This window comes from Argiope bruennichi, chromosome 3 (assembly GCF_947563725.1).
Source record: "Argiope bruennichi chromosome 3, qqArgBrue1.1, whole genome shotgun sequence".
In the NCBI taxonomy this organism is placed as follows: domain Eukaryota; kingdom Metazoa; phylum Arthropoda; class Arachnida; order Araneae; family Araneidae; genus Argiope; species Argiope bruennichi.
In genome coordinates this window covers 98,314,530-98,602,887 of record NC_079153.1, presented here as the reverse complement: position 1 = coordinate 98,602,887, position 288,358 = coordinate 98,314,530, and the positions used below count along the sequence as shown (strand labels likewise).

The window sequence follows — 288,358 nt, the reverse complement described above, 5'->3', positions numbered from 1 at the left end:
TGTCTAATATTTGAATAGCTTGTTGAACTTTTATTCCATTAATGCTATTAACATTAAAATGTTTATTTCAGGGATCCTGATAAATTCTGTGATGTGCATGAAGACCTGGAGCTTGATGGAATCTCTAAATCCTGTATCTTACCAGTTTATGAACCTTCAGAAATTTTCAATTAGTCAATCGGCTGGTAAAATTGCAATGGTTCCATTTTATGCTTGGATTATTCTGGAAATGACTACGGCACGGTTTTCTGTTCACTTCATGCTACTTAAGAAATGTATTAATCGGTTTTATGTATTAGTATTAGCCATATCTCTATCGTAAATTAACTTTAATTACAGCATTAAATGGCCCTGTACAATTAATTATACAGTGGAACTTCAATGAATCTAATAGCAAGTCTTCACATTTATAATTTTTATTGATTAAAAAATAAATTCGAAACGTATTTTATCAAATTTTCTTAATCTTCAATTTCGAATGGAATGGACAAAATTGTGAGCTTCCCACTCCCTAAACGGTTTGAAGGTTAGTTCCGATATCATAAGTATTAGATTCCGGATCAAATTTGGTGTCGAAAGAAACAAATTGAGGCCCTTTCTATATTAAGTCCAAATAGGTCGTCCTCTGAATATCCGTTTATTAAACATATAATTAAATGTTCATAATGTCCATAATTCTAATGTTAATTCTGAAGTCCCCGTTATTTTATACTATCTGGTTGGTTCAATTTTGTTCTCGGTTTTCTCACTCGCCTGGTGTGCTGTATTTCTTAATCTAAAAATATCTTGAAAGAATTCTGGGTAATTATCGTGTTAGATTAGAATGTTGCCTTCATAAATTTCTATTTCAAAAATTCATTTTTTCTATTCCTTCATATCTGATAACACTCAAGCAAATTCTGTCTTCTGAAATATGTTTGCTTCTTAATCACTCGCTTATTTCTTCTAGCCATGTTTGAAATAACAAGTTTAACTGAAATTTTAAATTGTTCCGACAATATTCACTTGTTAATTTTCTTTTTTGCAGTTTCATAGTATTAAAAACTAGATAACGGTATTAAAAAATAAGTGTTCATGCAATCGTGTTACGAATTTTAGTCGGTTTCTAAGTTTTAACAAGTTTCTCCTCAAAGTGTAAAGCGCCTATCAAATTAAAAGCAGGGATAAGCACCCGAGGAAATGCAAATAAAAACACAAATATCGCGCTGACCTAAGTCGCACGGACAAACGAGTCTCCCTGAAGTAACCCATGATGGGGCAGTAGAATAGAACAGACTACAATTGATTTCTATCGCACCTATGTAAGGAAATTGGCACAGAACTATTTAATGTTGGTCCGGCTTTAAATTTAAATCTCAAATATCTGGGTAATTTGCATTGGATCGTGAACATTTAAATATTGGCAGTTATCCCTCGGCTCAGTCACTCAACACAAAACATCTCGTAATTCGGAAGTTTGGAATTGCCGTAATTTGAAAATATAGCAATTTTAAGTTTGCGGAGAGTGCAAAATATTAGACGGCAATAGCAATTATTTTAATCGAATTAGTTTAATTTTTGGTTTAGTTACAAATGCCGATGTTAAAAGTACAAATTGCACCTGAAAGTTTCATTAAGGTTGGCTAACTCGATGAAGTAAGATTTGGGGGTACGAGTAGGTCAGAAAGGAAGTTAACACGTTAAATATCCTGTCCCTGTGTACTTTCTGTCTAGGCTGTTTGGGACCGGCGGTCTAAACGGAAAGTATCGGTCCCCAGGGAACCGGTATTTAATGTGTTAACGACAATTTGGGTTAGTAAAGTTAAAAATCGAGTGCAGCGGTTGATTACAAAATTTAGTTAATTTAGTTAGTGGGATTGCAATCGTCTTAAATGGGGAGAAAGGATTTGAGCCTGCCAAGTGCAGTTAATACTTTAAATATTGGCATACGGACATCAGAATTTAAAGTACTTGTAGGTTGATAATTCTATTCCAACTTTCCGAAGTACGACTGTAAAAATTCTTAGTATTATTTATAGGGAAATGTCGAGTCCTAACTTTTCTATGGTACATATAAATTTATAAATTGGAGAGTTTAAAATATCTTTACAATTGCGTTTTGCACGGATTTTTATTTAAATTTCGGGTTTAAAATCTCAGGCGAATAGTATTGTAAACATGGAAACATCGCTTCTCGGCTCAAATCAAATTTTGATAACTACCGAAAATGATATGTTTATTGACAATCATTCAATATAATTCAATAAGAATTAATCATAATATAAATAGTGAATTTAATGCTTTCAGAATGTAAATCCTTCACTTTAGATCAATGCATTCTTATTAAATTCTCTAACGGAGATTCGAGAAAACACCCAGATTCCCTTCCCAATTTTTGTATTTTCCTTTTTCTGATAACATAGCTCTCTTAGCGAATAATTCAACTAAATCTAGTATCTGTTGAATCTGGCAGGTCTCGAATTTAATTCAGATGTTGGCATTAAGTTATTTGCAAGAAACTTATAGCAACACTCATCTACGCCATCTTGTTAAAATTGATATTGTGGTATTTTTCAAAGGATTTCTCTAAATTAAAACTCCTATAAAAACAAAGCATTTAATTACATAGGCGCCTTCTTCTACATACTTTAGTCTTGTATTCCAATAACTTTCAAAGTTTAATCCAATCCTGAATATTTAAGTGTCAGCTGCGAAAAAACCCTCCATACTTGGATGGAGCACAATTTAATGAATAGAATAAATGCAGGTTTAAATTTAGCATGATTTCTCAAATAAAACCCCTTTAATGCAACCGGTTATATTTGTTTTATTTTAAACTAGAACCACTTCAAAATTTTAAATACTTGCAATCGTCCATTCCATTCAATCCTAACATTTTTAATAAACGTCTAATTCATTTGTAATACTTCAATAACTGTTTGATAAAAAAATTAGTCATTAATTTTCCCAATATGCAAATTGAATTAAATGCGTTCTTTTTTGGAATAAATCACCTCAATTTGCTTTGAGTAATTGTATATCGATATCTTGCATGTCGATATTGACAACTTTTCCTTAAGTCTGCAATTAAATCATCTTGGAAAATTCAGCTTTCACTGAAGTTCCCTTGCCATTTTAAACACTTAAATTTTAATTTTACAATTTTTTACTTTAAAATGTAACTTTTCAATATTGTTTAATAGCTTTCTGCAACTCTTTGCAAATAAATTAGATTCAATTATCTCCTCTAAGATAATGTATTTCCTTTATTGTTGTATGGAATATTTAATTATCGAGGAGGGCAATTGGAATCGATCATTTCCTTATAACTGTATTTTCTATATTTTAAATGAATATTAAATTTATAGTGTGTTTATTTTAAGGCTGGATGTTGCATGTTAGTCGTGGGAATTATCCTTAATACTTCATCATTAAATTTTATTTAGCGAAACTAAGGTTATCGTAAAATATAATTTAAGCAATTAGCAACGGATACATTTAGAAGTTCAAATAAATTATCTCAAACTAAACTGGAAACTTGAGTTCAATAGCTTTCATAAGATTTTTTAATTCGTGAATTTATGCCCGTCGCACAAAATTGTATTTTCCTCAATTTAATATTTAATTTTAAATGAATTCTTGAATACAAAGAGTTAACTTTTCACATATAACACGGTATTTAAATTTCATTAATACCTTCCATGTATACTAGGTTTTATTTGCAAAGGAAGCTTTGAACGTGACATTAAAAAGAATTCAATATGCAACATTTCGAAATTTATCTTAATACGAAATTCTAGATGTGTTTAAAAATTACCTTAAATTTAGATGCATTCGTAAAACGAATGCAAATTTAATTGAAGTTGGAATTTAAAATTGGTCTGTTTTAGTAGTTCGAGGCCGTTTAGAACTGCAATTAAAAAAATTGGCTCTACAAAGTACTGTCGAACAATTAATATTACGTGTAATGCTATTGGATTTTAATGCTTTCGTTTCGTATTGCATTGAATAAAACGGACGGATATCGTATTTAGGCTCTCTAGGAGAATTGCATTTAATTTTAATGTTTAGAAATGTTTACCTCTTAAATTCAGAACATTACATTTAAAACTACCTAAATGTAAAATTATTTTTCAACTATAAGAACGTAATGATTTATAATCTTCGGGCTAATAGCTTTCTAAAATCTGCAGATGACCATAACTATCGTGAAGCGATTAAAATTCTAACATCCCTGGTTTAAAATCGCCTGAAAAATTAATGCAGTTTTTCAACCGAAATTTGTTATCCAGACAAGTCCGTTTCCTCTTTTCTTCTAATTTAATCTAGATGCACATATGTACTCAAACTTTTTTGGGATAAATCTTGACATACTAAAATTTTCTGCAGCACAGCAAACATTTTGAATAATAAGCTGTGAATAAGAGAAATTCCATAAGGTTACCCTCCTCCCCCTCGTGCCATTCTAGCTGAAGGCGGCCCACAGTTTGCCGGCGAAACTAGCAGGTCACCTTCGGCTAAAAGCAATCGAAACTTCTTGATTGTGATGCCTGGCCAACATCACATCAAAACGTTTCAATTATTGAAATCGGTCTTTACAGCGGAAGTTCAAAGGTGAAACTCTAAATATCTTAAATTTTGAAATGTATTTTAGAAATACGTCCAAATTATCTTGAATTTCGTGAGATTTTTTATTTAGGCAAGCTCGAGCAATTCCCTCAATACTCCCTTCCCTTATTAAATCTGAAGCAAACTGAATTTTTAAGTTAATTTTAAATTGTGGGGTGCTGTAACATTTGTGTTGCACACTATTGCTAATGAATACAGATTTTCAGTGACGGTACTTGTCTGGATAATATTTGCAAGATACATCTCTTTAAAATTATTTAAGCTTTCTCATGCGAATTTTCATACAGTATTGCGGTAGGTCTAATTCCTGTCCAGAAATCTTCCAAGAATTTTTGCAATGTACAGCGATTCTGATAAAATGAGTAACTATTGCATACTACCAGGTTTATTGCAATGTTATTACAAACTCCCGTTAACTTCCCAATCGGTGCGCTTTTAAATCTACAATTTATTGAATAATTTACGAATTTGTACTCTAGGGACTCGGATCGATTGTTATAGCTAGCAAATTTTCTCTGCCAAGAGCACAGAACTTTAACTTTTTAATCTCGTGCAAGTCGTCTTAAATCTTTAGTCAAATCTCAGACTTGTATATCGAGGTATTTAAACTTGCTGACATTTCAGAATAAAAGTAGAAGACTCGCTGAATAATCGGTGCGTTCAGACGGTTTTGAATTTAGAAATGGTATTTAAACTTTGAAAAAAAATCTAATATCCTGCGCACTCGGCAAAACCATAGAATTTTGATATTTTTTAATTTGTATTTCTTGAATTTGCCTATCGACAGTGAGACTTGTAAATTGTTTAGATATCGTTTGTTTATAAGCAAATTAGTGGTAATAAGAATTAATCGTACCTTTTGTCATTAATCTTAAATTTAATTTTTCTAGAAATTAAATGTGTTCTAGTCGAGTTGTTCGGGACAAATTTCACATCTGCAAAAAATAGGACTTAAGACTATGAAGGTTGTCAGTAGCTGTGCTAGCCAGTTATCTGACAATCCTCAATTCCTGAAGCTGCTCTTGAATTCGATGCTTGATCACCATCGAATTTAAAATGCCTTGGGATTTGAGTAGGTAGCGTAGATTTGGAAAAAATGCTTTGATAGGGTGAATATGATTAACTTCTAAATAAATATCAACAATGCTGATTAATTACGTTTTGAGAATTTAATAGCATTGGTTAATTAACGCCTTTTAATCTTCCCCGTAGCTTTAAGACTAGTGATAAAAATTCCGTTGGTTTTGCTGATATTTGTAAAAATTTAAATTCAACCGATTTATAAAATAGAATCGGACAACAGTTTCGAAGTTTTTGTATAAATTTAATTTAAATTTTCGGTGCATCCGTTTTTATAAAGATAGTAAACGTGACCAAATATTCACTTTTAGAAAATTGCATAATCTCTCTTTTAAATTACGAATATATTGTTTAGAATCATTTATTCAAATAAAAGGAAATAATAAAAATGACCTTCACATTTACTTTCCCATAACTTGAGATTAATTAAGCAACACGTATAATATAATGCGCCTAAACTGTCGGTTTTCATTTTGGACATGGTATCCTCTTGCACTTATTTTCCAATTGCATTCGTCTATTTTTCCTCATTATCGTTGTTTCGCTATAAGTTAGATATCCACAATGAATTCCGGAAAGCTTTGAATACCAATTTCAATAGGCAGAAAAGTCGTTTAAAATCGCCTCATGCAAAGAATTTTACTTTTGTCGAGTAAAAGGTAGTTCTAAAATTCTTGAGAGAAAATCCGCTATTCTGCTTCTAACACTCCGCAAAGACGTATTGATAGCTAAATTAGTAAATTCGATCTTTTCAAATCAATGTAATCTTTTCCGCAAGGAACTTTAAATCTTAAATTCCAAATAAAACCTAGTATCCTGTAAAATCCAAGAAATCAACGTTTGTCAAATTGTCTCGGTAAAGTTTACAAGGTTTTTGCATGTAATCTAGCATAACTAATCGGGAATGCTCCTACTGACGCTGAATTTAATTTACTATCGCGTCAATTTCACAATAGTAAAGTAGGTAGTTTTCAGCAAGTAATTTTTCGGAATTTCGGCAAGCAAAGGTTTTTACTTACAAAATGCATCATCCAGCCTTAACCACTAGTTTTATCGAATAAGTTGTATTTTGAGGTGTTTAAACCATAAGCGCATTTGTTTCCTTGTACAATTTAGCTTAATCACTAAATGCAAGTAATCTTTCGTATTCATTTAGATGTTAAGTACGTTCATAAGATTCCTAACTGAAATTTTTCTCGAATAATTTTGCTATATGAAATGTTCCATCATGCTTGTTCAAACTTGTAATTGCTTTTAAAAACTAAGCGTTCTAGCATTTACTGTTCCAAGTAAAAGCTCCAGTTTCTGCACTGAAATCTGAATTACAAATTTCTATAACATCAATCCAGTTCACTCGGATTTCTCTATTTATATTCAAAGAATGTTGAGTTAATGAAACAAATGCAGATAAATTCTATGAAGCCTAAATGCTTAATTTCTTAAATCAAATGCTATATATTCAAATATTAATATGCATTTTCTCTTAAATTCAAATTAAATCATTGTACAATGAAGTGTTCAAAAGCTCTTCGTAAACTATTTGTTTATTCGAATTGTGAAGCATACTTGGTTGTAAAAATGAAACTTAACGAAGAAACGCCTTGGTCGCCTTTCTTGTATAAATAGGTTGTATTCAAACCGACTCGTGATTTATCTAATTCTTTAATCTAAGTGGTAGAGCGTTAACAATTTCATATCTACAAACTGCATCATTCTGCTTTGTAGTTTGAATTTTATACTTTGCAATCTTGTCAAAGTGTAGATTGCTAATTTAGATTTTATTATTAAATCGGCAAATTTTATGCATGTATTCTCCAGTCGGTCACTTTGTGTTATTAAGCTGTGTATTATGTCCCATTTGGACTGAAAAAATGTAGATAACATGCAGATTCGAGATATAATTAGATTTTTTCTAATCATCGTTGAAATTAATCTCGGAAGATGCAACATAAATGTGACGATTTTAGTGATAAGATTTGATTTTGCAAACTATATGGCGTCGCTCTCTAACATCTGTCAAATCAGATGAACGATTTATGTTGACGCTTCTTTCAAAATGAAGCTTTCCCATCTGATTCATCACTGTTATATATTTTAATTGTAGTATTTATCTTGTAAGAGTTTTAGTACTGTATATTGCTATAGTTAAATTTTGCCTTTTTAGTTTGTTCATCATAGGAAACCAACATTATCATTGTCAATTGTTTAACTTCTACGAAAATTGTGTCGAATTTGATTAATGCAATGCTTTATTCATCCTCGTGTACACAATCTTATCATGCATATTGTAGAAAATTTGAAATTTCTGTATTGAAATGTGGCAAATTTAGCATCAATAAATTTGATTCATTATAATTAGGACTGTTCATTTTATCATTCATCTGTTTATTTTCTTTTAAATGGTAAGATCCACTATCTTACATTCTTGAATAAGCAGCAAGTTTTCAGGTGACCAAATTATCTTGCAGAGGATTCAAAAATTTAATCTAATTTCGATTACTTAAATCTTAATCTATTTGGATGAATTTAACATAGCTGCTGACATGACTCAAACTTGCGATTTGGTTCATCTAATTCGATTACTCTTCCCGTTTTTGACGTTTAATAAAACTACCCTATTGGAGAACAGGTATGAATGACGGATAATTTACATGATATCCAACCTGTTAAATGGAATAAATAGTTCAAATTGAAATGCAGTATCAGTTGCTACGTTATTTGAAACTTCAGGCAGCGGTATTCGAAATGTCAATATCTCATTTCATGACGCATTATAAAATCTTCTAATTGCAGTCGAGTAGTTTTCGTGCTCAGTTAAGCGCTCGGCACAGTCTTTGGTTTACCATATATAGGCTAGTTTGCATTCATGTTTGTCGGGTTTCTAGAAGCTTTTGTATTGCGTAATGGCAATTCAATGAAAATTCATTACCTTCCGTGTTTTGGTATGAATTTCTTTCTATAACAAGTTTCGAAATTGCACGAGTCTATATATTTCCTTCGAGCCCTTTCAGACTATTAGGAAACCATGCAGATCTGTAATTTTTTTTTCTGTAGTGTATAGGAAGGGAATATTTTGTATAACATTTTTTAAATTCACTTTTTTGGCAACTTCCTGCAGATGAAAGGTTTCGGTGTTGATTCAAACGATACGAAGTAAATTTTAAGGTTTGCATTGACCATAAACTGAATTCAGTATCTTAATTCGAATTTGGCCCATCGTTTAGAAGTTGATCAAATCTGAAATACTGTCCATGGATTCCTTCTTAACGTCTTCTACGATGCCAGCTTGTGATGTAGACTGTTTAATTCTGCACTGAATGATTTCCCTGTCACTTGAATATGAATGACGAGACAATCGAGTTAAACTGCCTTTTTAATTAACTACGCAAGATTTCCTTATCGTTAGCTTCACAGTTGATATCAATTTAATATAAATTCTACTTCCATACTCCCTTTTGTTGGCTATGAAATTCATAGTTTGATTACGCAAGAATTTAAGCCAGTTATCATTCTCATTTCATCCGAAAGGTATTTCGGAAAATTTGCATTTACTTGTAAAGATTTGCCTCTTCTTCAAAAACGAATATATGAAGAAATTGAATATTGCTCTTCATCAGCAAATATTCAAATATATTGGTAGAATTTTTCTTAATGTCTGAACTGGGACTGAAGTAATGGACAGTGAATTGTTAAGTCCCAAATAATACCCAATCCTATGTACTATTAACGGGACAGATGGGTTTCAGATTTTTGAAGACTAAATGCTCTTGTTTATCTAAATTGAGAGATTGTTGAATGTGTTAATTCTCTTATTCGGTTGGATGGTGCGATTTTTCATCCGTACGTTTTGTATAAAATTTGAGCTGCTCTGCTAATTCTCTTATTATATAATAACTTGCTGGACCTCACCGACCACTTAAAAACATATCGGATCTAAAACTGCCAAAACTTTCATTTTTCTTAGCGATTTTGTAACATGCAAGTTATTTGTACAATATACGATGTACAACATTTCTGAGGGAAAATGAAAGAATAAGTATATTTCGAAAGTTCATTCTTCATAAAGTTTCAGTTGCAGTTACTACAACAGCAGGTATTTCTGGTAACAAGATTTTTGCAAAAATTAGTTTCCAGATTCGAATTAAAGATTAATTTGCAGTTTCAAATGATATTTCGTAAGTTTACAAATTATTATTCGATAAATTTTTGAAAAGCAATGGTGCATTTATCCTCTGAAAAAAAATTTAAAAATCCGATTTAAAATTATTTCCCAAAATTTGCAAGTAGCGATATTAACCAATTTAAAATCTAGTATAATGCTTTAATTATTTTGCACTTGTAGAGATTTTAATAATTAATGTAATAAAAACAAATTATTTATGCAAAATCTATCCTAAAACAAAACTTTCTAAAGGCCTACTTCATAATTATAAAATAATTATAAATACTTTTATTCTTTTCATCGGAGTAATAAATACGTAAATGAAATTTTAAAAAAAATATTCTCATTTTTTAGGATTTTTTCGGTTTTAAGTAATTTTTATCAATACTCCAAAAGATTTAACGAAAAAAATTCTTTTATTAAGGTCTTTTGAAGCAAGACAAGAAAAACGGTATAAAAGAGCGATTGTTTGAATAATTTCTTTCGTAACTAACCTCTTTGCTCAGAAATTTTTCTATTCAATACAAAATTCGAATCAAATAGAAATTCGGATCACAACTTAATCATTGCATCTTGTTGAAGTCCCTTTTGTAGACATCTTATTTTATTCAAATATATTAGATATTTCTCATGGTAATGTAATCAAATGGCCATCAGAATCCAAATATTCTAAAGTGCTCATTAAAACTTTTAGCACATGGTTCAAAACTTTCATTTATATTCTTAAATTATTCAAATAAGAATATTTTTTACTGTTTCGGAATATATACACAAATAACTTAATTCCGTAATAACGGTTTTCAAATAAGAATTCCTATCTTGTATTCTGTTTTAAGCTTAATGGATTTGGTTTTCCTCTTTTTAAAGCATGCTTTTAAAGAAATTTTAAATTTCTAACAAAAACATAAACCATTTATCTATAGCAGCGTAAACTGAAGAACTTGATTTTTAGGTTGGAGAATAGGGAAAATTTTTGAGTCAAGCTGACCGTGTTTTAGATCTGTATTTGAATTATAATTTTGCATATGAAGGGAGCTAGGAACATTTTTTGCTGTCGAAGTACAAGTAAGTCATGGGAATCAAATATTTTTTAAGCAATGTACAAAAAGTAGGTATGAAAATAAAATTGTGAATTCAATCATAATTTTTACAGTAATCAAATCTCAATCGATATAATCGCGCTTCGCTCGTTTTCAAATTACAAACAAATGGGGTTTTTTTTTCAGGCCTGTTAATCAGAAAATAGATTTTAATTAGTATATGGAAACTGCAAGCTATTAATTTTGTTATTGATTGAATCCTATTTTTCATTCTGATTGAATTCACCAGTTAAAACTGTAGCAGAGAATTTTCTGATTAAGCTATTTACTTTGGTTATATAACACACCTCTATCTTGTCATTACTTCTACAGTTATATTTATTCATTAGAACGATAGCTTGTCTTCATTGGCTTTAAAGAAGGCCGACTAACCCAAGATGTAGTTAGTTATATCAGATTGTATGCCTTGTAACCTAAATGCAGTTCAAATCATCAAGGATAATATGTATTAATGTCGTCTTGAATTATTTGATCCTGTATAAATGAATAACTTTTGGAATGATTAATATTATGGTCATTTATTTATTGCATTATTGTCCTTAACGATATTTAACTTTTTTTATCCCCAATCTAAAATTTGTTTTCTCTTCATTGTCATTCTTTAAAGAATCTTTCATTCTTTACAGCATCTAATAATCAATAAAGAAATTTTGAAAAAGAAAGTATAAACGTATTTTTCTATCTACAAATTATTTCGTTCCATATCGCCGTTTTTTTTCAAACCACTATTTGACATGCAGTGAAGCCTATTTAAATAGAAATTTTAACGCATGTAATAAAATTCAGTATGAAGTTATTTGTCACTCTCCAAAGTTTTAAAAATTCATACCAGAAAAGAAAATTGATGATTATTCGATAAATGCTATTTCCTTCAAAATAAACTATTTGTTTCTTAAAATCATAGTCCAATATCCTAAGTTTATATTCAAAACTGAATGAAATTATTTCTCCTCTCTAACGTAATTTTTTATAATACTAGACTATTCCAGTAGAGGGTACTGTGCCAGGAAGATGTAATATATAGTCCTTTATTTATGCGTTTCATTATTTTCTGTTTGTCGTTCAAAATTTTAATGGATTACATTTTTTATCATTTTATAGAATTATCAATGTATTGGAAAACCGAGCTGCTAGTGATTCTGCCTTCTAAGTATATAGGTAAATAAGATAAGTGTTCCTTTTTTTTTTTTTGTAGTCAGTATCTTGTGTTTCAGATACGAGGTCATTATAATGGTACTTATATATGGTATATAAGTTCACTTATGCAGTATATTTAGAATACTGACAACTGCTCATTTGCATTGTAGCGAATTGATATGATCAATAATAGAAACTTGGACCTTGTGGTTCGCAGTCCTGTAACATGACCACGATACAAAAGCAATTGCTCGGGTAGTGTAGTTGTTAACTGGCTTATAAGCTTTCACTACATACTCTCCCTCCAGTGAGTCGGAGGTGGACGAACGATATGGCTGTTGAGTAGTAATGTATTAGCTGTTGATTCTAATGCGCCTGTACCCATTTGAGATGCGCCACGTGTCATGGCGAGCGTGTGTGGGTGAGTGGTTGCTGATGCTGTTGCTGCGTTAAGTGAGTTTGACGACTTTGGTTTGCTGCGGCCTTTTTGTGTTTGCTGCATCCAATGTGTCTGACGACTTTGGTTGCGGGTAGATGGCATCGCAACAGCTATTCGAAGGTTGAAGGTTCATCGTCCGATGTCACCAATGTGGCAGTTTAGTATGAGCGAGGATAGCATAGTTGTAAACTGGCTTATAAGCTTTGATCACGGATTCTCCCTCCTGGTTCACAGACGAGTAACATGACCACGATACAAAAGCAATTGCTCGGGTAGCGTAGTTGTTAACTGGCTTATAGGCTTTCACCACAGCATAATTTCTTAGACCCCTCCTCAAGAGAAGTAGAGGCCTTAATTTAAACCTTCTGTAACTAGAACTTAACATAGTTTTTTAGTATAGTACAGATTGCTTGATTGCACATTTTTTAAAGACTTGCGACATTTGACCATAGTACTTGATAACAAACTTATCTGTTATATGTTAGAATAAATCTAGTCGGAGTATCTCCGTATCTTTCTCACGTATTCTCTAATAAATATGCTTATGTATTATTAATCAGATGAATTTGGTAAACAATTATGAAAGAGCTATTGATGCAAGATCTTTGGCAGTTGTTTTTATTAATTACATTTTTTTGGGATGCGAGTAATAAATAAATACCAAAAATGAAAACGATTGTTGGCTGACTGATGTTTCTTTCGGTTTATTAAAAACAAAATTACAATTGTAATCGAAAATCTCCTGCGTACTGGACATGAATATTATATCGTTCAAAATTTGACAGAAATCTACAAGTTTGATGTAAACAACACATACTAAATTACTTTCTTTTCGTTCAAACACTTAGTTATGATTTGTCATCGTGTTTCTCACGTACGTAATGAAAAAAAAACATTTTTCAGATTCAGGAAGCTCTAAAAAGGCAAAATTCGTCAAAGTGTAGAATCAAAAGTTGGAATTTTTCGACGAATTTAATATTTTCTTATGATATACAAAGAAGAAAGTAAAAAAAGTCGTACAAGGGAAATCTGACTTTGTAGTAAGTACGCAATACGATCTAATATTAGATTGTTTTCACTAACACAGTTTGTAAGATAGACTTAATAATGAATATATTTGTAACATAATGAGATGGACTTTAAGGATAAGCCAGACATACAATTTTATTTTTCTTACCGCATATCAGATACAAGAGAACATGAGTTCTGATTCATAATTAAATTAGCAAGGCATTTTTAATTACTAGAGAACACGAGTTCCCAACGCAAAAGGAAAACTTCTGCAAAGGATCTATAGCCTTCAAATAAATCAAAGTCAATATTTTGCCAAACAAAGCAGGTTTCACTGAATAGCACTTTGAAGCATCCAAACAGCACTGTTGCAAAAGTAACTGCTTTGAAGTATATACCACGTCAAATAGGAAATTTGTTGAAAAATAATATAATGACTCCAAAGGGTTGCTATTGATGTATTATTTGCCTAGGAGCTATCAAGCTAATTGCCATCATCACACCTTTTATTACTCGCCTGTTATTCGTGCATCTGGAGTGCTATGCTATTGCTAATTTGTATTCCATTAAATATTTTCTGCACATTTTCTCTGGTGCATATTTTTTTTTATGTAATTTTCAGAGAAAGAGAATTTTTTGGTAATTCCGCTTTGTGATTGTGATCCTTTCTTCTGTTGTAAAAATGAAATGTGTCTATTTGTATGTCTGCCTTTATACTTTGCCTCTCGGGATTTAAAATGCCCTGTAGAATGAAGCAAAACTGATGCACAAAATTTGATTTATCCTCCAGAATTCCAACAGGGCACCGTTAGCGGGTAGAGATTAAAAAACACTCTATTACTAGCTGTTGAAATGAGATGCAACCCCTTTCAGAGAGTATTCTACAAGCCAAGCCATTAGGGTAGCTTTATCTTATATTTTCTTTTTTATTGTACTTAATCCAGGGAAGATAATTTGTGGAATGTATCATTTCCAATATATCTAATTATCAGAATACTTTACTTTAAAAAATGCGGTTTCAAGATACACACCCTTTATGGAAAAATGCAACTATAATTACGTTTATGTATGAGCTGTGAATTTGCATCGATTAATTGACCAGATTTCATTTTTAAAATAATTTTTAATCAGTGTTATTGAAAATATATCTAATAAAGAATTTTGTAGTAAAAAAAGGGGAAAAAAACTCAATCCGATATTGTTTTAAGATGCTTCGTATTTCAAGTTAAAAACGAATAAGTTACCAGATATAATGGATAATTTTTGAAAAAAAAATCATGTTATTAAGATATGATAATCTTGTTTTCTTATTAATTTAAAACTTAAATTAAAGATCTTAAGTCTTTCTTATTCATAGATCATCCTAATTGCCATAATCACACTCGGTGTTGAATACAACTTTCAATACAACTGATTAGTAGCGCGACAACCCAATTGCATAAATAGCAAACAAATATGAAACCATATTTTGTCAACAATAGTGCAATCTAATAATGGATCATAATATAAAAGAAAAATAACAGCTTAAGAGCCGAAATGCCATTTCAGGAAGATCCTACTTTTTGAAATGGATATGCCATTTGATCTCATAACTTTGCAATTGACGAAATTTGCTACTTGTTATCCAAAAAAATAATTCAAAATTTCGAAAATATAAAAAGGTTCATAAACTAAGTTCAAAAACAAATATGCCAGTGAATAAAAAAAGAGTTTTATATTTAAATAATGCATGTGTTAATCTGGTGTTTAGAATTATTATTGCATAAAGTACATAATTATTTTATGAAATCAATTAAACAGTTTAATAGATTAACAACTGCGCATTTTACAAAATTATTCTATAAATGCATTATTAATAGATAAGTGAAGTGAAAAATAAACAATGAGGAAATTGTTAATCTCATTTATTCAAAAAAAAACCCAATAAAATCATAAATCACAGCAGAGATAGAGTCTAAATGTCTAACTGTACATGCATAAAATATTATTTTAAAAAATACATTTTTGACACACTTGTAGACACATTTTGACATTTAACTTGAAAAATTTTTTATTTAACATTTTAAGAGGAAATTCGAAACTATAAAGTATTTATTTAAACTAAAAAATTTATGCGAGTTTCATGTATTAAATAGGATGATCAGTTATTTATATTATTACAATATCATATATTTCTGAATTTGAGGCAAAAATATATTGAATTTTGTTTCGATATTTCTGTATAAAAATAAAGTTCAGAAGACTGCCATCAGTCACTTATTAAACATGTTTACAAATATATATCACAATTTTTATGAAAATTGTTAGAAATATGGATATTATCAGGAAAAATGTAGCAACATTCATTTTTAAAAGTTTTCAAATCATGATTTTAAAGTTATAAAAACCAGACATGCTCTTATATATCATAATAAATCACAATGATTTAATTAGAACCAATTATTTTTAAGTAATAAAATTGATGCACAAATCTGAGTAATTCATGATTATTTTTTTTTCAATATTTACTTAGAAATTCTGTTGACATTTATTTCCTGTTTTATTTTTTTCTGATATAACATGCACATGTGTGTATTTTAAATGAGATATATTGATTTTCAAATTGAAGAAATAAATCGTAAAAAAATAGTTATAATTTATTTTCAAACCACATCTTCATTTCTTGTGAAAATATCTCATGTGTTAACATGCCTGCATAAAATCTGATTGAGACGAATCATTGAAAGAATTTCGGACTACATTATTAATACAAAATAACATTCCATTGACCTTAAAATTAATTATTCTTTAAAAAAATACGTAACATAGAATTTTTTATTCGTCTATCAAATTTAATTAATATTCACAAATTCTTTTAAAAAATCTTTTTACTAATATATAGTTATTGTATCATTTATTTTTTTACTCATCTCTAATCTTTACTTAATGACATTTTCTTATTCAAAATTTTGTTGTGAATTTAAAGATTTTTACCAGCAATACAAATAATTCCTTTCATGTTGATTTATAATTTGATGAATAAATAAAACAAAATAAAATTATATTAGAAAAAATTATTTAATAAATAAATGAACAAATTGGTTAATGAAAAACTACACTTCGTTTCATGAAAATTCCAGAATGCACTGAGTTGAATTAGATTATATTGAGGGTTTAGTTTAATTTAATTATATTAACGTCCAGTTTTAAAGCAACACTAGGGTTATTTTGGGATGGACCTCGTTTTTTTCTAACCGAGGTCAAATGACCAGGACGAAACTTGAGCTGATATCTCCTATCTCCAAACTTCCACCCCACACCATCTGGAAGACTTATATTGAGTGCAAAGCACTTCCAACATGTGCATACAGAACAAGTCTAGACTGTAACGACAGAACTAAACATAAATTGTTAATAAAATTACAATAATGACATTCAGCGGCAACATTATCAAATTAGTCATTCGAACTCACTTGAAATAAGAATACCATTCTTTCAGCTTCTCGAGTTTAAATTAGGTTTTTGCAGAATGTAATCTCAAAATACATTCCCCAAAGAAATTCCATAGCAGAGATAAGACCATAATTCTTGAATTTTCCAGAACATCTTTTCTTTTCGCCACAGTCGTTGGTTTCGTTACCAAATCTCCAAATTGTACCCACGTTTGTTACGAATTTCTTATGCGACCATTAAATCCCCCATTCAGTAGAATCCATTAAAAATCGCTTTCAATCTGTCTTTCTGATTTCAAGGAAACAGTTTAAAAATCTGTCACAATATGAAAAAAAGAGTTATGACTTTTTTTTTTTTTTTCCTTTTTAAACAAAAGTTTCAATTTTCTTATTTTAAAGTGTAAATTGATAAAGATTGTTCAATAAAAGGATTTTTTGTTATATTGTTTGTAAACATTTGTTTCAATACTTATATAGCAATTTAAAAAGACTAATGTCTTTTTAAAGTTATTCCAATTTGATTAAAAAATGATCACAGAAACGTTTTGATGCCAATGTTTTTTCGCATATATATCTTTCTTGAATTGATATCTTTTATAAATATCGCGCTTCGAGCTGAAAATAATTCCTTCGAAAAGTGAAATTTTAAAGTAGAAAAAATATGCTATTTTCTTCCAAAAATACATCTAAGAAGAAATATGTTCCGACTCCATCATCTTAAATAAAGCCAATATATTTTGAATGACTTCTATTGAGTGCAGATATCAATTTTCTTTTGAAAGATCCCAATTCTATCAGTATATCGTCCCAAAGATTCACTTTTGCTTTGCTCTCTTTTTCTCATCGATTTCTATAGAAAGTGGATCTTCTTTTTGGCACTTTTCTCTCTTGCAGTTTCACATAAAATGCTTTGTTATATTAACGGAATGTTTATGAGACTTCAAACTAAAAGCGCTTTTCTTTCATTACCAAGTAATTAAATCGGAGTTTGTTCTAATAATTTATATGTCTTGTGTTCTTTTACATATATCTATTTTTATAACATGTACTGTTTTTTAGTAAATTACATTTGAAATCACATGTAAAGATTTATCTGAATATTTTCAGATGAAAAATAAGAATTTATTTATTTTACATTCTTCCAATCTCTTATAGGAATAAAAATAGTGCAATTATAGTTTGAAAGTTCTTAGAATTCATAAATGTTTGTTGAAAATATGTATTATTTTTTACCTGCATTATACACAAGTTTAAAGTAATTTAACTGGTAAGGTTGCAAGATATTCCACTGATAATACATATTGCATTTTTATAAATAATTATTTTTTTAGTTAAAAGAATACAATATAAATCACAAACAACGCTTTTATATAAATAATGTTTTATGGAGCACTTTTAGTGTTGCTATTTGTAATTAATTTCTTTACAATTTCTTATATGAATAGGAATCATGCAAAAATAATATTGAAACCTCTGTTTAGAATTCCTCAACTGCTAAAATATATTATTGTTAAATACTATATCTTAAACAACGCTTTTATACAAATAATATGTTATGGGGCACTTTCAGTGTTGTTATTTATAATTTTCTCTCAATTTCTTATTTACATAGGAATAATACAATAATTATTTTGAAACCTCTGTTTATCATTTCTAAATTGCTAAAATATATTATTGTGTAATGCAATATCATAAACAATGCTTTTATACAAATATTGTGTCATGGTGCACTTCCAGTGTTGTTATTTATAATTTTCTCTCAATTTCTTATATGAATAGCAATTATGTAATAATTAATTTGAACTTTCTATGCAACATTTCCAAATTGATGAAAATGTATAATTTTTAATAGGTAATGCAAAACCCTCAAAAAAATTCTTATTTTCATGCTTCCACAATTTTCTTAGAAAAATTTGTATTTCATTCTATTAAAACTTTCAACGCTTCCGACGAGATATCTCGTCTTTCAGATACTTCCAATTTCAGGTTTCTGTGGGCTTAAATCTGTCTCTCATGTCATTTTAGATATTTTTAATATTATATTTAGATATTAGTTCAGTTTTTTCAACAGCCGTCACAAAAAGCCAGAAAAAATGGTATTTGTCTTTTCATGGAGTTTTTATCTAAATCAACCTTGACGATGAATGTGTTAAGTATGAAAACATGTTTTAAAATTTATCCGAAGAAATTAATATATCCCGGAATTGCATCTGAAACCTAGGGATTTAGAATTAACCAACCCCTCATTTTAACTAAACATAACTAACAATATAGTGCAGAAACACTGAAAATGAACCTATTGAAAACTTCTTCGGGAAATATAGAGTAGCTAAAACAACATTTTTCTCCAAACTTATTTCGAATGAAAATCTTTTTCTCTATTTCTACGTTGAAAATTAGTTGTTATTCGAGTCTGCTTCCAAACGCCTTATTTATTGAAAATTAAAAATAATTATAATATGTGAAATACGTGCATCTTTCTTTTGATATCTGTGCCATTGAAGCATATACTAAGTAATCAATATTGAGAATATAGTATGCACATTTAAAAGAAAAGATCACAATTCTCCTTTCTAATAGTTAATAATCAAATCTTTGCACTGACACTTCTATCTTTTTCAAAATGTATAATTCTGATAAAGTGAAATATAATCATTTGCTTTAGGAGAGAAATTTTAAAACCATATCCTTAAATGTTGTACTAAATTTAAATATTTTTAAAAAGTAGGATAGAAAGTAATAATCAAAGTGATTGATCTTGAAATTAGATTTTTCTTTTGTTAATTTCTTTTACTGAAATATTTGAAATATTTCTCTCATCAGAATACAGTTCAAATACGAAATTCAAAAATAAAAATAAATTCCTTCATCTTTTTTTTTTTTTTTTTTTCAAATATAGGATGATAAAAATCTTCCCAAATATTGATCAAATCGCACATGTATTTGAAGAAGTTTCCAATCTTTCATGTCTTTTGCATTCCATATTTTTGTATATCCATTTTGTATTTGATAAAATTTGTATTGATGTCAATAATCTGTTGGATTCAGAAAACAAAAAAATGACAAATGATGAGCTTATAATGATGGTTTTAGTTAATTGTTCAAATACCTATGACCTTAAAAAAATACATAATTCTCAATGTGACAAATTATTTCCTCTATTATAATAATTGTTTCTGATGCTAGTCACAATTGGCTTTAATGAGGATTACATTCTAGTTTTACAAGCCAAAAATATTTTTTTTTCTTCCCATAAAGAAATTTTTATACGAGGAGCAGAAACCACATCCAGCCATCATATTTTCATCAAGTATGACATTTACTTTAATATATCCCCTATCTACTATGACTATTATTTATTTACTTTACTAGTGTGCTATCTTTTATTCTATTGCATGGAAATTATATTTGACATATTTTCCTCTAAATAGACGTTGTTTCAGCCATTGTTATTGATTGAATTCGCATGCATCGTATACAAAAATAGTCTTCAAGTTACGAATATTCGACTTGCATGTTTTACTTCTATCTTTCATTATGATGTAGATTCTGTAAAAGTCAATTTTTTTTCCTTAATAGATTGTGATTGATATGCATAGAGTAAGTATATTATATAATATTCTTAAATATGTTCTCCATATTTGTTCTTTGGTATATGCACATCTTTCATTCTTAAAAATTATTTTAAAAAAACAACTAGTCAGACTTCTATATTTTGATTTTAATAGCATTTCTTTCAATCTCAAAATATAAAACATAAATAAGAAAATATATTTTAATCAAAAAAATGTCTTTTATTCCTCTCTGAAGAAATAATTGAATAAACGATCCAGCTTACAAACTTCCTTTTACAATTTAAATAAATTTTTCTTGAGTAAACCTTAACTAGCTGCTTTGACCTGCCATTAAGGCTCACGGATTAATCTGATTGACCTGACTGCGTGGCAGCAGCATTAGCGGGAACTATGGTTGAGTCCGAAGGGCCATCACGGCCACAGCAGAACCCTTCCCGTGGGAAGCACGTCCCATTATCGATATGAGATAGCCAAACTCTACCATTTCTGTATTCACTCAGGTAGCGAGAACCAACCATTATACCGGAACTTCTCATCGCCGTCTTTGAGGTAACCCCTGGTGGGAGAATATAGCTTTATAAAAACTACCATGAAAAAATGATCCAAATAATGATTTCAAGAGTAATCTGCTTTATATAACTTGAAGCGTATTGGAACATTATGTTGCAGTATAGAGCAGTTTTTTCTCCTTCCTCTATTCCAACCAAAAGAAATTATCATTCAATAAATCGAATACTAAACAAAGAGAGAGCTAAGTAACTTTAAAAAAAAATGCTTGGATCCGTAATATTTTATTTAATGCAAGCAGAAGAATTCGCAAAATATGCCTAGAGAAAATTAAATACGCATGAAATATGAATAAACTAAAAATCTACATTCAAAATAAGCTTTATAACATTTATTTTCAAAATGCTTTCTAAATTTTTCTTCGTATATTCACTCTGGAATGTCGAAAATGAAAATGATGCAAGGAAAAGAAGGAAAAGAAAAAATTTAAGGCTTTTTTTGAAGAATTCGTCTTTTGTTTCCGATTTTTTTCTCTCTGTGAAATTTGCTTCGACCAGCAATAAAAGAGAGCAGACGATTGTTTGTTCTTGAATAGAAATGAACTGAGATTTTCAAGAAAATGAAGCACATTTATTTATCTCCATTTTCTCATTTATATATATATATATATATATAATCATTTGAAAATATTGCTCATAGATGATTTTTGAAGTTAAACTTCTAAATGGAACTTTATGTATCTCAATATGAGTAATGTTTTTAAAAAATTGCTGATATCGGGATTTTTATTCTAGGGAAATCTGTGATAATTTTCCTGTTCACTAAGAAGGAAAAAAATTGCTAAAAATTGTATCATAATATATATTAAATGATTTAGTATTTTTTTTTTTTTTTGAAAATGAAATAGTAATGAATTTTCTTGTAATATTAGAAGGGCATGAGCATTTTATTGGTTTTTTTCAAGTCATTTCTTAATTCAATAAAATAATTCTCCAAGAAATATTTTTAAATATGTCTTGTTTTTAAAAAAAATAGGAATCCATTGATAATATCCTTTTTTAGATCAACAAAATAATCTTTTTTTAAATGTTTAACACTAACATGTTCAGATTTGTTTATAAAATGATTAGAAATACTATATGTTAATAAAAAATGCATACAATGCATTTGATACAATTTTGACAAATGATGCATTACATGGCTATACACATGATCCATGTGCTCCTTCTTCTTAAATGACTTTTAAAAATCACACTGTTTTATGCAATATTTCACATTCAAAATTATTCTTTAAAAAAATGCAAATAATTTTATAATAAGCAGGTTAATAACTTAATTTGGCATTTATTTCAATTTCATGAATCTGTTTTTAATGATTTGTGTCTTATATTATTTAAGGAATTACACTGCTAATGTTCTATAAATTATTAGTATTAAAAGCACAATATTATTGTAAATATAAGTAGGAGGTTTATTAGTAATGTGAAATCAATCTTGGTACTATATATATTTATTACATATATTCAAAACTTTCTGGATCCGAATTTTTATTCAACTGTCGGAAGTAAAGTCTATTTTTGGCATTTAGCTTGCAGTTTTATTTATGTGCTATATAACTTCAGAAAATATAATTATTAATCTTTTATTGAAATATTGTTTTCATGGAAAAAAGGCCTATTATTTTTTTATCAAAGTTAGAAAATACATAAAAAAGTATATTTGCAGTCAAAGTTATACTCTTTTTAATTCTTGCATTTTCAAAATAATTAACTAAGGAACGTTTCGACAAATCAATAAAAGCATTTACTTTGTTCTGTATCTTTTCAACTCAATTCATAAATATTTCAAGAATTTAACCAACACAATATTGGAAGTACACAATTTAGGCCTTATTGGATCAATGTTAAAGTATTTCAATTATTAATCGTATTATTTTTTCCGCAGATATCAAGAACCATTTCAAAAACCATGGACAGTTTTGAATCAAGATTTTAAAAATATGATAAAAAGTGTTGCTGTAAAATTATCATTCTTATCATGTAACTTTCCCAAAACATTTAATCAATAAGATCAAAAAACAATTTTTTTTAAATATCTTGTCGATTTATTAGATGACTAAAATACACAGAGCATCCATTAATTATTGTTGCTTTTTTTTGCCACATAAAAAAACGACACAGAGAGCTGCCTTGTTTTTTCATCAAAAAAAGTTATTCTGATAATTAGTTACACAGCAAATGATGCATTAAGAAATTGTCTTTCTAATTCGCGGGATATAAAAAAAAGAAGAAAAAGATAACACATATCGTTTTAATGACTTTACGTGATGAGTTCTTCATGAGGTTGCCCTCCTTTTGCGTCATCTGTGAAGGTGTTAATTTCTTTTCCTTTCTTTTTCTCAGTCACTTTTATTTAACTTAACTTGTTTCTTGCTTGTAGATTTGAAATTTTGTAATTTTTATTTATTTTTTGATACTTTTGACTATTAAAATTGAGTACAATCATTGTTAATACTGATTTAACTCAGTTAATTTCCTGTTTGAAAATATTTTAATATTATCAGAGCTTTAAAAGAAATTGATTATTTATTAAATTCAATAATGTATCCTTATTATTGACACCAATGAAAAATTTTAAAATGTTATGCGAAAGTTTAAATATTTCTACACATTTCCTAAATAAAATATCCTTGTAACTTTTTCACAATATTGTACATTGTTGTACGATAGGTTTATGTTATTAAATATAAAACTATATTATACAATGCAGCAAATATTGTTTAATATCATACAGTGCTGTATACCTTATATGTGCTATTAGGTTAGAGTTCTAAATATTCTAAATTATCCCAAGAATGCTCCTGAATTTTCCAATAATTCTTAAATGGATCAGGGATGTTCTGATATTTATTTGTAAAAGGGTTCAAATTTTTTAAAACAATATTATAAAGTTTTAAAACATTTTAAACTTCACATAAATATAATTATATTCCAAAATATTTAGGGATGTACTAAAAATCTCGATCATCCTAAAATTTTTAAAAACTTAGGAGATTCTAAATTCATAGAACTTTCAATTTCTGAAAAAACGTTTTTTAAATATTTTAGAATATTAGCAATTGTTCAAACATTTAATAACATATTAAATTTTTAGCATTTCCATAGTAGCTGTAGTAAATATATTTAATAATCACAATATTTCTCTTTTTACTCAGTGTAATAAATATCCATAATCCAAGCGTTTCATAACTTAAAGGAATATATAAATCTACAAAATATTTTACTTCTGTTAATCTGTTAATAATTTTAATTATATAGTCTTTAAGAATTACACATAACTTATTCATCTGAAGAATTTTTTTTTACATTATTATCACTATTTGAAGTGGGGTTTAAAAAATTATAACAAAAGAAATTATTGCCCTAAAACTAGTAATTCAGTAAAAGGATATCCAACTGCGTTGTTTATCTATAACCTAAGAAATTAGTTTCAAATTGAAAGATGATATGTTGGCGAATAACTATACTTCTATAAATTAAGATTAAATTATTAAGGAAATACGAACACCAACCACATAAAAAAATACATTTCTGTCAGTAATACTGTACATTTAATACAAGATAAAAACTCAACAAAAATATTTTGATTCTGAGTAAATGAAAACTCCTGGTACACAAAGGAAAAAAAGCGAAATAAATATTATACATTTTTTACTGTTCATTTTTGAATATCTGTTTTTTATATTCGTACACCTGTTATGGATTCTAGAATGAAAAAAAATATGTAAAAAAACATAGAAGTTTTAAATTTGTGTTCTGCTGCATTTCTGAAAATTTGTTTCTTTTATTTATCTTTCTCTTTCTACTTTCATTTTTTTTCATTGATGATAAAAAATAAAAATAATGAAAGTTAATTCTGCAATGAAAATGAATTTTAAAATCCCGTCAAAAAAATCGACAATTTTTTGTTCCCTGGCTCATTTATATTGATATGTCAGTACATTATTTCTGTATTTTTTTTAAGTTTATTTGTGTAATTACACGCGAACATAATGTTTAGCTGATTTATGAAGTTTAACTTTTAGTTAATTGTATGAAATGTTTTTCTAAGCCATTAGGTACAGAAAGATATAAAGTGGTGAAAAAAATGTCTGATCATTAGTAAAAATGCAATATTGGAGGATTAGTAAAAAAAAGGTTCGAATAATTTTGCATTTCAACAAATGGAAGGAATTTCTACCTCTAATGCATTTTTTTTTATGTGAAAGAATTAGATAATTTGTTACGGAAAGGGAAAAGAAGTTACCTGTTGTCTTTAGCAATACTTTCTTTAGAATATGTTTAGTTTCTTTTAGTAAGTGATCAAAGAAATGTTTAGGGAAAATAATCGTTTAAAAAGAGAGAATAATTATTTTAGGAAAGTTTATTTAGTGGGGCAATTAGATTTTACTTTTTATAATACTTATGTAGGAATCAGAATTAGTTATAACAAATAATGGAAAAGTGCTATATTTTTAAATATATTTGCAATTGCTCGATTATAAAAGCTTTTTTTAATGAATTATTCATTCAATATGTGCTCAAAAAACAGTCAACATTATATATATATATATATTATTTTAACGCCTGAAATATTTTTTTAGCTTATCAGACCGCTGTATATACAATCTTAGTGCACGCTAAATCTAGCTTTGTGAGTCAAACGCCCTTCCACTGGCGTGGTACTGAAGTTAAGAAAGGAAATACCAGCATTAGTACCGTCCTTGTTATATACCGGTGGCCTAAAATGGAGAAAAATTAAATGACTAAACAAAAGCTTTGAATACCAGTGTGAGGGCGCTGCTGATGATTAGAATCAGAAAACGAACTGAAGGGAAGAGGGTGGAGAAGGAGAACCGCGGGAGAGACTGGGCCGAGAGAGAAAAGATGGATGTTCGGAGCTCTATGATGTTCTCGTGCTAAATTTTGATATAGTGTTCTTGGATGTTATGTTTCGTCCTACGTCAATTAAATGTTGTCAAAAAATTTAAATATGGTGTCATACCAATTATTTTCGTTTACATTTACTTATTAAAAGGGCAGTCTTTGCCTTATTAATTTTTCTGATGGGAAATAAAAATTAAAAAAGCTCGGCAGCGCCGACAACCAGTTTCACTTCAAATCATTGTACCTTCTCTAAAACCTCAATCGAGAAGGATTTTAAGACAATACTTCATTGCTTATTCTGTGTTTGAAAAATCCATGACAGAGTTGGCCAGTCACAATCACTTAATAAAATATCTAATATAACAATTTAGCCAATTTTTATTTCAAAGGAAAATTTAGGATTTCTCCGTATGTTCACATCCATTTTACAAGAGTTATTGCTTGGTTAAACTTAGACAGAGTATCCCCTTTCCAACCGCCCAAACTCAACAACCTCTGTGATTTTGCCAATTTTAGCCGCCTATTAATTTATCTATTTACAAACAGAGTTAAATAATTAAAATGCTTTACAATTAATGTGCAGTCATAAATTAAAATAATTCTTTTATTGTGCGAAAATGCATTTCATCAAAATTCGTCTACATAACTATATTATTATCATTAATATATTACCGAAAACAATTGGTTAATAAGATTAATTTAATTATACCAGCCAGTTCAGATTAACTTTATATTATAACAACAAAAGGATAATGTACTAAAACTACATTAATATAAATAAAAATTGTACAATAATGATAGAGCATTCTGATTGGTTAGCTATACTTTAAAATGGCGAAATGGTCAAGTTGGTGGTGTGGTGACTATGAAACCATTCCAGTTGCTCAAACTGAAAACGGCATCAAAACATTTTTTTTATATAAAAATTTCGAAATGGAGAGGAAGGAGTTAAAAAACAATTGATTACACATCGAGGACTTACCATCATTCATATAAAATTAAAACTATCAAAATCGGTTCAGTGATTTTGGCTGGGGATCTCTATTGCTAGATTTTCCTTTAGAGAATGTATAATAAAGTTTGGGTATTTCGATTAATCTCGTAAGTGGAGGTTGGAGTAGGCAAGAGTTTATGATCTTTCATATGAAACAAAAAGTAACAAAATCGGGCATGTTGTTGAGACTGGGCTACAGGTTCATTCCTATTAATTATTATTTTAAATACATAGATAAAAATTCTTGTTTATCTATGATTATTCAGATACTTTAAAACATGTATTTTATTATTAATAACTACTTAATGCATTACTCTCGAGCAACAAAATAAATAAAGGTAGAGAAAATAAAATAAAAATAATAATAATAATATCTTTGCTTGCAGGGATCGTTTAAAGCGAAACATAGAAATGGATATACAAAAAAATTATTTGAATCAACAATAGCTTCCACCTACTCTAATACTTGATTTATATGTCAGTACATCTGCTACAAACATTTCAGTAATTTTGCAAACTGAAAATTAGCATCATCAGAAATTATTGTTAAGATGGAAAGAGGCTTTCCTTTCCTTTTTTGTTAAAGAAATAAATAATTCAATTTCTTTGTGGTAAGATCTAAATGTCTAATAGAAACTAAACCTGCTTCAAACGTATTTCGGAAATAATACAAGTCATTATAGTTCTTGGGATGCTTTTGATAAATGATGCAGTTAAGGAAATGAATCTGGATTCTTGTTGTATGTAGCTTTTCATAAGAAGCGTGATTCGTAAGAGATTCAGAAAGTTATTTATTCATACATGTTAAAAATATCATTATTTGTAATTATTACTGAAAATTATTTAGTACTTTATATTCAGAAATTAAATTATAATAAATAGAATCTTGTATAATCCGATTCCTTTAAAAATAATAATAATTTTAATAATTACTTTCATACTGGAATGCTAATTATAATGATTTATTATTAATATAATAATTATTTATTTTTTTAAATTTTTAATTAAAATATAAATTAATATTAGTTTTATTTGATAAATGGCTTTTTTAAAAATAAAAACAGTTTTGCGGATTTCAATGTTTTTCCAGGTATCGAATATTAAAATTTCAGTCGTAAAATAAATTCTGAAGAATTAAATGCAGAATTTTTTTTTACATTGAGTTATATACAACCACATTTATCGAATTATATTTCTAAATTATAAGTAAAATAAATAAAATTACAAAAATTGAAATTTCATACGAAATTATTTATCACATTTTTCTCCTTATTTCACATAAATCACCCACTAACAAACATATATTTCTTGTAAAATTAATTTTCACACTTAAAAAAGAGTATTTATTTCCAATAATTTCCTTTTGTTCTTTAAATCTATTGGTGAAATGTAATTATTTTTACGAATTATTTAGAAATGAAAAAAAGAAATGTTCTTTTATATTCCTTAAACATTGTTATTTGCATCCGAATATATTAAATTCTTAATTTCCCAAAAGTCATTCCAGGTGGCGCCACGTTTATGGAATTAAAATTAAATTAATTGAAACAATCAATGATAGTAATTTCAGAAAATATTAAAATTATGATTTATCAGTTCAGGTAACCGACTACGTTCGGAGGAATATTTTTAAAAACTTTTTATGGTTTTTAGATGTATTGTCAATTATAAACACTATAAATACAAAAAAATATTTGGAAATATAATATATTTTGAAAAATAGGAAAATTTGTAGTAAATTTTAATGAAATTTAACCAAAACGATTAATACTCTACACAAAATTGTAATGCATCAATCCTATTTTTCTTTGTACACAAGTTATAGAATATAATGATGAATGAAATGAACCAAAATCTAAGAAACATTTGAGATGCAAAGAAATTATGGGTAAAAATATACGTATATATACATTTTTTCCACAAATTTACAACTTAATTTTTCTAAAAACACCTATAAATGAAAAAGTATTTCACCAACAATAAAACTTTTGGTTCATTTCATTGTCCACAGTATTTAAAACACACGTTGAAATTTTTATGTAAATACCTCGATTAGTTTTTGAGATATCATGTTAACGGTGGATAATTTTTATGAAAATTAAAATTTGAAAAAACTGAAGTTAAAGAAAAACTTTGGCTAAAAAATTGTTTAAATTCTCCTGGATGATTGGTCAGACCTTCCTCTTCCTAGAAAATACTATTTTGGAAAGAGGAAAGCCTGAACTACAAGAAATAATAATAAAAAAAGAATTTGCCAATGTGGTCGATAACCAGTGTTTTTAACGTAGTCGGATACCTTAAAACCAGTGTAAATAAGATAATGACAAAAACTTGTTACAAAATAATATTTTTATAAACATAAAACAATTCAAGTTAAATAAATACGAAAAAATAAGATAAGCAAGAATGTGAAAACTAATTTTTAGTATAACACAAGATATCAAAACCATATAAATTAAACTAACTCCATTATAGATAAAAACAAAAATAGCAAAATGCTTCGGACGATTTTTATTAAATTCTTTCCAAAGCAACTTTCTTTTTATTTCCTTATTTGTTTCGATTAAAAAAGGAAAAGGAAGTTTTCTTTCTTTTTCCAAGCAAAACCTTGATAAACATTAATTAATTCTCTATTTTCCTAAGATTTTGAAGTAAAAATCTTTCTTTCATCAGGTCACTATGGATTTAAGCTACTTTTAAAATTACTTCATGAAATTTGCATTTATTTCTGAGTGAATGGACTCTGATACAGATCAACCAAATATGAACAGATGCATATCATATTTCAGTTAAAGAAGAGTTAATCAGTTGATTTTTTTATGTAGGAAGTTCATTTCTTTTGGCCTCCAATGTGCTTTAATATTCATATTACTAATTTTTGATACACACGCATTCCACAAACTAGAGTGTTTCTTCGTATTCTTAATACATATTTAATATTTTTTTAATATTTATTATATTTAACAATTCATTATTATAAATATTATAGAAGAAAATAACTATTTTTTTTTAAAAAAGCACTACTTGATATTTTTTTATAATAAGTTTTAAAATTTCATAAAAATCAATCTATAAACAATTTCATAATTTCTTATTAATTCTAAATTCCACAATAGTTTAAAATATTTAGTAAATTCCCAAAGTGATATGGAATTAATATCAGAAATTAATGCAAATCAATAGTACATCAAGAAGGGAGTAAGAATATTGGATACAGGACCTGTCTTAGTGTACAAAAAAGAGAGAGAGAGAGAGAGAGAGAGAATAAAAATAGCTGACATTATACCCAAGTAAAAGAAACATTCATCTAAATTATACACCATCTTGGGGCTTAAAGAAGAGATTTTGTCAAAGCATTTACATTTATTTCTGAAAATTAAATTCAATATTCTTAAGATTCTTGGCATTCAATTACGAAATTCAATCAGGCTATTCGATTGAGCTCTAAATGTTAATCTATTCAACATTTATATTTTTAATATTTTTGATAAGATGCATCAGGAGAGTTCAATTTAGTTTTTCTTGTTAAAAAAGAATATTAAATTTCTGTTAGTGTATAAGACCATTTTTAAATGTCACGCGCAACGTTGACTTATAAATATCTAATATGCTTTGGAGAATTCTCATTAATATTTTTAACTATTAGGATGTGTCTAAAATAAAGAATATACTTATTTTTAGACATTCATTTTGTAAAACTGCCAAAATATTTCACATTTCTTAGGAATTATTTTTCTGAGTAACAATCATCAAAAGCTGAAAAGTGTAAGAAGTTCCGCTTTTCATTTCTTTTTGTCCTTTTATTTCACATACAAATGCATATTCAAATCTACTTCGTGAAATATAAATTATCCATGCCTTGCAACTTGACATTTCGCTCGTTTTGTGAGACATAAAATATTTCCTCATGAATATCCCATTAGCCACATTAGAATTTTGTAGGAAATGTTAATAAATAATTAGTTAATTGGACAAATTATGCTAAGGATTGACACTCTTTTGAAGCACCATACATGAAAACTAAGGTTACTGCGAGTTTTTAACACATTACGTTTAACAATTTTGTATTGCCACGAAATCAAGTAATATCATACCTTATGATTTTTTTTCAATTGCATTTCTTCTTTCGTGAGCGGAATCGGTTATACCTTTGAATAAAAGTAGTCATCACTTATAGACATCATTTATGAAACAATTTATTGCAAATTATTTTTGTCTCAACCAACTAAATTATTTGCAAATTATTTTTGTCTAAACAACTTTTGTTTGTTTATTTTGGATTCAGATTTACTGCATTTAATTTGTAACATGGATATCTTTGTAATATTTATAGATCTTTCTAATATGGGTATTATTGTAATATCTGTAGATCTATGTAAAATAAAGGTCTAGGTAATTTTTACATATTTACGAAATGAAAGTTTGCACTCTTTTTTTTATATTATATAGTTTATATTTTTGAAAAATAGATTCTATTGTATACTTAGTGTATCTTCGCAAAATGGTAATCTTTATATTATTTGTAAAATGAATATTTTTGTATTCGTTGAATCTTCGCAAAATGGTTGATTTTTATAAATCTTTGTAAAATAGTTGCTATTGTAATCTTTTTTAAACCCTTTCAAATCTTAATGGATTCAATTTTATTCAAATTTTGACAAAAGGGGAGGTTATGATTAGGATCGCAATACTTGTGAATTGCGAATTTTCTATAAAGTAATACCTGACTAAATACATCAATTCTTTTTTCTAGAGATACATAAAAGAAATGATTTAAAATGTTATAAACCTTAATAGAATAAAAAGTTCAAATAAATATCATATGTTTACTCATAAAAAATTGAATTGATAACTTCAATATTATTGCAGCTTTAGAAAATCACTATTTCCTACCCTGCTTGTATTTCTTATATAAAGCCAAACTTCAAAAACTAAATCTCCACACTATTCGAAATAAAAAAAAAATTATTTTATTTTTAAATATTTAGTTATAAAATATATTTTTTTAAATCAGCAATAAAATAGCCTTTCCTTTCATTGGAAAAATGCAGGTTAGTATTTTGGAAAAACTCAGTCAGTTTCTGACTGATTATTTGTATTGCACCGAGTAGAAAAATAAAGATACATTTCAAAATTGGGGGAAAAAAGTTTATATTCTATATGAACTAAAGATTTTCTTGAAATATAATACCAACAATTGTAAAATTTAAGAAAGGTTCTTCAAAAATATTTCCATCCAATAAAAACAGTTAAGAAAGGAAATGAATGCTAAAATCAAGTACGTAAAAAGGAACAATTGCATCAACTGCGCTATATTTAGGTCTAGATGAGTAAAATAAAGACATTATTTTGCCATGTAATCGAATATATGTTCAAAAAATAACTAAAACCAAATATATGACTTGAAAAGAATTGTTTCCAAAATGTTTTTACTTTATGTCTGCTCTATTATTCATTTTATATTTAAAAATTGAATAGAATAGAATGAGATGCAATAGAATAGAATGCAATTCAAATAAAAAATCTATATAACGTTAGAAATTTATAATGTTAATTTTTTTTATAAATTATTTATATTTGAATTTTGCTCTTTTAATACATAAAAAACAAGCTTTTACGGCTGCTTTTAATTTATAAGAGGCTTTGTATAAAAAAACGCAAATTTCTCCAAGCAACATATGTATATTATCTACAAGATACAAACAACCACTATTTCTAATGGCAATCGAAAGTCTTTGCTTTAAGAATTGAGAAAAAAAAAGCTGGAGCATCGGTAGAGTTTAAAAGTTGTGCTTTAGTCATATTTTTTAGAGTTTCTCTCTATTACTAAGTTATGCCATGTAAATTCTAAAAATTATGTAACCCTTTCGTGACCATTAAATCTGAAACCATTTTTGCAACAATTAATGAAAATGGGGAACAAAAGTAGTGTAAGGTGATTTTAATAGATAGTACATATTTTACAGAAATAATTTTTACATAATGCAAATTTTCATAGCAAGTGCTCGTTAAAAACGATTGAATATAAATTAACTTTCTGAATAAGATGAAGTTTTATAGAATATCTTTTTAAAACTTTCAATGCTTTATAAAGTAAATATTTATGTTTCTTTATTTCTTGAACTCTTCTACTAATTTGGCGAAAACCCAGCAACTTTTGGCACCAAGCCCTACATAATTAAGACGTCAAAGCCATTTTGTGCCTCAGCAATAATCATGCTTATTTCAATAAATAGGCTTTTATATTTGAGTATACAAACCACTGAAAATATAATGTATCATCACTAACAAAACGCCAAATTGGCTTTTTTTATATGTGTATACAAACATCAGAAAATATAATTCATCACCGCCAACTGAACGCCAACTTGGCTTTGTGTGTGTGTGCGCGCGCGCACTTGTGTGTGTGTGTGTGTGTGTGTGTGTGTGTGTGTGTGTGTGTGTGTGTGTGTGTGTGTGTGTGTGTGTGTGTGTGTGTGTGTGTGTGTGTGTGTGTGTGTGTGTGTGTGTCTGTGTGTGTGTGTGTGTGTGTGTAAACATGCCTTTGAAAATATAATTCATCACAGTAACCAAACGTCAAATTATGTGTGGAAGGGGAAGGGAGAGTTGTATTTAATGCAGTTTCGCAAAAGCTCATTGGCAATATTTTAAAATTAAAACTTTATTTTCTACCACTGTCATCCGATGAAATCATTAGTTCTCATTTTCTCTGGATACAATAGAAAGATAGAAAAGTATTCATATAAATATAGATAAATGTACCCGTTCATTTATTACATTCTATAAATAATATCAACAAATATCTGATGAAATCGTAATGAAAGTATTAAAATCTTATTCTCAAATCAGAATATCTTAATTAATCCCAAAATCAGAACAGCATTCAAAAAAGGAAAATAAATAAAAAAGAAACTTGATCAAATTTTTCATTTTTGATATTCTAACAATCAACGCTTTCAATTACTTTTAAATAATTTGCAAAGAAAATACTTTCCATTTCATTTCTTTTGTCAATAATACAGCGTTCTTGATTAATGTGATTTTCTAAACATAAATCACTTTTAGAAAATTCGTGTGTTCAGAACAGAAGAGGAACAGACATTAAAAATAATTATTTAAACAGACGTATAAATGCGAATCTTAATTAAATTTTGTCTGTATGAAAGATATAATATTCTTCCAAGAAAAGAATTAACTAAATCATTTAAAGAGAAAATATTACTTAATAAGAGTTGTTTGGGTTAAATAAATAAATTTGTTTTTCATAGTTTCGTTATTAATTAATTTCATTATTTCTAAGTCATTCTCAAAAATATTATGTCTGTTATGTGCATAACATGTAAATATGTAAGTCTGCAAATATTTTTTTTAATCAGAAAAAAAAAAAGAAATTTTGTTTTAGTAATTTATTGCGAAAAATTATGATACTAAATAGTTAATGTCAAACAAAAATGTTCATTTCAAAAAATAATAAATAAAATTCTTAATGCTCTCTTTTCTGTTTTATAGGTTAAGTTATTAAAATAATGAATTTTCTTCAAATATTGACTTTCCTAATTTGAAAAAGGACTTTTTCTTTTAATACCTTTTCCACAAAAAAATGATTCATTCCTATAAGTTTCAGACTATAAAACGATAAAAAAATTTATTTAAATATGAATCTTAATTATGCGAATTTATTTAAGCTTTTTTGAAATTTTTTAATGAATTTTGTAAAAATTTTTTCAGAAAAATATAGATGAAACGGAAAAAGCCTAAATGATTAAAAATAGCTGAAGTATACGTTTATTGATCTTGAATATTTATATTTTATACAGGGTGTTCAGGGTATATGTCGTATTTAAACTTTAAACGAACTAACACTTTTCCATTAAAGTAAATGAAAGGAATGTAAGAGTTAAAATGAATACGATCAATAGGAAATAAGATTCTCAAATTTCTTAACATGCATTTGTTGATTTAAAAGTCAGTATTAACAGAGTTTTATTAATGTTGTCTGTATGCTTATAGTCTGTAACGCTGTATAAGCCTCATTCACGTCAATTTTTCGTTCAATTTGTGTTGTTTTCAGAAAAACGAAATTGGATTTCTTTATGAAGAAAATTAAAGCAATAAATAAATGTGTCCTTTGCGTTTTGAAATAGTCTGTAGAATGAAACAAAGCAGCTTCATAGAATTCAATTTATATACCAGAATTCTGATAAAGGAACATTAACGGGAAGTGATTAAAAAAGAATCACTCAGAAATTAACCTTCCTCTTGACTGAACTGTGACACAACTCCTTTGATAGAAAATACTTCACGTAAAGCCATTAAGGCAGCGTTATCTTTTACTACCTTTTTTAATGTCCTTTGTTCAGGGAAGACAATGTTTGGAATGCATCATTTGCTATGCAGCTAATTATCACAAAACTGAATTTTTTATGAAGAAAATCCCACTCTCATGACTTGCAAATATTATTAAAAAAAACCAGTTGTAATTAAGCTTATTCATAGGATGTGAGACTTACTTTGACTGATTAGCAAGAACAGGTTTTTTTTTTTTTTTCAAAAAAAAAATATTTTTATTAACTTTTTTGAAGATATTTTGGAGCAAAAAATTAAAAAAAAAACAGTTTAGTATATTTTTTAGAAATTTTCTATTTTAAAGGATGAGAAGCGAATATTTTTTAAATAGGATAAATGGCATTTGAATGAAAAAACATGTAGTGTAATATGAAAAAAATATTTTCTTTGGTTAATTTAACTATTGAACTAAGTAATCTAAAAAGACTTTTAATCTGAACACGTCCTAATTGCCATGATCGCAAATGTAGTACTGTGTTCGACTTTTAATGATTTTATTTGTACAATTGGGTATTGTGGTAAGAAGCATGAATCCATATTTTACCATTAACTTATACCAACTTTTCAAACTAATCTACCGGTAACATAAATGAACTAATCTAATATCTAACAGTTGTACTAAATGCAAAAGATGAAATGAATATAAAAGGAAAAAGACCATACAAGGAAGATTTAGGATTTGAATTGGATGAACTAATTCATACGAAAATTTCAATTGACAAATTCTAAGATTTAAATTTTGAAATTATTAAAATAATTAGAAGTTAAAAAAAATTATTTTTTTATCTAGCATTATGCAGGCGTCCTGGCATAGGGATAGTGCGTTATCTCTGTGATCTGAAGCTCCGGGTTCGATCCCTGGTTTGGATATGGTTGCTACTTACCCTGTGTTCTATCTGTAAGGTGTGTGAAAAGCCCCCCCCCCTCTAAAAAGGGGTTGTGGACGCATGTGTGTGTGTCATTTTTATTCGAGCTAGAAGTCAGACTTCTGCCCTCGGGCACTCAGGGGCTTTTAATCTCAAAAGCTGCAACACACATTTGGCTGACTCCTTCAGCGGGCTTGTCTATGACAAGTGCTTAAGTAACAATAACAGCAATACAATATTATTTCATTAACTGTGAAAAGGATTTTAATAACATTTAAATATAAATTTAGAAGGAGATAATAAGATTAATGATATTTTTTTTATTAAACTCGAAGCAATCCTGTACATTAAAGCTTTATAAAGCAGACATATTTCTGGTAATCAATTGAATCTTTCTTCCAAGGGTGACTAATTAATGACAAACAGCTTAATGGAGTTATATAGCATTCAAAATTTTAATTATATATAATCCTTTGTCATAATAGGAATTAGTAAAACAGCAATTAGAATTACATACAGCATTATTATTAAAATTGATACATCATTGGTTGACATTGTATTCTCCTTGAACTGCAGCATTCTAATTCTGCTGCATTTTAAATTCAGCATTTTAATTAAATATTTAGCTTAATATATAGCTCGTACAAATAACGAATACGAAATATGTTCGTTAATTTAAATTTTTGAAGTATAAGATAATGAGATCTTTACTATATGAAATAACTAATTGAATACATGGGATTTAAGCTTTAGATAACTTGCTCAATTATTATTTGAAGTAACTAGGCATTCTATAAAATAATATATTTCATACCTTAATGATATATTAGGGATTTGAAATAATGATTCTATATTGGATCTGTATTTGACTTTCGGTATTTCATTTTCAAATTATTAATAAAAAAATTAAAGAAATCATGTTAAATATGATTACATATAAGGCACTTTTTTGCATAAACATTGGGGATTGATGGCATTACTAGAAACATATAACGTTAGGATTGACTGCATTATTACTGTATTGCAGAAAACATTTAACAATTCCTCTTAGAAAATATAGCTTTAAAAATTAAATAACTTGGGCTAGTTAACTCTAATAATAATAATTAACCCCAATAATAACCTACATATTATAACATTTTTAGAATTAATTGTAGAGAGAAAAAATAGTATAAAAATTGATATTTACGACAAAGAAAAACACTTCATAACTAGCATTCATATATATACTTTTAGAAGATAGATATATTTTCAGATAAATCCTACAAATTTACAAAAACATCATTTTAAATCCATTCATAAGAATCAATAATATATAATCGAAAAAAAAATTAAAAATCAAACCAGACGCTATTAAGTGTTATTTATTCTCTATTAAGATTATCACGAGTAACAACTTCGCCTCTGTCTTAGTGCATCTAATCAAATATCTTAAGATCTAAATAAAATATTATGTTTCAGAATGATGTTGGCGTAATAGTTGTTAAAAAATGCAGCAGGATTATCGAAGTCAGCAAATTTTGAATTAAACCTCAAAAATGCATCTTTTAATCAAAAAGTAAAGGTCTCAAATAATTATTTCCCCAATTATCTTTTATTTAAAACTAATAAATTTTCTCCAAGGTTTTTCCCGTAACATTTTACTTGAAAGAAATTACTTTTTTTATATTCTGTCATTTCAGATTTTCCTTCTTTCGCCGTATTCATCTCACCCAAAATTGCATAGTTCTCACCTAGCAACCATAACAGAAGTTTAAGGTGACCATTCGTACTGATTTTACCAGTACAGTACTGGTTTTCAGGGCTTAAGTCCTGGTTAGTCATTAAACAAAACCAGTACACGAAAAGTACTGGTTTTAGATTAGAAAAAATTAAAACAAAAAAAGTAATAAAATAAAAATAATAAAATTAGAACTGGCAACCCTGATAATTCCATGTGATATCGTCAGGTGTCGCATGAGCAGGACCGCCACGACGTCATACGTGATGTACTAACTACTGTGATGTACCTACCTTATTATTATCATGGCGGCAAAACGACGAAAGTGCGTATTTAATGATGATTTAAAATTAAAATATACATTTATTAAAGAAAGTAATATTGATCCTAGTGAAAAATGTAGAAGTACGTTTTCTATTGCAAATAGTGGAAAAAGCGACATTGAAAACCACATAAAAACAGTTAAACACAAACGAGCAGTGTCAGCAGCAATTGCAATTTCGAGTATGACATCATATTTTAAGAAAAAAGAATTTGAAACTGCCGAAAAGAAATAGCTGCAGCTGAAGGTTTGTGGGCATATCATACAGTTATGCATAATCAATCTTTTCGATCAATGGACTGTACCTGTAAACTTATTAAGGCATGTTCCGATGCTAAATTCACATGCTCTAGGACCAAATGCGAAGCTATAATCATCGATGTACTTGTCCCTTATGCAAATCAAATATTGGCTGAAGATTTGAGAAAAGTAAGTTTTATATCAGTGTATTCAGACGCCTCAAATCACAAAGAAATGAAACTAATTCCTTTACTTGTCAGATATTTTTTATCCAAGAAGGGAATACAGGTAAAAATTATTGAAGTAAAGGATTTGCCAGGAGAAACGTCTGACATAGTTACCGAATATATTGTAGAGGTCTTAAAAAAACATAATTTAGAAAGCAAGATATTAGGGTTTTGTGCCGGCAACACTAACTTTGGAGGCATGCGAAGAACCGGGAAAAATAATACTTTTACCAAGCTAAAAGCTACTTTGGACGGACGGGAGCTTGTGGGAATTGGTTGTTCAGCGCATATTTTAAACCATTCTATACAAACTGCCTTACAATTGATATACAAACTTAAATTACCAAGATTTACTCTTACTTTTACATTTATACTGTGCGCGTCAGTGAATTAAAAGAATTTAAAATCATATTTTAGTTTTCACATTTCTTGTGTTTAAATAAAAAAAAACATTTTTTGATATCTAAAAGTTTTTTTATTTACTTAGGTATACAGGTTGGCCGTTGGGTGAATTTTTGATAAAAATTTATAAAATTTGGGCATGGCTGCTCAAAATTCATGTTGTCCTGGTTTCAGGTTAAAAAAAAATGGTCACCTTACAGAAGTTGCATTACATAAAACATATCAATCGCAACAGCCATTCACCACATGGTGAATATGGTATATCTTTGAAAAACTTTTTTTTCCTTTCTGATTTTAATCTTGTATATATGAAATTACAATCGATTTTAAACTAACTTCCCAATGAGAGAAAGACTTGACATATGACATGTGTCGTTAGTGAGAGTTTTCAATTGGCCAAAAATTTTGCACTGAACAGACGAATGAATAGAAAAAAGCGAGATAATAAGGCCATTATTTCTGAACTATGTCTAAAGTTTCAAGTCTCTACCGCATCGGGAAGTTAGTTTAAAATCGGTTGGAAAATGTGTATCAAATTGGCAAACAGACAGAGCAGAATGAGAAGTAATAAAAACTTCTGTGTTAAAAAAGAATTTAGTTGATATAAAGAAAAATTATTGAATGGGGTAAAGACTCTTTCCTTCCTTAAACTATTAAATGAGTGTTTCATTTTGAAAAAAAAAATCCGTCTAGATATAAAGATGATACGCTTTAAAGGATTATTATAAAATAAACAAAATATTAGGCCATCAGGAAAATATTGATTTTTTTAAAACAAATAACAAATTTTTACTGCAGTTTCAGAGCATTTGCATTTCTTATTAATCACTCACATAAAAGAAATTATTACTCAATAAATCAAGTGCAAAACATAGATAAAGAAGTCAATTTAAATAGAACAACTAGATTGGTTATACTTTATTCCAAGTAAGAAAGTGCACGTGAAAAATATAGCACACAATGTCAGTAAAGGGCAAATAAACTTTAATAAAAAGCGAATAAATAATAAAAAGTGTACAAAAGAAACGTTTTAACATTTGTCTTGAAAATTCTTTCTTATATTCTTCCCATACAGTCACGCTGGAATGTCAAAAATAAAAATGATACAAGAATAAAGAAAAAATATTTTCTTTATTCTTAAAGTAACATTTCTGTGAAAATTTTTTTGCTTCCTTTTTCATTCTTCGAATTTTCCTAGAATTTGCTATGACTAATAAGAAAAGAGAACAAATGATATATAGTTCTTAAATCGGAAGTGGTGTAATAAACTACTGTTATCAAGGAGATGAATTCCATTTATTTCCTTCCATTTGTTCATTTTTATCGAAATGAGTATCTGTCGTTGCGTTAGTCTGATATTAGCTTCCATAATGATATGTAAACACTACTTGTAGTTGATTTATGAAGTTAAATTTCTAGTAAATGAATGGATTATTTTTTCCGGCTCTGCAACTGTTGGGAACTTAGCTTTAATGAAATGTTTAACAAATTGCACGGTCGCCAAATTATATTAAAACACGTTATATCACAAAAGGTTGTTATACGGTATTGTTTTTGTGATACTAAAAAAATACTGTTTAATAATACATTTTTAAATGGGAAGAAGAGAACAAATATTTGTTCATGTTCAAGATGTTTGCAAAAATTGATTATTGTTGTTTCATTATAATTGTTTTTTTATAATCAGGAATATTATTCTGTAAGAAGAATTTAGGAAAATAAAGTATTTATAAACAATATGAGTGCTTAGACTGTGTTTTTCGCGGTCAGTTAAAAATGTTTGTCATATTGTTTATACTAAAATTTTTATATTACTATCGTCAGATTGTCCACAAAATTATTAAACACACATAAGTTAATGTTCCCAGTATAATTTTTTTGCCGTAGTTTACCACAATCCCGCTTGATGATAAGTTATCTTCTTATTATCGGGTGATATTAAGTGCTAATGATCGATATTAATAAATAATTTATCATTTGGACAATAATTGTAAAATTTAAAAATATTTGGAAAAAGAAATATTATTTACTCAAAGATAAAATGAAATCTACTCTTAATATTAAGAAAAAATCCTGACGTTTAATGTATGTAAAAAAATATTAAAATAAATATTAAATTGTCGGTTAAATGACATATACGACACCTAAACGTACACCCCCTCTTCAATTTGCTACGCCACACCAGCGAGAGCACGCTTGACCCTGACGGTTTAGCACCAGGCTGGCTGTCGGTGTTTAATTTTTATTTCTCATCAGAAAAATTAATAAGGCAAAGACTGCCCTTGTAGTAAGTAAATGTAAACGAAAATAATTGGTATGACACCATATTTAAATTTTTTGACAACATTTAATTGACGTAGGACGAAACATAACACACAAGAACACTATTACAAAATTTAGTACGTGAACCTCATAGAGCTCCGAAAATCCATCTTTTCTCTTCTCTCGGCACCGTCTCTCCCGCCGTACTACTTCTCCACCCTCTTCCCTTCAGTTCGTTTTCTGGTTCTAATCATCCACAGCGCCCTCACACTGGCTTACACGACGGTTCTTTGGTGGAAGCTGGTCTCGAGCCAGGAGCCTTCCTGTTCCAAAGCCAAGACATTATCACCAGGCTACCAGGGCCCCTTTATAAAAAGAATCTTAGTATTATACACGCTTATTAATTATGAATGTCATATTTTATCTGGATTAAGTTTTCATCTGTTGAAACTGCATTCTAATTTTGCTTTTATTTATTTATATTATTTTATATCAGAGAAGACTACCATTAATCGTCATTATATTATAACAGAAGAAGAATTTTAATTCATTATTTAAAAATATGATCAGGGAAATTACACACTAAATTTTATCTTTTTTTAAATTTGCAAAAATAATCATGAAAATTTCTAAAATGATGGAAATAAAATGCTTAAATTTAATAATTAAAAATAAGAATTACTGTTTTTCCTAAAGTAGAAAAAAAATGGCAAATACAAAAGAAAATTTATTTTTTCCCTCAAACTTCTGTTTGTTTATTCCAGAATTTGCTAAGTAATTCAAGAAGGGGAAAAAGTTATTTAACTGGAAAGAAAAAGTGAAAAAAATATTTTTTTCACAATCTCTGCAACCTCATTCCTAAATATTTAAATTATTTAACAAACACAAATATTGGAAGTTCATTTCTTTAACATTATCGAATATGCGTTAAGGAATTTTCAATTATTAATCGTATTATTTTTTTTCTTCAAATCACATCAATCATTTCAGGGCCATGACAGGTTTTGAATCACGATTTTTTTTTAAATATTAGAGTAGGAGTGGATTATAAAAGTTTTTCTTGTTCTTGTACAACTCTCTCAAAACATTTAATCAATAAATCGAAAAACAAAAAAAGAAGAAAAAATGCCCTATCTATTCACCATTTGACTAAAATAATCAGCACGTGCTTTAATTATCGTTCTTTTTAACTGTATAAAAAGTGGGTATAAAGAGCATGATATTGTTTTCAAAGAAATGTTATTCTGGTAATTAGCTACGCTGCGAATATAACACAGAAATTCCTTTCTAGTACAAATTATATGTAAAAAAAGAAGAGAAAAAGATAGCATATATATATGATTTTAATGACTTTATGTTATTAGTTTTACATGACGTTGCCCGTGTTCTGTGTCTTCTGTGAAAGAGTTTTCTTTGAAGGCTCCTTTAGACATTTTTATTTGTAAGTACAGAATTTTGTTATCGACGTTTCTCTCACTTCTACATATGGAAATAGACTGAAGTCTTTGCATTTAGTGACAGTAAAGCTATGCTGTTTAATGTTTTGAAAACTTAATAAAATGCTAATCGTGAATTAAATTCAGTTCCAGTATCAATGACATGACGTTGCCCTTGTTTTGTGTCTTCTGTGAAAGAGTTTTCTTTGAAGGCTCCTTTAGACATTTTTATTTGTAAGTACAGAATTTTGTTATCGACGTTTCTCTCACTTCTACATATGGAAATAGACTGAAGTCTTTGCATTTAGTGACAGTAAAGCTATACTGTTTAATGTTTTGAAAACTTAATTAAATGCTAATCGTGAATTAAATTCAGTTCCAGTATCAATGAATGGCAGTGAGAAATAATACAAGGTGGTCAAAATTAAAACACTGTTACTCTGAGCTCTCTATGCAGCAAACTACTCAGTGTAAAGTCTCCAAAATTGGTGAACTACTCAGTGTAAAGTATCCAAAATTGGTGAACTACTCAATGTAAAGTCTCCGAAATTGGTGAACATGCTATTCAAGAATTCGGGAGATGGATTATACGCAAAAAAAATTAATTCCAGTAACACCGAGGGATGGCGTTGTACAACAGAGAAGATGCTGAAAAGACACAAATACTCACACACAAAAAAAACACGTTCTATGGAATTTTTTCTTTCTAATTTCTATTGCGGATGTGAAAAAAAAGAAGGCAAAAAAGAAAAGAAACTTAAACTGACATTGTAACTGCAATTTCACACTATAAGCACAAAAAATTGAATAAACCCTTGCTTTACTGCTACTGTTTTGTGCATAAAACGGGATGAAGCTGGAAAAATGATATTCTTATCAACGATAGCTTCGCGGTTTGTTTGTAAAGTTGTTTTATGAAAACAAAGGAAATGCTGCAGCTGCACACGCAGCATCGGCTTAAAAATGTACGCAAAGATCCAGGAGGTGCCAAAACATGCTCGAAAATTTTGTTTTCCCCCAAGTGCAACAGCGCCAATGTTTAGATTTAATTACCTTTATGCAAGATAGAGCGCCACCATACATCGAGCTCTGTGTACAGCAATTCCTTCGGCAACATTGTACTAATGATAAAGTAATTAATCGCGCGTTTCCGGCTACCTAAACTTCCCTTTCTACGCATCTTAATCCCTGAGATTTTGGGCTTTGGGGGTACTTAAAAAATCTTCTTTATCGAGGACGTCTAGTAACCTTGGCAGATTAGAAAGACAGTATCACTATGCATGTGAAAAGCAACTCAGTCGACCAATTAAGATCCGCTGTAGAACTAGCTGTCTACAGAATGCAGATTTTACATCTTGATGAAGGGAACCATATTGAGCAGTTTCCCTTGCACCGATAAGGTCCTTGTGGTTGAATGTTTGATGCGTTCAAATAAACTGTATTACAAATGTGTATTTTGTGCCTTTTCAGCATATTTTCAGTTGTGTACCATCGGTGTTTCTGGAACTACTTTTTTTCCCTCCTAATCCGTTTTCCCATGTCTTGAATAGTATATTTAACAATTTTGGTACCTTTACACTGAATAATTCGATGTATAGAGAGCTCAAAGTAGGGTTTAATTGTGATCACCTTGTACCTCTCAAGATTAAAATTAGAAAATAATTGGACAACAAGAAAAGTTTATTTTCCCATTTTTTTTATTAATTTATTAATTTAAATGGAGCGGGACAAGTTCTATCAGTTTATTTGTTTCGAAAAAATATCTATCGTATTAAAATCACTAAAGCTGCCCAATGTTTCATTTTTGTATATGATGAAAGGATATTTATACTATAAAAATGCAGTTATAAATCTTTAATATTTTTAAAGGTAAAAACATATTTCCAAATTGTGTTTATAATACAACTCCCTCCTAAGCATTGCAGTTTAGATTTCAACTCTATGTAATATACAAACTGTGTTAAAGTTTGTCATCGTTTAGAAAAAGATTTGTAAACTACAAACTTATTTTACATTAAAATTATTGGTACGTTTCCGTTTCCGAGGGCCGTTGGTGACAATAAAATTATTTTCGCCAAAATAGCAAACAAAAAGAATCATCAACGGATTGACGATATTTTACGGGCCTCGGAAACGGAAAAGTACCAAATTATTAATGGAACATATTTTATATTTCTATGTGAATTTATTATTTCTAAAATATTTCAAATTTTATATCTATCGCATTTAATTGTTTGATAGAAAAGCTAAATATACTGATTCAAAAAATAATTATAGCTATAAAATCGTAATTGGATAATATGGATTTCGACTGACTGGCGTATTTATAAATATATCCGGAAAATTTGTTTCAAATCGAAGAAGGATATGACAACAAAGCAGAATAATTAAGTTAATAGGAATTCAGCTTAAAATGCTGAAATCTTTATTATCTCACTTACTTAACAAATGGTACATACAAAAAATAATTACGAGAAATCGAAAAAAAATTATGCAATATCTTCTTTTTTTTATTATTATTATTATTATTTCTGAAATGTTTCTTTTTTTAATATTCTTTAGTCTGATATTCAGTCTAGAAGGGCAAACTAAAAATTGGAATTAAGAAAAAGAGCAAAAATATTTTCGTAATGGCGTGTTTTTTTATAAGATTATTTCTTATATATCTCATTCTCTGTTTTTATTTTGTTGCTGTTCTCGGAATTTTTCTTTGATGATTAAGAGAAGAGAATAAATGATAGTTCATTCTGAAATCAGAATGAATTTCAGAATTCCATGAGAAAAAAAACCTTGAAACTTCTTCGCTCATTTATATTGATACGCCTATATATCATTACATTTTTTTTTATGTTTATTTGCGTAGTTATTTCCAAACACAGTGTTTAGCTGATTTATGATGTTTAACTTATGCTTAATTGGATGAAATGCTTTTCTAAGCCATTGAATGAAGAAAGGGTAGTGTAATGAAGTAATGAACACTTTTTCTGATCATTAGGAAAAAACAAAATCGGAAGATTTATAAAGAAAAATATTTGAATAATTTTTTCCTTTGAGTAAATAAAAGAAATTACCTCCGCTCGGGCTTTTTTTTTCAAGTAGAAATTATACAATTTATTATTAATAAGAAAGTCGTGGAAAGAACAGTTTATTATCTGTAATCCATACTAACATTTAAGTAAGTGAGTATGGAAATGTTTTAGAATCATAAGGATTTTAAAAAAGGAAAAGGCTCTGTTGGATATTTTTATTTTCAATTAATTGGAGCGTATATTTATAATCTTTATAGTTTATATTTTGGCTATTGATTTGTTATTTAACAAATATCTTGGGAATACCAAATGCATCCGATTATTAATCCATCTTTAAAAAAAGATGAATTAATAACTGAATACATTTTTGTAATAATTAAAAAAATTCTTAATAATATTGTATTAAAAGAGATAAATTAATAATCGGATACATTTGTTTTAATAATTTTAAAAAAGCGCTTGATAATTTTGTGTCACAATCCCTCATATATAACTAAAAGGTATAGAAAAGCTGTATTTTATTGAAAAAAGACAGATTAAATTATATGAAAGCAAAATATATTTTAATCTTAATTCCAGAAAAATGCTTCTAACTCAAATTTTATTCTAAAAACATTCTTTATATTGCATAAATAAAATAAAATAGTGTGTAGATATGAATGTGTAAATTTCAGATGTTACAAAATTTCAGATGTTTTTGTACTTATTGATGCTCGAATAACAGTACAATAGATGCAATAAAAATAAATTTGAACGTTTTCCAAAATTTATTTTTAAAGTTGAATGCATAAAGTTGAATATATTTTATAAATATTATTTTTCTTTCCTCTATTGACATCTTTAAAAACATGATAAAAAAGATAAAAAATTATAACGTTAAATATATTAATAAAGAATCTGAATGCATGTAGATAGATGGAAAATTCATCATGCAAGAAAACTGCTACAAAAAGTTTAATGTTATAATAGCGGCGTAATAAGAATAATATAAATATAATAGCGGCGAAAGAAGACTGAGCATTTTTTCCATACAATCTAAACAATTACTATTTGACTTTCTAATAAAATTATATATTACGTATTTGATTTTCTAATAAGATTGTATGTTTCTTGACTTCCTAATATGAATTATATTCTTGTTCGAAGATAGTAAAGGAGAAGTGAAACAAGAATTTCGATAACATATTGGAGAATTTTTTTTCCTTTTCATTGTTTTAAAGAAGGGCTTATTTCATTTTTTTAAAAAGATTTTTATAAAGAAAATGATATAGCTTATTGAAAAACTGACTCAAAAGGGCGTATAATTATCCTTGTTTTAATAATAAATAAATGGACAAAAATAATTGAAATATTTACTGTAATATAATACATTTAACGCTTACCAATAATTTAAAAAATATACTAAAGTAAGAGACGCAATATTTTATAAATAAGGAAGTTAAAAAATAATATGGAAATACAAACAGGAAATTTTTTATGCTGCACTGGAAAAGTGAAGAAATATTATAGGTAATTTAAAAATAAAAAAAAACGTATTACATTATCAGTTGAAACTCATCTATATACTTATAATAAAGCTCAATGTGTGTGTGTGTGTGTGTGTGTGTGTGTGTGTGTGTGTGTGTGTGTGTGTGTGTGTGTGTGTGTGTGTGTGTGTGTGTGTGTGTTGGCGCTCTACAGGCCAGGTCATTTGACATAAAGCTACCAAATTTGGTACATGTATACCTTAGAGGTCGGGAATGTGCACCTGGGGTCCCTTTTTTTGAAATGTTAATTAGAATTTTAATTATTAATTAAAAACTAACTTTCCCGCCAAAAAAATCTTCCATTTTCCCCACCGCCAACTTTTTCGCCAAAAAATTCTTCCATTTTCTCCACGGCCAAATGAGTAAGGCTTTATTTTTTTTTCTCCCAACAGTAATAAGGCTAGGGTTAACATTTTACAGGCGGATTATTTCAAACGATTCTGTTTATTTTCTTAATGTTTTATGCATTTAAAATTAAACATTGTTAATTAATCCATGTTTCAGATTCATTCTGAAGTATTTTTGAATTAAAATAACACAGAATAAAGGAAATTAAAAATGTATAATCTGCATAGCGTTACCCCAACTGGCGTAGAAAAATTCACGCATTTGCGTTACCGTAAAAGGCGAAGAAAATTCACGCATGCGCACTGTGTTCTGATTGTTGGCATGGCAACCATTATCAACGGACGATTTAAATTACTTTTAGGTTAGTTGTATGCTTTTGTAAATAAATTGTATTTATGTTAGTTATAAATTTTTTGTATATGCTTATAGTTTTAAGTATATCGTTTTTTAAGCAGTTTTTTTTAAACCTGTTTTCAATGATTTAAATTATTTTTAGGTTAGTTGCATGCTTTTATAATTAAATTGTATTTATGTTAGTTATATATATTTTTTATTTATGCTTATAGTTTTAAGTACATCGTTTTTTAAGTAGTTTTTTTAAACCTGTTTTCGACAGATTATTTTAAACGATTCATTTTATTTTCTTAGTGTTTGATGCATTTAAAATGAAACATTGTTAATGAATCGATCCGTTCATGATGAATCTGAGAAAATTTTGTTGACAAATTCTTGAGATATTATATAAATTAAGAAAGATATTCTTTAGTGCGCATAAAGTTTAAACGCTCAGTGACTTTATTATCAGTCATCATATTATTAAAAAAAATGCTTTGTTTCAGTAAAAAATATTATTATATTAATTACAGATTAATCATTTACACTTTAATTTAAAGCATAAATTCTACGAGGGGTAACAGAAAATGAGAGAGATACATATCACGTTATGACTGAAGGCCTTTATAATATTATGAGTGAATTATATGACTATCAAAATTTGAAGATTTAAAATATTTTGCTGAAGAATCTATTAAAGTTGGAATTGCATAAAATATTTAATTATTAAAATTTTAACGAACATTAAGATTGGCGAACCGGCTGGTTGCCAAAGGCGGCTAGTTAATTTTATAAAAATATCGGCATTACGAAGTGTTCAATCCCATTTGCTTGCTAAGAGATGCTATATGACAAATTGTTTACATTTTGTTTTCCACATTGTTATATTTTAAATTTAATTCAACGAATATTTATATTCAACTGTATAAATATTAGAAATTAGCTAAATATCTGTAAATAGATGACAATATATCATTCTCCTTCTGTGTTTCTGACATTGTGGAAATAGTTTGGAGAGGGTTCATGTTGTTTCAATATAATTTGTTTATATTTACCAAATATGTGCTGACACTGATATTCAGGAATTGGACTACGTTTCTCAATATTCAGATTTCGATCCCATAGAACATCTGTGGGATGAATTGGGTCGTCGAATTCTAGTTGACTACAATGCTTCGCATCAGTGGCAGGGCTTTTCTTTTATCTCCAGCCAGAATGATGAGTAATTTCTGTATAAACATTCCCAAAGCTAATGAGTTGCGTTCCTTATAAGTTTTTTTTTGACATCATTGCAGGAACAAAGTTGCTTCACTTTGCATTAGTAATTGGTACATCAAATCACGTGATGTCCAATTAATTTTATAACTTCAATTTAAGTATTGCGCTTAATTTGTGAATATTCAATGGGATAGGACAAAGTTCTAATGTTTATGCAATTTAAAATAATAATTTAAAGTTTCCAAGTAAAACCTATCAGATGTGTGTACAACTAACTGAGGTGCTTTCATCTAACCGCCTAAGATAGTTCTTCCATTGCTTCAGAAATTATTATAAAGAAACAAAAACTAAATCGAAACATAATTACAAATATCGGTTTCAAATTATGCACACATATGGTATAAATAACTTAAAATTATATTATTGATTTCGCGCTGATGAAAATTGTACAATTAAAAAACTTACACATTAGTTTGATAATATTTTTCTTTCTGCGAAATGTTTAGTGTTAGAATATCATTAAAATACAAAACGAAAATTGTCATTTAGAAACATCAATGTCGATTTTTTGCACTATATAAAATAAAGCGCAAATATTCGGATGTTTAAAATCATACATATAATGCATTTTTGAAAGCAGTAAAATTACTAGAATTTCAAAAAAAATACCCCGTTGCATTCTTGAATCCTTTAGAGCACAACATGGAAAATGAATATAAAAGGAATTGCTGGAACTTAAAAAAGCTACGCATATCTCTGATATTTGACTTGGTGGAATTTGAGCATTTCAGGGGTTTTTCAGACTCCAAACAAGTATCATAAAAAATAAAGGCAAAATAAAAGGAAAAAATAAAAATCTTTTACTCCACTTTTTAAAGAAATACGCAAATCAAAGGTTTTGTGGAGAAATTCGAAAATCTAGTAGAAGTCAAGCCTGCCTCGAACGAATGCTTGGAGAATGATGTAAGCCATTAAAGTTCACGGGATGCATTAAATAAATGGCTTAGTTATGGAAATGCATCCCGAATCATTATTGTAGCTTACTTTTCATAAAAAAAATTTGTTTAAAAAGATTTGGAAATATATTAATTGTGCATATTAAGAAAAGATTTTCATTTTATTCCAAGCATTGAAATGATTTGATAGTTTTGTTTTAGAGCATAATTTTCAAAGCATAAAATTTAATTTAACCAAGAACATTTTTGAAAAAGAAATAAGAGAGTTCTATCTATTAAATAAACTTTGATAAAAAAATAAGGAATATTTTTCAAATTAACTATTCAGATTCCAATTTTTTCCCTGATATTATGAGAATGAGATAATTTTAACTGAAAAAGAAAAATTAAAAGTTTTGGGGAATTTTTTTTTATATTATATTATTTGTAATAACGTTCACTGCATTTTACTTACCTAAAATGTAAAATAAATAATAGTTAAGCAATTTAAAATTTGATATAAAATTATCTATTATATTTCGTTCAGAATGTTTCACATTAAATGACCTATAACAAATCCAGCGTTTTTTATAGACAAATATACTCTTTAAATTTATAAAATAACTTCTACAAAAGCTTTATTTCTTCTGAAAAATTAAAATTATTTCTGAAAATTATTTAAAAAGAAATTAAAGGGCATACTATTTCAATCATTTAACATTATTTTTAGATTAGGAAATGTTAAATTCTAAATTTCATTGGTGTGTATTCTCTGTTTGAATCTTTAAATTTACTACCCATATGGAATTAAAATTTCATTAAACTATCTGATTAACTGGCATTAAGCTTATGAAAATATTATATAATGCATTGTAATTTGAAAACAAAACTCATCAGTAAATGATTTTAAAGAAGATTTAAAAACTGCATCGATACTAATAAGAAGCAAATCAGATCATACAATTGTGAAAAAATGAAAGATACCAAATGTGAATGGTGGTAAATGTGAGTACAACATAAAATAGTAAGCACATGCGAAACAAAGCGTGTTGGAAACGAATTTATAAAATAAACAAAAACTATTCATTTCTTTTAATAACTATTATTCAAAATTTTCTAAATAAGAGGGAAATTTAGTTTTTTATTCACTTAGTTTATAAAAGAATAAGGATCTTTAGTTTTTTACTGTTTATTATTCTGCAATTCTTAAATAAATGTCTTCTTTTATTTATTTGATTTCCCATTTTTATGAGAGTTTGAAATAAAAAGTGCTCTTTTTAGAACGTTACTAATAAAGATATATGCTAATTAAAGAATTCTTAGTAAGCTTTTGTATCAGCATGCCAGCATGATACTTTAGTATGGAATTCAAAAACACACACTAGAAGTAGAGTTAAGCAAATTTATTAACTCAACTCAGAACACAGTGACTGACAAATCTTCTGCTTTTATACTAGCAGGGAAAGTTCCAGAATACTTTTCTGGAGACAGTAAGAAAAGTCCAGAACACTTATCTAGTAAACTAAAGAAAGGTCCAGAATCTTCTGGAACATGAAATAAAGGAAAACATAAAATCAAGGAATTAAATATTTACACAGACTGTGAATCGCATTGCGTTGTCTCTAGCGGGATTCGAACGTTCGATCTCTCGATTATGAGACCAGTGCTAAGTCTATTCGGTCATTGTGAGTTGACTGCCTCTTTTCATTACGGCAATATATACAAATTAAATATAAATTTAGTGTGTATCATAATTCAGATAAATCAATCACTTATAAGATGATATGTTTATCCATTTGGCTTATATGTTAACCCTAACTTGCTCTTTAGGAACTACAAATTGTTATTTATAATATTCTTTTGAGGAAACAACGTTCTATTTTATAAAGTAAACAATAACTAATCGCATGTAAATGCGATTCAAATGGAATCTAAATGCAAAAATTATTTATAGCTCATAATTTGACACTTTACTCATTTTGCGAGGCATAAAAATCTGCTAATGAATTTCACATTAGTCGATCGAAATTTATTAGAAACAATTAATAAATATCTTGTTAATTGGACAAAAGACATTAGGGTTTGGCGCTTTTTCAAGTGTTATTCAGGAAGCAAATGACTAGAGCAAGAATTTACTACATTACGATTAGCATTTTATTATAGTCACGGTATTGGTAACAACACAGTAGAGGATGAATTTTTAAACTATACATGTAATCTTTCGTGAGCGGAATTGATAATGCTTTTGAATAAAAATGTGCAGGAAAATGTTAGGAATGGTTTATTACAGATAATTTCTGTTTCAACAGAAATCTTTGTCATAACGAAGTTCATAACGTTTCGTCTCCCAAAACGGATATATATTTATTTATTCCAGATTCTATGGAACAAAATTGTTTTTAAATAATAAATATATGCTTATAATTTGTGCATTATGGATATGTTCACGTTTTTAGTAGTGTAAATTTGATGGCATATGTTAGAATGGTAAACATTCATTTGGTTCAAGCTCTAAATTTAGGTGAGTTGTGCATAGTTACCTTCGTTTAAAGTAGAATATGATTTGTAATAAAATTCTTAGCACACATCATAAGTCATTAATATATATTAAGCTTACTTTATTTTTTTAATAAAAAAGAGAAATTTTACATCGGACCAGGACAATTAAGAATTTTTGGTTTTATTCGTCTATCATTATGTTTGTAATTTACACTTATATAGATGCAATAAAGTAAACAGAAATAAAATGTATTTAATATTAAATAAATTTAATACTTGTATTAAAAACTCAAGTGTATATAAATGTACAATTTAAATAAATAAAAACTCTGTTGATAAATACTTTTCAAAATATTTTTTTTTAATTATTAGATTTTAAGAATAAATTGCACCGAAACAAAAATGGTATCAATGAAAGGTTTTTATTTTGGAATTTTAAAGTGGTGTAAAAGTGATTTTTGAGTAATAATATACTCAAAAGTTGTTGTAGAAGATAATTTCAATTAATTTTAATCGAAATCTTGAAAAACATTTTCCTTATGAACTGTTCCCATTTTAAAAGTATATATGTGGCTAAAAGTGTGAATATAAAGCCATTCATCTTATGCGAAGGTAGTTTTGAACATTTCTTTCAATCAAGCATGGCACGTAACACAACGAACTATGCTATGAGGACCTTTTTAAGTAATGGTATTTGAATAGTTTCCAATTTTCAAATGGCATTTATGCAAAAACGTATTAAATCATGTAAAAATACTTCATCTTTTAGTTTTTTTTTTTTTTTTTTTTTTTTTTTTTTTTTTTTTTTGAAAATTGAAGACCTGAGAATAAATATTTTTAATAAAGATTGAAGAATCTACTGTTATTACAATCACGCGTGTATATGTACAATAAAAAATCACCTGATTTTTTGTCATTTGTAAAGTTATTGTTACAGTTTTGTCTACCACGGTATCATCAGCATAATCGTCCTTCAAATAAAAAAGTGCAAATCTTACCTACTAATTCTTTAGTTACTATGCCCTGAAATATATTTCCAAGCCTATACATAGATAGCTTTTTATCATTTAAAAGAATGCAGGATATTTCGAATGGATATAGAAGATTCCATAATGATAATTTGTTCTGCCACAGTGTAGAAAAAAATACGTTTAAAGAAAATCAACCTTGAAGTAGACAAAAAAATGACTCTGTGCCAAAGAAAAACTTAGTCAAATATATCATTATCAAGAAGATAATGTTCCATAAAAAGAATATTTTTTTATGTAATTTGAAAAAAAAAATATTTTTTTTTCAAAAAAACTTATTGATAGATTAAAAGACAAAAGATCAAAATGCCAAGGAATAGAAAAGTGAAGAAAACTAAAAACAATGTTGTCAACGAGATTGTATTTAAAACGAAGTAAATATATTAGTAATTATATTTGGAACTAAGTAAAAAGAAAATACTTTACCATACAACTGAAAGAATACTAAAGAAATGAAAAGTCGAGGCAATGATTTAAAAAGATACATTTGTTATCTCTTCCGAAATATTTTTTTTTATTTATTACAAATTATTTACTCTAAATCTAAAAAAAAGGGTAAAAGAAAGCGCGGAGAGAAGAAAAAGAGAAATATAACGTTAGAATTTTTTTTAATATATCATTTGTTAGTTTTGCTATTTTTTTCTAATTTTGTTCTTTTAATAAATTAGAAGTTTGGTTTGCCATTAAGAAAAAAAAATAACAAATGATTGTAAGCTCTCAAGTTGAAATTAATTTCAGAGGTTGAAATAAATTGAATTCCATTTATTTTTTATTTTTCATTTATTATATTATGATTATATATCATTTCGGTTTCCCGATCTTAGTTTATAAAATTTATCATAAACAGATGTTTATATAATTTATGAAGGTTAAAATTAAGATTTCTATTTTAAATTTTCTTTTACATCTGTAAAAATAAAAAATGTCTAATTTTATGAGAAATAATTTATTGCATGGTTAGGGACATATAAATATGCCGGGATATCCTGGTTGGTAGAGCGTTGGATTCGCGTCCCGTAGGTTGCGAGTTCAAACCCCTCCGGCCGAAGATTCCCCGCGTGCTTGGTGGCTGACGCGCGTATAAATCTGTCGTGGCCACATAGTCCTCCATGTCGAGAGTAATACCACTGGGGGTACTGGATCAGGGGTGATCGTTCTCTGATTTAGGTCTAAATTACGATCTGTGGAGGAGTGAATGAAGTCCTCCCCGTAAAAAGTGTTGTATATAAAAATATACATAATATACATATATCGAAATTTACTTGTATGTTTTACATAATTAGAGTGCCTCAAGGACAACCAACTATCTAAAATTTCTACGGAAGTTTTCTGTATCAAATATATTAATTAAGTGTATGTATATGAAAACACTCTTGAAGGTTGCAGAACTATTTCAAGGTTCATGGTAAAAAAAAATCAACTATTTAACATTGGGATTCTGAATATTTTAGAGAACTTGGATAATTTTTGTTTAACAGAGATATTTTTAAAAGCAGAAGAAAAATATAAAATAATTTCTCCTGTTTTTATCTTCGTGATTTTTTCAAAGCTTTTTAAGTCAAGATCTCTGACCACGTGAAACAATCGTATGAAGATATTTGAATATGATATATTTCCTTATATATATATGCTTTCCTTAAATGCGAAATACGACTTCTGATTGAATAATAATATAATGATACATTTTATATGATCTTATATTTCACATAATTAATTTTATTTATTTATTTTTCTTCTTTTATTATTGGAATTTTTAAGATAAAAGGGATTTAATTTTAATTAGTAAAAAAATACAATTAAAAAAGAAGGATTTATAAATCATTGGGCTAAATTTCCACATAAACAAAATTGAAATATTATTGTTCTGAACTGCAAATAAAAATATTTAATATTATTTATTCACTTTGTATTATTCATTAAATAGTTTTAATAATCTAGATTTTATTAAATAGTTGATATTTTTTACCCTTTCTAATTTAGATGCATACATAGAGCAAAAATATTTACTGTTTCTTTAAACTTAGGATTTGAATAGATTCGTTTGGCAAAACACATTTAAGATTTTAAATTACTTAATAAAGATGTACCAAATATAAATTTAAGTAAAATAATCAATAGAGAAAAAATGTACAAAAAAATTCAATTTTTGATAAACTAAAAGTTACTTAGAAGTGTAATTCTAATTCTACCGTAAATAATTATAGGTTCATTAATAATGAATTTGAAGCAAGTACTAAATAAATATTTTTTGAAATTATGAGCATGAGCAGTTTACTTTTTCCATTTTGCTTGTATTTTAAACACATTTATTTTCCTTACTATTACAACCATTATTGCATTTCTACATATACATGCGAGCTAAAACTTGTAGTGTCCCATTAACACACCATGATTTCCCTTGTCTTTACATTAATTGATTGGATCTTTAAATATCCTTTCAATACTCGTAATTTCACTCTCTTGATAATGTATAAAAATAGAGTTTGTGTATTATGGCACAATCTATAAAGTAACTCTAGAAATGCTCTAAAGCGCGTGACAATCTCCGAATAACAGTAATGACAATAAAAGAATTTCTCCTTTATCTACTAAAAGCATCTCTTTATAGGACATACACAGGGGATCTTGCACGTTTTCCACTATAATTACAAAAAATTGAAAGGTTTGGGTGAACAGATTTAATCTTTTCCATATTTTTTTATTTTTTCTGCTCTTTGGATATAATTCGATACATTTTAAAATCTTAAAGTACATCGAATTATTCTTAAAATATATCCAGGAATTTAAAATAGTCTGATTATCTCTGCTCTTAACAGTAAGAGTTTTAGAGGATATCGCTTTTAATCATATCTTTCCTTGTATCCGTATATTATAATTTCCTTCCGATCTAAGATTTCAAAATTTATACGATTTCTTGAAATTATTTCAACATAACGTAATTTTTATCATTTTTGTTTCCGTTGTCATATACAAAACACCTAATGTATAAAATAAATCCATTTCCCTGCTATTCTTTACTGCTTGTTTGAAACTTCTATCAGATTCCCTTATTTTACTTTAGTCTTCGGGCAATTCAATTCCCAAGGCTGTGAATTTCAAATATATCTGTCAAAAGTGAAATAAGTTTCAGAAACAAAGTTTTCTGGACAGTCTTTTGCCGAAACATTCAATTTGATGTTCATGAATTTAAATCTACTGTAAATTTATCTAAAGTAAATGATAAGTTTAATAAAAATAGTTTTAAAAATCAATTCATTTAATATCCAAATAAAGATATTTTAGTTTCATTATTTTTTACTTTCCTATCTTTAATTTCTAATCCATTATTAAAAATATTAGGACTTCAGACATCATTTTTTTTTCATTTAAGTACTAGGTAGCGCCCCTAATTTGGAATCAAAATTTAATAGAATTAATTCATTAATTAGTAATTACTGGTAAAATTCTCAAAATATGGCACAGAAAACGATATTAATTAAATTTGCAAAATTGGGGTAAACAAGTACATTGGAAAGAGAATGAAAATTCAATTATGAAATTCAAATCAAAAATTTACAAACACAAAAAAAATTCAAGTTAATTTTTCCCCAACAGCTTAAAATCATCTACTTCTGTGATATGTGTTCCTAAATATATATTTCAATGTACACAACTTTAGGAGAAGGAATCTATTACATTGAAAACCATGTATAAAAAGATACAAAATAATAGACACTTAACACAGACAAACCAATTTTTGCTGTAGCGTATAGTACGTTTCAAAAGTTAATGCCTCCAAATTTAAATTACTTGCATTTCTTTCTTCAAATTTTAGTTTAAAACTTTATTTTCTATATGAGCGTTTCATTTTGAACTGAAATTTATATTGAGTGACTATACTTTATATCAGCCAGTATATACATCATATACTATACTTTATATGCCTTTATATTATATATGCTTTATATGCCTTTATATTAGACATACTTATACATAAGAATATGAAATACCATTCTTTGTTGATTACTTATTTTATTTAAATATTTGTTAAAATATTGTTTTTGTTTTAGATTATCTTAATATTAGCTATATAATCACATCTACCATTTGTCGAAAAAAATTTGTAACAGGAAATCTATTATTTTTTAGATATCACATAGCTTTTACTTATAACTTAAGTTGTAAAAATCATAGTGAATTCTATTCAATTGTGAATTTTTTTATAAAGAACCATAATTTTAGTGAATTTAAATTCACAAAGTATTTATAAATGGATAGTTGAAGACAGTGGGTATATTAAAGGATAACAAAACAAACAGTACATCATTTTTGTTCATTGTAAACCATATTAACATTTAATATTTAAAATTAGCATAGTTACAAGTACTCAATATAAGTCTCTCCAGAAATAGGAAGACTTTCAAGGAGCTACGTTTACTCATTGCACACTATTTAATGCACGTCTGGTGTGACTTTTTGAAAGGCTTTAAATATGCATTTATAAAGGTAGTAGTTTTTTTTTTCTTCCTTCTGAGACTACATCAAATAGCAAGAGTTTGTTCCAATGCAACTTATGAGCGTTGACGCACTTAACATTCGCATATGTACAGCCTTTCCAACTGTCATTACACTAGAAATTATTGTAGTAATTGTACGTCTGGATATTTTTTGTGTTTCTGGACAGACTCTCAATGAATTCTTATAATTATGCTGATTTTTTAAAAAAAATAATGTTCGTTTGGTCTCCAATGAATGAAAGATTTTGTTTTACGTTCTTTCAATATCCCCGCAATGTTGAGATATTCATTTACGAACACCTTGTATATGAAATTCATAATCATCATATAAAATAAACATGAATGCATTGCATATTAAAAACACTAAACATGGCATGGCATTAACAAAAGAAAACAATCCTTTCGAAAATAACTCTAAAAAAATAATGTTCATTTGGTTTCCAATGAATGAAAGATTTTGTTTTACGTCCTTTCAATATCCCTGAAATGTTGAGATATTCATTTACGAACACCTTGTATATGACATTCATAATCATCATATAAAATAAACATGAATGCCATTGCATATTAAAAACACTAAGCATGGCATGGCATTAACAAAAGAAAACAATCCTTTCGAAAGTAACTCTAAAAAAAATAATGTTCATTTGGTTTCCAATGAATGAAAGATTTTGTTTTACGTCCTTTCAATATCCTTGCAATGTTGAGATATTCATTTACGAACACCTTGTATATGAAATTCATAATTATCATATAAAATAAACATGAATGCCATTGCATATTAAAAACACTAAACATGGCATGGCATTAACAAAAGAAAACAATCCGTTCGAAAATAACTCATCGATACCATCATTACTTCTTTCAATATTTTCAGTAACATTGAAACAGAAAACAATATCACTTTTTAGTACTGTCCATTCCAGGCAATGCAGATTTAAAATAAAATAAGAATTCTCTTTTCCTACGACTCTCTAGTAACCTAGAGTCGTATATTTTAATATTTATAGCTGTTTAATGCATTTTTCGATGCACCTAAATGGCTGGAACGTTGAAGGAAGACTCTTTGCGTGCCCGAATCGTTTAGAGTGCAGCATGGAAATGGGAAAGGGAATTTGCCTGAATATAAAAAGGCCGCAGTCAACTTTGATCTTTGACTTTTTTAAGTCAGCACGTCTGCTACGAAGCTCACAGTAATTTTGCAAATTCGGAATAAAAAAAAAACAATGGTGGTGAAGGCAAGAAGAACTCTCTTCTACTTTTTGTTTTAGAAAATAAACAAATCGGATGGCTTTGTGGAGAGAATTTAAACTCAGATAAAAGCTAAAACCTTTGGAAAGGAATGTTTGAAGAACGATGCGCACCATTATATTCCACGAAAAACATTAGATAAATGGTACAATTCTGGAAATTTTAAGTCTCGAATCCTTCTTATGGATAACATTTCATAAAAGTATGTTTTTGTGAAAAAGTTTCAGAGATTCCATTCTTTAACAGAGAAAAATAAATAAATAATAATAAATCAAATGGTGTAAAGTTATGATATTTCTTTAGCATTATTTACTAAAAAAATCAAGATAATATTTACTTAATCAAATTTTTAGTAAGAAATAAATATCGAGTTCAATTTGCTATCAATTCCCTATTTTGCGATTAAATAATAATGTAAATAAAATGAATATAAATTTTCAATGAAGATGTTTTTTTTTAAACCATGCTGAGACGTGTGGAATATTTCATTATTTTTTTGGTGAAGATTTAAAATCTCGCATTATTTAAATAATATGCAATTAAATTGTAATATCCGCTTAATATATCCAGACTTACAAAGATTTATTTTTCTCATTCATTTTCTGAATCGTTTAAAATGGAATCTGGTACTCCTATGACTGCCGGCGTCTTGACATAGGGGTAGCGCGTCTTCCCCATGATCTGGGCGTCCTGGGTTCGAGTCCCGGTTTGGGCATGGTTGTTTTTCCTGTTCTATCTGTGAGATGAGTGAATGTGCCCTTCTGAAAAAAAGGGGTTGTGCAAGCGAATGAGTGATGCGTATGAGTGATGCGTGAGTAGTCAAGTCGGACTCTTGGACCAAGTTGGCTCTACGATAAAAACAAGAGGATCTCCCCCTTAGGCTGTCTTCGAACAGCGGGCTTGTCCGTGGCAAGTGACATAAGAAACAACAACAATTCATATGACTAAATATGATTCTAAAGATTTAATTAATATTTTGCAAGATATTAAATTATTTTTAAATTTTAATAAGTAAACAACTGCATCCCTTCACTAACATAAGCCAAGTTATGATAGTTATATTTTAATAAAATGACATATATGCACAGAGTGGTGGTATGGATCCCACCAACATACTTTTGAAGAGGATTGTGCATGTCAAGATAAATACCTTTTGCATAAGAATATGGAATTGCAAAAAAAGGAAAGAGGGCACAGTAAGTTCTCATTGTCAAAAAAATAACGGCAAAGTTATGCTGATCAAATTCAAAATTCAGATTGAATGAAACATATACTGAATAGAAAAACAACCTAGTTGCATTAATTACTATAATATGCAAAGTGTGTTTGGTTTTGAAAAGTAAATCTGTGTAATTATTTCAATGAACTGCAGATGTTTTTTGCTAACGTCCACCTTTCAATGTATCTGTCATCTTACAAATTATTTTTATTGCCTTGTAACTGTGATTTTGTAATTAAAATTTGTTACTCCTAAGATGTAAACTTTTCTATTATATTTTATTCTTTTACTTCACGGAATAGAACTCCTTGTAAAGATCACGCTTTAAGTTAGTGATACCTTGGGCTAGATTGCTTTTTAATCATGTAAATTGAAAAAAAAACTTAAGATAAAAAAAAACTTAAAGATAAAGCTGTGGCTAATCTTCTATATATTATTGCTATGATAAAGCAAGAAGTATCCGTCTATTAAAAAAATTTAATGTTGGATCAAAAATTTGAATACAAGTATTTGAATAAAGTACTTAAAAACCCCCTTCAACTTGAATAGCATGTTTCCAAATAGAGATATAAATGATTTGATTCTATTTTTGGCGCCTTTTTACCTCAGATATTTGTACATACTCTATTGTAATTCTCTGCAAATGATGCCAATTGTTACCATCATTTCTGTCCTTCTTTTAAAATGTGAAGGAAAATAACAAAATGTATGATAAACAATTGTAATAAATTGCAATTGCTTTTTATGTGTCGAGACAAAATTTAGCATCTTACTTAACTTTGAAGCTCTACTTTTCTATTTTATTTCCTTGCTTTTGCTTACTTATTGCTCACTATCATTTATTCATTGATTATTATTGTTATTTATTTTTCTTTATTTATTTATTATTAACTTTATCATATTTACATATGTATTATTTTGCTCTATTTATTTACTCTTCTGTTTATTTATCTGATTATACTTTCTTTATCTTTGCTTGTATATTTTTTTGAAATTATTTGCTTATCTTTACTTTTAATTTCTTTCAAAGAATATTTAAGCTTTATACATAAGCTCATTCGTAAAATTATTATTTCAGGAATTATGAAACATTTTTTTTTCAATAAAAGTCTGTTGGGGTTGAAATATTTCTATGTAGTGTGAATATGCATATATCTGTTGTTGGCTGAGACTATCACAACCAGACATTACTTGGCTTCACGAGGGTTTTGTTCTGACAGAGTCTGATGGGGAGTCACCAGTCTGCTGTTCCTCTTTCTTGTTCTATGGGGGAGGAGGCAGTTTCACACTTTCATTTTTTAAACTAAAACTGAATGAGTCCTTTTTTTCTCAAAAAATCATTTCCATTCTACAAAATCGTTATAAAAATTTTTTCTCATCGCCCTTTTATATTTCCTTGATTTTATGTAGTAATATGTATATTTATAATATTTTATGTGAATGAAAACAGTTAAAAGAGTTGTGATAACGAAATATTCGACAGTCCTTCTGTTTTAATTTATTATTATTAAGACTTCAAAAATCTAATAATGAATATTCAAATCTTCATATTTAAAATCCCTCATCCATGATGTCAAAGCTCATGATCAGTTTGAAATTATTATCGTATTTTCTCAATGAAAAAGATAGAACATTTAATTAAATTTGGGTCCTGAAAAACATCCTTTATGCGACAGCGCAAAGAGTAACTGGAGCCTTACATTCGAGGCAAAAATAAAACAGAATATCAACTTCTGTAAACCTCAGCGCAGTCAACTAATGAGGCGAAAGGGTACCCTTCGCTAAATTACCTTAATAGACCTCAATGTAATTGGAAGAAAGGGTTTATTAGTCTGATAACGGCTCCCTCTGAGTTTTTGAGATGTGAGAGCTTTTAAGACTTGTAATGTTGAAAAGAAACTCTTTAAATCGATGTGTTTAGATATACTGTTGCTTTATTCTCGTTTCTTTCTTTCTTGCCTTCATAGTGATGTTAATGCTTGTTTTATTTCTTTTCGATTCCCCTGCGGATGCCTGTCAATGGAGTGCCTTTCTTATTTTACGAGATTTGTGATGTTTCTAGAGGGAATTCAGCAAAACAAATCGTGAATGAATCTGCAAATCGAATTTGCAAATTCGGAGAGTTGTTTGAAATATTATTAATGATGCGCGTTTATTTGAAAAGCACAAATGATAGATAGATAACAGGTGTGCATCCTGTCTTATAAGAATAGGGAAATCCAGACACTTATATTTTATTTATAAATGACTTAGATAAAAATATGTAATTTTATTTTTATACAGAAATGCTGTATATTTAACTTAGACAATCAGAACTCTGAGAATCCATTTCACTATTATGGCTTAGCATAGTAGCTAATTTAATTTTAAAAGTTTTGAATATCATATCTTAATATCTGAAAGATCAAACTTTGCTCGGCAGTTTTTTTTAAATCGTGTTTCTTAGGGGAAAATATTTCGATAAGAATCATATTCTGATTGCATATGAAAATATTTTTCTATCTTACCAATTTGAATTGATGATTTACATAAAAATAACCATGAATGCACTTAGTTTGATATATTATTCTAAACAATCTCCTATATTACAGAAGTTTATTTTACATTTTATTTATTATTACTCATATTTTTGAACAAACACTCAGTTTTACCATGATGAAATCGGTCGAAGATGGCGCTGTATGTCATTGTCAGCATGAGAGCAGTTAGAAAAAGACTCAAATAGTTTTTTTTTTTTTTTTTTTTTTTTGTAAAATTGAGTTTTTTCATGTTAAACTTAAGGCAAAAAATTAAATATAAATATATTAGTAAAAAAATAAAGCAAAAAACGCCACATGAACTGAGAGCTAGGAACACATGCGTCATTTATGTTGTACTACAACTACATTGTATTATCCACACTTAGATGCTGAAGTTGAGTATACTTATTCTAATAGCTAAATATATTAAAACAAAAATGTTTTTTTGTGTATAAAATTCCGTTTTTTTCAGGAAATACACTTATATAAATAAATTTAAAAAGCAAGACCTTATCTAAATATAAAATTAGGTCAAAATCATTAGAACTGTTTCCGAGATACACGAAATAAATAAATTTATATAAACACAAGAATTGCTCATTTAAAGGTATTTATAATAATTTTGCATAAAATAAAATAGCACTTTTGTTGTGAACCTTTATATTGTTGTGAATATTTCATTACATATAATACATTAATAATAATGTATTATATTACATATAATTATATGCATTATATTACATATAATTATATGCATTACATTACATATAATACGATAGTGAGAGTAATTTTTAATGTTTAATTAAAACTGAGTTTTGGAAATTAAGAATAAACGACTTTTTTGTACTTCAATTGTAATTTTAATTGTCAGTCAGAATTCATTTGACTAAAAGCCTGTATACTCTTCTCGGTATTTTTCGAGATTGAAATTTCTACCTTTATAACTGGACGAGACCCGATGTTTAACTGAACTCTTCCTTGTTTAGTTCTATTCTCTTTTGTGTTTTCGCATTTTGAATAAGTTATTAAATAATAATAATATCTTTAAATTTATTTGGAAAAAATTAAATTTTCCAAGTCTATTCCTTTTCTAGACGTATTTTTTTTTGTCGTGTGACTATTTTAAGCCAAATTTTTGCGCAGTAGCTTCTGAGGGTAAAGACCCCTGAGCACCCGAGGGCAGAAGTCTGACTTCTAGCTCAAATGAAGATAGCACAAAAACACTCGCTTGCGCAACCCCTTTTTACTGGGGAAGAGGGCTCATTCACGCACCTTACAGAGAGAACAGAAGGAAGATAACAATCTGCCCGAACCAGGACTCGAACCCGGAGCGCTTAGAACACGTTTGAAGATGCGCTACCCCTAGGCCAGGACGCCGGCATTTTCCATGTGTAAGAGCTGCAAAAAGTCAGAATGTGTTATAAAAATTAATAGATTTCAATACTTCATATTTCATTTATTGAATATAATTCTACTTACTGTACAGGTCTCCATATAATGATTATGTCATTACTTTATTAACATTCATCAATCGATATATCATGATAATATAACATTACATATGTTATTTTACATTGCTCACTTAGAAATTTTTAACTACGATCACGTAGTAATTTTTAACTATGATCACGTGATAATTTTTAACTGCATGTTTTAAACACACCATAAGTTAGAAACATTCTAAGTTTACTATTTTCATAAGTAGTACTTAATTTAGTTTGATTCAGAAAAGTTTGATTAGAAAAAATTTTTGACAATGAATTCTTAGTTGCTTAATTACGTACATTTATTAATTCAACTTATAAATATATGCTTTAAATAAAATTTCGAATAAGCAAAATACTTGAAAATTCTCTAGCTTGAAACCACTGCTATAAGAGATTTTTATATAAGTAAAGAAGAAGGTTTTTAATTTAATGGAAATCCTTATAAAAACTCAGAGATTTTTCAATTATTTTGCTTAGAATATCCAATCGTTTTATTGTACCTTTCAATAATTAAAAAAATTATTTTTTGCACTTTCTATTATACATAAGTTTATAAATTCTTGAGGCTGAACAATATCTAGAATAAATAATCTCCCTTTCTCGAAAACTTGATAACTAACAAAATTTGTTCAAGAAATAATTGATTTGGAACTGTGAGTGAAACATGATAATGGCTGAACATGGTTGTCCAAATTAATCACAAGCTCATTATTCCATTCTAACCAGCCGTATGACTCCTTTCTTTCCGTTTATCAATCCGCGGCTTTTATTTTTCCATTAATAAAACTTCCTACCAGTATTATTCTACAACCTTTAATTATCAAAGTAGTCATTAAGTAGGAAATCAATCAATTAACTCGCTAACTAATGATTAATTTCTATTAAAAAATAATGGAGCAATATAAGGAATAACGTGGGAAAAGAATTTACAAAAAAATAGTTGATGCCATGGTTGAGTGAAATGATTAATGCATTTTGGTATCTTTAGGAAACGAACAATGATGGATGGGAAATTGCAACTTATTCTTATTGTGAATTTAGTATTACTTTCATGCTTTACTTATGAAAGTGTGCTTAAGATGGCAATGCACTCATATATATATTATCCCTTTTTCGTTATTAAATAAGCAATTTCCTATTTTTTTATTATAACTCATTAACGTATGCATTAATACTCTTATTTTGATTTATTTGACCATAAATGAATATCAACGGCCGGGTGGTACGATCTCAGCTTCTGATCCGGAAGGGTTCAGGTTCCAGACCCAAATTCACCGGTATGGTTTCTTGCAAGCTGGCCTGGCGCTAAATCCGTAGGGGACAAACATCCTCCCATGTCCGTGGTGTGGAAGTTTGGAGAGTGGGGCTCCAGCTCAGGAGTCGTCCTTGTCATCTAACCACGGGTCAAAATTACAAGGACCGTCCCAAAATAGCCGTAGTGGTGCTATAAAACGCGACATTAATATAACTAAGCCAAACTAAAACACTTATTATTGTTTCGTTAATAATGGTTCAGAAAATTCCTTCACATTGAATTAAAAGTATTATTCCAAAATGCAAAGTATTTAAACTTCGAACTTACATTAAACTTCATTAATTAGTGATATGTTCGATTTGCCAATAGATTATTATCAGGACACTAAGATGATATATGTTCAAAACATAATAAATTAAAGAAGAATAAATAGAAATACATATCTTTTAATTGAAGTTCTGACATTCATTTTCATTCGTTTTCAGAAATAAGCTGTCATTTGCTTTTTCTTTCAAAATCATCAAAGTAAATTCCTGAAATATTAAATAAACACAAATTAAACTAGCGGTTCTAGCAGAAATACTTCAAAGAATATGGAGTGTCAATTATCTATATCCATGTACAATTTTCATTTATTTCATATTCAGTGATTAATAGTAGAATGGTAAAAAATTAATACTTTCGTAATAAACTTCTGCTTTTTTTTTGTTGGTTTTTTTTTTCTTTTTTTTATCAAATAGGAATAACTTCACATTTTTTAATACATTAGATAGTTACATTACATTATTTTTTATTGCTTTAAGTAAATCTTTGACTAATTGTTTCTTTTAAGTTTCTTGAATTTTCGATTCGTTTGAATTTTAATTTGTATCGATTAAATGGTAATTATTCGCAAATGGTTTTAAATTCCACAAAAGGTTTTTAATTTTTGATTAAAATACTTATTTAGCACAGAAATAAAAATTTATGTTTACTTCAAGGAAGAAATTTCTGAAACATGTATCTTTATTTTTATACTTTCTTGCTAAATGATAATACCAGAATAGTGTATGTTTATCTAAGCAAAAGTAGATAAGCTATCATTCAATAGGTTTGAATATACATTTCCGGGACTAAATTATTCATGGTATAATCGTTTATTTTCTCTCGTTTAGAGTGGGCATTTGTTTTGACGTTTCCATTCTGACATAAAATGATATGTATAAAAAATATGCCATTATCAAAAATCATTAGTATTTAACTCAATTTTTTAATTAAATTACACATATAAAAAATAAAAAAAATATTAAGAATAAATAAATAATTCTCATAAAAGCATGTCGTTTATTTCCATTTTTTTATTATCTAATGAGTTAATGCAGCGATTCTCAACCTGTGGGGCGCCCCCCCCCTAGGGGGCGCGAGCACACTAGAGGGGGGTCGCGAGAATATCCAAGATAAAATATTATTTAAAAAATTGATCAACTGACTGAAAGGAAAGCTAACATACACATATAAAAAACAAAATACATTTCGACATATTTAATAACTTATTAAAATAAAACAACTTACTAAATCAAAATTTACTTAATTAAAACATACTAAATTAAAAACAAATTTAATAATTATTAGTGACTTTCTTGGACCTGTCTTTCAGAGCAAAATTTTTCGAAGGAAGGTTTAATATTAGAAATAGCTACTCTCAGTTCTGTTTCTATACTTAGCCGAGATCTGTATTTTGTCTTCAAAGAAGCCACAGCAGAAAATCCAATTTCACAAAGGTAGGACGTTGAAAATGGTAATAAAATCCGAAATTCCTTTGTTTTTAGTTCAGAAAAATCATCCTCTACTCCTGCCCAAAATTCAAATAGTGATTTATTACTAAATTGTCTTTTAGTTTCGCCACTTGTAGTGAAGTCTATGAATTTTTCTTTCTCATGAATTGAGAGTCCTTCGGGAGTCTTATGAAATGAATCCCTAACCCACTCGTAACTTGCTATCCATTTGTCGTCAACAAGAAAATACCTTTTAAAATTCTTTTCCAGCATGACTAAATGATCTTCAATAGGTACAAAAACAACTTTTACATGTTCTTCTTTAGCCTTGTAAGTTTTAGTACAATCATCCACATTTGCAAACATTGTTAGGTTTTTTTTTTTTTTTTTTTGCTTTAAATTTCTGTTAAACAATTCCAATTTTCTACAAAAAGCACTAACTTTATCATTCGTACACAACATATGTCTATTTTATCCTTGGAGTTGAAGATTCAAGTTATTTAATTTCTCGAATATGTCGACCCAGTAGTTCAATTTCATCACAAATAAACCATTGCGAAAATTCTCGGCCTCCAGTCTGTTTTCTTCTTCTTGGAAAATGGCGAATTCTTCTCTTAATTCATAAACAAGTTGCAAAAATTTCCCACGCGATAACCATCTTACCTCGCAATAAAATAGTGACGCTGAATGTACTGAACCCATGCCTTTACAAAGTGCGGAAAAGATTCTCGATTTCAGGGGTATCATTTTTATATAATTTACTACGGTTACAACCGTAGTTAACACAATATTCAAACAAGGATTCATTTCTTTCGAAACCAAAGCTTCTCTGTGGATCATGCAATGTATCCAGGCCCACTGAGGCAATTTTTGCTTTACAAGTGCTTGTATGCCTTGGAGTCTTCCAGGCATTGAACGAGCGCCATTGGTGCATATTCCTACGCAATTTTTCCATTCTATGTTTGCCTCATTCATAAAATCATTTAAAATCAATATAATAATGCAAGCTCTGTTGTTTTGAGTTCTATTGGTTTGCAGAAAAGTAGTTCTACTACTGACATATTATCACAAAATCGAACATAGGCAATTAAATGAGCTTCTTTATTACTATTTGTTGCTTCATCAAGCTGTACTGAAAACAAATTGTTCACGCGACTTCGAGAAAAGCTGATACTGTACATCTTCAGCTAAATCACCATTTCGACGAGCAACAGTAACATTTTAAAGAGGTATGGACTGCAATTGTTTTGAAAAATTATATCCAAACATAGTTTCTGCAATCTCAATTCCTGCTGGCAAAATAAACTCTTCACCAATGGTGTGAGGGCTTTTTCATCTCGTTATTTTATATGAAACTTTGTAAGATGCAATTAAAGCTTTTTTATTCGCAAAGTTTCTTTAAAAAGGAATTTTTGCTTTTTATATGATTTTAATTTTAATTCGAAGAATTATCTAGGTTTGTTGTACTAACTATGAAGCGTTTCCAAATGTTGTCGTTTAAGTTCATTAGGTTTCATGCTGTCTGCAGCCAACATTTTTGAGCAAATTATGCACATGGGCCTTTCTTCTTCATTTACTTCAGTACTGATAAACCCAAAATTTAAGTATTCTTGAGAATATTTTCTTGGTTTTATTTTCAACGCTCGTCTGTGTATTTGTTGGTGCTTGACTATCGTCTAATTCTCGCTTACTTTCGCTTAAAAATTTATCCACGAGTCTGCATAAATCTACTGCCGTGAATATTTAATAATGCAATTAACACGAAAACATATATAACATACACATTCACGATAGATTCGATAGTGATAGAAGGATCGACTCCAATGAGACTGGCAGGAATTGAAATTTGCGTTATCGAACATTTTCCTTCTTTCTATGAGAAAACATGTGCACTGCGCCTGCTCTATACGGCATCGGTGGTGTGGATTCCCTTCCACAAACGTAACTTTTTGTTTGTTTGTTTGTTTGTTTAGTCGTGATTCTGTTTTATTTCTTTTATTATTCGAAAAAATTTATTCCCAGTTTCTAAATTTAGCTCACCACGTCTAGATTAACTTTCATTAACGCATTTTTCTACTTTCATATTCTTTTAACGTTATCTCCTTGTTTGGCTTTCATTTCAAATATAATATTTCAATTTTCCCCGCTTTCATTCGCTTCATCTGCTCACCATCCGCTTGGCAAAATGCCAAATTTGGTTTCTCGCCAACGTTGGCTCGCCTTTACTCTTGTTTTGGCAGTTAGTTAAAAATAATTTAAAAACAGAATCCAAAATACTCAATATGCATTATTGTTGTGTACATTTTATTGTAAGCGGGGGCCCGATGAAAATTATGATTGAAAACTGGGCCGTGAATACTGAAAGGTTGAGAAACGCTGAGTTAATGTATTTATTTCTTCGCTTGTTCATCTATCTGTCAACTTGAATGCAACTATTTAATCATGAATTTTTATCACAGAAGATTTAATTTTTAAATTTATCACTGACCCATATTCACCTCAAAAATCCGAAAGCTTTAGAGTTTTACTAATTACTCTCAAAGTTAATTTTAATAATTTGAAAATCCAGCTGGAATGGTCTCTCAAATATTTTCTCACATATTCTCAAATACTCTTGTCATGCCAGAAAACGCTTTACATGGCATTTTCTTACAATAGTTACGGCATATTAACTCTTGGAATTTAGTTTTTTAATTAATTTTAGCTTTATATTCAGTGAATTTAGCATTTTTATTGAATCTATCATGTCATCCTTGAGGAGAGATTTAGCCATTAATCCTTGGCATTCGTTAATAAAATCCAAAAATCCAAATTTTGTTTTTCTCAACTGATTGAAACAAAAATTTGATACAAAATTTGTATACATTGTATGAATTTGTATTCATAAAATCCCATACCAAATTTAATATGTTTGAGTCATTAAGATAAAGAATTATCGCGTTTACATGTTTCTGAATGTACAAACCCATAGACAGTCATCTCATTGTTGGATTTAGCTCAATATTTGACAGGTGTCTACACTATAGATGTTAAATCTGTGAACCGAATTATATCTATCTAGCTCTTTTTGTTTTGTAATTATTGTGTTGACTTATATTCGAACATCCAGACAGACTTGAACAGATTTTACTCAATATTTGATAGAAATCTGCAAATTTGCTGTTAAGAACGTATATCAAATTTCATCTGTCTAGCTGATAAATCCTCACTTTAAAATCTCATGGATCAAGGCACAAGTAGGCTATGACGGGAATGAAGCGGCGGAAAAACTAACCAAAACAGTAGCTAGTGCTAATCAAGATCGGAATGTAATGAAGCTTCCAGGATGTCATCTGAAGAACATCCTGTAAACCAAAATGGCAAAAGGAATGGGAAGAAGGCGAAACAGGCCGGTCGACATTCAACATAATACCAAAAGATTCTCTCTACGTGGCCAACTGGAACAGACCAGATGTCCTTTGCTTCAATGGACAAGACCCATTCCCTACATACCTACATAGATTCCATCTGGCCAACTCTCCTTACTGTAGCTGTGGGATGGTAGGATCCCCAATTCACTATGCCACCGAATGCTTACTAACTCTCTCATGCCACATGAGAAAGCCAGAAACAAGTCTCGAGGAAGAATGGTACAGGAGAATTGCATCGAATACCGTTTCACGCTGCAAGATCCACACCATAGTAAATCATATTCCTAAATACCAAGACCTCTTCAAGACTACACAATAACTGAGACCAAAATGCCACTCGTCAAAATCAAATAAATTATTCATTGAAAAGTGCAGTTCTCACAAAGGAAATCAAAACACAGGACCCAGATGGACTATTATTATTCCATATTTTCTTTTATTTATTTTTCCCTTCCCGCCCCCTTTTCTAATTCATTCCGTCTTGTGTTTATCCAAATGTTTAGATAACTTAGTATTATAGGCACCGGGGCACGGGATGGCATTATGTTATGTCTATCTGATAGCGTTTTTGAATTATTTTTATCACAGATAGACAAATAGATAGACGGACATTTTCTAAAAATGTGTTTTTTGAACTAAGGAAGGCCTGAAACGAGAGGATTCATCAAAATCTAGAATTAGAATTTTTGGCTTATTACTATACTTAAAAAGGAAATTTGTGTTTGTGAAGCTCACTAACGGTTTGTATGAGCTGTATACATTGTGATGATTCAAATAGTCTTCAAAGAGAAAGAAAAAAAATGCATTGTTTAATCTGATTTTGTATACTTTTCCAAAGATGAAAATTATGTCGATGGAGACATTGTATACAATACATGATCCTTTTAAACCAGTGATGAAACACTTAAATATATACATAAAGTTTGAACTTAGAATGACGTTTATCTTTATGGATGTATCGTAAGCATGACTTCTTTTATCACGTTCTTTCACAGCAATTGAACGAGTTTTCCTACTTTACTAACAACTGGAAGAATTTATAGCATTTGTAAGTTTAGATAACAATAAAAGATAGAACTTAATTTTTCCTCTACAGAATTCTTAGTTTTTCATGAGACACGATTAACGTGATGTGATTAAAAAGTACCAAAAAATGACCCTCTTTACATCTGACGCAAAAAGAGATAATACATTTATAAAGAATTCTTCACGTGAAAACATTGAGGCCCTATTGTATTTCCTATTTTATTTTAATGCCATCGGAACTAAAAGACGCTTTTAGAAAAGCGTCATTCGATGTGTGACTAATTATCTGAATACTTTCTTTTTTAAAGAAAAATACATTCACTTCATTTCCATTCTGATACGAAAAAAATACAATAGCAATTACAAGTATCGACGAACTGTGTATTTTATTTCAACTCATTAACGAACATGAGATTTTTTTTCGCTATACTTGCTTTTTAGAATTAAGTTTTCGAGTAAGGTACGTAAAAGCTGTAGAAAAGTTTTTGATCTGGTCTAGCGTTTCTGCGTGACGTGATTCATAATGCAGTCTAACAAAAAGAGATGCTAGTGCCTGAAATTTTGTCTTTTTTTGACTATATTTGATATGTTCATTTTAAATATAAAAAGAGTTTTTACCTTAGTCCTCTTTTACAGATTCATTTAGTATATAAAATGTTTAAAATACATAATTAAATAAAGGTCTATAATAATAAATAAATTATTCTTATGCAAGCTGTTTATTGGCAAGTTATCGTGAAAAAGAACTGATAAATTATTTTGAAGGAAATGCTGTTCAAACATCTATGACTTTCAACTTTTGTTTTCAATAAAACATTGAAATGTTTGGGAAATTGAATGGAAAAAGAAAAATCAATTAAGTTCCCCTTTATTTAAATCTGTTTTTTATGAATTTTTAAACGAATTTAAATTAACGAATTGATTTTTTTACTTGTATACATAGTTTACAAGCATCACTTTTTTAATATCAATATATTGCTCTTAACTATAGTTTATTGCTATCTGTCATTAATTAATGACTTGAAATACAAGCTTAAATATTGGAAAAGTATCCTGGTAAAGTATAAAAAATTATGCTGACATATTTGAATTGACGTTGTAAAATGTTTTCATTAAGTAAATCAATGTCATGTTTTTTAATAAATTTTAATGTTTTTTAAATGTTGAGAATTACACATTTCATAATATCTGTAATATTTTTAAAGAAATTATGTCTGAATTTCCATCGAATTGCCCAAGTATATGGTAAAATGATAAGCTAAAAAGTGATGATATAATAAGATGAAATCAAACATCTGGTTCTCCTTTTACCATATACGAAAATCTTCATTATTTATGCAAAATCATCAATTGATAAAGATAATAGGCCTTTTCTTGTCTTACTCGTCTTTCGATTTATATCTTCCACAGCTCTAATAAGTCCCCACAGTTCTTTAAGTCACTTAATATCCAGCCTGAATTTCTTTATAAGCAATTATTCCATTTCTAAGTTAATGAATAACGTCATTTGAATATTAATTTTCAATGCATTAAAATCAAATTTCTTATGATAGAATTGCATGCTTTTGCATTATTAAGTATTTCTCAAATTAAAAAAATATTTAAGTTGAATTCAAAAGAGCCCTTCGATAATTTGAAGGGATTCGGTATCATGAGAAATAATTCCATTTAATTCTTAAGAAAACATTTTAAAAAATGCTTTTTATTTTATTAAAAGGAATTAAACTGTCTATATTATTACATTAAAAAAATCAGAAAATCTGATAAATAATGATGCTTATTTTTAAAAAAACAGCAAAATGTTTTTAAATATTTTAAATAACTATAAATACCGTAAATAAAAATTGCACAGCATTAAAACTATTTTAAAAAAGAATCCCGCTTATTTCTTTAAAACGTTTTGTCTTTTAATTGCTGCATATGCTGCCGACTATCTTTAAAGAATATCCAGTTGTCAAATTGCAAGTAAAAATAAAATCATATTAAATTCTTTAAAAACCCAAGTTAATTTTTATTCTCACTTTTATATGAATTCGCATACTATCAGATTTCCTGTTATTTTAAACTTGTGAATAATTTATTTCCTGTCTTTTAAGTGCTGTCTTCTAAGCCCAGGGTGCGTTTAAGCTATTTATTAGCTGATTTCAATGAAAAAAAATTAGTTTTCTTGATAATTGGATGCAAGATTGTCTTAATTTTTACAAAAAAATGTTTTTGGAGAATGTAATAGTTAAAATATTTTCAAACATGGCTTTTGGGTTATATGTTTCAATTTGGTTTTCTTTTTTATCTAAATTCTTAAAATATGTCTTTCGATAATTTTTCATTTTAAATTTAAAAAAGAACACAGTTTACTAACAGATTACATAAAAACAGATAGCTAAATTTTCAAAATAAAGCATCTTGAAGTATCTGACTTCTATATGAAAATAATCCCAATGGTTTTTACTAAGTTTTTTATCATTATTTTTCTAATTCAGTATTTTCAGACTTAAATTAATCATTCATTTTTTAAAGAAAGTCTCTATCGATTGTTTTAAATGTTCAGGAAACTTTGTAAAATGCATTAAAGTAAAATCATTTTAAAGAAGCGTTGATAAAATCGCATTACCTTCCTTAAAACAAAAGTTTAATGCAAGACTTTGTTCCAATTTGATACCAGAACTTTAAGAAGCCATTTCCTAGGAAAAAAGCATTGAAAAAACACAAAATAAGAATTTTAAAGTGGAAAAAAATAAATATTTTATAAAAGCAATATATCTTAAATCGGTTTCTTGATTAGAATACAAAGAAGAATCGCACCTATACTTGAATACTAAGTAAGACACAAATTACTGGACGAAGAAAATCAATATGCTAGCATTATTGATCTTTAGATAATAACATTAAAGTTTCTTGAGAAAAGTTTTTCTTTTTATTTGATACTCAAATTACTGGAAGAATAAATCTGATTGGGGAGAGTATAAGAAAACTAATTCGAATCATAATTTCGTTTGTAATATAAAGAAATAAAATAATAAAGTTGAGAATGAAACAACGAACTTTTTTACAACGATAATTGATCTTGTGTGTGTATATATATATATACAGTGTCTCACAAAAGTGATGGGACACTTGTGCTTTACAAAAGGAAACTGTAATAAAATAAATTAAAAAAACATGTACAAATTTTTGTGAGTGTGTTTCATACTTAAATTTAGTAACAATTATTACATAACATACATTTTGTCAAAATATTAAAATATTAATTTAATAAAAATACAATTGTTTAGAACGGAGCAAAAAATGGCTCACATAAGTAATGGGACACCATTAGATATGCCACAAAAATCGCCTGAAATAAGCAATAAAAATATTTTAGATGGTTTTATTTTTACTCAAAAGCAATTGGCAATAATTTATAAAATCGTCTGCAGTATTTCTCTCCAGTTTGTTTTGGAATTTTTGTGTTTTTTAGCTCTGTGCAGCCATGAATGCTAAACGAAAAGAAACATCGCCTGAAATTCGAAAATTAGTTATTAATTTGCATATTGAACATGGAAAATCTATTAGAAAAACTGCTGAAATAGTTAACTTGAGTCATTCAACAGTTTTCAATATCATTAAACGATATAAAAAGAATCATATTATTCAGGATAAAAGAAGACCTGGCCGACCATCAAAGCTATCCAATGGAATAAAGCGAATTATCGTTCGAAATATTAAAAAAAAATCCAAGAAAGAGTACTCCTAAAGTTGCTGCTGATTTACAAGCATTATATGGAATAATTGTTAATCCTGAGACTATTAGAAGGGTAATTCGATCTGCTGGATATCGCGGTAGAGTAGCCAGGAAAAAATTCTTCGCAAGTGAAAAGAATAGAAAACTCAGACTAGCTTTCGCAAAATCCAACATAAATGAGAATTTTGATTACTGGAATAAAGTTATATTTGCTGATGAGAGTAAATTTAATATATTTGGTTCTGACGGTAGAATCTTGGTGTGGAGAAAACCGAGGGAAGAATTTCGCAAATAGAACTTGCCAACAGTAAAACATGGTGGAGGAGGAGTTATGGTATGGGGGTGTATGGCGTCCGCTGGAGTTGGATCAGTACAAGTATATTGACATTTTAAAGCAAAATTTGAAATCTTCAGCACGAAAATTGAACCTTCATAACGATTTTAAATTCTACCAGGACAATGACCCCAAGCACACTGCTTTGAACGTTAGACTCTGGCTGCTTTATAACTGTTCTGTAATAATAAAAACACCACCACAATCTCCAGGCTTAAATCCCATAGAGAATACTCGGAAGAATTGGAATCAAGAATTCACAAACACACCATTTCTTCAAAACAACAATTAAAATCGGTGCTTCAAGAAGAATAGGGTAAAATCACTCCAGAAATCATAAAAAAATTAGTGGAATCCATCCCAAGAAAATTAAATCATGTTTTAAAAGTAAAAGGAAATCCAACAAAATATTAAAACCTTTTAAAAAGTAAAATTTTTGGATAAATATTTGATGGAAAAGTAAGTGTCCCATCACTTATGTGAGCCATTTTTTGCTCCGTTCTAAACAATTGCATTTTTATTAAATTAATATTTTAATATTTTGACAAAATGTATGTTACGTAATAATTGTTACTAACTTTAAATATGAAACACACCCAAAAAATGTTTGTACATGTTTGTTTATTTATTTATTTTATTACAGTTTCCTTTTGTAAAGCACAAGTGTCCCATCACTTTTGTGAGACACTGTATATATATATATATATATATATATATATACACACAAGATCAATTATCGTTATATATATATATATATATATATATATATATATATATATATATATATATATATATATATATATATATATATATATATATATATATATATATATACGATAATATTTCCTTGGAACAGTAAAAGATTTCTTTTCACATAAAATGCTATTAGGAAATTTTTCTACAAAGAATACTTATATCCTTTTTATTATCATTTTCATGTCTCGCTGTAGAGTCTTCATTATATTTCGGTATGCTTAGCAATTTTTTATGCTCCGTAGGATATCCAGCAATCACAATGGCATCAGTAATGTAGAGACTATTATTCTCTTCGATTAGTGCCATGTCTTCAATCCATGCAATTCCATTCCATATCTCCCATGCTTTTTCCAGCACACTTGATTTATTTTGTCGGAATTCGTTAGATGTTATGCATTGTCAGATAAACCACATTGTACAGGGATTACTTTTCCTAATATGGGAGAGAAAACGACATATAAATTGTTTCAGAGTCGAAGTTTTTTTGTTTTTTTCTTGAAATGGAAATTTTTATTATATGGAAGTCGTAGAATCGATAATATACACTATTTTTTTTTTTAAGCAAGGACGGGGCAATCCAATAATATTTTATACATTTATTTACTTCATTCATGCTTAAAGTTATGTATTGTGTTATGGCAGAAATATATAATTATAAATATAATATCAAATTCTACAATGAATTATTAAACAATAGTTTTAGAAAATGTTAAAATAAAATATAATAATTCTTAAAAGACGAGCCAATAGCAGCAAAATATGGGGAATTCTTGTGAAATTATCAAATTAAAATACTCTAATCAAATGTCTAAAAAACAAAATATGATCCAAATTACAATATATTCCAATCTGAATTTTACATATTGTGCATATCTGTAATACTGCATGATCTGACAATTAGTCTCATAATAAGGAGGAAAGTTTTACAGGTATTTTGATATATATGAATGAGTGCAAGATTTGTGGCTATACTCCTTAACATCCACTGGATGGCATTCACAAAAATATAGATTCCAGAAAACGCTAGAATTATAGCGATACCTGTTTCAAGATTCGACGCCCTATTCTGGTACTGTTAGGAAATCTTGTGAATTCTCTGTCTGGACTGTTAATCATAGAGTGAGTTAACCAGCTGCGCTCAGAGGGATTTGGCTGTATCTGTTGTTTAATAAAATTTTATGTATGTCTGTGCATTGTGGATTTCTGCCAATAATCTCTTGTATACGCTTTGCCTTACATTGTTACCTAATTTTCTTGTGTTCTTGGTGAATAAGCCATTGTTATCAGCTATTCAGCTAGTTGAATTTCTCAATAGGTGATTTTCGTAATCATGTCTAAGATTTCAAAGTTATAAAAAGAAATAAAGATCACCAAAATGTTCCTTATTTAAAAATTATTGCAAATTTTATGTACTCTTTTGTCTATTTTACTGAAAATGCAGTTAAAACAATACACACATAATACATACAACATACATTCATATAGTAGATTTATTATTTATTTCAATATATCCATGCTTCACATTTTCTTCTTCTGATGATGATAATGTCGTATCCGCGTTACCACGGAAAGTAGGTGCAGTAGCTTCTGAGGGTAAAGACCCCTGAGTACCCAAGAGCAGAAGTCTAGCTCATATGAAGCTGAAACTCATACATTCATTTGCACAACCCCTTTTTACAGGGGGGGGCACATTCACACACCTCACAGATAGAACACAGATGAAAAACAACCACGCCCGAACCAAGATTCGAACCCTGGACGCCCAGATAACGGATAAAATGCGCTTCTACTATGCAAGGACGCCGGCCTCACATCCTCTCTTTTACTAAAGCGAATTTATAAAAGATTTTCACTTTTAATATTTAAGACAAGTTAAAGACTGCTATCAGTCTTATGAAGTGGCAAAATAATTAAATATTCAATTGAATAAATATTAAATATTTTTAATTGATAAGTCACGATAAACCTATCTCCAAAAAACGCAAGAATACCAACTTACCTCTTCCTATTCTTTCAGCCCATCCAAATCTAAGCAGGATTATTAACCACTTTTCAGAACGACCAGCCTCATCTTTATATAGAGAAACCGTTCCAATGAGAAATTCCCTATGGTATTTTGGATTTATTCCGTTCAAATCCTTGAAGAACTTCAACGAGTTTCCTCAAATAGGAAAAAAAAGACATAGTTGTCCACTTCCAATTAATTTCCAGGATTTCTCGAAGGAACTGGAAAGGAAATCAGTGGCAATTAACGGCACCACAAACACGGAATGAAAAATAGGGGAATCCCAAAAGAATCTCTAATTAAATTGATTCATGGTACTTTTTCTAATACATTAGATTTCTTAACCGTGTCCTAAAAACCCATAATAGGTCATTTGAGGTTAGGTTATATTATACAGTTTATAATGAACTGTGTGACTTTTAGTAACCATATATTGGCGTTGGTGTCTCATTTTTGAAAACCAAAAGTGTCACCCCAAATATTTCCATTTATACACAATTTTATCTTATTTTTCTCTGTATTAAGTCCTATTTATATCGATATATATATATATATATATATATATATATATATATATATATATATATATATATATATATATATATATATATATATATATATATAAACTTTTAAATGGAGGATGCGTTTCCGGAAATTTTCCCGATGTCTTATCATGAAAACCAACGCAATAAATAATCTTCTTATAAGAATCTGCCTAAAGATTTTTCATTAGAAAAATTCTACAGCCTAGAACTTCTTGGAATCCATAATCACAAATGAAATATAAAAATATGTATATTGTGAATTAATTAATTAATTTGAAAAACCCTTTTTAAAAAGTATTTATTCCTCCTTTCTTTGCCTTTTGAAATTCATTTAGGTGCCTATTGGAAAATATACCAGCCTTTCTTGACTTCATTTTAAGATGATTAATATTTCTTTGAAGATAAAATTTGATTCTTTATATCATCTTTTGTTTTCATTAATAAATTTATAATACTTGTTTTTAAAGAATTTTTTCTTAAACAATTATTATAAACAAAGTAACTGAGAATACATTATTCCCTAAATAAATTTCACAGCTCAAAATTGAAGACAAAAAATGATTAATACTAGGAACAAATAAATCAATATTTCACTTTTATCAGTTGTGCAATGCTCTATTAATATGTCATACATAAAAATTTCCTCATATTCTTTAAATATTAAGAAAAGGCAAGAAAATAAGTCGTTCATAGGATATCCCTATAATTAATACATCATTTTTTTCTCTTTTCTAACGATTTCGTTTTTAATATTATAGTGTTTTCTACATTTATTCTTCAATTCTCAAAGCAAAAATACAACTAAACCACTATTTTTATTGAGATTCCAAAAGCGTACAAATAATTAAGCTCCTGTTAATTGTAAGAAACAAAGAAAAATAAATCGATATGAGTTTTTTTTTAAGGTGACAAGCAGTTCTTAGGTGATTTTTAAGTGGAAAATAAGCATTTTTCAAAGAAACCATGCCAGCTTTACATTTGGTGATGAAACATAAATTTTTTTTATTGCTCCTGGATTCTCTTACTTGTTTGAAAATTAATTTTGATCAGTATAAAAGAAAAACCTACTTGAGCGAGAGAAAAGAAAATAGGATAAAACTAAATCTTACCATAGAATATTTGACAAAAGAACAATATTCCTTCCTTTCATGTTTCTTCATGCATGAGAAAGATACTTTTTTTTTCTAATATTTTTTCCCCTGAAGAACTCCCAAACCACCGAAAGAAAAGAACCGTGAGCATTTTATGTTTTTTACCGGTGAACTTACTAACAATCAATAACACTTCTTAGAGCACTTCTCTTCTTTGAGGATGCCTGTCTCGCTCAAGATGCCGATATATGTGCCAATAAGCAGTTTATAAGAATTCTCAAGTGTATGAAGTTAAGAAATGCTTTAATAAATTAATTATTTTTCTCAAAGTTATACAAAAGATGGTTTTTCAGCACAATAAATGATCTTATTTTTTGGATATTTTTCTATAGATTTTTTTTTTTTTTTGGCATTTGTTAGAGTTTTAAAATGTTCACCAAAATAAGATCGGATTATTTCGTTAAATGTATAATGGAATACGTCCAAAATTCAGACCATAATCCTCGTTCTTCCTAGAAGCCTTTAAAAGTTTGAAGAAATGTACAAATCCAAAGTTTATACGAATTAAGAAAGATTCAATGAACAATGAAATTTTTAAAGTTTATAAGATCTTATCTAATCTTAAAAACATTTATTTTAATTGCATACTTTTATTTTGATGTGTTTCAGGCAAACATGGGATTTTGTAACATACTTTTCATTGGCTTTCTGATTTACTAGAGCATTCAAAGTTTTAAAAAAATTGTTCACTATATACTTTTAAAAAAAATATTTAGAATTTAATTCTCAAATAATCAATCACATTAGATTTTAATTCCACGAAAATGTACTACATAGAAAATTTGAAAGTAAAAAAAATATTTTATGTTTCCATAATGTTATAAATAATGAATTCAAATTTAAGGACTAAAAAGAAAAACTAATAAATAAATTTAGCGATAGATAAATATAGATAACAGCGATAGATAAAAATTAGATCTACCAGTTTTCCTGGACTATAATAAAAAAAATGAAAAGAGAACCACTGCGGCCTTAGAAAATAACGAATAGAGTACCTTAGAAAATAACGAATAGAGTACCTTAGAAAATAACGAATAGAGTACCTTCGAAAATAACGAATTATTTTAATAATTATTATATCTTTTCTAATAATTTAAATTGAAAAATAATGAACAAAATGGTAATAAAATGTATAGCATCAAATGGGAAATCTAAATATAAATGAAATTGCTTCTACCTATGCATGTTTCTCCTATCCCTCTAAACAGCAGGACGAATTTACTAAAAGTTTAATATTTCAGATAGATAGAAGTATGCAATCAGTCTTGTAAAATGCCAAAATAATTGAAAATACATTTGATTAGAAATCAGCTAAAGCTTCTATGTTTATTCTCAAAACAAAATATCCCACAAAAGATACTTATGTACCACAATGAAATTCAAAATCATAACTTTTCAACGAAATCATTTTCAATATCATGCAATTTTTCCTTTAATTTTTGCTAATTTTACAAACTTTAATAAATATACTAGGTATTGAAGATTTTCGAGTAGGGATTTTTATAAGTAATTATGTTCTAGACTTCCGTGAAACTGAAGTTCTTTACATTTATCTCCAAATATTTCTATTATATATTGATAAATATGTTTTGCAACATTTTTATTTTAATACAATTTTTCTCGCCTATTAGTAAATCTTTCAAAATAATTTCATAGACAATTTTTTACAGCATTTTTTATTGTTGGAGAATACAGACAAAAATATATAAAAGAATTGGCAAAATTAATTATCAGAATTCTTGAAGTATATTAAAAGAAGCATATAGAAGCAGACGATTAACAATTTTCACAAGGAGCATTCACAGATTTAATTTTTTTGTTTGTTTGTTTTATTATGTATTGAAAAACAAATTGTTTGAAAAACCAATCGCCTCAAAACGTTTATTGCATTTTTATTCCTAGATATTCATAACTAAAGTTTGATAAAGTAAAGTTATTTATAAATATCAATAATAAACGAATAAATTTAGCTATCAGTTGCATATATAAAAAGGCCCCTTAAATTTTTATTCCGAATTATTTTCATCGTTATTATTATTAAACATTTCAGAAGATAAAACTATTTTAGGTGTTATGATATTTTAAACATCAGATTGATATATATAAATATATATAATGCAGAAAAAATATTGTTGCTATCATTTTTTCTTATTATATGTTAAAAATTGTTTTTTTTATTGATAACCCACAATAAAATCACCACAAAAATGAGAAATAAAATTTTTTTAAGTAACTTTATAAGAAACATCCTATATATAAATCAAAATTAAATAATTAACTTTTACAACTTTAAGATTTATGCAATGCATAAATAAATTTGAATAATTGAAATCAAGCATATTCCACATTTTTGTAAATAAGTACCTATTCTTTTAGCCCATCCATATTCAAGAAGAATCGTTAATTACTTTTCCGAAATGTCACCTTTCTCTTTATATTTAGGAATCTTATTCGCTGAGAAATTCCCTATAGTATTTCGGATTTGTTTTGCTCAATTCCCTTCAGAGCTTCAACGAGTTTCCTCAAATAGGAAAAAAGACTTAGTTGGCCACTTCCAGCTAATTTCCAGGTTTCCTCGAAAGGAACTGGAAAGGAAATCAGCGACAATTAAGGACACCACAAACACGGAATGAAAAACAGAGGAAACTCAAAAGAATCTGTAAATAAAGTGGTCCATGGTATTTTTTTCTGCTGCATTGGAGTTTTTAGCCGTGTCCTTCAAATCCATAAAGAATCGTTGATGATTGTTTCTTTGCTAATTCTTCCACATCTAGGTAACATTTTTTTCTGCCTACATGATCTAATGAATCAATTAATTCATTCATATATTCAACAGTTTTATTAAGCAGAGATCATGAATTTTACAAATACAAAAAAGTGAATTAAGAATTATTTTTGCAAAACTGCCAATTCGCATTACACACAGAGAGAGACACACACAAAAAAACTCTTAACATTTTATACATGTAGTGAAAATAATATTTCGTACCATTTGCAACTATACTCAGTTACTTACTTAAATACATTTTGAATGATAACTATCAGAAAATAAACAGGTAGTTAATATTTTATTGAGCAAAATCAGTCGTATTAATGTTTAGTACAAAAAAATCGAAACTATAAAGAAGACGTTTCTTGAAGTAATTTAAAAAGTTTTGCTTAAGGTGCTCTGTTTTTGAACGTGAACTATACACATAAACTATTCAAGCTGTTAGAATCATAAGATGTCAGATAAACAAAATGTCAGTTAATATCGATAGAAGTTTAAATATTAATTAATTATTTATTTATCAAAACGATTTTTACATAATTTTGCATTTATCAATTTAAAAATAAACCCACAAGTACTAAAAAATATTTCTATTTAAAATCATTCTATTATTACCAATCAAAATCTTGTATGTTTCTTAGAGCACTGAAAATAGATTCAGATATTAACTTTGAGATATTACAGCTGAAAGATTCGGAGACTTTATTAAATGACTTAATGCAAAAGACATTTGAATTTTCTAGTAGATAGTTCGTTTAAGGAAGAGTTTCATTGATAAAGGCTCAAGAAAGAGAATTTTTTTCTATACACCAAGATTTAGAATAATTACATTGATTATAGTTTGTTTAAATATGCATATATTAATTGCAAATGCCAGAATATCATCGGAATAACTATATAAAGCTAAATTAGAAATATTTCATAGCAAAAAACATTTAAATAAATAAATAAAACAAAATATAATGCTAAATCAACAAAAATGTATTGGTGTTCAACTGTATAATACAACAGATTACAAATTAATAAGTGATGCATTACTCATGAATTCATCAATATTGAATTTTAACTCATCAAAGTTGAGCCTACTAGTGCCAATTCCCCCATGGAAATTTTTGAGCAAAATATTGGGAAAAGAAAAAGCGAGATTCTATTTGAAAAAGTCAGATTCTATTGTAATCGATATTGCAATCGATACAAGATAATCGATATTGTAATAAATGCAAAAATGAAGACGTAAAAAATGTGAATCTATAAAAAGCAATGAATTGATAGAAGTCTGAATCTTTCAAAAGGAAATTGATATCTGAACTCGGAAGAAATTACCAATGAGTTCAAAATGTATTTTTTATATGCATTTGGGGGGAAGGAAATTTTCTCTTTTGCTTTTTCATTTCAATTTTCTTTAAAGACATTGCCAATTTGACATGAAATGGATATGAATAATACCACTGCTTGCAAGTTTCTTAAGAAGAAGGAGGAATGAAAATCTGAAAAAAAATAAAGAAAAATGATGCGAAACGTAAGAGTGATGTACACATTCACATGTATTGACATACGAAAAATAAAGGGAATAAGAAAGATTTCAGTTCATAGATTAGTTTGAACTATATTCACGATATTCATTTGTAAAAAGATCTTGAATGTTCCATGAATGTATAAAGATATTAATAAAATATTTTATATAAAAATGTTGATATAACAGAATAAAGGAAGGTTTTATTTTTTACACATTTCTATTTGGAATAAAATAAATTATGCATTTCTGTTATAGCATGGATACAAAAATCTAATAAAATGTATCAATCGCAGTTTATCTGATCAAAAATGCCATCATCAATTAAAAAAAGGCTTCACCTAATTAAACTTAGAGCACACAAAATCAGATTAAACGAATTTGTAATTATTTGAAAATATTATAATATTTAAAATAAAATAATTGAATATGCACATAATTATTAATGAAATATTTTTAATTATTGATTTTTATTACTTTTCTATTTAAAACTATTAATAATTTTGATACACTGTTATTTAGTGCTATGGTGACAGTAAATTGACTCTGAAAATTATTAATTAAAGTCGATTTCTATAGTTCATAAAATCACATTCGAAGATTCATTATAGTGAATTCATAGAAAATAAGAGCAGGAAGAATATTGACACTGGTTTAATCCATTTTTTTAATTCTTATCAAAGCGCAGAGAACAGCAATTATCTTAAATCACTTTTATAAAATATCAATAACAACATTTGCAGCCATAAATTAAGCAAAATAGTCTTTAAATAACTAGTTTTCTTAATGAACGAAAACAACTTGCACTTTCTTCTATACTGATTGTAATATTATAAACGTCAAAATATTCGGACAGCAGTTTTTGATGTATCGCCACATTTCATACCTTCCTAGGTTCGTAAAACATATTTTTTTCAATCCTTATGAATCTTTGTCTGTCTGCCTATCTACCTGTCAATACAATGCACACAAAACATTTGTAACTGGATCAATGAAATTTGATAAGCGGTTTTTGATCATATTCATATTCATATTCATATTCATAGGAAGTTTGTCTATTTGTCTGTTGTTCGAGTAGAATTGAACTCGATAACTACAAAACGTAAAGAGCTTGATGAAAAAATTGGTACGCATGTTTATCATCTAATCTGCGAATCAGGATAACCTGATTGGAAGGGCTTTGGATTCGCGTCCCTTGGGTTGCGAGTTCGAACCCCGCGGGCCGAAGGCCCTCCGTGTGTGTGGTGGCTGGTGCACGTATGAATCTGTCGTGGTCGCAATGACTCCATGTCGAGAGTGCTGCCACTGAGGGCGCTAGATCAGGGGTGATCGTTCTGTAATTCAGGTCTAATTTGCGATCTGCGAATGAAATGCATGAATGAAATCCGAGCCGTAAAAAGGGTTGTGACGTGTGTGCAGCTAAGTGCGTGTAGCCAAGTCGTACTCTTGGGCCTAGATGGCAGTACTGATAAAACAAGAGACGCACCCTTAGCTTAAAAATCAAGGACTTTTAAAGTCAGTGGACTTGTCTATGGCAAGTGCTATTAGAAATAACAACAATCATCTAAAATGTAGATTTGTATGAAATTTTGAATGAAATCTATCAAAGATTTGACCTCCTGTATGTCTGTACTTTCGCCTGTATGGGATCAAAATAACTTAATAAGGATTTAAATAAATGCATTTCGGTATGTGATGTTGTGACTACAATAGTAATTCCAAGTCAAATTTTGGTTTCAAGCAGTCGGAAAAATGGCATCCAAAAATACATATTCTTACGATAGATTCTGTAAAATTGCTATATTTAAGCCAAAAAGTATTCCTGTACTACTGTTCGCCAATACATTTCCAGGCATTCGTTCATACCATAGTTTTGTTAGCGAGGAAAGGGAGATAAAGCCTTCATCAGAGAAAATGCCCGAAAATTGGTGAGGTGATCACTTCCTCTAGTATCATTTAAATAATTTCGCTTATTTTAGAAAAAATATACAAATCAAAATCTTTAAAATACAAATTATAACTTAATGAAGTAAATTAATAACGTAATTTATATTTCATTAAAAAAAATATTGTGGTATCTCGAATTCAGATTTTTTTCTTAAATTCTTCATTAGTTGGTGTCATTTGGACAAAATAAAAAGTACAATAAGTTAACTCATAAATTAATAAACTCATCACAAAAATTTCAAAAAGAATGTATTAACATGGGAAGCAACCGCGCTCAGTAATATCGACTAGAAAAATCGATCTTTTTAAACATGAAACAAGTGAAGATTAATAAAAATATACAAATAGATATTTAAAAGAAAGAAATAACTTCTTTAATTGTTTTATTTGAAATTATTTAACTTTAAGGCCAACTTATTATATCCAAAGAAGGAAAATAAAACCCAGTAAAAGTCATTAATAGTAATAATATATAAATAAAGAAGTTATATACACATTTTTAGAACGGATTCGATAAATAAATTTTGAAAATATAATTTTGGGAATAAATATCCTTGGCGAAAGTTTATTATTTTTAATAAGAAATATCGTTTGCTACTTTTAAATTTAACTCACGCTTCAAAATATGTGTGGCTGCACAACATCCTTAACAATACTTTTAATGAAAACATTCTTACCACTATTTTGTAACAAAATCGTACCACTTATATTTAATGTTTTATAATTACCACTATTTTAAATTATTTATGCTCTACATATAAATATCGATTATAAATAATGTTGGTTTACACAGAGTTGTCTTATTTGAATGGTTACCAGCTTCTATCGTTTTTTTGATCGCTCATCTTGTGGAGATTTGGTGCGCACTCCAGCCTGGACTCTGCTTCTGTCTCACGTTCCTTTCGCTCTTGAATGCTTCTACTTTCCGCCACTGATGTCGCTACTAGTCTCCACTGGTTATGTTGCCCTGTTCTCTTAACGTCGCTGAAATTCCGTAATTTGGACCTACTGGAGCGCCATCTCTGACGCTCTCCCCAGTCTTGAAGTCCCAAAAGTTGAACTTCGCCACGCTTCAAGGAAACCGTCCGATTTTCTGCCTACTAACTCAAATTTCATCATGCGTGAAGAAGTGAGCTTGAAAAAAGAAAGTACAAAGTTGTAAGAAACAATTCAGCAGCTTCAAGGGATATAGCCTCCTGATGAGGAAAATGATTCAATGGATATACCCACTGTTTATCGAATTGCTCCAAAATTACCTCCTTTCTGGCCCGACAAACCAGTCATATAGTTCGCTCAAGCAGAATCGCAATTTGCGCTAGCCCGCATAACTTCTGATGCAGCAAAGTTCCACTACATTGTGACTAACTTGGATAGTAGATATGTGTCTAAAGTTGACGATATCATTACCAACCTTCCGTCTATAGCAATGTACGAAACGCTGAAAAAGCAACTCATCGATCGACTTTCCGAAGAACAGAGGGTGCGACAGTTATTGGGATTTGAAGAATTGGAAGATCGCAAATCATCTCAGTACCTAAGACACCTGCGTTCATTGGCCGACAATCTTGAGATAAAATTCACATCCCCATTTCCAGATCGCATCGTGGATCTTCAGAATTTTCCAGTTCCAAAAACTGCACGAGACTTGAGGCGTTTTTTAGATAAGGTGAATTTTTACATTCGGTTTTTACCAGATGCTACCAGTTATCAGGCCTCGCTTCATGAAGCGCCAAATGTATCAAAAGGGCAAGAACAAAGAAACTCTAGAAATTATTCCTTCTATTTTTTCCTTCACTTCATGGTCTTAAAATGAGAGAGGATGTTATAACAACTTGTTGTTAGTGAAGGTTTATTACACATGGATTATTAAATAAATTTAGACTAAGTGACACTTTTTAGTACTCCTGTACCCCCCCTAAAAAAAGTCATTGATTTTTTTTTTTTTAGTTGTTGTTTCTTATGGCACTTGTCATACACAAGCTCGCTGACGAAGTCAATGATTTTAAGCCGAAAGAGCATGTCTTATGTCAGTAGCGCCATCTAGGGACAAAAGTACATCTATAAAACTGGGTTGTATTTTGTATACTATAAAATCTAATATGTATAAAAATAAATAAAAAAATATCTGATTTGTATATGATGACTAATATTTTATTTAAAGTCCAAATTCACTTACATATTCTGATACTTTTATTTCTTTAGGAACAATTCTCATCAAGTAATTTTTTTATTTTAAACAAGCCAATTTTAGAAGTTATAAATTCATATGGTTAAGGTTTCTTTCATTATAATTGAATTTATAGAGATATAAATAGAAAAGTAGGAAAATTCATCGCACAGTAAACAGAACAGCATAAAACTATCTAAAATAGTGTAAGTTGTATTTTTATTAAAGTTTGATGCTAAAAATAAATGTGCTGGAATTGCGACATAATTATAGAAAATATTTAAATCAAACTTTTAGCAATCATTAATTCTGTTGCAGTTTTGCAACCATTAATTAACTTTTTACAACTTTTGATCACCAAAGGCAACTAATCTTGTATGAATCTCAGATTTCCGTTGATTTGAAAAAAGATTTTGAATGTGGACGGAGTTTGGTGAAGAAAAGAAAAAAGTTTCCATTATTTTCTTTATCAGTTAATACGATCGAATCATTTCAATGAAGTTTCAAATCTCATGTATCTAAATAATAATACCAAACATGTATATTTTGATGAACTGAGTAAGATTTCTTACTTTTATCATTATATCTCTTTGTTCTATAACTTATAAATGATTGATTTTATTTTTAACAATGAATATGCTAAGTTAATTAGACAATTATACAAAAGATGAAAAAACTTTTTTTAGCTTAAAATACCCAACAAGTTTAACTGAAATTTAAATTTCCTACAAATCTTTTCAAATTGGAACATAGAATTTTTCTATATTCTCGAATTTCCTCAAAAAAGACTAAGATTCGAATAATATAACAGTGATTCTATTTTACTAACAAAATTCTTTCAGACAATACAGATGTTTTTCTTTGCCTTCCATTACCTTTTGAAAAGTGAGAAGATGTATTTCAAAGCATTGACACTTTAATTACAATTTTTTTCTCAATTAGTTTTTAAAACAACATTTATGCATAGTAAAAAAGGAAATCCTCCAAAAAAGTTGAGTCACTTAATTGGATTCTACTTTTCAAAAACATACAATAACATCGCTAAACATTACATTTCCGAAGGCTTCCAAATACAACAAAGCCAAAGCACTGATTATAGAAAATAATCTTACAATAAAATACATTAGTAGAGTTCTCTAAAGCCTATATTTCTTTTTGATCATAAAAGGATACTTAAAATAAAAATTTCAGAGAAGAAAGCAAATGTTTTGTGTCGATTCGAATTTTAAATAAAACACATTCTCATCTAAAAAGATAGGAGTTTTGTTTATAAATGCACACAAATAATGAATTTTTAATTAAAAAATTTTTACATATGTTTTAGGATCAATTTTCGCAACGATTTTCCACTTTTGTGTGTTCTACGAAAACGCTTTTATCATAGTAAGTGAAATGATAAAATATCAATAATTATTAACTTCTTATTTGCTATTACTTAGCATTAAATGCAAGAAAGAGAAGTAAATCCTCTACTTCATTCTCCTTTAAAATGATCAATATTTTATTTATTCTTAAGGGTGGCATAATATTCTTCATGATAACTAATTAAAAAAATGTGGGAGAAAAAGAAAAACAGAGATAAATATACTTGGAACATATGTGAGAGTTAGATGTAAATTTTATACCTACAAAATAGATGTGAATTATGTTTTCGATATGCTTTTATGAAAAAAATTATTTGATGTACAATTTAACAATACCTGGATTTTTTGTTAGCATATTCAAAGTAAATTAAAACAACCTTGTGGATTCATTCAAAGATAAAACATTTCTTTAAAGTAATTGAATTGTTCTAAGATTTTTAGTGTGTGTGTGTGTGTGTGTGTGTGTGTGTGTGCGTGCGTGCGTGTGTGTGTGTGTGTGTGTGTGTGCGTGCGTGCGTGTGTGTGTATGTGTGTGAATATTTATAAATTACATTTTGTTATTTTTTCAACATGGAATAAAATGAATTCTCAACTGTCAAATACATAAAGCATACATATACATATTTAAGATCTTCTTACTTTACTTTAAAATTTCTTACTTTCATTTAAGGATGATCAGAAAGAATGTAAAAGAATTTCAATGAATCAAAATAAATTAGTTTTAAACTGGGTTATAAGAAGGTTTATTGTCATAAGAAATTATTGTACCCATGCATTTTCTTCCAATGACATGCGATAGATTTTAAGCACACATACAATCGCTCAAAACTTGTTTTAAAATTATTCGTTACTTACATGTAATTGAAATTAGTGTCCTTATTTTTTTCATCTTGGAATCAGACGTAAATAAATTTCTGCAGATATTGTATCTGTTCAAGTAGAGAACAGAAAAGCTTTTCAAGTAGAGAACAGAAAGCTTTCAGACAGGAATTATTTCCCTCACTAAGTCTTTATATGGTATATCATCATCATTTAAATAAATATAATTTAGTGATCAAATTTATTTTTATTGGGATTACTGAAACCCATGGCTGGAGACAAAATTATAATAATCCAAGTAGAAAAAAACCTTCCATTTATTTTAACAACTACATAACATTACGATCATTATTATTATAATGAAGACTATAGTTCAGTTATAAGAGAAGCGAAGAAAAAAATAATCCGAATCGTACTTATTCCTGACTCCGAAAAGATGAACATTTCTTATGTAATCAATTTCAAATTATGTATGAATAAAAAAGACCAGAAATTTTGCATCTGAACATAAACATTAAAGATAAATGCAATTCTACATACATTCAAATAATATGGGTTATAAAAAATGCATATCGGTTAAACAAAAGTCAAAAGAAGTATATGGTGAATTGCATTTCTCTTAATTCAAGAATCACATTTATGCATTTGTTTTTTCATATGCAATATTATTTGTCTTTAAGCCTGCCTTCTTAATAAACGTACCTCTTTTCTCCCTTCTCAACAATGGTTTCAATGTAAAGAATGTAGAGAAGAAATAAATAATATGTAATTTTGAGTTTAAATATTTCCCTAATTTTGACTAATTAAAATTAATGGATTATTGTAAATGTTCAAATTTTACGTATTTGGGGGAAAAAATTGGAGAAAATTTAAAGGGGTTCTGATCTTTACTGGTTGAAACCATTATAGTATGATAGTCTTTTTAGGTCTCATTTATTCATCCTTATTTTATTTTTAATTTCATATAATGATAAAGTTGGCTAAAAAAATGCATTAATAGCGTAGCTATGCCCATGAGTATACATCTAATAAGTAAAACAATAAAGAGTGGTGTAAAATATAAATATACTTATAAATGTTCTCACCATTTTAAAAATGTATTGCAATTTCTGCCGGCGTCCTTGCATTGCGGTAGCGCATCTTCCCCGAGATCTGGGCGTCCCGGGTTCGAATCACAGTTCGGGCAAGGTTGTTCTTCATCTGTGTTCTGTCTGTGAGGTGTATGTTTGTGCCCCCCTGAAAAAAAGGGGTTGTGCAAGCAAATTTGTGAGTTTCATCTTCGTATGAGCTAGAAGTCAGACTTCTGCCCTCGGTTGCTCAGGGGTGTTTGTCCCCAGAAGCTACTGTGCCTCCTTTCCGTGTAAAGCGGACACGACATCATCATCATTGCAATTGCAAGTTTATAGAGAAATAGATTTGAAATAACGAAAAAACTCTAAAGTAATTTAAAAAGGGTTTTGCGCTATACAATGCTGTTAATTTAATAATCAAGATATTAAAATTTTTTTAAATATAAGCTACATATGTTTAACTGAAAATCAAAATGAAGCTTAAAAAAGCTCTTCTATAATGACTATTACACAGGGAATAATTGTGTGGCAAAAATGGTAGTTCTACGTTTACTGCTTTCAACGACTGTTTTGTAGAGCGTTTTCAAAGTTTTTTTTTTCAAAAGTTATATTTCATAGGATTTATGTTATCATACAAATATAAACAAATTAAAATAAATAGACAAATTAACATTATTAGAACCTATCAAAAGGTAAGTACATAAAAGCAGAAGTGCTATAAAAGAATATAAAGACTTAAAACTTGATTACTTAGGAACTGGTGCATGGCAGATAAACTTTCTGTCTATTTTTAAAAAATCTAATACTCATTTTCCGACTTCGATTTAAAATACAACTGTGATTCGTATTTATTTTCTTTGGGATTTCAATAACTACATTTACAAAATTTAATTATAAGATGTTACAGTGTTAAATTTATCAACCATTTAATAATAACTTAAGAAAATGTTACAAATGAAATAACGTTTTCTTAGTTTCATTTCCTACTTCATATAGTTACAAATTGATCAATGTTCATAATAGTAAGCTCTAAAATTTCTTGAGTATTGATTAGCAAAGTCAACAGTTCTAGCATAGTCTTCAATAAGTTTCATAACAAGTTTAACTATGTTTAATTGATACAAAAATAAATGATTTCAAACAACTGAAAAACATGCTTTCTTTTACTTAAATTGCAAAAATGTTGTAAATTGAAGAAAAAAAATGTAATTGATTTAAGCTGTGGTGAAAACTTAATAATGTTTGGTCATAAAAGTAAGATTTCATCTCAAATTCATTATTCTTTTCCAAGCGTTCAGGCGTACGACATGCTTAATCCTTTCTTTCACACCATTAATCACCAGCTTTTACTTTTTCTTTTAATAAAACAATGTTCATATCTCCAACAGTATTAAGTCGTCAAAATAATTGTTCGAGTGTTAAATCAACCAAAATTCTTGGTTCTCATGATTAATGAGTGTTAAAGGAAGCGTTGAGTTTTGAACTAACTATTAAAATGATATATAGAGAAAATTTTGACTGTGTGAGATGATTAATGTATTTTTATACTGTGGAGTTATTTGATTTTGCTTTGAAGAAGAAATGATACATCTTAATACATCTGAAGGATCATCTCAGTTGAGTCGTTAGCGGGGTATAGACTAAAAGTCTCTTAAAATGTACTTTTCATTTTATTCCATGGAATAACGTATGATTTTTTTTAAATTTCTTTAGAACATTCGACAGAACTATATATATGATTTCTGTATAAAAAAAAAGCGAGAGTTAAATAGCAAGGCGGAATTCAAGAGTAAAAGAAATGATATATTTGTTATACTAATACAAACACAACAAGTTAATTACTAATACGCTATTTCCCAATAATCGCCTCAGGCGACCGGCTGATTCATCTTTAGTGTTGGTTATGATCGATTTCAGTTAAAGCGTTTTTTTATAGCTCTATGTTCTTGATTCCGCCAAATTATCTGATATTAAAGCCGTGTAAGTTAAGTTCTGTTTATCTTTAATAGATCTTTATAATGGAGAAAATCCCATCGCTATTAAAAACGCAAATGTCCTGTGCATCGATCTTCTAAATTTCACGATACCGTGATCATTTTTTTTTGTAAACTACACATATGTATTGTTACGAAATTTCCGGGTTCGGTTGGATAGTGGGAGTTATATGGTGTGGAGAACGCTCAATCAGCAGTAGAAAATAAAACAAAGACGTTTATTTACACGAAGACACACAGGACAGCACAAAGACGACAACTATATACAGCAGAGAAGACGATTATCTTCAGCCGAGACGTGCAGCATACAACAACAGCATACAACCAGACTCTACTGCAGACAGTAGCGCACTAGCGGTTCCGACTACAACTCTCCGATCTGGTTCACGACGACTCCCAGGCAGCTGCAGCTCCTTTTATAGGTCTCAGGAGGCGGCTATAAGCCTCTCAACCAATCAGAAACGTTCGAGGCGTAACTCGGTTCCTACTGGACGGATCGGGAAAATTCTCGATGTTTCGGGTATAATCTATTTTGGCGCAAAAATCGCCAAATTAGTCGCCAAGTCGCTAAGTTTGTCGCCAAGCTCTGGGACCTTTTATAAAACCCACTATGCTGGGAAGCCGCATCACAGATTCGTAATAGTATATTAAATAGAATCTTTCTTCTTTAGCTTTCAACAATGAAAGAAAAACACGCTATCAGATAGTTTATGAAGGAATGAAAGTGATCGGAAATTCAGGGTAACAATGTAATCTATTGTTAGAAATAAGGAAAGAAATAAGGTAAGCGTTTTTTAGTTATCGAGTTTACATATAGATAGATATAATGTAAAATGTGTTTTTCGGAAAAACGTGTTTCAAACGTAAAGATTGAACAAAATTTCGAGTTCGAATTCTTCAACGATTACTATACTTCCTCTATATTTTGTATACTATCTAGAAAGTAATAAGTTAAGTTAAATAAATGTGTATTAAAATACTACTGAAAATTACATATATTTAATATATGGTGAAAGTCATATAATGGGGTAAAAAAGTACATTTTGTTAAATAAATTTAATAAACTTCAATATACTCAGACAATGAGGGCAAACAAATTGCCAGTTGGGACTTTCTAGATTTGGGAGGCATAGGTGAGAACTCTAACGCCGGTGAAAAAGCATATTAAATCAAATCATTTAAAGGTTCTTTTGAACTTCCTCCTTTCGTTTTTCCCTTTCAGACTTCATGTTGAAGTTGAATGAAAGGAAATCAGTGACAATTGTCACTGATTTCCTTTCCAATTCCTTCGAGGAAATCTGAAAATTAGTTGGAAACGATCAACGAGGTCTTCTTTCCTATTTAAGGAGATTCGATGAGTTTCTGGAGGGATATAGGCAAAATAAACGGGAAATGGTGCCAAGAATTGATTAGCGAAACGGATTCGTAACTATAAGGAGGTAGGTCATCATTCTGAGAAATCATTAATGATTTTGATTGACTTTGAATGCAGGAAAGAAAATAGGTGCTCATTTTCAAAAAGGAGGAATAGATTTGATTTGTTTTTTGCATTTTCTTGATAATAAATGCATTTGGGGTAATCTTTGTATAATCTATTATGAGGTCAACATATAAAATGGATAAATAATTTATTCTATTTTTTAAGAATTTTCTTTCCTATTCAAGCGGTGGGTTTCTGGTAATTTGTTGATAAAAATATATTTTGTCATAAATAAAAAAAGCCAACTGAAGGTAGTATCAATTCTAGAATTTTTATCGCGATAGTTTTCGAAAATATTATTATTATACAGAAATAAATTTTATATCTTTAAAAGCGAAAAGAATTAACCAATTAAGCTAATTCTTTTTTAATCTTGACAATTTTTTAAAATAATTTTGTATAATTTTAAGCAATTATTGCCATGAAATTCAAATCGCTTTTTATTTTACTTTTTAATTTTATCAAAATTTCAATGAACAGAATTTCCTTTGCTGCTGAAAAGAATGGACAAAACATTCAAATATTATTTGCGCATTTTTTTTTAAATAAGAAATTCAATTCCCAATATCATGAAAGATAATATATGATTAATTATTAGATGTATCAACAGGGAATTACATTTTTAATTTCAATCTGATGTCATTCCACTCAATTTCCTCTTAATTTCTATTTTCAATTTCTTTAGAAATAAAACCTAAAAATATATAGAGAGATGACTTTTTGAAGAAAGAAATTGATTCTTGCAAAAACATTAAGCAGTTCAGAATAGTTTTAATATCTATAGTTGAAATGGTTTGCAATCGTAAAATTGATTTAATTTTTATACTGTAAGAAAAATAAGATATATTTTGTAGATAATTTTTCGGTAGGAAATAAACTTCAGATTTTAATATTTATAAAATAATGATTATTTTTAGTAAAAAAGCAAGAAACACTTATTTTAAGGAATAGGAAGGATTTTTTAAAACTTTTAACATATTTATAATACTTTTATTTAATACACACTAAATGAACGATTAATTTAGCATTTAATAAAAATCTGAACTCAGCATTCGAAAAACCTAGTAAAACCTTTTCCCTCAATTGTAAAATGAAAATCATTTCTTCTTCGTTTACATTTAACATTAAAAAAAATATTATCATTAGATGTAATGTCCTCATAAAAAATTAAAAAGACAAAATTTAGATTCTTTTTTTGCATTTTCATCTCGGTCTGTCCAATTTTATAAAATATCCTGTATTGAAATGCAAACATTCCTTCAAACACACAATTGCAAAAACTACTTACCTTAAGCTGCAGAAAAAATAGAAACATTTTATTTATCTAAAACTGCATGCACCAAAGAACTCGGCTTTCGTATGCGAGAATATTCAATATGTCAACAAACCAACTGTGTTCGATATGTGTTTTTGAAACATAATTTACTTTTGAGGAAACGTATTTGACATTCCTTTCAGTGGGAGAGAGACGACTCAGTCGAAGAGTAAAAAGAGAATGACGCACAACACCCCCCCCCCAAACCCTTTTTTTTCAAAATAAGTGTATGTGTATTAGAACAGGACGGGGGGGGGATGTTTTACCTTTATAAATTACTTATAAAAGCCAGAATAACCAGATGCCCGAAGAAATGAATAATTTTGAAAAATTTAAGTAGAGAGGAAAATAAATTACATCATAAATGAAATGATGAAGAATTAAATATAAAAGTTGGTCATTTAATTTTTATGGATGAAAGGATGTGGTACATTGAAAGCGAGATTTCATTTACGCAAGTACGCAGACCTAGTGAATTTAGAATAAAAATTTAAATGTCTTTACACTGCCTAAAGAAATTTTATATAATTTTAATCGCGGTATTTATTCCATTGAGTGGTTAAACTCCGCCTGCAGAGCAGCAGAATGTGTTTCTAGGCCATCTTGAAGTTCGCAAGATTCAATGAAAGCAAATTTCATAAAATCGCTTCCAGTTTCAAAAACTGTCTGTCATTCTGTCGAACATTCCTGGTTCAACAGTCCACATTCCTGTTCAAGATTCGTGCTCTATGAATGAAGTTTTACTAACTTGAATTAATTAAAGTGTCTGGTCTTGCGAATCAAATTTACAATTATCATTTATTTCCTTCTTGAAAATATCTCTAAAACCTACAGAAAGGATGAACGGAGTAATAAATATAACTACTGTTGCTTATAATATTTTTAAATAACCAAGTTCTATAATTATAGAAAATATTTTCAATTCCTGAATCGCACTCTGAAAGCCTTAATTTAATTTTTAAAAGCACTTTTTTGGAACAAGTCTTCCATAAAAAATATGTTTTCTAATGAAAAGTACGTGAATTCATTCTATTTCTTTGCCATTGAATTTTTTTAATAATAGAATTTTAGCAGAAGACTCAGCGTTTGTTTTCACGTCATTCAAAACTTAAACAAAAGATTAAAGCAATAATGACCTAATTGCATGATCTTATCTACAATTGCGACTTAATTACTTTTATGTCTTTTTCCCAGGTTATGAATTTTTAGCATTGGCTTTTAAGAACAATTTATCTTTCCATTTAAGAAAATAGTATTTTCACAAATTCATACAAGTAAATTGAACAATGTCGGGCTTCAGACGGCATTCTTTAACATTCATTTCTGCATATACAACTAGGTGTTCTTGATATTTCATTAAAATGATAAACGACGTGGTCAAAGACATACGAAACTGTAATTTTGAGAAAATGCTTAGTTAGTTTCTATAACTAAATGTGCTTTTCAGAGAAGAATAATTACTGGAAATAATTTGAAAATAGTTTAACGCAGTTTATATCTGCATAATTACATCTAATTATTGCTATGATTTTATAATTTATCTTCCATTTTTATTACTTTTTAATTTATTATAGGCGTTAAATATTTACTAGAAGCCTTTTGTGATTCGCTGAAACGCCAAGAATATTGATTATTTTCATTTCTTATAATTAACTTGATAATTAAAGTTTCTTTGACAATCTTCAAATATGGAATTACCAAAATATCTAACATCTGCTTTCAGGTGTCATCCTCGTCATCTGCCCGCGGTTCTAAATTACGAGGTCTGCCCCTAAATAGTCCTAATTTTACTTTAAAACGGGACTTTGATATAACTAAACTAAACTACATCTGCTATATTTATTGTGTACATAAGCATTTTTAATGAATCAAATAAAACAACATCATAATTGTATGCAGACATATTGGCCATGTCTAACATCTAAGCAAATAAGCTGCTTGAAAAAAAGGAATACGCGTCAAGAAATTGAATCGCCATCCATAGTAATACTTTTTTTTGTAATTGCGAATTTCTTCAGATTGCATAGCAGGCTAATGTAATAAATCTCCATTGCGCAGCTTTAAACAACTAACAAACCATATTTTTATTCTTCGTCATTTCACAAGTGCTTGGTTTCGAATAAAAGAACCGATTGATTGAAAGTTGAGGATATTTCAATATTGCCAATATGTAATACATAGTAAACACTTTGTTTCATTTTAAGTCAGGCTTGAAAATAAATTGATAATAAGTAAATGGAAATAAATGAAAATAAATTGATAATAAGTAAATGGAAATAAATGAAAATAAATTGATAATAAGTAAATGGAAATAAATGAAAATAAATTGATAATAAGTAAATGGAAATAAATGAAAATAAATTGATAATAAGTAAATGGAAATAAATGAAAATAAATTGATAATAAGTAAATGGAAATAAATGAAAATAAATTGATAATAAGTAAATGGAAATAAATGAAAATAAATTGATAATAAGTAAATGGAAATATATGAAAATAAATTAAAAATAAATTGATGGACTGCCTGATCTAGTATTTTCCAACTGTATATGGATGCTTATTAAGGTAATTTATTGAAAGGAACTCATTCTTTCACTAATACACTGCATCGTGGTGAGTGTTTTCTTCACATCGAATATAAGCTCCAATTACTCATCAGGCTTTGACCAAAAGGCTGTTTTTTAATCATTCGATGTTCAATGAATGTGTTGGCTTTCATTAAAAAAAAAATTTAAGTTATAATATTCTATATAAAGATGAGAAGTAACTTCAGATTAACACATAGTATTCATAGTGTTATATCCAGATTCCCAAATTCTTATTTAATATAGTATGTCAAATATTGTGGATATTATGTCAAGAACATTGGACTATTTTCATTTGTTCTGTTTGAAAACACCTCGATTTAAAAGAAGCTTTATAATTATACAATGGTTGAATGAAATAATTATGTTTAAGGTAGTCAATTAATTTTTGAATCAAAGAAAATGGCTCTGATTTATTTTAGATTGTCTATTTTTTGAATGTATACACCGATACTTAAAACTTAAGAGATGTATTCAAATTAAAACAATGCTTAAGTTTTTAGTCATATATTTCACTATTTTCATGAACATTTTATTGATTAATTTAAAGTATTGAAAATTACAACAGAAAAGAAAAAAAAAATCGCAATGTATATCAAGTTGAAATTATGGAATGGATAAATTCATAAAAAGGCAAATCTAAATCATACATCATAATATATATAATACCGAAAATATTTTCAAGCAGCAATTGGCTTTAGAATATATCTAGACTACTTGAAAAAAATTATTAAATATTTGATTTAGTATTATGGGAAATCATTTAACGTAGCAGGATTTCTTGGTTAAATGTTTGAACAGACAGAGTTACAGTTGAATTTTGTTGTCTTACAACTGGGTGAGCAACAAATTCAACAAACTGCGGCCGATGAAATGAAGTTCTAGAAAGTTAAGTTTACTCATTTAGAACATCGTTTTTGTCAGAGCTAAAAAGTCATAGTTGGAGAACAGTGCAACAGAATATATGATCTCATATTTTGGTAAGAAAGATCGTCATAGTTATCTTTATTTAAATTGGAAAGTACTTACACAAGGTGTCAGTATTATTATCACTTTGCTCTCTTTTTCCTATCTTCTTCGATTAATTATTTAGAAATTTATCAGTCGACGTAAATTCAATTAATTAGAAATTAATTGAATTTGTAATCGCTAAAATAATCATACTCTTACTCTCACGAGCAATTCTCAATTTCTGTGTTTCAATTTTCAACTTCTAGAATGCTGAATAATCCGCTCACTTATTTTGTGTTTCTGATTCCTAATTTGCGAGAATTTCCTAAAAATTTTACATCTTGTAGGTCTATGTATGTTATTTAATCCATATTGAAAAGAAACCCTATATTTAAAATGTGTGCTTACTTCTTTAGATGAATATTGTTTTACTGAAAAATAAGAATTGTATTTTCTATGGAAGAATAATATTGCAATCCTAATACAGACACTAAATGCAATGATGCAAGCAATGACGCAAATTATAACAAACTATATACTATTTATCTAAGAAAAATTAGTGTTATCAAGTGATAGACACTAGTAGCTTGGCCAAAAATGTGTGAAATAAGTTGCCAGAAATGGTATTTTGTCAAAAAATGGACACCACAATGATTAGTATTTATTTAAATAATCTAATGTATACACAAACGACCCTTTAAGAAATATTACCAAGAAAGTTAATTCTACTTGATTGATAATTATAGTATTATGGTCTTGCTTTATCTACGTCTGTTACTTCAAATTTTATATAACTAAAAATAATAAAACCTAGCATAATGATATTTAAATATATTAAATTGCTCTTTATTGCAGTTACCAGATATTAACCTTTATCGTGGCAAGATTGCTTTTTTGAAGAAATGCAAAAAAAATGTATATAGGTAGCTTCTTTACGCTATAAAAAACATCAAAAAAAAATAATAAAATACGTCTAGAAATGTCATGTGTTAAATAAAACTAAGTTAAAAATGATTTAATAGTGGTATTATATTTTTATAAAGTTGTATATATGGTATACTATGCAAAATGAATATAAGGGTTAATTAAAATTGGAAATTTAATTTATATTTTAGATTGTTTTTCTAGTGATTATTAATTTAGAAATTTTCAGATACCTTACTCCAAAGCGTCATTAATTTCTTTCAAATTAATGATTACTTCAAATATATGGCTATTGCAATGAATGACTTTTTCAAATACAAAATTGATTAAAAATATCTTCTTTATCTGTCTTCCTTCACACATTTCTTTTCATAAAACATCAAATTTAAGTCTTTCATTTCTCTTATTTTCTTCAGGCTGGCATGTGAATAAGGATGCCACAATCTTAATCAGCTTTTTAAATAGTTTCATTTTGTGGAACAGCAAGACAGCTAAGACAATATTAGATTTATAATCAAATTATCGTTGCAGTAATACTAACAGATAATATTCTGCGACTTTTTCTGAAATAGCATTTCCATATCATGGTGTTTAGCAAATAAGGAAGCTAGAATCTTATTTATATATATGCACTTACATTATCCTTCCAGTGATTCTTACTGATAATCTTAAATAAAACTCGGCAGAAACATCAATTCCATAATTCTGTCTATAAATGAGTTGAGATAATCCAAAAATACATCTAAAAATCCGAAGATTTTTAGAAATATCTTTGGATTATCAATGCTCTGCTACAAAAGAGGGCCGCTGTGGCCTGGTGGTAAGGTCCCGACTCCGGAATCGAGGCGTTTCTAGTTCGAGAGCCAATTCCACCGAAGAACCGTCGTGTAAGCGGGTGTCGTGCTCGTAAATTCCAAGGGGACGTTCGCCTGTTAGTGCATTATGGAAATTTGGAGAGGAGGGGATGCCTGCTCATCTTACAGCGGTTCAAAAGTACGAGGTCTATCCCAAAATAGCCTTATTGTTGCATAAAAACGGAACGTTATTATAACTAAACCAACCAAACCATCCATGATAATAACGATTATTTAAATCTTTTATACTCAATATTTAATAAAATTAATATCTATGTAAAACAACACATTTTTTTTATTTAGAAATAAAACTATTTTTATATAAAAAAATTAAATGAAGCACTAAAGAAATCTGTGGACAGAAAAAATATTGTTTTCTATTTTATGCTGTCAATTTAACTCCTAGTTAACATTGCTCTATATAATCATCATATATACAATTATCATTTATAATGCAGTAAGAATACAGATAATAAGATAGGTCACATTACTGACTCTCTGACATGTCCAAAAGCACACGGATAAAGAAAACTGAATAACCGGACCGCTGTAAAAGTAACATTGGCAGGAACCGTGGTTGAGTTTTAAGGGTCATCACCAGCCACGATACAACCCTTCCCGAAGGAAATACATCCCGTCATTAATGGGAGGAGCCAGATCCCCCACCTATTTATGTGTCCTCCAGGGTGACGAGATCCAACCACCATACCGGAAGCATCTTATCCTCTTTTCGAAGTGCCCCTTAACTTGAAATAATAATTTTATTGATTAAAATAAACAAAGGAAGAGTTAATTTTATGAACGCAATTCCAAATTTTCAAGAAACGATTTCAAAATTTATTCATAGTGAAAATTAATACCAGAAATTATTAAAAATAAATTTAAATTATATTTTTCTGATTAAAAGCTTAAATGAAACATTTAATAGAGAGAAACATTATTTAAGTAAAATTTCTGAAAAAAATTGAGAAAAAAGTAGCTTGGCATTTGTTTGCTTCTGTGCTAAACTCTTTTGTTTATGTTTTTTTTATAATATAACAATGAAAAAAACATAATTTATAGTAAAGAAATTCTGAACTTTTTTTTTTCTCATTTCGGACAAATAACATTTTTTTATGATTCCAACGATAATTTTTAGCAGCTCTAAAAAATACTTTCAAAAAACACATTTTAGAAATAGTAAAAGCAAAAAAGATTGCAGAATTAGATTTCCATAATTGTGCCATTTATATAATGTATTTCCTGAACTGTAATGCTTTGAATCCCACTACAGCCATTCTTTTGTAGAAACTTCAACCTCAATGAGACTTTCAAATTTCTCCTTGGAACTATCAGATTTGTTTATTTCTTCAAAGAAAAAGAAAAGAATCTTTTTCTTTCTTTCCTTCTGTATTTTCTATTTTTAGCTTGCAGAATTACAGTAAGCCTTTGGCTGACATGCTAACTTAAAAAGTCAAGGCCTTTTTATATTCAGATAAACTTCCGTTTGTAAGCTGCGCTTTAAACGACCCGGGCCAGTAAAACGATTCTGGCATGTATTGTCTTTTCAAGATTACAGTCATTTCGCTGAGTCGAAGAATGCATTAACCTGATATAAATATTAAAATATACGACTCTAGGTAACTGTAGAGTAAAGAGAAATGGGAATTCCAGTTTTGTTTTCAACTTTTTTACATGAAAAAGACAGTACTGAAAAGTGACATTGTTTTCTGTTTCAGTATTATTCGGTCTCTGAAAAAAATAGCTTAAAATAGCTGTTATTTTGACTTTACATTATTATAGATATTGTATTATTTACTATTCTTCTAAAACTATATTTCATATAAGTATAAAAAAATTAAACCTACAGTTATATTAATATAGATAATTGCAGAATTTTAATAATAATATTGTTACGAAATTTCCGGGGTTCGTTTGGATAGTGAGTGTTATATGGTGTGAAAAACGCTCAATCACCAGGCGGCAGTAGAAAATAAAACAACGACGTTTATTTACACGAAGACACACAGGACAGCACAAAGACGACAACTATATACAGCATAGAAGACGATTATCTTCAGCCGAGGCGTGCAACATACAACAGACTCTATTGCAGACAGAGCACACAGCTTAGTTCAGCACTAGCTTCACTCCGTCGCTGCTCCGCTTTTCTCTGGAAGGCCTTTTCTTTATCGTCGGTTCCGACTACGATGACCCCACTGGTCCTCAACTACTCAATTCACCGTCACTCCCCGGCAGCTGCAGCTCCTTTTATAGGTCTTAGGAGGCGGGGCTAGAAGCCTCTCAACCAATCAGGAACGTTCGAGGCGTATCTCAGTTCCTAATGGACGGATCGGGAAAATTCTCGATGCTTCGGGAATAATCTATTTTGGCGCCAAAGTCGCCAAATTCGTCGTCAAATCATCATTTCGTCGCCAAGTTTGTCGCCAAGCTCTGGGACCTCCTATGGAACCAACTATGCTGGGAAGCCGCATCACAGATTCGTAACAATATTTATGGCGAAGGAAGTTAGTAAGATAATATATATATAATACGCAGATTTTTTTTTAATTTTATGAATGAATCAAGAAACTGTTTTATGAAAAGTAAAAAAAAAAAAGAAAAAGAAAAGGAGAGTAAGGAAGAATTTCTTTTTTTCTAGTGAATGAAACGCTGTCATGGGTCTCGCGCATCTACCCGTCTAAAACACTGGAGTTCTACTACTACATATGCGTCAAAGCTCCTCTGGATTAAAAAATAAATTGTAAAATAAATTTGAAAAGACAAAAAAAAACCTATATTTCCACTTATATGTTTTTTTATATATATTATACATTATATTTTTCACCTTATCATTATTTAATATAACCATGTGTTTGTTCCCCCATATATATATATATATATATATATATATATATATATATATATATATATATATATATATATATATATATATATATATATATATATATATATATATATATATATATATATATATATATATATAAAAAGAGAGAGATAAATTATCCTCTACCGGGATCCAAATAATAAGAACTCAAATCTTTCTTTTTCATATCTTCTATCTACAGCTAAAAGAACTTATATCTTTTAGCTATAAAACAAAATTAACGTAATTTTGTGTTATCATATGTTATTTGTATAATTATAATAGTTATTTTTGCATACATACAAGCATTTAATATATTTGCCTCAGAAATCTAATGTGATATGCCCTAATTATTAAATTATCGTATTTCGAAGATTCCCATTAAATAACAGATTTAAACGAGAAAATAAATATTTCTTAGGTAAATATTGATACATATTAATTTCCTGGCAAATCAGTTTAGTTTTACCTTTTACTATTCATTAATTTTGTCTTTTATTTACATTACTGTTTTCCATTTCCATATCACTCAGCAGACATATTTTTCTGTGTCAAAACAATGATTATACAACAATAAATCATTTTTTTTCTACTCATATCTTCTTTATTTTGACGAAAGTACTTCATTTTTCAACAGTAAATTGATAAAAAAAATGAAGCATACGATTGTCTGTGTAATCTCATTTGATAACATTCCTTTTAATAAACTGTTTCATTTTAATAAATTTACATTCATTTAATAAATTGTTATCTGCTGAATTTTATTAATCAACTAAAAATTTCGTTCACGGAAAACTAAAGAAGCCAATAGTAAAAGCTTGAAATAATATATATTGGTATCATAATAAATAAGAAAATAGAAAAAAGAATAAATAAAGTATATTTACAGAGAATCCTAAAATCAGTTTTGATACCAGAATATTTTATTATTTATACATCTCTCTTGATTATCTAGACAAATTTTTAAAAAATCAAAAGATATTAATTAAGAAAACAAATTCATAAAAAGTAATAGAAAAGCAAAAATTAATTAATAATGAAACTTATGAAAAATAACCAATGGGAATATTTACAATGTTATATTTTTCTTTTCTTTCTGTTTCGGTATGATCTTCATTTTGCTCAATTTGCAGAAAATAATGAAACAGGAAAGAAATTTAAAATATAAAAACTTTTCGGAAATAAATAATTAAAAATTATTTCAAGAAATTACATTTCAATTGCTGATTCATTTTTTAACAAACATAGTAAAACTCTCAGTTATGCAATGAAGCTACTGAAATCCTTATTTTCCCAAACGTTTCACATATTTTACATCAAAATATGATGCAAAAGTAAAACATTGTAATAAAACAAATCTTAAAAAGCACACAACCAAGTAAATAGAAGTTCTATTTCTGCCAGAAATTAGATGTTGAAGTTGATAGCAATGTGTTGATGAAACTCAGATAACAAATAATCAACAATGGACGAGATAATTAGATTGGTAACTCTATATGCCCTTATTATTAGTTCATCCATTCATTTTGGTACCAAAGGTAATTTTATCTGCATTTTATGAAAAGAAATGTGACCAGTTTTTTTCCGATCTCTTCTAGTTAGGATATGATGTAAGGAATAAATTTAAGTTAACAATGAGAATTAAAGTTTAGAGCATAGGCTATAAATTTAAAAAAAAGTTTCCACTCCTTAAAAAATTATGTGCTATAATTTCATTAATAGAAAAACAATAACATTCATGTCGATCAAGAATAGCTCAATTATCAATTGAAAATGAAAAAATAAAAACAATATGTTAGCTTTTTTAACATAAGGAAATTCCGACATTTTAAAATAATCTATGTTAATGCAGTAATATAAGTAGAATTTCTGTTATGTCTTGAGCCGTTTATTATTTTTATAATTAAAAACAATTTCTCATTTGTCTTCACCATTATCGTCAAATTTTTCAGGAGAACAATATAAATAACTGTGTAAATCTTATTGGTTTTAAATTTAAAAAAATGTAATGTAATGAATTTCATAAAATAATTTAATTAATCAGAAAAAACGCAATACTGCATACATAATCATGTTAAACAAAACATGTTCCATTCTTAATATGAAATTAAAAAGTAAAGGTGTAAGCAAAATACATTTTGATGCAGCTGTCCAATTTCTGTAGAATTGTATTAAAAACTTCTTTGCTTGTATTGGGTAACATTACGATTCCAGTTTATTTCAATATCATGTAAAAAAAAGGAATCAATTCTCGATTAATAATTCGAAATTTCGAATTTTGTTCGGTTTCCGAAAAGCATTTTGAAAGCATATGGATATTTCAGCTGGAGTTTAATGAAGTTATCCTGACTCAACAACCAACATCTTCAAAGTATTTCATTTCAAAGATATAAATATTATTTAATATTCTATGTCTTTAATGTCAGTTTAATGTTATTTAACATTAACTAAAATATGAAAAATATTATTTTATTTTCAATTCACGTATATTTTAATTTCGAATTTTGAAAAAATTGATAGTGGCTGTTTCTAGTTTACTGATGTGTGAAATTTCATCAATATCAGAAAATAATTGTGTATTAGTATAAAAGATGTAGAAAAAAGAAATTATATTTTACATTGAAAGAACATATTGTATTTTTTAGTAAATTAATTATTTTAGTAATATAATATATATTATTTTTATATGCATCATATTTATGGTTATAATTATGATTTAGATACATCATTTAGACATTAATCTGTCGGAATATAACAATGGAAAGACAACAAAGAAAGTATTGTAGTAAAAAAAATTCACAACAATATGAAACATTCTTCACTGAATAAAACTGTAGTAATTAAACAAAATTTCGTTTTCTTGAAAGGCTGAAAAATTTACTCCTCTTTTACACGATCAAACAATATAAATCGTGACCCAAGTCTGACTCCAGCATAACCCTTAGTTGAGAATCAGAATGCTACAACAGCCCATTCCTCGCATGGCCATAACTGATGACTATCTTTCATCGAAAGAATTATCTATGCCAAGCACGGAAGATTAAATGTAATTGAATAAATTCATCATGTGCGGTGTTATTTCATGGCGTGACCGTACGAAATCGCCAACAATAATGTGCTAAAACTTCGAGCTAACCATAAGTTTTCTGAGTGGCACATGAAAGAACGCCAATCTGTAATGTGTTTTGTCCAATTTACAAGTTATTTATTAATATTTTCTGCTCAATTCTAATGCGACTAATGTGATATTCATGAGGAGATATTTTATGCCTCAAAAATGAGAGAAGTGTCAAGCTCAGAGCTATAAATAATTTTTCCACCGTGAAGTCGTTTTTAATTGCATTTGCGTGCAAAGATTTTTGCACTCTTTATTTTCCATGATTAATTTTGAGAAATATAACTTCTAATTTTGTTCTAATTCTTTAAAAATATTAGGTACTCGTTTACTTCTAAAAATTTATCTTGTTTTAGAAGCATTTTAATAGTTAAAGGTTATTAATACTTATACTTTAAAGCAAAATAGATACTCCAATGGGAAAATTAGCCAAGATAGCTAAAAATAAATTTCATATATAGAATGAATAGAATTTTTAACTAATATAATCTTAGTTTTTATCTCTAATGACGAAAAATGAATATCTTAATATCCTATCTTAATTAGATAATTACTAAATATATTAAAATTATCAGTATAAACACAAACAGGAGAATATTTTTACTTTCTTATATGGTTCTTATTTTCAATTATTGTTTCTTCACCTAGACTAAAAATTTCAGTTATTTTTCACTTCAAATTATAATAATTTAAATTATTTCTACTTTTTAAATATATTTGTTTCTATACAAAAATAATTAACTTAGGACTTTTTTTATATATTTATATCAACATTCAGTGCTAATATAATATAAAGCTATGCCATTAAAAATTAAATAGTTTTATTACAATTTGAGGATTACAAATTCTAGAAGTCTCATTTAGAATTAATTTGTAAATCAAATAAAATGATCACCGTTTAATTTTTTATCAACATTCTGAGAAGTTAGTATGTATAAAATTCATTTTAAAAAAGACATGAATATGACTGTAATTGATATGAATGTAATGAAAGTAAGACTGTCATTGAAACAAAATAATTTTCCGTTACTTGTGTGAATAAATTGCATTATGTATTTTTTTTTTTTTTTTGATATTTTGAATATATAAAATATTTTATGATAAAATGTAAAGATATTTGATATTCAAAATCAGAAGGGAATAAAGGCATCAAATTTTTATTTGAAATGAGTTAAAAATAAAAGATAGAAAAATTTCAAAATTACATATTTTAATAAAGTAAAATATTTAAGAGAAGGTTAATTTCTTTGAAATGTTATATTTATATAAGTTTTATTTATATAATATATTTAAAAAATCGTTTTTTAAATAAAACTAAGCTGATATAAATTTTTGCAAAAAACTGTAAATCAGATGCAAATATTGTTTCTTTTTAAAAGTTTATTTGATTTTTTTCTAATTCACCTATTTATTTTCTAAATATATTTAGTAAATGCTTGGTGAAATATATAATTTTATTTAAATTTTTCAACATTTTAAAAAGTTGAAATTAATCAAGTGAAAAGAAGTTTCAGTATATTTATCTTTTCTTTATCATCAATTAGATTGTTAATAGATTTTAATTTTCAAACGCAGGCATTTCTTTATAAATATCATAATCAGTTTCATAATATCACATCATTTTCTTTTCGTATTTTTTTTATAACTCAGATGGAAAAAAATAATGTCTAAAAATTCAAATTAAACATTTTATAATATGCTTCAATGAAAAATATTTAAAAATACAAAAAATATTTAATGCGAGGAAAAAAGCCTATTTATAATAATCGCATGCTGATTAATTATTTCACTTATTTACGAGTTTGATGTACAAAATCCCTCAAGATAAACCTCCCTAAATAAAAACAAAATCCTTTTGACCACTTAAAAAGTTTTTTAGTGTCTTTATCGGAACTGAAATGAAAATTTCTAAATATTATTCCGTGATAGTCCAGTATAAAAATATTATAAACATAAACGATTCGGAAGATTTCTCATGGCGATTTAAGAAATATCGAAATCGAATAGGAAATTTAATTTACGTTTGGAGGGGTGACTTTATAGCTATTTTAGGTTCTAGTCAATTTTCTTGTTATATAGCTATAATGAGGTGAAAAATTTAAATACCGCGATAAAATTCGGTTATTTATTACTAAAGTAGTGAAGCAGAAGGGGGCCCCCAAAGAAATTTTTGCCCAAAGCCCCAATTACGCTAAGTCGGACCCTGTATTTATATAAATTGCAAAATAATAAAATGCCTCATTAAATTCACTAAGCAAATTTTTCATTTTCTCTATGGCTCTAATTAAACTTCAATTACTCTCAAAACTTTGACATAACAAGTTTCTCTCTTCCGATTCCTAAAATCAATGAACCATTTGAGTGTGGAAGATATATTATTTTCATATAGAAGATGTTTAACAAGCAAAAGAAAAAAAAAATACATACATAGAACATTTTTTCTGCCTATTTGTCATTTCGATTTCATTAGAAAAATATTGGATAAAATGACTACACGAAAAATATTCTATCATTTACTAAAAAATAATTATCTGTATAAAAATCAATATGGTTTCATTCCTGGTAAAAATGCGCCTGAAGCAATGATTCATATTAAAAGCAGAATTGTGAGGTAAGAATTAATTCAAAAGATAATGTTATAATTTCCTAAAATTTCAAAAATACTTTTAGATGAGTTTGGTAGTCATTAGTGATACACAAAATGAAGAAAAATATGAACTACCTCAAAAAGCCTTTTAATGAGATTTCATGTTTCTTCAGTAATAGAACAAAATCCTTTTTAAGATAATCAAATTTTTAATAGAGAATATTCAATAGAATGCCCTCAAGGCTCTAATTTCGGATCTCCATTTTGGCTCCCAATGGCTAATGAAGCACTCCAAATTAATTTTGAATAAAATACTAAAATAGTGCTACTTATGCAGATTTCCTTTATTTGCGACAGCAGCTGGAAGCATAAAATTCAAGATTTTCTTAAAAGATATTAGAAAAATTAAATCATAGGTAAAAGAATTCTAAAATTATTTTTGTGCCTGAAAAAATGCATCTGACTCCTTTTGAAAAAACGATTGTTGCAAACAATTATATTGTATGATACTATTATTGAGTTACATTACATAAACTGTATTATTTGTTCATTCTGTTATGTTCCTTCCTTTTTTTTAACTTTCCTTATGATTTTCACTTTTTCTTATTTTCTCTTTTCGTTTCCTTGTATTGTTTTCAGCTTCCTTTGGACCCAGCAGTAGCTAGGTGCTTGACAGCTATATAACTTTTAATATTAATTATTAAGTTTTATTCCAGTGTATCGCCACTTTTGGCACACACATAATCATGATCAGAGTTACTGTTGCTAATAACAAGTTTCGTACTGAGTTATTACTAAGCGTATCCTTGTGACCTCATGTTTTATGTCCCTCCAACTTAATTTTCGAGCTAAATGATTCATATATAATACGTAAAAGCCCAAATTACATCCGTTATTAAATTTTTGCTTTGTATACTGATATTTAAAATAAAAATATATTTTGTCTCTTAACACTGTGAATAATTTTCCTTTATGTTTAGAGATATCTATGTATTAATTAATAAATACAATGTCATAATAATTACTACAGGAATATCAAAAATATCTTTACTTTTATAAACATCCAGTAAAATCTCAAAATTCAATTTTAGATGGTTGTTGTTGTTGCTTATCTCTCTTGTATTGAGCTCCAATTCAAACCAATAAAGAGATCGGGAAAAGAAAGGTGCAGTACTTCTGAGGGTAAGGACCCCTGAGCACCAGAGGGGAGAAGTCTGACTTTAGCTCATATGAGGATGACACTCACACATTCGCTTGCACAACACATTTTTACATGGAGAGGGGGCTTTTTCACACACCTCAAAGATAGAACTACCACGCCCGAATCTGGATTCGAACCCGGGAGGACCAGCTCACCGGGAAGACGCGCTACCACTAGACCAGAACGCCGACACTCTCGGTTATTTGTATTATATATTTGAGAGTACTTATAGCCAATGGGAAGTAATTTAGAATTCAGTACCAATCAAACGCATAAAAATATTTATAATTTCCACCAATTCATAGTTTTAGTGGGTAAGAGCGTTACAAATTGTTGCGAATATATAATATTGCTTTCCTGTAGCGTAGGTCTTATCCCAGAAAAAACGGATTAACTGATAATCGTAATGTTTAAATGCTAGATGGATACCCGTTGAATAATTCCTGGCCTCGGTGTCCATTTCATGATTTCGTTATGAATTTGATGACAAAAATGAAGTTTCTAAAATATGTAGAAATGTTGGTAATATCTCTATAATTGACAGAGATCCGAAGTGTCTTCTGGAAAACTTCATGTCCTTTCAAAAAACCTATATAAAAGCGAAGCACTGAATCTAAATAACACTAAATCTAGTTAGTCAAATGAATTTTCTCTTTGGGGTATTCATTGAGAAGCCTGATCTTCAGCTGAACAATGCGCGCAATTATGCTGTTATCTCGGTATAATAACGATTGGCTATTATCGTGTGTTGTGTTCGTTTCTGCAAATGTTATCCTAATGTATACAGCAATTGTGTTTTATATTTTTTAGAGGGATAAATATAGAAAACCATAAAAGAGGCATTACCTGTATTTTAGTTTGTTAGACTTACTCTGACCAGCCGATCTCCGTAACCATTATGAAAGAAAAGGAAAGAAAAACATAGTTTGTTTCAACGTATGATATTGCTTCGTTATACGAACTCTAATTTGTGAAACTAGGAATCACATTCCCATGCAATATTATTTAGAGAATTCTTCCAACTTTGAAATTTATGAAAAAATAATATTTGTTTTAAAATTATTAATAAAAGAAAAAAACTACAATTCATTACATGTTTAGAAGAAAGTCAAGTAACAAATATCATATTTCTGAGAAACGGTATATCAAACATATTTCTGTAAAACAATGGGCTTGTTTGGAACTTAAAAAAGAAAAAGGGCATATCTCAGAAATAAATTAACAAACATGCTTTACCGTTTACAAACATTTTTATTTAAAATCAGGAAATGCATCTACATGTAAAACTTTAATATATGACTGATTAAATGTATTCAAATTTATTTACCAAATTTTGCTAATTTTTTACATACCGATTACTTTTCAAGTGAAAATTGAACAAAAACAACAGTTTTTATAAATACAGCTACGTTAAAGCATGAGAAAGTAAAAAATTTAACAATGTAACTTTACTGATTAAATTTTAATTAATTATTATAAACATTAAAGAATATTGCAATCAAATTTGCAATTAATGGTTAAGAAAGCATCGAAGCATAAGAAAGACAAATAATATCTTATGATATTATATAATTAAATTAATTTAAAAATTAAACCTCTTTATTTTCTGGAATTAAAAAATAAGAAACATAAAATTTAAATTTTAAAAAATTATTTCAAAATTGATCAACAAGAAATGCTGCAGAGCAATATTTGCTGTAAGTATATATGCTGTAGAGAAATGCTAATAATGCTGTATATCAATATTTCTTTACATACATACACACACACACACACACACACACACACACACACACACACACACACACACACACACACACACACACACACATACATACACACACACATACACACACACACACAAATATATTCCAAAATTTATAATATTTGGAATATATATATATTCCAAAATCTCATCAAGTTGGTTTACTTAAATTCTAAAAAAAAAGGCTGAAAGCTAATGAGCAATCTACATTAAAGTGTTAACACTCCAAGCCTTGAAAAAATTTAAAAAAGATTTGCATAAAACATTCTTTCTTTGCATAAAACATTGCATGATTTCATTTCTTTACCTGCTTAACAGAACTTTCAACAGAATTCTTTATTAAATTGTTAGCTAAATTACCTAAATATGTCTCATTTTCATGAAAAAGAGCTTATTTGGTAAGAACCTGGTAAATAAAAAGCAATTATCCATGGAGAGATAATGCATAATTAAATTTTAATGAAGTTGCTACTTTCCAGAAAGACGATTTTCTTTGCACACGAGACTTAAGTAGCGGAGTGGATGAGGGATTTTCCTATCTGAAGGATCCTCTGGATCGAACGGATAAACTTTTGATTCATTTTTACATAATTAATTAACACCTTACTCCTCATGCTGTTGTTGAATCGTTTGTTTCATATCAAAACATTTAAGTAATGAGAAGATAGATAAGTATTTAAGTAAACATTTAAGTAATAATAAACATTTAAGTAATGAGAATAGATAATTTCTTATGTAACATCCATATTAATAAGCATAATTTATTTTAATATATATTTACGAAAAAAAAGGAATCATTAAAAATTAACATATTTTTGCTAGTGCTATTCGTTGATATTTCCTTACTTGTATCTTAAATACAAGGAATATAAAAGTGGCATACGGAAAAGATGATTCTCGCGACTTTTACTCTCTAACAACAACACAGTTTGCGAAGTTTAGAATAATACTTCCTGAATAAGAAATTATTAAATACGCGTAGAAATAAATTAACTTTAAAAAAAAATTTCACATTTTTTTTTGCAATTATTTTGCATTATATAAACATAATATATTTGAAAATATTTAATTAATGTCATTTGCTTCGTAGCAAATAATTTAAATTAAATAAGTTTATCAAGTTAATCATTGATAAATCATTAAGCTAATAATCCTTAATTTAATTAATTATTATTAACTTAAAAATATTTAAACTTAATTATTTAATTATATTTAACTTTGTTTCATTAAATTATTTTAGTTCATATTGTTTTAAACTTAAATCATAATTAATTAAGTTAATTAATAAAAAAGGAAAATAAAACTTTTGTGGAATTTTTATATTAGTAAGTATCATTGATTTAAAATTTAGGTATGAAAAAAAGTTTTCATTAAAATATTTGATATTTAATTATATCAATATAGGAGATTCCTTAAAAATTTTCGGATTTAGTTCGTTTAGAGAAAATTAATTGTAAATAATTATTGACTATGCTTATTATGTTTATTCTTTATTTTAATATAAGTACGTTTTTGTATAAAAAGTCTAAATCGTATAAAATGTCGTTTTTTTAAACGATCCTCTAAAACAAAAGCTCAGATTCATTTGCGTAATTAATTCATAAATAATTACGCAACTATTTAATTTATAATCACCCATAATTTGATAAATAAATTTATTAACACCCATAATTTCAACTACCAAATTTTCTTTTTTATCAAAGTAGGAATAAATTCTTTCATGAAAAATATATCCTCAAACAGGATTTTAGAGTTACATTTCTCTAATTGAACCTTTTATCTAATGTATTCCTTGAATCCTAATAATTCTGCATCCTTCCTCAGATATTCGTTTGAAGCAGGTTTGACCTCTATCAGACTTTCAAATCTCGCCACAAAACCTTTGATTTGCTGATTTCTTAAAAAGGAAAATATATATATATATATATATTTTCATAGGCCATTATTCCTAAAAAGTTTATTTTTTTTTCGTTGTGCAAGATTTGTTTAAACTTTGTAGCAGACATACTGGCTTAAAATGCGCAAGATTAAAGTTGACGGAGGCCTTTTTTCTATTCAGGTAAATCCTTTTATTCCCCTTTTCATGTTGCACTTTAAACAACTCGTGAGGAGTAAGAGGTTCTTCTCTGAAGTTCCACTCGTTTTACTGTATGGAGAAATGCATTAAGTAGCTATAAATGTCAAAATATAGAACAGATGGTTATCAAAGAGAATGGGAACTCCTATTTCTTTTTTAAGTAATAGCGTAAAAAAGTGATTTCGTTTTGTATTTCAATGATACTCGAGTTTGAAGTATTTAAATGAATAAAATAGAATAGTGTCAAATAAAAATATCTTTCTACTAATGTTTTTCATAAACATGATGCAAATTGTGGAATTATGAATATTTTTCTTATACATACTTATAATTTTAGCTTTTGTACATTAAACTAAATTTCATACCTGTCTTGTTCTTGAATTATTAGTTTTATTTTCTTCTAACAATCATCTGTAAATAATTATTTCTGAAATAAAAACTTTTTTCATACAAATATGGCATATCTTCTATAAATCTAACAGATTTTAAAATTACCTCTTTTGATTTTATTTTCATCAATTGAGTAATATCAAGTATTTAAAAATCTAGAAATTTTAAATATTCCTCAAAAAAGAAAAAAAACCTTAGCAGTTAATATTTTAAATACTATGTTTTATATCGAATTATATCAAAAATATAATTATATATTCGTGTTATAAATAGTCTTGCTGTTTCAATCAAAAGTTATTATCAAATAATGTTTCTGATTTATAGTGCTTTCCGTTCTATAACCCAGTATTTAAATGTACAATCTGGTTTTTCTGAATGAATTTCATAGAAAATGAGAAATATTATAGTCGAAATGCCTTTTAGAAGCAATGTTTATTTTAAACCCGAAATTCTTAATATCCGAAAATGTAATTTTTTCCCGATTTTGAAATTTGAAAACAATAACTAAATTTATAAATTCGAAAACGAAGTTTTTCCCATCTTTAAATCGAAAAGAAATTCTTTCCTTTTTTTAAAATGAGAAATAATTTTCTCATTTTTATTTTTTTTTCTTTTAATAATCAATAGATTCTTCTATAAAACATAAATTTAAAAAAAAACTTCCAAGAGCTATTTTTAATTCTTAAACTGATTAGGTATGATTGGTATAAAAACAATTTTCATGAAAAATAAAATCTTTCAATTTCTTTATTTATAGCGAAATCGTAACATTGTCATTGTTACCAGCGAAATATTACAGTTTTACAATTTAATATCATTATTATCTTCAAAATTCAAAGACTATCACCTTTGAGCGATTTTACAACACAGAGTGGATATACACAATGGGAAAAAGAAACACTTTTCTTGGGAATTTTGTTAGGCACGTTTTTCCTTTTGCTATTATTTTTCAATTTTACTTTTTATTTTCTTTTTGAAATGTTTTATTTGTTTCAGTTTGAAATAATGTATGACTTCATACATTATGAAGTTTGATGTTTGAAATAATGCATGACTATAATAAATAAACTTCCCCTCCTCCATCTTTTAAAATAACCCTTATTTTAGTCCAACGTGGTGCACTTCAGATATTAGGATTGAGAACCTAATAAATAATCTTCCACTTCTAAATATTTTGGCCTTACCTCCTATTTTGGTCCAACGTGGAATATCTTTGATATGGGAATTGAGAACCCGTAAATAAGCAGGTTCTCAAGTTTCTCATGAGTATAATAATAGTGTTGGTTTGATTGAGGAGAAGACGCATAGCTGCCTTATAATGGCAGTATTTTGTTTTTCCATAAAGCCCACTTTGATTGCCAATATAATCTCATCATTCAAATTACCTAGCACGCTATAAATCATCGAGGATAGCTCTCTCGTGATTATTATCTAGTTTGGTGAAATCCGATTTAATTTTCTCATGCACAAAAGTGTGGATAGTTTCTACAATAAATACAGATATTATTTTAAATTTCGAAAGTTGTTTCATTTATATAATAATTATTTTTAAAATAATTATTATATAAATGAAATATATAATATAAAATATTATTATATAAAATATATATTGATTATTTTTTATTTAATTTATATATAATTATTTTATATTATATAGTATTCGAAAGGGAAAATGGAATTTTCATTTATGTAGAAAGATCATAAACTGGTATTTTTATTTGATTCTTCTGTAAGAATTATATTATTTTATTTTTCTGTAAAAATAATATTATTTTAATTTTTAATTTATTTTTACTATAACATTATTAGTAGTGTCTTATAATAACAGAAAAATGTTACTTTTTTATTAATTCTCCTATTATTACGCATAGAATAAAGACATGAATTTATCGAACGAACCTTAACAAATTCTCATATTGTTGCAAACGCAGACGAACGAATGAAATTTATGCTTTATTTATGAAAGTCAATACATTGATGATGTAAAAGATATCTCTTTTATTAGAAGCGAACTGCACTCTCAGACATTTAAAATAGAAATGAGACGAATATGATAAATCTGTATTTCTAATGTCTGTCAAATATTTTTTGATTTGATGAAAATACTTGACGATCCTTTCTTAATATTTTCTGTCTGAGTCTCAGATATATTTAATTACATCTGTTTCTTTGTGAGTCTCTCTGCATAAAAGAATCCTCAATAACCGGTATATAAAGTTTATATATTATATCAAGATAGAAAATCTCATTTAGATAGCACTATTTCAAAATAGTTAATTTCAATACTTCTATGAAATTGAAATATATTTACAACTGAAGTATCATTGTATTTAATGCAGAGATGAATAACAATTTAGGATTGAAAAATATTTGGTTAAGTAAAGTAAGTTATTTTCAAAAGGAGCAATAAATATTATTTCCAAATTCTTTAATAATGAGGCAGTCAATGAAAGGATTACATTTAAAAAAGCTATAACATGTTATATCCGATGTTATGTAAAAATTTAAACAACGAGTTCACAGAAATTTCAAAACACATTTAATCAATTTTCCTAACAATATTTCAGTATAATGTTTTAGATATGCATATACAACATTCTGACTATAAAATTTCACTTCAGCATGGCACAAATTAAAAATAAAATTAACTTTGCCTTTAAAATAAAATTAAGATTACCTTACGCCGGCGGCGTGGACTAGGGGTAGCACGTCTGTCCCGGGTTCGAGTACTGTTTCGGGCCTGGTTGTTCTCTACTTTGTTTTCTATTTGAGAGGTGTGTGAAAAAATCAGCCTTAAAAAGGGTTTGAGCAGGTGAATGTGTGTGTCATCTTCATATGAGCTAGAAGTCAGACTTCTGCCCTCGGTGCTCAGGGTCCTTGGCCCTCAGAAGCTACTGCATATTAGGCTTAAATTGCTGATAGGATGTCAGCGGGTTTGTAAAGTGCCATAAGTAACTACAACATATTTAGAAGAAATTAAAATAAACAAAATTTTAAACTTTATTCGACATGCAGTTTTGTTAATTAGTTCATAAGTACGAGTTTACATCGAAAAAAATTAAATCTTGTTTGGTTTGAGGCCTTGATATTTCTTCCATTCAATCTCAATGAATCTCTAGAGTTTATTCAGAGAAAAGTGTTGTTTACCTTTAAGGTAAACTTTGCGATACATGATGCCTCAATGATGCACTAATGGCTTTAAGATCTGGACTTCATGTAGGTTTGTTAGTAAATTTTGTATTTTGAGAATTAAATTAGATTTCTGAATTGGTTGCATTGTGATTAAATGATTTTTTTCTTGAAATCTAGAAGCTTAGCAAATAGGAGCAAGTTATCTTCGGATAAAATAGTGCAATTTTGCAATGGTGACCATTTATGCAAAGAGAAAAGATACTTTTTCATTATTTCAAAAGATTGTCTAAACCTTTACCAAGTTACCAGTGTGTATATGGCTTACTCCGAAATTCCTTGAGCAAATCACGCTAATACTATGCGGACACTGATTCCGCTTTTTGCATCGCTATATAACACAGATTTGTGGTCCATAATATTCTTTGTGATGAGGTAACAGAGCTGATAACTTTTTTCATTTTACAATTGAATCATTTATCCTGTATTCAAAATTCGTCTACTTAATTATATTGTTTGTTTGTTTGTTTCTTATTGCACTTGCCACTGACAAGCCCGCTGTTACGAAGACAACGATTTAAGCCTGAGGGGGAACGTCTCTTATTTTTTATAGCAGCGCCAACTAGGGCCAAGAGTACGACTTTGCCACTCACGCATCACTCATTCGCTTGCACAACCCCTTTTTACAGGAGGGCACATTCACACATCTCACAGATAGAACAACAGAAAAACAACCATGCCCAAACCGGTACTCGAACCCGGGACGCCCAAATCACGGGGAAGACGCGCTACCCCTATGCCAGGACACCGGCGCTTAATTATATTGTAATAGATATTGAGAGTTCCAATGATCTTTGAACTCCACGAACAATAATTATTAGGTACTCACTAGTTTTGGGACCTGGCTTGAGATTCTCTCAGATATAGGTTTGTGTGCTTAATAGTCAAAATTTCCAGAAACGAACTTTCTACTTTAAAACTCTTGATTATCTCATCCATTTGAAACTACGAAACATTATTGTTCACAGAACTAAGTACACGAGGTCTGTGAAGTCATTTCTTTTAAATTTGCAAATGTTAAAAAAATTCCTAGAAATTCGTTTCCATGTCTAAACTTCTACAACAGCAAATATTTGTTTATAAGTAAATGAATTTGTATTATTGCAAATGAAACATCTGCTTTTTTTATCATAACATTTTAAAAGAGTTTATGTAAAAGCTTTTCGTAATTCAAGCACACACAATTCATAAATTTTTAAGCCGAATAACATCAATGTCTATACTTTTTCATTACAACAATTCATTTCATTTTTTGGGGGCTTTCATTGCATATTATTTCAAATAGCTACAAAATTTCGATACAATTGTTTAAAAGTCTGTTTTTCACTGCATAAAATACTTTAGTGGACTGTGATTTATATGGACTAACTATTTCAATATTCTGAGATATGAATTACCTTTTCATTGGTTATTATAATTTGATTTTCATTTCATTTACATCATAACATTCATTTGGGAACTTGAAACAAATTGTTTTAAAATTTTATAATTAATTGCAATAAAATAATAATACTATCCTCAAATATCAATCAGATTTCAGACAAATATTAAAGATTGAAAATTATAAAATAATTGCAAAATTTAGTTTTTATAATGATAATTAATGTTTAATAGCAGATCGCTTTTTATTTAATTCAGTAATCATAATTCTAATATAAAAATCAAACAACATTTTTACATAGTTTTTATCTTCAATTCTGTGGATTGACGAATATTTTCGATGCAATAATATTAATTTTACAATATAAAATCCCTTACTATTTTTTTATCTTCAATTCAGTGTATTTATTTTAAATTTAATCATTTGTTGAAATATAGATATTCCTTCAAGTCGCTACTTTTTTATTGCTTCTGGCAAATTAGAAATTTTATTTAATGTCAAATTACATATACCAAAATTTATGGCTTCTTAAGCGGAAAATATTCATTATGTCAACATACAGATTCTGTTTGTCATCTGTGTGGGAAACATAATTTATTTCTGCAGCCCATCTTCCTTTCTTGCAATGGAAAAAAGATTCCTTATTCGAATAGTAAGCAAGTAAAGGAGACTTCAGTAGAGATGTCCACCTGAGGTATGAGCAGAGTATCAGATAAGAAAGTTATTTTTTTTTTTCAATATGATGAATTACATATAAGTATGTGATATCAATTTACTTGGCAATAATTATAAATAATAACTTCAATTTTTCATGCAGTTTGAAATGCTGAATAATCTTTAAGCTTACACGCTATATAAAAAATTTCCCTTCTGCGTTTAAGGAAAAATTCTATAAGAAATATTTTTACAAGAAAATAACTCCATTTGTCAAATTTATCAATTAGAGGAGCATTATAAGCTTTCATAAAATGCTGCCAAATTTTATGTTCCTTGATTTCCAGAATTCATAGTATCGTCATTGTCATATCGAAATGTCCTATATCGAATTATTGATACAAAACATTACATATTACATACAAGACATATTATTGATACAAAACATTACATATTACATACAAGACATATTATTGATGCAAAACATTACATATTACATACAAGACATATTATTGATACAAAACATTTTTATAACCTGCATCTAGTCTTAAATTGTTGGATGCGATATGTTATCACAAAATTTAGTATTACGAATTTGTAATATTATTTTCTTGCGCAATTAGTGTTATGTTTAAAAAGAGAATTTTACAGATATTTCTGACGGATCTAGAATAGAGGCCGACTTAATCATCTCCTAGTCTTGGCAACATTTGGCTACTTATCAACCAGTTGATGAATTTGGCGATTAACTCGAAAGATCCTGAAACTACCCGAACTTTGGCGATATTTCTTTAGGAGTGCAGATACCATGTCCTTCTTTAAGTTTTATTGTTCAGTCACGAAGAATATTAAAACACGACAGATAGAGTTAGTAATTCAAGTCGAAAGTAGAGAAGTTAAGCGAAAACTCTCTTTGGAGAGCTGATCTCCACAGAGCGCTAGTGCTTTTGCGGTTATTTAATAGCGATTTTCTGCTGTTTACTGTAAGTGCTGTTCTTTTGTATACTTTGTCTGTGTTTTGGCCGTCTTTTCGAGTAGAATAAAGCGTCATTACCTGGGCCTGATAGGCATTTTAAACGTACATTCATTAAACGGATTCTTCAATAGCTCTTTGTCGGTAGTGGTGCCATTTGTTTCATTGTGGTAGGGAAGGGAAACAGTTTGCTGCTCTTGATTGTCTAATTCAGTCGTCATTTGAATGCAAGATGAGCGGGTTGAAAAACCTGATGCGTTCATTGTGGATCCTGAGATCAAAATATGGAATACCATTTTTTAATACTGTTATATATTTTTTCCAATTTTTTGGTGAAATTTTTATTACAAATCGACTATTTCTTTTTCTTTATTTATTTCTTTTTGTAATCTCTATTTGGGGTCTTTCAGGTCACTTTGCTTCTTGAATTCCCAAGCCTATTATCTCTTTTGCAAGGAATTGTTCTCTACATTCGGAATTGGCTGATGTGTGTTTTTCTGCTTTCCTTCCAAAATCAATGTGAGGCTCAAATTCTCATGAAAATCCTGGTTAATATGAGCTTTGGTTGGACATGGAATTTAAACCATAATTATCTGAGGTAGATTAATATTTTGTAAGTAATATTGAATAAAAATGAAGTACCAATCCTTTATATCATAAGAATTGTTTCTTGCTTTTGATTATGTTTTATATATCCTCCATGAATTTTATAAAGTGAAAGATTAATAGTTCAGTAGTAGTCACAGTAACTGATAAAAATCGAAAACTCATGAAAATCAGAAAAAATGTTTCTTCTTGTTAAGTTTAAAGCAATTTCATAAAACTTCAGAAAACGATAAAAAAAACACTAATGAGGATTAATAAAATATATTTTCTTCTATTATTTTCTATAAATTCTTTTTATTATATATAATAAAACCATTTGTTTTTATTTGAAACTTTAACATATTTGTGAAATAAGCTATTAATAAAATGGAAAATTTAAATTTAAAAATAAATTTAATAAATTTCTATTTTTTTATCTTTAACAAATACGATTACTAAATTTATAAACACAAAAGTACTATTTAGTAGGTTTCATCATTTTTATATTTTTATCGATATTAGGACTAAACAATCATATATGGAACAGTTAGTGGTTTTTAGTAGTAGCATATAAAGTTCTTCAAAAATTCTTATGTGTCTTTGTTTCAATTATTGTTTGTGACAATTTTAAAGTTGTTCAAAATTTCTATGCGTCTTTCACTGTATCTTTATTCATGCGTACTTATTAATGTGAAAATAAAAAAGTGATAATTGACTAATAAGAAATCATTATTAATTGTCATTTGTTGTTTCCCTCTTTTAATTTTGTGTGCAAACATTATCCTCAGTAGTTACAGTTGTTATTTAAGATATATGTTATAGTTACTTAAAAACGTAAACTTAGGAATTTTCTACTAAAGAACAACAAAGCTTGGCCTTCTCATCAATCATTTTCATTTCGTTATGTACATATAAAATTGGTATTTTTACCGTATCATTTAGAATTAAATTTCTGTGTGTTTGCCTGCATATTGGTATATATACTTTTGGGCTTTATGCATTTGTATTCTGAATATTTCATTTTTATTTGATCAAGCTTCTCCAACTGTATAATCTCATTTACATTACGTTCCCGTTAGAATGTGATCCTTTTTGTTTTATTTTTTCGCTTGTATTTATGTATTTTCTAGTTTCCACATTTTTTTTTTTTCATTTGTGCTGGTGTCCTTTCTGTTTGAAGTTTCTTTCTTTATCAACTGAGAACCGACTTGTGTCTGTAAGCCCTGTGTTATACTTGTTGTCACACCCTGTGTTACACTTAGAGACTCAAAAGAAAATATTCTAATTAAAACTTTACTTCCATTAATAGAAGTGGAGATATACACTTTTAGTCATTTATAAAGACTGAAAAGTCCATGACTTTTTGAAATTCAGCTTTAAAAATAGATTTTAAAAATTTATATTTATATCATCACTAAAGAAAACCATGAAATTATTCACATCATAATTTTTTTTTATTTAATGCTTTTGAAAAAGCATTGGGGGGGAAATTTAAAAAAATTATTATTTTGTTCATTTAAATATGTAAGGAAATAAATATTTCAGTTCTACCATTCTGAATGCATTAAATGATAAAAAATCTTCAGGCAATCAAAGAAAATTATTGCAGTTCTCTATGGCTTATTTGAAGATCTGCAACAATTTGAATTTTCATATTATTAGCACTCAAATATACATAAAGTATATTTAAGCACTAGCACACACACACACACACACACACACACACACACACACACACACATATATATATATATATATATATATATATAAATTTAATATCGCATACCAAAAACATCATCTGCAATAATTTAACTATATTAAAAAATACAGGAAGGAAGGACATAATCCAAAAACCAACATAATCTAGAGGGATTTATTATTTTTTAAGTTGAAATCAAATCAGTATCGTCCACAAATTATAAATTCTCATGCGAGTTCTAATACTATACATTTTTCCACAAGCTTCAAATAGTTTGCTTATAAAATTATTGTATTCTTTTTCTACCTGAAGCTTCAACAGAATTCTTTATTAAATTGTGAGCGTAATTACCCAAATATTTCTCGCTTTCATCAAACAAACCTTGTTTGGTAGGAACCTGATAAATAAAAATCAATTATCCATGCAAAAGACAATGCATAATTAAATTTTAATGAAGCTGTTACTTTCAAAGAATACGACACTCTTTCAAAACGAGATTGTAAATATTGCATCGAACAGAGATTTTTCTATCTTAAGGATTCTTTGGATTAAATAAATAAACTTCTGTATCATTTTTGCGTAATTAATTAATATCCTATCCGCCATGCTGTTCATTGACAATTTTTTCTCATGCTAAGTAATAACATTAACAGAAGAAGTACTGAAATATAAGCAAAGGTGTTTTTTTTTTGAGACTTTTTACTCTCAGGCAATAATAACTCAATGTTTCAAATTTGGAATTTTTTATGCGAATAATAACATTTTCTGAATAAGAAAGGAAACCTATTCAGCAATTTCTATTACGTGTAGAAATAATTAAAATTCATCAATTAATTTCACAGAAAAAAATAATTTTTCGAAAATACCAGTCTTTTTTTATAGTTGAAAAGAATCTTATTCAAAGCTGTAATGAATCATTTATAAAAAAAATAATGTGAAGAAGTTCAATGAATCTCCCTTTTCTTTTTTTTCTATTTTTTAATTATTTATTTTACTTAGAATAAAAAATTATTAACGAAAACTATTTGCTGATAATAATGAATGCAATACTTGATTTATCTCCGAAATTTTAATCTTTTCTTTAACACTGGATTTTTTTCATTATTGTGAAAAGGCAAAAACGAATTGAATTTTTATAAAAATTTAATTAACTAAAATACTTATTTTCATGCAAGGCAATTTGTAATATAATATCATCTTGTAACTTTAAATTATCAAGGATTATCGTTATTTTTTACAAACATATTCTTTTCACAAATTATATTCAAATATCAGTGAAAGGCAAATCTTAACGAACATTTATTAATGAATACACACTAGGTTTTCTTATAGATTTTAAAATGGTGAAAACAGTGCTTGCAAAACTTTCATATTATCTATCATTTTCAATAATTTCTTTATAAATTTTGGACTGTATGGGCTATTGCATTGCATTTATAACTGTATTCGGGTTTTTTTCTGATTGTTTGTTTTATATATATATATATATATATATATATATATATATATATATATATATATATATATATATATATATATATATATATATGAATATATTTACTTTGAAAATAGATTATATATCGTTAGTGCTTGGTAAAATTTTAATGCTAAACGTTATTTTATTCTTTCTCTTCCAAATAATAATTTCAGGAGCATATTTCGATAATATTTACGAAAAACTAAAAAAAAACTTTTTAAAACTTCAGCGAATTTATTATTTAATTAAATTTTGACTCTTCGAAAAATTTCCAGCGGCCTTTATCTTCTTTTGAAGTATATTTGTGATAAATTTCATTATGATCGGAAACATTGCAAATCTGGATAAAAGCTATGCAAACAAACACTTAAATTTTAAATTATATTGTGTAGGTTTAAAATAGAAGCACTAGTGAAGCAAGATATAAAACGTATATTATTTTAAGTTTAAATAAATAGTATTTTTTTTAATTTCAAGTTTGGTAGGTTAATAAAGCCTTTATTTATCTGATTTTAATAAAAAAATTATTAAAATATTAATAAATATTATTTTTGTATTATTCATATTTCATATATATTTTGTATTATTATTATTATATATATAATGTAAAAGCTTGTATTAACATCAATATTTTTTGAAATTTCTACTAAACATTTCGTGACAATAAATATTGATGTATAAGAATAAGCAAATTGATTCATTCATCGTTCTCAACAAATGAATATTTTCCACCAACTTATACAAGTTTATCTTTATCTTTTGAAACAAAACCACTTTGTCTGAATTGCGCAAAATATTTTGTAATCATTTCTAATTAGGGAGTTTGTCAAAGTGTGGAAATGAGACTGATAAATCGACACTGAAATGAAGTTTCTTATTGGAGGCATGTCATGTAATTATTTTTTTATTTCAATATTTCAGAAAGCTGCAACTTTTTCGTTTCATTATAGTAGAAGTAAAAGTTAGCTACTATTTTTGCTAATTTTCAAGGAATGGTCAATATCGATTCATTTCAATGTTTAAGCTTAGTAATAATTCATAAGTCAAATTTTCAACAAACACGCTTCGAGTTACCCATGGTTAGAAATCAAAAACATTATAGATTTTTTTTTTGTAATACGTTAAATGTGAGCAATTAAAAGTATTATTCCCTGTTAGGAAATTGTATAATAAACCCTGACATTTCGATTTAATCGATTTTAAATAAAACAATTTTTAAATGTTGTTAAAGAATCTGGTTGCTAGTAACTTTAAAAATTTTTTTCTCCTATATAAAAAGTTGCAGCGTGTTTATGGAAAAGCCTTAAATGTTGGTCGAAATCTATCGATTATTATCTGTAACGATTTTTAATTTGATAAATGTTTTCTATATTGCTTTAATTATATTTTAATATCATTTTCAATTAATTTACTTTAATCAATTCATAATCAGTTTCCATAAAATTCAATATGAATTCATCAACTGACAAATTACCGTTTCTACACTTTTTAAGATACTCTACATAAAATAATTCAAATTTACCATTTTCAATAGCAATGTATAAAGAAGTGTTTAATTTGTGTATAAGTCATGAGCTACAAATTTTCATCTGTAAATGGCTAATAATTTCTTTGAAGAGCAAAACGAGTTTTAATATCTTCCCTGTACAAAAGTATTTATGTAGCATTCATGAAGAATATCAAAATATTATACAATCTTTGTAGTTCAACGGAAGTTTATATACCATTGTAATCATTAATTTTTCTTAGGTTTTTCGCTCAGAAAATATGAAGAGTTGTTGTATTGGCAAGATCTTATATCGATGATTGAGGGATACAATCTTAACACATTTTAATATCGAAATTATATGTTTAACTTCTTTTGCCATTAAAATGCATGTCATGTAATCAGGTGTTAATAGTCAAATAGTATTTTGGTTAGAAGCTAATATTTATTGTTTCAGTTTACCATTATAAAATAAACTATTTGTATTATTTAAGCATTTTTGTAAACCCTTTAGGAAAATGAAGAATTACATTTGAATAAACATTTTTTTAAACCATAAAGTATTCAGCCAGAGATATTTTATAGTTACATATCTTAACCTTATTCAAATAAAAATGATTTGCTATTCATTTTTTAGGTTTAATTAAACCAGATTTTTTATAGTTGTTCTCTCGATACTTTTATTCTTGCTAAATATTTCCAATTTTTTATGTTTTTTTTCTTTAGTCGAACACACGCATATACAAAAACAAAAGAAATAATATTTTCATTTTTAAATCGTAATTCAATGGTGGAAATACTTTTTTGTTCTTTTAAAATGTAATCTAAATTGCAGAAGAAACCGTAACTGCCTACCATATGTTTAGAAAAAGAATGGAAAGAAAAAAACTGGTTCTAATGTAAATGAAAATTCATTTATTCCCAGCATGCTAAAACTATTACTGAAAATACAGTATGAATGAAAAGAATAGTAAAAATAATTACGTAGCAGATTTTAGTATTTTTAAGTAACTAGGTTTTAGAAATACAAAACACATTTTCAGTTCCTTAATAGCACTCAGAAAACTTTAGTTTAATTTAAAAAACACATTTTCTGGCAAAATTACCCATAAAAACAAAGTTTTCTCTCAATTAAAAATAAAAGAAGTCATTTTATTTCTCAAGCGTTGAAAAGTTCTCGAAATAGAATTTCAGCCGAAGATTCTACGAATGTCTTCACGCCATTCTTAAATTAAACAAAAGATTAAGACAATAATGTCCCAATTGCATGACCTTATCTATAATTGCGCTTTAACTGCTGATGTGTCTTTTTCCCAGGCTAAAGGTTTTTCGCATTTGCTTTAAAGGACAATTTATCTTCCCAGTTAAGAAAATGACATTTTCTTGAATCCTTACAAAGTAAATTAAACAATGTCGTGTTTCGGGGGAACAACATTTATTTTTTCAGATACACATGGTTTGAGAATATCTATTTGAACAATAAATGCCATTGCTGCATAGCATAAAAATATGTTGTTTCAGCAAAATGCTTTATTAATTTTTGTAATTTTTAACTAAATGCAACCTTTCGGATAGGATTAATACTTTGAAATTGTTTAAAAAGTACAAAGTGCTAATTAAAAATGTGGAATTAGGACTTTCAGAAAAGATTTATAATTTGAATTTATTTTTTAAAAAGTATTAAGTACTGATTAAGGAAATGGAATTATATTTGAATATTATTATTATGTTCATGATTTCACTTAAATCTCATTTTTTATGCAATTCAAGTAGCTAAAGAAATGCATTTGCAATACGGATTAATTACAAAAGCATGAAACAGCTTGGACACAAGGTTGTTAGTTAAATTATGTTCAGATCTCGTTTTAAAGAAATATGAAAATTATTTTGTGGAAGATCCATTGTTTAAATGTTGATATTTGACAACTGCATCATCTAGAATCCTCTTCTCCTCTATATTGGAGGGAAAATATTTGACACCGAATGATTTAGCATACACTAGAGACACTATCATCAACTGTTTTCATGGCAGTTCATTGTTGGAATTGGTTTTTGAGCTTATAATTATCCTACTCCGAAATCAAAATCTTACCATTAAATTACCAAATCAAGATTTTTCGAAAAATATTTTTAAAAAATCAAACTTTTTTAAGAAGATGGCTATAAATTCCATGTGAAAATAACTTTTTACAGATATATTTAGGACATTAGGACAAGCAAAGGTAAATATATATATTCATAAGTTTCAGGAAACACTTGTTTATGAGAAATAAGTTTTATATAATAATGTAGATCAATATGTAGTATTTTAGAGGTTATACAATCTTGAAATTTATTGAATAGTGTGTAATATTTATCAGTATAGCCTGCACTGTAATTTTCTTAAGGAAACAAAAATAACCGAACTGAAACTCATGTTTTATTTAAAGCTATTCATTCCGATTTATTTCGTGATTAATATTAATTGTTTGTAAATAATATAACGTCTGTGAATAGTCTTGTCTGTGGAAAAGAAAATTCTTATCTATGGAATTTGATTTTGTTAAACTTCTTTTTGTAAATATAGCTAGTAAATAAACCTCTTTTCTTACTTCTGGTCATTTATATTAGATATTAACCAGTTTTTAGACTCTCATAATGACAATAAATATACTTTGCATACGTCAGCTGTATTCACCTCAGCCATTATAAAAACTTCAATTTAGCTGATCTCGCCGACGATTGCCATCATTCAGTTGAATTTCTTATTGTTAGTAATGTGTATTAGACGTTGTTCTTATTGAAGCACCCAGGTATATATCTCCATCATTTACTTTGGTTCTTCCACAGCTTGGTTTAATCATTAAAGGTAATCCCTCTAGTGTTCTCCATATTTCTCCAAATCAGTGTTTCTACTTGTTCACTTTCTTTCCATGTCAAATATTTATCAGCTTACATAGATATTTGATGAACATTGGAGACCTTCGACGCTGAATTGTTCTCTTTTTCTACAAAATTTGATGATGCAATTTTTAAAAATAAGTCTTTTGTTACATTAAGGACAAATGTATCATAAATTTTTGGTCCACTGGCGCTTATATGCAGTAAAGCGTCAGTAATACAGTTATATACAGAACATGTAGAAATTTTGTAAATAATAATAATAATTTAAGGAAAATTATTTTTCGATAAGTTTAATGCCTAATGATTTTGGGAGTCTTTTTATTTTATAGGCTGATTTGATTTGCTTATCATACATTTGATTATTTACATCTTAATATTTAAAAAATGCAAATAATAATATTCAGTTATGACTACTTTAGAATCGATTTTAAGAACAGATAAATGCTGAATTTGATTACATGAAAAGTTTGAAATTAAAAAAACATATTATTCAAAATGTATTTGTGTGTGTGTGTGTGTGTGTGTGTGTGTGTGTGTGTGTGTGTGTGTGTGTGTGTGTGTGTGTGTGTGTGTGTGTGTGTGTGTGTGTGTGTGTGTGTGTGTGTGTGTGTGTGTGTGTGTGTGAGTGAATGTATGTGTGTTTAATTTGATATTTATTCCAATAAAAATTTTAAAACTCTAAAAGAAGAAAATATAAAGTTAGTTTATGTAATCGCAAAATAAATATTTTAGATATAATTGGTATTGTTCTGTTCTCATCTTACTGTCTTACAATATATCAGAAGAGATTTTTTTCGCGTATCAATGCATCAATATTTTGTATAAAATAATTCTCGCATCACAAATATTTCTTATTATCAATGCCAAATAATTAATAGGAGAAAAATGTTTTGAAGGTTGTAAATTAATAGAAATATTCTTATTTTACTTTTAGATTGTAAGAATATGAATCGAATATGAAACATGAATAATATGATATGAAAATTTTAAATTATTCAGTAGCATATTGCTAACGAATTTTTTTGGTTCTTTAAATATAATATTGTATTGGTACTTTAAATATAATATAAAATTCCTTTTAATGAATCGTAGAAATAATGCTCTGATCAACCTTATGAAAAAAAACAACGCAAATCTAAAATTTTGTACAGATAAAAATAATGAATTCTTTTATATAAAAAAAAGAAACTAAGTATTCTTTTTTAAACTTAAAGAAGTTCTGAATTGTTTTAATATGTTTAATATTTTATTAAAATGTTTTGAGCTATTTTAATTTTGGCGAAAACAATGTGATTATAACATGCATAATTTAGTAAATTAATTTTAATTTAATCAAACCAATTAAATTTTTTATTACTTAATAAAATATCTTTTATGAAAGTTCCTTAATTTAATAAAGTATAATTTACAATGTGTTTAATTAATATGCTTTAGTTTTTTTTAAAACTAGTTCAAAAATGTAAGTGCTGCACAGGTAAATTAAAAAAGTGTCCAGAGTTAAAAGGCTAAAATATTTTATTCATTCGAAACATGAAAGAAAAAATAATCGAATCTAAAAATAATCGAGATAAAAGTTGGAAATATCGGGAAAAGAAATAACAAGCGTTTCATCGTTAAGAAATATAAAACATAATGTAATATTTTGTAAGAAAGGATGTATGAAATAAAGACGAATAAACTATCACCTTTCCACGCATGACTGAAAAAACATTCTTCAAATATAATAATATCCAATTTTTAGCATTCATCATTTGTACTTAAAAGCGGATCAAGCAGATTTTGTGAAAAAAAAATATGACTGCAATAGCAATAAATGTGAAAAACAATAGAAAAAGTAAATAGCAAATATTTTATTGTAAAAAAAAGATACTAGATAACGAAACGAATTTAACATAAGTTATAAAAAACAATGAATACGGCAAAATTTATTTTATTGGGTCCGTTTTTGCACACAAAAAATAATTCGTATTTCGATTCTAATTGTATCAAATTCTTACTATTCTGCATGAATTCTTCTGAGAGAAGTATTATTCGTTTCAATATTCTGAAACGAACACTTTTTGACGATTTTATCTCATTAAGGGGAGAGACGTGGAAGGATAAACGCATTTCCGGAATTCTTCGTCCTTCTTGACCTTGATTTTCGAACAATTAAATACTTTTTTGTTAAATTTTTTTCGCGTGTATATGAATATCGTGTCTTTTCTGACCGCATTATTTTAATCCAGTTTGCGAGTAAACCGCGTTTATTTTATTGTTTAATGTAAAAATCCCCTCCTTTCATCTTTTCTCTCACCCCTATTTTGACGAATTAAACCAATCCTAGAGCATGCGCAAAAGCGCGGAGGGTTTTAGAATCCGTTGTCAAACAATAAAGAATGAATGAAAAAGAAATAATGTTGATCTTCTCATATTTTTTTTTATTTTTAATTGACGTATGCATTTTTTATAAAAACCTTTTTAGATGATTTTCAATAAAAGGAATAAATTTAGCTAATTTTTCTAGAACCAAGCATATATTTGTTTTTACTTTTAGTTGAATCTTAAAAGATATTAGATATACAGTATTGAAACCCGTAATCCTTATTCTTCAACGCAATGTTTGATCTGCCGATTATCTTTTTTTTCTTTTATGGTTACCTTACTCAAACAAAACTCTCTTTCCTGAAAGTAATCTATTCATCGTTTGTTAAAAAAAAACCGATTTTCTACAGGTGTTAAATGTTAAAAAATCCTTGAGAAATACTTTTTTATTCTTATATTCAGTTTGCTAAATTGAAATCTTGTTGATTTAGTTATGAAGAAAATTCACATCAAAACCTCAATGCTACGTAATAAATTTCATCTGTATTTTTTACATCAAATGTTTTATATTTCTGACACTTTTTCTGTTTAAAATGAATTAAAAATGAATCAATTTTTCTGGCTTAATCTTATATAAAAAGCAGACATTTTAGTTAGGAAAATTGAGAAAAGTTTCAGGAAAGCTGAATATATAACTTGTTAGCCAATTAAATACACATGTAATATAATCCTAACAATATAAAATCTTTATTTCATTTAAAAGTTGAACTATTTAATTAATGGGAGCTCAATTATGAAAAAATTAATTGAATTAAGGCCAAGATAGGGAACAAAATGCCCGAATTAAAAAGAGGGTATTAGAGAGCTGCAAAATGAAAAGACAGAAGAAATGAAAACTCGACTGCTCCAGTTCACCTTAATTTCAACGTTTTTCACCAAATTATTGTATGCATTAATAATTTGGTGACATTACATCTTTATTGAGAATATTTTTTTTTATTTGATAACAAATGAAAAGTGTTGAAAAATATGAGTACCGTCGCTAAAATTAAGAAAAAATATTTTTAAGGAATAACATATTTTTTTAATGCATAGTACAAATTACTCCAAATGTAATACACAATAATATTTCTGTTGTTTCTAACATGCCGAACTCTGTGTGTCATAAAGTAATGTGAAAATTGCAATAAAAGCATATATGCGCGCATGAGTGAATGGGAAGGCATTGGTGTCTTATTAGTAAATTCTTGATCTCGATTTTTGAAAGCTTTAGGTTCGAAGCTCTATTCTACAACAGATCCATCGTGTACACAGGCCTAGGATACGTTCTTTCTGACGTCTTTAGAGAAATATCAGCCTAATATTGAGGCACGGAAGTTCGGATAATGAATTGTAGGTTCAAGTGTCGTCCGTGTTATCAGACGGGGGTTATGAGGTCTCTCTCTCTCTCTCTCTCTCTCTCTATATATATATATATATATATATATATATATATATATATATTGTTATGGATACTCTCTCGGGGTTCTTTTCCGATTTGTTGGTTGATGAAACAAACATAGTCCTTCAATAACGGACGACGAATTGTATTGAACACGAAGACACTAATACACCGACGACAAATATACATCCGAGACTGACACAGACAGCAGCAAACTACAAGAAACAGTAGCCCATAAGTAGTAATCGGTAGTAACAACACCACAGCACACAAAGTGGCCAGACAGAATTCAGCAGAAAGAGAGAATCTGCGTAACTTCACACTACGGTATCTCCAAACGTCAGCAATTATTAACTGTCTCCTCGCTTTAGTTGTATCCAACTACCGACTCACTACTACAAAGTGGCTACTCCACACACGACTTGATGCTGCTTCTACAATAAACACCAGGACTCAGCACACAGCTCAATTCAGCAATAGCTTGAGCTCCACACACCTCTTATTCTTTACTGGACAGATCCAACTATTCCTCCATTGCTTCGCTATCCTCTCGACGACTCGATACACGACTCAGACTCGTTGATGACTGACTGCAGCTTGAGACTCTCGGCCTTTTATTGTTTTGCTCTGGAGTTAGGTTCTCTTGACAACAGTTATAAGGAGTCCTCTTTTGCACATCAAGTCCTTAAGAACCCCATAGAGGAATTTGAAAGTGTCGGAAGTTTTTATTAACTTTGAAAGAAAAGCTTTAACATCTCAGGATTCTGAAGCACCTTAATTCGAATATTCTTAGAAATTAAAGGATGAAACATATTCTTATAAATCTATGAAATTGGAAAATATTATTCTTATTTCCTATTAAAGTCACTATGATTTTTAACATGATATAGAATGATTTTCCTGCCATTATTTTCATTGATAATGCATGTTCATTATCTGTAAAATAATGAACTAATTCAGCAAGAATTTTGGAGATTTCAGTCAAAATTAATTTACTTATATTATGAAGAACTCAAACCATTATCGTTTTGAAATGGACGCTGTTGTTCAAGTTATTTCGAATACAAAAAAGTGACAAAATAACTAAATTTTGATCATAAAAAAATTCGAGTTAATTTTTGTTGTAGCAATTGTTATAATTCTTCCACATAATGAATTACACAAAATATAGTTCTATTATTAATAGTATCATTGTCTTTTCTTTATTATTTACTTACCGCTTAATTATAATAAAGAATTTCGTAAAAATATTAAAGATATTTTTACTTAAATCCTTTCCCTTAATCATGTTACTTAAAACCTTTTTAAATACTTTAGTTTTATGAATCCTAGTTTTCATACATATCCCAAAAATATTTTCTAATAACGGCACTATTTCTTCTCAGAATTTCATAATTGATAATTTTGAAACACTTCATTATGAAAAAGAATAAAGCAGAACTCGGCGAATCAACTTATTTATTATTCGTGCATGAATGAAAATATCGGAAGTTATGAATGTTCCTCACTACATAAACGAGAAGAAATGAATGTCTCAAAAGCGATTTAGTTTTGAAAACATATTTTTCACAAAGGGAGGTAATTTATTACCTTTTTCTAACTTGAATAAACCAGAATATTTGTTACAGAAAAATTATTTATCTCGTCAAAACATATAAAAATAAGGGTAACATGTTTAAAGCGCTACCTTGGAAAAAAACAAATCGTCTGATTCTGTGCCAAGTAAAGATTTCAATGAAATATGACATGGCTCCAATTTAAATGTATGGTAACCGTCGTGAAGTGAAAGGGTGGCTGCCAAAAAAGCAGCATTATCATTCAATGAAGGATATCGAAGATCCAAAAAAGGCTAGAGATAAGCCACTTAGAAGGAACATCTGGGTCGACTAAATTTGGAATAACAGAAGACAAAAATTTATGACATCAGACGAATGCAATGTAGGTTTATTTGCCTAAAGAAAAGCAAATAAGAAATCTAAAAAGTTGAGCTTATTATTTTTCTTTTAATGTTTATTCACAAAAGCCTTTATTTTTTTTTCTGTCCTGTTATTCATTCAAGAAGGTAAAAAAAATGGGATGAGGAAAAAAAAGCATAAATTTAAAGATTTTCTTTGCGAATACTTTATTATTGCTTTGGTTGTTTCTATTTTTCGAAACTGTATGAAAGATTAAAAACGAAAACAAATGGTGTTTCCTTCTGACATTCAAACGGATTATTAAAATGTAGTGGTTACATAACTCTACTAACTTCTCTTTTGATAAAACAGATGGCGTTACCTTATTAACTTCAAGGTATATTTTCCATGATCCTTCTTGGGTGTCATTATTAGAATGTGTAGTGAAAGCTTACAAGCCAGTTAACATCTACGCTACCCGAGCAATTGCTTTTGTATCGTGGTCATGTTACGGGCTGCGAACCACAAGGTCCCAGGTTCTATCCTAGCTCATGTCAATCGTCTACATTGGTGACCCGGACGTGATACTTTCACTACAATTGTATTCAAAGTGAGTGTCTAGCATTATCGTGTCCGTGTTTGTTTTGTCTTGTGAAGTGTGGAACTTAGAAAATAATTAAATAAGTGTACCTGAAACTCATTTATTATTTTCATCTGCATCACAATGAAGTTATAAAGAATCTCGTCCCTCTAAAATATGCCATTTTTATATACGCTTTTACCATACCTCGCTCATTATTATTGATATAAAAGTCATAATATCAAATCAAGTTTCTGATTTTATATTCTGTAACCATTATTGAATATTATATTTAGCTGTTGTATGAATATGTAGTTTTACTTAATGAAATGAATGACTTTTTCTTTACTATCATAAATTGAAAATACGCATTAATGAAGTTTTTACAATTTCTCTCGACTTAAGAACTGTCTGATCATTTTGAACAATGCTATGGTACACATTATTGTGAAAAAAGTTGAAAATATGCATCAATAAAATTGTTATAATTTCTTTCGATTTAAGAACCATCTGATCATTCGGAACAAATCAATGTAATGCATCATTGTAAAAAAAGATTAAAATAGCGAAAAATACGAAATTTGCAATGAATATTTTATATGAAGAACGGAGACATATCAGTCATTAATAGAAAAATAATTGGGTAGTTCTATAAAAATTGTTTAACATTCGACATTTTTTTTTTTTTTTTTTGAAAATTTTACTTTGCTTTGTGCATATATTCTGAAGTAATATTTCGGATACAAAAACATTTAACCAAGAGTATTAGTTCATATAAAATACCTATTACAAGTTTATTTGACATTTTCGTATCATTTATTTCTATATTTTTAGAGAGGTTTGAATTTTCTACGTTATTATTAATGATATGTAACTTTATAGTTAGCTTGCAAGATTTCATTTCTACTGGTAAATTTATTTCTAATATATTTTAATTTATTTTATGGCATGTCATTTTTTTAATTAAAATAATTGAAGAAATAGCAAATTTCGTTAAAATAATTGTGTAACTTATCTGCTCTTTCTGGAATTTTTTTTTTTTTTTTGGAAATTTACTTTTTTTTCAAAATGTATAGTTCTGCAAGAATTTTAAATATTTTTCTTTTTTTAGAATTCTGATTAAAATAATGGAGGAATGTCCATTTATGCTAACAAAAATATTTATATAGTATTTTTCCACCAAATTTTTAGTTGTATCTCATAATTTGTTTAATATTAACAAAATATTACGCAAAAAATAAATTGACATTGAACTTTAGAAATATTATCCGTGCAAAATCTAATTTAAATGTGTTTAAATACAATATGATTTGAATTTGGTAATGGAAAAAAAGTAAATCATTTTTTAATTCATCAACAATATATTATAATGAAAAAATATTTTAACAATTAATTGATTACTAAATTCATTGATAAATTAATTTAGTAATGAATTTGAGACAGGAATAGCCTGGTTGGTACTCACATCCCTTGGGTTGTGAGTGCGAACCCAACCGGCCGAAGACTCTCCGTGTGTGTGGTGACTGGCGCACGTATAAATATGTCATGGTCACAAAGTCCTCCATGTCGAGAGTAATACCACTGGAGTACTGGTTCAGAGGTGATCGTTCTCTGATTCAGGTCTAAATTACGATCTGTGGATGAGTGAATGAAATGCATAAATGAAGTCTGTCCCTTAAAAAGGGTTGTGACGCGTGAGTAGCTAAGAAGTGCTCTTGGCCCTGGATGGCTTTACTTAAAAACAAGAGATGCTCTCTCGGCTTAAAATCTTTTACTTTGTCAGTGGGTTTGTCTATGACAAGGGCCTTTAGAAACAATAACAACGGTAATTAATTGATTCAATAAAAAATTGTTAAAACAATTTCTGGTTTCACACATTATATAAAAGCACTTACTTCCTTGCTTATTCGAATTTATTAAGCTTAATTCAATGATGTCTAAGTTTTTTGTAAATATTATTGCACTAATGATGTTTCGAATTTTTGATTAAATACTGGATAGATTTTTATTAAATGTTATGTAAAATTATTTTTATGCGTTATATTGGAAACACAAACTCTAAGTTAAATGTTCAAATAAGTAAACAAAAAAAAATGGATGACGAATATATGCAATTTCCTCTTAAACGTTTCTTCTCTAAAATATTGTGGTGAAAGCTTATAAGCCAGTTAACAGCTACTCTGAACTGCTTTTGTATCGGGGTTATATTACTCGGCTGCGAACCACAAGGTCCCAAGTTCTATCCTCACTCGTCACAATCCGCCACAATATAATGTAGAAATACCATTGCAAAATGAAGTCTATATAAATAAAAATGTAAATGTCGTTTGTTCAAAATTGGTAATCTCCAAAAGTTCTTCACCTGTTGTTTGGAAATGTTGACATAAGATTGCATTCGATTATGGGCAGGATTTTATATATTTATTACACAGATGCTCCCCCTGTAATAAATAAAAACATTTTTTTAAGACAGCAGCACCATTTGTTGGACTGGACGTAAATCAACTCAAGATATACTAAATGTCTTCACCTTACAAAGCTGGGAAAGAATAATGTAACAAATACAGGTACATGATTGAATGAATTTTAGAGAGTGGAATTCTCTAAAATAATTTTAAAAAAAAGGGTAATAAAAAAGATGAAGATATCATGTCAAGCTGTGGTAAAATAATTATTGAGGAACCAATAAAAATGCGAAACTGGTATATAGATCCCAAGAGCAAAACTGATTTTTCTAGGAAGTCCGTATCAGGTTGCTTGCATGTGATTGAAATGAAAGCCAATAAGAAACAATATAAAGCAAATGGGCGTAACTTACGAGTAGGAGAAGAGTCCATTTTATGAAGTGGAGAATTAACACATATGGCAGTAAAATTTTCTTCTGTATTACGCTAACAATGGAGTAAACTATGATCACCAGCAAAAATAAAGCAGCGAAGCAAATATTTTTAGATCTAGACGACAATAGTTTCTCACATGGGCAATTATATTCTGCGTGTTCTATAGTGGTAAACCAGACAATATTTATATCTACACAGGAAAGGGAATAACAAAAAATATTGTATGCCTATAAGCATTACGAAATTAGACATATTTGAAACGTGTACTTTCGCTTTTCTTTCTTTCCTATTTAACCAGAATTAGCCTCAGAACAAATAATTTATAATTTTCAAACGCTGATCTTTTCGGATTTAAATGCCTTTAAAATGCTCTAAAAGCCTTGATTTAAAAAAAATTCTTAAGATTTATATTTTTTATTTAAAATGCACTCTTTCTAAACATTAAAATGAGAATGCATTTTATGTTTCGATTTCTTTCAGATAGCCACAAGAAAATTTTAAGAAATATGAGAAGAAACATGTCAGAAAAACATAAAATTCTTATGAAAATTCCTATGTATGAACATAAAAATATTTCTAAAAAATTAATTTTTAAATGTAAATGAAATGTAATAATCAGGTTCGTTACAAATGTATTTTATACGATAAGATTTAATTTTGAGTATTTTTGAAGATCTCGGTCAGAATTTCTAGTAACAGTTTTTTCCTGCTAGCATAATCTCCAAAATGTTGCCAAAATAATTATGAAGTGACAAAACGCATTAATCATTTCATGAACATTATTTTTTACGAACACATTTGCTTTATTACTTCTCAACTCTCCCTCAACCTCTTTTTTACAATGTATCGGATATTAATCGTTAGTTGCTGAGTTTATTGATTGTTTTAACACTCGAGAAAATACTCTGATAATTAAGGGTTGTTGGAAGCTAGAACACTGTTTTATTTATGGCAAAATAAAAGGCGATGATTAATAGGGCGAAAGAAGAGAATCAGGCTGGTGCAAGCCTCTGTGTTTGGAAAAGAATAATGAGTTTGCGATCAAGCTGGATTTTAAAGCCCAGCTGTTATTAAACTTCGGTCACTATTTAAAACAATTATTTCTTGCAAATTGCAATATTTTCCCAACTTTCGGTTAGGAAAAAATTTTTTCGCTTAAACAGTTTCTCTTGGTTCCAAAGTCAGGTGTTTATGTACCATTTAAAAGCTGTTAAAGCAGTTGTTAAATTCACTGGACGGCGCAATAAAACGATCACCCCTTTTTAATTAAAGACCTTCGCAAATTTTAGTGCTTTCTTCGCTTGAGATAATAGCTGATTGGGAAGAGTTTTATAGTTTAGCTTCGTTTGGAAGAAGTTAAGAAACTTTTGTTAAATTGTCATATTCCTTCCCTTATTATTTTTAATTGATATTAAATTTCTCGGTCAAGATTTTCTTACTGTTTTTCAAATATTTAAGTAGGAAATTTACGTTTCTGTAATGAATTAAGAATTTGTTTAGAAAAACTTTATATGCCAACTGTAAAGTCTACTTGCATATTTATTGTAGCATTATGTTGAATATTTTATGGAATGAAATTTAATTAACTGTTGAAAATTATACTTTTATTTTATCATGTGGCAACATTAACTTTAGAATCAATGATAATTCGTATAATTTTGATGAAAGAATTTGCATAAATCATTTAAGTCAAAGTCCTACACACCTTTCTAAATATGTTTTAACTTGTCATTAAATTTCTTTCCCAATTAATTGCTTAATATTACTGAATTATTATTTAATCCTATACCGGTTGGTTCATACAAACTCAAATCTGTAAAAAAGTATTAATTATCAAAAGTAAAAATTATTAATCAACAAATACAAATTCCAAAGTATGGGAATTTGCATTTGAAGAAAGAATCGTAAAATAATGATTTCCAAAACCTTCGATGCAGTTAACTAGGGATATAAACGAGTACCAGTCAGTAACTAATCTCAACAGACTTCTGTATAATTGCGCAAAAAGGAAAGGCAGTCCGTCAACTGACCCCCAGTGTGTTTACAGGAACGTGACTGGGACCTGTAATGGTGCTGATAACCCTTAGAAATCAATGTATGCAGAGGCCCCATTGCCTTTGTTCTTTTTCTTTTCGCCTTCTTTGTACTGATAATGGTGGCTGGTTTTCTTTCCATTTCCTTAGAGGATACTTCCAAATGGTTTGGAAATGGGCAACAGGGTATCCTTGATTATTCATTGAGATAAATTTTCTTGGGGGTATTTAGCGAAATAAATTCGAAATGTTTACCAAAGAACTTAATCACCAATTCTCAAACATAAAAAAATTAAAAAGAAACAAATTTTTTTAAACGCCCTCAAAGTGCTGGATTATTTTTGGTGTAAATTAAATATTTTTGTTTTTATAAAAGGAAGTTTAAAGCAAAAATTGCTATCTTTGCAAAGTGTAAAATATGTTTAGTTAGGAAGTATATTTGGAATCATTTCAGAAATAACAATTTGGTGAGAAGAATACAAAAAAAAAAAAAAGAAACAGGGTTTTTATCTTTATTTTCAAATACCTTGATTATATTTATTAAGAAAAATTTGAAAATTTAACTAAAATTACCACATTAATGAGTCAGTGATTAGTTTCGATAGGAAAATTTAAAGTCCTAAGTCGAAGTTACTATGTTTTCTAAACTTCAGCGGAGGACGTTATAAAAATTTTAAAGACGGTTTTTAGGAGGGATCCTTACGTTCATAAACTCATAAGAACCGTTTCAAACTTTTTCGAACAGTCTGAATACCTTTTGGAACATTTTACATTGAAATAAATTATTGAGAGCTTTAAAAGATGTACTTTCTTTCACCTTTTTTTTCTTTCTGAAGTACAATTGCATACAGAAATCAATTTCATAAAGAAAAATTATGTATAGCTTGCAGCTCGATTTTGCTGTTTCCAGTTGAATATCATATTATGTGCATTAAAATTTGGTTGAAAGTATCAGTAAATAATTTGTGGAATGGAGATTGTGTGAAGTCGCTGATTGATGCATTCACAAAATAGCACTCACAAAATTTTCATTTAATGGGAGATTTTAACAAGTCATGGTCGGCTTTAACGTGAGGGCACGAGACCGGCTAACGCAGTACACAATTTCAATTATATTTAGTCTCTCGTGCACGGCATTAATAATTCTTTCGACTAAAAGATAATCATCAATTACGAGCATGTTTGGAATAGGTTATTGCTGATTTCTGGTAGTTAAACTGAGGTTTACCTCAGAATCAGCATGAAAAGGTTATAATATTATGTTTGTACCAGACGTTTCTGCTTTAAAAAAATAGTGGATTTTTTAAAATTAAGATATTATATAAATTGGTATTCTGTGCAGAAGCAGAAATTTTAGGTTTATAATGTTGTTTAAGAAATTAGGTTAATTACCCTTTTTACTACTTTAAATCAGTTGTTGATTTTAAGAGAATACTATGCTTTAAAAGACTTATTAGCAAAAACACATTAATACATATACATTATAATTTCATGTGTTTTAAAATGTTTATTAATCTATTATAATAAGCTTTCAACAAATATAAGATTTGTTCTTTATCGATGAAAAAAATGAAAATTCCTAGTCACAAAAGCTTTTATCTTGCAGTACACATTTTTGAAAAATGGGAATGTTTTATTTCGCACGTAACGCATAAAGTTTTAGAATAATTGAATTCTTAGCTTGTAGAAATTCTAAAGTAAAGTGATACAGTAAAGAGAACCTTAAATATCAGACAATAACGGATGTATCACATCAAATAAACATTAGCAATAACGCGTTTAAAACACAAATTCGATTTTCGAGTACCTATTGCCAAATACCAGTGATTAATTCACAAAACAATCGCCAAAGATCACACTTTAGATTCAGTAAAAATGCTACATTCCTGCCAAACATCAACATTTAGTAACTATTGTTTGTCAATGTCATCTAATGTATTCGCGATCTTACCGAAGATTCACAGTTTTACGTGGGGAAGAGGAGGGTGACATCTTTATATTGTTTGAATTGATCATTCTCTCTAATTTTGTATGATTTTGTTCCTGTTGAATTCAATGATCAGTGAGTGTCACAATGCTGTAGTAAAGGACAAAAAATTTTTCTTTGTTATCAAGATAACAAGATCTTTGTTATCAAGAAATATAATGTTTTCAGAAAGAGGCGCTGCTGAGGAAATGAAAAAAAAAGGAGAAACATGTCAGTATATGTAGTAAACCATTAATTTAAACCAAAAAGGACTACAATATATATTTTATACTGCAGAGGTCTTCATAGATCAGTGATGAATGTTATAACACACACAAAAAAAAACTGATTTTAACTATAGAGCACATGTTTTACTCCTGGAAACTTCTTCTATGATCAATTAAGAATATAGCCAATTGCGGATTGGAAAACCATTTTTTTCAAGTTCATTTGTGCTATTTTATTAAGCATTGACAGGTGAAATAAATATAATCAAATGTATCCGATGTCATAATTTGGTTTGAAAGCTTAAGTTTATCAATTCAAAAATTTCGTCTCTTTATTTCTGTAAGATGATCTCAGATATGTATAAATTTTACAAAAATTATGTTGTAAATCGCTTATAGTTGATTTATTCATCCATTTGAAAATCCAATTTCATTTAGGTGTCTTTTATATTATTTTACTTGGTTAATAAAAGTCATTCTAATAAATTTAACTATTTTTTTTTCAGAAATAATAATGCAGCAACTTCATTTCTAAGTACTTTTTTGATAGTACAACAGTTTTGATAGTATTTTTTATTTCAAATAATCTACAAAGAGTTAATTTTATCAGTTTAAACGGAATCATTACTCTACATAGTAGAGATCATTCCTATTGGTTGTCACAAGTATTTCAAAATATTCTTGCGAAATTTAAATTTTAATTGAATTATATGCAGCAAACATTTAGTCTCATTGTCAATTTTTAAATATATCTTAATATTAATTTTTTCGATTTTTATTCGCACCCAATATTATTATCAAGAAAAATATTTTTGTAAAATCATTATAATTTCTTTTTATTTCATATTCATGAATTTATTTTAAAGTGAAATTCCATTGACATTCTTCAGGTCACTATAAGAATTCCTCTCTATGAAAAGTACTTGAAAACCCTTCAATATTTTGAATAAAATTTTAAGAAAAATAATCGCCATAAAAACGGGTTTTTGTGGAACTTTTTACAAAGAAAGCTTGAAATCTGTATTCGCATTTTGAAGGTACGCAATCTAAAATTTTCTTTTATCAAGTTTCTAAAAATAAACATCTTTACTTACTTCTGTATTGCACAACAGAATAAATATTGATAGCTGCCATTGGGAACACAGTGATAAAAAATGTATGAGCATGAAAATGTGGCGGAAAAAAGATAGAAACAGAATTAATATTTAAACACTTTTAAAAGCTTTTAGAAATCTTTCATAAAAACTATCTACAAAGGATTTTTTTTTTCATTTAAAGATATTTTCAGAGTTTTTGAATACAATTCAGTTGAGAAAAAAGAAATTTTTCTAAATTTAGCAGTTAAAACAACACGAATTTCGTTCATGAGTTTCGTTTTCGACACAGGTATGTGTTTGCTACTTTTGAGGTAATTTTGATTATTTTCTCATTAAAATGTTTTTCCTTTCATTTGTTGTTTTCCGTTCGAAATTTCTTTTTCAAACATAAATTTAATGAGAATCAGTATTTATTCTAGCTTATTTTTTTCCGATGAAATACACAATTTTTGTTTGCTCCAGAATTCTCTCTTTTTTAAATTTAACGTGTAATGAAACTAGTTAATGCATTTAACTGCATTTAGAACTCGCTTTTTCTCACGCATGAACGGACACGACCTCTCAGGTTCGCTTTTGATTATTCTAAATTCCAGTAAATGGTTATTTATTATTCTTTTAAACATTATTCCAGTAATCGCCGTTTATATGAGAAAGGAATTAAAATACTTTTTTCTTAATATTACAGTTTTAAATATAACATTTTTTATTACAACTGGAGATTTAACATTTTAAAGTTTGACTGTTTTCAAAATCTTAGTTAAAAAGTCATTCTTTTTCTCTCTATTGAAACTCGTTTTTCTTCAGAATTTTATTGCTTTCGTTATTTGATATATAGTGGCTCAAACAATTGAGAGTACACCTTACTTTTATTCGGTACATCCAACTTACATTATAAATAACACATTACAAAGAAATGTAAACATCTTTTAAAAATAAATAATAAATAAATAACAAGTAAAAATAAATAACAATCAACTGAAAACTTTAAATTGAAAGCTGAAATAGATTTTAAATAAACAGAGTTATGTCTCCAAAAATTGAGAATACAGAGGGTGTTCGTACATCTTTAACTACCAATAAATATTATCTACTTGACTGCTACTTTAATCTAATTTTGCATAATCTTGTCTTAAAACTTTTAAATATAATTTTTGTATTATTAAATTTGTTAGATGAACCTAAAGCCAAACTTTTAATTGGTAAATGGCTACTCTTAGGTAAACTGGTATGATGTAAGGAAATCGTATTAAGATTATTTTTAAAAAAAATTCTTATCGAGAATTAGTTGAAATTGTAGTAACCGCAGTTGTGACGAGAAAATAATTGTAAAATTTAAAAATGATAGATTGATTGAAATAAATGTGAAAAAGGCAGGAAAGGCATTCTGAGTGATGTTGCAAATAGGAAAATTTTCAAAGAAATCAAAATTGATCCTAAAATAAGTGCAGTCAAATTTGCTGCAGAAATTTCTAAAATTATAGGCAGAAATGTAAGTGCTGAAACTGTGCGAAATGTAACTAGACAAGCTGGATATAAAATTCGAGTTGCTAGAAAGAAACCGTTTATCAGCTAACAAAATCAGTTATGAAAGTAAATTTGACATTTTTAGCAGTGACGGTCGTCGCACCGTATGGAGAAAGCCCGATACCGCTTTTGATCCAAAAAATTTACATCCAACAGTTAAACCATTTGGTGACTCCGTCATGGTTTGGGATTGTATGACTTCCTCCAGAGAAGGAAGTTTTTATATATGGCATTATGAACCATATGGTTTACTTGGATATACTTTGCAACAATCTAAAGAAAAATGCTAAAAATTTGGGTTTAGATGGAAATCTCATTTTCCAGCGGGACAATGACTTCAAACACACGGCACACTTAATGTAGTGTCTTTTTCATTGTAAATAGCAGTTACACACAACACCAGAATCCCTAACGTCAATGTCATTGAAAATCTGTGGGCTTCACTGAAAATAGTGGTCCAAAAACACAAAATAAGAAACAAAACCCACTTCAAACAAATGTTACAAGAAGAAGGGGGTAAAATATCATCAGATACCACCAAAAAGTTGATTGAATCGGTACCACGACGTTTAGAGGTCATTATAAAAGCCAAAAGATATGCAACTAAATATTGACACTTTCTTTGCATGCGAGATATTACAAAAATATATTTGTGCATTCTCGATCAAATTTTCTATACTTGTAACCTAATTTTACATTGGAGGTCAGCCATGGAATTAGTCCATCATTTGTGAGCTTGAAGCTTGTTGAATATTTCATGTTTTCATTTCAATTCATGAGGTCGGTCCTTTCAGAATCCATGGAGCTAAAGTTGGTCCGTATCTGATTTTAATAAACAGAAATAGTGGTCCAAACGGAAATAGTGATAGAACACATGTTGCACCTCTCTGGAACAATATATTTGAGCATTGAAAGAATTCAGTTATGTTTTGAGTTCATCGAAACTTTTCAACAGCTATTGTGATTAATCAGAGAATGTTCAATGTGTTATTGAGAGAAAAATGGTAGAATAAACTGTGTTGTTAAGTGTCGAGAGCTTTAATGAAAATAGCTTTAAATTATCATAAAAGAACTAATAAATTTTGGGGATTTCAATTTAATAGACACCGGAAATTGATTTTTAACTCATTGCATGAAAAAAATTTTATTCCAGTTCTATTTCAATCTTCGGAAAGCAGCAGAATGGACTTTTTAGAAATAGAAAGACCCATAAGTAGATGTATATCCTCGCCTCTAGCATAGTAGAACTGTTTCAAATTTGAAAACGAATTGATAGAAACAAAGACGCCTGAATTTCATTCTGTATTTGCTTTGCTGCTGTATGAAATACAAATTAGGAAACTATGTTAGTATACAGTTAATAATAAATGCGCGCGTGTGTGTGTGTGTGAGAAAGAGAGAGAGAGAGAGAGAGGGCTTTGTGCACTTGTTACATATATAACGCAGAGGTTGTGAATGTGCATCTCAGAATGATTTTTATTTCGAAATTTTTATCAGAAATTCTATTAATTTAAAATTAAGTTGTATTTTGATGTCTTTTCCGTAATACCTTCAGAAAATATTGTAGACCTATTCAAAATTTAAAAGGAATGCTATTATAACTATACCAGTTGAATAATCCAGGGAATTTTTCCCTGAATACTAAAAAATTTTTAAACATAATTTTGAATAATTTTTAACAAAAGTTTTCATTGTTCCCAGCAGATCAAACCATTTTCATTCTTTAATCAAATATTCAATTGTATAATTTATTCCCCAATTGCTGAAAGCTGTTTAATAAGAATGCTGTTTGATATCTGTCGTTTACAAAACCAATTAAAGAAGTGAAGTTATAATACCACGAAATTTAGATTAACTGTATAGTTATGTCTGTAATAATTCCATAATGTCATGGGACTATTTTCCATTAGAATAGTTAATATGCACGTTGAACAGTATTTATGTAAGACAATTAAAGTAGCTCGACTTTAATGTCTGGCAGTTTGATGGAGACATGGACATGAAGTTATATCTAAATGATTAAACTAAAATATAATCAATGTCTCCAGCGAACTAGCTGACTGCAAAATGAAATTAGGTTACAGAACATTTGGAAGAAAATGCTCTCTCTGGTTGGGAAAATATGTCATTGACTTTTAATAATCAATAAATGAACGAATTTATCCACAACTTCACAAGTAAAATTATTCTTATAATAGTTCTTTGAGTTCAGATGTTTGTCATCCGATGGAAATTACGAAAAAGAAAGAATGGCCTTCAGTGAGACAAAATTTTGGGGACAATTATGTTTATGTAGTTCTTCAGCAATTATTATTTTTTATTTTCAATAATTTAATTATTTTGTTTTTAAAAAGTTGTTGTAATGATGATATAAATAATGCTGGTATTGAAGAATAAGGAATTATTTCTACTTTACAGAAATCATTTTGGGATGCATTTGATGCAATTTTTAACAATTTTGGCTATTAAATGATAACCAAAAACTGGATACGGCATGAAACAACTGAATCTACGAGGTAATTCCATTTTTTCTCAAGCTCCAATGAACCATAAAAAACACGAGCAAATAACCCCATTTTCTTATAATATATACTAGCCGCCTTTGACGACCAGCCGGTTCGCCAATCTTAATGTTCGTTTAAATTTTAATAATTAAATATTTTACGCAATTCCTACTTTAATAGATTCTTCATCAAAATATTTTAAAACTTCAAATTTTGATAGTCATATAATTCACTCATAATATTATAAAGGCCTTCAGTTATAAAGTAATATATATATCTCTAATTTTCTGTTAGCTCTCGTAGAATTTATGCTTTAAATTAAAGTGGAAAGAATTAATCTGCAATTAATATAATAATATTTTTTACTGAAGCAAAGCATTTTTTTATAATATGATTACTGATATCAAAGTCACTGAGCGTTTAAATCTTATGGGCACTAAAGAATATCTTTCTTAATTTATGTAATATCTCAAGAATTTGTCAACAAAGTTTTCTCAGATTCATCATGAACAGATCGATTCATTAACAATGTTTAATTTTAAATGCATCAAGCACTAAGAAAATAAAATGAATCGTTTAAAATAATCTGTCGAAAACAGGTTTAAAAAAAACTACTTAAAAAACGATGTACTTAAAACTATAAGCATATACAAAAAATATATAACTAACATAAAAACAATTTAATTACAAAAGCATGCAACTAACCTAAAAATAACTAACTAACCTAAAATCGTTTGAAATAATCGGCCGAAAAATGTTAACCCTAGCCTCATTACTGTTGGGGGAAAAAACTGAAGCCTTACTCATTTGGCCTTGGGGAAAATGGAAAGATTTTTTGGCAGGAAAGTTAGTTTTTAATTAATAATTAAAATTCAAATTCAAAATTCAAAAAATGGACCACAGGTGCACATTCCCGACCTCTAAGGTATACATGTACCAAATTTGGTAGCTGTAGGTCAAACGGTCTGGCCTGTAGAGCGCCAACACACACACACATATTTAGCTTTATATAAGTACAGATAACAAAAACTTCTATATAATAATGGTTACTTCCTGACATAATCGTCATAAATTGAGAACAGAATGGAGAATGCTGGAATCTTAACTAATAAGCTACCTTGCTAGAATTCAAACTTTTGGGGCTGCGAGTGAATTTTAAGAAATTCCTATTCCATCTTCTTCTCTTAAAAAATTCAACGAACATCCTGACTAACGAGGAGATTCAAAAGAATTCTATGGCTCATCTCATGTCCAGCGCTTTTTGAAGGCAACGTTCTTCAAAGACAAGTAGTGAAATTTCATCTCTTGATAAGACAAATGCCTGAACCTTCACAGGAAGTAAAATGTTTGTACGTTATGTTGTGTAAAGTAACAATGCTTATATGTTATGTTATGTAAAATAAAACTTTTTTACATTATATTGTGTAAAGTAAGAATGTTCGTGCGAATATTCTTGTTTATGAATTCCTTTTTTTTTTCAATACTTAATTTTTTATGATTTTCGGAGTACGAAAAAAAAGTCATTCTGGTATTTTTAAAAATTTATTTCCCATATTTTAAAGATGTAAATTTTATCTTTCATCGTCGAAACTGTTTTCTCAATTATTTCAGGAAATAAAGGTAAAAGAAGTTTGAAATGTCTTTTTTTATGATAGAGTTGTTTGCTTCTAGGAACGTAAAACATTTCTCGTCCATGAAAAATAGAAATAAGGAAAATTGTGACGCAAACCATTTTTTTTCTAAAATATAAAATATTCAAAGAATAAATAATATTTTAGCTATAAAATTCATCTTCGAGAATGTGATGAATCTCAAATATCAACGTTTTAGAGATCTCTGAATCCTAAAAAATCATATTTCGATACACATCACTCTCCGAATACAATAACTCAGATACTCAACCAGCTGTGATAGACAGTACGAAATTCGTGTCACTTGGTGTATGAATTTATCACTGGAATCCAGTTTTAGAATAAAATCTGTCAAATAGAATACCATTTGACGATGCGTCTATTCGGGAATTTATGAATGCTATTACTGAAAAAAGGAAGATGCTAGATTTCAGGAAAAAAAAAAAAACAATATCTATACTCCAAAATTGAGAAACTTTATATAATTTAGGATTAGATTCAACATCAGGTAAATTATTTGTTTGTTGGTCACTCAGTGTGCGAGTTAACATGTTAACTCAAAGACGCAACGAGGAAGATTGGTTTAAAGAGTCAACATTAAAATTTTAGTTCTATAGCAAATTCTGAATGTAAATGTTTAAAAAGTAAGATTATATAATCTAATGATAATTTCTAAAATGTCTATGCCACCCTGTGAATTTAAATATCAATTACAATGTATTAAATCAGTAAACGAAAAAGTCGATTCAGTAACTTTCTCATTTCTTGTTGTTGTTTCTTATGGCACTTGCCATGGACAAACCCGCTGTTACGAAGACAGAGATTTAAGCCAATAAGGCAGCGTCTCTTGTTGTTGTTTTTTTTGTGTGTGTGTGTGTTTTTTTTTTTTCAGTAGCGCCAACTAGGGCCAAGAGTACGACATTGCCACGCACTCATCACTCATTCACTTGCACAACCCCTGTTTACAGAAGGGCACATTCACACATCTCACAGAGAGTACAACCATGCCCAAACCGGGACTCTTACCCAGGACGCCCAGATCACGGGGAAGACACGCTCCCCTATGCCAGGACGCCGGCTCTCGTTTCTTTTTATTGTTGGACTCATTTACGGTCTCTTGAAAATATTAAGATAAATATCCAAAATTAATTTTTATCTCTGCTAATAATGAAGCAGAACATACGTGTGTCTATGCGTCGACCTGTACAGGGTAAACTGTTTGACCTAGATGTAATAAATTTGGTATATGTATACTTTGGAAGATGGGATCTAGATAATTTTCAAAAGATTATTTGTAATTTGAATCTAAATTAATTAAACTTAAACAAGATTTTATTTTTTTCGTGATAACTTCCGTAATTTCCCTTACAAAAATTAATTTTAAACCATCTTAAAGTCTAAAAATTATCTTTTTAATTATGTCAGTTCAGTTTAAGTAAAATGCTTCAGCTAACATTTAATTAATTCTATACATACTTTTAAGTAGGATTTAAGCAAAATTTTCATTGTTTCGAAGGAAACCCAATTTTTTCCCCATTATTTCACCAAACTGTTAACCACATGACTTTCTCCCATTATTGAAAAGTAAGTATTGGGAAAAATTGAAATGTAAAATCCTTTTGGATTCTATCTAGTATCTGTGTAGTTTAAATGAAAAATATTAATGTGAAATAATTTCATTTTATTTCAGAAGTTAATCAGTCAAAAGTAATTTCAAAAGTTAGAAGATAGATCAAAATAGACATTTACGTTTTTAATAGCACTATGATGTCACATGACTTAACTCTATTAAGATAGTTCATATGTATGATGAACAGAACAAATAAAGGCAATTAAAATGATATGACTTCAATATCCACCAATTTAGAGGAATTTTGGACATGAAATTATGTGAAAGTGATTGTATTGAAATTAAATGAAATCATTATTCCCAATGGACTAGATAGTTGCCAAACAAATGCAGAGCATCTGTGTAGTGTAATCAGCTGTTTTGTTACAATAATTAAAGTCAAGCGATAAGATTTTTATTATTCATCGAAAACAAGAAACAAATAACAATATTAAATAACAGTATGCTTTTTTTTTTTTTGTTCTTTCATTACAATTTCCTGTCGTTAAAATGTGCTTTCTTGTTTTGAGATTAGATATATTAAGAAATAAAGTTTGTAACAATGTTAATTGGTGATATGCCTAAATCACATGAACATATATTCTCATTTTGCTAAGAAAGAAGAATTTAATAAAAAAGAATTAATAAGGTAGAAATCACACGTGCCACGGGATCACAAATTGTTTCCAGTAGTAGTATTTTTTTACGAACCCCATGATTAATCGCAAAAAAAATTCATATCATTGGCAACCGATGCAACGATTTAATCTGATTTTGACGTAATCTCAAAATTGCTAAGTAAACCAAGGAATACTACCATCTTGGCAAAATTTTGGCATCTTATGCATAAAATAGCTTGCCAATCTTGGCGTAATTCGGAAGTCATAGAATTAATATATTATCTTGGCATTCTTGATATAATCTGAAACTCGCAAGAAAATTAAAATGCCTCCAAATTAAACAATTAACTGTTACCCTTCTGCTGCGTAGTTCTAACTAGAGAGAATTGAATGAATATTTGTAGCTATTAATATGAAGACACAGAGAGTTTAATTGACTCATTTTAAAATTCCTCCAATGATATCATTTTCAACTAATTGAATACTGCTTTGAGTATCCAGTAATTAAATTTCAGTCAAGTATTTATTTGACATTTCAGTTACTGACTGGTTTATTAGTAACCAGTGCATTACATTTTATCAGTTTCAATTAAATGAAACTTTTAGAAAAGGCATTAGAAAATATTCACTGAATTCTAATAAGAAAAATTACATTATTACATGTTACTCTCAGAATTTGAAAAAAAATAAAATAAAAGGGGAAATGGAATAAAAGTAAACTTGATATAATTAAAAGAATGATTTTTTTTTTAATTTTAAGGTACGTAAAAATGTTTTTTGATTTGTTCATTGACGGAGAGTGAGTGTCAAAATTTCGATTAATTTCTAAGTAACTTGATACTTAATTAACATTTATGCTTTCAGAAATTGACACAATTCTTTTTTCTTTACTAAAATAATAATTGCACATGTTTCATTAAAATCGTTTCGAAAGCTTAAGAGGAGATATGAAGCAAGCATACCCACAATGACATTTATTCATATAAAAAAAGCTGGTGGAATAGAAAATAAGAAATGAAAGAATCGTAAGCCATATACTGGATCATTTTTCTCTTCTCAAACCAGGTAGCACAACATGTTCCACAATATTATAATATTCTTCGGTATAATATTATTCGATAATCAACAATATTATAAAATAATGCAAGCATATTTAATATTATATGATATTGCACAATACAAGTGTGGTATTGGAGGAATAATAGTTGCACCGTTGTTTTACGAGCATCGAAAAATCCTGTCTTAAACGTTTGATGACTCTTTACCACCCGGCGGGGCGGGGGGGGGGTACTTTGAAATAAGGATGAGAAATTTCCGACATGTTGGTTGGTTCTCTCCACCCCTGGATTGTACATAAAAAGCTGGGGTCTGGCTCCACCCATTGGTGATGGGACGTACTTCCTTATGGGAGGTTTGTAACGGGGCCGGTGATGGCCCTTAAGACTCAACAGCAGTTCCCACACAGTGTGGCTATAACGGCGGCCCGGTCATTCTATTTTTTATTCTTGTGTCTTCGGGCGGGTCGAAGAATCAGTGATATGACTCTTCCCTTTTTAAGTATTCGAATAAAAAAATAGAATTAAAGCTGCTTGTTTAAGACCGTTATTACTCAAACAAGCAATGAGGTACAAAAATGAAATTTAGTATGAGGCATTTTCTTTAAAATTAACTAGAAGTGATTTATTATTTTGTGCCAGTCAGCTACTGCCTCCTGCAAGTATCTCGAATTAATTGTCGTATCTTCTTTGAAATGGTAGTTTAAATATTTAAAGGATATTCAGAGCTTCATAACTCGGTCAGGTTGGAAATGATTAGAACTAATTTGTTTACTCTATTGTTTAAAGTGATAAAATCAAAAATATTTTTTTCTGAATAGGATTAATAGGACCAGCAAGTTATATAAAAATTTAAGCTTCATTATTTTTTCAGGAGTTCATTTATTAACTAAAGCAGTATAAAGTTATTTGTGTTATTTAGAGCATTGGTTACGAATGAAAGAATATGCCTATTTGAAATTATTTTAAAATAAAATATTAAGGAAGGATTATGCCTATATATGCACAATGTTGTTAATTGAACTTATCCCCATTTTGTTTAAACTCAACAGAACTCTATCCATATTTATAATTATATTAGAACGAATCAGCCTATTTTCAAAAAATAAATTTTCGTTATGGATGCTAATATTCTCAATATAAAAATGTTTGCTTTTTTAATTGAGTAATGAATGTCAAAGAAATTTCTATTGAATCTCAGGAATTTATATAAAAAAATTATTTTTACGCATCTGTTTTTTTAACTCTGAAATAAGCAGAATCTTCCATTACATTAAATCGACATATAGTTTAACTTTGCTGCTCTTTTGGAAAAATTACTGCATCCAGAGGTATCATGATGAGTACAAATATGGAAAATTTGTGTTTAAATGCTAATTCGTTTACTTCGGAAAAGTAAATCTTGTGTTTCCATTTGCCTTTTATTTATTTAGGCAGGAAATATTAATACAGCTGACTTTTAGAGAGCTGCATATTGTGTAGAATATGCAGATTTTCATTAAAATTATTGAGAATTTAATTAGTATTTTTAAATTAAAAAGGTATCGTTAATTAATTTGAAAAAGGAACATTACTTCATGGTTTTATTCTTCTAAGCAGAATAATTTTTCAATAAATGTGATATTTTGATCACTTTAAAAGAAAATAATTGATACTTCAATAGTTTCAATAATTCTATTCCTTCGTTCTCTTGAAAGAAAAAAATGCAATGTACATATCCACAGCAATCGTTAGCGATTTTTACTATGTGTTTGACTTGTACTCTAACACTGAAATCGTGAATCTGTTGTGAATCATTCTCGACGTATTTGTGATTTCTTATCGACTCGAATATTAGAGATCATATATGAAAATGGCTTTTATTTTATGTTATTTTATATATAAGTCATATCTTATGTTCTTTTAGTTGACAATATCACTTTCTCTTAATTAATACTAAGACTTCAGCGACGCATATGAGAATGATATTTATTAAAGAGTTTTGACATAATGTATTCCGTTCACGTTAACATGCGTGTTTACTTAAAACTAGCCGCCTTTGGAGACCACATCAATAAGCAAGTTTTGGGCATTACGTCTGATTTAACCAGGTTCATATACACAAAGGCAGAACTCACTGTCAGTGGAATTCTGCTACAAACATGGAACTCTGTGACTCCCAAATCCAGATCTTACAACTCGGTCTTTGCGGCCAAACAATAGAATAAGTTTATTGCATTCTGACATCAAATATTCTACAGAAAAAGTCAATATAGAGTGTAATTACACTCACAAAATTAAATTTTCTTTTGCTATTTCTTGAATATATTTCGTTCTGAACTTCATTTCGAAAAACTCAAACAGAATCAAAATGTTTGAACAGAGGGAAGAAAATGACTGAAAATCATAGATTTGCTAGTATTTCCCAATAAAAGAAAAATTATCTGAGCATTTTTACAGAAATCGTAGCTATGTCCCACTAGATGGATTTGTGATGCTCCACTACACTCATCTCAATCTGCATCCCTTTGTCCAGAGAACAATAGAAATGAACCTGAGAAATATCGCTTTCATATCGGATAAGAGATTCCATTCTTCATTTCGCTCTGCTTCTTAATAGACGCACCTCAATAATCCTATTATTTGTATCAAAATGGCAGTAAGAAAAAGTATAATAAGGAAAAGAAGAAGAATTGCAATCCGGTTCTGTATAATGGAGGCACTTCTAGATGAGTCTATGTGGACAGAAGAAAACTGAAATACATGAAAAAAATGATATTGATATACGCTTACTTTAATTCGACATGAAATATACGGTACAGATAACGGTTTTTCGTAAATGTATCATGTCTGCCTAATAATGCAACTGCATCGTAAGAAATATTTGTAAACTCTTATTTCGAGGTAACATATTTTTCTTTAAATCTGGACCAGAATTTTCCATGTGAAGAGCATGCGAAAATCATGCTTTGTATGTATAAATGTGTATATAATCGTAAAATATAAACGTTATTATTATATAATATACATAACAAAATCTTATTAAAAAATACTCAACAATTACTTTTTTCTTGATTTTAATTTCAAACGATTCTGTTTATTTTCTTAATGTTTTATGCATTTAAAATTAAACATTGTTAATTAATCCATGTTTCAGATTCATTCTGAAGTACTTTTGAATTAAAATAACACAGAATAAAGGAAATTAAAAATGTATAATCTGCATAACGTTACCCCAACTGGCGTATAAAAATTCACGCATTTGCGTTAACGTAACTGGCGAAGAAAATTCACGCATGCGCATTGTTTTCTGATTGTTGACATGACAACCAACGGATGATTTAAATTATTTTTAGGTTAGTTGCATGCTTTTGTAAGTAAATAGTATTTATGTTATTTATATATTTTTTGTATATGCTTATAGTTTTAAGTACATCGTTTTTTAAGTAGTTTTTTTTAACCTGTTTTCAATAATTCAAATTATTTTTAGGTTAGTTGCATGCTTTTTTTATTAAATTGTATTTATGTTAGTTATATATATGTTTTGTATATACTTATAGTTTTAAGTACATCGTTTTTTAAGTAGTTTTTTAAACCTGTTTTCGGCCGATTATTTTAAACGATTCATTTTATTTTCTTAAAGTTTGATGGATTTAAAATGAAACATTGTTAATTAATCGATCTGTTCATGATGAATCTGAGAAAATTTTGTTGACAAATTCTTGAGATATTACATAACTTAAGAAAGATATTCTTTAGTACCCATAAAGTTTAACCGCTCAGTGACTTTATTATCAGTAATCATATTATTAAAAAAAAATGCTTTGTTTCAGTAAAAAATATTATTATATTAATTGCAGTTTAGTCATTTCCATTTTAATTTTAAGCATAAATTCTACCGGAACTAACAGAAAATTAGAGAGATACATATTATGTTATGGCTGAAGGACTTTATATTATTATGAGTGAATTACATGGCTATCAAAATTTGAAGCTTTAAAATATTTGATGAAGAAGCTATTAAAGTCGGAATTACATAAAATATTTAATTATTAAAATTTTAACGAGCATTAAGATTGGCGAACCGGCTGGTCGCCAAAGGCGGCTAGTACATAATATAATTGAAAGAAAATCTTTTATTACTAATAATGTTTTCAAAGTATAATGAAGAACATGACTAATTTCATAACTCAAATCTTGTATTACTGTTAATTTTCACTGTGAAATAGCTTTATAGAACGAATATGAATTCTATGAAGGGGCGTGACTTCAAAATATACGCTCTTATTCTCAAACACAGTTTCTTCCAACTATAAAATGGATTCAAACAAAACAAAATCATAATCTAATAATATGCTGATGTTGCTTCTAAGACAAAATATTGAAATTTTGGTAGATACCAACATCGCTAAAATCTGATAGTTTTTTTCAATGACTTATAGTTTTTAATTCTATAAAAAAGGAAATCATTGGAGACTTGTTGATCAAAGATATCAATTTTTCGGATCATCACAACTGCTTCAAAGAAACCATCGCCAATTCCAAAGCCCTTTTGCTAATTTTTATCCATTACTTGGAATATAATTTTGAAGGGGCGTCGCGATCTTGATGATGTCGTGTCCTTGTTACCACGGAAAGTGGGTGCAGTAGCTTCTGAGGGTAAAGACTCCTGAGCACCCGAGGGCAGAAGTCTGACTTCTAGCTCATATGAAGATGAAACTCACACATTCGCTTGCACAACCCCTCTTTACAGGGGGGCACATTCACACACCTCATACATCGAACACAGATGAAGAACAACCAGGCCCGAACCGGGATGCGAACCCAGGACTCCCAGATCACGGGGAAGATGCGCTACATCTATGCATCTTAAGCATTGTATCAAGATTTTCAAAAATTGTAATCAGAAGTAAAAAATTTTAGATGGGAAAAAAATTAAATGTAATATACTGTCATATTAAATTAATTTTTAAAAATTGGATTCTGGAGGGGGGATGTATCGAAGTTTTTCCAAAATTCAGACTTTTCTATGCAAATTCATCCATTAAAAAAAATCTCATGCACTTGTGTGAGAGTATTCTTTACAATTCTGCCATTCAATAAAGAAGGATTCACATCAAAATTACAAACAAAACAGAAGAAAATGATCATATTTGAAGTATTCTTTTCCTTATTAAAATTCTACGCATCTTTTCATAAACATAGTTTTTCATCTAAAAAATTATGGTTTTAATACACACTAATATAATTCTAATACATTGGAATTATCAATACGATTTTCCAATATTGGAGATGCTTTTTTAAAAAGTTCCATTAAAAAAGAATTTTAAAACAAGTTGAATTTAAATTACTCGTCATTCTACCAAAATTACAAAAGTAAAGATCAATTTCTCTTTAAATATTTCTCTAAAATATTTCCTTCTGTTTAATAAATAAGAAATAAACTAATAATTGGTATCAAATGTTGAAACACTCTTTATAGCTTAGCAAAATATTAGTAAGCAGTTTCATAGATACGAAAATTTTAAATCAATGGCTATAGTTAAATACCATTGATTTTTATCTAATCTTAAATAAGTGCATAAAAAATAGTAATTATCTTAGTGAAAGATACAAGCTTTCATCACTGAATCATAAAGTATACTTTTCTTATATTTTTAATGACTTCATGTCTTATAATTAGAAAGTGAATATTTTTAGATGAATTAATGTTAATTAATGTTATTTTTAATTCTCCATCATTATTTTCATCTAAATTATATAATTTAGATGAAAATAATGACTGAGTATTTCAGCTCTGTATATCTGTGATATTACAATGCATTTATTTATTTCAACGATAAAACAAATAATCTGAACTTATCTTGTGAAAATTTCTATCAAAGGTATTTATAAATCATTTTCCTATTTCATTATGTTAGCCAGTTAATTTAGTTTTATTATATTAACTTGTTTTAAAAGTTAATATGCATTTTTACATACGGAGAAATGAAGTATAGAGAAAGAAAGTAAAAGTATTACAATCATCTAAAAATTTGAATTCGAGATTTTAATAAATCTCCATGTTTCAGATATCATTGACTTCAAATAATATTTTTTAATTATGTCTCTGTTATTTTAACTGAGAAACGGTTTGAATAAGATGCTTGACATTTGTAATGCCACTTTTTTTTCTCCAAATACAAATACGATAATTAAAAGTATGATATTTTATAATATTTTAATTTCAGGCAAAGAAATAACTTTAAGAATTGATATAAAAACCTTCTATTTCTTTAAATTCCAATAGATATGTCTGAATATTAAAGCATATGTTTCTCTGTTAATTCATAAAAAAATTTAATTGTTATTCTTTAAATTGAAATGAATGACCTATGATATGATCATTTATAAAAATTATATTTTAACCGACCTACTTAAATAAAACCCTAGATTCTTGACAATAAAAAGAATGTAAAAGAATCATGACTTAGTTCACAGTAGCTTTGCCAAAATCGGGACTTTTCCCCCATGTAATCGGTCTTTCTTCATCATTACCAGAACCGCTCTCAACTTCCGGGCTCTTAACTCAGGCATTGAGAATTGGTGATTTATGTTCAATTCGAGTGAAATTCAGAGCTTAGGAAAATATCTTTTTTCTCCTTTGCGCCTGATAGATGGAGCGTTCAAAGAGCCTCGAAATCTGATTTGGAAAGTTTCAGACAGACAAGAGAAACTTTTCATTAGTTTTTTTAAAATTTTATTTTAAAAGAAATTGAGTTGTCGGTATTTTTTGTATGTGTGTGTGTGTAGGAGTGGAATCCTAAAGTATAATTCTGATTATATAAATATTCTGACATGTCCCTGATGCTTTTGTATAAAAGATGATAAGTGTGCCAGGAGAATTTCTCTCGGGTGCAATTCAAATTCCTTCCAATAAATGTACTACATATACATTGTACATTTATTACTTACATGTTTTCTACTTATATATTTTCGTTGTTCAGTTTTTTTTTTCTTAGTTTCAAAGCGTAATAACATCAAATTATTTAAAAGGTTATTTATTTTATTCGTACTACACCATCAAAGATTTTTAAATAATTAATAACTGAAGTCATGCTTTAGATTCCAATGAATTATATTTTAAATTCAATATAATTATTTAAAGTTATAATTATTTAAGTAAGTTAAAGCAAGTTAAAGATTAATGAATTTAAATGCTATTTTAAATTTGCTTGCTATAACATAATGATCAATAAATATAGAAATAGCTTCAGTTATTCGAGGAGCAAAAATATTTCCCCTTGCCCTGTAATTTTATTTCGAAGAAGAAATGCAAAATGCCATTTAAATACAAGCTGACAATAACAAACAACAACTAATATAATAAGATCTTTAATAACTGAGCTGCTCACAACCCTTGAGTTTTACGGAACTATCAATTTATCTGAAGTACAATGACCTTCATATATATATATATATATATCTGAAGTACAATGACCTTCAGATATATATATATATATATATAATTTATCTGAAGTACAATGACCTTCAGATATATATATATATATATATATAATTTATCTGAAGTACAATGACCTTCATATATATATATCAGTTATTGCCAACTCAGAACTTATCTGTAACTTAACATTTATATATTGCAAAGAATATATTACATATTCGTTTTTGTTATTTCATTTACAAATAATAGAGAACACAGGTACATACCGTTATATCAATTAATGTCCTTACCTTTGGTTTTCCATATTTATTCAAATCCGGTATTTGTTGAAATTTTCAATTTCAACTAATATTTTTCAGATTCTCTTGCCTCTAACACAAACTATTAAATGTAAGATATTAAATTAAATATAGTTCCTTTTGAAACGATAGTTTTCCTTCATATTTTAAAGAGAGTTCGAATAAAGTCTTTTTGACCAAGACTATGAATTATTATTAAAAAAAGTCTGAAAAATTCATGATATTTTGCATTGCCTATATCGTATTTTAAATGCATTATTTTCCAGAAATAAATAAAAGTAGGTTTAAGATTTGCATTAAACTTATAAATATTATATTATAAAATTCCATATCCATGCAAATATTGTATTATTCGTCTCGCTTTCATATGTATGTAAATTTTCTATTGAAAAAAAAAACATTTTGATGAAAATGCAAAAAATAAAACTTTATTTTCACTATACAGATGTCTGCTTTTTTTAGTTTTCAACTTTTTTAGATAGAGGAAGCCACGGTATATGTTTTTGACTTTTTAAATTTATATCTATTATACATTTCCCGAATCAGCAAAATGTGTTTTTCTATTCTATAAATCTAAAATTGAAAAAAAAATCCACGATATATTGCAGTTTGTTTAAATAAATAAAAGTTGTGCATTCATTTTTTGATATATAATAATATGATAGCTTTGCATATATAATTATTTTCAAGATATAAGAAATGAAGAGTTCGTCGTTGAAATGAATTGCATGTGTGTGTGTGTGTGTGTGTGTGTGTGTGTGTGTGTGTGTGTGTGTGTGTGTGTGTGTGTGTGTGTGTGTGTGTGTGTGTGTGTGTGTGTGTGTGTGTGTGTGTGTGTGTGTGTGTGTGTTATTTATATGACTGGAAGAAATCTGGTTTGTCATTCTCATGTCCATTATGTAAATTTAAAAGAATTTGCATCATGAACATAAACTAAAGTGTTCCAAGGAATTTAGATTTTAAGAAACAGTTTATGAAATAACATATTAATTCATGAAAAATCGTCAAAAACTACTCAAAATGCATAAATTTCACAATGATTACAAATTGCATTGAGATGGGAGAAAAACTCCTGTCCACAGGTATTTTATTTCAATTGCAATTGAAAATATGAAAGCATTTAGTTATAATGTTTTATAAAGATAATATATAAATAATAAATCCTATCCATATATGATATATCTTTGTTTGGAAGTAACAGTATACAAAATAAAATTGCTGTACTTTGCAATAAGAATAAATTTATTTTATTTAATGAAATTCGTCAAAGCAAAAAAAAAGTATTAAAAGAATGAGAATGAGGTGAGAAAACTCACTCATAAATTTATATTTTATAGAAATACTGCTTAAAATCTATTTTTTGTATCTTATATTTATAATAACATAGGATATATTCCTTTAAAATTACGATCTTAATTAGCAAATATTTGTTTAGAATGATAGAAATTTTAAATGAAAATGTTTGCTTCAATGAACTTTATTTTATCTACCAAAAACTTATTTTCACATTTTAATTTCGATATTGTGAAAATGACCTTACATTTGGAAACTGTATTTTTATGTCAAAATTAAAAAACATCTTTTATAGAATTTCTAATTCTGTCAAAAGAAGTATACAGTTTTAAAGTTGTAATTATATATGAATTTTTATTGATTTTGCCTTTTATATATTTAAGGCATAGAACTTTATATCAAAATTTAAATATATATGTATTAATATTTATAGCGCCTGAATCTCGGTTTTAGAGTAAATTTCCAAATCTCTTTTATCAGTCTTCTTTAATTTTTGATTCCTAATACTGTTAATAAAATATGCTTTAATTATGATTTAATCCTAATAGAAAAATTTAATTTCTAACGTTTTCCCAGTTATATATATGACGGAAATTTTAAATAACGCTTTCAAATTTTTAATTATTTCAAAATGATAAAAATACATTCAATATTCAGAGTATAAGCTAAATGAAGTAAATTCAAGAGTATTTAAGTCAAATATACTTTATATAAAAGCACATATATAAAAATTTAACTATCATTTAATTGCTTTTCTGGTTTTGAAAAATTGTTTTGTTAAAGGACTGAAAATTATTTTAATCCTATGCGTAAATTTCGCACTATATTCCCAGAAATCATTGCATGAAATCATACAGTGAACAAAAAAAAATTCTTTGAGAATTTCATTAATTTTTATTTTTATAAATTATCAGAATAAAATATGACTTAAGAGACAATATTTCACAAAGAAAAAGAAAAAAAAAAGAGTTTATTTTTGTCCCAAAAAAATTAAGCTTTCATTCTCTTTTTTATTGCAACAACAAAAATTATGAAAAAATAGCTTAACTTAAGTGAAATATATAAATAGAAATTATTATTATCTTCAACATACTCAACTTTTATGCTCGAAATTTTTATGCATCCCCATCTTGGCTTCAAATTTCTACCTTTAAGTCATAGAAATGATTTTGGATTTATTTCCGTCTGTTTGAGAAAGCTCTAATTCTAAGCAAGATACCTCAAAATCGGAAAGAATCAGACAAATGTAATTTGATTTATGTATTTTTTCCCCATCAAATTTGACAATTTGTATCAAATTTTCTATACTGTTTGACTCATTCTGTCGATGTATTGACTACAGTCAATTGTTTATTGTTATGAATATAAATTCAGTAACTCAAAAACGCACCGTTAACAAATGGAATGGGCTAAATCATATGATTTTTAAACAAAACTTTTGAATTTCTTTCAAATTTTGAAATAAATTAAATTAAGAGAAATAATATAAGTAAATGCTCGATAATCTTTAAATTACGACGAAGCTATATACAAAACTCCCCATGTTACATAAATATTTGCTAAGTTCTAAGGAAAACATTCTTAGATTTTAAAATCAAACCACAATGTGTTCCTTTATTATTTTTGAATAGATTTTAATTTGATTTCGCATACTATGTTTTTTTATTCAAGTGTTTTAAAAACAAATATATACAGTGTCAAATATATTTCACCCTAAAAGTATTATCATATGTAAGTATTAAATATGTATCTTATGTACGTATTAAATATGTAAATTCATAATATATATTATTTATTTATTAATTCATAAGATGATGAACTAGGCAAAAGATTATTAATTAGAAACTTTTTATTACAATTTATATAAGAATACCTGTGGAAAAAAGTCAGCAATTATATTACCTTATAAAATGAAAATTCTCGTAATTTTTAAAATTCGCGTAAATTGAACTATAAGCTATAAATTTGTCATATACCTACCTCTTGGATAATCAGTGTCTTACTATAAAAAAAAGAATTTTCGAAATATTAATTAACTTTTAATGAAAAATTCATCGATATTTTAAAATTTTAAATGCATTTTCTACTTTTTTATTAATTATTTTCAAAGTCTCTACTAGATGGCATTTTTGGAATAAAAATTTATTTAACTTAATCCTAACTGATAAAAAAAATTAAAATATGGAATTGTCACTGAGATTACAGAACTATACACAATATAAAAATGGTAGTATGAAAGAAAAAAGTGAACATTAATTGTTTTGAAAAATTTAAAATGCCAAATTAAATAAGGACATAAAATATTTGGGAAAAGATTTTATTTACATCTAATTAATTCCTATTTGAACAAACATTTCTTGAAATATATTTTCACCATCCTTGTATGAAAACAAAGCGCTGTTTTCTTCATCAAAACAAAGATCTTTTGTAGGAAAGAATAACAAATTCTAGGAACATTTTTTAAGACGAGACGAAAATCGGAATTTTGTGTTTTCTTCGAGTGGAAATTAATTGGACCTCAAATGGTATGTTGTTCCGCTGAAGAAGTTCGGATGTCAACATCGCTCAACCAACACTGCGGAATGTCATTAGATGCTCTTGTTTGACAGACTGGGGAATTCTTATTTATTCAGTCTGTGTGCTTTCTTTTTTTTTCAGTGCCTCCAGAGGAGGGAGAGCAGGGCAGAGAAGAAAAAGAAAGAGGACTGCCAAAGCGAGATTTGTTTGATCAAAACAGAAAAGCTGGTAAGTCAATGTTGGAAAAAGTCATCGAAATTCTTTGCTCAAATGTTCGCCCTTTCAAATGACCTATCTGGAACAGTTAAGCATTCCTTTGAAGAGATGTTTGATGTTTTACTCCCCAAAAGATTTTCATGGGAAATAAATCACAGAAATTGTGGTCGAAGAAATTTCTGTCGATTGATCTTTTTTAACTTTGATTATAACCGAATGATAAAATCTTTTTCTTCAAATAAGTATTTTTTATTCCTCATTTTTAATATTCCTCATTTATTATTTTTAATATTCCAATTTTTTATTCCTCATTTAAATTCCAGAAATTGTTTATTCTTTCTATATGTCATTACTTCTTTCAAATATAAAGTACAGAAATTTTTTTATTAAAGATTTTAGAGTAATAACAGAGAAAACATTCTCGTTTTTATCCAACATGGGATAACAAATTGTATATAAATTAAAGGACGGAAAAATGAATTCCGTTTGAGCAGTTCTTAAGCCTACATAATTTAAAATTGTTGAACTGATGAGTTGTTTGAAAATGAATTCCGTTTCTCGATTTGGTTGGCAACTTGAGGTTTACTTTGTTTTGTCTCAGAGGAAACATAAATGATGCTCATATGTAGAAAAGTAATTTATGCAGGTACAACTAATTTCATACAAGTAATTTAGAGCTAGTTTTTTTCATTCCAGGCCAGTTCATCGGGGAAATCGGTTATATTTAGTTCCAGTTAAACTGTTTCGATATATTTTTCATGTGCATAATTCCACCAAATTGTACTAAAGCCGTGTTATTTTAGTTGTCCTATATATACTCTGTTCTAATGTATTCCTTTCTAATAGACATCTTCCTCTCCCATCTAGTCTCACAGGACATCATAGAGCTATTATAAACGTAAATTTACGGTTCATCTATCTTTGAAATTTCGCAGTATTGTAACTTATTTTTTCTTTATTTTATTCTTCTTGCAAACTCTATAGATATTAAACAAAATTATATATATATATATATATATATATATATATATATATATATATATATAAACTAACTTTCCCACACTCCGCGTGAAGAGACAAAATACCGCTGATGAGGCAAATTCTTTTTTTTAAATCTCCCTCTGTTTCCCCTGCCTTCTCCGCGCGTGTAACGAAAATCCCTATCGAAATCTCGTAATATATTAGCACTATGAAGAAACGTTTTCCCTATCAAAATCATAGGTTATATAAGACCAGGGATAAAATATCCAAGAGCTTTTTCCTCATTCCTTTTCTGTGTCGTTCTGTGTGCTCATCGCTTGTACATATGCCTGCTTCTTCAAAATGAAATGAAACGACGTCACGAAATTAAAAGTATCTTCACTGTCTTCAAACTGCATTCTGCTTCACATAAAATAATGTTTACATATATATATATATATATATATATATATATATATATATATATATATATATATATATATATATATATATATATATATATATATATATATATATATATATATATATATATATATATATATATATATATATATATATATATATATATATATATATATATATATATATATATATATATATATATATATATATATATATATATATATATATATATAAAGTTGCCGAAAATTTGCATGATTATTAAATTGGTATCATTAAAAAGAACAAAGAAGAACGATTTCTTTAAATTTGGTTTTCTTTTTTGTAATGATATTTTTGTAAATAATCACCGAAAGACACCATGCTTGAAACTGTATTTTAACTAATGAAAATTACAAAAATTCGTTCTGAGGTGCACATTCTCAGTCTTCAACATATATATATGTGAAACATTAGGTAGCTGCAGGTAAAACAATATGGCCTATAGAGCACCAACACATACATTCATTTTTATTATTAGTTGAAATTGTTTCAATGTTATTGTATGTATTATTTTTTATTTGATTTAAACATTCTTGAAATTCGAAGAAAAGAGTAATGGCTGTACAGATGGTCCTTAGTCAAGGTAATTAAGCTGTTTAATATTTCTTTAGAAATAACTAACAATTCCGTTATATTTTCTGCAGTCTTATTTTGGAATTACTTTAATAGTCAGTTTTATTCTATATGTCGGAAAACCAGTAATTAGTGATTTAATGAAGCTTGAGATTAAGAGCTGGGAGAGAGAGAGAGAGCTTGAGAGCTCCAATTAAATTTCAAAGAGGTAATTTTCAATATGTTGTTTTGCTGGAGCTGGTTTCGTTTTACCTACAAACTAACGAAAAAAAATATATAGTCAGATTTCTGTCTTAGTTCATAGTATGTCTCCAAAGTCGCCTCAATCAATAGATAATTCTTCATTTCCCCATCACCTGATGAATTTGGGTAGATATGGCGCATTAAATATGATTAAAATCATCATAACATCTCACTTCTGGTTGATTTGGAATTATCGAGTATAAAAGACACAAGATAAAGATTATTCTTCCGATAGTTTTTGCAATAAATTTGCTTTGTGCTTTTTAAACACAGAATTGAATGTTATTATGGCTTTTTTAGAATATTCCTCATAATTCCTAACCTTGATCTAAAAAAGTTCGAAATTTCCATGATGTATCTTTTATCTCGACTAATTTAAAGCCCGCTTAACATTGTTGAATCTCTAATTGAATTTTCAAAATATGATTTTCTCTCGAATATTCCAGCATACCATTCATTCACCGCACCATTTCATACTTTGCTAGACTCACTAAAATACAGGATTTAAATCATACCCTCCTTTAACGATTAAAGACTTATCTAAAATATCTTCGGCATTAATTTCTCACTTAAAAAAATTATAGCATAGCCCAATGGAATTAAACTCGTTATATTCATATATGTTTAAAAGAATATAAGCTCTAAGAAGTTGGCAAATTTAATAATTTTTCCTGTAAAGCTCAACAAATTTAATGGGAAAGTAAATAATATTACAATTCATTTATAAGTAGAGTACTGCAACTGAAATTTAAATGCTTATAAGATAAAATACCTTAATATTATGAGATAAAGCACCTGAGCTTTAGGATTTGATTATTGTTTTTGAAATAATGAAGATGTCTCTTACTTTAACCTAAACTGTACCCAAAAGATACTTTAACTACATTCATTCACTAATTCCATTCCGAACCATTTCATGTAAACAAATTACAACTAAGAATTATCATATTATTGAATTTGGTATTCGGTATAACAAAACAGTGATGGCAGATAGAGAATTCGAAAGTTTAGAAGAGAATAAATTTAAGATAATAATTGCTTAATCAAAAATTTTATTCATTTTTTTAACTTTTAATGCGCAATTTAAAAAAATTTCAAATATCAAGACGGAAATCTTGAAGATAAATCAAGAAAAAACAATCTTGTATTGCAAGTAATAAAACAATTAGTTTCCTTGATTGTAATTTTGGATAATTTTCATCATTATTCTACTATTTTCTTTCCTTTAAAATCAATTTAATGAAATTTTAATTTGTTGGATGACAAGATAGTAAAATAGTCTACAGAGTTATAAGAGGCTCTATAAATAAACAAAAATGGAATGATCTAAACAATTATAATTAAATTAAACTAAAATTTTTCCATCTAATACACAGAGACAATATAACAATTCAACAATACTTCTTTAAGGAATTTATTTATATATAGGTTCAAAAAATGCTTGCAAAACCCATCGTCTGAGTTTTATTTGCAAGCAAGCTTTTCAGAACATTGCTTGTAGAAATTAGTCACTTAAGAAATATTAGATTCTTTGCATTTTCTAAATATTGCTGAAGAATTCTAGAAACCTATAATTTTAGAAAATTCAAAGAATTCTTGCTATAAATAAATACATTTATTCCCTAATTGTTTGACAAAATAGCATTTCTTTTTAATTCTAAGAAATATTTACTAGTTTGAATGAACGCTTCTTGTTGGAAAATTCAATTGTTTGAAGACAAAGTTTAAAGAATTTATTCTTCTAAGTGATATTTATAGAAGTCACTCAAACTATTAACATCGCCTTCTGAGAAACTATTTTTATCTCCAATGTAGATAAACTTTCGTTTGAAGTTGAATTATTTGTTAAAACACATTTCAAGAACTTTTTTACAGCGCGATCAATTACAACATGAGTGTATCTACAGAAAAATAATGAAAGAATTGGGCTTGCTCGATTCATTCTTCAATTATAATTAAGTCTGATAGATATCAAATGCTTTTAGATAGAATTTAAATTGATTGAAAAGAAAGTTGAAAGAATTTGTTCTTTTCTAAGTGATGTTTCTAGAAATCAAATAGACTTTTAACATTGTATTTCTGATAAATAATTCTTATCACCCGTGTGGGTGTATTTTCTTTTGAAGTTAAAACATTTTTGAGACAAAGTGAAAGAAATTTTGGCATTTTTTTAGTCTGTTTTTTCAAAAGAACTATAATTAAATTATTGATCCGAATATATCAACAGGAAGACCATAAAATAATCAGTATTTTTTTAGATCTTACTCTACTCCATTTAATAGTATGATCTATTCAAAGTTGTGCCAATATTATTGAAAGTAAGAGCTCAATGGTTTTGGCGCTTTTACGGTTATATACAGAAGGAAATAAGATTCGATAAATATATCATTATTCCCCAAAAATAGTATAATGAATTTGAATGTCATATTATAATATGCCATACATTTTACACCAAAAAATTAAATCGAAGATTTAAAATCATTAACCGTAAATTCAAATATTATTACCAGGAATAATTTTCACAATTTTTATGATCCTGTCTATTGTTACTACTGATAAAGTTGTAAATATTCCATGATGTGCCATAACTCTTAGATAATTCAATAAAAGTAGTGTGAAGAACAATTCAGAAAAGCATGGTGACCACTGAAGCTGCATAGTCTGTTGCACATAACTGTACAATATTGTAAGATTTTATATTATACCACTCAATATTTAACAATATTATGCAATACTGCATAAATTATTTAATAACGTAAATTATTGTACTATATATGTGCGTATCACAAGGACATCCAAAAGTAATCATCAAAATAATAATTCGATAACTTGTAACATTTATACTGTTTTATTGTACAACACTATGATGTATTTTACAATGCGTTATTGTACGCTATGTTGTTTTCTCACTGTGTTACTGTACAATACGACCTTGTTCTTTTATTCAAATCTTTGTGAACCGAATATTCCTAACACCGAATATTCCTTTCTTGTTGAATGAGAGATCGATACGACGTGCTATTAGTTGTTCTGAACATAAATTAATGTCATAAAAATTATTGTTTGAAGAAGAATTAAATATAGATCAGAAGTCAATCAGCAGTGTAATGACTTGTTTGTCAAAGAATTGCTGAAGAAGTTTTTTATTTCCAAATCAAGCATTCAGATTACATATAAAAAAAGGAAAAAGTTAAAAGATCGCGGACAAAGGAATTTTATTCTAAAACTACGAATTTTTCTTTTAATCCAAATTTTAGCCTAAAAAGACGATGATATTTATTCATAATGTTGGTATTAAAACAGTGGTGTTCTTTTTGGTATTAAAACAGTGTGCATATTGCTGTAAGAATAACATAATGAGAATAACCTGGGTTGCAGGAAGTTAGATGTTAATTAATGGGGATATTTCAACTCCATTTGGAACATTTAAATTGACAACAGACCATTGATTCCTAAAAAGGATGAGAAAAGTATTTAAAATAACCATTAGTGCCATATTAACTTTAAGAGACTTTATTGAAAGTAAGCAAATCAATTTGCATATTTATCAAATTGGTCATCGAAGGCGGCTAATTAATTAATGTTATAAAGAGTCAATAGCGAATCAGATAGAGAGAAAGTTAATATTGTTCACAAAGACAAACTCATGTATCATCTTCCCTTTACGGACGATGACTGAATTACTGATTTCACCCTTGCCCGAATCCAGTCTCAACTTTGATTAACATGCTAACTGAATCTTCAAAATTAAACGTTTATCCAATGCAACAAAATAAAATCAAAGTCTATCCTAATAACTTATTTATTTTGAGTGTCTCCTAAACTCCAGCCAATTCTGATATAAAAATTTTAAGGACATTTGGATAGATCAGATGTTTGGTAGTTCTCATTTAATTTGGTCTTACATATTGATGCAAGATCTTGAGTGAAAGTCTTGTGATAAAGAGAAATTGTGGCATCTCCCGTTAATAAAAGTGACTTTGGAGGAATTAAGTGGTATCACAGGTAATGCAATGCTTTTATCAATTATTCACTAGTGGCATTCTCAGATGCTACTTTTGTTTGGGTAAACTGTCAGCAATTAGAAAGAAATTATTCAGTTAAATTTTATTTTTCAGGGTGAAACTCTCGAATTGGATGAAACTGCAATGGTAGTTTTGTTTATTTCCTTAAACTGATACATCAATTTAAATATAAACTATTTGAAATTGCTTTTTATTAGGATGAAAAACAGTAAAATGATGAATTGCCTTGGATCGATTTAGATCATGATCTGAAATATTTTTAAAAAGCTTTTGAATCACAATAGTTTGAAATTCAAGATGAACATGACAAAATGTAACAAAGCATTTAATAAAAACTTAGTTGATTGTGTTTTAAAAGTTCTATTCCAGTATAATTGACTCGAATAGTCCAAAAATCATATGAATCATTTTTTTTTTCCTTTATGCATTCCTTTATGCATCTAGAAGAACTTTATAGGTTTCATATAAAATTGATTAATTACTAAAATATCATTGTAGATATAAGAAAATCTTTTAGCAAGAAAAATCTGATTAAGAAGTTTTTTAAACCCACGATTTTTTAATTATCGTTTAGTTGTATTAACATCCCGTTTTAAAGCAACACTATGGCTATTGGAGGACGTAATTTTGAACCGAGATCAGATGACGAGGATGACACCTGAGCTAGCAATCCTTCTTCAAACTTCCACACCACATCAACGGGAGAACATTTGACTCCGACGGATTTAACGTGTACCAGGCAGGCTTATACGTCTGTTCTTCTGTAGAATTCAGTCTCGAATCTCAAACCTTCCGGTTCCGAAGCCAAACCCTTACCACGATTCTTTAATTATGTTGACCTATTTAGTTTCTACAATCAGCAATTTAATTATTTCTAATTAACTAAATTGTCTTATGATATCGACTCGTAATTCAGCTTCTTTCCATAAATAGCAATGAATACTTTTGGGATGATAATAAAATAATACCAACCATTCCATTAATATAAAAAATTTTAAGTTTTCTGATCCAGTATGATTGCAATATTTTTACTCCATGATTGATATAGACGAACGCTTTTCAAATTTAAATCTAAGCATAAATGAAAAGATGAAACTATTTCATAGATGCATTACCAAGTTAAAGCATTAAAATATAAGCGAAAAAGTTCGTAGAATCATTTGAAAAATGAATTGGAATCTTCTCCAACATGAAAATGAAAAAATACAGTTTAAGGAAAGTTTTGAACCCTTTTAAACTTGAGAGGTGAATTTGAAACAAAATTTAAAGATTTTAAATTCTTAGAATAAAAGTTTTCCTTGCTTCCTTCGATTTTTCTTAGAGTATTAAATCAGCTCATACTCATATGCAAATGAAGGAAATCGATATCCAGTGCTATTCAGATTTGAGGATGAAAGTCAGTGAATTGAATGCTTGAATTTTAGAAATATTTGCCAGTCAGTTCGGATAATGCACGAAAATAAGCATTTGGAATTATTTCTAAATTCGGAGGTACTTATTGACCTGTTATTTTTCCTTATGAATTGAACGAAATATGTTTCCAGATTTTAAAATACTGACATTTGCTTTAGATCATTTTAGAAATGAATAATTCCGGAAATATATATCTGGTAATTGTGAAGATGATAAGTAAAGTTGGCTAGTTTTTATGTTTGGAATTTAATCGTTCCTTATTGCTATCTTTTGTTATCGCTTTTGAGTTTAAAAAATAACTTTGTCTTGTAAACGTACATAGAGCTGAAAGTATATAGATAATTACAAAGTAATGTTTCGCTATAGAATTTTTGAAGCAATATGCTTTTATTTCTTACATGGATTCAATCAAGCTTCACCGAACGCATGAATGTTTTCAGGTTTTGAAGTTATTTTGTCTTTTACGCCTTAGAATAATTTAATTTTCTTTAATATTTTATTCACAAAAAAATGAATCCGTAATAACTCAAAGAACGGATAGATTTATTTACAGAATAGTAGAATGACTATTCAAAACAATTTTGACTTCATTGTCCTGATAGCCGAATTTTCGGGATATGTGAATGAAAATTTCGAGACTCAATTTCTTCCGACGTCTTATTATATGTGAGTTTGATCTTAGTTGATTAGCTTAGTTTAGTTATATTAACATCCCGTTTTAAAGGAGCATTAGAGCCCTTTGGGACGGACCTCGTAATTTTGAATCGCTGTCAGATGGCAAGGACAGCTCCTGAGCTGGCCCTCCCTCTCCAAGTTTCCACACCACACCAGCGGGAGAATGTTTGACCCCGACGGATTTAAGGTGCACCACATCCGCCTCGGTGGAATCAGGTCTCGAACCTAAAACTTTACCACCAGGCCACCGCGGCCCCTTGATGATAGTTGAATAAGCACGAAAAAATATCAAGTAACTTTATTATGCGCGTGTAAAAATTTGGAATGTCGGTATAGTTTGTTTTCTCATAAACTAATCAATCTGAATATTAAATATGCATCCAAATTATTCTTGTCGATTCTAAATGTACTTTTTAATACTTATGTATGTACTTTTTAAATGTTAGGAAGTAATGAATGTACTTTTGTTAACTAATGAAAATGTACTAATGTTGTCAAGTAGTGTAAATGTACTAATGTTGTTAAGTAATGTAAATGTACAAATGTTGTCAAGTAGTGTAATTGTACTAATGTTGTTAAGTAATGTAAATGTACTAATGTTGTCAAGTAGTGTAAATGTACTAATGTTGTCAAGTAGTGTAAATGTACTAATGTTGTCAAGTAGTGTAAATGTACTAATGTTGTTAAGTAATGTAAATGTACTTTTTTAAATATTAGGAAGAGCTAAATATTCATAGGAGTATTCAATATTCTGTTTCGTGTTTACTACTTGTATCCTTTTGAGTGATTACCATTCACCAAAATAGTCAAAATATTTCATTCCAATATTGTATGATATTAAACAATATTCAGAATATTGTATAATATTGCTCAATATTGAATAATGTAATATCGTATAATATTCTATAATATTGTTAAATATTAAATAATGTAATATTTCACAATATTGTATAATATTGTTCAATATTGAATAATTTAATATCTCACAATATTGTACAATATAGTGCGATATTGTACAATATGTCCGGGAATATTGTACAATATTTTGCGATAGCTGTGCCACCTGGGATATTAGCTTTTTCTGAAACTCTTTCATTATTTATCATCAGAAAGGCTTTTCACTCATTTTTGCAAATATATTAATGCAGAAACAAATGCATTTAATCAATTCTGAAGTCTTATTGAACGCACAAGCAATATACATTTTTTTATTCTTCTCATTACTGCTAGAGAAAAGATACGACTTAATAATGGATGACGTGGTATGCAGTCAGAAGAAAGATAAAGCGATGCTCTTCTGCAAACTTACTTGATTGGAATCCTTGAATTATTGCCCGGAATATTCATTGTGCTGCTCCGGCCGCGCCCCACCGAGAATGATCTGAAGAATTCCAGCGAAGCGGTCATCAAAATTCCAGCCATTCGGAATATCGATTAAAGATGGGCTTAATCATGAAGATGTTTGTTTAGGAAATGAAGATTCTGTCCGTTTTCGCAGCAGGAGGTCGGAATAAATGCGTTTCCCATAGAGAAGGACACTGATGTTTAGCGAGTATATTATAAGTGCTCGCAACGTGGGCGACGCAGAGAGTAATTGGTCTGCTGTTAGTTACTAGTTGGGAAATTATCTATAGATTGGTTTGAAAACTTTATTTGGTTTTCGGAGGATTTATGCAGAATGATAATAATTGTTAAGCATTGAAAAATCACTTCGGCTAAATTTGGTGTTTATTAAAAGAAGCTTTCAAGAAATAAATAACTAATATATTACAAAATAATAAAATATTAAAAAGGGGGTATATTGAATTATAAAAGTGATGAAAACTGCAACTTGCAATGAGTTAAATTTTGTATTTAAAACATGATTTGAATTTAGAATAAAATCTCTCCTCTCGTATCACTGCAATATAGATGAATATATGTGTGTGTACGTTTGCGGGCGGGCGTGTGTTTGTGTGTATTTTAGTAGGGATAGTGATTGTGATGATTTTATAAAACACAGTAATAACTCAATAATTCTAAATAATCCATTCGACTTCAATTACAAACTAGAAGGGCGTTTGAGGTGATTAAAGGAAAAAATAGTCATTTCATTCAGCAGTCACTTTGTTGCGATATGAAAAAAGAGACTTTGCTTAAATTTGAATCATATCTTGCAATATTTATTACACAAAATGTAATTTCTCATAAAATATTATACGTTTTATACATATAATGAACATATGTTTTGTTATGCATTTTTAATAGATTGATTCCAACTGTCCTCTAGACGGATATCTACTGTGCTATTGAGAGTTCAGAACACATGATTTAATAACGCTTTATGTTTATTTTCAGTTTTTTTTTTATTTGATCCCAGACTTTGAGCTTTTTTTGTTTATCTATATTTTGTAAAATGAGTCATAAAATTAAAACAAAATATTAATTTTCTTTTTCTTTTTTTAGAATATAGAATATATTTTAGAATAGAATATAGAATATTAATAAAATGTATAGAAAGTTTTTAAAAATTAAGTATTGGCATAATATCAGATAAACAAGACGTAAAACAAATCCGGGAAAAATAGACTGAAGGATATATATATATAATTCAGATTTAAAATCTATTTAAATATAATTTATATATAATTATTTTTAAATATAATTCAGATTCAGATATCTATTTATATATAATTCAGATTTAAAATCTATTTAAATATAATAAAAAATCAAAACATTGACTTAAATAAAGGAGAAAGAAATCACAATTTGCCAAACTGCCAATAAAAAATTCCAAAATTCAATAAACTTTCATTATTTCTGTATAATACAGCTCTTATTGATCTGCTCCAAAAATTGTTGTACCTTCAATTAAATTATAACTGTAATTGCGATCTATTAGGAATATTTTAGAACGAATATGTAGTAAGGCATCAGTTCTATGTTTTGGGATTCATGTCCAATCTTAATATTAAAAATCACATGTTACTCTCATCATATTTAACCGATTTTAGATTCGCAATTTAATAAAATAGCTATTGTTTCATTAAACATTACATAATAATTCTTTTAAAAATGGGTTATTTCGATTTTTGTAGTTTACTTTTCATTTGAATTCTTCATGGTTATTTTCATTCCCATATAAATTTTGAACACCTTCCATTATCAAAAGTTTTGAATTCAATCAATTTTTCCTTGTTCATTTTCTGTATTGTAACTTTTACTGATCCACGTCAGAAATTATTCAACTAAGTTATAAATGTCATTTCGATCTGCTTATTTTAAAACGAATGTATAGTTAGGCATTATATTCTTTTTTTGATGTAGTACAACTTTTGAAATGTTTTGAGATTTTAAACGAAAACAATCCCCTTGGCATGCAAACAGGCGACAACTGATGGATGTTCATGCAAATTGTCATCTTTTAATATAAATCTGATACTGGCATATAATGGCCTGAACTTATTAATTTTTAAGAAAAATTTATATCAAACAATATTGTATATTATATGCGTGGATATATGCTGCAAAGGATAGTTATCATTAAGCTTTTCACCTTTCAAAATATAAACGAATGATAATATGAGGGCCCACATTCTGGATTCCAGATTGAATATAACATCACTTCTCAACAAATCCCAATAATTTTAGTAGTGTAGCACCTCTTTTTCCCCTTGAGTAGAGAGCGCCCCCTTGTGGCGTTGACAGACAAGCAGTTGAACGGGAGACCTGCATCCTGAGGTCAACTTTTTCCAGTGTGCAACCCTTGCGCTAAAGCCGAATGGTTTCGGTTGGAAACGGTGGAATCCCTCCACAATACTGTTTACTTTAACTTACTTCTCTATATGTGTTTACATTTTTTAGTGTAGCTGTGTTTGTGTAGATTAAAATATTATATTTAAAATCGGGCAGTTCAGTAGAAAATCGCAACACATTCACTATAGTAGTCATTTAATATGTGCGTAATATCCCATTATCACACAAATAAATATGATTCTTAATCAATAGGCCAATTCAGAATATATTTCGTCGTGTTATCTAATTTAATGATTTTTGACAGAAGGTCTTTGAATCAACCATATGCCAAATTTGAAGCAATGAAAAAATTGCATTTCTTTATTAATTCAGTCAAACTAATGGCATATAGATTTGTGACTTTCTATCTGGTTTGAGCGGTTTCATCATCGTTAGTTTTGATTTTTTTAATAGATATCATAACAAATAATCCATTTTCCAATGCAAAATATCATTTATTTTAATTATAAATAATTTTCAATATGCTTTGAGTTTCAATATGATATACTATGCTTCTAGGAAATCTTTCGATTAATAAGGAATTTAAATATTTATCTTTTTCAAGTGGCACTTAGCCATAAACTTATTTGGGGATCAATTTCTAATCTCTTAAAGTGAAATATGATAAGTCAAATCATCTGTGATAATTATCACCATTCACGTCATCAAGTTGTTGACCTAAATGATGGTCATATTTTTCTGATTATTCAACAGAATGGCTGGTAATTGGTAAAACAGTTCTAGAAAATGAATTATATATAGATAAATAACAGGTTGAAACAGAAATCGAATTAACTATTTCTGACCATCCACAACTTTCTTCAATTTGTAAAAATAAAATTGTAAATTATAAGAAACTTGATTTTTTCTCACTTCATCATAAAATCTATACAATATAAAAATATTCAAATAAAATACGGTGCAAATTACCTCAACAGTAATGAGTACTGTTCAAGTAAAATAAGGCAATCAAATTTCGAATTAAATAAGCCTCATTACTGGCAAAAACAATTTTTAAAAAGTACCAAATTCATCTACTTTTAAAAGCATAAATTATTTCTGCACCGATCTATAAAAAATTTATGAAATATAATCTTTTCTACGTCATATTCAAGGATTAAATTTAAATTAACTTTTTTTAACGCGGCTTTAAACTTTCATTTTAATTTTAAGCTTTTTCTCTTTTCCCAAATCAAAATGTTTCAGCTCTCGGAGTAAAATCTTTTCCCTCACTTTGGTTTTGATGCCTTGACTGTTTCAAAAACTATACTATGTAAAAATATTTAAATGAAATACTGTGCAAATTACGTCAAGAGTAAGATGAGACAATCAAATTCCAAATGAAATAAGCCTCATTACTGGCAAAAGCAATTTTTTTTAAAAAAGTACCAAATTTTTCTTTTTTTAAAAGCATAAATTATTTCTATACCAATCTATTAAAAAATGTATAGAATTCCATATTATCTTTTGTACGTCATATTCAGAGATAAAATTTAAATTAATTTTTTTAACCCAGCTTTAAACGTCGGTTTTAATGTTCCACTTCTTCTTTCAAAATAAAAAGTTTCAACTCTCAGAGTAAACTCCATCCACTTTGGTTTTAATTCCTTGAATGTTTCATCTAAGAAGAAGACTTAAGAAATTTATAATAAATCCAAAATGAATATAAACTTTAAAATTTCGTATCAAATAAAGTAGCAGGTTTATCTTATTACAATTTTTATGCAATTGAAACTACACTTTAAATTTTTAACAAAAAGAATTAGGGAATAAGAGATTAATATAAGAATTGGGAAAGAGATCTGAATAAATGTTAGCTTAAAATATCTTGAGATAATTGATTTTTTTTCTCAGAAATGATGTATATGATGAATTATTGGGAATAGTTAAATCATTTATCCCTGCTACTTTAATTTTTAAGTTTCTTTTCATTTTGTGCATTTAATTAGAAGATTAAAATAATTTTTTTGTTAAATATACTTTTCGTTCTTTAAATATTAAAGTAAAAAGAGATATATTTATTTTGGAATTAAATTAATATTTCCCAACGTTTAAGTTAAAATGAAATAAAGTCTTCCTCTAAAATACATTAAAAAAAATCTCATAATTACGTATTTTCTTGAAATATATTGAATTAATCAATTCCGTTTTAAAATTAATTTTTCATTTCTTTTAATTTTTTTTTCTTTAGGATGGAATAATTTAGGCTTACTAAATAGAAAGGAAAACTTTATAATATATCAAATTAAATACGAAATTTCATATAGCAATTCTTTAGATACCATTTCAATGTTTACGCAATCCAAAATAAATACTTAAGTTTATTTAAAACATTGTTATATCAAATGTGCAAAATATTCTGTATACTTTTAATACATTTCCTTAAAAACGAATTGCATTATGAGCTAGTAAGCTAATTGCTAGCTAATTACTAGCTAAATAATATTATTTAGAGCATTTCATTTTTAAATAATTAATGAATAACTTTTAACTTATTTTATTTTGAACAAAATAGTTGTAATAGCTGTAATATACAGGGTGTTTATAAAGTCCCGGACCCATTTTGATGTTTAATAACTCATAAAATAATAAAGATATAAACAAACTTATGGTATTTATTGATGGAATAACTCATATATTTTCCTTTTCAGGTTTGAATATTTTTACTTTTGTAAATATCGTCTGCGCGTGTGGTTAATTTCAGATAATTTCATTTTCCAGTCTAAATATCTGTACTTTTCTAAATATTGTCTGCTTATTAATTGCATTTTTCTCTCTTTTGTTTTTGGCAACTATTGCAATGTTATGTTTACTTTTGATGTGTATGTTCTATGTAGTACTTTTGTATGTGATGTTTTATTCGAGCGGATATTAAGGAGAATGCATACACCACAAGAGAAAGCACAGATTTTATGGTAGTTCATAGAAACGAAATCGATAGTGCAAGCACGGAGAAATTTCAGAAGAATTTACCAAAAAGATCCTCCATCCAAAAACAGCATCTTGCGGTGAAAAAAGAATTTTCTAGAAATTGGAAATATCGCAGATAAGAAACGTTCCAGACGTCCTTGCACAAGTGATTTTGATGTTGAGCGTGTCAGAGAGACATTTTTACACAATCCTAGAATATCTGTGAGATCAGCGTTAACAGAATTGGATATGCCAATTTCGACGGTGTACAAGGTTATTAAGAAAAAATTAAGACTACAGGCATACAAAGTTCAAATTGTTCAAGTTTTGGAACCGAACGATAGGCCTAGGAGGATGGCCTTTGCAACAGATATGCTAAGGAGGACAGAAGATGCTGCTGATTTTCTGAAGAGCATAATGTTCTCCGATGAAGCATCCTTTCATGTTTCTGGCATTGTTAATCGCCATAATGTGCGCAAATGGCTCTGTGGATGCCGACATGCTTGTCGCTACCTGGCGTGAAATTGACTATCGACTTGATATTCTCCGTGCGACGAAGGGGGCACACGTGGAAGCTCATTGACAAGGGTCATGAAACTTTTTGAGTCTATTTAACCATTTATGTTATTAATTTAAATCTATCTTTATTATTTTATGAGTTATTAAACATCAAAATGGGTCCAGGACTTTATAAACACCCTGTATACTGTAAACTGTACTGTAATATATACTGTAATAGTATTTGAAGTAAATGATTAAGGACAGTCTACCACATTTCAGTGAACGATGTTTATTTTTTTATACAATCACAATAAAGGTTCGAAGTAGGGTTTAACGATTTTTCAAACCCGGTTTTAAAAAACCGGTTTTTTAAAGTAAATTTGTTATATTTGAAAACCGGTTTTTAAATTAAGGAAACCTATTTTCCAGAACGATTGGATATTTCTCTTCTTCAAAAAACAAACAAATATTTTGAATTTTATCGGTTGGGATCGATTCTTCTAATAGCTGAAGGCTTAGGTTGACGAGATGCCAATTTATCAACAAGTGAAGATATATTTGAATTTCTGTTAAATGAACTAAAAAATTTAAAAACTGAAATAAGTTTGAAATTATTATATGCTTTAGAAGAACAAATTCAAGAAAGAAGACAAGTAGAATTAGCAATTCTTTTGCTGTATTTGCAAAATCCACAAAACCTTTCTAGTTAAGCTAAAAAATATAGTGTACTACCTTTTGCTTCAAAAAACCGAAATTATTAAATTATCTGGAAAGATATTGTCTGAAATATTTTGAAACTCTTATTTGGAAACCGATTCTGATGAGGAACAAATCAAAGAAACTACTCTTCAGAGTAATCCTTATTTAAAAGAAGTCATGGAAAAATTAATTCATGAGTTTCTTGAAGAGACTGAAGAAAAACTTACGAATCCAAAGACACTGAAAACTTAATTTTCATTATTTGAGGCAACGAATTAAAAAAACAGATGATAACAGATTTGATGCCATGAAAACTATAAGACGAAGCTCAGGAGCTAGTGAAAGAGTATTTTCAATTTCAGGCAATATTGTGTCCAAAATAAGAACAAGACTTACCATTCAGTGGATATTTTATGTTTTTTTTAAATAATATTTTCTTAGGAGAAATTAAAATAAGTGAAAATAATATAAATATTATCTGGAATTTTAGTTTGAGTTGTCGTTATTTTCTGTAAGTAATATGTATATGTAATCCTTATTTTTTTTTTTTTTTAATATTTTGACTTCGACTATGATATTGATTTCATTTTTTGTTATTTTATATAAATTAAATAAAATATATTTCCCAGTTCTATTTTTTTCTTGACAAAAATTCGAAAAACCGGTTAAAACAGGGTTTTTTTTTAAATATTAAATTTGAAAACCATTTTCTCAAAAAGTCGAGTTTTTGTATAAACACTAGTTCAAAGCAGAGAAGTGTTCTGACATTTCTAGATTGTGAAATTACTTCAGTTGAAGACATGAAAACTGAATAGCAAAATGTTTTATAATATTGCACAAAATTCGAAATATTGTCATCCTAGCATTGATCATTGTTAAAATAAAGTTTTCAACACACTTTTCAGTAAATTACTTTGCTTTTTTGAATACAAAATTTCAAAATGCTCAACACAATATGTATTATTATAATATAATATTCATGTTTGTAATGAAAAAGCATTTTAGCACCCTAATATTTCTGTACTAAATTTAATAATACTTCCATCGGCGTTCACTATTCTTCAATTTTCATAATACTGTTAAATATCCTCCCTGTTATGCTTTGCGATATTATGATGTTGCAAAAGCTAAAATTAACTAAATATTTTATTTCCAGCAAATGAATTCAAATTTCTTGAGATTCTAATGATTATTTAATGCGAGGAAAACTACCAGCATCCCGTTACGATCTGATATCATAAAGTATGATTCTACGCTATTGACAGCTATAGAAAAAGGAAAAGATCTACAACCCTAAATACCATTTTTTGCATGTAATTACATTACACAAAATATTATTTACTGATAATGAAATTTTCAGGCGTATGAAATATTTTATATTAAGTTTGAAACTTACCCACGACTATTTATAATGGCGTGACGACACACTTTCATATTTCTCGCACTGTTAACTTGAAGTGCCAATGACAAATATTTTTGTTTGAAAAGTCATTTCAAGCTGTGTTTTAACTTTTTTTGAAAGAAAAAAAATGTATTTTTTAAAGAAAATGAATAATTTGGTAGAGACAAAGTGGAAAACTGAATAAATACAATATACCACAAAAAGTAAATTTTTTAATTCATTTTACTAATGTATTTTGTTATCATTTACGTTTCGCTGAGTTCCATTCTGGCTTGAATTCAAAGAGACCAGATTCACGGGGAAAGCTCTGATTCAATTTAAAATACAATTATTATTTTGGATAATTCTAACTTTCTTGTCATATTGTCTTAGTTTAATTTTATTTAATTTGATTGTTTTATAGAGAATTAAATGTGAAAGAAAATTTTGGTAAGATCTTGAAGTATATTGATATAAACAATACAAATAGGTTCCTCAATTTTTTTTTTTTTTTTACTTTCTGATAAAAGTGTGATCATCTCACTGCTCAAAATATTGGACCTTGGGTAAGCAAGAAAAAGCTTTGCATGAGATTGGTAAACAATATGAAATATAGATCTTTGGCGTAATACAAGCATTATAAAATTTATCTTGCTATCTTTGATGATTTTTTGACGATTATTCCTGGTATGCATTAATTATATAAGTACCCGAAAATAGAATATGAATTTTAAACGCTTTCCTTCCGACCAATTGGAAATAAGATTTAGCATAGAACTACAATTTTTATCGTAAGGTCCCAAACCAACTTTCTTTTATCTACGTCATTGATTTTTTTTAAATTATCGCATTTATATTCATTTCAAAATACATACTGACAGAAAGTTAACTTTTAATAAATTTCATTCAAAATTTTATTTAAAAAAATCTATATTTTTAGATATTAATTCTCTGTACCAAATTTTATTTATTTAACTTTTTATGTTTTGTAGTTTTCGAGTTCACTTTGTATTGCCCCTGGAAGATCGACAGAGAGCCTGGATAGCCTGCTTGGTAGAACGTTGGGTTCGCGTCATTTAGGTTGCGAGTTCGCACCCCGCCGGCCGAAGATTCCCCGCGTGCTTGGTGGCTGACGCGCGTATAAAACTGTCGTGGTCACACAGTCCTCCATGTCGAGAGTAATACCACTGGAGGTACTGGATCAGGGGTGATCGTTCTCTGATTCAGGTCTAAATTACGATCTGTTGTTGCGTGAATGAAGTCCGCACGTAAAAAGGGTTGTGACGTGTATGTAGCTAAGTCATTCTCTTGGCCCTAGATGGCGCTACTATGAAAACAACAGACGTTCCCCCACCGGCTTAAAATAGCTGTCTTCGTAACAGCGGGCTTGTCTATGGCAAGTACCATAAGAAACAACATCGACAGATTTTCTTTGGATGGATTTCTTTCAATATTTAATGGGGGCCAACAAATTGCTTTTAAATTCATTTGGTAAAATATCATCCGCTTACCTCAAAACGATTTTGAGTCATCTAATTACAGACAGGCATAATTTCAAAATTGAGGTTGTCAGTTCCAGGAAGGTCTAAAATATAGAGTTCGTATTTTTTTTACGTTTACCTTACTTTCTTTTTGTATACTTAATACAGTAGAAATTTTTTAAAAAAATTATATAAGAAGCTATTCTTGGGAAAATTAAGTTTATGGGATAGTTAATCGTTATAAAAAATTTTAATATAATTGATCGTATTAAATATCTTTACTCATCCATATATAAATTTTGCACATATCCAAATTCTTTAAACTTGTGTGGGCGAACTCGTGTGTGTGTTCATTAAAATAGAAAAAAAACTTTCATGTATCAAAATGAAAGTGTATTAAATGGAAGGAATGTACAGAAATAAATATTCTCTGCAAAATACATATTTAACAATTACGTTTTCAAAAAATTTTGTTGAGAAAAAATGAAATTTGAAACATTGTTCGTCATGTTTTTTACTTCATTCTCTAGTTTTTTTTAGATTTTTTCTTTAAAATTTTATATTTATTATAAAACAAAGATAATATGCTCGCAAAAAAATGTATCTAATATTTTTGCTAGCTCTTATGTATAAAGGCGTCCAATTACACATAAACAAATAACTCAAAATAAAAAATATTTAAACATTTAATTATTTTTAAATGTTTAAAATTATCTTCAATTTACTATTAAAGGAAAAAATAGAATGTAAATAAAATTACTGCCAATGAAAATTTTATATTTTAAAGGGGCATAAAAGGAACTCTGTGCAGCATTTTGTTCCTAAATCTCTGAAGATATAAGTCAAAATTTTGCTTAGATTGCAAGTAACAATGTAATTAAAATTTTAAAAACTCTCTTATTAAAGAGCACATAACTTCATTAGAAACATCTACGAATAGAGCTACAAATATGCTTGTTTTAAGATAGTGACTTTCTATGCGAAATACATTTTTCCTCATTCAAGATGCACCACATAATTTACAAATATTATGATAATATCAAAATTCAATGTTACCTTCTTTCAAATATTTTAATTAGCAACCTAATTAAAAATTTTAAAAAATCGCTTTATTAGTGAGCTTATAATTTACAAGACAAACTTAGTTATTCTGTTACCTACGAGTCAGGACATATTTTTCTCATGAACGATGCACTACATAATTTACATATAACATAATAATATTAAAATTAAATATTGTCTTTCTTCAAAATAAATTATTCATTAAGAAAAATCAATTGTGTTATAGGGAGGAATTAATTAAATTTTACTTTATAAAATACATTAGCTTAATATAATTTAAAATTTGAAACGTATCTTATAGAATGTAATGTATATACCGATTCAACTGAAAAAATAAAGTTACGTATTTTTATTTAATATTAATTGTATACATATTTTAAGAGTCTTCTATAGCATTTTATCATAAACATTTTACAAAGAGTGATATAATAAAATTGATTTTTTTTTTAAATTTAAAAACCAGCATTTACATATCGAGAATAAAATCGCATTCAAATATGTCATTTTTTATTGATATTTTGATAAATATCGTCGCTTATATTTATTGATGCATAAGATTTTAAACAACTATAAGTCCAAATGTCAATTTATGAATATCTTTTGAATAAACATAAGAAATATTTTTAAAAATATATGAAACAATAATGTGGGTTATCTATTTTCCAAATTTGTGAATGTTTATACAAACTTCAAGATATTTTTTGGCATATTTTTCCGTTGTTTTCGCCAAAGACGTATATACGGATGTTTCTCATTGCGTATAAATCAAAATTTCCAATGAAAATAGTCCCTAGTCAATTTGTCGTATTTTGGTAAAGGCAGATAAATTAACAGATTTGAGATTTAACTCATCGATGTCAATAAACTACTGTTTTAAGACATTTTTAAAAAAATCTAAAATTAAATGATTAATAAATTTCATGGAAAAACAAGACGCATACTCGTCATCTGTATTTTCAGTGATTATCTAAAGTTAATGAATCGGTGACAAAAAAAAAAAGTATTTTTCTTAATTTTCAGACTCAGAACTATTTAACTTTTTTAGGTTTGTCTGTTACATAAAATAACGTCAGTTATATTTTAAATAAGTCCATTATATCAAAATAATAAATTTCATCACGTTTCTTTCAAATTAAATTTGTCTGAAATAGGAAATTATTTATATTTAAATAGGGGAAGAACAAAGGTTTTTTAAAATGGCTTTAAAAAAGAGAGAAACGAAAAGATATTTGGACATTATAATTTATTATGGAACTCAACAGATTGTTGGAAAAAGCCATTTTAGAAATTATTTAATACTACTGCCATGAATGAATCTATCTATGACTGTAATTTAGAAAATTATAATTGCTTCGAATACAAATTTAGCTATAATAGCTTTTTAACAACTATAAAACTTGAAACTGGAACACTCGTATACACCCAATGGCAATATTTTAGTATAATATTTTTAAAATTTAATTATTCAAAAGCGAATATTGTAGTTAAAATTTAATTTATTGCACGTGGCGCCATCTAGTAGTAAATTTGAGAAAAAATTGATTTCAATATTTTATTATATCTATGTTAATGACTTATAAATTTAAAAATTAAAAAATAATTAAAATAAGAAAATGGTATTTTACTTCACATTAAAACTGTCTTTGTAATACCTACTTTTTTATTAAATTTACTAATTCATTTTATGTAGTTTAAATATAATATTTTAAAAAATTAAGCAAAACCTACTGTATTGTTTTTCTTATTTTTCACTCAGTCTATTCGCTTTTGATACGATTTTATGCTAAAATGTAAATATTTCTACAAACTTCACTTACTTACAGCCTCTAGAAAAACAGAAACTATTTATTTATGCCAAATAACATCTAACCAAAGAATTCGGTTTTCGTGAGCGGAGAGTTTTCAATATGTCAACAAAGCGGCTGTGTTTGCAATCTGTTGTTGAAACATAATTTACTTTTGAGGGACGCATTTGACTTTCTTCACAGGGGAAAAGAGACGCCTCATCCGAAAGGTAAACAACAGGAAAGAGACTCAGGCAGAAATAACTTACGTAAGGTAAGAGACTCAGGCAGAAATAACTTATGTAAGGTAAGAGACGAGTATCAGAAAAGAAAACTGTATTTTTCCATCTGTCGTTTTCCATAAAATGATTTGAACGATTCCTACCAACTTCGTGGCTTCCGATGTATTTGGAGAAAGTAAATAATCTTTAAAATTTTTAAGCCAAATGGAAGATTTAATTTCCGTCTATAATGGAAATTGCTTAAAGAAAATAAACTCCATCTGTCAGATGCGTCTGTTTGTTGAGCATAGTAACTCTTCAAAAGCATTGGGAATATTATATTTCTTCATATCGAAAGATTTATAATATTGTTATCGTAACATCAAAATGTCATATGCCAAATAGATCAAAATATATAGTTAGTGGGAAAAAATGTTTGTATACATTAGATATATCTGCTCTCAAATGTTTATATCTTATATGTGGTTGTTTAAAGTTGTCAGAAAATGTCGTGCAGAGGTAACCAGAGTAGAGATCATATTTCTCAATAAAACAGTAACACTTACGACGATTGATAAACTGAAAATAAAATATACTTTAAATCGTGCCTTCCAATACTATTAAATTATTTTTTGTTGCTTTTCAATCCAATTTTTTTTCCTTCGGAAATAACTACACAAACTGGCTGCACAATAGCTACCTTTACTCGAATTAGGACTATGTAAGAGCACACCGATTGGTTATTTATGAAAGTCAGATATGATGTCATAGCAACGAGTAATTGAAAAGTTGTTAGTTATGTTTGTTGAATCTTTTAAAATGTCTGTTTTTGAGAAAGAAATTTTTTCTTTCAAAATGAGATTGTAAATAATTCATCAAATATTACCAAATTAAATTGTAGTTTTAATTTCAAATATTAAATATTTCATTCAAAGGTTCAATTTTGTATTTTATACTAAGATGTCACCACTATTTATTTTTCTTTTAGGATAATATTTCAAACCATTTCCTTGAGCAAACTTTTCTTGTACGAAGATTGATATGCATTGGAAATAGTATATTTTTTGTCAATTACATTCGATTGAAAATAATTAATAATACATGAAGAATTTAAGGATGTTTTTTAATAATATTTTGCAAAGCAAAGTTCTTTTAAATAAAATATTTTTTGCATTCTATTTAATATTCTGCATTATATTATCAAATAACCAGAACGTTAGAAAGTGTTTGCTTATTATTCATACAAATTTAGGGATTTGAAAACATATATAGTGTCACGTTTTATCAACCGAAGCGTAAACAGCTTTAGATGTACAAGAAGATCAAGTCTTGTTGTTGTTTCTTATGGCACTTGCCACTGACAAGCCCGCTGTTCAAAGACAGCCGATTTAAGCCTAAGGGGGAGGTCCTCTTGTTTTTATCGTAGAGCCAACTTGGGTCAAGAGTACGACTTCGCTACTCACGCATCACTCATTCGCGTGCACAACCCCTTTTTACAGGAGGGCATATTCACACATCTCACAGATAGCACAACGGAAGAACAACCATGCCCAAACCGGGACTCGAACCCAGCACGCCCAGATCAGGGGGAAGATACGCTACCCCTATGCCAGGATGCGGGCAGCTAAAGTGTTAGTTCATATTAAAAATTAACATATCTAATGGAACTCTTTTTTTTTTTTTTTTTACACTTACATTACCCAAGCATTTTTTTATATATAGCATGTTACATACCAATAAAGAATTTCCGGAATTAAATGGTTACAACACAGCCGTCTCCGTCTCTCATTTTCACATCAGTAACAAATTTTCTTATTCTTTCTTATTAACAGATTATTTTTTTAGGTATTTAATAACCGAGAAACTGTTTTTATTCAAACAAAACAAAATGAACCAAAGATTGTTTTTATGAAAACCCCGATAGTGTATTGTTCCTAATGATCATAATATCACATTCATTAGTGAATGTTTTCTATATCTGAATGCAAAGAAAAGAGTTTCACCTAATTAGCCAGAAATTGAACTTTATGATTTAGATAAACACTATTTTCTCTAATAATCACGCAAAAATTTGAGGTAATATTAACCCATAACAATAAAAATGAGAGAGCAGAAAGAAAAAAGAAAAAAATGAATTTCCGTTCTAGAATAAAAATGAATTCTTTTGGAAAATGCATTTTTATTCTAGAATGGACAGCCATTTTTTTTCTACTCTTAATCATTGAAGTAAACTCCAAAAATATATAAAAATAAACAATAATGAAAAGAAACTGTTAAAAAGATACGCCACAACAAAGTTAATTTTTTTCTACATTTTTTTTTTCATTTGAGTACCATTTTTATTATTATCAACACAAACTGAATAATAAGAATAAGAAAAATAAAAATTTTCTTTTAAAAGCATTAAAAATATAAACAATATTTTTTCATTTTTAATTTTCTCTATATGTTATTACACTTTATTTACATTATGGCCTAATATTTTTAATGAATTTTCATTTGGAATAAGTTACTTCTTTATTTATTACTTTACTTCTTTCTTTCATAATTATGAGTAAAAATACGTTTTCTGTGCCGTTATTACGTATTACAAATGCGCTATCTCACTCATTCTTTGGAATATGAATTATCACCTCAAAGAAGTAATATCATGCTTGAAAATTTCAGCTTTTAAACTTTATTTCGCAATAGATTGCTTAGTAACAAAATGAGTATTTTCTAATTTTTTAGACATGCATAAACCTTTCTGAAATAATGAAATAAATGATGTTGCCATTTTTAATTGTGATAACGTAATTTCAAGATTAATCTTAGAAGGAATAAAACATATTTTCATAAATATAGCCCTAATCGCATGCATAATTAGTTGCGACATCAAACGAACATGCAATTATACATTTTTTAAATGAAAAAATATCGTTTGAATTTAAAGGCAAAAAAGATTTGGTATCTTTTTTTTTTGTAGTATTTAAAAAACTGGTTTTGCAAAGAATTTGAAACTTTATCTTTCTGAAAATTGGGAATATTTTACACATTTCATATCATGGATATTATAAAGATATCAAATATACAAGATGTCGGAAAACTATCTAAAAATAAACTAATAAAGATGTACGTTATAAGATTTTTGTTTTAATAAACAAAACGTCGAATTTTTGTTAATGAAATAAAAGTGGCATCATAATCATAGTCAAAGAACTTTTGATACATTTTTATTGATTATTGAGACTGTGCAATCAATGCAATATGCTTAATACGATCTTCTAAGACACTTTCTTTAAATACCTGTCAAGCAGAGACAAATCAAGGTCATAAAGGTTTTCACATAAAGTATAAAGTTCAAATAAGGTCTTTCGCACAGCCTTCCTTCCAGAAAGGTCATTAAGACATTGTTATCTATCTCTTCTCTTTTTTAATGTCTTTTGAATTAAAAAGAAATTTTTGAACTGCATCGTTTGCTGAACAACTAATGATATGAATATCTTTTTATAAAGAAAGAGAAAAACTTTTAATAGTCACTTTTTTAAATGAAAAAAACTATGATAATTACATGCGAACTGTGTGCTATAATACAACGGATAAATCGGAAGAGAATTTTTCATATTTTTTTTAATTACATGTATTTAAAAAGTTACAAACGAATAATAAACTGTTTGTGATTCCTGAACTATTATTTATCTTTAGATTTTTTTTAATGGCTGATTCAAAATCTGATTCAATTGAGAATTTTTATTGAACGTTACTGCTGAAACTTGCAATTAATTTTTGAAAACTCTTAGGTAGAATCAATAAGCTCAAAGTTAACTTCAAATATTTTTGTTCATTAAACTCGTGATTTTTTTATTTGCTTTTTCTATATATATCCAAATAGCAATATTTATTTTTTAATTAATTGAGTTTTTTTCTCTCTAACTCAAGCAGAATGAATCACTTTGAATTGAGCCAGAAACTTTTTTTCTTTCAAATAGTATCCTTTTTTCTCAATAATATTTGAAAATTAATCTGATTTCTTTTCTTCTGGATCAGTTAATCTAATTTAAGAGGATTTTTTTTGCTTATTTTTTTTATTCCTTGAGATAAGGGCTGAAGATATATTTAGTAACATTTTTAGTCTTGCAGTCAGTTCTTCAGTTCAAATTGTGCGCAATTTCGAATGAATACGCTTATTGAGAAAAATCAAAGATAAAAAGAAATGTATCCTAATGAAAGTATTTCCTTATAATTTAAAAGATTACACGTAGCCTTTTATCTCTTCTTCTAATAAAGATGTGTGTGTGTGTGTGTGTGTGTGTGTGTGTGTGTGTGTGTGTGTGTGTGTGTGTGTGTGTGTGTGTGTGTGTGTGTGTGTGTGTGTGTGTGTGTGTGTGTGTGTGTGTGTGTGTGTGTGTGTGTGTGTGTGTGTGTGTGTGTGTGTATTGAAGCAGTACAGTAGAAATAGTCCTACCTAGAGTTCGAATATTTGTCATAGGTATATTTTAGGTATTTTACAATGTTCATATGTTCAGCAGTTTCTGTAAAACTTTTTTTAAGCTAAATGATCAAGGAAAGTATTGGAAGTAACATTTTAATGTGACAAAATTTATAGGTTGGGTACTATATGTATATTACACGATCCTATAGTCTGGATACAAAATCCCTTGCAAATATTCTATTATTAAACCTACAACTGTAACATCGGGCATATTGTCTATAATTGGATAATCTATTCTGGGAGTTAGCTTACTCTCAGGCAGTCTATTCTGACCTGTAGTCTATTCTTAGAATGCGCTCAGTAAGAACAATAATCAGTAATGTTGAATAAATAATTTTGAAAAATGCATTTATATAATTTAAAACTAATTTCTCTCATAACAGTTTCATTTCCGATATATCTTCTCTTTCTCTCATAACACTTTCATTTCTGTTATATCTTCTCTTTCTCTCAGAATACTTTCATTTCTGATATATTTTCTCTAATTTTAAGAAATTTTTAAAACTATTTGAAATATATTTTGCTACAATACATTTCAACGCTTTATTTCCTGTATTCACAGCATGTGTATTATTATGAATGCAATACGATAATAACTAATTTTTCTGTGTATCCCTAATCTTTGCTATATATTCAACAGTATTTTTTTAATGTATGGAGCTTATGCGTTACTGGGCTATTATTAAAATTGTTATTAAGCACCTAAATCTCAAAAATTCAGCAATTGCTTTAATTCAATAAGAAGGGAAATTAATTCAATCTCCTTAACAATGAAAAAAATTCTTATTGCCTCGAAATACGAATTCATATGATAATTTCAAAAACACTTTCGCCATTTTGACAGCAAGAAAACATGTATGCCCCATAAAAACATGATATAATGAAACAAACATTTACTTCAGTTTCTAAGATAAACCTGAGTTAAGATAGCAGAAACCAGCAGTAACCCATTCCAAATGTACCTATAATTGATGCCTACTAATTCGTTCAAAGAATTATCAATGCCACGCAGGAAAAGCTAAATATAATTGAAATAATTCATTATATGCAGTGTTAGCTGATGTCGTGATCGGATGCAAATGCCAAGCATGGCGTGTTAAAATCTCACACTAATTGAAGATTTTGATTGGTATTTCTGAATGCATCAGTTTCGTTATGTGTCTTCTCCAATTTACAAGTAATTTATTAATATGTCTACCAAATTCGAATGCAGCTAATGTGATATTTATGAAAGAATACCTGAGTCTCAGAAAATTAGTTAGTTCTAGGTCCAAGATATAAATAATTTTTCCATCGTGAAGTTGATTTTCATATGCATTTGCGTGCGAGGAAGAATAAAAGGGAACAAATTACAAAGTCTTTTGGCTTTTTAAGATTTCGACGGAGATTGCTCAATGACAAAGGTAGAAACTAGATTTTTGAAAATAAATATAGATTTCCGTTTAATAGTAAAAACAAGATTACACTCTTCATCATGCTGAATCTTCTTAAGTGAAAATTAAACATTCTAGCTTAAAATACATTACATTCATTCTTGAAAGTTCATAATCCTTTTTTTATAAAAAAAGCTTAAATTATAATTCTCTGTACGCACTTTATCTTAAATATTAAGGAGTAAATTCTGCATAGATTTGTCTACGGGTTGATAGCGATTAAAATCTGAAATATGAAGGATATTTAATGTCTGTTTTTTTAAAGAATAAATGAGACTGTGTTAACTATAAAAAGATCCAACGGCTTTCTAGCACGTACTGGCTAAAGATTTCAGTTCTTTTTTACAAATAATAATGAAATATTCTGCATCATTTCGGTTTAAATCTATGAGGAGTAAAAATACTTATACAGTATAAAAACACCAAGCTTTTTCTAGCATCACTCTTTGATCCAATTTCTATGGTCTTTGTTAGCTTATTTAAAATTGTTGAAATTCATTTGACCTCTACCATTATTATAAAATCAAAAAAGTTTACGTTTGATATATTTACTGAGCTGAAAGATGAGATAAAATTTCTTCAGATTAGGATTAAAACTCCTTTTCCATCTTATAAAATCAAATAAGAATAAAATCCTTTCTTAGTTACATTCATGTCAAGCCAGCACCACAGCTAAGAGAATAAAAAGATGTTAGGCTTCAAGTGTTTATATCAACCTGATATAAATAATGCTCCAGAATGAAAGTTCTTGCTATTTTTCAGAACTCCTAATAGAGCCTGTCCAAAGAGGGCGAGAATTTCAAGTCGATTAACTGGTTCAACAACGAAGAGCCGACAATGTCCAACGCTTGCATAAGTTTAATTCACAACATTTATAACATTGCCAGTATGCCTTGATTCATGACATATATATTCATCTTTCTTTATTTTAATTAAGTTTTTTTTCCATTTTCAAACTTTTTGAAATTTTATCATGATTTTTCTGATTGTATTATTACTTCATCATTGATAATTCTTTGACAAAATTTACTTTTCAACCTCTAAAAAATATTACTTGTTTGAAAGTGTGCTTAGAGAAAAAAATAATACATCCTTTTGTTAAAATGGTCTCTATTAAGGTTCATGTCTCCTAAAACATCAAATTGACTAAATCAAAATATAAGCTGGAATTTGGAATTTATCATATTTGTGTGGAGATTAAAGTGTCGTGTTGAGTTATAAAATCATCTTTAAAAAGTGCGGGGTTTTTTTCCAAAATCACTCGTCTGTATAAAATAAATGTTCTATAAAACCATAAGCTGGATTATCAACATAAGTATCCCTACTATTATGAAGAATATCATAGCCATTTTCGAAATTTCTTTTATTTCCAAAGTTAAAGTTCAAAATATTTGGTAGTTTTGGTTTAATATTTTCAAATTTTCTTATCAAATTAATAGAAATATCATATGGAAAATAATATTTCTCTTTACCTCTTTAACTCATTCTGGATGAAAATATTATCACTGCCGATATAGTTGTAATGATACTTCGTAGCTAGTTTTTTTCGCTTTGTTAAGAAAGCACCTTTTTCTTTTATACATCTTTTTCAAAAAAAAAAGTATATTTATTTTATTTTAAAATAATTGAAATCTATTTTACTTTTATAACGGATCACCTTTAATTGCGTGCTTATGAATTGATGATTGATTCTTCAGTGCATTTTGAATTTGTTTCATTAAGTTCTTTCAAGAATCTCAGTGACTAGGCAAAATTATCCAATCGACAATTATCCAAGAAAATAAAAGTAAAATTAACAACTATTATCATCACTGCGAAGGCAAGACAAAGTCAGCATATTGATTCCTACAGCTTATCAGTGGATTACAGGTCCCAGTCACGTATTCGAAACAAAGTGGGAGTCAGCTGATAGACTGACTACACTATTTGTTCAATTCTGCAGAAGTTTATTAAGGTAAGTTAAGAAATGGTATTCATTTATATCATTAGTTGTCTGCCTCTAAGATTTCGGAAATAATTATGACATAATTTTGACCTTGAATATAAGTACAAAGACTCATCTAGTTAAGAGGATATTTTCCGATTCGCGTTAGAGTGAATTTACCGACTGTTTATAGGATTGTATAAAATTCATAAATGTTACATTTTCTCAAACTATCTCTAGAAATTCTTATTTTTCGTCCAACTTTGGATCTTCATTCATTCACAATAAATAGTAAAGTTTTAACTTCGTTGGTATGTTAAAAATTAAGCCAATGAGTCGTTTAACTTGCAAAAACAATTGGAAGATATGATATAAAAATGCAGAAGACTGAGAATTGGTCTACAAAGACGAATAAAGAATTGCATGAATTAGCTACGCAGTGATAGTTTAGTAAAAGAAAGAAGCCATTTAGAAAAGTTAAAAAATTATCAAAAAAGAAAGCTGTATATTTTACAAAATACTTAGTGAGAAATATAAATAAAAAACACAATTCCTTTGATGAGGGATAAGTTTGAGCTGCTTAACGTTAGGCTTTTGAGAAGTTTCATCAAATGTTAACTTATGCAAATTGACAAGCATTTGAAGGAAAAAAAATAGTTACATAATATTCAAATATAATACTCAAATACTTTATATTTATATTTGATCAATATTTAAGCTTATTTGAGTATTTTCCCTCTTTGAACTTTTTATTTTAAGTGTACTTAATCCATTATTTTTTATAGAAAATAAATATGAAGAATACGGTTTTGTCATGCGCGCAATTTGTTAATAAAACCACATCTTTATAAAAGTTTTCTGTATACTTTCATTTAAATATAGAAAAACCCACAATCCTCACCGAGTGATCCATTAATAGAAAGAAATCTAACACTAAATACAAAATTAAAAATATTCTGAAAGAAAGTATTTGCAAAAACTCTAACTCGTTTACTACGGAAGAATATAATGAATCGGCATAAAATTAAAATAATAAAAATTGCAGACATTAGCTTATTAACCTTTGTTAGAATCCAGTATAGTGTAAATACGTGATGTTTATAAATACATAACCAGTTTTTATTCACGCTTAGCTTTCTCACATATAGATAAATTAGTCATTTAAAAAAACTTTATTCGCTGTTTGATGACAAATCAGTAGATAGGATTTACGCATCCTCTAATGTGGCAACCACAAAGGCAGAGATTTTTTTGTCCATTATTACTGACAGCAGTGGACTGTTATGTTTACTAATATTATATTAAAATTATACTTCGGGTTTTTGTCTTCAATATAAAGTAAGTAAGTTAAATAGAATATAAAATTTTTAAACTCAAATCTCTCTTATGTGTAACGTAAAGGAATTTAAATAAGAAAGCAAATAACTAAACACTTCTCTTATATATTTTACAATATATTTTAAACTTGCAATTTCATAATATAATTTTTATTGCTTACAGGTTTCAATTATCTTCTTCTAAATATATTAATCTTCAATGAATTCACATTTTAGAAGACATATTTGTTAAACTGAAATCCCTCACATACATCACGCTTTGTTATTACATATAAAAAAATCAAATCATTAAACATACTTTGTTATTCCTATTGTTTATTCTCATCATAAATCCATAGATATTACAACTATAGTTACCATAATCTCATAATAATTACGTAGCAAAATGTTTCATTCATTAAGGTCGTAATTATCCACATTTATTATTTATTCATTTAAAACACATGAGAAAATTCTTATCAAAAATCTTTATTTTATTTGCCTTAATTAAACATTATAATAGCTGTAAGAATTCAATTTATTCTTAAGATATAGACGGATTTTTTTTTACTTTTGTATTATACTACAATTAATAATATTCTTACTTATTTATTTTACTATTGTTACTTATTTATTTTATTATTGTTAATCATGCTAAATATCCATACTTTCTGATAATATTAAAGAAAAAAATTATCCACATATGAAGAAGAGAAGCAAAAATATTCATTTGTAGTCAGTTTAAAGATTATGAATTCCTACTTACAGAATTGCTACAAATTAACTCCATGTTGCGAAGTGTTCTGTAGCCTTAATTAAACGAAAGACATTCAACTTATAAGTAAAAAAAAAAAACATTGCGTTATTAAATTAGGGATTGAATCAGTTCGTTAAAGAAGTAAAATAATCCAAAGAACAATTTGAAAATATTCTTAGAAAACTATTTTTTTTCTAATTTATCATTTTTTTAAAAAAAAACTTTTATAGAATTTTCTTGGATTAATGGTTTACTTAATGATTTTCTTAGTAATTTCTTTAAAAAAGTAATATGATAACATAGTTTTTGGGAAAATATAATAAAGTTTCAAAGCGTTCTACTTCTTTTCTTCTTTAAATTGCTAATTCAATACAAGGTATGATGGTTTGACTATTATATTATATTGCATATTAGATTTCCTCAATTCATTTTCCTATTTTTTAATTCATATATTCATGTACAATATTTATATGTTATTCATATACTTTACATCAATTCATATACTAATTAATTTTCTAATTTTATACTCGTGTTTTTATTTATTTTTGAAAAACTGAAAAATCACTTTTGTCCGATAAGGAAATAATTAAATAATATAATCTTGAATATGGTAATCTCAACCGTCCTCGTTTCCCTGATTCAAAAATATCAACCTTTTAAAGATTAAATTCATATCATCAAAACCTTCCATTGTATGAATAATCCGCATAGTAATCTTTGAAAGCTTTCTTTAACACACATGAGACAATAGAAATTCATTATCATTTTCCGTGAATAAGGTTTAAAAAATCTGTCAAGCTTTTGGAAATACAAGAAATAAATCATCTTCTAATATCAGAAGTGGTTGGTAGTATTTTAATTTTGAAAAGAAATAAAACAAATACAAAATTTTGCCTAATTATATATTTTTATAAAAAATGCAAAATATGGAAGAATTTAGCCACCTATGTATACATTTCAATAATGGAAAATTTTGATTTCCCTTTTCCACTTTAATATGAAGATTTTTTTTCTCACTAAATTGATGATATGATTAAACATGCACATCTATATTCATAAAATTCTACTTATGTAAAATTAAGCAGATACATAGAAAATAATCTTTTACGTTTGTTTGAAATTTAATTATTGTTCTAATAAAAGATTATATTTTCTTTCAAAACGAAATTGTAATTAATGTATCAGAACAGAGATAAACCCTTTAACCGAACAGCATTCTGGATGAAATAATAGATCTTTCGTATTGTTTTTTGCAACATTAATTAATATCCTAATCTTCATATTGTAGATGGTTATTTTGTGTGTAAATACTTAAAAATAGCGAAAGGGCACTTTTTACTTAAAAAGAAAATGTTGATTATTTTCCATCGCAAGTTTTAAAACCTCAAATTTAATTGTTTCTGATAGAAGTGAAATTGTTTATCATATGAAAAAGAATGCTTGTCGATTTTTAAATCATAATTTAAATTAATTCCATTAGATTAAATTTTTGAAATAAACACCATTTCTTAAAGTTTAAATTTAAATGCTTTTTGCAATCACATGATTTCAGTCAATAGTTTAAAATAAGTATTTAAAAAATACACAGGAAATAAAAATAATCTTTTTTTTTTTTTATTTTAAGGTATAAAAAGAAGCTTAACAATTTTCTGCTCAAAATTTAGTCAGAAATTTTAACATTCATTTTGTATTTTCTCCAAACTTGGCTTTTGGCTCAGTATGAAAAAAAATAACTCCTGAGCCTTAAAATAAGACATAAAACCAAATTTGGTCTAAAATTCATAAATGCTTCCAATATTCATTTTCAAATATTCTCTCCTAATAATTCATTTTCAAAATTTCTCTCTTAATAATGAAAGGAAAATTTTAACTATGTATGCTCTACCTTTTTTTTTCTTTTATTCATGTGTTGTTATGTACGTGAAAAAAATATACTCATAATAAAGGTCATGCGCAAGAAGAATCCAAATATTCAAATTAATTTTTATTATATAAATATTCTTCTTCGATCCTAAAACCTCGCATTATGTAAATCATGGTTTTTAATATTGTATTTAGGATGTTGATTTTTTAGAATATCCTATTAAATATTTCAGGAGTGCATTATATTTCATTTTTTTTTCAGAGTAACGCATTTAATTTATTTATTGATAAGGCAAGAGGAATTCTAACTATTGATGGTATTTATTGTATTTATAAAACAATAGAAAATGAAATTTTACTAATGCACCACCATAAGATTACCGTCTGTCTAAAATAGAAAATTTTAAAAGGAGATTTTGTACAAAAAGTCAAAACCTAGAAGTTTAAAACATATATTCTGATAAGAAAATAGGAAAATGCTGTTTATTTTAAAATATTGTGAGATGAAAGTATTTTTACGCCATTCGGGGTGCAACTTATATTCTTTTCTCATTAACAAAAATTTTCTTCATTTATTATGTAATGCAATAGTGCAAAGGAATAAAATAACCAGAAAGACATTCCAGGATGCATATTATTTCTTAATTCAATAGTGCAAAGTAATAAAATGACCAGAAAATCATTACAGGAAGCATATTACTTCTTGATATTCTATCATCTTCGCAATCAAACATTTACATCTGATTCAGAACTCGCATAGTCCATAAAAAACAGGTTAATTTAGTTTAAGTGTGTCATTTATTTTTTAGGGGGAGCTGAAGAAGTAAATAAACTGGATAATAGATTCATGAAATCCTTATAATCATTATTTCGAAAGATATTACCCTTTTTGAAATGCAAAAACAATTTGTTAATTTTCCTCATGTTGGTGAAGATTAGCCGTTCATTTTGGAACAGAAACTGATTGTTTTTATTTTGAAAAATCAACCAGTTTTAAAAATTGTGTTTAAAAAAAACAGCCAGTCTGCATATTTTGAAATTACTAGTTTTCTATCTAGGGTGTTAATTTAATTTTTTTTTCGTCTGAGACATGTCCTATTAATACAAACTACAGGAATCTAAGATTTCTAGCTACTATCTTTACTTTCTGTTCAATGGTTTTTGAAAATTGAATCTACATTGCGTTTAACGCAATGATTGGAATTTTTTTAATAATATACTCCCACTGTTCGACAGTCCGATTTGGCTATTTTCTTTCTGATCCGAAATAAGTAGCCTTATTTTCAGAAAATCGAGAAATCCATTATATATATAGCAAATTTTACAGGCGAAATTATTATTTTCAGTTATTGAATGCTTAAATGTCAAAGGTGCATGTATATCTGTCTACATATTACAATTTAGGAAAAATTTGTCAAACTTTAAATTTTTTTGTTAGTTTCTCATATACAAGTATACATAAAGTAAATTACAGTATTCATTGAAAAGTCTGAATTCGAGATTCTGATGAATATCCGCATTTCAGAACCTGAATTCGGAAAACAAAAGACATTTTTCGAATTAAATCTGCCTGGTTGTGAAAGCAGAAATTCAAAATGTTTTGTATGCTTGACAAACGAAAATTGGTATGTGGTCTTTAAATAGGGTTTAAAGATTTCCATCAAATTTTGAATGAAATCCCTTCAAAGGAAGTATGTTTGTCTTACTGTATGAGTGCAAATTAACTCGATAGATACAAAAAGTAAATAACCAGGTAGATAATATTTAATAATCTAACCAGGTAGATAATATTTAATCATCTAACCAGGTAGATAATATTTAATAATCTAACCAGGTAGATAATATTTAATAATCTAACCAGGTAGATAATATTTAATCATCTAACCAGGTAGATAATATTTAATCATCTAACCAGGTAGATAATATTTAATCATCTAACCAGGTAGATAATATTTAATCATCTAACCAGGTAGATAATATTTAATCATCTAACCAGGTAGATAATATTTAATCATCTAACCAGGTAGATAATATTTAATCATCTTACCAGGTAGATAATATTTAATAATCTAACCAGGTAGATAATATTTAATCATCTAACCAGGTAGATAATATTTAATCATCTAACTAAGTAGATAATATTTAATAATCTTACCAGGTAGATAATATTTAATAATCTTACCATGTAGATAATATTTAATAATCTTACCAGGTAGATAATATCTAAATCATAAATTCGTATCAAATTGAGAACTATACCCCTCAATCGATTTTTACTTTCTCATGCATATAAACGCAATAAATATAAATGCCGCAACTTTGGCATATGAAATTTTGAACAGTTTTACATCTATTAGTTCCTTATCTTTATCCTCCTCCTTATCCTTAGTAACCCTATCGTCAGGTATATGAATTCAGGCAGCACTTGTTCACATCAAGATAAGCAGAAACTATTTATTTAACTTAAATTGCCTTTACTGCTGAGCATTGCTTTAGTGAGCGAAACATATTCAATATGTCAACAAGCGACAGTGTTCCATATCTGATTTTGAAACATAATTTACTTCCTCTCGATGTATTTTATATTCATTGCGGTTGAAAAGAGAAACTGTCTCTGCAACAGAGACGAAAGGAAAGAAATCAGAGAGATATATTCTTACCTTATGCAGACACAAATAAAAAATAGCGGGAAAGAAAACTAATTTTGTAATCACATCTAGTGTTTCCATAAATTAACATTAACAAGAGCAATCTAATTTTAGGTGAAATGATAGACAAAGTTTAAAATTTTAAGAGGAATTTAATAAATAATAATAATAAATTTAATAAAATGATAATCTGAGTGGAACCAAAGGGAATAAATATTCTCTCAAAAACTTTCAAAAACAAAACAGAAAAATGCTATCAAATCTTAGTATTATCCCTTCACCTTCCTCATAAAATTATGGAACTTTTAAAAAAATTATGAACACCATGAGTGTTTGGGGGATTTTTTTTATGTTTTATAGTATAATAAAGAAAACCAAATATTTGTCTTGGATTTCTTTATTTCTATCTATTGGAACCAAAATTTGTTACAAAATAACAATTGTACTCATTAAATTTCAATCGTAATCTTTAGCGTGCGTTCGCATGTATGAGAATGGATAGTCCAATAGACAGCCAGCACTTTGGAGAATTTACTTAATTTTTTTAAGTCTGTTTATGTATTAGATGATAAAACTTTGTACCAAGTTTCATTTATCTAACTCGATATATTTGTAGGTTATCACATTTAAATGCAGGCGAAATTATACACAGATCGATGGACAAACCTTTGACGGAATTGATTACAAATTTATTATAAATTTATTTTAAAATATTAAACGTTAGGTACTAAATAAGTAGGAAATACTTATAAATAAAAATAATTTTCAAGCTCACACTATTAGCAGTTTGTTAAAAGGAGATATTTTTTTTCCATTTTTTAATCATTGATTTCAATCGGATTTTTGATCTTTTATATTAAATCATCATTATAAGTACTACTACGAAATATTAAAACTAAATCTAATGGTTTAATATTTCCTATAATATGCCAGTCGGATGACAGTGTTATTACAGAATCAAAATTAAATTAAATGAATGATGATGACGTGTCTGCGTTACCATTGAAAGGGGGTGGGTGGGCAAAAGCTTCTGAGGGTGAAGACCCCTGAGGCACAAGTCTGACTTGTAGCTCATATGAAGATGAAACACATTCGCTTGCACAAACCTTCATTACAGGGGGGCACATTCACACACCTCACAGATAGAACACAGATGAAGAACAACCATGCGCGGACCGGGATTCGAACCCGGGACGCCCAGATCACGGAGAAGATGCGCTATCCCTATGCCAGGACGCCGGCTAATTAAATTAAATTAATCCATTAAATGATACGAAATTTTCTAAAAACATTAAAATAGTCCATTTTTATCAAGAATACAAAAGAGTAAAAAAATGTCAAAAATGTTGCATCTCGGGAATTGAATGTAAAACCAATTACAAAAGTCTATCGAAACAAGTTAATAAAGTGTACAAAATATGTACTAATTCTATGTTTTTGCAAATGAAATTAATTAAGTTATTAACTTCAACATTCTATTTAATTTTTTATCATTATTTTTTTTAAAAAAATTAAATTAAATATGATTTACACAATGTCAATAATACACCACTTAATAGAATAAAAGTATCGTTACCATATGTTAAATATATTTCAGTATAAAAAATACTATTATTCTACTTGAAATAAAAACACTAAATTCCCAATTTGCAACTAAATTTTGCCTTGATAAACTTTTAATTCCTGCTGTTAATTAATTTGCTAAATAAAATTTATTCCTTAATTCTGAATTTATACCTTAAATATTTGGAAAACATCAAGAAGTTCCTTATTTAAAAATTTATTATGAACTAAAAACAATGAGATAAATACGACAATTTAACAAAAATTTCGTATCATCTTTGCCAACGAACCTGAACTAAAAAACTTTTATTATTTAAAGACAAAAAAAAACACTATAATTTGTGAAGAGTTTTAATTAAAAGACGCAATTGTTTTATGACACTTTCCACTAACTTTAATAACTGCTTTTAACAGCTTTTAAATGGTACATAAACGGCTGACTTTGGGATTAAGTGAAACTTTATGGATGGAAAAAGTCTCTTCTTGACGAAAGTTGAGAAAGTATTTCAATTTGAAAGAAATAATTGATTTAAATAGCGGCTGCAACTTAATAACAGCTGGGTATTAAAATCCAGCTTGATCGCAAACTCATTATTCTTTTCTAAGCACACAAGCGAGTGCCAGACTGAATCTCTTCTTTTGCCCTATTAATCATCGCCTTTTATTTTGCCATAAATAACACAGTATTCTTTATTCCAGCAACCCTTAATTATCAGAGTATTTTCTCGAGTGTTAAATCAATCAATAGATCCGTAACTAACGATTAATTTTTGTTAAGCTGCAAAAAATGAGGTTGTGGGGAGTTGAGAAGTAATGAGGCAAAAATGTTCTTTAAAAAATGCTGATGTTGTGGGTACGTGAAATGATTAACACTTTTTTGGCACTTCATAATTTGATTGTTTTTTTAGGGAACGTTGGCAGGGAAAAAATGCTACCATAATTTTCGTTCAAAGGCTACAAAACAATTCTAATTTAAAGATAATATTTTAAGGATAAAATACATTCAAAATCTAATCTTATTTAACCAGTGGGAGTAGTCTCCACAAAACTTTCTCGCATACCCTAATAAACAGGCCAAACCAGAGAATGTCTTACAATTCACTGGCGTACAATAGTTGCTAATATTTTTTGGCATGAATTTAGCATTTATATTAAATCAATCATGTCCCCATTAGCGAGTTTTTTTGTCGATTAAACGCTGGCAATAATTATTTATAGTATCCAAAACTCAAATTTTGTCATTTTCTCTAGTGATTGAAGCAAAAATTTGACATAAAACAACATTTAAAATCACAAAATCATGTTCCAAATTTGATACATTTAAGTCATTGCGTTTTGAGTTATCGCGATTACATTACAGACAGACAGACAAACTCTCTTTTAATATCGCTAAAAATTTGCTAGGTACGGATGTGGCGGATACGGATCACATTTACGGATGTTAAATCTGTGTATTGAATCTTATATAACTAGCTCTCTTCCCTTTATAGTTATCGTATTAACTTATATTCGAAGAGCTGGACGTCTTCTGAACGTATTTGACGCAAAATTGATAGAAATCTACCAATTTGATATTGTGGTGGAAGCTTATAAGCCAGTTAACAGCTACGCTGCACGAGCAATTGCTTTTGTATTGTGGTCATGTTACTGGGCTACGAACCACAAGGTCCCGGGTTATATCCCCGCTCACTCCAATCCGCCACATTGGTGACTTCGGATGATGAACTTCAACCTTCGTACAGCTGTTGTGGCGCCATCTACCCACAGCAACCCAAAGTCGTTCGACTCACTTGACGCAGCAATACAAAGTCATCAGACACACTTGAAGCAGCAACAGCAACTACCCACCCACATACGCTCGCCGTAACGTTTGGCGCTATCAAATACTCAAATGGGTACAGGCACATTAGACTCAACAGCTAATAAATACATCACCACTCAACAGCCTCCGACTCACTGGAGGGAGAGTCTGTGGTGAAAGATTATAAACCAGTTAACAGCTGCGCTGCACGAGCAATTGCTTTTGTATTGTGGTCATGTTACTGGGCTGCGAACCACAAGGATCTCAGTCCCAGATTCTATCCTCACCCGTATCAATCCGCCACAATATTAATGTCATATGCCAAATTTCAACCATCTAGCTGAAAGCGTCTGTGAGTTATTTGTCACAGACAAACAGACAGGTGTTTTCCAAAAATGTGTTTTTCGAACTCAGAGAGGTAGGTCTAAAACGTGAAAATGTCGAGTTCGAATTTTTTGACGATTACTATACTTTCTCTATACTATAAATAAGAGAAAGTAAAAATGGAAATGTAAATTTTATTGTTCTATAGAATTCTGATGTATGAGTATTATAATGCATACATTGACGCAAAGAAGTCAAATATAACTGAAGTTTAAAATGAAAAACAAACTGAAATACCAATGTACACATTTTTTAAAGTAGTAGGCATACCATTCTTTTGCTAGGATAATGTATATCAGCATGCAAACTGTTAATCAAAAATTAAACTGTGTCAATCAAAAAGCGTGATGCGACAAGTTAGATTCAGAAACTGTTCAAAAATTTTACAGTTTAAATCATTACTTCTTGGATACAATTATTTGCATTTTGGGTAAAAGGCAATCACTTTATTTTTTTTATTTTGATTTTCATCAAAATGTCAATAGGAATTTTCACATTTTCTCACTTTAATTACGGAACAAATTAGTCCAAAAAATTTCTTTTACATTACTTTAAAATTCAAAACATTGCTTTTCAGTTATACAAGTTTTTTTTCCTTTACAATTTTTTTTTAAATTTTGATATATTTTCACAAATATTATAATTAATTTTACGAATTATAATTTGCAATATTTTGAATTTAATTCTATTTTTAAACTATTTTTTTTCTTTTCTATTTTTGTCTGTGTTTGGATTTATATTTATGCGTTTTGCCATGGTAGTTTCAGTTTCAAGATCCTAAAACTAATACTTTTTTTACGAATGTACTTCACTGAGAAGTGGTACGCAGAAAGATGAGAAGTTATTACACCCCCTAATTCCACGAATAATCTGAATTCACCTTATTGCAACAACCCTATTCCCCTCACATGAATTCACCTAATGTAAAGAATTCTTCCTTTTACTTTTTATCTTGCCTTATTTTTTTTAACTAAATAAACGCCTCCTGACGCATGCGCAAAAGCGTGGGAGTTTTCCGAATCCGAGTATATATATAGAGAGAGAGAGAGAAATAGCACTTTATCATTTCTATATAATAGAAAGAATTTTAAAAATGAAAAGACGAGAGAGGAATTTTGTCTAAAATACTATCATACTTTTTAGAAAGAAAACTCGATTCTTCTTTACATTTTCTTTTATATATTAGTCATTCCTTAATCGTTTAAAAAATATCTTAACGGCTTTTTTTTTTTCATAGATTTAATGTTATGATAGCGAAGACATTAGTAAAAACAAGAAATTAAACAATATGCTAAGTGTGTCTTTTTTTCTTATCTCAATACATATAAAATAAAGAAAATTATAACAGGAATCTTTTTTTCTTTTTTGTTTCAAAATTAAATGTTTTTTCTCTCATATTTCTTTCTAATCGAAGAATCCTTGAATAAAATATTTTATAGTTCTTTTCGTTAAAATTTTCCAAAAGACTTAATTAAACACATTTACTGATGTTTCAGGTGCTTTTTTTATATCATTTTGTACTTACAGACTAATTTACTCACCGTCTAATAGATTCGCAATAAAAATCGGATCGTCTATTAAAAAGAACAGATTTTAAATGCAAAGAATCTCTGGGGATTAACTTCACAAATTCGAATCCGTATTTATTTGAGCAATTTTTATTATTTTTATTACTCTTATTTTTATTACTATTTTAATCAAAGCGCTTTGAAACATCGTACAAATCAGAATTTTTACTAACTGGGATTTTATTGTAATCACTGTGAATAAAATCTACAAAAAATACGAAAATAATCCCATTTTAATACAGCTAGAATCAATAGACATTTATATAACAAACAATCTGTTCAATCAACAAAAGAAAAACTATTTTTCATGTAAAATTATTATGGTACAAGTTTTTTTTATGAAAGAAATCTTTCAGATGAAAATTTATATCGAAAAATTATTTTGCTAATGATAACAATTTTTTTTTAAGAAAATGGATATTTAGTCGACTTTATTTAAATAATACGCTATTATACAAAAAAACGACATATAATATATGGCATAGATATGGAAATAGATAAATAATATTCAAATTATATCATAAATATTTAAAACTTACATATAAAGGTACATATCGTTAATAATAAAAGAATTAGAAATCAATATTCTAAAAATAAAATGAAATAAAATTATTAAATATATTTACTGATAAATTAATACTATTTAAAAAATAATGAAAAAAATTAAATCAAATATTAATATTAATTAATAAATAATTAATATTTGATTCAATATTTTATTAATTTATGAAATAATATAATATTTAATAGAAAAATATTTATGAATAATATTTTCCTCCCAAATATTTCTTAAGGGTACATATTTAGGAATTTTGAAAGTTAAACATACCTCAAAAAACTGCTTAACCATTTTAAAGTAGATTTTCTAATTTATTTTTATAAAACGCTCAATGCAACTCAATCCATTTATTTCCTATTTGCAAAAACAATACCCATTTTATTTACGATAATATTCAACATTGCATTCTTCTTAATTATCGGATTCCTAAGATTAGAAAAATTATGGCCACCAGCCGAAAAGCTATTTATACAATTAAGAGATATTTAAATTCATAAACCAACTAAGCATGTTATTCAAAAGTGATTACAGGAACTAACATCTAAAGCATATAACATTATATAAATATAAATTAGCAAATTATGGTGAAAAACAATTGAATTCTTTTACCTGAAATTCTGAAACTCATGTAATTCCAGGAGGAAATACCATTTGTTCTCTTTTTAATCATCTACGCTAATTCCAAAAATGCAAAAGGAGCATGAAATAAAATAAGAAAGGAAAGAAAAAAACAGTTATAAATTCTCCACAAAGAAAATCTTTAATTTTATGCTTTTCTTTCTTTTTTTTTATTCCTGGACCCTTTTCATTTTTGTCATTCCAGAATGAAGAATGGGAAGAAAAGAAAATAAGAAGGCTTTTGGTGAATAAGCAATAAAAGAAAAACATTAAGCATATGTTTTTAGATTCCTTATTCGCCTTTTCTTTTTCTTTTTTATACTTACATAGATCTACACTTCATTCACACGATGGCACAATGTTTTTGTGTCTTCCGTTGTTCTAAATTTAGCATCATCGACCCAAATGTTCTTTGTAAGTGACTTGCTTATCTCAAGCTTTCTTCGGCCCTTCGATATCCTTTTATCGAATGGTAACGCCGTTTTTTGGCAACTGTTCTTGCACAACACAGAGGTTGCCATCTATTTAAATTGGAACGATGATATGTTTCATTGAAATCTTTACTTGGCTCTGAGTCAAACAATTTGTTTGTTCCAAGGTAGTGCTTTGAGCCTGTCATCCTTACTTTTATAACTTCTGACAAGATGAATAATTTTTCTGTAACAAATACTCTGCCTTATTCGAGTTAGAAAAAGGTAATAAATTATCTCTCCTTGGGGAAAATATTTTTCCAAAAACTAAATCGTATTTAAGATGGCCATTTCTTTTCTTTTGGATAGAGAGGACAATCATTTCTTCTCGCATTTCGTTGATGCATATTTCATAAATGTAATGATGCACCAATTTAAATACTATAACTACATTTCCATAACCTGTTTTTGATATTTCTCACTAAATTATGAAATCCCAAAAAGAAATATATTATGTAAAGGCATTAATATATTTCTTCTTGGTATTTTTTTTATTCGAAAATGTGATGAGGTTGGCACCTTTATTCTAAACGGTAGAAATGGAGAAACTTGAGAATTTCTTTTATTTATTTTAACAATATTTTCTTTCATAGTTTCCTACAGAACAAAAACTATATATGAGAAAGTCTCAAATCATAAAGTTTTTTTTTTTTGTACTGAAAAAACTAATGAAGAATTTTCACATAAAATTCTTAAAGAATTAGAATCCAGAACCTACTTAGACCTGGAGAAATCATCTCTTTTTCACATTTAGCAGAATTACTTATAAAAAGTTTATTCTTTTTGATATTTAAATTGATATTTTTAAATTGATATAGGATTTATAAATATCCTACTGATAATCAAAGAAACAGGATAAAAATTCGAAAGCTTTCCATGTTATAGTTGAGTTAATATGTATCTCATGGTAATTAGTTGTATGTTTCCTCTAAAGCTGTTGAAGTTTGAGATTATCAATTAATTAAAGAGTATGATGACGATAGTGTGTTGTATTCATTATCAATATTGCTCAGTGCTAGTTGAGCTGCTCAAAATTATAAGGTTCCAATAAATTGAAAATATGATAATGTAAAAACGAAAGAAAATAGATCTCATTAAACCATTACTTACCATGAGTTGCAAGCAAAATCTCGAGTGCGCAGCATAGCTTAGATGTCACTAAACGTCTCTCTCCCCAACTAAAAACTAATTTTTCTTAAAAGGTTCATCTTAAAGCAAACCTTTCCATATATTAATTGGTTATTGAACTTTAAGAATTTCACTAATGTGAATCTAAAATTAAATTTATCTTTTTCAAATTTCTTAGCTTTTGATAACCTATAAATAAAATAATGTTTAACTATGAATCTAAAAATGTTTAAGCTTAAGCATTGGATTTAAATAAAAAAAACTAAAGGTGGATGAGCTTATAAAAAATTCTTCAAGAAAAGCCATTAGAGTAATCTTATCATTCTTTTCTCCCTTTTTTTTTCATGGCCTTTTTTTAAGACAATTTTTGAGATGCATCATTTGCTGTGCAGCTAATTAACAGAACGTCTCTATAATGAAGAAATGAAAATGCTTGAATTCTACCTTCCACAGATAAGAAAAAAACAATAGTAATTAGCTTATCCATGAGCTGTGACTGTTAGTTGAACTGATAAGTAAAAAAAGAAACTTTTTAGTAACATTTTTTTAGTGACAAAAATTGACGTTTCTTTTTTTCTTTTTTTTTTTTTAACTAAACATGAATAATACAAAAGGCTTTGATCTGAGACTAAGCTCAAAGTGTTTTTTTTTTTTTTTTTTTTTTTTTAGATTTACTGACATAAATAATATTTGATCAGTAAGTTTAATAAAAAAGAACCTGGTTATTTTTCAAACTTTTGATATATCAGATGTTGTTAAAGCTGTGAGCATCCATTATTTGTTTGATTAAATAATTAACAGATGAAGAATCGGAATAAAAATAATGTAATTATTAGAAATTTTTACCATTTTTTAATGTCATAAACTTTACTGATAGATGCTTTTTATTGAAAAGCATCGATTAGAAAATTCAGAAATCATTTGTACAGGGAAATATTTGTTTATGGAAATCATTGTTATTTTTTTATTTTTTAAAAAACGGAATGCATTTTTATAAATTTTATTGTAATATTTTTAGTTTAACATTGTTTATTTATATTAATGCCCCGCTTGCACATTAAATTAAGTATGTCTCTACTTATCTATAGAAAAAATTGTTGTAAAAACCACATTTACATGACACGTATAAGTACTTATTTTTTCACATCTCATTGCACTTTATGATGCCTCACTTCCTTTTACACAACCATGATCCTTACATTGTATTTAATAACAGCCTTTGGTTACTGTTTTTTAATATAAGTGACTACATAAAAAAGTCGATTTTTGACAAAGATATCAAATGTTATTTTTATTTTACATTCTTAATTTTTGAATAATTTTCTTTACAAATTATTTTGAATTTTGTTCCTAGATCTATTCTTTGAAAAGTTGGTATTGATCACTTATATATATATATATATATATATATATATATATATATATATATATATATATATATATATATATATATATATATATGTGTGTGTGTGTGTGTGTGTGTGTGTGTTAAAATTTATTACAAAAAAATCTGGAAATCTGGTTTGTACAGTTTTTGTTTAAAGATAATTTTGGTGGGTGATATCATATTTTTCTATAATTTATCTACTTTTTGTGAACTAAATTAAACTTAAATGAATTGTTTCTTTTTCAATGTTTTTTTCGCTATTTTTTCTCACCTTCAGTTTCTTAGAATTCTATAACCAAATAATTTATGTTGCATCTTAATTATCCCTTCTTAATAGGCCCACACAACAACCCAGTTACACATTGGATTTCTATTAAATGCTTCAATAAATTTTCACAAACTTTTAAATACTAATTAATTATGTATAAGGTTGTTGAGCATCTTTGCTACCGAAGGTTTAAAACCTGAAAAGAAAAAAAAGGAAGAATTTGCATTACTTTTTCGTTTACGCGCAAGAACATCTTAAAAAAGAAATAACATACATAAAGCTTAAAAAGAGGCTATACGCAGTGCTAAAAAAAAAACTTGTAATCTGAATTGTAATGATAGTGAGGGTTATAGCATTTTCGGCTGTTCGGCAAAAAATGTTGAAATTAAAATAAACTCGAATTGTTCGTGATTTCAAGTCTCTAACTTAGTATCTGACTGTTTCTCAAGAATTTTTAATTAATGAGCTTTCTTTCTTACATTGGTCTTAATTTAATTTAATATTGATAACTGAACTTCCACCTTCTAAATGTTACACCTTTTAAATAAAACAGAGATGTTTGACAATTTTATGATCTTAGTAATTGTACTTATCAAGGAGCACGTGAAAAAATACTCATTTGTGCACCTTGAATAAGAAATTGTGAACCTTTTACTCCAATTATCTAGATATTTTAAATGTACTTCCATTCAAATATTTGTACATATTTTTTTAATTACTTCTTCGTTTAAATCCCTGCGTAAGTAAAAGTTGATTTTTTTTGTTAGTTTAAGACATTCATTTTGAATAAACGGAAATATTTTCTTTTGCGATTTTGCTTGCTCTTTCTTAACCAGTTAACTACATTCTGCATGTATACATATTAATATAAATCATTATTTTGGTGCTATCGATGTACAATTTTTTATCTATTAAAAACGAAATTTTATTCGTTTTGCTATAATTTTATTTTGCAACCATTTGCATTGCGTTTAAGGAAATAAACACCGTTGTTTAGCTTTTTATTATGTACCGCGTTAGGCACTTTTAAAGCTAAATTCCGAAGTTAACTGGTTAGTTTTATTTTAGGCTATTTCTTTATTTTTGTCTTTTCTATTATAATTTTTTATTAATAATTCAATATCTAGACTAAATTTTCATATTTTTATAAATCCTCATATTACTAATTCTTATTAAAAATGAAATACACTTTCTAAAAAATTTTACATCCCTTATGCGAAGAGAAAAGCAATTTAATCATCATAATCTATCATCATGATATAAATTCATACAGACATATCTTCAAGAAATTAAACAACATATGTTTTACATAAAGAGTTTAGCTATATTTTTATACTGTTATGTTATTTGAAGTGCCAAAATACCTTCCTTCTTTTATATTTTCAATACCACGTACAAATATATTTTATTAATATTTATGAGTGCTGTATTGTTGACATTTATTGAAATTAATATTTTATTAAAATGAACCATCAAATTCGATTATTAAGTTTAATTAGTTAAATTCATATCAACAAGCAAAACGGGAGCAAAATAAATATTACTTAATATAAGAATCTGACGAATTTTAATGCGAAATAATATTGCTCAGGTGCAAATATTTTCTATGTACGAATCAACAACTATCAAATTTTTCAAATTTCATGCGAGAAAAAAAAAGTTTTTCAAGGCATATTTTTTTACAGAGAAAACATTTACCACCTGTAGCAACCCCACCATTTCAACAAACAGTGAAAGGATCATTTCTAAAAAAGATTGTTTGTATAAGGTACCTACAAAAGAAAAAGGAAATCAGAAGATCAAACATTGCCTTGAAAAATAGAATTCGGGAGTTTCAACTTTGTATACTTAACTTCTTTTCAAGCTTAACTAAGAGTAAAAACAAACATCTGCGGGGTTTCAGCAAAGTTAGCTGGATTGATTTTTTTCAATCTCAGGTCATCGAAAAAAGCTTCACAAAAAGGAACATCAATTAAAAATAATAAAAGAAATTATTAAAAAAATCATCATTAGTTAGACAAAAGGAATATATTTCGTTCTCTCTTCAAAGTTTTAAACTTTCACACTGTTGCCCTTTTATCTTCTTGTTTGGTGCAGCAAAGTCAGCTTCATGGCTTTTACGCCAAAAAAAATGGCAAGCCAAATCAAATCATTCGCTCTGAAGGATTCAGTCAGAATGATATTGAATGGATACTATTATGTTTGAAATAGTAAATATTTGAAAAATGAGAGTGGTTTTGAAAAACATTAAAAGTAAATCAAGGTTAATTCATATTCCTTTTTATAATGGATGTCAAAGTTATTTATTATTTTTTTACATTTTTCACAACGAAATATTTTTATTTTATTGCTACTGTAATTATATTTCCTTGCAATCAATCCCTTTTTTCCTCTCTGATATTAGCGCGGAAAGCTAAAGAGTAAAACCTCCATCGAATTAGTGAATAAATCTATTGAATAAACTTATTCATTCGAGTAAGTTTAATAATAATCATAAACTAAAATGAATCGCAGGTTTCATTTTTACTACATTTGATACCTGAAATAAAATAACTCTAAACACAGAATGATATTACAATTTCTTTGATTTACATAGCTCCATATTCAATAAATAAAATGCTCATTAAACCTAATAGTTCAGTAATAAGATAATTATACAATTTCAAACTGCTTTCATATCAAACTTGATTATTTCATAAACGTAATTCATTTTAATAAATAATGTTTTCCTCAACTCCATGATTTATTTAATTAATGTTTTACACAATAATACATGCATTTTCTAATTTACTTTTTTAATGGCAATTCAAATATTGAATTCTGAATTGAAAGCAAATATCTAGAATACTAAACTTCACCGAGTAGGGTTTTTTTTGGTTAATTTTTTTTTTGATGAAAGTATGTGTTGTTGTTGCGACTTATGGCACTTTATAAGCCCGCTGACAGTTTTCTGACAGCGATTTAAGCCGAGTGAATGTCTCTTGTTTTTTGAGTAGCGCCAACTATGGCTAAGAGTACGATTCAGCTACATCATGCATCACATTCGCTTGCACAACCTATTTTTACAGGGGTGCACATTCATACACCTCATAGATATAACACGGAAGAAGAACAATCATGCCCGAACCGGGACGCCCAGATCACGTGGAAGATGCACTACCCCTATGCCATGACGCCGGCTGCAGAAAGTATTTAGATACAAACCACATACTGATTACATATTAATATTTTTCAATATTACCTACATATGAACTGGTGATTTAAAACAAAAATCATAAATGCACTTAATTTAACATGTTATTCGAAATAATTTGCTATATTACAGTATTCATTTTAAAGTTTATCTATTATTATTACTTATAATTTTGAAATTACACTCAGTTTTAAAATTGTGAAATCGGGTCCGAGAAGGCGCTATATGATATTGTCAGCATAAGAGCAGATAGAAACAGGCTCTAATATTTTTTTTTGTCCGTGTGCGTGTAAAAAAAGATATTTTTTCAGGAAATATACCTATATAGGCAAACTTAAAAGCAAAAATATTAAATATAATGCTCTGACCACTATACAGAATTGCCCACACTTCGAAGTGGAAGTTGAATTATAATAGTTAGTTATAAAATTGATCATTTTGTGTAAAATCGCGGGGTCTTTTTCCACCAAAGAAACCTATATATGTAAACTTTAAAAGCAAAATCTTATTTAAATATAAAATTTCAATCATATCGTTAGAGACGTTTCCGAAATACACTAAATAAATTTATATATATATATATATATATATAGAGAGAGAGAGAGAGGAATTGCTTGTTTAAAGTAATAAGATTACATATTAAGTTCTTTAAGAAATTAGAGTATCTGCATCCTTATCTTCATAATTTTATATTTACATTTTTCTGTAAATCATTACATTAAAATTTAACTATATTAAAAAATTTCAACAATATTTTGCTGACATTTTTTTCTTTTGGATTAATTAAAAAATAATAAAAATATGCGGGAAGCCTAGAAATGTAAAAATAATAAAACTCTTATGCTGCATAAAACGATTCTTAAATGGCATCTAGTTAATCTTCTCTGAAACGTTTCATTTAGTTAAATATTATAGAAACTAATTAAAATTCTCCAGAAATTACAGGTTTTGTATGTTCTGTAACAACCATATTTATCATGCTAATGGATATTCAAAAACATTTAGCCGCATATGAAGAAATGAATGCTAAAGAATGTCGTCTGTAGCACGACATTGTTTAATTTGCTTTGTAAGAATTTACGAAAATGTCATTTTCTTAACTGGGAAGATAAATTGTCCTTAAAAGCTAATGCGAAAACTCCACAACCGTGGAGAAAGACACATCAGCAGTTGAAGCGCAATTATGGATAAAGTCATGCAATTGGGACATTATTGCCTTAATCTTTTGCTTAATTTTAGAATAGCGTGAAGACATTCGTTCAGTTTTCTACTGGAATTCTATTTCCAGAAATTTTTTCAACGGCAAAGAAATAAAATGACTTCTTTTATTTTTAATTGAGTGAAAACTTGGTTTTTATGGGTAATTTTGCCAGAAAATATATTTTTTCTAAATTTAACTAAAGCTTTCAGAATGCAATTACGGAGCTGAAAACGTGTTTTATATTTTTGGAATCTGGTTATTTAAAAATACTATAAGCAGTAATGTAGTTATTTTTACTATTATTTTACTCCTTTCAGTAGTTTACAGTCATGCTTTAATAATGCAAGAAATATTGTAAATCAATTTTCTTAAGCATTTGGAGGTTTATGATTTTTTAAACAAATGCATGTTATGCAGGAAGTATTGTTTCTTTTTTATGTAACTTAAATTACATAAAATATGTCTGCCAGTTTATTACAATTCAAAAAGAAAATTACAGTTTTGTCGTAGTTCGTTTATTTAAGTAATCAACTAAGTAATCAAATATATTTAAAAAAATCATAATGTTTAGAAAGAACTAAAAGTATAGAATTATAAAACCATGAAGTTAAATCAAGTTAAACTTTAATAATAAAGATTATTTTTCCTTTATTTCAGTAATGATACGATTTGGAATTATAAAATAATGGCACTTAATTGTAAATAATTTATTGGTTAGTTTAAGAAAAAAAAGAACATTCAATTTTTCTCTCATGGTTTGAATTTTTATTTAAATTCTTATTAACCGAAAAATATTATCGAAAAATTCAAATAATAACATCTTAACAGGGATATAATTTATGTATACTACTTTACTTGGCAAATATTTTATTCTCTGTCAGTAGTTCAAAAATATAATTTATAAATTAAAATATTTTTCCACTGTAACCTTGGCACCAAACGTAAGAATGAATATCTTGTCACTTAATCAAAGATTCATATTTTCTGCGCAAGAAAACTAAAGCGATTAATGGTAATCAGATTTACAAAAGTATAAAAATTCCGTTAACTTACAAATATTGTCTATTATCATGTGAGAATATGATGTTGTTTTGGTTAGGGAGTTTTCAAGCTCGAAATCGCGTCATCATCATCTTTCAATCGCATATATTTTTTACCAGTATTGCATTATTATTATGTATGCTTCTTTGAAAGCAGATGCATTTTTTAAAAGGTTGACCTGCTTTTACCAGTACTGCTTATTATTACGTATGCGTCTTTGACAAAAGATGCGTTTTTAAAAGGTTGGGGTAGAACTATGACATTATAGCTGTTATTTCATCTCAAAATCGGTCTAGTTCCAAAACTTTGTTTGCCAGCTAGAAAAATTAAAAATGAAAATTTTTAAAAATTATCATTATATATATAGAGAGAGAGGGGGTAGAGACCGATAGAGAAGTCTCGTGATTGTTTCAAACCGGTTTAAACTGGTTAATGACTTAAATTAATTAAAACAAATAATGATTAAAAATAATAATCTTCTCGCATGATAACTTGAACTTTGCGATCGTAGATTTCATTTTAATATTTTTTATCTTCTTTTATACCAAGTATACAAAAAAGTATAAAGTATTGCAATCGTCGGAAAATCCGAACCTGAATTTTTATCGAATCGCCTCGTTTCAGATCACCCATGTTCGAAAAAATACAGTTTTGGAATTCTATTTTTCTGTCTTTGAACACAATAACTCAAATGTGCTTTGAGCCAGATGAGTCAAATTTTATATATATAGTGTTACATCCAATTCGTATACCTTTATCAAAATTTCACAAGAAATCGGTCTCAACCAGACGCACTTCCTGTGTTTGAGTAAACAGAAAAACTTAAAGAGATAAATAGATAAAATTTGGTCTGCAGATTTTTACATCTAAAATGGATTTCCATACCAAATTTTGAATTAAATCCGTCAAAATATTGACCATCCATCTATCTGTACTTTTCATGCATGCTAACACGATAATACAAAGACATAACGTGTCAGATTGATGCAGTTTGGTGCACAGTTTTAATAAGTGCAGGTTCTTATCTATTTTTGAATCATATTTTTCTTCACTATTCCTTCATGAATAAGTGCACAAAAGTTTATGATTTAAATAAAAAAAAGTAACATTTTACTATAAAAATGATAATCCTACGTCAAATTTTACTAACAATTGGTCGTAAAGTAAAACCAAAATGCAAATTTAGTTTCCTTAACTGTAGTAAGAAACACAAATAGAGAACACCCTACACTCCAAGCTTCCACACCACACAAACGATTGCACATTTGGCCCCGATGAATTTAACGTTCAACGCTTACATGACGGTTCTTCGGTGGAATCAACTTTCGAATCCTCCCGTCTGAAGCCAGAATCATACCATTAGACCACCTCGACTCTCAACTGATATACTCTGAAAATAAAAATCTGCGTACTCGAGGCTTTCACTGCTCAAGGTGTTAAGTTTAGCGCAGCAGGAAGGGAAATAACAAATAAATTAGAGGATATGCGAGAAAGCTTAGAATAACCTCTCTTCTCAGTTTTACAATATATTCCACCTGATATCACTTCTGTATGAAGATCTCCAATTTTTATCATCACATTCTATGAAAAGAATAATACTTCTCGTTGTGCACTCCCAAATTATCATAAATCGGTTTAAATGTTTAAATTGTGTAACCTGAACGCCACTGAACGTATTTGATCAGAATTTGAATTGTCGATTAAAGTTTTGAAACATGATCAAAATTTTCAAAATAAGACACGAGGCGTATGCCTTGAGAATTAGCCTAAACAGCAATTAGCGCATACCTTCATTATTATGAAACAAGGAAACTTCAGCTTAATGCTTAATTTCGTCTTTAAATACAAAATAATTACGTGACATTTTAGCTCCTGACTTCGTGACAGAATTTCATTTTAGTGATGAACTATCAATACTGCCATATTTTAACGAACTCCGTAATTAGAATAATCGCGAAATATTCTGAGGAATTCGTGCAAAGTGCCTTTGTTTTAAAAGATGAAGATATACTTAAAAGCGCTGGTGGGAAAAGTTTATTTAACTTGTTTAGAAAAGTGAATGAGTCAATTTGAATATTAATATGCGTCAACAACATACTACTTAGGAAAAATTATCAGGATCACAGGGCAGCAACTAGAAATTTAGAGGCCTCGAGGCTATAAATGATAATTTCCGTCAGATTCTTATTTTTTCACTTATAATTATTTTCCAGTTACACCATTCAACTGAATGAAAAATTTTGACAACTATCTGTTCTTTAAATATAAGAGATTGGTGACCAGTTAGTTGGTCCAGATTATTGACTTTTAAAAGTCCATTTGGAATAGTTTCTGTTGAACGATTAACGTGGAGTGCATTTTCTTCATTTCCACCTTGCGATTGAAAAATATAACCTTTATCGAATTAGTTGAATGCTATGAATTAATATGAATACAAGTTATCATGAATTACTGTGGATTCAAATTAAAATAATTCCTCTCCGCAAGCTGGAAGGCAAAGGTAGATTCCTCTACATCTAATTTACTATCTGTCAACATAAATTGTTGATGTTAGAAACAGTAATTGTTAGGGTTTGAAAATCACTTTTTAACCTGTTTCTATAATCTTGATTTCTCTTCCGATCATTTCTTATAATATTTTAAAATTCTATTAATGAATTAAGTAAAGCTTTGGAATCAATGCAGCTGCGAAAAAATTCAATAAAGAGTTTGAAACATGCCGGTTTGTTTGGAACTGATAGTTGTCACTCTTCAATAAGTAATAAGATCAATTTCTGTATTACGTGCGTTATCGTTATAAATATATATATATATATATATATATATATATATATACTAATTTTTAACTCGGCTTAATTATCTTAACTAAAAAAGGATAAAATCTGAACTTATTTTGCGTCATATAAAGCGAAATATAAGTCGTCATATAAAGAAATTAGCAGTACTGTAAAATAAAACCTTTATAAAGACACTGCAATTTTTTTTAAAAAAATTCTTCTTCATCTGTAAGTAACCAAAACTTTTAAAATTCAAAGATATGTATGAAGTTTGTTGCATTTCAAACATACTAAATATTTAGTATATGATATTGTTACGGAATATCCCGGGGTTCGTTTGGATAGTGGGGGTTATATGGTGTGAAGAACGCTCAATCACCTGGCGGCAGTAGAAAATAAAACAACGACGTTTACTTACGCGAAGACACACAGGACAGCACAAAGACGACAACTATATACAGCACAGAAGACGATTATCATCAGCCGAGACGTGCAGCACACAAAACTCTACTACAGACAATAGCACACAGCTTAGTTCAGCACTAGCTTCACTCCGTCGCTGCTCCGCTTATCTCTGGAAGGCCAGTCCTTTATCGTCGGTTCCGACTACTCTCCGACTCCACTGGTTCGCAACTCAATTCACCACTGGTTCACCACTACCACTCTCGCTGGAAGACTCGTTCTTCTCTTCAATCCCGACGACTTTACTCTGTCGCTTCCGACTACTCTACCAATACTGGTGCAAGACTACTCTCTCCAATCAGGTTCACGTCTCAATTCCCCCTCACTCCCCGGCAGCTGCAGCTCCTTTTATAGGTCTTAGGAGGCGGGGCTAGAAGCCTCTCAACCAATCAGGAACGTTCGAGGCGTATCTCCGTTCCTACTGGACGGATCGGGAACATTCTCGATGTTTCGGGTATAATCCATTTTGGAGCCAAAGTCGTCAAATTCGTCGCCAAGTTTGTCGCCAAGCTCTGAAACCTCCGACGCGACCCCGGACTCCGTCCAGTACAGATGACTGTAAAACATTCTTTCCGAGGGTGGAACCCACTATATTGAGAAGCAGCATTACAGATTCGTAACAATATATATTCCTTATAATTTTCTCAAAGAAAATTAAGGAACAATTCAGTAAATAAAAGTATTAGAGGGTCCTTCCACACCTCCTTCTATCCTGCTAGCAAGTCCAGGAAGGTCTAGATATTAAAATAAGATCTACATTGAATAATTTGAGATGTTTATCGTTTTTCAAATGTGAAAATTAATTATAACTTTTTCCTTCTAAATATTTGTATCTGATTAAGGATTCAAGCAACTGCTAACGTATATTTTTTTGTTTAATTTTTTCAGAAATGAAATATGAAAAAATTACTGTAATCGTCAATTCCAAAAATATAATATAGTCCAACTATATAAGGATTGTTACGCATATTTAATATAATCAATAACATTATAATTCTCAATTGATTGGTAAATTACATAAATTTCCAATAACATTCATGGTGAATCTTCTCCAGAATGGCTTTTCACATTTTTATACCAATCTATTTCAAAATCTTGAGAAAATTTACTTCCACATTCACTTCCCTAAAAAAGAAAAGTCAAGAAAAATTATAATAAAACTAACATGATATTAAAGAAATGCTAGAATTCTCTCAACCAAAATAAATTAAAAAAATAAGTTCTCCAAAATATAAGTTTTCTTACTAAATTGAGATTGTTATGATGAAATTCTACGTATCGCAACATATGGACTCAAGCCAGGATGGAACTCGACGAAATGTAAATGAAAATAGAATAAATTAATTAAAAAATAAATAACTCTGATAAAAATGGGGAATTGTAGTTCCTGTTCAATTTTTCTTTTATATATATATATATATATATATATATATATATATATATATATATATATATATATATCTTAATATATATAAATTGATCTAACTTAAAAGATAGGATAGCCCTTTTTTTGAATTTTTAATTAGAATTTTAATTATTAATTAAAAAATAACATTCCCGCCAAAAAAATCTTTTCATTTTCCCCACCGCCAAATGAGTACGGCTTCAGTTTTTTTTCCCAACAGTCATGAGGCTAGGCTTAAGATTTTTCGACTGATTATTTGAAACGATTCTATTTATTTTCTTAATATGATTGATGCATTTGATATGATTGATGCTTATGATATGCATATGATATGATTGATGCATTTAAAATGAAACATTGTTAATGAATCGATCTTTCAGATTCATTCTGAAGTACTTTTGAATTAAAATAAAACAGAAAAAAGGAAATTAAAAATTTCTAATCTGCATAGCGTTACCCCAACTGGCGTAGAAAAACTCACGCATTTGCGTTACCATAACTGGCGTTGAAAATTCACGCATGCGCATTGTGTTCTGATTGTTGACATGACAACCATTATCAAGGGATGATTAAAATTATTTTTAGGTTAGTTTCATGTTTTTGTAATTAAATTGTATTTATGTTAGTTATATATTTTTTGTATACGCTTATAGTTTTAAGTACATCGTTTTTTTAGATTTTTTAACCTGTTTTCAACCGATTTTTTTAAACGATTCGTTTTATTTTCTTAGTGTTTGATGCATTTAAAATTAAACATTGTTAATGAATCGTTCTGGTCATAATGAATCTGAGAATATTTTGTTGACAAATTCTTGAAATATTACATAAATTAGGAAAGATATTCTTTAGTGCCCATAAAGTTTAAACGCTCAGTGACTCTATTATCAGTCATCATATTATTAAAAAAATGCTTTGTTTCAGTAAAAAATATTATTATATTAAATGCAGATTAATCATTTACACTTTAATTTAAACCATAAATTCTACGAGGGGTAACAGAAAATGAGAGAGATACATATCACTTTATGACTGAAGGCCTTTATAATATTATGAGTGAATTATATGACTATCAAAATTTGAAGTTTTAAAATATTTTGCTGAAGAATCTATTAAAGTTGGAATTGCGTCAAATATTTAATGGTACGACCGGAGTTTAACCCCCTGTTTGGTGCAATTTTTAAAAATCACCAACAACGGCCTTGCGAAATGTTCAAAAGCAAAGGAGCAGAGGTTCAATTATAGTGCATAATAAAGATTGCCAGCTTTGGCGCGTTATCGCAACTTGGCGAAAAAGGGGGTTAAACTCCGGTCCAACCTATTTAATTATTAAAATTTAAACGAACATTAAGATTGGCGAACCGGCTGGTCGCCAAAGGCGGCTAGTATATATATATATATATATTGGTTTATTCATTCACAGTAACCGATAACTTTTGATTTTACAAACATAACATTACAGTTTACTCCCGAGTATCCGGCCTAATGTGGCGGAAGGACAGACCGGATAACGAAAAGGCCGGAGTTCTATGAACTCCTTTCTTTGCCCACCAATACCAGAAGACAGAGTTTTTATACCAAAACTCAATGTAATAAAACATATTTTCTCCCTTCTTATTGAATACTAAGTCCTCCAATATCACATTTATCTCAATGTGAACGCAGCAGCGACCCGGTGAATCATGGAAGCAGTTGCCACTAATGTGTCGAGTTAAAATAGAAGACTCTATGTTGGTAAATTATATGTTTTTATATACTGCACGGCATGTTTCAATAATTTATTAGAGAAAAAGTAAGTTAAAAAATATAAATTGTTCACATTTTAACATAAATTTTATAATGTTCAACTTAAATGCAGGAAGCATAAACAAAACATTAACGTAAATCGTAGGCCTAATTCTTAAGAAAATTGACTCGAACTGATTTTATTTTTCACTTATAAAGAATTACACAGATATGAAAAAGTAACCCTAAGATAAGAATCAAAACTTAACAGTTTTTAGACTTTGAAAAAGTCCTTAATAGATTACTTAAAAGAGCCTTGCCTTCCTCATACGATAAAAGAAAACTAGGCCGGATAGTACGGAATCCGGATAGTCGTGAACCGGATTCTCAGGAGTGTACTGTATTTAAAAATAATATTCAAATGAAAATAACAATTACTAACTGCACTTCAAATTAACTGTAAGGTAAAACTAAAAAGGTATCTTTAGCTTAGAATAAATCGTCTTGCACATACTTCAAATGTAATTTAAAATATTTAACACACTTGGGAAAACTGTATTAACCATCAATGAAGAATCATCAATATAAATTGAAAGATATTTTAAAAGAAAAACGATTCAGTTCACAGATTTTTTTTTTTTACCTTTTCTAATATGAAGTATACAGTAGAAAATATTGAGGCTGTTAAAAAATTTTGACTTCAAAATTTTGAAGTACCTTCATTCATTCAAGCATTTCTGTGTCCGAAAAACACATTTATGCAATTATATCTGCCATTCTCTCTGTTTTCAAATCTGCTTTATACGATAATTTCAAAAACTTCTAGAAGAGCTATTCTGGATTTTAATTATGGTATGACTAATTAAAAATTTACTCACAGCAAAAATATGGCCCTTTAAATTCTAATATTTTAATATATTTTTTAAATACCATAATCATTAATTTGCTGAAAGTTCATTTATCTCTTCCACTTTTATATAACTGCTCAAATTTTGCTCATGCATCAATTTTCGATAATCAATCTCTAACTATCATTTACATCCTGAGTAAGCCTTTCGGAAATTGAATAACGTTTACTAACCTATCAGTAGATAATTTACAGTCCAATAACTAACAGCAGAGCAATTACTCTCACGTCACCCACGCTCCCAACAGTTATAATACACTCGCTAAACAGCAGTGTCCATTTCTAAGGGAAAAGCATTTGTTCTATGTCAAACTACGAAAACGTCAGGATCTCAATTTCTTGAACAAACATCTTCATAATTAAGCCCATCTTTATTCGATATTCGAAATGGCTGGAATTTTGATGATCGCTTCGTTCGAATTCTTCGGATTATTCTAGGCGGGACTCTGCTGACCCTGTAGAATGAATAGTCCAAGTAATAATTCAAGAATTCCAATTAAGTAAGTTTGCAGAAGACCGTCGTTTTATCTTTTTTTTCTGCCGGCATACTTCACAATTCATTGTTAACCTCCATCTTATCTCCAGAAATAATTAGAAGAAAATATTGAATATTCATCGAATTCATCGAATATATATTGAATATTCATCGAATAAGACTAGAAAATAGATTACACGTATTCTGACTTGTATTGGTTGTAAGCTGAATGAAAAAAAAATTCAAATTTTTTCTTTAAAAGTTTTACAAATTTGTTGCTGTGCTGGTTCGAGTACTATAGTTATGAATGATACGTGTGATTAGTTCCTATTAACAGTTTCTGAGATTTAGAACGTACATTTACATTTGGTTTTGAATCCCTAAAAGCGATTTTATTATACATTCAATTTTTCACTTTGGATAGACTACGAGAAAGCCTGGCATATAATTTTTGAAATTTCCACAGCACGCATATGTGAGGCTGGTTGGCTCTTAAATACTGAATGGTTAAATGTTTGAGTTAAACGCTCATATAGTGGGACATCGATTGGAATTGTGTCTTGAATGCTGAATTCACCTATCAGAAAGCTAAACTCACCCATCAGGCCGACACAGCCGCAAAAACTTTTTGTAAAATATTTGTTTCAATGATCTATAAAGAAATTTCTCCATGTTTTGATATGCTTAGAATTCATTTGTATACGTATCATAGATAAAAAGTGAAGGAAATTTTTTTTAACATTTTATACATGATATCAAATATAAAACGAACACAATAATATATTTCGGGGGGGGGAGGAAATATAATTGCTACATGGTATAAAATATATATGATTACGTCTTTGAAAATGTGGATTGCCATATTTCTGCTGTCCATTAAAAATGTGGAATAATCCACAAAAGAAAGAAAAATGCATTGTATCGAAGCATCGAAAATTATACTGCACTCAAATATGCAGTTATCTAAGGGATTTCATCACTTATAATTCTTCAGTTTACTTATTTAAAGACATATGCATCATTTTTTAATTTCAGAAACGTAGCAAAAAGTTTACACCAACATTGTCTAAATCAAACTCTAGCTATTTTCTTTATCTACTTAACTTCCTACCCATGGTGACTCATTTCTTAATTATCTAAGGTAAATATCAATCTTAATAGAATTTAACAGAAAATTTTGGAGACTTGATATTGTATTTTCGCATTTTTATTTGTCCTGTAAACTAAACGGGATCTTTCTTTTTAAGATTCCATTAATGGAAAAAAAAACATGCTATTAAATATTTGATTAAAACGCTTTGAATTTCTGGGCAAGTGTGTGATTTATTGTTGAAAGTTGGCAAAAGATACTTTTTTAAAAAAAATGTTGAAATTCATGAAACATTTGCATGATTATTAAATCGATATCATTATTAGGCCTTTTATTTAAGTTTGAAAAAAAATTGCAGTAATTATAGAATTACCGTGGGGGACATCAAAAGTAATGACGCTTAATATGTAATTTATTAAAATTCTAATTCAAATTTCAAAAAAAAAAAATATCTCCAAGTTGCACATTCCCATCTTCTAAAGCATTTATGTGCCAAATTTGATAGCTGTAAGTCGAACACTCAGCCCTGTAGAGCGTTAGCACATATTCACACTCATACACACATGATCATTTTTATTATTAGCAGAGATGCTAATACATACTCTCATATTCAATACGATTTTGATGCATATTATTTTCTAAAGTATTTCAGATACCTTTTAAAGAGTGGTTAATAATAACTCACCATTTTACTGTTGGCTTTCCTCGTGAAAAAAGGTTTCAAATGATCTGTATCGAATCTGACAAACCAATTTGGCGGTGTTAGTAAATCTATCTCCTGAGCTTCATCCGCGTTGATGGTTCCGCCCTGAAAAAAAATCTATTTGAATAGTATAAATTTCTTTCTTATATCGTTAAAATGATGACAAATTCAAGATAAAATTTGGGATTAGTATTAAATTTATATCCCAATCTCTGTTATTGATGCATTTATTTTTATTTTAATATCACCTTACCGCCTTCGGTGATCTATTTTATCACCATAAAAACAGGCTGTGTTAAATGTCAGTAAATTCACTGATATTCATAGTTCTCGTACAAAGTTACTTTAACTATGCCAATACTAAGAAGCCCCAAATGCTTGTTCAACAAAACCACGATTACTTGAGACGCCTGAATTTCCGCTTTCGTTAAGTGTGATTGACTGAACATCCTCGGTGCTTATTTTGTTTCCGTTAGAGACTCTCATCCAGATGGATTATGGGGATAAGGAAATTTTCTTTAATTCCTCCTCCAAATTTTAATAATAAAAGAAGATTCTATCAAACTGTTTGTGAATATGAAACAAATCCTCGGGATAAACGAAAGCATTTTTAATTTTATATACGTAAGGATAATAGCAATTTATTTACAAAAAAGTATGAAGAAACATGAAACGTAAATAAAAATATTTTACAACACAAACTTTCAAAGATTTTTTTTGTATGCAGGTGAGTTTAATCGAGAACTGAAATGTTGCCAATTATGGAACAGAAACTTTCTCAAATAGGGAAAAAAAACTAAAGTGCGACAATTAATAAACTATCCAGTTTCTTCTCCCATTTTTCACTTTGAAATTTTGATTGATGCATTTTAAATGCATTAATCATGCATCAAAATCATCAGTCAAAATCATATGGAACTAATCCTCCATTTAAAAAAATACTTATTCATTTCTTAAACTGTCTATCTCTTAATACATTATATTATATTATCTTAACTCACTTATTTATACATCTTGAGATTGTAATGGAGTTTCAAGTTGCTTTAATATATGCAAAAATAATTTAGGGTCCTTTAATTTGGGCAAAACTTTTTAAATAATTCTGTATATACTTTTTTTCATTCTCTGCAAATATCGATTTTCTTATTATAAAACTCCGATCTAGGATCATCTCATGTACTATATAAAAAACGAGTTTTTTTTTTCCTAGGATTGACATCGTCAGAAAATATTTATGAAAATTTATTAAAAATATGTTTAATGAAATAATCATAGAAACATGCTTGCCGAGAATAAAATTTTATGTCTGCAGTATATAAAGTGAATAAATTTTTCATTTTGTATAAATTTAAACTAAAATCTTCCAGTTGTTCTTCACAAACATGTATATAACCCATTTTTTACGAATCTCATAATAATATTTATATATTATTTACTTGATTTCTTTTATTGTAATCGCAATTTCTGAAATTAAAACATGATGTTTGCACATGCTACCGCACAAATTTCACATAGCAAATCTAAACTGAAATGGATCATTCAGCAAACTTCAAGTCATTAACTCCAACATGCGTGCAGTTTAAATAGCCATTGTTACCGAAATATTTGCTTATGTAATTAAACTATGTAAGCATGCCATGTAAATGTTAGTGTGAGCTCAAATTAGTTTAAATTATGACTGCATATAAAAGCAATGTTTAAACATAGATTCAAAGTAAAAATTATTGCTTTTCTTTATTAGGTCAATCATTTTTTAACTGTAGAAAGCGGAGTAATTTAAATTTGTTTCGTTCAGGACGATTGTAATTACTTTTCTAGGGCATTCTGCTGCTACAATTAATCATCGAATCTATGCAAATATAATCCAAAGTTCACGTTTAACTATTCTAAATTGAACAATAGTTTTAAAATCTTCCCATGAGGACTACATTGGATCATATTGGAAAAAGTGTATAATGTTGATAAACACATATTTTTTTCGAAAATTAATTTCACGTATTTAAAGGAGTCATATTATGTTCCTCATCATGTTCCATACTTTCAATTCACAAAAAATGTATCAGATGTTTAAATGGGCCTCTTTATAATGGTCACAAAATTTCAAGTTAAAAATTTGTTTTATTTTAACCAATTTATTCAAGTATTATTTTCTTTATGATTAAATAATTACAAAAGATTTTTGGACATATTTCCTCAATGAACCTATATTGTGGCATATTCAAGATTTTTGGAATTTGGCTCATTGCAATAAGAACATTGTTTTGATTCAATTTTTATCTTACATCATTATGGACTTCTACAATTATAAAATAGTACAACGTCTGTTATCTCAAGTTATCAATGGTTCAAAAATGAATCAATAAATCGATTTTATCCCTTGAACTATTCTGAGGGATATATATATATATATATATATATATATATATATATATATATATATATATATATATATATATATATATATATATATATATATATATATATATATATATATATATATATATATATATATCACATTACAAAGTAGTTTTTATCCGATAATAAACGATAATTTTTATCCGATTATAGGATAAATTTTATCCGATATTAAACGATATTGGCAATATTGTATAATAATGTTGAGCATTAATTAATATAATATATTAGAATTATTATTAAATAATATAATCTATAATATTGTTCAATAGGTTGTACTACTGTAGATGGTAGTAGGTCTATTGTAATATAAGTAATAATTATAATTTTATACATGTTATTTCTTTTTTGTATATGATTGTAAAAGTGTCACTTATGAGAAAATTGGAATAAATATTTTTATTGCAAAATTATTCAAGGTGTACTTTACAAGTATGAATTTTTTTTCACGCTCATGGCCAAATTTTGATGTTTATCTGACTTTTAATTATAGGTGGAAAATGATCTGAACAAACCTTCTTATTTTATGATCTTTCTGCTGACACTTTCGAGTCAATAATTTAATTTTTGTTGTAAATCATTAAAATAATGAATAGAATCCTTAGCTTCAAAGAATATTTCAACTTCAAACGGGAATGTGTCAATATAGAGGATAAAAATAAGTTTCTCAAGAAAGCATATTAAAATCTTGAATGACCTTTAGAAATACCACTTTTAAGAGAATAAATTCTTTAAACTTTCGCTTCAAGGCAATTCATTTTCCCACCTAAAAGCATGCACTCAAACTTCGTAAACATTTCTTGAAAATTTAAAGAACTTTTTTTCTGAAACTACTAAGAAATAAGGGCATTAATTCAACGAAAATGTCTTTGAAATAACCCAACAGTCTACACAAAACTGAGAAAATACGATGAATCTGATATTTCTCGACTAATTTCTACGAACATTTTGAAAAGTAGAATAAAAATTTTGTGAACATTTTAGGTATTTTTATTATAAGATGTAGAGAATCTATATCAGTAAGGAAATTATCTCTGAATATTAGAGAGTTACACTTTTCGTCTCATTTAGATATTAAAGAATTATTTCTCTCATTTCTTTAATCTATGAGCCCCTCAGAACACTGCAGATGATTTTATTTATAATCACATATGTGCTGGTTATTCTGACTTTAAGTGAAGGAAATTAGGAATATTATTCATATTGACTAAGATACCAACATCTCATGCCGGCGTTCTTTCCTAGGGGTACCGTGCTTCGCCGTAATCTAGGCATTCCGGGTTCGAGTCCTGGTTCGGGCATGGTTTTTCTCTTCCTTGTGTTCTTTCTGTGAGGTGCGTGAATGAGCCCCCCTGTAAAACGGGTTTGTGTAAGTGAGTGTGTGTGTGCTATCTTCAATTGAGTTCGAAGTCAGACTTCTGCCCTCGGGTGCCAGGGGTCTTTATCCTCAGAAGCTGCTGCGCAAAATTTGGCTTAAAATAGTCACACGGGAAAAAAAACATCTCATCAAATCTCCTAAATTAAAATCGCTTTGATCGTATCTCCCCTGTGAAATAATTGTAGATAGATACCATAAAAAGCCCCCCCCCCTTTGTCTGGGAATCGAGGTAAACTGAATAACCGAACCATTGCGATAAAAAATATTGAACATTATGGTCAAAGAAAATATGTCCATTATGAGCAGCCCATGCACTGGACTTTCCTCAAATAGATATACAATCCGCCTTTGATAATAGGTTCAGAAAGCGTCATCATATTATTCTACCCATCAAAGGGACGAGAATTTTCTACCATGTTGATTCCCATCCTCATATCAGAGTTGCTTCTCGGTGAAATAATTGCATGTAGATAGTTTACATAAAATATTAATTCGCCAATACCGAAAGCAAACGGGAAAAGGGGGCTTCTGTGAAGCAACCTATCTAATAAGAAAGCAGCAAATAAAAGTGAGGGGCACCAAAGAGCAAAACTGAGGATCAGTAACTAGTTCGTTTTTGTTAAACCCTTCGAAATGTCTAACAGCAGAATCATGAAATAGATTGTGAACCTGTAATAAAAAAATAAGAAAATATGAAAAAAAAATAGTAAAAATAAAACTAAATTTTTATGTACGCGAAAAAAGCAGAACGGTGTCTATAATTATTGATAACTAAGCACCAGCATTTTTCCAGTTAATGGTTTTTTAATAATTATGATGGCAGAGGCCCTGACATGTTGGAACTTGAATAAGAGTTTCACTTCCATTTCCATTCCGCCAGGAGTCCAGTATCCCCATTAATTATTCCCAATTCTCTTTATCTTTGATAATATATGGATTCGTATCCTTTGCTTTTTGTATATAGTTAAGATTCATTTTTGTAATTTGGCATCATTTCTGTTTTGTCAGGAGGAAAAACAAGAAAACCTCCATTAATCAGCTCGATTGAAACGAGCGAACAATTTGTTTTCAGTGGACACATAGTTCTGCCGACTTTGAAAAATACAGATTTTAAAAGAAGACAGACAAAAGTCATTACCTTTTTCCATTGATATTTTTCTAAAACATTCTATATTTTGATTCTCTAAGCTATCACTAAATAAGATTAATTATTCTCAGATTCCTGCTAAAATTTATCTGAAGTGAATGATAACATACAGAAAATATCATCAATTTCTTGAACTATGGCACACGAAAAAATTAATTTAAAGTAAGAAGTTTTATCATTCCCTTTTAAGCAGAATGAGAAAAAAATCTTTCTAAAGAAATGCAAAGCATACAGTTTCTGTGATTCACTTTCCACGAACATCTTATGGGAAGTAAAACATCAAACACCCCTTCAATGGAATGCTTAACTGTTCCAGATAGGTCATTTGAAAGGGTGAACATTTGAGCAAAAGAATTTCGATGACTTTTTCCAACATTGACTTACCAGCTTTTCTGTTTTGATCAAACAAATCTCGCTTTGGCAGTCCTCTCTCTTTTTCTTCTCTGCCCTGCTCTCCCTCCTCTGGAGGCACTGAAAGAAAAAGAAGGCACACAGGCTGAATAAATAAGAACTCCCCCGTCTGTCAAACAAGACCATCTAATGACATTCCACAGTGTTGGTTGAGCGATGTTGACATCCGAACTTCTTCAGCGGAACAACATACCATTTGAGGTCCAATTAATTTCCACTCGAAGAAAACACAAAATTGCGATTTTCGTCTCTTCTTAAAAATTTGTTCCAGGCATTTATTATTCTTTCGTACAAAGAATTTTGTTTTGCTGAAGAAAACAATGTTTTGTATTCATACAAGGATGGCGCGAAAGTTATATTTTAAGAAGCGTTTGTTTAAATGGGAATTAATGAAATGTAAATAAAAGATTTATCTAACTATTCAAGGCTTTTGTTTACCTTGTTTTATGACTTTTATGGTGACAGAATCTTCACTCTTTTCATGATTTACTAGCGTTCTCTCATTCTGTGCATTTCTGTGTTTTAAATAACATTCCCATATTTTAATGTTTGTAGAGCTCAAATATTAATTAATTGATTAAAATAAATAAAACTGTATTTTAAAGATATCATCTAGTAGCTATTTTGTAAAAAATTAAAAGAAGTTCAACATATTTATAAAATCTTCAAAATAGCGATTAATTTTCCAATTTATATTTGGAAATCATTTTTTAAATCAACTAACACCCATTACGCAATATGCAAATACGTGTCAAATTTAGTATTTTTCAACGATGTACAATACAATTTTTCAATTTTTTTCATTAGATATATTGAATCATATTTGTCAAATTTGCAGTTTGTGAATAGTATATTAATCATATAAACATTATGAATCTAAAATAAAATAAAGTTATATAAATGAACTTAATAAAAAAAAATTAAAAATTCAAATTTGTGAGGGAGCACCCCAGATATATTAAAATATATGCAAAATTAAATTCAAACAATGATCCAAATATCGAAGACAGAGAGGAGTTTGAAATATGGAAATAATTTTTTTTTTATCATTAGTTGTTTCTTCTTTTATAATACTTACTATAACGCCACGAATTCGTTCGAAAATTGCAAACAAAGAAATTGCATTTTTAGTGCTTTCTTCTTAGCATTAATGGGTACAAGGTGTCTTTTTGTACTAAATCGTTAACTCTCTACAACTTTGTATTTACCTCCCCTCTCTCGTCTTGTTCTCTCTCTGAGATAAGAACGCTAACTCCGAAGTTTGCTACTACGTGGCGCTTTGAGTATTCTCGTAACATAACACGTAGCTGTCTTATATCTAGACATCACTTTAATGACATTGTTCTGAGTTTAAAAATTAAATAAATACACTGCATTTATATAGCAGCAATTAAATAATGTTTAAGGCTCAAATTTTTATACTTACCTGCTTTAACACAAATTAAATAAATACCATTTAATATAATTTAAGAAAGCAAAATCTCCATTGACATCTATACATTGTCAAGAATACATTCTATATTTTCTTCTATAAAATTCTTTTGTTATCTTTGAAAGAAATAGTAAATGCGTAAGCATACATTGGGATATAAACTGATACCATTGTCTACGATTTTCTATTTTCTTTCAAATCGAAGTATCCTTTGAAACTTACTGAACAGTGAGAACCCTAGTATTTCCGAAATTCTTTTCCGCTATCTAAGGTAGAACTTCCGAATAATAGAATTTTAAACTGAATTTAGTTCTCTTTGAAGCAATTTTTCTTTCAGAATTTAAAGAGAGAAACCTGAATACGGTCTATTTGACCCAGATTACAAAAGCTCCCAGGTGGTGTTACTCATATTACAATATTATGTTCCGCCTGTTTGGAAGAATTGAAGATTCCTCTATTGTTTTATTCAGAAGTTAAGGCATAAACGTGACTTGTTTGTTATGGGATAATCAGCAGATTAGGATCTTGATTTCTTTTTAAAATAAATGAATAAATACTCAATTCTTTTTTAATACAGCGAAGTCATTCGCGTAATGCCTTACATTATTAACGGATATGATAAAGCTGTAAGAAGAATATTCCCACTATTTTAGAACAAATCTCAATTATAATCCTTTGCAATTTTCGAGTAGATTTTAATTTGATATCGAATGCTTTGTTTTTTTTATTGGAATACTTTAGAAACACGCACACACACATATATGTGTGTGTGTGTTATTTTATATATATATATATATATATATATATATATATATATATATATATATATATATATATATATATATATATATATATATATATATATATATATATATATATATATATATATATATATATATATATATATATATATATATATATATATATATATATATATATATATATATATATATATATATATATATATATATATATATATATATATATATATATATATATATATATATATATACACTAGCCGCCTTTGGCGACCAGCCGGTTCGCCAATCTTAATGTTCGTTAAAATTTTAATAATTAAATATTTTATGCAATTCCTATTTTAATAGCTTCTTCATCAAAATATTTTAAAACTTCAAATTTTGATAGTCATATAATTCTCTCATAATATTATAAACGCCTTCAGTCATAACGTAATATGTATCTCTGTAATTTTCTGTTAGTTCTCGTAGAATTTATACTATAAATTAAAGTGGAAAGGATTAATCTGCAATTAATATAATAATATTTTTTACTGAAACAAAGTAATTTTTTGTAATATGATTACTGAAAACAGTCACTGAGCGTTTAAACTTTATGGGCAATAAAGAATATCTTTCCTAATTTATGTAATATTTCAAGAATTTGTCAACAAAATATTCTCAGATTCATTATGACCAGAACGATTAATTAACAATGTTTAATTTTAAATGCATCAAACACTAAGAAAATAAAACCAATCGTTTAAAATAATCGGTTGAAAACAGGTTAGAAAAAACTTTAAAAACGATGTACTTAAAACTATAAGCGTATACAAAAAATATATAACTAACATAAATACAATTTAATTACAAAAACATGCAACTAACCTAAAAATAATTTAAATCATCCGTTGATAATGGTTGTCATGTCAACGATCAGAACACAATGCGCATACGTTAATTTTCAACGCCAGTTATGGTAACGCAAATGCGTGAGTTTTTCTACACCAGTTGGGGTAACGCTATGCAGATTATACATTTTTAATTTTCTTTATTCTGTTTTATTTTAATTCAAAAGTACTTAAGATTGAATCTGAAAGATCGATTCATTAACAATGTTTAATTTTAAATGCATCAAACATTAAGAAAATAAATAGAATCGTTTCAAATAATCAGCCGAAAAATCTTAAACCTAGCCTCATGACTGTTGGGGGGAAAAAATGAAGCCGTACTCATTTGGCGGTGGGGAAAATGAAAAGATTTTTTTGGCGAGAAAGTTAGTTTTTAATTAATAATTAAAATTCTAATTAAAAATTAAAAAAAAGGGCTATCCTATCTTTTACGTTAGATCAAACTGCACACGGTGTGCAAATTTGATTAAAATCGGTTATGTAGTTTAGGAGTCCATCGCGGACAAACAACGTGACACGTAATTTATATATATATAATACGTTCTAAATTTTACTCTGATAACAGAAAATAAAAATATAGCTTCCAAAATCAAAATTTACTTCTCAATTTATTCAAAAATTCTTAGGTTTCAAAACTCATTACCTTTAATAGAGGCATAGTGCTTCCTCCAAATACAATAGTGGTTATCAGCACAATTACTAAAGTCGTTGTTATGATGACATTTCGCTTTTCTTCTTCGAAGTCGAAACGTAGGGCAAGGGCGAAAGCTACTGCTCCGCGAATGGCTGAAATTGTTTTTAATTATTTAAATCAGTATATAATGCTAGTAGAACTCTAAATTGTAGTGAAGCCTATTTAATCTATAATTTGTTCGATTTACACAAATTGAAAAAAATCTGAACTTTGCTGAAATGATCATATTAAAATATACATAGTTTTTTATTATTGTATACCCGTCTTTATTCACAATTTTATCAAAATCTGAGATGGTATAAATCTATTTAAATGAAACTGGTCCATTTAAACAGATTTTTCACTAAATTACATATACTAGATTATATAAAGTAATCGGCAAAAAAAATGACGTCCAAAGTTAAATCAATCTTCGTGTTATGTATATATGGTGGATCCACTTATTAAATTCTTAAAAGGAAGAATCTTGTTGGAGTCAAAAATATATATATTTTTTGGAGATATGTCCACTTGTCTATAAACACATAAACACAAAAACACATTGAACTAAAAAAAGGATGAAGTTTGTATATGGTCCTAACATAGGATTTGCAGATCCATCGAATCTTCGTTAGAGGGAAGTTTATCTTTCACGCTGTTAGCCCACATGCCTGTGAACACAAAAACTCAAATAGTTTTAAAGACGAAATTTAATTCATAATTTCATCAACATAATTGTAGTTTGTATTTTGTATTAAATCTGACAAAGAGTGACATTTGGTCTGTTGGTTGTTTATATACATATGAATGAAACAGCTTAATAACGCAATGTCTAAAGTATATGAAATTTGCAAATCCATATTAAAATTTAAATCCAGTTGGGTGAAAAATAATTGTCCAAAACTCCTCCCTGTTTTTGTTTTTTCATTACTCTACGAAACACGAACTTAAATAATTGTCAGAGGACGTAGAGGACACTTTTGGAAAAGATTCGCTCTTTTAACTTCCCTGAACTTTGAAACGTTTATTGACTCCCCCTGCATCTCTACCCCTTGGTACATTCAGGGAATGCAAACTTTAATGTAAAAAAAAAACTTTTAATGTAAAATATGTGAGGAAGTTGATAGGAGAACGCTCCCTCTGTTTTAAATTTTGTAACTAATAGAAACGAATTAATTGATGAAAAGATGCTGTTTGTTTGAAATATTAAATTTACGTGCTGAAAATTCCTCCCTTAAATGAATAAAATAGTTTTACGGAATTTCCTGTTATATTCAATTCATTGAAATTTGACGTCATAATCACAAATAAACATCATTTTATATATCATCTAACATTTAACTTCAAGTTAATTATCTTTAGTTATGTCATCGCATTCGCCTTCTTCATACGAAGAGAATGAAAGATTTTAAAATTAAATTGTAAATAATCCTTTGAACATGTTTTGACTTCACAAAAATTCATTTTCAATAATTTGTGTATTAAAAATATGAACGTATAGTTAGTTATATGCATTTGTCATCAATTACTAATACCTAGCGTTTTCATCTCAATCTAAAACGTGTTTCATTGTATCGAAGATTATTTTATTCATTTATTAAGAAGAGCTAACACTTTTAGCAATATCAGTATATTTAAATATAATCTCAGACTCTGAAAATATAAATTCCTTTTCTCAAAAAAATTACTTTAAATATCTAGTCACTGCTGGTTCACATAATTTGAGATTTATATTACTTTCGAGAATCTTGGTAATATTATTTAACGTCACTTTAAATAGTGTATTCCTTAAATGTTTTCTTGTCTTTTATTAAAATCCAATACAATATAATTTATAAAATACAATACAATGCCCGTTTTAAAATCCAATACCAATTTTACATATCCTGCTAAAGGAAGAATAAAACATTGTTATTTCTGAATAATTTTATATCTCTCTACATGTTTTGCAGATTTAAATGTAACAAAAAGTGTTAACAATGTTTTTTTTTTCCTTTTTGTAAAGTTATTAATAATTGAATCTTCCAAATACAGAATTCAAAATAAATTGCAATGCACTTTTCGTAACTTGCATAGGCTACAATGTACCTCAAACTTTTGATTATTAAAAATTATATATTATTTTATTTTGGAAATTACTGTCTCTTGGAATAGTGAATGATTGAAAAATAGTTTTGATAGATTTCTGTAAAAAGTTTGAGGGTTAACATGAAATACTGCCATTGCTCTTATGACTGATTCCGAATACTAAGCTCAAGCCCAATTTTTATGTAAAGAAATTTTGATGCCCTCTGCAGAATAAGATAGACTCTCGTTTTAATATAAATGTGAGTACTTAACATATATATTTTATATTTATGCTACATAGCATCTAATGAAAGTAAAGAGTATACTTTTCTTGTGGGTGTGGAAAATGAGTATCTTCTAATTAAGGAAGATCTAAAGGGGAAAAATTTATTAGAATGGTGAAGATGTCAAATTTTTCAATTATTATAAACATTCTCTTTCCATACTTCAAATACGAGAGAGTAAGAAAGAAATAAATGCTACAGATAAAGTATAAAATTTGTTTAACCTTTTTCGCAAATCTTCAATTTTTCAATCCTGACATGATCCTAGCTTTTTTTAATATTTTATTCAATGACATTAATCATGACAAAATAAGATTATATAAAAAAATAACGCTTTGAAGATATTTTTGGGATAATGCTAAAGAATTAAAAGCTGAACCAAATGATTAAAAAATTCATTTACCACTGTACCACATGATGAACATCATCTTAGGTGTTATTTCGTGCACCCGGAAAAAATTCACGGTAATACTCAAAGGGAAAACGTTTATCGCTCGAGCGATGAGACAAAGCATCTGTAAGATAAATAAAGATTTAAAAAAAGGACTTTATTTAATTGTATATACTTTTAACGAGTTTTTAATTTTATAGGGCATAGTTTTTCAATTTCATAATTGAAATTTGTTTTGGAGTATAAAGTAAGACTTGAAAGAGAGAATACAACTGTCTACAAAGTAGAACGTTGATCCCAGAACTAATAAATAAGATATTTACTCGGATAATAAGTATTCGTTAATAAATATGTTTTTAAATTTAAAGCGATTCTTCGATAATTCAATATTAATCATCCTTTCAACAATTTTCCTCAATAAACTTTGGTGCAGTTTAACCCACATCACGTATTTTGAAAATACTTTTAAATTAAAAAAAAATATTAGTTTCGTGTTACTATTGTTCGTATTTACTAATTAGTTCGTAATATTATTGTTCGTAATTTTATTTAACAGCACATCTTTTTCTTTTATTTCAATATTTTTTTTTCAAAAAGAATTTCTAAAAAAAATGTTTTCTATTATTGTAAAGAAATTTAAACCAACATCAATATTTACTCAAATCTCTTATTCTCGTTTCTCGTCCAATACTTGTTGTTACTTATGGCACTTGCCACGGACAAGCCCGCTGTTCGAAGATTCAGACAGCCGATTTAAGCCTAAGGAAGAGCGCCTCTTGTTTTTATCGTAGAGCCAACTAGGGCCAGGAGTACGACTTGACTACTCAAGCATTACTCATTCGCTTGCCCAACCCCTTTTTACAGGAGGGCACATTCACACAAACCCGGGACGCCCAGATCACGAGGAAGACGCGCTACCCCTATGCCAGGACTCCGCCCCATCTAAGGCTTAAATTCCGATTTAAATTTTTAGAAAAACAAGTTCTTTGAGCATTAATTCTAAAGCAATACTTGCACTTCTATTATTTAATGTTTTTACAAAGGCTTTCTTTCAGGAAATCATGAGATGTGACAATCGGACATAGAATTCAACAACTGCTATAATGAAGTCAGATGATTAAGCACAACTCTATCAATACTGAAAGACCCCAAACGCCCGTTCAATGAAATTACGGCAATTGCCCGAGACGCCTGGTTTACCACTGCAAAATGAATGTCAATCCTCCCCGTTTTATTAAAGGCACTTAGATATCACTGCATTTTTCATTAAGCATGATTGACTGAATACACGCGGTGCGTATTTTGTTCATAAAACACTCTCTTCCAAATGGTTCTGGTGAACTGTGAAGTTTTCTGAGAATTCTCAAAGAATAACGAAGCATATGTTTGCTTAGTAGCCTTCAGCTAAGCGGAATCGTCCTTTTTGTCCCTTTTGAAAATTTAAAGTTTTGGAAGGAGTAAGGAAATTTTCTTATAAATGAAAGAAAAATTGAGAAGTTCCAGTTCTTTTTAAGGTACCTGAACTCGAAAGATCTTGGAAGGAAAAAATTAAAGCTTTCTCATGCATAGATGTTTTACAGTAGAGATTCGAAAGTTAAGAACATTTTTGAACCTAATGAGTACTAGAAAACAGTTTAATAAAAATATTTAATAAAAAGTAAATTAAACCAGAAACAGCAAAAAAAATAATAGAGGACAAGTGATATAATAGCCTTCTTTTCTGGAAAAACAATTTGGCTAATAGAAAATATATGTACAGCGCATACATCCTCAAGTAAATAATTTCATTTTCTTATTTAAAATATTTATTCTTTTCACTACCTCTTAGGGAATAAACTGAAATCCACCTAAGAAAATTGGCATTCTAATTCACATATTTAACAACTACAGTGGCTTGTAAATAATCTAGCACTTCAACAATCAGGCCCAACGTTAGTCCGACGTTTTTCCGAAAATGAAGGAAGAGATTATTAAAGGGAAAACAAGTCACTACACGCTGACATCAGTGACCTTGGGGCAACATTAATTACATGCTATTACTCATATTTTGAATTACCTATTATATATAAATTGAAATTCTGTGTAATCATGTAACAACTTCTACAACAAAAATATACTTTGCAGTTAATATGCGCGTTCTTATAATCTAGAACTTTCTTTAATTCATTACAATAAAAATACATACAAAGCTACATATCATTTTCGGTCTTATATCAACCGAATTATCGAAAGGCTATTATAGTACAAAGATAAGACAAAATTCGAAATTATTAAATGTGAAAATGCAAGTCAAAATTTAAATTATAACAGATAATACCACCAATGCCGTTAATCATTAGTGAAATCAAATGAAGAAAACGAAATAATTTCCTTTACATTTATTGTAAGTACAACTGAAATCGTGCTGTTGTATATGCGACCCAATTAGCGCTTTTATTGTCTTACTTTAAAAACTACAAATGATACAAAAGCAATTCGATAGCAGGACGAAAATTAGTTTTTATCATGAAATGTGAAATGCATTCCAATTCAAACTTTTAACAGAGGATTAAATTTTGGAATATTGTTTTGATAAACGTGATTATTTAAATAGTCCTGTAACAATAAATATAAGTCATAGGCATATGATCGGGTGACTTATTCGGTATTTTGGAAAGAGTTTACAATTCATTGTTACCTTAATAAGTGCTTGACACAGTAAAGTTTTCATAAGTATAGAAAATGTAGAAGTACCTTATCATGCAGAAATATAGTGATACTCTGTTAAACAAATGGAATTACAAGCATTTATAATATAGGTTATGCATTTATAATATTCATTTCCTGAGGTGCTAGTTTCCTGGTATGGAAGAGAAATCAACAGATAGCTCTAACAGATGCTGAATGGATGCCGGGTCAATGACTCCAGATCTTGACAATGAATTTCGGGACTTTGGTGGCAAAATTGAAGGACCTAGATTGTTCTAGAATCTTGGCGATAGCTCTATTACATTTAAATATCTTTTTTGCATTTGGCATTTGTGCAAAAATGCTGAATATCTTAATAGAGAAGCAGTAAAAAAGGGAGCAGTGAGGAATCAATCCATTGAGGTGAGCTCAAGCGAGTTGAATGGAGACTCTATAATGAAAGCTTTATGTTGATGTTTTAAAATTTTGTCATTTTCATCAACATTTTCTTCTTACTCATTTTCGTCCCAACATTCGTAAGTGGAAAATCGGCAATCAGGCGATAAAAATTTATTTATTTAGCGTTTTGAGAAAACAAACTTCGATTCATAACATATTTTCAATAAAAACATCTTTAGTAAAAGTAACTAAAAAGAAATATAGAAAGGTAAAAGAATAAATTCTTTGTTCAATTGTTATTGTAAATACTGATTTAATCATACCAACGTCACAAAAATAAATGAAAAATCCAAAATGATTCGAAAGCTGAAGATCGATAGTCCCAAGTAGGCGAAAACACATGTTTCTAAACAAGAAGAAAAAGAACTATTAACTAAATATTCCCAGACTTTAAAGAAACAAAAACATACTTCAAATTATAGATCTTAATATGAAGTAAATTATATTATATAGATTTTTAATTCATACGATTAGGAGCAAACTTAAATTTCCAAAACATTGGCAAAATATTTCTCATTTTTATGAGAATATATGAAATATTAAATAGCAAATATTAAGCAAGCTAAAAAATATTTCTATAAATTAATCATTAGTTTTCGAAATAACAAATGATAAAGAATATAAAATAAAAATCTGTTGTATTTATAACTATGATTTGATAAAAAAAAAATATTTAGAATTGAACATTTGAAATTCATTAAAGAGATATCATTATTATCCATTTTATTTGATGATCATATTATTCTCTAGGCAATGAAATAAATATATTTGAACTATTTTCTTAAAATAATGACGTATGATCACTTATTTTATTTTATCATGAAATTATTCTCTAGGCAATGAAATAAATATAGTATTTGAACTACTTTCTTCAAATAATGGTATATGATCTCTTTCATATTTTGTGGATTTTAAAATCTTAAATTACTGCTGAATGGAATTCTCTATTTTTAAGGAATAAAAATAGAGCAAATAGAAATAGAGAGAATAGAAATTCGATAGTTGGAAACATTTGTTCATAGTGTCTAGACGTTTATATTTTGACAATGTATTATTACAATTCCTGTTTATACAGATACAATAGTTTCTCTTATATTTCAAACTAGTTATGATGTTGTCTAGCTTTATTCTCTATAATAAATAGGTTATTCACTTATTTTGTATTTTCAAAGAATAAGAAAAAAATACTTTGGAACATTCTATTGGTGAAATTTTTAACTTAAAAGACTTCAGAAACAAATTATATTTCCTTCTCAATTCTCTATACACTTCTACAATTATTCTATGTGGACTCATTTACCCAAAATAATCATCACTTTTCGAACTGTAATATTGTAAGTCATACACGAGGCTCAAAATTCCTTAGATATTAAAATTTAGTCTCTATTTCCTTATTATCAAAATAATATTCATAGATTTACAATGTTTATAGACTTAGCAAAATAATGTTTATGGAATCTTGGAAACACTACAGATTTCAGGATTAGAAGATTTCGATATGGCGGTTTGTTATCGCCACCCGGATGGGTACAAAAACAGTGTACGGATGGATACACTGACGAGACATACCTCACATGGAAGAGGTTGTACCGTAGCCAATGAGGACTCTAAGGATTCAACCTCAATTCCCGTATATGCTTTCGCGGTGGCCGGTCATTCAGATTTTTTCCGTTTACCACAGGGCGGGTCGGAGTAGTCAACTTGTGATTACTCCGGGTAAAATTAATATATATTAAAAAATCGTTCTATAGAGCATATTGTTGGTTCTAGAGTTATCAAATTTAGCAAGCAGTTACCTCTTGAGTAATAAGTTCTCAATAAGCAAGCTGTTTGCTATTTAGAGACAAAAATTGAAAATAGTTGGAACTAGAACTAGAGGGCTCGGAACTAGAGGGCTCCAGTCTCGAAACTAAATCAGTCGTGATGAGGCCCTAATGAACGGGGCACCCATTCGTGGCCCAAATGCATTCCCTCTAATAAGATATGGAAGCTTGAAGATGGGGTTTCCGGCTCTATAATGGTCCTCATCATCTGACAGGGATCAAAATTTACGAATTCTGTCAAAGAATAGCCCTCGTGTTGTCTTAAAGCGGAACGCTTTTATGAATAAATTAAAATAAATCCACGTAATGCATGAAAATATAAAATTTGATATATTTTCAAATCTTTACCGTTATTAAAAGAATTTTTTCGCATTCTTAAATATCTCCAAAGAGGTCGATTCTTATATATAATTTTTAATGACCAATTACTGAAACCCGCGTTATTTGTTATTCTACTGGTATTGGTTACTGTTTATAAACGAAACAATAAAATAATATATTTACGTTAAAAATGTTTTAGCATTAAATCAAAATATTACTGTACATATATCAAACTGCTTATTAAACAAAAAAAAAATCACTTCTACAAAATTGTAAATAACTATTTCTTGCTTTTCTCGAAAGAGGAAATGAAACAATTTGTTTCGTAAACAATGTTTCAAAAGAATATCTTCACAAAAGAATTTTTTCCACTCTATAGAGTGCATTGTTTCCTTATTGTCTGCCTAGCAGAATCTTTTGAAAATTTGAATTGAATTTTTTAATTCAGTCCTTAAAAGCAAAATTCTGATAAAAGCAAAAGTTCTTTTTCCCTGTTGTTGTTTTTTTCTTAAATACGATATTATATTACTTCGGCTTAGTGAAAATGTAAAATTCTAAGAATATTCATATTTATTCATGTGTAAAAATTGCGTGCCTCTTTTCATTTTCGTAAACTTTTGAGAAAAATAATTTTGTATTCAACATTATTATATACAAGCAGATAAAAAGAAGAATATATACAAGCAGATAAAAAGAAGAATATATACAACCAGATAAAAAGAAGAATATATACAAGCAGATAAAAAGGTTTTTTTGAAACAGTGCTAGCTCGGATTCGGTTATAGATTTTCTGCTCCAAATGTCATAAATAAAATTGGCTTTTCAATCAGCACCATGCAGGTGAAGACGTTGGAAGAATGTATTTAACTGCTCATTTTTGTTTTAACAGAGTTATTTCCAATACAGATTAAAAACCCACAGAAATAACTTTGTCCCCACCCATAACATCATCATACATAGGAATAATTTTCTTTATAAGGAGTTTACAATAAAACAATGAATGAAACAAAATTGAAACATAACAAGTTAATCAAAATACTCTGGTATTTTATGTAAAATCTTTTGTCTATATGAAATCTTTTGTCTTGAAATTTTTTTCTTGTCTTGTGAAAACTGATAGTACTTTGATAATTTACATAATTTCTAATTTAAAAGGAGGTATCTACTTGATTGCTTGACATTTTAAAAGACTAATTAGATTTCAATAATAACTAATGCAAAAATTTGAAAACTAACAGCAAAAATTAACCCCTAGTCTAGAAAAAAACTATTTTTTTCTATACTAAGAGTTTCTCTCTATTTCCTCTTGTACTCCTTCAAAACGGCAATCTTATATTCAGCTTATCTGTATAATTAGAATGAATATAGCGTATCATTTTCACAGAATTCTTCTAGTTGATAAATTCATGCAATTCACCAAAATTTCATTCAAATTTATAACTGCGTTCCCAAGACACCATGCTAAATTCCTTTAATCTGAATTATTGAAATTTTGCGCTTATAAATTTACGAGCACTAGAAAAAGCAGATGAAAAGACAATCAATCCTTTAGAGGATTTTATCCAATATTTTATATCTATCTGCAAATGTTATTATCAAATGAAATACTAAATTCCATCTTCTTATCTTAATTAATTGTGTGTGTTATCTTACTCTTTGGAAATAAATGAATTGATAAATATATTTCCCTTGGACATATTACACTCAAAATGTGGAGCGTGTCCAAAATACTGCATAAGGCAATATTCAAAATTTCATTGTTCTACCTCATTCATTTTTAGAAATTTCGTGTTCAGAGATAAATAGATAAAAATTCTAAAGTGGGTTTGTGAACTAGAGGAATTCTAAAACATTATCATCAAATCTGTAAATTAAATCTTTCGCGATTGCAACAGTTTCTTTCTGCATTCTTTATATAACAAAACATTAAAAATCACAACACTTTTATAATAAAATGTAAATTTTTGAAAGATGTTTTAAAATTTTTTGAAAATATTCACCAAAGGGAAAGAGCATCATAAAAGTGATGATGAGAAGTTGCCGGATACATAATCGGATTCTCTCTTTGATTGGGAGTAATGGGAGAAACCGAATTACCCCCAATCCTATGAATGAACGTACGCTGAGAGGAGTTTGACCATGGCTGGTGATGACTCTAGGTTAACTTAACTCCTATATTGATGTCATGAGGGTTATCATTCAGATTATCCAGGATGTCTAGGCAAAGCGAGTGAGTAGCTTTTCTATCGTCCATATTGCAGAGGATTTCTCCAACTCCTGAACCGTGTAATAATGAAACCCCCATCTTATAACGCCATGTTATTTCAATATAATATAGTCTTTTAGTAAAACCATGTTCTAAATAGGTTAAGTTAAATTTTTTGGTGCAAAAAAATAGATTTAATCATATTGCGCCAAGTATAGAATGTTCTTTAGTACTAGAAATTTGTGCAATTCCCAAAATATTTTAGACCTGCACGCCGATTCGTCGATGTGGAACTAAAAAATAATTAAAAAGGGCTCTAAATAAATAATTTAAAAAATTAAATTAGTTATTTTTTGTTGAATTATAAAATATTATATTTATTATTATCAATTATTTTATTGTTTAATAAATTTTTAAATATAATTATAATTAATACTTATTTTATTATTTATTAAATTATTTATATTTTACACAATCTAAAATATTTTTAGAGTGATACTTAATAGAGAGAAACCGTGTCCTAGGATACTATGTTCGATTAAAATTTTTACTTCAAACTGTATTAGAGTTGCACCGTATAATTGTGAAGCCAGGTTATTGAGCTTTTTGAAAATGAAGTCTTTTACGAATTCTTGAATAGCATTTACAAAGCATATGCAGAGTACAAGAATCGCCGCTAAAAAATATGTTATCCATCATAGCAGAGGAAAATTCCTGATTATTTCAAAATCTTCTGATCTTATCTCAAAATTTTAATCTCATAAACCCCGTTCTTGCTTGCATGTTTATTTAATCAAAACTATTCGCTGAGAATACACTTACGATGAAACAACAACCCAATTACTTTTAAAAAGCAAAGGAAACGTAATGAAATGTTTTCAAGTCTGTCTGAAACTCCCCCAAATCAGATTTCGAGGTTCTTTGAACGCTCCATCTATCAGGAACAGAAAAAAATCCTGAACTCGGAATTTCACTGGAATTGAACATAGATCACAATTTCACAGTGCCTGAGTTAAGAGTCCGGAAGTTGGGAGTGGTCCTGGTAATGATGAGGAAAGATCGATTGCATGGAGGAAAAGCTCCCGTTTTTGGCAAACTTGATGAGAACTAAACCAGGTTTTTCTCACTTTATTTTATCACAAAGGGCCTTAGATTTTATTCAAGTGGACTTGTTAAAATAGATTATTCTTTCGTTTTTTAGTTAGGAATTTCAGAAAATGGAAAAACTAATTAAAGAACAAATTACCATTTGAGAATCTTGAAAAATCTGTAAAAATTTCAAAAAAAGTAAATCGGAAACACGACCTTTTATACCAATTCCCAACTTTTTTACTTAAAATTAAGCTAGTAATGCAAATTATTTTAAATGAAGTTGTAAATATCTTTGTAGCAAATTGTTATGAACGAGAATAGAACCTAGGACCTTGTGGTTCGCAGCCGAGTAACATGACCACAATACATAAGCAATTGCTGGCGTAGCGTAGCTGTTAACTGGCTTTTAAGCTTTCACCATATCTTCAAATAAAAACACTTGTCTTGTTAACAAACACCATTTTATTTTCGTGCACATTTTGTGCCACTTCAAGCTGACTATCACAGATTAGGACAATACTAGCATTGGGTGCCATGTCTCGAACGCAGAGTACCGTTCTTCAACTGAACGTTAAGATACAAAACGAATGAACAAAATTTCTCATGCGACATAAACGCCATCTATGGGCGTGAACTTGAAACAGAAGTAATTATACAATTAATTTCTCTTATTTGAATTGATTTATTTAACTTTAACTAATTTGTTAACTTAGCTAAATTAATTTAACCGGCTTCGGTAACCGGTGATTATGGACTCAAGAACGATTTCTAGGTGTAACTGCTGAATATAAAAACCATTCTGTTCGGAGGAAACGTATTCCCAATGGTGTGGTGTGAAAGTTTAGTGAAGTGTGTGCTGGCTCATATCACTTCATTTTCTGACCCTAATTCAAATTTATGAAGGTTAAGTTCCAAAAATCCATATATATATTTTCAAAATTGGATATTAACATAATTCAACTAAGCTAACGAATCATATTGTTAAGAAATTGATTTATGAACTTTTCAGTTCCAAAATATACCAAGTTTAACAGGGATTTTAACGTTTTGTTATCTCTGAAAAAAGCTTTGAAAACTCGTAGATAACTGGAACAGAACATTTTCTTCATTCTACTTTCAAGAAAAACTTATCGTTTCCTCATAATAAAGCCAAATTTACTTAAAAATTCAAGAAAAAGTTTTTATGATTATTTATGAAAGATTGCGCACAAATACTATGTACAAATTCTGTAAGTAAATGTTGGTAGGATTTTGATTCATTATTTACGTACAGTAAGATCTTAAACATCAGTCTAAGTAAGATTGTAAACATTTCAATTCAAAAAACACTCTTATTTTGCTATATTTGTTTAATTGTTTTTTGTCATGTGACTATTTTAAGCCAAGTTTTTGCTCAGTAGCTTCTGAGATTAAAGACCCCAGAGTACCCGAGGGCAGAAGTCTGACTTCTAGCTTAAATAAAGAGAGCACACACTCACACTCGCATCCACAACCCCATTACCTCATTCAGGCACCTCACAGAGAGAACACAAGGAAGAGAACAACCATACCCGAACCAGAACTCGAACCCGGAACGTCTAGATCACGGGGAAAACGCGCTACCCCTAGTTCAGGACGCATTACGGTTGATATAAAATTTACCATACCAAATGTAATGGAAAGTAACAACAAAAAATTATGTCAAAATCGGATAAAACAGTACGATTATAAAAGTCAAACGAATGGCCTTGACCTATTCTACTCTTTTCTAAGTCTTTATACCACATTAATAAAAATTAAAACTATGTAAATTATCATGAAAGTACTTTCCTATAAAGCGCTATTGCATCAAAACTAGAGAGGGCATAATCAAAGAAAAAATTAACTCATACTTTTTTTATTCATAAATAAAACTTTTGTATTAAATGTAAATTTAAATATAAGTGTGTAGTAAATAGTAGGTATCTATATATAATAGCAAATATTAGGATTTATTGCGCCTAAACCTGCTTAATTGTAATAAATTTCGATAGGCTGGAATTTTTATTTGTTAATTTAAAGTTCAAATCAAATTCAAGATTTGCAATCAATTTGTATTTTTATTTTTATTTAATAACATGATTGAAAATATATTATTTCGCAGAGATATGTTAAGTAGAAATACATTAAAGATTATATCGTTTTGTTGGAACTATGAGGTTATTATCTTTTCAACCAAAGAATATTGTAAAAAATCTTTTTGAAAACTATTCATGCGATTACTGTCACATAAAGCTTGCAAAAATTTACTTCTATCATGTGTTGAAATACTTTTTACGTGTGTCAGATAATATTCATAACACGTTGTCCAAGGGGCGCCCTGGCACTAAGTCAAAGGGATAACAATAATCGCTAAAGAGGACCAATTTTTCATTCATTTAAAAAAGAAATTCCAGTAAAAATTTCTCCCCTGAAAATAGTGTACTATATAACAAGTCGTGTATCTAAATGTACCAAATGCTACGAATCTCTGAGTTACACAATGTTGTTTATAGCTGATGCACACGGATAAAATCTGAATGATCGGACTACCATGAAAGCTTTGGCGAGAACTTCGGTTAAGTTCTAAAGGGTCAACACCGGCCACAGTACAACCTTTCCCTTAGGAAGCACGTCTCGTCATTGGTAGAGGATTGTTGACCCCACACCATTTCTGTACTTGCCCATCATGCCAGAAATTTCTCATCTGAGTTCCCCTCCACCAAGTGGGACTCTGTAGCTTTTATAAGAATTACTGCTCTGAACTTTATTCCACTAATTAGAGTATAACAATTAACGGCAAGAAATGCTTGCATTTCTTAATGTTATGTTAACAAAAACATTGGAAAGAAACAGGTAAATGCACTTACCCTTAGAATTGAAATGAAATACAAATATTAATCAAATATTTTTCAGGGTCAGAATGTAATTTATATGTAAAATCAAGCGAAAACTAACAGAAAAATAGCATTTTTCCCTGTATCTGATCTCCTCAAAATGTCCTAAGTGCTATTAAATTAGCTGCAGCGATCTAGCCGAAACATATTTCGCATACTCGCTAGTAAACATGTTGTGTCAGAGAATACCTTACATCTCATTGGCATGCAATAGTTACGAAATATTTTTTGTTGAATATTTTTTCGTGTCATCTTTGGCGGGATATTTGGCGATTAATCCCTGGAATGCGTTTTGCCCTGGAAAATCGAATTTGCGCTTTAAACACGTTTTTCTCAACCAAGTGAAACAAAGATTTGATACAAAACTGCATGTGTAGTCACAAAATCTCATACCTAATTTGATATATTTAAATCATAGCGTTTTTTAACTATCGCATTTACATGATTCTGAAAGTACAGACCGACATACAGTCAACGGTTGGCTGGTTTTGCCTCAAACTTTGAAAGGTGTCTGAACTATGTATGTCAAATTAGTGTACCGAATTTTATCTATCTAGCTCTGTTAGTTTTTTAATTATCGTATTAACTTATATTCGAATAGCCGGACAGACGGACTTCTTCTGAACAGATTTTACTCAAAATTTGATAGAAATCTGCAAGTATGGTGTGAAAGTCATATACCAAAGTGTTTTTGAGTTAACTTTGTCACAGTTAGACGGACATTTTCCAAAATTGTGTTTTTCGAGGTCTAAAACATAGATATTCATCTGCATCTCGAGTTCGATTTTTTCGACAATTACTATACTTTCTCTATACTACATATACCAGAAAGTAAAATCTGAATATATTATGCATTTAAATTAAATATTATATCGTAACAAATGAAGTTTATGTTTGGCGTTTTACGCAACACGTTTCCGCTCAACGGACGAAAAACTTTTAAAATAAAGAAAAATGTGTTCTATTGCAACATATTTTTTATCATCAATTTTATTATCAGGCGTATCATTTCCTAACACATTACATTTCAGAAAAATCAATATCTGTATAGCATATTTCGTTTTGGATGAAAGTAAAGCTGTATCAATATCCGTCCTTTCTATAGCATCCGAACTTTCATTTGTCCATATAGACTCATACAGACAGAAATCCATAGCATTCATCCTCCACAATAGAAATGTGCAAACCATCGTTTTCTTCGGTATTGCAACAAAAAAATGAAAGTTGTTTTCATACAAGTGCACAGAAATCTTGAGATGCGGGGTGGAGAAAGCAAAAGAGAGAGAAAGAGAGAGAGAGAGAGAGAAGAATCAAATCTCCTACCCGATATGAAAGCAATGCTCCTCAGTGTGACTTGCATTGTTCTCTGAACAAAAGGAGACAGATTGAGATGCGTGTAGTGGGACATCACAATTCCATTGAATAGTATTGCCAGGATTCCTGCAAAAATGTTCGTATTATTTTTCCACTTATAAGGAAATATGAGTAAATAAGAAAGTTCGCACATTCAGCCTTCATTTCACCCCTCTGGAATTATTTTGATTTTTGTTGGGTTGTTGGATTCTAGTATTCAGAAAAGTGTATTCTCAGAATAACAGACTGTTGAGTGATGGGAATGCATTTACAATTTGAAATCCTTGTTTGCATACGATATTTTATAGAAATCTTCTTGATTTTTTTTTCATTTATGAATAAGGTTTAGTAGAGGTATATATAGATTTAGTAAGGTTTAGTATATACAGAGAGAGATTTAACAATAATAATGTGAATAATAATCAAAATACTATGAATATATCCCATCGATTACATAATTTCCACCTTCGATTCATGAAGATGAAAGCTTTAAATGATCGGAAAGCACAAAACTGAATGCATGAATTAGGCTCATTTATTTCTAGATTTCCAATTTATAGCAATATCTAATATTTAATTCTCCCTTTAACTTATTTTTGATTAAACAATGTCTTTTAATATACAATGAGCATTTTAAATAGCATAAACATATTTATAAATTTATTTTTATAAATTTAAATAGCATAAAATATAAAAAAATCATCTACTGATAACTTATTCCACTTTCTGAGCTTTGTATTAATTGAGAAATTGAGCTACTAGTAGCAGAATTAATGTGTATACTATGATTAATCGGTTATTACTAATCATAACTGGTAAAAGTGATTAATTGATTCATCACACTGATCGATTATTGATAATAATTACCAGTTATTATTAATAAACTGCAGTTAACATTAGTAACATTTAAATAATCATATTGGAATTATATACATATAGATAGATAGATAGATATAACTTTGAAAAACCCAATAAGATTATTAGTTACAGAACTCGAAACCGCAAAGCTTTTTTAATTTTCTCTTTTTCAAATAAAGAAGTGGTGTAATTATTTTAATTATTCGATTATATAAAAAAACACATTACTTTCAAACATTTTTTTTTATTTTTCATTATCATGGTACCTTTAATTATATAGTATTGATTCTCTAAAAGAAATAAACAAGATTACTTCCATGATGATTTTTTTAAAGCGTGAAAGAATAAGATTATACAATCTTATTTTTTAAGTAATTTAACAAGAGTCGTAAGCAAATTAATACGCAAGATAAAGATTCGTTTTGAAGTTACACTTATATATTTGTAGTAAGCCTTGCCACTTTGAGACATAGCGAGATGTCGATATCCACGACTTTGAGCCATAATAATTCAACTGACACTTGAATCTGGATATAATTAATTATATGCCCACACGATTCCAAAGTAAAGCCATTTAAAGGCAACAGAGGTGGCATATTTAATATACATTAGATCACTAACCAATTACATAATCAAATCTCAGATCCTCAATCTACCAATTCCGAGTTATTTAATCATCCAATGATAACTAAGATTTTAAAAATTAGTTTGCTAAAATTATATTTTAATTATTAGATATTAATGAGGAGTTAAATAATCGTATCTCATACGTTTTCATTACAAGAAAAAAAATTACAATTTTAATACTGTAGAAATATTTTAGAATAAATATTAAATTTCTTCAGAATTATATTAAACACTCTAAAAATTTCAGATCAAATATATAATTTCAAAACAGTTTGTACACGTAGAGCTAAAAGAACGAGATCATTCGATAAATAATTAAAATATTCTTTTAGAATAAGATAAATCATAAATAAACTTTATTTATTAAGAACAATTAATTAAACTATTTAATTTTAAGATAAATCAATTTTATTTATTAAGAACAATTAATTAAACTATTTAATTTTAAGATAAATCAATTTTATTTATTGAGAACAATCAATTAAACTATTTAATTTTAAGATAAATCAATTTTATTTATTGAGAACAATCAATTAAACTATTTAATTTTAAGATAAATCAATTTTATTTATTGAGAACAATCAATTAAACTATTTAATTTTAAGATAAATCAATTTTATTTATTGAGAACAATGAATTAAACTATTTAATTTTAAGATAAATCAATTTTATTTATACTAGCCAGAATAAAATTAATTTAATTCGAAGATTGTGATGATAAAATATTCGTCCAGGTGGTACGGTGCAAGAAATTTGAGAATAAGGAAAACGACGTTTTATTTCCGTAACACGGAACAAAAATACCAAAATACAGTCGAACACAGTTTTGGCAAAAATAAAAAATACATATACAAATAGTAATCCTAATTAAACAGAAGAAACAGCATAGTAGTAATAAGAATGTAGCTAGAGGGCTTGCTCCGAAATCATTGCTCAAAAAAGGAGACGTTTAAACAGACAGACCCATTTTTGTTTTCAAAATTTAACACAAATTTTGTGACAGATAATGAAATTTTCTAGAAGAATATTTGTATCTTGAGTATTAGAAAAATTCCGGCAATTTCTAGAAACTTTTGTGACAAAATTTATCGCTAGATTACCGATCACTTCATTCAAAATCCGTTACGAATATATATATAAATCTCTCTTCTCAGCAATGAGACTCACATTGCAAGAAAGCAGTAAGTAATATTTTAGATTTCTAACAGAATGCCTATCAATATAAAAATGCTAAGTTTGTAGCATTTAACTATTCACAAAAATAATTTACTATTACTAGAATCTATATATCTAAGACTATAATTTTCTCTCTAAAATTAATAAGTAAAGAGAATTACCTGATAATTGCAAAACTTCGGCAACGCAGTAGGGAAAATATATAAAAATTAATATCATTCCAAATTCCAAAGATGGGTACCTTCTTAATGCTATATATTTAAAGAGCTAAGAAAGTTAAGTTTTTTTTTAAGCAGTGAGTTTTTGTTCAGTTATTATATTAAATGTGGCATGCTCCCTTGAATTTACATAATATTTTATATACATGATATCAAGATATATGATTGGTATAATTTCAGTAGATCATCGTCTCATACCACCGCTATGCACATAAATACTGAATTTATATATATATATATATATATATATATATATATATATAACCAGCTGAAACGATTTTAATCAAACTTAATATATTTATCATTTTAGATAAAAGAAAATAATTCAGTCCACTTCTGAAAGTGCATGTTTAATTAAATATGCAATTAATTAAAATTAAAATTTCGATGTTTTCCCCTGTTTCTTCAGAAAGTTGTAAAAATTAAAGGTTTTTATTATCTTAAAAATCCTAAAGTTATTTGTTCAATTGATATCGATTTCATTTTTCCTTTAATTTTACAAATTTTTCGTTATTTTTCTTTAAAAATTATTTATAACAATAACATTCATCTCTAAAAGGTTGAATTAAGAAAATGTGAAATAAAAAGAAGTTTATATTTCTTAATAAAACTGGATGGCATTCTTTTACGTAAATTTTGTAAATGTATGAAACAATCATGATACCGAGCAGTACCGGATATAAAGGCTGGTAATTTTATAATACTCCACAAGCGAAATCTAAAATGGAGCATACTTGTCAGCCAGACAAGTTATTTGAATTTCGACAGATTTCCTAATACCTTTCTCAAAGGTTTCATTAAACTAAGACGGACGTCAAATACTAATTAAAATGCAAGGAATAGTAATATACCATTCTGTTCCTCGACTATCAGGTAATTGTTAGAGGGAATTTTGATTATTCGATACCCAAAGCAATTTTCAGTTAATTAAGAATGATATCGACGGTGTAGTTTTGAAACGAATCAACTGAACGTTGTACAATTATCTCCATATCAACAGATACAAATTTCATTCAACTCTCGCCATGAGATTTTTATAGCAGAATGGATACAATTTAGAATAACATGACCAGTTCAATTCTATTTTTGAATTTATTCTCAGTTATCAAGACGAAAACATATATAAAGTTCATATGAACTATATATTCTATCAGTTGACTAATTTACAAGGTTTATTTTTTTAATTTTCGACTCCAAGAAAATCTTGAAATAATGTTTCAAAATAACAATCCGACATCGGAACTGGAAAACGTTTTCCCAGTTTTGATGTTATCAAAAGATATACTTATCGTCTATTTAGAGTTTCCTTGGTATTAAGTACTGTTGTTTCTTATGGCACTTGCCATGAACAAACCCGCTGTTACGAAAACAACGATTTTAATCCGGTGGGGGAGCATCTCTTGTTTTTATAGCAGCGCCATCTAGGGCCAAGAAAACGACTTAACTACACACACACATCACAACCCTTCTTACGGGGCAGACTTCATTCATGCATTTCATTCACTCATCGACAGATTGTAATTTAGACCTGAATCAGAGAACGAGCACCCCTGATCCAGGACCCCCAGTGGTATTACTCTCGACATGGAGGACTTTGTGATCACGACAGATTTCCACGCGCATCAGCCACCAAGCACGCGTGGAATCTTCAGCCAGCAGGGTTCGAACCCGCAACCTGAGGGACGCGAATCCAACGCTGTACCAACCAGGTTCTCCCATCCCATACTGCTGTCTTCGTTTAATAACAAACACCCTTATTGACACACATTAGTTATTGGCCTTCAACGGGCGAATGGCTTTATTCAGACAAGTTGCAAATATTTAATGATGAAAAATAATATTTAAATTAATTTAATTCTTTCACCGTATCCTTAGAAGACCTTTGAACAAATTTTACAATAAAATAGCAGAATTATTTTCCTTTCGTTTTTCTTATATGCTGACACAATTTGAAGTGTTTTTCTATTTAACTTCGCACAAAGGGGAAGAGAATCATATTTGCATTATGGGCCTTTTATTTTTAACAATTCCTGTCCAAAATTTGAAATAGAACTTAAATTTTAATGTCAAGATCATATGCCAAATTTCACCAATCTAACTCTTGGGTCTTTCTCAAACAAGTACCAACAAATAAATGATCCATTTTGTTGATGAATTTAGTATAAGTATTTTTAGTTCATGTTTTTAGTTGATGTAATTTTGTAAGAAATCATCAATTCACAAATTAGTCCGATTTATTTTTCCCAGCAATCGCGTACAAATTTGTGCTAGAAAACAGATCATCAAATGGCCATCGTTTTTCATAGATTTCGAGCTAAAGCTGGCACATATCTATGAATCTAATGATAAAATCATCTGCCAAATTTAATCCATTCTTTTCTGTCCATCTGAGAGATGAAGTTACCTAGCTTAAAAAGAGGCATAAACCCAACTATAACTCTATAGAAATTCAGGAATTTTTAAAAGTTGATAGTTGATATTTTTAAACGTTGAAATTTATTTGCGCTTCAAAATCTCTAGGACGAGTTTTGAGACTAGAACTGCATTTACTCTTTAAATATTTCTTATTCGAGAAAATAAAATAAAAATTTATTTGTACTAAAAATTCCACTGAATATTTTTGCTTTTCATCGAAGAACAAAACTTTTATTTTCTTAGAAAATGTAACTCTAATATAAGAAAGTATTTTAACGGGTTTTTTTTATTTATTTTTTCATATTTCTAAGAACGAAGAAAGATAAACAATTTCTAAAATAAAAAAAGCAGTTCGTATGTCCTTAAAAGGAAAATAAATAAATTTCTGAAAGCAGACGACTTTTTATGCGTTGTGCAGTTTTTGACTATCGATTGATTCTAGTCTACTACCTAGTGTTAGAAGCTGCGTCAAATGCATCGTTAAACGAACTTCTAAAATATAAAAATAATCGCTTATATGTGATTATTATTTTTATTTTTTAATTGCTATAAAAGTTCCTACTCGAATAAAATATAAAGATATAAAATAACATAAAAATGAGGACAGAGTAGAAATAATATAAATAGAAATCATTGCTTAAACTATCTCCATTTTTTTCATGATGGATCTCAGATTCTGTCATGTGAACATAATTTTACGGATGAACAAGGAATATATCCTTCCTTCGTAGATTTTTATAAAGCAGTGCAGCATTATTTCTCAAACCAGACGGATTATATTTTTTCTTACACATCTTGAATACTAATATAACTACGTATTTCGTATTTCTTAGTATAGTAAAGGAAACAGAGTATGAATTTTGGATGACTTTTTTTTTCCAAACCCTTCGGATTCAAATTTGAAATAGATCTATAATACTAATGACAGGATCACAAAAACAAATTTCATTTGAATACGTCATTCCGAGTTCTAGTTATCTTATTCTTTAACTCGCAAATATATATCCCAATAGAGGATTAGCCTTTGACTGATTGAATTCTAAATCTGGTATTCTTACGAATTTGTAATATTTCTTCACTGTGCAATAAAACTCTTGATAAGCAAGATGGTTTTACAGATATAGTTATGATTGCTGAATGGACGTCGATTCATTGACCTCGGGCCCTTTCGACCATTACTTCTTGGTTATGAATTAGGCGACTTCAGCTACACAAGTAAAGGACATAAAATATTCGAAAATATCACCAATAAAGCTCGAGTTTTGCTGTTGTTCAAGAGAATTCGATAGTGGAAACTGCAAAATACCGAGAGATAAAGCGGGTAGGAAACTATAGACGGTTCGACGGAAAGTAATTGAGACGAACTCAAGTAAGAAATTGAGGGAATTCCGCCCGAGTGCTTTGTGTTGTTGCGATTGTATTATAGTGACTTGCTTGTGTGTTACTGATTCCTGCAAGTGCTATTTTGTAAGCGCTTCTTCTGTATTTAGCTATCTATTTTCCCAGTTTTCGTTCAGAAAAAAAAGTGTCGTTATTTGGTATTGGGCTTGTTGGATTTTTCACGATCCCTCTCATCCACTTGATGGATTTTGGATCTTTCCATCACAATACATATCTATAATTTTAGAGATAAATCCATTCATCTTAGTTTTCTCAACTAACTATTTGTATTTTGATTAATCATATTGACACATGCATTGGCAGAGAAACTCTTAAAGTTCTTCCAAACCAATTTATTCAAAATTTCAAATAAAAGGGGAAATTAAAAAATTAGTGATAAAGACAATGTGCTATATTTCATGCTTGTTTTTACAAGGATTTTCAAATTGTTTCTGTTTTTCTGTGAAGAGCTGTATTGTTTGTAGACCTGAAGACAAAATTCCACGATTGTGTGCATGTGAAAAGCTGCGCACGTCAGAGGCTATCGATCAATTTGAAAAGACTGAAACAAAGTATCAATGCTCATGTTCAAACCACAATTCATTGAATACTTGCAAATGTATTGCGGAAATCAAATATCATTCAGACATACTGCTTATAATCAAGATATTTCATCTCGAAATTCATCAGATTCAGTAATTCTTCTGTAAATTAACAAAAATATCTGCTTCTATACCTTCTACATGTTGATTCACATAATTTTGCTATGTACCCAAAACTTTTCGGACATCCTGTATTGCATTGCTATCGGGAACGCGCAACTTTTAGAAAACTACTAAATTAATAAACAAATCATGTACAAGATTTCATGTTTATAAATATGAAAGAGGTTAAATAAAAACATGTGAAAAGGATATTAAAGCTGCAATGAGACCGAATACAACACCGATAACAGCTGAGGCGCAAAACGTTGTCGTGAATCTCACTATGCACTGGAGGATGGTGCGTGAAATAGGATGATCGAAGATATTTGGGTTTTTAGTTGCTTCCCAGACTGTTCTGAAAAAGACAGAAAGACTTTTTTAGTTTGCTGATCTGCACTTATTGATGCACTTCATAAAATTATTCATTCAAAATTTTGAAATTCGTCTCACTACTTTTGTTCTGCTTTATATTTAATAACTATTTATTTATTTTACTCTTTTTAATGATGCTACTGTGGCGAATTGTTATGAGTGAGAATAGAACCTGGGACCTTGTGGTTCGCAGCCCAGTAACATGACCATGATACAAAAGCAATAGCTCCCGCAGCGTAATTGTTAACTGGCTTATAAGCTTTCACCACACTACATTTATTTTAGCCTGACTTAATGCTTAACACTAGATGAAATAAGAAAAATACTCGAACATAAGAAATAAGACAAAAAAATAAGATAAGAAAAATTCGAAATTCTCAAATAACGATGACGACAGTCATAGGATGGGTCTGTACATTCTATTTCCTTTAAATGCGATAAATCAAAAATACAAAAAAAAAACTCAGATATATGAATTTTCTTGTTTTATTCTGTTGCTGCAATTGTAGTTACGTGTTTAATTTCGTTTTTAATCTGTCGAAAAGTAGATGTTCAAATTACATATTCGGTTTTTTCACTATACTGCTTCACTACTGCACGTGAGGGACGTCTTGAGTATTGATTGCATACCTGGCTTTGCAGTAGGACAATTTTTTTTTGGGGGGGGGGGGGGAAGAGGTATATAACAACTTTATTAGGAATAAGTTTTGGTTTGACCACTCTTAGTTTTAAACAAATGAATGTTTCTATCCACATTTGAAAACGTGCCATGCTAAAACATTTAATTTCAGCGTAACATGTATCCTATATTTCGGCATGTCGGAAAATATTAGCATTAAACGTTTTGAACCTTATCATATATCTATTTGTTCCTTAATAGTCAAAATGGCCGCTTTTTAAATCATTTTTTCTGATTGATTATAGAAAAGATTTTTGATAGCGGAAATTCTCAACAAAGTAATTTTAATGTAAATTTCAATAAAAAGACATTTTTATGGATTATCTTTTTTTCGAAAATAGACAAGATTCGTTACACTTGTTTTTATCTATGTTGATGAAGACAGGACAGATGAATCGAAGCAAAGTCGTTATCGTACTAAGGCGATCCGGACTGAAAGTTCGGTGGCGAGATGTGATGAGCGAGGATAGAACCTGGGACCTTGTGGTTTGCAGCCGAATAACATGACCACAATACAAAAGCAATTGCTCTGATTTCGTAGCTGTTAACTGGCTTATAAGCTTTCACCACAGACTCTCCCTCCAGTGAGTCGAAGGTGAGACGAACGATATGACTGTTGAATGGTGATGTATTATTTAGCTGTTGAATCTAAAGCAACTGTACCCATTTGGGTAGCGCCAAGCGTTAGAGCGAGCACGTGTGGTTACTGTTGCGTCAAGTGAGTCTGACGGCTTTGTGTTGCTGCGGGCTTTTTGTGTTGCTGCGTCGATTGAGTCTGACGACTTTGTGTTGCTGCGTCAAATGAATCTGACGACTTTGGGTTGTTGTGGGTAGACGGCGCCCCAACAGCTATACGAAGGTTCATCGTCCGAGATCACCAATGTGGAGGATTGGGATGAGCGAGGATAGAACATGGAACCTTGTGGTTCACAGCCAAGTAACATGACAATACAAAAGCAACTGCTCTTGTAGCGTAGCTGTTAACTGGCTTATAAGCTTTCACCATGAGTTACCGCTTTCACGGACATATGTGTAGAATTTGTATATCCATCATATTTTTCTAAGTCAATAATATCTTGACAATAATTTGTTCTTCAAATCAAATGATCTGTCAGTAATTAACGATAGTTTATATGTTTATATCAAAAGTGAAAACTAATAACGAAAAATTAATTGTATATATTTAAATATAACCATAAAGAGTGGTCTTCCGGAAACTTTCTCCCGCGCTCTTTAATAAAAATGTTATCTCCTTCTTCTGAAAGAAATTATGGACTTTGAGTAAGGCCTTGAATGCCTTCATAGCATCGACGAATATTATTTACGAAAAAGAGATCTTTGGGTTCAATCCATCATTTTTATTGAATCTATCGTGTGAATATGTATTTTGGACATCTTTTTGCAAGCCAATTGATACCGAAATTTGATAAGACACTACAGCTGTAATCATAAAATAACATACTGAATTTCGTTGATATAAATCGTTGCATTTATGAATTATTGGTTTTATACGTATGTAAATATACAGACGGATCGACAAGCATTTGAAAGATTTGGTTCATAATTTTAATAAAAGAATCTATGTTCTGATGATGATGTCGTGTCCGCTCTACCACGGAAAGAAGGTGCAGTATCTTCTGAGGGTAAAGACCCCTGAGCACCCTAGCCCTAGCACATATGAAGATGAAACACACATTCGCTTGCACAACCCCTTTTTATAGGGGAGGGCACATTCACACACCTCACAGATAGAACACAGATGAAGAACAACCATGCCAGTCCTGATTCGAACCCGGGACGCCCGGATCATGGGGAAGATGCGCTACCCCTATTATGCAAGGACGCCGGCAATCGATGTTCCAGATTCTAAATCTGTTTACCAAATTCTATCTGCGTATCTCTTTGCCTTCTGGAATTATTGAATTAATCTATGTTTCAATAGTCAGACAGACAGACTTCCTCAAAATGCATTTCTTTGAAACTTTGATAGAAAATATGGTCTTATCTCTAATTCTATCCGTCTAGTTTAAATTATCGTGTTTATACATAGATCGACCTAAGTAATACCAAAAGTGTGTTTCTTTGGCTCGGAGGGGAGGGGCTCCGCTAAAATCTCATATTCGAATTTTTCGACAATTAAAATACTTCCTCTATTCTATAAATACAAGAAACTTAAAAAAATCATGAATTCAACTATGCTATAATAAGGACATTATTGAAAATTCTCTAATCAAAGATTTTCTAAATTGTTAATTTGTGCCTAAATTAATTTAATTGTTTGGATGGAACAATTTAAATTATTTGTTAAACTTTTTTAACTACCTGTTGAATAATACGCATTGTGTTGATCCACATTATGCAGTTTCAAAAAAAAAATTTCATTAACTTATATACAGTTGAATTCTAATAAAGTCTTTGTCGTGCAGCGAGTTAAAACTCAATTGTCTCGTCTCTACTAAATTTAAATCCCAAAATAATTTATTGCTACTTATATGAAAATGTAAAGCTATTTTCCATACAACTCTCTCTATGGAACAACATAGCTAAAGAACCATTCTTCACTCAACTAAACATCCCATCCATTCACCCTAATAGCTGTTGCAAAGCATCTGCATTCATTCATCTGTGAATGCGAAAACACAATCGAGTTCTTTCAATGCACAAGTAGGTTATTCCAGAGAGAAGCCATATGTATTCTATCTTCCATTTGTTAAAAATAACATTCGGAATAACTCTAAGGGAGTCATGAATTCTGAAATGGCCAGTTTACTGAATTGAAATGAAAGCATGAAATATTCAACATGTTCCAACACACATACATGAGCAAATTGCATAGACTTTGACTTCAAATGTAAAGTAAGCTTTCTACTTCAAAGTTTTGAATCTAGATTGTTTTCGCGGACCGACGCAAACGACACACCACGGGGAAACAAAAGCTTTTCAGATTAAAAGAACTGTTTTCGACGTTGTTTTGATAAGAAGGCTCTGAATGAAAAAAAAGAATGAATATGATTTTCGAGAATGGAAAATGAATTCTCTGACTTTTTTTTCTAGAATTTTTTGTGTTGTTGTTGAATCGTTTTTCCCCCCTGCTTTCTTATATACGAAGTATGAAAAGAGAAAATATTTTAATCTTCAAAAAATTCAAACTCGAGATTTTTAAAACTCTCAGATCTCCCGAAGCTCTAAAAATGCATTTTGTGGAATTATGCTTGCACGTGAATACAATAACTGAAAAATACTTTGAACAAGAAGCATGAAATTTGGTATATATACAAAATCTATTATTTTCGTTCAAATTTTGAATGCAATTCATTTGATAGTCGTAGAAATCTCGAGTTCAAAAAGTTCATTCATCTTCGATTACGATATTTAAAAAATGAAAAAAAAATCTAAGTGAATAAAATTTGGTACACATATTTAACATCTAAAGTGTAGATATATCAAATTTTGAACCAAATCCAGGGTTTGCCGATTGTCTGTTTATAAATAACAGAAGCATGTAAACGCGAAAACTGAAAAAAGAAATGACTTAAATATATAAAATGTGGTATATGATTGGGTTTATAAATTGTAATTCTGTATCAAATTTTGGTTTCATTTAGTAGAACAAAAAGTGTCCAAAATTCACATTCGTTGTTCTGATCCTTGTGTATTAACCATATTCTTGCGATTAATCACCAAATATTGCGCGATAATAGACTCTTTCTTAACTATTGGAATGCCATTGTTAATACACAGGTGCATTTATTAGAAAGTAAACAATGAAGTTTCAAAAAGACCATTTCCGCTGGTTTTACTGGACATTGGTGAAGATATAATGTAAACCTATAAACCCATGAGAAATAATCGCACATTAGGTCTTTCCTTCTCTTTCCCGTTTTAAATAGTTAAATTTTTCTCATGTAGAAATTAAATACCGGCGAAGTATCATACTTAAAATGAAAATATTGTACACTTATGTGGATGTATTTACTATTTATAACAGCTTCTGTACACAGTATTTGAAGAATATGTGATAGTGATTTTTGGTAGTGATATGTGATAGTGATTTTTGATAGTGATATGTTTTTCAGTATCATACTTAAAATGAAACTACTGTTTACTTATGTGGATGTATTTACTATTTATAACAGGCTTCTGTACACAGTATTTGAAGGGTATGTGATAGTGATTTTTGATAGTGATATCGTGATATGTGACAGTGATTTTTGATAGCGATATGTGATAGTGATTTTTGATAGTGATATCGTGATATGTGACAGTGATTTTTGATAGTGATATGTGATAGTGATTTTTGATAGTGATATGTGATAGGGATTTGAAGAATATTGATTTTTTTTTGTTATTTTTTATTTCTAATATAAAAATATTATTAATTATATTGATTTTTGGAACTGCTATTTCAGATAAATAACTTCCATGTAATAACATCTTTTTTTTTTTTTTTTTTTTTTTTTTTTTTTTTTTTGTATACAAAGAGAATATGTTGTAATCGCGAATGCGAAAATGCCATTTTGACGAGTCTCTCATTTTAGATCTACTTGAATCTAAAACAGCATTTTTAGAATTCTATTCGCCTGCTTTTGTTGAGATTTTTTTGTCTGTTTTTGAGCATGATTGTCTGTTTTGAGCACGATAACTTAAAAATGCTTTATGCTAGAGAGATCAAAATTAATACATCGAGTTAACAAAAATTTTTTAGATTTTTATCAAATTTCGAGCAAAATACATTTAGGGAAAATTTGTCTGTCCGGCTGCTCAAGTATAAGAGAACACGATAACAACAAAATGTAAAGAGTTATATAAATAAAAGTTTGGTATGCATATTTAGCATCTAAAATATACATTCTTATCATATTTTGGACCAGTTATGTCAAAGTGTTTACTGTATATCGATCTGTCCTTTCCCCTGAATATAAATGCAATGACTTAATTAAAAGAAATTTAGTATATGATCTTTTGAATAAAATTTTATTTCTTGGTTTCAATCAGTTGAGAAAAAATGTGCCCAAATTAAATATTCGATTTTCAGGTACTTGTGTATTAACTGCATAGCACAAATTAATCTCCAAACATTTCTATTTCTTCACTATCATTCGCCAATGTCATTAAGGCACTCATGACTTTAGTGGCAAATATAAATATAGCCCTAAAGTGAATGAAATTTACATATTTTTAAAGAGAACGTCCTTTCAAATTGAATGATATCTTTTTCCTTGAATATAACTTTTGTCCAGTCGTAAAAATGCCCTCATATTTTCTTGACGGACTATATTCAGCATAAACGGCATCGTATCTTTTATGGAAATGGGGAATTCGCGATTCTCAATGAAGAATATGGAAATCTCTTTGGGGGGTTTTTCAGAGTCATTTAATAACAATTTAAAATTTATGAATCTGTCATCATAACTTATATTTTCCTTTATACAAAGCCTGTTTTATAATAAAATAGCTCTGGAAAATTAGACAGACATTTTGAATGCCGAATTGAAGAATCATTATGCAAGATTCATCAAGAAAATATGTTTACCTGCCCCGTATAAAGAAACAAAATATAATTATTTTGAAAGATTTATTGCAAAAGAACAGCAATATTTCATCCACTTCTCAGCGTAATAAGCACCAAAATAGTAACACTTCGTGTTCAATAAGGTTAAATGTTATAACTAAGTATCATAAAAGTCTTCCACTTTGCAGTTTAGATAGTGTCACAAATGTCTTCTCTTGAAGGAAAGAGATGGCTCGACAGAAATACAATTACAGATGGAAGTCTTAGGGAGCAATATCGGGGATTTAGGGTGGATGATCAGATCCCAAAACTTCTGCAGGTGACTTTTTTGTATAGAATTTGCCATATGTTATGGGTCAATATATTATTAATACTGAGCATCCCATGACTCTTGCTCTGAATAGATCGTCGCACCTCCTCTAGTGTTGCGTAGAAATACTCAGCTAAGAATCTAATCTCGCAACTGGCAGGAGAATAAATAATAGACAACATTTTTATCTGTGATTACATTAATGTAAGTGATCGGAAACTTACACTGCCGCATACGATAGCCACATTCACTATCTACCAGGATTGTTCTTTTGAATTTCGTGCCTTTTTGCAGCGCCATCTTTTGGTGAAATGGGGAACATACTTTCTGGATGGCCCTCGTAGTTTATCTTAAATAGATATATTAATCGACTGCATTTTCGAAGAACTTGGAATTAAAAGAGAAAATGTTGAAAGAATGTGTCTGCAATGATGAAGAACAAGAATATTTACCCTGAAAGCACGATTGCCACAGCGTCATTGAGAATACTCTCTCCGATCACCAGCATGTTGAGAACAGGGTCAACATCCAAGGCATGAAACACAGCTAGAGTGGCCACAGGATCCACAGCAGAGAGGAAGGACCCAAAAGCAAAACTCTCCGTGAAGTTCAATTCGTACACCCATTTTTTCTAAATAGCAAATAAAAAAATCCAGAATGTTATCTAGTGTTCGAAATATTTTCAAAAAAAACATGGCCATAATGAAGCAACAATATTATCATGCTAAGATACGAATAAGAATCACTTTTACTCATGTTATATCTTTTGTCAACAAACTCGTGTAAACTTTTCTCACATTTTGTCTTTCTTCCACAAAAAAATAGCTTAATTATTTGTTGGAAACAGATTCTCCCTTCCTATTTTGAAATTCATTACTTAAATTGACTGAAGTAGGATTAAGTTTCATGATTGATATTAATTATCTTTGTAAAATAGAAAGAAAATATCTAAAGGATTTGTTCATCCATAACGTAATGATGTTTTGTTTTAATTATCATAGCTTAAATTTTAAGTAAACAATATATTTTAACTTAAATAGAGTATGATATGTCGGAAACTAATAAAAAGATAATCCGCTGATACTTTATTCATCGTTGTAAGATGTGTATAAAATGAAAATGGATATAACAAATGGAGTATTACATAAATAACTGTCAACGCAGTTTTGTTATTGAAATATTGTTTGTTAATACAGATTTTTATTTGTCAACAATAAATCCTTAAAGTAAATAATTGATATTTATGACGATGATATGTTTTCGAGATATAATGTATTTTTATTTTTGGTTCTTAGTTATTTTCTTAAAATATGTTAAAAGAAAGAGCAGGATTTAATTTAAGATTTAACAAAGCTCAAAAGTTTAATCATCAGCTATATATTAAAATATTTATTCACGGCTTTAAGAATACAGACGACTTAAATTAATGATTTCAATTTAAATTAATGAAAAGTAGTTGCTTTGTTGAAGATAAATTATAAACGTATATTTATTTCACACATTTTAAGTAAACTTTTTCAAGTAGGCTGTGTTTAACATGTTAACTGAATATAATAATCCAAAAAGAAATAAAACCAAGATGCATTCTTTAGATAAACATTGCACAAAATGTCTAATATCAAATTTTTCTAGATGTGATATTCATTGAAATTAATCTGATATACAACAGATTGATCTCATTTGATTTGTTTGTGACTTACTGGCGAAAACCCCATCCCTTGATTATGTTACAATAAACTTATATTTGAACTTGTTTAAAATAATAATAGCTGCGACAGTTGTTAAAATTACGTAATAAAAATTTTTTGAAAAAATAAAATGATAACTGCTCTGTTTTCATCTAAACAACATGGTAAAAGTTTAAAGATGTAAATTAATAAAACAATAAAATACTTGGCGACCATTTGGTGACTTGGCGATGAATTTGCCGACAAAATGGATATTGCTCGAAACTTCGAGAAATTTATCCATCCGCCCATTATTACACGCATATTTTAGTTTTTCCTTGATTTATACACTAAACACTAATTGTGTTCTAAATTTGAAGTTTCTATGTCTGCTAGAAGTGCCTTTGAGTTTTGACGATCGGTCAGTCAGTCAGTCAGTGACAAAATTCACAAATTTTGACTAGTTATAATTCTTAAACTACTGGTTCAAATTTAATGAAGTTTGAAATATACTGTGTTTATATAATCCCTGCTTGGTTATTGAAAATTCAGACTTCTAGTTTTATCCACAACGAAGTTATAGGGGGTCAAAAATGGCCTGAACTGCTTTGAGAAAAGGATGGTACGGCCGTGGCGTTTGTTTTTGCTCGACTTGGCGGGGGCACTGCCGTGCCGCCAGACAGACTGATGCTTTTAATAACAAACCACACACACTTTAATTAATTTTTCAACTAATTTATGCCTTATTTTTAAGCATAAAGTTTTGCTTTATATTGTTTTCTCATAAAATATTATTAATTTAAAATTATTTCAATATTTTATACAGTTCATAATATTTTCTAAATCTCTATTTTATGATCAATTTAAGTTCCACTGGGGGCACCTCAAAAATGAGGTTGAGAAACTTCCGGTATGGTGTTTGGTTCTCGTCACCCTGGTGGGTGAAGAAAAAGGTGGGTATTGGCTACCTCCATTGATGACGGAACTTACTTTCCATACGAAAGGTTGTACCGTGGCTGGTGATCCCTTTAAAACTCAGACAAAGTTCCCGCCAATGTTGCTGTCGCGGTGATCTCGTCATTCATTTTTATCAGTATGCTTTAGGGCGGCTCAGAGTAGTCAGTTAGTAATTATGGTCTATTTAAATTTTTACAAAAAAAAGTTTGGCGATCTTTTAGAGAGTTATGCAAAAAAGGAGCAGATTAAAATATTATTTATTCCTAAAGAAGAAAATGAATGAAGACATAAACTACACCTCATTGTGTAAAGGAATTTTCAAATTTTTATTTTATACAATCAGATAATCCCTGTAAAAGCAGCACTATTGATTTTTCACAAAAAAAAAAGAAAAAAGAATAGCGACGCCTCAGGAAAAGTTATTTTATGTACTGTAATATACAAAGAATGAATTTATTATTGCAATGCAGTGTAGATTTTATTCTAAATTCAAAAAAGAACTGCCTTGTAATAAATAAATTTGTAATTAATTCAAGAAATTTGTGGAAGGTGGTTGCATATGCAAAAAACAAAGGAGTGGTCTTTTTTGCTCAGCAAATGAGAAAATTCAGCATATCCGAATCTGTCTTCGATAGCAGACAAAGTAAACATAATGCTATTTGTGGGGAAACATAAAAGACAGCGTATTGTTCGTCTCAGAATCCCGTGGCGCACTAATATGCGAATAATCATAGTTCATTCTATTGTTAAATGTAAACATCTTTTTTTTTTGTGGGGGGGGGTCAAAATAAAGATTTTCTCAAAAGCGCTAAAAGTTCTGAATATGAAAATAAACTAAATATATTTCCACGATGTTTTTCGATATTCTGAATCCCGGACGATATCGTAAAGATCTCGTTAAAATGTTTTTTGACAATTTCTGCTAATAGGTATGTTGCTTATTATATTAGTCAAAGTAGTTTGTCACATGGAAATCATATTCACGATGCAGATCATTTTAAATATTTTATAAATTAGAAATTCAAGATTTGGAATTTTAGCTTTCATCAACACATCAATTTGGAATTTTCACTTTAATTAAAAAAGAAAAAAAATTAACAAACTATTGAGATAGGCATAATTTAGGCACTATAATTCTTGAATTAAAAATTCGTTTCTGTTTAATTCCGCAGAATAAAAGTTTTATTAGTTTTTTCCTATTGTTTTGATAGAAGCTTGCTGAAATTATTTTTGTCTAAAACTAGTATTAAAAGCACTCAATATAATTATCTTTAATTATCGAAATAATTCATTTCTGGTCCTTCCTAATATGAATTCTTAATTACTTCATGGGAAAGAAATTTTATTTTAGAAACAAATTTCTCGTAATTTTGTAGCTAAATTAAATGGAAGAAAAAAGTTGTTTTTACTTTTCCGAGTAGAAAAAGGCATCCGCCGATGGTAAACGCTGAAACAGCTGTTCCTACTATTGCAAATACTAGGATGGAGCCAATATTCCTGAAGAAATTACCCTGGAATGAAACATAATATATTTTGTATCAAATTTTTCATAACGCTTCATGTTTACACCTGTTAACAAGAAAGCAGCCTTCGTCACAGTTAAACAATAAATATATTGTTACAAATTTTTTTTCTTCTACTACAAAATACCGCCAATAAATCGTAATGCCGCAGCACATTTAATTGCTATAGTTCAGCAGCTTTCTTGCTGTCTAATCCTCCAGTTTCTTTATCTGTCGGCGACTCCGACCGCTCTCACACACACAACTTCCGCCGATACACACACTTCTTCTCCAGCTTCAGATTGCCCATCTTTTATAGTTCCGGGAGGCGGGGCTAGAATCTTCAGACCAATCAGGGCGTACCTGGCTGTATCTCGGGTCTTAGTGGATGAGTCGTGAAAATTCTCGAACTTTCCAGTAGTATCCATTTAGTCGCCAAACTCGCCAAATTCACCGCCAAGTCGCCAAATGGTCGCCAAGCTCTCAGGTCATTGACGTGGCAGCCGCTCAGCTCAGATCTTACAACGGTCTTTCTTACGGTGATACTAGCCGTGATGGGAAGCAAATTACAAGTTTGTAACAATATGATAACCTGAAACTTCCCAAAACATTATTATAGAGTAAATCATTTAGCATTCAAATATATAGATAAAGCATTCATATTTGATAAATTAATAAGGCAACAACTATGTACAAAATAGTTTAAGCTTTTAATTCTTCAAAAATATAACTAATATTAATGAAATATTGTTAAAAACAAACATTGAAAACAATAGAAATCAAACGGTGTAAAATCATGGATTTAATTACTCCGATGGATTATTCAATAATAATTTAAATTGTTTGTAAAAATAAATTAATTATAAATCCAATGCATCAATAATGTTGTAACTCATAAGACTGTCAAGTGGTGGCAACGATGGTGTAAAATACTTGTATCTGAATAAGTTCATTAAAGAATAATTTTTAAGTAATGAAATTAAAAATGAATTAAAACAAAAAAGCTATTAAAATTTCATTTCAATGATTATCCTCAACTCAAATAATGTATATGACAACAATATATTTTCTTATGTTATTAAATAATTTTAATTTTATTGAGATTCATAAGTTTAGTATTGTCAACAGAAAGCAATTAAAATGCACTATTCAATCACGTAGAAATTCAAAAATCCCAAATAAAAAATAATCACAATTATTTGGAAAAAAATAAGATTTCAAAATGCTTTTATTTTTAAATTGTTCGCATGTTTCTGTGGATAAGTATGACAATAATATCATATTTTCTTATTAAAAAATTTTTGGAAAAAAAACTTTTTATTTTATTGAAATTCATAAGTTTAGTACTGTGAACATCAAGCAGTAAAAATGCCAATTTAATCACATAGGAATTCAAAAATCCCAACGGGAAGACAATCACAATTATTTGGAAAGAAAATGAAACTTCAAAATGGTTTTTATTTTAAAATTGTTCACATATTTTCTGTGGATAAATATATGCCCAGGAAGCTATATGTAATCGATAAAATAATTTTGCTTTTAACAAGTCTCAATAACTTTTTTAAAAAATTATTAATTTTCAAACAGAAATATATATTCAATTCATTTACAGGAATATTAAATAACCAACAAGAAAATCTCCAAGAAAGAAAATTATTCATTCAAAAACAGTTAAAGATGAATTCCTAAATTAGAATTATAAAAACAGTCGACATTAAAAATATTTATTCACCAAATTCAATCAAAAGAATTAAGCATACATTAAAAAAGCTGTAATTTTAAGAGAAATATATTCTCATATAAAAAAAATTTTAATTCATTTTCTACATAAACGATGATTACTAGCAAAAGAATTTCATCATAAATAACTATTTACTAGAATTTAGAATAATCAAAAGCGAAATCCCAAGAGGTCGCTTGCATTCATGCGTGAAAAAATGCATACATTCAAGCGTAGTTAAAAGCATTAGCTAGTTGCATTACGTGTTGCATTAAAAGAGAAAAAAAAATCTAAAAAGAATAAAAATTGCATATTTCGCAGGGAAAAAAATAAGAGGGAATGAACACAGATTCTCATCAGTTTTATGTCTTCAGAAAAAGCAATTTTATGGAGAAAAAAAACGTATGGAACCATTTTAAAGAGAAAGTAATCAAAAAATAACCCTACACAGTAAGTATGCGTGTCTATTTAAAACTAAGTAACTGTAATCTCTATTTATTTCTATTATATTAATTGCTTGATTTAGCGATGTATTCTTTTTTTTTGGGACTGAATTGTACTTAAATGCTATAAAGATAATTCTAAATGGGAAAAAAAGTATTTTACATTTTTAGATAGTTTTTATAAAGCGTTTCTAAAACCTTTTAAAGGTATTTAAATATTAATTCTTTTTTTATCGTTTATCCGCCGCATTCCCATATCCATACATTTTTAATCATTTTAGTTCCAATGGCAGCTATCAATATTGATTTTGTTGTGTTATACTGATCTTTAAGTAATGCATTTTATTTTTAGAAACTTGGAGAATCTTTAGGTTGCGTGCTTTCAAAGTAGGTACTAAAGTATTTTCTACATTTCCTATGCAAATATTTAAATAGAAAAAAGGGTTTTGTATAAAGTGTTTTTTTATATTAAATTTCAATCAAAGCTATGAAAAAACTCTATCTTTACTATCTAAACTAACGGCGCTGGTCTTTCCAAAATTTTCTCGCATTCTTTCTATTAGAAGTCAAAATTGAGAACCTTGGTTAAGATCGCGAATACCTTGAATGGCATTGGTGAACGAAAGATACGAAATGTAGATTTCAGGTGGGAATCCAGCACTTTTACTGCACCTATCGCGAGATTACTTTGGATGTCTTTTCTCCGGCCGATTGACACCGAAAGTTGACCCAAATGTATAACTGTAGTCACAAGATACCATACTGAATTTCATTAAATTCATTGTGTTTATGAATTATTGCGTTTATATGCATGCAAAAATACAGACCGCCATGCAGTCAACCATTCGACTAATTTGGCACAAAATTTGATAAGCTGTGATATTTTAACTGCTACATTTGCGCGCCAAATTTAACCTATCTTGCACTTTCCGTTTCGTAATTATTTAAGTTTATTTGTACTGAAATTTTTTTGTATTTGTACTGAAGTTTTTTTGTATTTGTACTGAAGTTTTTTTGTATTTGTACTGAAGTTTTGTACAAAGTTTATTTGTACTGAAACAACTAGACTGGCAGACTTCTATGAATGGATTTCGCTCAAAATCTGATAGAAATCTACATATTTGACTGCTAATTCTATATACCAAACTTTAGCCACCTAGATCAATGCGATTTTCAATTATCGATTCACAGACAGACAGACATAAGGCCAAAATTCTGTTTTTCTGACTTCGAGAGGTCTGAAACGTTAAAGTTCGTCAAAATACTAAGTCGGAATTTTTTGATGGGTCCTATACTTCCTCTATATTTAGTATGCTAGAAAGTAAAATTATGAACACGTGAGTGAATCTTGCATGAATATTAGCACTCTACAGGCCATATTGTTTGATCTATATCTACGAAATATGACATAGTTATACCTCGGAATGGGAATATGCACAACTGAGCTGGTTTTTTTAAATTTTAATAAGAATTTTAAATAATTAAAAATTGAGCTTAACCTTGGCATTTTTACACGATATTACGAAATATCGAGCAATACTTAATCGCTACTTTAATTTAAAATTTATAAAAATATTTTTTAAATACCAGTTTAACTATCATACACATCTTTTCTGAATTATGTCCATTCTTTTTAAAATGTTTTTTGCTTAATTCCCAACATTAGATTACACTAATGTCCCGAAATTCAAATCGTGTTCAGTTGCTTTAACAAATATTCAATGGTGTGATTTTCTTCCAATGCTGAAAGCTAGAAAGAAGGATTCTGTTTAATAAAAATGTAATATACTTGACAAATAACAAAGTGACGAAGTTATAGTATCATGAAAGTTAGAAGATAAAAGAATATGACATAACATTTTTAATAGTCAATGATGTCATGAATCTGGTCTCCATTAAAAAAATTCATGTACACAATGAACAGATCATATACAAGAGAATTAAAATAATACAACTTTAATGTCTGGTAATTTGATTGAAATGAATTTATATCAATATGAATTAATTGCAATTAAATATAACTAATATCTCCAGTGGATCAGCTGATCGCCAAAGGCGAATAGTCTAAAATAGCCTAGTTATACTAAACACAATTTGTTTTATACATTTATTTAGCGATAGCCCTGAATATCGTTAATAACAGTGTCTATTCGATTTCTGAGAATTTAAAAATCTAGTAAAAAACCATTATTATTTTTGATATATGACAGCTTTTATAGTTTTTTTTCTTTTAAAGAATTATTTATATTCAGATCTATTTAACTTTATAAATAAAATAATTTTTACTTGCCATCACAACCGATCGCTAATATACACAAAAGAACTTTTAACATCCGTGATTATTTTTCATCTCTTGTATTGCGCGCAATGCCTCTGTGTATTTTTGCTAATGCCTCTATCTATTTTTTATTCAGCAAAATATTCAAAAACTGTAGACTCATGTGCGCTTTACCAACGAATTTATAATCAGTAATTATCGAATGTTTTCTAGAAATCTCTTTAGGCAAGTCAGCCATCTAACTCTCCGACCCGCCACGAAGGCACACGGATTTAAACCATAAAAACTAATGACCGAACCGCCGCAACAGAAACATTGGCGGGAACTGTGGTTGAGTCCTAAGGGCCGTCACCGGCCACGGTACAACCCTCCCCGAAGGAAGTACGTCCCGTCATAGATGGGAGGAGTCAGGTCCAACCACCATGGCGGAAGCATCTGATCCTCATTTCGAGGTACCCCCCGAGGGGTAATCTCTTTAGACAAAACAAAATTTTCCCTAAAAAATGATTTTGAAAGGTAATTTTACCCTATATAATGAAATAACCCAGACTTAATCGTTTCCAACCGTCTCAAAATTCCCAACAATATTGTTACAATATCTTCACGATATTATAAGGCATTCGGAAAAATAACATCCTGGATATTCCAATATTTTGTGCTTATTGGCTTCAGATACTTCAAAAATACTTTGAATTTTAGAAGATGTCACTCTTTATCTTTCCCATGTGCTCTTAAATGTTAGACTTTATTATATATGCAAGACCAAATAGAAATATAGTCACCAATACATCTGCCATTCTTTATTAATTAAATCTGATTCTTTTATATTTAATACAATTTCATTTTCAATACGAATTATAACTGATTTTAAAGGTTATCGATTACGCTCCTATTGAACAGAAGCTATGTATTCTATCCAAGAATATATATTGTTACGAATCTGTGATGTGGCTTCCCAGCATAGTCGGTTCCATAGGAGGTCCCAGAGCTTGGCGACAAACTTGGCGACCATTTGGCGACTTGGTGACGAATTTGGCGACTTTGGCGCCAAAATAGATTATAACCGAAACATCGAGAATTTTCAGTAGGAACGGAGATACGCTTCGAACGTTCCTGATTGGTTGAGAGGCTTCTAGCCCCGCCTCCTGAGACCTATAAAAGGAAGCACCCGCAGCTTCCGGGCAGCGGTGAATTGGGTTGCGAACCAGTGGAGTCGAAGAGTAGTCGTGAACCGACGGTGAGTCGAGTGATGAACCAGTGGTGAATTGAGTAGTCGGAAGCGACAGAGAAGAGTGGTCGTGGACCAGTGGAGTCGTCGTAGTTGTGAACCGACGGTGAATTGAATCGTGGACCAGTGGAGTCGAAGAACTCGTCTTCCAGGGACTAGCGGATCAGCGACGGAGTAGAGCTGCTGTGTATACTGTTGTATGCTGCACGTCTCGGCTGAAGATAATCGTCTTCTGTGCTGTATATAGTTGTCGTCTTTGTGCTGTCCTGTGTGTCTTCGTGTAAATAAACGTCGTTGTTTCATTTTCTACTGCCGCCTGGTGATTGAGCGTTCGTCACACCATATAACTCCCACTATCCAAACGAACCCACGGGAAATTTCGTAACAATATTTATAATCAAATGTTTAAATCAAATCAAAATTACCTTGTGCAAATTATATGCTGATTCATACATAATAGGTGGAAGCATGAAGAGAAAAAATGTCGTTGGATCGAATGCTTCTTTCTTCTAAAAAAAGAACAAAAATCATTATTGATCTTTATTCTAATAGCAACTTAGGAAATATTATTGCACATCATCTAACAGCAATAGTAATAAATGCAGTTCTCAACGCAGGCTATAAACGTCATTCTAATCTTAGTACTGAGGGTCGGCTACTTAAATGATATAGATATATTATTTTATGGCCCAAATATTCTCAAGAATTATAAAGTAAAATAGTTTTCTTAAAATCTAAATGGTGTTTAATCGCTACTATGGGAGAAAAAAATTATATATTAGCGGTCTTCCTTTCTTCCATTTTCTAACATAAACCTTCATCTCTACTTATAATAATCTATATTTACAACCGCAAAAAAAATAAATTTCAAAATGAATTGGGTTTTTCAATTTGCATTTTATTTACATTGCATACAATAAAAAAAAAATTGTCTGTTTTCAGGCTTGGAAATCCTCCGCTCCTTTCAGCATGTGGTTTCACTAAAATAAATATGAGAGGAACAGAGAATATTCTTTAATTTTTATTTGGTAAAAAAAAAGTATTTTATAATCAATTTCGAATTAAATAAAAACACATCAAAATGGAAATTATCGTCAAAACTTAAAATAGCTCAACAAATTCGCTCTCAAGACCACATAAAACATTATTATTTAATTTATGCATAGATACACAAATACAAACTGTCAACAGAAGATCTTATGATAGATCTAATACAAAATTCGATATATTTATAAATTCGTTGATAAAATTATTTTCCAAATTTCATCCAGCTTGCTCAATTGGTTAGTAAGTTGTCGTGTTTACATGAATATGGACGGTCAGACAGATAAATGCCTGGTTAACTGATTTCATCAGAGGTCTTCAATTTAATTGTAAAGACTTCATGCCAAGCCTTGTTTTTTTCTACCCTTTCAGGAGATTTAACAAAATCTTAAAATTATTTTTTTTTTCTCTTTGAATATTTCGCAAGGGGAAAAATAAAATGGCAGGATAGTTTTACCTCAAAATCTCCCGGTAAGTGTCCATAAGTGACTGCAAAGGAACCTCCGACTGCAGCACCTGAAAAAATGATAATGAAATATATAACTATTGTCCAAATTATTCGAATAATTTATACTAACTTTTTTTAACTTCATCATTATATAATTACTTTTCTATAGCAAAAAAAACCAATGCAAAGAAATAAATCACCAAAAAACAAACCGCGTAAAGAAGATTTTATATTCAAAATTATAATTAAAAGCTTTAATAAATAATTTTAACAAATACTCTCTTGTAAAAATAATAATTATAATTAGAAATATTAAATAATTATAAGAAATACTAACCTGTAAAAATAATAATGAAACTCTCTGGCAAATAGTGAAATTTGCTCCTTAATAGGATGTAGGTTTCTAAAAAGCAAATAGCTATAAAAAAACAGTATTAAGATTAGATGATAAGAGGCCATAAAAAGAGAGCAAATTATATGTATTGGGGAACCAGGGGTTAGTTATAACAATGATAAGTTATAACACGCACGCTACACGGTGATTTTCAAAAATTTTTATCAAAATTTTTTCTAAACAATGTTTTTATGATGGGCCTTATCACATTATTAGGGCCCAACCCAAACGAGTATTGATAAGGTTTAAAGACGTGCTTTGTTTTAACTAGTAAATGGAGGAAAAACTATTTCATAATTTTGATTTAAGATAAGAGAGTTCTTCTTAAAAATCTTTTTATTTAATTAGTTTGTTTATGTATTAAGTTTTAAAAGGCTGCTTTAATTTTTTTACTAATTGCAATGTTTTTTTATACATAAATTAGCAAAAATGTCTGAAACTATACGATTATGCAAGTTGTAACAAAAACGTGGAACAAGCAGTAACATATTAATAATTGTGAGATTTATCTTGATTTTTGTTTTATTTATGTAGCTAGGCATTCTGCTTTAAATATCAATAAGCAACTTCAAGGATCAGATCTTGAAAGGTGTAACAAAAGTTAATCTTTATTATTTTTTCATTAAATGAAATTTAAACATGCTTTTTGATTTCCTAACTTACTCACTTTATAAAGAAGCAATGTAAAAAGAATATTACGACATACTTAATAAGAAACCGAGACAAGAAGAAATGATTAATAAAATGGAAAAAGGTTAAAAGAAAGTATTAAAAAAAAGAAAGTAGACGAATCTTGAACTAACATTCAAATTCTGAAGATAAAAAAGATTTGACGTAAGATTTAATTAAGTAATTCTGACTATATATTATTTTATAGTATATTATGTAGACATGTCATATAATTTTTAGCAGCGTTCAGATGGTGTGAACAGGGCATGGATTGACGTCCTTTCATTCCGTTTTTAAGCTGCAAAGTGGGGGGGGGAGACATTCACCCCGAAATATTTTGCCCTTTTTACATGGCGTTTTTCGGTGAAATTGGGATTCAGAAAATCTGATGAAAAAAATGAGTTCAATGTTTAATTTGCAAAAGTAAGAGTACAAAATGTATGCAATAGGAAGTAGTATATCAGCTGATTAGGTTAACTGCAATTCTGATGCAGACTGACTTTTATTATGATTGTCCAAAGAATTATATCCTTATTTTACACTAAACTCCTTGAAATCATTTATTGCCATTATATCAAGTGATGATAATAATCAAATGAGTTATATGCATTTATTAATAGAAAATGGTAACAAGAAAATAATTTTGATAATATAATAATTTGATGTATAATTTTGATAATAATTTATGATTACATATTACCCTACATCTGCTACAACTTGCCCCATATCCAAGGCAAATTATAACAGCCGACGTCTTGAAAAAAAAATCTTTTTAGTGTTAAAATAAACAAAATTTTTGAAAGTTTTTTTAATTAATTTCATGAATGAATAGTTAAGCTATAATAAAAATTAGTTACAATCAAGAAATCTCAAATACATACATACAAGAATACTCAACTACATAAGAAATCTCAAATACATTTGGGAAAATACATATAAGTATTTTCCCAAAACTTGTTACAACTAACACTAATCTTCCCTATATATAAACTTTGAATAATTGTTATACAAACAATTAATACCATACTTAAATCTTAGCAAAAAAAATCAATCGAAATTTGTGTGCTTTTTCCTTAACATTTACCAAGCTTAATATTGTAAAAGGAAAAAAAATTGTACACTATATCAAAAATCTGAAAAATCATTTTCCAGTGAAAACAATTTTATTTACGAAATTTCTTATTTTAATAATTTTTAATTTTTCTTACAACAGTTCATTATTTTAGTAATTGCATTCATTTACACAACCATGCTCAGAGGTTGTAAATTTTTACAATTTTTATGCCATTTATTGCAGATATATATTTAGGAGTGAATTCTAAATTAAAATTAAGATAGCGAAATCATTCCGAAACATATTCCAGAAAAGAAATTATGATCTTTTTTCTTATTTATTTGGTTATTGCTATTTTATAAATGCGTTGCAAATTCTAACATAAAAATTAATTTCTGGAACTTCACATTTTTTGTTGATTTTGCGTTTATCACTCTGTTCCTGAAATCAGATGCATTCATTCAATGAAAATACTCGAATAATTTCATTCAAACATCATTTTGTCAGAAATAATTTTGTATTGATTTTCAAAACTAAAGAAAATATTTACTCTCTGCTCGACAAAGCTTTGTGAACAGTGAAATTGACTTAATGGCGTAAAAAAATCGCAAGGTAAACCTGCAAATGAAATATTCTTTGCTGAAAATCATCTGAAGCTTAGATAATTAAATAAAATCATGTTTCTATTTGTTATATTATAATGACTTTTCGAACTGCATAAGCCGTGCCGTGACTTGATTTAATGGACCTATTTTGCACGCCCGTAACCCCCCGAATGCATTTGAATTGCAAATTTTTGACTTTCAATTTTTGAATAAATGCGGAGGTATTTCCATTCCACGTCTCCTGAATTTCATTTTAACATCATGAGACAAATACAAACAAGCAAGGTTTCTGAAAATTCAAACCCTTAAAGGCTTGGGAACTTGTGTTTGCTTCTGTCCTAACCAGTTTTAACATTTCAGAATATAATAATGTGAATTTTTATATTTTGCAATTTTTACATAAGATAATAATAATATACAATTATAAAATTAAAATAATTCCCGAAACTTTCTCATATAAATTCTAATAAAGCTACTATCCCCTCCCTCTTTATAAAATTATGAATCTTGAGCATGGCCATCTGTACAAAGTGCTCAGGATTTTATTTTCAAATTCTCGAAAGCTTTGCTCCCAGTAAGCAAAACGCCGAATATGAAATCGCTTTTGTTCAACAGAGTTACAATGTTAGTAAAAAGACCGTGCTTAGTTAGTTTAGTTTAGTTAGTTATATTAACGTCCCGTTTGAAGCAACACTAGGGCTATTTTGGGACGGACCTCGTAATTTTGAACCGCGGTCAGATGACGAGGACGACACCTGAGGTGGCACCCCCCTTTCCACGCCACACCACACCAGTGTGAGGACGTTTGGTCAGGACAGATTTAACGTGCAGACCCCCTTACACGACAGTTCTTCGGTGGAATCGGGTCTCGAACCTGAAACCCTCCGGTTCCGAAGCCGAGACCTTACCACCAGGCCACCGCGGCCCAAAAAGACCGTGCATCAAATTTCGTTTATTTAAGTTTTTGCAGCTTATGAGAGAAATATTGAGTTTATATCCATGCGAAAGTACAGGCAACAGAGGGTCAAAATTTTTACGAACATGATTTAAAATTTGATAAATATCTACAATTTAAATGCTAAAAATGTATTCTAATTTCATTTATTGCAAAATTTTGATATTTGAACTATCACCTTTAAGTGCATGAATTAGGGGGAATAGTCCCCCAAAAACTTTCTTGCATACTCTCTAATAAACTTGTCGTACCAGAGAAACTATTACATGGCATCGGCGTGCAATAGTTATGAAATATTAACTTTTGACATGAATTTATCATTTTTACTGAATCTATCGTGTTATTCTTGGCGATTTATTTAGCAATTAATTCCTAGCGTGCGTTAACAATAGAGAAAAATCGAATTTCTGTTTTAGATACATTTTTCCTCAGCCGATTGAAACACGATTTTAACACAAAAGTGCACTTGTAGTCACAAATTCCCATACCAAGTTTGATATATTTAAGTCATTACGTTTTTGAATTACTCCTTTTACATGTTTCTGAAAATACAGACCGACAGAGAGTCAATCTACAGTTGGACTCGGCTCAAATTCTGACAGGTATTTACTTTAAAGATGTTAAATCTGTGTACCGAATTTTATCTCTACAGCTCTCTTCGTTTTGTAATTATCGTGCCAACTTATGTTCGAACAGCCGGACAGACGGAATTCCTCGGAACAGATATTACTCAAAAATTGATATAAAGTCTCCAAATTTGATGTAAAAACCGTATACCAAATTTCAGTCCTCTATCTCACAGCGTCTACGAGTTGACTTTGTCACAGATAGACGGAAAAATGTTTAAAAATGTCTCTTTTTTTTTTTTTTAATCAAGAAGACCTGAAATGTGGAGATTCATCCAAATCTCGAGTTCGAATTTTTCGGCGATTATTATATTTTCTCTATTCTACGCATACCAGAAAATAAAAAGTGCTGAAATTCAGTCAAGAGGTATTCAGTCCCTTTCGTATTTAATTCAAAATTTGATGTGGGTCGTCGCTTAAGATGCAGTTATTATAGTCACTTGCTTTCGGGCAGATTGACAACCATCTTGTAAAAGAATTTCTTTCTAAATTTGGCAGAAATCTGCAAAATTAGTATAAAAACACAATAATGAATTTTATTTCTCAGTTTAGTTCAGTTATATTAACGTCCCGTTGTAAAACAACACTAGGGCTATTTTGGGACGGACCTCGTAATTTTGAACCGTGATCAGATGACGAGGACGACACCTGAGCTGGCACCCCCTTCTCCACACCACACCAGCTGGATTTTATTTCTCAGAGAGTTTCTTCAGAGAGATAAACAAACAAATAAGATTCCACAAATATCTTTTTCTGAAGCAAAGACATTCAGAGAGGTTGAAAAAGAAATTCGTCAAATTCTTCAAATTGATTTTTTTTTATGTTTACATTACTTTCCTTCTGTGTTCTTCATAAACAAGAAATTAAAAATAGCTAAGGGGTAATGGATGAGGAAAGAAATTCATTCTTCCTTAAATATCAGTTTCTGAATAAGTTAAGAATGAAACATTGAAATTGAACAAATCAGAAAGATCAAATGTATTAGGGTGTCCCTTAAATTTCTAATATGAAATGAATATACAATATTTACTGTGTAATATATTATTTATTTTGTTATATAAGAACCCTTTTGCTCTATTACCTTCTTCCATCTCTCAGGAAGCCTCATTATGTCTTTTTTCCAAAATTGTTGCATTTTGGACAAGAAATAATCCTCGAGGTGCGCTTTTATTTCACTGGTGGATTTAAAGCGCTTATCGCGAAGAGAATCTTTTTAAGGACAGAAAGAAGTAATAATCAGATGGAGCGAGATCTGAAGAGTATGCTGGATACGGTAAAACATCTCAATCAAACTGTAAGCTTCTCTCTTAAGACTAATGCAATATGTGGTCTCGCGTTGCCACGATGAAAAATAACGCCTCGTCGGTTCATTAATTGTGGTTTTTTTTTTTTTCTATGACACTTTTCAATTGATCCAGTTGATGACAGAATTTCGCTGAATTTAATGTTTCACCTCGAGGAAGGAGCTCGTAGAAAATTACGCCTTCCCAATCCCTCGAAATGGACAAAAGAACTTTTTGGGGGTAGTAGTCCCGGCTTGGGGTGTAGTAGAGCTCTGGTACGATTGAAACCGATGACATAGCGACTAATAGATAATCCTGCATGTTTGCACAAGCACGGTCAGAAAAGGTCATTCATAGCGCGATGTGAAAGAAACTATTGGGACACCCTAATACCACTAATTAAAAGATACAAAATCTTTGGTTTTGAAATATTTTGTTTTACTTTTCAATTTTTATTTATTCTTATACATGTTATACAAATGAAGCTGAGATTTATTGATTAAAAACTTCGTGTAGGAGTACTGTGAGACAGCCAATCCACTCTGTAAATAGACTGAATATCTTTCCCGGATTTGTGCTCCAGTCTCCAAAACAAATACGATATTTCAGTTATAAATCGCAGTCATTGGTTATAAATGCATTTTTAATTTCAAAAAATAAATGTATTTTTCTTTTCTTTAAAAAAAATTCTATGTACTTCGGACACCATGTCATAAAGAAAATTGAATCAATCAATCCGGTTCAAATGTTATTCTCCGCATTATAAGTAATTTTTCAAAATAAAATTTGCACTTACCAATAACAAATAGCATCAGTAATATTTTTAGACTGTGGTTGACCTCTTCATAAGTTCCTTTGACAGGAAGAGTCAGTCTATCTGAACATTCTGTACTTAACTCTGAGTTTTGTGTCACATTATTACGCACCACCACTAAGCTGAAACTGTTAATAGTAAATTTGTTAATATAATATTTTGTTAGATTTATATATATCATGAATAATCTGAAATGACGCTTCTGGCAACACCGTATTAAAAGCCATCAGCATTGACTTCTTACAACTTTTAAGAATATAATGGAAAATCCTTTCTTAAACATTATAATCCTTTCTTAAACACTGAAAACTGAAAACATTAAATAAGACGGAAATAAATTTCATCACTGTCCCTCTCATCCTAACAATAAAGTCACACTTTCAATAGTTGGGCTTTATTTCCAGCAACTACAGCTGCCACTGGAATTCGCTTCTTAGAAAAGAACTATGCATTGTGCTTAGTATAAATACGAATTTCTTAACAGTAGTCCGTTACTGTTGTTGTTTCTTATGGAACTTGCCATGGACAAGCCCACTGTTACGAAGACAGCGATTTTAAGCCGGTGGGGGAGCGTCTCTTGTTTTTTAACAGTGCCAACTAGGGCCAAGAGTACGACTTAGCTACTCACGCATCACATTCGCTTGCACAACCCCTTTTTACAGGGGGGCACATTCACACATTTCACAGACAGAACAGATGAAGAACAACCATGCCCGAACCGGGACTCGAACCCAGGACACTCAGATAACGGGGTAGACGCGCTACCCCTGTGCCAGGACGCCGGCCCATTACTGTAATTTATCCTCACGCATGCGGGCGCCAGTAAGCTAACCAAAACGTCCAAGTTCGAATCTCAAGTTACAAAAAAGGTAATTAGTGAAACGATAAGATAAATAAACCAGTAGGTGTGGCCTCCCCGAAACTTTCTCGCATACTCTAATAAACTTATCACACCAGAGAACGTCTTACAGGATATTAGCATGCAATAATTACGAATGATCAACCTTTGGCGTGACAACCTTTGGCGCATTTTTATTGAATTTATCCTGTACCAAATTTCAACTGCTTTATTCAAGGCATTTTAGAGTTATCTTTGTTTCAGACAAACATACAGACATTTTCCAAAAATGTATTTTTCGAACTGAGGAAGGTCAAAAACAAAGTTTCGTCAAAATCTCGAGTTCGAATTTTTTGACGATTACTACCACTTTCTCTATAGTTCGTATACGAGAAAGTAAAAATAACAATTGTCGTTGGAAGAATAATCAAGGCATAATGCACAAAAAATGGAAGTTTTAATTTTTCCCCTTTAATCTTAATGTTAGTTAGATTTAGTGGTATGATACGGAAAACATTTTGCATAATATCGGGAAACTAAACTGTACAATATAGGAATTACAGGGAGAAATAAGTTTCCCAATTCAGAAAGTTCTGGAATGCGTTCTGTTGATCCAAATGAGATAAATCTGAACTAGAAAAATTCAAATGATGCATGTAACATTTATTAAATTAAAATTTTTATACAATTGAGGGGGGAAAAAAGGAACCATCCAGCTTTATTCTGGCATCGTTCATCGTACAATCATGTAAAACGTGTCATTTGAAAGAACTTGACGCACTCTTAAAGATTTTTTAATTGAAACTTTCGTAAGGAACCGTCGATATAATGTAATAAGAGAAAACTTCAAAATGTGCAATGGCAATAACCATTTTTCTCATCAAATTTTAAAATCACGTCAAAAGTTCTTCTCTGAACCATATTTCATTAGTTTAGGCCTATTCGTTTTGAAATTATGCGCTAGCAAAATTTCAACTTTCTAAAACTTGGAAATTTGGAAATTCGTCAATATCTGGAGTTCGATTTTTTTTCCATGGTTGCAATAATTTTAAAAAAAATGAAAGACTATGAACACATATTTTTTATGTCTCTCCTTTTACTGTGTATATACGTATCTCTTTCTCTATCTTTCTCTCTCTCTCTCTCTCTCTCTCTCTCTCTCTCTGTGTGTGTGTGTGTGTGTGTGTGTACAGCAAACATTTCAAACTTACATATATATAAGTTTTTAATAAATATTTAAATTTTAAATTTTTGCTTTATTCTTTATCCTATGTTGTGTCCTTTTTTTGCATTTTTAACCAATTTAGACATAAATTAAGTTACAAATATTCTGTTTATATAATTTTATACATTTTCAATATTTTTCTACTATGTTTCATACTCTGTAAATATTCTTAGCTACTGCTTTATCTCATAGTGCATTGGCAAAGAGCTATTTACACGCATTTCAAAATTTCTATAAGACCGCCATGATTTTAATCAATATATTTTTTCCATGTTGGATTTATAAACAAAATAATCTAAATATTCCACTTACTTCGGACTAACTTCAGCAACCGAAGATGCTATTTCTCTCAAAATCGTATTAGGCATTTTGATTGTTATTGAATATGTTGCATATATTGCATTTCATTGCATTAAATAAATTAAATAATTGTTTACTTTTCATTTAACATGTCATCTTCTTGCAAGACCATGTTTCGGTCACAGGTAATCTAAGCTATTTTCGTATAATAAATTTAATACCAATTTATTATCAATGCAGGGATAAGCAGGAAATCTGCATAGTAAATGTAATTATAAGAACACATTTTCGTGGCTGAAATCTACTTGAATGTGCTTGCCAAGAATGCCAACTGTGTCAAGTTACCAAAGTCAAATATTGGATGTGGTTTCCCCAAAACTTTCCCTGCATATTCTCTAAAACACTCGTCATGCGTGAAAATGCCTTACATTTACGTACAATGTTTACAAAATATTAACTTTTGGTGTGAATTAAGTATTTTTGTTAAAATTATCGTGTCATCCTTGGCGAGTTATTTGGCGTTTACTCCCTAGCATGCGTTAATAGTATCCAAAAGCAGAATTTATGTTTTGGACGTATTTTTCCAACCGATTGCAACGAAACTTTCACACAAAATTGCACTCGCAATCACAAAATTGTATACTAAATTGGATATATTAAAGTCATTGCCTTTTTGAGTTATTATGTTTACAAGTTTCTGTAAGTACAGGCCGACAGACAGTTATATTTTGCTCAAATTTTGTCATGTGTCTACGCTATATATATTAAATATGTTTACCGAATGATATCTATCTCACTCTGTTTTGTAACTATCTTGTTAACTTACAGTGGCTCCCAAAATTGAGCATACACTATACTCTTTCTACTTTAATTTTATTCTTTTTTATCTTAACATTCCTATTTATGGCTAATATTTATAAGAACGACAAAATATACATTAATAAAGTATTAGGCTAAAAAACAAAACGAGGAATCAATAACATTTTTATTACAGTAATTTTTATGTCAAAGTTGCAAATTCCAAAGTCGCAAAATTGAGTATACACCTTATAAAATATGCGACTTCACTACCATTATTTATTTCCAAATGAATAAGTAAAATAGTTTTGTTACTTTAATTGGCAATCATTGATTTCCAAGCAAAAACAAACGTTTTGGCTATCGTAATGAGCTTCAGAAATGAAACAAGTGCTGAAATTCGGAAAATTGTTATTCGATTGTCTGAAGATGGTAAATCTCTACGAGAAATTACAAGGAAAATTCAACGCAGTCACGGATGTGTGCAAAAAATTATCCAGAAGTATAAAATGTATGGACAAATTGCTAATAAACTTAGAAGAGGAAGGAAAGAAATTCTCAGTGCCACGGCCAAGAGAAGAGTTATTCGAGAGGTAGCAAACAATCCTAAGGTGAGTGCTACAAAAATTGCTACATCTACTTCAAAAACAATTTTAAAGTGTACTTCTGAAGAAACAATTCGAAGAGTAATTCGAAAAGCAAATTATAATGTAGCAATTTATATCGCGTAGCCAGAACAAAACCATTCATTTCCAAAGTTAATCGAGAGAAAAAAATGTCATTTGCTAAAAGTCATATTTCAAAGCCTCCTGATTTCTGGAATCAAGTAATATTCAGTGACGAAAGTAAGTTCAATGTTTTTGGTAGTGATGGTCGATGTTGTGTTTGAAGAAAGCCCAATTCTGAACTTCTTCCTAAAAACACCAATCCTTCTGTCAAGCATGGAGGTGGTTCACTTCTTGTATGGGGCTGTATGCCTGCAAAAGGAGTGGGAAATTTAGTTTTCATTGATGAAATCATGGACAGAATTGAATATTTGGATATGTTGAAGAACAATTTAAAACAAAGTGCCCAGAATTTGGGTTTAGGGTCAAGTTTTCTATTTCAACAAAATAATGACCCGAAACATACAGCTAAAATAGTTAAGTTATGGTTGTTGTATAATTGTAAAATGCACTTGCACACCCCTCCTCAATCTCCAGATCTCAGTATGATTGAAAATTAGTGGGCATAATTAGGAAAATCAGTTCAAAAACACGATATTAGGGGCAAGGAACACTTAAAAAGAATATTACAAGAATAATGGTCGAAAATATCCGGCGAAACAACTCAAACTCTTGTCAACTCAAAGCCACGCCGTTTACAAGCTGTTCTAAATGCAAAAGGATATACAAAAAAATATTAATCTATCTTTTTCTCTTTTTGTTGACAGATTTTGCTAGATGTATACTCAATTTTGCGTCTTTGGAATTTGTAACTTTGACATAAAAATGACTGCAATAGAAATATT

At 28.7% G+C, this 288,358-nt stretch overlaps 1 protein-coding gene and 2 long non-coding RNA genes across 3 annotated transcripts in view; 1 reads left to right on the top strand and 2 right to left on the bottom strand.

The window, feature by feature from the left end:
- LOC129963509 (uncharacterized) overlaps positions 1-3,104 on the top strand; it is an 8,980-nt gene extending 5,876 nt beyond the window's left edge. The window contains exon 4 of the long non-coding RNA XR_008783981.1: positions 72-3,104. This is a non-coding gene — a long non-coding RNA (uncharacterized LOC129963509). The remainder of the gene's footprint in view (positions 1-71) is intronic.
- An 81,659-nt stretch (positions 3,105-84,763) lies between these two features.
- LOC129963970 (uncharacterized) lies at positions 84,764-208,989 on the bottom strand. Its single transcript, XR_008784044.1, has 3 exons — positions 208,851-208,989; positions 92,301-92,451; positions 84,764-84,892 (listed from the first exon to the last, which is right to left on the bottom strand). It is a non-coding gene; the product is annotated as an uncharacterized LOC129963970 (long non-coding RNA).
- A 23,449-nt stretch (positions 208,990-232,438) lies between these two features.
- Positions 232,439-286,118, bottom strand: LOC129962911 (sodium/hydrogen exchanger 8-like; the record flags this gene model as incomplete). The annotated part of the gene is given in 13 exon segments (XM_056076914.1): positions 232,439-232,497; positions 236,153-236,305; positions 238,947-239,058; positions 242,324-242,406; positions 251,720-251,836; positions 254,572-254,677; positions 259,326-259,482; positions 266,453-266,631; positions 270,034-270,135; positions 276,221-276,301; positions 277,566-277,690; positions 283,670-283,815; positions 286,063-286,118. Coding segments are annotated over 13 exon segments (1,476 nt in total), but the record flags the coding sequence as incomplete, so codon positions are not given.
- Positions 286,119-288,358: the final 2,240 nt, after the last annotated feature.